The 288,358-nt window shown below is 42.1% G+C and overlaps 1 protein-coding gene across 5 annotated transcripts; it reads left to right on the top strand.

Moving 5' to 3' along the window:
* The first annotated feature begins 84,488 nt into the window (after window positions 1–84,488).
* Window positions 84,489–261,070, top strand: SMARCA2 (SWI/SNF related, matrix associated, actin dependent regulator of chromatin, subfamily a, member 2). 5 transcript variants are annotated; one of them, XM_052644453.1, is made up of 35 exons: window positions 86,729–86,978; window positions 96,644–96,760; window positions 97,860–98,120; window positions 102,042–102,168; window positions 108,411–108,794; window positions 116,011–116,266; window positions 126,231–126,357; window positions 128,270–128,443; window positions 129,477–129,650; window positions 132,407–132,577; window positions 141,959–142,012; window positions 145,088–145,218; window positions 145,449–145,506; window positions 147,769–147,869; window positions 149,509–149,656; window positions 153,370–153,533; window positions 154,883–154,949; window positions 155,600–155,710; window positions 158,259–158,501; window positions 160,105–160,218; window positions 168,077–168,184; window positions 168,789–168,875; window positions 172,469–172,515; window positions 174,763–174,929; window positions 182,871–183,034; window positions 188,644–188,871; window positions 192,690–192,767; window positions 197,748–197,966; window positions 231,323–231,540; window positions 240,088–240,141; window positions 249,702–249,807; window positions 250,328–250,429; window positions 253,705–253,837; window positions 258,416–258,558; window positions 260,192–261,070. In XM_052644453.1, exons 3-35 carry the CDS (start codon window positions 97,896–97,898, stop codon window positions 260,225–260,227), a joined length of 4,719 nt encoding a protein of 1,572 aa, XP_052500413.1. In that variant the 5' UTR covers window positions 86,729–86,978; window positions 96,644–96,760; window positions 97,860–97,895; the 3' UTR covers window positions 260,228–261,070. The 5 variants fall into 5 exon arrangements, with proteins under 5 accessions (XP_052500414.1, XP_052500413.1, XP_052500415.1 ...); XM_052644454.1 differs by lacking the exons at window positions 86,729–86,978; window positions 96,644–96,760 and adding an exon at window positions 84,489–84,598; XM_052644455.1 differs by lacking the exon at window positions 96,644–96,760.
* The last annotated feature ends 27,288 nt before the right edge of the window (window positions 261,071–288,358 follow it).

Genomic DNA, 288,358 nt, shown 5'->3' with positions numbered 1-288,358 from the left:
ATCAGACCTGCATTTTAGAAAGCTCCTTCTTGTTGCCATTTGGAGAGTGCATTAGTCTGAAGAGATGGACATGGATATAAGAAGTCCTGTTACACTAAGTCATTATACCAGTGAAGGAAAGGTAAGGTGGGAAGAAAACACCCAAGACTTTCTGACTTAATGAATGAGAAGGGCAGTGGCCCAAATCTCTCACATTTGAGCAGTCGGTTTAGGTGCAGGGAATAGGAAGATAATAGTCCCATTTTTCGCATTTTGAGTTTGAGATGTGAGTGGAATATGCAAGTGATCCTGGTCAGTTGGCAGTTGCAATATCAGACTCCACGAGACCCGGGCTGCAGATGGAGATGTTGTTCCTTCCTATAACTGAAGTCCCGAGGCAGGGGGGAATCCACCAGAGGTGATGAGAAGCGGGGGTGGCTGGGAGCTTGAGAAACTCCACATGTCACCATCATTGCTATAATTCAGATACAAGATTATGCTGTCCCAGCAATCTAAAAGATCATAGCCACGGGAGCAAAAGGATATGAGTAGGTTTTTGGAAATGTTATAGAGGTGATTCCAAACTTAACATTTGTGAAGCCCCAGGATGTCTTTCATTGCAGCAAATGCTTGGTTGACCTAAATGCTTTAGAAAGTCATTTTGTTGTGGTTGGCAGGCTACAGTCCATAGGGTCACAAAGAGTCGGACATGACCAAAATGACTTAGCATGCACATACACACAAATCCAGTTCAGGTGCCCCAAAACAGAAGACCCTGCTAGTGACTGGCAGCCTTCCCTGCTGCCACTGCACAAGGGAATTTTCAGCAATGCATAGTCATTTAGGCCCTGAGATTAAATTCTTGAAGTGTAAACTAGTCTTGAAGGTACAAGCTGTAATCAGATGGATAATTTATAGCAAAGACAAGATATTCGTTGACACCCCAGTATCTCCATCTAATTCAGTAATTGGCTGTTCCTACTTGTCCTCTATTTGGCTAAAAATCTGGTTCACTCAGGCTTTTCAACAGCCCTAGAGGAGGGCCTTGGAGAAGGCGATGGCACCCCACCCCAGTACTCTTGCCTTGAAAATCCCATGGATGGAGGAGCCTGGTGGGCTACAGTCCATGGGGTCTCACAGAGTCGGACACGACTGAAGCGACTTCACTTTCACTTTTCCCTTTTATGCATTGGAGAAGGAAATGGCAACCCACTCCAGTGTTCTTGCCTGGATAATCCCAGGGACGGGGGAGCCTGGTGGGCTGCCATCTATGGGGTCGCACAGAGTCGGACACGACTGAAGCGACTTAGCAGCAGTAGAGGAGGGCTATGCATTTTGGAAAACCAGAAGATGTTCTTTCAATGTGCTGATAAAGACACCACACACATAACTTTCTAAAATCCAGTTTACTGAATCCCTCTTCCCTGGGTCCCACTCAGTACCTCATTAGCAACTCTGCTTTTTCTGAAGTATTTTCTCAGTCTGGAGAATGGCAGTTTCCCATTCTCAAGTCGACTAAGTGGCGCGACTCTGGTACGTGATGTAGCTCTATTATTCCTTGTCCCTACCTGAACTCACTCACTTTCATGTTCTGCCTGCAGGCCCTATACAACTAGCCTTCTTTCTTTCAATATTTACTGAGAAATTATTCCTTAGCAGGTATTGTTATAGGTACCATAAGTATATTAATGAATATCATACTTACAAAAATATTTTGAAATAAATGCTTTTATAACATGCATTTGATAAATTTGGAAACAGATTAGAATGGATAAGTTAAACAAGGTCACACAACCAGGAAGTGGCAACAAATATTCATATATGGCCCTAAAGATCACACTCTTAACTACTACACAAATAGATGTTCCTTTTGTTTTGGGTCTTCTGTTTCTGTTTTTTGACTCTCTGGCCTCTGATGCGCTTTTCTCAAAAATCTACAAACAATAAATGCCTGAGAGGATGTGCAGAAAAGGGAACCCTCTTGCACTGTTGGTGGGAATGTTAATTGATACAACCACTATGGAGAACAGTAGAGGTTCCTTAAAAAACTAAAAATAGAGCTACCGTATGACCCAGAAATCCCATTATTGGGCATATATCCTGAGAAAGCCATAATTCAAAAAGACACATGTGCACCAAAGTTCATCACAGTACCATTTACAGTAGCCAAAACATGGAAGCAACCTAGATATCCATCAACAGATGAATGGGAAAAGAAGAAATGGTACATATATACAATGGCATATTTATTACTCAGCCATAGAAAGGAACGGAATTGGGTCATTTGTAGTGATAACTAGCTTTCTTTACTCTCCAACCCTGCTTCCGCTTTCAACTACTAACTCACTCCAAGCTCCCAAAACATGTATACATTTTAAGATCAGCGTTTTTAAAGCTTTGCCTCTTCATTTGATAGCAACTTGGGCTAAGAGAGTTCTCAGTTTTCTCATCCATAAAATGGGAATGATATATGGTTACAACAGTACTTGACACATGATTATGGCTCAGTAAATCTTAACTATCATTCTTACCATGACTGGAGTTGAAGTCCCAGCTCCAAAACTCAGTAATAAAAAGAAAGGTACCTTCTCTCTGAGCCTGGGTGTTCTCATTTGAAAAAAATGGAGATTACCATGCCTGCCTATCTCCTAAAGTTAAGAAAATGCAATGGAAGACAGTAAGTAAAATTACCTTGAATGTTACAAGAATCTATGGAAGTATTACCCTTTTTACATTTTCTTTTAAGGTAGTACCTTACTTAGGTGTCATCGCTAGAAAAACAACAATAATTGTGTAGAAGCCTAGCTGAGGCTATAGAAAATGTAAGAAATAGAAAATCTGACTTACAATTTTGTCACATAGCTGCCTTTGATAACATATTTGAAGGAGACTCAAAGATTCTCTAACTTTTATTTGAGGTTAAATTCTTCCCAAAGCTGCATACCTGAACCATGAATACTTAGTTCTCAGTAAAGATATCCTCTCTGAATTATTTATTAATACAAGGCTATTACACTTAAGAATCTAAGAAATGGCCGTGTGAAGCAAGTTCTGCCTCATTTATAAAGTTCCCATTGAAAACATTTGTCCATTCTTCTGCTCAGCATTTCTAAGGATCTACACAGTAAATACCAGCAAAAACTTAATACGGAGACTCACTTCAGTGCCTTTTTATGGACATTTACAATTCTGCCTATGATACAATGAGCACAATGCATCCTAGTTCCTACCCTGGTTTATTAAGGGGATTGCACATGGCCTGGAACTGGCCAGCTGACAAGGATTTAGGTCAAATGGGGACAAGCTGCTCATTTCCCCCTCTTACAGATGGTCTCTTCCTTGACTTGGCACATCGCTCTTGTCGTCTGCTGACTCATGACTTCTGCTTGTGACTAACCTGGCCCAGGTACTGCCTCATGGTCTCTTTCTGGCCTCACCTCACTAACTGGACAAATTCTTTCTTTCCTGCAGTTCAAATCCCTGAGGGAAGGTATGTGATTGCCTCAGCCGAGCACTGGCATGTCTGTTTAGGAAGAGCCTTTCGTGCAGGCCCCTCTCGTCTGCTGGCAAGCTGGAGACGGCCACCTGGAAGAGGGGGGAGCCGTTCTTAGTTCAGCCAGGACAGGACGGAGCTGCTGATCCACAACGTGCTGTCCGGGCAACTTCCCTGACTGAGGTTTGCTCTTTTATCTTTCTTTGTACTTTTGTTTATTTTTTTCTCAGTGCACAGGAAATTTATGGTGTTGACATCTAAGCCTTCTCTGGAATAAGTGGTTTTTAAAAAAAAATAAATTGATATAATACATTGTCTTAGAAACCTTTTAGAGCAGGCACTAAACCAACCTTACAACTTGTTTCTCTTTCTAAAAAAATAAAAGGAAAACCTAGTTATCTGAGGGTTTGTTTTTTACAGATTCTAATTAGTTGAGATTTTATTAATGAAAGGCCCCTCTGGCATATTCCCTGAAGGATGGAGTCCCTCTGTTTGCCAATGTTAGTGGTACAAAGTTGGACAACACCTTGTCTGTGCACTTCCTGTTTCCAAAGTCAGATCTTACAGGACCTGAGCATTTGGGTATGTGTGGTGGCATGCCGTAAGCTTGGGCCAGTTCTCAAGAGTTGGTTGTTATACTTTCAAGAATTTTGTGAGTTGCTTTTTAAACACAGCCATTGTTCAAATTCAGTTCAATCAACTCATAATTATATAACTTTTATTAAAAGCACAGGTAGTAAATATTCAAAACCCATCACTTTCTTATTAGTTTGCTACATTATCTCTCTTTTTAAAAACACTTTGTGGTACTTATTTTATTTTTAAAATTTACCTATTTATTTTTGGCCACACTGGGTCTTCATTGCTGCATGCGGGCTTTCTCTAGTTGTGGCCAGCAGGGGCTACACTCTAGTTGCAGGGAATGGGCATCTCGTTGTGGTGGCTTCTCTTGTTCTGGAACGTGGGCTCCGGTGCTCTGCAGCATGAGGAATCCTCCCGGACTAGGGACTGGACCTGCGTCCCCCGCATCAGCAGGCAGATTCTTTAACCACTGGGCCACCAGGGAAGTCCCTACTACCTTGTCTCTGCTTCTGAGGTCAGTATCACCTCTTGTGCCTGTGTGGCTGAAACACTGTATAATCGTGTTTCCCTGCAAGTCCCTTTCAAATCCATGTGCAGAGACATCACACTGGCAAGTTGGAATCCCAGATAGTAGGAGTGTTGACACTATAGAAATGGACGCATGCTACAAATCCACCCTTTGCCGCCACCCCACCCTCTTCCTGGAGATCCCGTTATTCGAAGTTTGCCACCACATCACCGTATGTCTGTTTTACCAGTTGAAAGCAAAACTTTTAAATATGCTCAAGCTTGCAACAATCTTGAGGTTGGATAAAAGAATACTTTTTTTTAAAAATTGGAAACCCATCACTGTAAACCTGAGTCACCTATCAATCCAGTATATTTGTTCTCCAGCAACACAAGCAGTGAAGCCTTTTAGGTCACCTCTTTCATTTAACATCTTTTCTCTAACCTAGAAAATGTCAGAATGCTTTATTTATTTATTTATTTTTTTGGAGAGGCTTGTTTAAGTTCTCTGATGCTTATACACATAAGCCCATACGTTATGGACCTGTACAAAATGCCCAACTGAGAATAGTGATATCTTCACCTAATGATGGAGTTTAAGCTTCTTGAAACAATTGCAATTTAACATTTAAATGCAGGTATTTTACTGTCTTGTTCACTACACATATTCTTGAATCCAAATGAAGAAGTATAACTTTTTACTCTACATTTTTGATTCATGGTGACCTCATTAACCAGCAAGCAAATTCATCCTAATTATAAACCTTTGCGACATTACTGCATTAATAGGATGTGGAAGAGGCTTACTGATGGAATATCTTGTTCCTATATTTTGCCACTTAAGAAACTGCCAAAATAGTTGAATGTTTCAAATTCTTCTATGAAACAAATGGACAGAGTGACAGCAAAAGGAAAAAAAAAATACATATGACCTAATCACTACTAGAACATATATGTACTTGGGGCTGAGGGAGAGGGAACGTTCATGAGTCTGGCAAACAGGCAAGGTGGGCCTGCCGTCAGTTGATTTGTATGATGAGCTGAGGAGTTTCCCAGGCAAACCTTGTCCGAATGGAACAGAGAACCAAACACGAGCTCAGTCAGGAATAGAGCCAGAGACAGGTGATCAGGAATACATCGGAGCATCTGTCACTTGGATGAGCTCCTGGCGTAGTCCTTCACCCTGTGTCTGAGTCCAGAGACGAGCTGGGATAATATACGTGAAAATGGTAGGGCTGCTGCGGACAGCCATCCTAAGGTGTTAAAGCACATGCATTACTGCATTGGGAACCTCTAGTGTAACAGAAATCTAAAGAGAAGAAAAGCACCAATGCCCCCAACTCACAGCGGGATTCTGAACAGTTGCAGCATCTCACAGGTACTTAATTGGGTGTTGGTGGAGGAAGACCCCTGGGGGTAGTAAGCAGCCAAAGCAGCAACAGCTCGGCCCATCCAGGGCCAAGTCCCTGGTCAGGCGTGTGGGATGGGCAAAGAAGTATGGATATCTAGTTGAGGAGGCAGAGATAGGACATGTCCCACACACCAAGCACAGGGCACAGAGAGTCTTATCAGAAGAACAGAAATGAAGGTGATGCACAGTAACTAATTCGACTTATCTCTTTTTAAAAGCCTTTTATTTTCGATTGGAGCATAGCCAGTCAACAGTGTGATAGTTTCAGGTGCACAGCAGAGGGGCTCAACCATGCATATACATGTATCCATTCTCCCCAAGGGCTTTCCTGATGGCTCACTGGGCAAAGAATCCACCTGCAGTGCAGGAGACATAGGGACGCAGATTCAATTCCTGGGTCAGGAAGATCCCCTGGAGGAGGGCATGGCCACCCAGTACAGCATTCTTGCCTGGAGAATCCCATAGAAGAAGGAGCCTGGCGAGCTACAGTCCAAAGGGTCACAAAGAGTCAGACATGACTGAGTGAGTAGACATGCATGCAATCTCCCCAAACCCCCTCCCATCCAGGCTTCCACATAACACTGAGTCGAGTTCCCTGTGCTACACAGTAGATCCTTGTTGTTATCCATTTGAAGTCTAGCAGTGTGTACATGTCCATCCCAGACTCCCTAATTATCTCTTACCCCATGCTTCCCCACTGGTAACCATAAATTCGTTCTATAAGTCTGTTTCTATTTCGTAAATTAGTTCATTTGTATCATTTCTTTTTAGATTCTGCATATAAGGGTATCATATGATATTTCTCCTTCTCTGACTTACACTCAGCATGACTAATCTGACTTATGTCTGAATTCACTGAGCGTACTACCTAAGATTCTGAGAAACTTAGCGGGAGGGGAAGAACTTGCAGAGGCCTAGAGTTTTGCATTAGTGAGTGCTGACAAGAGCTTATAAGAAAGAATTGCATCTTTTCCTGTCTTTGGGAGGAGATTCCTGATGCAGATTTAACTAACACAAGGCCAAGAGCACATTCTCATCACGCTGCGAGAAAGTTGATGCCGTGATATGCCATGGCGGTACATATCAAAATGTTCATGGGCCGTGCTGGTCATTGGGTTACTTCCTCAAAGAAAAGTCATTTGATAATTTCAGTGGAGTTTCTGAAGGAATCTGACTATGCTCCCCGTTCTAGCTGTGGGGGCCTCAAGAGCACCCACTTTCTGAGTTGAGGTGTCCCTTGAAGATCTCTTTCACTGGAGAATTTGGGTACCACCTTGGGTACTTGAAGTAGGAGCCGCCTCGGCTCCTGAAATGATAAACTCTTTTAAGAGACATGTGCATGGTCTGTATTCTCCCTAGAAATTAGTGAGCCCATTGGGAAAACAAAGGCAATGGAAACTCTCGGCTGGCTCCCAGAGGAAACAATTAGGATGCAGAAATAAACCACTCCTCCCAGCACCTGTCAGAGCCGCACAGACAGTGTCATTGTGCAGATTACAAAAAGCAGCCTCTCTTGAGCAGCTGAGTTGCAAGGAGACACACCTCCTTCAGGCTGGCAGGCCCTCACTGGGGCACAGCTTGCCAGGCAGGCACCAGGCCCCATCCCGGCCTGCCTTTGTTCACTGCACAAAATGCACAGTCCTGTGATCCAGCCCACCAGGACATGACGTGCGGTGAGAGGGGAGTTCATGGAATACACCTCGTACTGAGAGCCAGGAGTGAATCTAGAAGGATGTGCTTTTGGAGATCTGAGCCAGAGGCTTCGCTTGAACTGAAACATACAGAAGGTGTGGCTGGAGCCATCGCCTGGGGAATTAGCCCTTCCATCTGGCCAGACAGTATACAGATAGCATTGTTCTGCAGCCCCAAAGAGCTGCCATAAAGGACACAGGAGACCCAGAAAAGAACTTTTTAGAACCAGAAAATGTCATCTCCATGACTGAAAAAAATTATTGCAGGCTTGGAATAGAATCTGAAATTGATGGAGGTCATCTCCTCACAAGAGAGGCACAAAGATCTGCAGGTATCCTGGCCATAAACTGCTCCAGGGACCTAAGCAAGGGGAAAGCTCATGCATTGCTGGGCTTCTCCATGACAGTGACCTTGGCAGTGAACCAGGAGGAGATGGAGACTTTGACAGAGATGACAGACATGCACCGGGATTGGGACAGGAGAAATTGAGACAGTTATGTCCTCCATTGGGGATCTGCCGTGTCTGACATATGGGAAAATTGGAAAGAACGGGCTTATCAAACATATTTGAGTAACTCCAAAGATGGGGTGAATCTAGGGGAACAGAGAGCTGGACACTAAGCATCTGCAGTTAGAGGAGAGGGATAGTTCTGAGAGCAGAGGGCTGACCCCCATTGCATTTGGTCTCCTGGCTAGAACCCCACGCACAGGAGTTTAAAGATGGCAGTGGAGGGGATGGAAGTTGGTGGCATTGTCAATAGGACTTGAAAGGACCATCACTGAACTGGAAGACAAAGTAACCATGTTTGTGAGCCCCTAAACAGGGCAGTGTCACAAAAGGCAGCATTCTCTCCTACTTTGTAGAAATCCCTGGTAGTTGGGGCATCTTGGGGGTGCTGTGGAGGTGTAGCCCACTGGTGCCTTTTGAAGATGCCAGTGCTATCCCAAGGCAATGAAGGGGCCATACCCCGCAGAGGTGACCCCAAACCTGGGGACGTGGTGGGGCCAGAAAAGGGGGCCGTTCCCATAGAAGCCGCCCCGACTGTAGGAGGAAGAGGATCACAGAGTCACACGGTGGTGGGGGGTTATTTGTGAGCATACGTGACCATGGATTTCCAGAGTTGACCACACAGGAAGGCGGGGACTTTGCAGGGACCTGGAATCCAGCATTCACAAGCTATGGCGAGAGCCAGCAAGCCCAAGCGAGCATAGACCTTACTTCTGAGAAAACACATTTGTTCTCTGACAGTTGGGATAACAGGCAAAAGCTATTGTATCCATCATCAGAAATGGTTTCCAATATCTAAAAAGTGCGTATTATCTTTTTGAGCTCAAACTCTAAAATCTAAAAATACTCAGCCTGCTTAAATAAAAGTGCATCGCTCGCCTCACCAACAGCCCTCAGTCCTCACTGGCCTTGTTTGTCCCTGAACCTGCCAAGCTTGCTCTTACCTGAGGGATTCTACATTTGCTGCCTCCTCTCTCTGGAATGTTCTCCCTCAAGGCTTTGCAAAGTTGGCTCCTTCTTGTCATTCAGATCTCAGCTTAAATTCCTTTTCTTCAGAGAGGCTTTCCCTGACTATACAGTTTTTCAGCCCATCTCTCCACCCACAGACACTCTTTCACACTATGTAGTTTTATGTTTTAATGACATTTATCATTAGCTAAAATTACCTTGTTTGATTTTTTTTAAGTTACTTGTCTATTGCCTGTCTCCTCTCCAACAAAAATGTAAGTATCCAAAAATCCAAGCTATTTGTCTGTCTTGTTCCTAGCTGCATTCCCTAGCATATAGTAAGTACTCCTTAAGAATGTGTTGAATCAATTAATTTTAAACATTCATTGGCAATTTCTCTGCATTGGGGGGAACTGCTCACTATATGTCAACATGAAAAAAACAGTATCTCTAGACTCTTTATCTTGTTCATTTTCCAGGTAAATGAGAACCAGGAAAACTTCTGCTTTGAACTTAGTATATAATCTTGATTTGTTTGTGTTGACAGATCATTTTCAAATTCATGCCTTTAACATCTTTGTACACTGACACTTTTCGCATATCAATACGCAAACGTTCATTTTGCTAGAGCATCATGTGTCTCCACTGTTCAGAATTTGCCTCTTCTAACCCAGTGCTGCTGAAACAACACATCACTAAAGAGAATTCGCGATCTATTAGCAATGCATAGGATAACCTTTGACTCCATTAGGAACACTAAAACCATCTGTGTATTTTGAGGAAACTCTGATCTTTTGAGGAAACCTGTGCTTGCTTGAAGAAATATTTGTAACCGGAGATTCAGTTTCAGACAGAATTCAAGTTCCTCTCTTGTGTTTTAGCAACTTTGCATACCCACTGGGATCACGTCTCATATTTTCCAAGTCCTTTTAGGTGGCTAGTCTGACACCAAACGAGCTTCTAAGACACACTGCTGAATCATCTTCACTGGAAAGTTTTAAGAATAGAATAGGTAACTGCCTACATTAGATATGTTGTCACAGCACTTAGAAGCTAGGGAAAGAAGCCAGTGCACCCCTGAGATTTGCTCTAGCAAGGTGATTTTTCTACCTTTGGAAAATAATTAGTCCTCCAAAACTGTCAAGTTTTGCTCTTAACAAGTAAAATAATCTTGAGGGGGAAAAGACTGTATGAATCAATATTAGGGGTTGTCCATACATATTTTTTTCCCATTAAGCATATAGTGGAGGGATATTTTGAAAGGATGTTTAAGACCAAAAAAAAGACCACTGACTTTTGGGGATATTTCCTGTTGTGTTTGGCACTTTAAAAATTTTTGCTCTTTTTTCCTTTTTTATGTTAATCATCCCCTAGTAACTAGCATGGGGTATTTGTGAAATTCATTTGCTCCCATTTTGTTGTATTGTCCAACAGATTGTTTCTAGTACCTTCTGATGTGTGGCAGCTGTGTTTTAACAATTCCAAGTGTACCATATGAAAGTAATCAAAGACATTAACACACTAGTGTCTGCAGCTATGGAGGTATTTCCTGAATGTGGTACTGCTGGGCTGTTGTATGTGAATTACTTTTTATTTTAGCATGTTGAAGTGTTATCTAAATATATGTAGAATCATCACATGTTTGTGTTTGTACCCCTGTCTTTATGGCGTAGCTATTGACAAGGAAGAGCATACTAAAATCTGTAGTGGAGAACCATTTTTACAGAGCATAGAGTATATAACACGTTAATCTGTGCAAAGTGATCTCTCAGATTCCCAGAGGAGGAAAAAGTTAAAGTTTAGTGTTTCCTCTGATATAGTGTACCCTGGGTAGAGTGGTAATGGCTAAGTACCTAGCATCCTAATATAAGCAGTTACTGGGAAATGTTGTGCATACAGGATTTTATTACAGTAAGACTGCACTGTACTTAAAGTAAATATCCCTGGATCCCCTCCAAAGCTGGGAGAGTGGGGTTGGCTTACAGAATCTGCTCATTTAGCAATTGTACATCACAATAAATGAAGGATTTGAAAAAAAGGGTTGTGTTGTTTATCATAAAAGGTGAAGGGAGGTGGCCTGAAGAAAGTATACTCTCAAAGTAGCGTTTGTCAAGAAAACAATACAGTTGCACGGTCTTGAAAGATGATACAATGCTATGTGTTGTATTGCCTCCCTGGCTGCCATTTGTGTCTTACGCAAGCGAGGGATCCAAGGATGAAGCTTAAAAATTAAGGCTCCAAATGTGGCAGCAGCTGTCATCAGTCATATTTTAAGATTTGAGTCTAGCTTTTTACAGATCCAATGTCACACAACACTTTTGCAATCTTTATCAAAAAACATAAACTCATTCATTATTTGACCATGGATTGCAGCATTTCAGTGGACATAAATGTTATAGATAGAGGTAAGGATACAGATACAGATTTCGAGAGAATGAGCCACCTTTCCTTTTAGAGTATCAAGTTCACTGTCCTGGCTAGATGAAGTAATCTTCTGAAGCATGCTTTAAGTAAGGGGTTCTAGGACTCTGCAGCCAGGAGTCTGCACTTACTTGACATTCCATTTCTCCCCAGTGACCCCGAGTAACAGAGCCGCACTGTGTCTGGCCCATGCAGGACTTTCACTCTTAATTAAAATAGTGACACCAAAAGCTTTTAATGATTCCCCAAATGCTATTATAAGGCACAGGGTAAATGTTAGAGCAGGGGCCCATCTTGGGGGAATAAGTAAAATTTGGAAAGAACATTTTCCACACCGCTTCATCCACTGCCTTCCTTTGGCCTCCCACTGGATCTCACTGGGCACTAGGCCACATCCGACCTTAACTCCTTGCTGGAGGGATCTCTTTGGAACATCAAACACCAGAAGAGCATATTTTCCCAACCAGAAAAAGAAAACGGTTCAAACTTTCAAGCTCTCTCTCTCGAATTTGTGGATTTCTCCTGAATCTAATTGTCTTCCTTCTTTACCCAGATAAATATGGGAAAACCATGAAAGAAAGTATCCCCTCCCCAACAGTACCTTGGAAAGCTTTCACATTATCAATCTTAAATGGAGTCTGCATTTAATGAGCGTTGCCCTGGTGGCTCAGATGATAAAGAATCTGCCTGCAATGCAGGAAACCCAGGTTCAGTCCCTGGGTTGGGAGGATCAGGGAATGGCAACCCACTCCAGTATGCTTGCCTGGAGGATTCCATGGACAGACCACAGGGCAGACGTGACTGAGCAGATACCACCAGCAGCAGCAAATGACAATACTGATTTCTTTCTTAAAAAAAAAAAAACCAAAAACTAAGGAAATATCTATTTGACCACACCAGGTCTTAGTTGCAGCACATGAGATCTTTAGTTGGGGGATATGATGAATGCTTGGTTATGGCATGTGGGATCTAATTCCCTGACCAGGGATTGAACCTGGGCCCCCTACATTCAGAGGGGCTTAGAGTCTTCGCAACTGGACCACCAGGGAAGTCCCTCAAGATTTATCTTTCACCTAGACTGAATCCTTGTCCTTAGAGGTGTTCATGAATGTGGTCCACTAGAGACATGGAGATGAATCTCTGGGTAGACAGACAGATGTTGCTTTGAGAGGGAAGAGTTAAGGCTTGCCCTGCAATACAGAACCCTTGCCACTTAACCTCTCTCATTTCTGAGCCTTCACTTTGCCTGTTCTTCTCAAACAAAGAAAATTAAAAACAGTTCCTGAAAAGCTGCCATTTGGATCCACACTCTCTTTTGAGGAGGCTTAGAACGTGCAAGGTACAGGGCTATGCGGGAAAGAGGCACAAAATGAAAAACTCAAGCACCTTTTCCCCCAGTAGCTCACTAGCCAGTGGGAAGGCTGGGCGTGTAAGGGAAGGGAACTTGAGCTGGCAGGAAAGCTCAGGAAAGGCCCTGAGGTGGCCCATATACAAGGCAGAAACTTTGTAGCGTGCTTGGAAACAACAGAATTGCTTGATGTGGCTGAAGATTAATCTACATGGAAGAATAGTGGGAGCAGAGATAGAAGAGGGGCTAGGCAATGGGAATAAGGGTCACATGACAGCCTTGATCCAGACAGTGGGCGTTTCAATGCCAGGCTAAGCTCTGACATCGCATCCTAAGCAGTAGAGGGCCGCTGGAGAGTGGAGAGACAGCAACCAATGTGATCCAGTCTCTCACTTTCCTATTAACTGCTGAGGAGGTCTTCCATTTAGAAACTCAGAGATTATTCAGGGTAGCTTCTACAGCACCACCAACATCCCTCGAATCTTGTGAGAAAACGATGGTTTTGAAACTAACAAAGTTACATCAGAAGAATAGATATATCTATCTCTATCTTTCTAGCTCTCTGTCTACAGAGAGGTAGAATCCCTTCGCTGTACACCTGAACTAACACGACACTGAAAATTAACTACACTTACATTTTTAAGTGGTTAAAAATTTATGACAGAGAAAGCAGAAATTATACTGAAAACCTATATTTTCCACCTCTAGATGCTGTGTTATAGCCTTGGTTGATCCTAGAACAATTACAAAACAGAAAAGGCTTGTCTTGGTGTGTTTGATACCCAACCCACCTCCATCCCACCTCCACCCCCTGAATCTCCGTGTATTCTCTTCCATCCCAAGCATGGCAGAAGGAAGAGTGAGTACTCCACCCTCACCTAGCTTAACGCTTTAATGAAAGTGTGGGGCGGGGAACTACATAACATTAATGTTAGATTAAGTGGATGACTTCTTTTGGGTGTGATTCCTGAGGGACAGGTTTAAATTTTCTTGCTTTTTCTTCACTAATGCAAGCTCCATCTGATCATTTACCCTTGAAATTCCTAGGGACCAAAGTCCTTGTGGTGCCAGGGTGGGACTTCAAGTCACAAACAGCCCATGTAGAGAAAAACCTGTGCAAACTGATATTAAAATGTAAATAATCAATAGTGTAGAACAGTGTATCCGTCAGGTTCTCTGCAGGAAATAGATGGCATGCTCAAATTAGGATCATTTCATGATAATTTAATAAAGTGTTTGTTGAGAGAGTTGAGAGAAAGCCACAAGGGTTAGTGCAGCACCCTGGGATAATGTAAGCACCAGTCCTGGGCCTGAGGAAGGAGGGTTAGCAACCCTTCCTGAGACCCATGGTGAGAGTGTCACACAGACAGGGCTGTCGTGACACAAGCTCGACCTTTAGATAGGGACACCACAGGCCCAAGGTGACTGCGGAGAGACAGTCAGGGGTATGTATACCCTGATCTCACTTTGTTCCGTCCCTTCCGTCTGTCTCCAGGGCCCCCCAGTGGCTGACCTCAACCAGTGCAAGGAAGTCCATTGATAAAAGTTCTTACAAGTCAGCTTTTCTATGCAGGGTAGGATAGAAAGTGCAGAGTACATTTGGATGGATGAATGGCACACCCAGCACTAGGAGGGAGGGAAAAAGAAAAAGTGAAAGCAACAAGCTTGGGGTGAGGGTGGGAAATGTTGAAGAAGGAAAGACCGAAGCTTATTTTTCCAGAGCATTGACCTTGTTCTTACATGCATACGCACACACCCTTTTCAAAATTCAATAAACAGTATTGGGACGCCCTTATTTCTTCTAAACTCAAAGGAAGACATTTTCAGTCACCCCTCATTCCACAAGATGGACATCCTTCTTTCTGTGAGAAAAACAAGCTCATTCAAATCTAGACACTAATGAGATTGTAAAGCGTGGACACAATTCACTCACTGTGGGGTGTATAGACAATCTTATTTTTATTAGCCGGTTGGGAGTACATGTGAAAAACAGAAGCTAGAACAAAATATTTCTTCCCTCTTCCTGTAAGACTGCCTTTCAGGGCATCCACAGTGAGCTCGGATGGAAACCTGCCAGTACCTGGAGTCTCTCCAACATTCCTCTTCTCCCTTTTCCCCCCAGTCCTTCCCCCAAGCAAGGGTCTACTTCTCTAAGTCAGACTTTTGCCGACCCTCATCCTTGGCTCGGTCCCAGGGAGGCGTTTAGAAATTTCTGTTCAGTACTTCTTTAATTTTCCCCAGAAGTAGGATAAGATTCTTGTGCTTGAAGTCTCTGCAAGAGGAAACCATCTCTTGCTAATGATGAACATGACCTTGAGGCATTATTGTTCTAAAAGGGCCTCTTCCCTCCTGCACACAACTCACTCCTCACCTGTACTTCCATCCCCACCTCTCCCCCGAAAGGATTAAGAGGCAGAAGGAACCTGAAACTTGTTTTGTCACAGTATCGTTGCTGCTGCTGCTGCTAAGTCGCTTCAGTCGTGTCCGACTCTGTGTGACCCCATAGACGGCAGCCCACCAGGCTCCTCCGTGCCTGGGATTCTCCAGGCAAGAACACTGGAGTGGGTTGCCATTTCCTTCTCCAGTGCATGAAAGTGAAAAGTGAAAGTGAAGTCGCTCAGTCGTGTCTGACTCTTTGCAACCCCATGGACTGCAGCCTTCCAGGCTCTTCCATCCATGGGGTTTTCCAGGCAAGAGTATTGGAGTGGGCTGCCGTTGCCTTCTCCACACAGTACCTTTAGGGGATTCTTTTTTCTTTTTTATCTTCCTGGCTGTCATTCCCAGGAAGCTCTTCTGCCATACACTGTTTTTTAAAATTTATTTTTAATTGAATGATAACTGCTTTACAATACTGTATTGATTTCTGCCATAGATCAACATGAATCGACCATAGGTATACAAATGTCCCCTCCCTCTTGAACCTCTCTCCCACCTCCCACCCCTTCCTACTCCTTTAGGTTGTTCCAGAACCCTGGGTTGAGTTCCCTGAGTCATATAGCAAATTCCATTGAGGGGATTCTTTTTTCTGATGGTAATCAGACAATGGATTCCTTGGTTGATTTGACTGGTTTCATAAAATATGTGCATTTTTCTTGTGTGTTACTAAATTATCTTTTTCTTCCTAAGCCTTTTGCTTCCCAGGTGGTGCAGTGGTAAGGAATCTGCCTGCCAGTGCAGGAGATACAGGCGATGTGGGTTTGACCCCTGAGTCAGGAAGATCCCCTGGAGTAGGAAATGGCAACCCACACCAGTATTGTTGCCTGGGAAATTCCATGAACAGAGGATCCTGGCAGGCTACAGTCCATGGGGTCTCAAAGAGTCAGATGTGACTGAGCACACACAGAATAGCTGCATATGACTATGCAAAAAAATGTGGTGGCTTGAAACAACAATATGTTAACTACCACAATTTTATGGGTTGTCTGGGCGCTTCCCACTCAAGATATCTCAGACTGTCATTCAAAGACTCCACTGGACTGGCCATCCAAGATGGCACTCTCACATGGGTGGATGCTGATGCTGGCTGTTGGCAAGAGATGAGCTGGGGCCTTTGACCAGAACACCTGTCTGCAGCCTTTTAAGAAATGTGGCTTTCATTTCTCACAGCATGACAGCTAGTTTCTGAGAGGGAATGTCTCAGGGTGAGCTTTCTAAGAGACCCAAGCAGAGGGTTTTTTATATCCTGAGATGTGTCAGAAGTTCCAGCATGGCTCTTCCACCTCAAACCTGTTCCACAGATCACTCATATCCAAGCGGAAAGGAATTAGACTCTGCCACCCACTTGATGGGAGGAGCACCATGCATCTACAGAGAGGGAAGGAACTGAGGATGGTCACAGTTGGAAACCAGTACACAATTTCATCTCTTCTTTGCATTTTCCTTGCATTATAAATCATTTGTGTCATCACCATCTTCCCTGGTGGCTCAGATGGTAAAGAATCCGTCTGCAGTGAGGGAGACCTGGGTTCGATCCCTGGGTCGATAAGCTCCCCTGGAGAAGGAAATGGCAACCCACTCCAATATTCTTGCCTGGGAGAAGTCCCATGGGCTGAGGAGCCTGGTGGGCTACAGCCCAAGGGGTCGCAAAGAGTCAGACATGACTGAGTGGCTAACACTTCGCTTTGTGCTATCACTGTCCGGCAGTGTGCTTCTTATTATAGTGGAAAGAGCACTGAATTCAGAGTGAGATGACCAAGCCAACAGTTCCAAATCCAAAGCAGAGCTGGGCTCTGAGGCACCTTTGCATCCTTCTCTAACTCTTGGACCCTCGGGCATTTCCATGCCTTCTACTCCTACTCCAGATGAGTGCAGAGTTAAAAAGAACTAAGCTGCAGTTGTCTCATCTCCATTTTAGATTCTCCTACCCACTAGTAGATTAGAGCAGGGGGAGTGAGCTGGCAAACGTACCTCAAGAATTCAGAAGTGAGCAGAACAGGGCCAAACAAACATGACCCATCTTCTACCATCACAAGAGCTGGAAGGCAAGTGGGCCCCTCCTCTTTCAGTGGCAGATCAATTCCCCTGCTCTCCAAAGGGCATCCTCTGGAAGGTGTGAACCGGTCAACCGGTACTAATCCCAGATCTGTCACATACTTACCTGTGTAATCTTGGGCTAGTCACCTTCCAATTTTCTTCCTATAAAATGAGACTAGGTATTTCAGAGGTTCTAGATGATCAAGATATATAAGGTGTATGAAAATGCCATGAATAGTAAAGCCTTGCTGCTGCTGCTGCTGCTAAGTTGCTTCAATTGTGTCCAACTCTGTGCGACCCCAAAGATGGCAGCCCACTAGGCTCCTCCGTCCCTGGGGTTCTCCAGGCAAGAATACTGGAGTGGGTTGCCATTTCCTTCTTCAATGCATGCATGCATGCTAAGTCACTTTAGTCGTGTCCGACTCTATGCCACCCTATGAACAGCAGCCCACCAGGCTCCTCTGTCCACAGGATTCTCCAGGCAAGAATACTGGAGTGGGTTGCCATTTCCTTCTCCAATAGTAAAGCCTTAGGTCCAGGTAAAGTACCTCTAACAGAGTTGCCTATATCAAGGCAGACTTCCTCTGTGAAGGGCCAGATTGCAAATATTTTTGGCTTAATGGGCTTGGTGGTCTCTGTTGCAACTGTTCAGTTCAGCAGTTGTAATGAATGTGAAACCAGCCTTTGATGCACATAGAGATGACCATACTAAGTAAAGTAGGGGAGACAGACAAATATCATGTTATCTCTTATACATGGAATCTAGAAAATGAACATACTTACAAAACAGAAATAGATTCACAGACTTAGAAGACAAACATATGGTAACCAAAGGGGAAATGTGGTGGGGGGAATGGGCAGATGAATTAGAAGGTTGGGATTAACATAAATATGCACACTAATGTATATGAAATAAATAATCAAGCAGGGCCTACATGTATAACTGAGTCACTTTGATGTACACTTGAAGCTAACACAACATTGTAAATCACCTACAAACTCCAGTATAAAATAAAAATTTTTAAAAAGGATGCCAAAAAATGGTAATAAATGAATGTGGCCAGATATGGCCCATAAGCCATAGTTTGCCAACCTCTGTTCTAATTTATGGTTTCACCTCGGAAAAGGAAAAGTTGGGCCAAGTAAGCTTTTCATATGTCTGTACTTTAAGTTCAGACACTGAACAAGGTGAATTACAAATGTAAAAAAATGGAAAGACACAATTTGATGCTAGCCATTGACACCTGATATCCTCCTAGGAAAAGAAGAGTAAGAAAAAGTACCCTAACAAGTACCTGAAAATAAAACGTGAGAATGTGGGACCTTGGGCATGAAGCGGTCAGGTGTCTGAGAGAGGAGTATTCCAGACAGGATATGGCAGTGGGAGCCTACATGATTCTCAGTGTAGCCTGGCCCTGTGGATCCCCAAATCCTCAGGAGGGTGATTCAACTCACAAAATATTTAGAGTGAATGATTTGGGTTTTATTTTTCTTTTTGTTGTTTTAGAAACCGGTGAAGAGATTGAGGCCTCCTATCTGGTTCGTTTGGAGCAGACCCTCAGTATTGCGGGATCTTAGAGCATAAAGGCAAAGAAAATCATGAAAAAGTAAGTTCTAGAAATACTTAGAAATCACAAGGAGGCCTACTGGGCTGTCACAAACCATGGAAATGGGGTGTAGAATCATTTAGCCAGATGTCCAGAGGGCAGGGGCCCCAGCTGGGGTCTCTGGCAGAGACATTGCGCATACCATGATGTAAATAACAATGATTACAGCAGTCTTACAAAACCTGCCAAATACTTTCTAATGATATGGTAATTAAAATTCTTTAAAGGTCACTAACCACCCCATTCCACTGATTATGAAAAAAATTTTTGAAAGAAAAATTGTAAGTTATGGGCAGTTTTACCTAGCTTTAAATGAAGGTTTATCCAAATTTTACCTTTCTGGGATGAAACTGTTTTTCTTAGGTGATCAGTACTTTTTGTGAAAAGCTTTCTCATAGATCATATTCCCTGGGACCAGAGTGCCAAACAGCCCAGGGCCAATTTTGGTTTAAAAAAAAATTAGAAGTTAGCAATCAATACGGAGCACTTGAAGAAAGAATGTTCATAAGAATACAAGACTCCAGATAACCCTCCATAGAACTGTGACACGTAACTGTGTGTGTTGACGTCTCTGAGAATCAATGGTGCTCAGAGTGTCATGGTCAGCTCTGTGCCCACACAGTCTGGCACATACTTGGCACATTGTGTTTAATCTTTGGCTGTAAGACTGAAGTGAGCCACTGCTAATGATGACTAAAGAAAGCATTTCAGAATGTCTTTAGTATATAAGAAAGGCACTGTGAGAGAGGAGAAAGGCTTCTTATTAGGAAATGGGTGATCTGAATTTAAGTATTAATCCTGCTACTTCTTACTTCTGTATCCAGAGTTCCCACCGGATTTTGAAGAACCTCAATTTCATCATCCGCATGATGGTAATCATACCAACCCTATCATTCATCGCCTGACTGCTGTGAGAATTGAATGGGAAAAGGTAAGTAAATAAAGCTTTGAAAATTGATATAAAAATACAAGTTCTTTTAAACTGCTACTTGGAATGATATTGAAACTAATTGTTAGGTATTTAAAATGTATTTTCAGGTTTTACTTAGCAGGATTCAAGCATGAATCTACTTAGAATGTGTGTATTTCAATGTATCACTAGTATATATCAACCATAATACTGTCTTTGCTTACAATTCCTTCTCCCAATATTACCAAAGTCTGCAAATGAATGGAGTGACAACAAATGGCAAATTGTGCCTTGCATGGTCAACACCATTTGTTGTCTCCCCAAGAGCCATCCATCCTTTCTCCTATCTCAGTTAATAGAGCCCAAGATTTATTCATATATCTGTATGTAGACACACATTGTTAGCCCCCCATTTCAGGGATAAATATTAAGTTTTCAAAGCCAATCAGAATAACCCCATTTCTTTTGCCAGTAACTGATTAAGTGAAGGGCATGTAGCTCAATTAGGATTGTTGAATGCATAATAATAAAAACTTACTGAGCACTTATTGTATGCCAGGCACTTTTTAAAGTACTTTATTAATGCTAATTCCAACAACAGACCCTATGAGGTAAGTTGTATGAGTATATAAGTTTTGAAGTTCGGAAAACTGAGAGCTAGAGAGGCTTGCTGCTAAGTCGCTTCAGTCGTGTCCGACTCTGTGCAACCCCACAGACAGCAGCTCATTGGGCTCCGCCATCCCTGGGATTCTCCAGGCAAGAACACTGGAGTGGGTTGCCATTTCCTTCTCCAATGCATGAAAGGGAAAAGTGAAAGTGAAGTCACTCAGTCGTGTTCGACTCTTAGCGACCCCATGGACTGCAGCCTACTGGGCCCCTCCGTCCATGGGATTTTCCAGGCAAGAGTACTGGAGTGGGGTGCCATTGCCTTCTCTGAGAGAGGCTTAAGGAAGTATAAAATTAGAACTAGAATACAAACCCAGACTGTGTAGCTCATTATCCATGCTCTTTGCTATTTATGTGATACTGAGGTGGGAGTCTCCTGATAGTTTTCTCCTGATAGTTTCCAGGATGCATGGAAAAGGTATCCTCAGTAAAAACAGAAAGATACTAAACGGGGCATGTCCTGCTTCCTTCTGCTAGACATCTAATGATTGTGTGTGATGCCCGGAGTACTGGCAGCCATACTGTGACAGTGAGGAAGCTAAGCAGATACACTAAGAACGGCAGAGTAAAAAGATGGAAAAAATCCTGGGTCTTTGATATTGTGTTGAAACACTGATTTTACAAACTCTGAAACTTGCCTACTTGAGCAATTCTTATTCGATAAAATATTTTCATCTTTGTTGAAACAGTTTTGACTTGGAGTCATCTATTACTTGCAGCTTAACACATGCCTTCTGAATTAACAGACAGGCTGTTAGGTGTGGTATGTCCAACCAAAGTGATTGACTTGCCTTTGAAGTAGTAGCTTACTGTCACTGGAAATATGTTAAGGATGCTGAAAGGAAATTACAACTTTGGAAGAACAGGTTAGACAAATTGATCCAAGATGTCTTCCAATTCTAGGTTGCTGATTTCAATGAAATTCTGTTTTTTCTCTAACAAGCAGAGTTAGTAAGATGAAAAGTGTTAAAATATAATTGAACAACTTTTGGGGGAAAATATAAATATTTAGAAGATGAAGAAAAAGTAAATTACTGGAAATGCAGGCAGATCCTATGGTTCAGTCAAAGAAATAAAATAAAAAGTAACTTGGAGATTCAGGATAAGCCAAACTTAATTTGGGGACTTGCTTCCTTAGTTACATTCTTAAAAATTAAGCAAACAAAATTCCTAGTTCTACATCAGCTACCTATGCACTTCTCTTTTCCTTTTGCCTCTGGCTTCTAGAAGAACAGGAGGCCTCTTTCCTAATTTCTCTCAAAATCCTTGTTACTTGCCTTCTACTCCCCCACTGAACTGGAACTCCTCAAGCAGTGGTCACTAATAATTGCTTAACTTGCAAATCCTAGGTGGGTTTTCAGCTCTTGACTCATCCAACTTCTTTGTTGTGTTTGGCCTCAACTTTCACTTCTTGCTTCACCTTTCATCATCTCTCTCTGAATAACCCCACTGTCTCCCATTTACACAGGCCCGTTCTATTTCACCAGCCCAGAGTTTTCTCTCAACTGGAAACTTCCTATTTACAACTGTCTGTTTAGACTTCTGTATACGCCCAGGAAACAGGAGTCATCTTGGTTCCTCTGTCTCTCTCTGCCTTCACATTTCTTACATATCTTGTCAATTCAAACACCAAAACATATGCTTCACTTGTCTCTATCCATTTCTATTGCCCAACTCCAGAGCTTTGTCTCTCCTCTAGGCTTCCAAATGGCCTGCCCTCAAAATTCCATGCAGACCACCAGCGTAATAAATCTGAAGTACAGGACTGGTGGCACTTTTTCACTTTGGATGCTTCCTCATTGGTTTAGGTGATTATTACCTTCAGAGTAACACCCATTTTTCTTAAGGCATCGCTGCAACTGGCCCCATCCCACTGGCTTAGCCTCAGCTCCAGCTATTCCCTTCATGTACCCTGTGGATTACTTTTGTGAGATGGCCTGCTTTTCCATCTCTGTGCTGTGCATTCATGCTGTTTTTTTGAGTGAATTCTTTCCAACTACCATTCCTTGACCTGGCAAACATATTATATCTCAAGGTGTACCTCGGATTACACTTCTTCCTTATTTATCTAACCCACCAGAAGTCTTTAAGCTTTCTATCTGTTTCTATAAACATGCCACCACCCAAGCATGCTTGGGAAAAGCAGAAGCTACCTGGATAATGCAACGTGTCATCACCCCAAGCTTCATAGAAGTGCCCAAAGCCTGAGGACCTAATTGCAGCTTAGCTAATGTGTCCTTTTCTGTACATCTTTTGATCTGAGACCAGAGAGCTGGCATTCAGTCTCTCTGCCATTCAAGGTAGGGGAAAAATGATTATTCTACAAAGAAACAAACTTATCCCAGTCTCATATTCCTATAAATGGCATAATCAGTGGAACAACTATGTAAAGATTGTTTTCTAAGAAAAAGTTGTGGCCCAACAATTTTATACCTAACACATTTTTTGAATGTGCGTGTAAGAATCTCAGAAATCTGAGGGATAAAATTAAAATGTCACCCATATGTCTGTCCTGAAAAGTTCAAGAGAAGAAATGAAACTAGAAAAACTCAGGACTTCAAAAGTTTAGTCATCAAGGAAAAATGATAATCCAGAATTATAAGTTTTTAACCAAAATTGAACACAAATATTAAATTATTTTGATAGAGAAGATGAATTAAAATATTGATTTAATAACATTGATCTGACTATAAAGCCACAGAAGACAAAACAAAACAAAAGACAAAGTTATTCACATTAACTTTATGATTAAGCATTTTATGAAGTTCTGACCAATGCATTTAGAAATGCATAAGAAAAACAAATTGGATACAAATGAGAAAATTATTATGGCACTCTTAAATGTTATTATTTATGTGAAAAACCCCAAAGAATCATTCCAATAAAGCTTAGTAAGCTTTATGTGAAATAAATGTACATGTTAAGTATACAAACTCCAGGAGTTTTTCCTGTGTATCAGCAATAACTGATTAGAAAATATAATAGAGAAATAAACTATAGTAGCTATAACGCTTGGAGATAAAAGTTGAAGAAAAGATAGTTCCTTACTAGAGGATATAATTCCCAAAAGCAAAGGTAATACTAGGCATGGAAAAGTCAGTCACACACACACAAAATCGTTAATAACAGTAAAGAAAGAATTACATATAGGAGCTAACAACAACAACAAAAATCTGCCCAAAAGGAAACTATTTCCAGAAGACTGTCAACTTCTCGGAGAAGGCAATGGCTTCTACGGAAGAGGGTAATGACTACAATAAATGGAGAAACAGAAAAACTTAGCCTTAGAAAAAATGTCAATACCGCCTCAAATAATCCTTAAACTTAATGAGATACGATCATTCTCAATACATTTTTTTTTTTCTGAAACTTCATGATGATGTAAGGCTCACATAAAACCAAAACAAAACAACAAACAAAAAATTTTGAGAGATTAGATTAATGATAGGTGGCTTGGCACTAAGCTATCAAAATGTGTTACAAATCTACAGTAATCAAAATAATATGGCACTGATGTTATCTTCTAACTCTGATTTTTTTTTCTTTTCTTCTTTCCCTACTGTAATCTTGACCTGCTCAAAAGCCTCCTTTTCTATGAAACTTTCATGGACTACCCAACCTGGAAGTCATTTCCCATAACACAGCTGCCCTTCTTTTTCGTCACTGATATCATATTCTTGGCTATATAGCAAAATTTTACATGCCTTTTCTCCCACAAAGTTTACATTCCTTTGATTTTATCATCTTTGTCCTAATATGTTTTTACCTACAAGATGCAAAAAGTAGTTTTCAGTAACAGTAATGGTAGAGAGCAATGTGAGATTTAATAATACAATGATGCCATAGCTTCAAGATTAGATCTGAGGCCTACCTAGAGCAGCAGTACCTAGGAACTTAAAAATGCAGGATTGCAGGCCCCACCCAGATATATGGAATCCAAAGCTGCATTTTAACATGATCCTAAGGTGATTTATGTGCACATTAAATTTTGAGGTGCACTGCCCTAAAGAATTTCATGGAATAAAAAATTTCATAACTCTTCTGAAGCAATCAAACATAGTTGGCTATCTTCCTGTGCTACAAGCAAATAGAATTATTCAAATCTTACACTTCCTTGATAGGCAAAAATTTAGTGACACCATAAAGTGCATGAGAAATGCGAATTCAGAGACTAGGATAAAACTAAAGATAAAAGCAGACTCAAGGGGCATGTACAGGGACATTATGAAAAGAATGCCTTTTCACTTCTCCTGTGTGTGTTAGTCACTCAGTCGTGTCCGACTCTTTGCAACCCCATGGGCCACAACCCACCAAGCTCCTCAGTCCATGGAATTCTCCAGGAAAGAATATTAAAGTGGGTTGCCATTTCCTTCTCCATTCATTTCTCCTATCAGTTCAGTTCAGTCACTCAGTCGTGTCCGACTCTTTGCGACCCCATGAATCGCAGCACGCCAGGCCTCCCTGTCCATCACCATCTCTGGGAGTTCACTCAGACTCACGTCCATCGAGTCCGTGATGCCATCCAGCCATCTCATCCTTGGTCAACCCCTTCTCCTCCTGCCCCCAATCCCTCCTAGCATCAGAGTCTTTTCCAGTGAGTCAACTCTTCGCATGAGGTGGCCAAAGTACTGGAGCTTCAGCTTCAGCATCATTCCTTCCAAAGAAATCCCAGGGCTGATCTCCTTCAGAATGGACTGGTTGGATCTCCTTGCAGTCCAAGGGACTCTCAAGAGTCTTCTCCAACACCACAGTTCAAAAGCGTCAATTCTTCGGCGCTCAGCCTTCTTCACAGTCCAACTCTCACATCCATACATGACCACAGGAAAAACCATACCCTTGACTAGATGGACCTTAGTTGGCAAAGTAATGTCTCTGCTTTTGAATATGCTATCTAGGTTGGTCATAACTTTTCTTCCAAGGAGTAATCATCTTTTAATTTCATGGCTGCAGTCACCATCTGCAGTAATTTTGGAGCCCCCAAAAATAAAGTCTGACACTGTTTCTACTGTTTCCCCACCTATTTCCCATGAAGTGATGGGACCGGATGCCATGATCTTTGTTTTCTGAATGTCGAGCTTTAAGCCAACTTTTTTGCTCTCCTCTTTCACTTTCATCAAGAGGCTTTTTAGCTCTTCACTTTCTGCCATAAGGGTGGTGTCACCTGCATATCTGAGGTTATTGATATTTCTCCCGGCAATCTTGATTCCGGCTTGTGTTTCTTCCAGTCCAGCGTTTCTCATGATGTACTCTGCATAGAAGTTAAATAAGCAGGGTGACAATATCCAGCCTTGACGTACTCCTTTTCCTATTTGGAACCAGTCTGTTGTTCCATGTCCAGTTCTAACTGTTGCTTCCTGACCTGAATACAGATTTCTCAAGGGGCAGGTTAGGTGGTCTGGTATTCCCATCTCTTTCAGAATTTTCCACAGTTTATTGTGATCCACACAGTCAAAGGCTTTGGCATAGTCAATAAAGCAGAAATAGATGTTTTTCTGGAACTCTCTTGCTTTTTCCATGATCCAGCGGATGTTGGCAATTTGATCTCTGGTTCTTCTTTTTTCTAAAACCAGCTTAAACATCAGCGAGTTCACAGTTCATGTATATTCTTTGCAGCCAAAGATGGAGAAGCTCTATACAGTCAACAAAAACAAGACCAGGAGCTGACTGTTGCTCAGATCATGAACTCCTTATTACCAAATTCAGACTCAAATTAAAGAAAGTAGGGAAAACCGCTAGACCATTCAGATATGACTTAAATCAAATCCCTTATGATTATACAGTGGAAGTGAGAAATAGATTTAAGGGACTAGATCTGATAGATAGAGTGCCTGCTGAACTATGGAATGAGGTTCGTGACATTGTACAGGAGACAGGGATCAAGACCATCCCCACGGAAAAGAAATGCAAAAAAAAGCAAAATCGCTGTCTAAGAAGGCCTTACAAATAGCTGTGAAAAGAAGAGAGGCAAAAAGCAAAGGAGAAAAGGAAAGATATAAGCATCTGAATGCAGAGTTCCAAAGAATAGCAAGGAGAGATAAGAAAGCCTTCTTCAGTGATCAATGCAAAGAAATAGAAGAAAACAACAGAATGGGAAAGACTAGAGATCTCTTCAAGAAAATTAGAGATACCAAGGGAACATTTCATGCAAAGATGGGCTTGATAAAGGACAGAAATGGTATGGACCTAACGGAAGCAGAAGATATTAAGAAGAGGTGGCAAGAATACACGGAAGAACTGTACAGAAAAGACCTTCATGACCCAGATAATCATGATGATGTGATCACTAACCTAGAGCCAGACATCTTGGAAGGTGAAGTCAAGTGGGCCTTAAAAACATCACTACAAACAAAGCTAGTGGAGGTGATGGCATTCCAGTTAAGCTATTTCAAATCCTGAAAGATGATGCTGTGAAAGTGCTACACTCAATATGCCAGCAAATTTGGAAAACTCAGCAGTGGCCACAGGACTGGAAAAGGTCAGTTTTCATTCCAATTCCAAAGAAAGGCAATGCCAAAGAATGCTCAAACTACCGCACAATTGTACTCATCTCAGATGCTAGTAAAGTGATTTCTCCTATAGGGCTTTCAAATTTCTCTAAGTCTGATCTCCCTACTAAAATATTTCTTTATTATCACTTGCTTCATCTACATTTCTAACCTGGGCAACCTAAATCTCACCTCCAACTAATTATCTTCTTAAACAAAACTAATTCTCCCCTATGAGGTCCCCACTGTATCAACCTAAGCCACAGCCCCCAGATCATCCACTAGAAGGTGAGTCCCCAGCAGCAAAGAGTATAGCTGCCTGGCTCACTTGTTATATCTGTAGACAACAGAACAGGACCAAGTATATAGCAAGCTTTCAGCAACTGAGCAGTCAACAGATGAATCTAAGCGAAACAAATTGGATAACCTTTATTAGTCCAGGTCCTTCCACCTAGAATAATACCTGGAATGATTTACAATCAGTGACCACATCTCCTTGGAACAGGGCTTATTTTCCCTTGTAAGTTCCTTTTCATCTGATTTCATCGTATTACTACCATCATCATCACCACCACCTGGAATGCCATTCTGAGAAACCCTCCCTGCCTCCTTTCTCTGGTTCTCTAATCTATCTCCAAGCAACCTTTTTACAGTCTTCTCTTACCCAAAGTATTAAATCCAAACATTTTACACTGGCATTGAATTTTCTGAGTCAAACCCAAGTTTCTTTGGACTTTGTTTCATGACTTCCCAAAGGAAACCTTCCTTTTTAGCCAAGATGATCTACTCATGCTTCTTTAGGGTGCATTTCCTGCTGGGATCTATTTTCCTCAAATAAAATGTCTTTCCCTATCATATTTACCTATCAAAGTCTACCCATTCCTCAGGACATTGCTCATTCCATTGTCTCAATGAAACCTAGCACCTGACCACTCTAATCCAGGATTCATAATGGACTCATTCTGGGGTATCAGTGATCTCTCCTCCGTACTCTCATAATGGGTATCACTTATAATGCCCATCACTTACTATGCGCATTCCTTTGAATGTAAATCCTTCTGCATATATGTGGCACATATGGGTAAATAAAGAGAACAGGTTAAGGTGGCCTGAGATTAAAGCCTGTGTTCACCACATAGTAGCATTGGGAATGTCCTTCCCCTCTCTGGGTCTCAGTGTCTCCATCTGTAAGAGTGCCTACTTTGCAGGACTGAGATATAAACATAAATCACATACTTTAAAATCCACTTAGCAGGGTGTCTGGAACACAAAGAGTATTCAACAATATCTCTTCCCAGAACCCCTTCCTTACAGTTAAAGCTATCTTATATTTTTTATGGAAGATGCCCTAAAGAAGGAAATGGCAAACCACTTCAGTATTCTTGCCTGGAAATTCCATGGACAGAGGAGCCTGGAGGGCTGCAGTCCATGGGGCATTGAAGAGTCGAACATGACTGAGTGGCTAACACTTCGCTATTGAGTTGGCCAAAACATTCATTCAAGCTTTTTTGTAAAATGTTATGTGTGCACGTGTGCTAATTCACTTCAGTCATGTCTGACTCCTTGAAACCCTATGGACCATATAGCCCGCCAGGCTTCTCTGTCCATGGCATTCTCCGAGCATGAATGGAGTGGGTTGCCTTGCCCTCCTCCAGGGGATCTTTCTGACCCAGGGATCAAACCCATGTCTCTTACGTCTCCTGCATTGGCAGGCAGGTTTTTTTTTTTTTTTTTTTTTTTTTTCTTTTTTACCACTAGTGCCACCTGGGAAGCCCTATAAGGTGTTATGGAAAACCCCAAAACTTTTGGCCAACCCAATGTTTCAGGACATCAAAATACTTATTTATTCATTGGTGAGTTGACAAAGGTTATTCATAGGTATCAATACAGACTTTCCACTGGAGGATTTCAGGAGTAAAATTTTCTATTCCTTTTGGACCAGACACTAAATACTCCTCTATAATAGAAAAGCATTAGGGAATATGTGAAAGAGAAAGAGAATATGATTGGCGTTCTGTCTTAGATTACTTACTCTGTTTGACAACATATCTTGTAAGGGAGTTTGGTTTTGCCATTACAACTATCCTGAGAAAGGGAGTATGTTTTAAAGCAACTGCCCCGTGTAGCCTTGGATGAGGCTTAACCTCTGTAAGTCTCTATCCTCATTTAATGCTGAGAATTGACCTGATGACTCTTGTTGTCCCTTGGATACTCTAAGGACAGAGTTGCTTTGCTGTAGAATACTGAGATTACATTATCTCCTTTATCTTTCATCTGTGAAGCAACACTAAGAAACAGCCTTCATTTAAATAACAAATCTTTATAAGATTTATTTCACTTTATAGAAAAACAATGCTACCGACAATTCTACTAATCTAAGATAATAGGTTGTAATTCAATTATTATTAAACCCCTAAATTTCCATAGTCATTCTGCAAAAGTATGATGCCTTATATTTACCAGTAAATGATGACGATGCTTAGTCTGACTTACTTAGGGAAAAGGCAAATTATTATGTACTGTTTGAGCAACTTACTCAAAATTAACTATTAGTGTAGAGGTCAAAATAAAGACAGCCCATGGATTTCCTAATTCCTATTTCTTAATTTTACTAAACACTGCACATAATCTTTGAGTCTGAATTAGAATTGTTTTAATATAACTGTTATCAAATATGGCAGGGTTCAAGTGGAATACTATCACTTTTTACCCAGCAGTACAAAAAAATATTCTATTGGTCTTATGCATGCCCTGACATGACAGATGATACTGTGCTTAAAATTCACACACACACACACACACACACACACACTTCCAGCAAATTAACATCTGTGTTCTAGATGACATAAGATATGAGGGCATGTTATACTTGCCTTTGTGTAGATCAGTTGGTATTTAGGGGTGGAGAGAAATCCATTGATATTTATTTCCCATCAACCTAATTTCTTTGTTTAAGAGTCTGTGAAAGGCCAGCTTAAGGTCACCCTGGGGCCATAGGTTTCCATTCGGCAACCCATGGGTGGGAGCGGCTGTCACCTGTCGAAGCCTAAGTCCCCAGGCTTCAGCTGGGACCTGCTGAACAAGCTGCAGGGTATGTGTGGGCCTTCACAGAGTCTGCAGCCCCCAAGTTCACTAGCATTGTTTCAGGAGCTGGGCATCCTATTGACCCAGAAACCTTGGCCACTGTCTTCTCAGGAAAGGCTGGATCTTCCTTTCTCATCTCCTCTGTCTCTGGAAGAATTCAGGCATGACTTCATAGTGGAGATCGGGGCCATATGCTCTGCCTACACTGGGCTCCCTGGGCCGGCATCTGCCCACTGGGGGCTGCCTTAGTATGACACAAGGTGACAGTGTCCATGTGACACAGGAACACTGCAGGGCACCTGTGTCACAGAGCCAGGGGCATGTCGGATGCCCCTGTGAGAGACTGGGGGTCTGCCCTGGGATTGCTCTCTCCCCCATCAGAAGTTCTCAGCAAGCTGCTTGGAGCTGCTCACACAGGGTTCTAGGTGTTGATAGTTATCAGTGGATGAGCCTCTTCTGGCAACATCCAACCTCAGGGCAGCACAGGGGCTGGTACTCTTAGGGGATGAGGCCTGACATCAGCTGTGTCTATCTGCAAATCAAGGCTGGTACTGCCCAAATTGGTTTACAGGAATTTGAGGGTACTCTTCTCCTTTATCTGAAAGACACAGGGCTTTATCTGTAAGACACATTGGAAAGGGTTTCCTTTTTAAGGGCAGCATGGAAAGGCTTCTGTTTGTTTTCACTCACTTTACTTGAACCAGACTCCTAGCAGGTATGAATGAAACCTGAGGTCAAGGACCAGACACATCTGTTAGACTTGGACCATGTGCCCTCAGCCTCATGACAAAAGCTGGTTATAAGGGCTAGAAGCACCCCTACATTCATGAGACCCTTGCCTGTCAGGGTGTACATTTATCTTAGAACCAACCAGGATACTTTTTGAATAGATAAAAATACTGTCTCTGTTGCTAGAGATGCCTGGATCAGAATGCAGGAAAGAGGAGTGCAGTCCATCTTATATCATTCCCCTCTGCAGTGAAGGATCAGATCATCAGTGTGCTTAAGGAAACAGTGACTCAGCAAATTTCTCTCTCCTATCCTGTGCTGTGGATGGTGACTGCAGCCATGAAATTAAAAGACATTTGCTCCTTGGAAGGAAAGCAATGACAAACCCAGACAGCATCTTAAAAAGCAGAGACATCGTTGTGCTGACGAAGGTCTGTGTAGTCAAAACTATGGTTTTTCCAGTAGTCATGCATGGATGTGAGAGTTGGACCATAAAGAAGGCTGAGTCCTCAAGAATTGATGCTTTCAAATTGTGGTGTTGAAGAAGACTCTTGAGAGTCCTTGGACTGCAGGGATATCAAACCAGTCAATCCTAAAGGAAAAAAAACCCTGAATATCCGTTGGAAGGAATGATGCTGAAGCTGAAGCTCCAAGACTTTGGCCTCCTGATGTGAAGAGCTGACTCACTGGAAAAGACCCTGATGCTGGGAAAGATTGAAGGCAGGAGGAGAAGGGAACAACAGAGGATGAGATGCTTGGATGATATCACCAACTCAACGGACATGAATTTGAGCAGACTCCAGGACATAGTGAAGGACAGAAGAGCCTGGAGTGCTGAAGTCCATGGGGTCACAAAGAATTGGACACAGCTCAGTGACAGAACAAGAAAGAACATCCTGTGCTGGGCGCAGGGGCAATGATGAAAGAGGGACGGGGAAGACTCCAGCCTCATCACAGGTGCTAGCCCGCCTCTGGTCAGCATTCTCTCCCCCTCATCACCCTCCTTGTTCTGCTGAAGTTATCACACTGGATCAGTAGATCCCAAAGTTATGTGTGACCATTCCTGGGTCTGGACACTCATCTGGCCAAAGAAACTAACAGGCTAGGAAATCCAGCTGGGCCTGGTTGTATTTTGCCCGCGTCTGTTACAGCATATGGTGCATTCACTTGAAGTGAGTGACAGAGCTATTTAATGTTACAGTTTGTTTGTCTGATGCCCCCACCCAAATACCACACAGAGTGTCATGTGCTAACACAAAAAGACATTGGCAAACAGTCTCGACTTGGTTAACAATTCATGAATTATAAGAGGAACACTTTCAAATTGGATTTGAATGCCACAGTTCCCAGGATGGCAGAAAAGGCTGGAAGCATTTGGAGACATACATGGGCTTCCCTGGTGGCTCAGGTGGTAAAGAATCCACCTGCAATGCAGGAGACCTGGGTTCAATCCCTAGGTTGGGAAGATCCCTTGGAGGAGGGAATGGCTACCCACTCCAGTATTCTTTCCTGGAGAATTCCATGGACAGAGGAACCTGGTGGGCTACAGCATAGCATCACAAAGGGTTTGACATGACTGAGTGGCTTTGACTTTCATACCCATTAATAAGCTCCATCATCTTATTCAGGAAGAAATGGAGGCAGAAAGATGAAGTGACCCCCCTCCCACAAGGACTCAGACAGCCACATAGGACAAGGACTAGACCTAGAACCTTTAGCCCCCACCAGCCTTCCAACCCTGGGCTTTTCCAGCCCAAGCTGTTGCCATATATTCCATTTTACTGCAGCTTCAAAAATCTGGCCCCTCAAAACCTTTCCTGGAATTGGACTTCTGAGCCTAAAAAGGTTTAATGTATGCTTTTGGGAAGGGAGAGCCACAAGCTTTCTAAGTGGTTTGATCCAGTTCGCCAATATTTACACCGTAGGATAATCTGCATTGACTTCATAAATAATGTAAATTCCTCCAAAGTGAGTTAACCGTGAACTACGTGGTCTTTGAAAAAAAAAAAAAAATCCATGTTACGCCACCACCCTGGCAGAGTTAACACCACCACGGAGGACCGAAGGTAACCCTGGGTTGTAGTCACCACTACTGACTGTCCTAAGTATGACTATTTTTAAAATACTGTATGCCTCGTTAAGCTGTGCTCTGAAAATGAGAAATTTGCTTTAACTGCATTGTTTTGAATTGCTGAGAGAAGAATCTATCAACCACAAGGTGCCCTGCTGCTGAACTCAGCCAAAAAGCTGTTAATAACTCCAGCAGATGTTTCAGCTTTTGAGGCCAATAGACTGCCTCCCTCCCTCCCCGCCCTCCCCTTTGCAGAATGTGATGCCAATAGGACTGAACTCCGCTGTCTGTGGTTGCCGCCACCGCGGCTGCTGCCGGGGCCAGTGGTCCCGCTGCTGCTGAGGAATGATTCTTTCAACAACCAGTGGCGACAGAACCTCAGCCCTTTAAGGTCAGAACATTGTTGCTTTTTACCATCAGAAGTCTAAATCTTTGGAGGTGGAAATGAAGGGAGGGTGCAGAATTGGTATTCCTGGTTGGTTTTGCCTGCCTTCATGGCCAGTCGTCTTGTTTGGCTTGTTGTGGTTTCTCCCAGCCCTAAATGTCTGTCTGTCAGACTCATCAGCGTGTTGGCTTGCTGGGTGGAGGGTCACTTATACACAAGGGTCCCTCTGGTCCTGGAGAGAGGACGTTGGGTTGGCAGCTTTATGAAGGAGGCCTCAATGTGTTGCTCAGTTTTGTGGGCTTGTCTGTCTGATACATGAGGCTCATGAAGCCCTGACCTGAGCAGTCCTGCAATATTAGGGGTGTATATTATAAATACAGCTGCATCCCTGTGAAATAGGTAGAATATGAGGGCATACAGGGCCCCCACAGGCCCAGGTGGGGATGTGTCAACATCTCTGGACCGAGATAAACCTGACATCTTAACCTGAAACCAAATGTATGTTCCAAGGCATTCCAAATGAGAAGAAATGGGAAAATAAGAGGAAAGGGAAGATCATATCCCTCCCCTACCCCTGACTCTCCCCCACAACCACCGCCACCTCCCACTCACTTATTTGAAAGAAAGTGCTTTAAGGCACCCCAGTGGCAGCAGGGTGACCAAGAAAACACAGGTGCACCACATTTCCGGAATATCACATTGGCAAGGAACTCATCTGAACTGCATGTCTACACATATCATCACACAGAGAACTGCCGTTTCCAAGAGGGGAAGAATTGAGAGGCAGAATTAAGTTCATAAATATTCTGTTTCCTTATTTTGGTGTAACACAAAGGCAGACTATCCAAGACTCTGTGGACCTCTACTGTCAGCTTCAACATTTGCCAACCACAGTAATTCAGCCCTAAAATCTCTGCTCTGTGCCATACTGGCTATAAAAGGAAGTACTTTTTCCCTAGTGCCACTGTCGCCATACTGTTTCCACCTTCTCAGCACTGTGTATTTCTCTTTCTCAGGAAAAGCTCAGGAATATAATTTAAGGCTTAAAAAAAAAACTGGATAAAGTAATAGATTCCGCTGTGACTTGGTCTACATCCTTTTCGGTACACTTGCCGAGTGCTCATTAATGTGAATGGAATTTACACATACGTATTGAAGGGAAAGCATTGTTGCCCACGCCTATCTATTCTTTATTTTCTTATCAGACCAAGCTCAACACTGTACAACTGGGAGTCCAATGGCATCTTTTTGTTTTTTTTAATTCTGAAGCATAAGTAACTCAGGTTAAAAATTATTCACTTTGAAATGTGGTGTTCCCACCAGCAAATGAGATGAGCATGCCTGCTTAGACAACTATGATTCCAAGAAGCCAATACCAGAGAAGGACTCTTTAGTAAGATAAGCAACCAACGTGGTAATAATACGATAGGCTAAAAGAAAAACACAAAAAACTCCCTACTGAATCAGTAGAAAATACATTCTCATTATTTTTTTAAAAATTCCATATTAATCTACCCATATGCATCTCCAGAGGGGTGAAAACACAAGATGAGGAAAAGAGAATCGAAAATAATCATGGTTGAGTTGAGATTCAGACCTGCCAGCAGTGAATACTGGTAAAAGGCCTTACTTAGCTATATGGAGATGTCTGAGGCCCATTTAAATCCAGGCCATATACTTCGCTAGGTCTTGAACTTTACCTGGAATCTTCCACTGCAAGAGATGATTTCCAAGCTATTTTGTTCTTGATTATTTCCAGTCCAAGTAAAATGGACAATAAAAAAAAAAAGATGTTTCGATACTATTTCCATGATGGATGTTCATGACCAAAATAACTCTACCATCTGATGTATTTCACAGTTTTAAGTTAAAACAGACCTGGTATAATATGCTTGTACATCTGGCTCAGGTGCTTCGGTTGCCATATGTTTGTGAAATAATCCAAGGAGATGTTACAATTGCACGTTCCCCTTGGGACCTGAATAAAATGTGCCCACAAAGAGTTACCTAATTATTCATTCCTGCCAGCAACATCCTTGCCTAATAATAAGGGGGTGCTTAAAATGAGACAATAGTGCTTTCAATCTTGAGAGATGTCAGTGCCACTTATTGTTTCAAAAACAGAAAATCTTTCACATTTTTTTAAAATAAGAAAAAATATCCTTGGCCTTTAAAGCAAATAAAATACTCTGCAGGTGGTATATTTGGTATTCTTATGGGAGCAAATTCTGTCATGCTGATCAAGGGAAGCCTTCTCCCAAAATCGCTGGCTGAAAGCCCATGTAGCCCCAGTGGAAATTAGTGACCCCAAGATTGATGGTCCCTAAGAAATGACTGCTCAGGTAACACTACATGTTTATGGAAAACTTTATAATTGGCAAATTGTTTTCATATATATTGCCATATTTAATTCTTACAGCAACCTTCTAAAACATACAAGGCATAACATATTTGGTCTTGCCAGTTGATGTACCCATTCTTCATAGCGCTAATTAGCCAGAAAGGTGAGCATCTTTTTAAACCTTAAAAAAAAAATCTTTTAGTCTCAACCAATGAGCACTAGTGCCATAATGCTTAGTTCTCACTTTAAGCCATTGATGATATGCCTTCTTTCCTCTTTTCCTGCTACTTACAATCCTTTTATTCCATGACTCTCTTTCTTTTTTTTTTTTTTAATGATTCTCTTTTGATTCAAAATTAAAATTTTCAGTTTTTTAAGGGTTAAAAAAAAGGAGAGGAAATTAGTTTAATAATTAAAATACAGGCTGCCCATGAAGATATAAATTTTAATGTAGGCTAGGACAAAGTTCAAATAAATAAATCATGCTCTAGACCTAGCTTAGTCCACCATTAAACCAATTTTAAAAATGTGGCAAAGATGAGGATATCAACCAGTAATCCTCTATTAGTGTGTTAATTGTATATTGACTGAAGTCACAAATTATGTGGAGAATTGTATTTCCACAGCATTAGGCTAAAAGACCCTACATAGCCAGATTAGGTTAGAGGTTCTTTTTCCCTAGAGTGTAAACCTCAGAGTCAAATAGGATACAAGGATGAGAGCTAGGGAGGAGATTGACCTCAGGTTACCCAGTTTGTAAATGGATATCAATGCCCAGACATCTACCTTCAACATGCTGGTTCAAAACAACAGTTTGTTTGTATGTTTATTGAAGTATAGTTGACATACAATGTTATATTACTTTCAAGTATACAACCTGATTTGAAGTTTTTATGGATTATACTTCACTTAAGATTGTCATAAAATATCAGTTGTATTCCCTGTCCTGTATATTACATCCTTGCATCTTATTTATTTTATGGTTATCTGTACCTCTTAATCCTCCACCCCGATCTTGTCCTTCTCCTTGCCTCTCTCCCTACTGGTTACTTGCTTGTTCTCTATAACCATGAGTCTGTTTCTCTTTTGTTATAGACAAGGTATGGAAGCAACTAAAGATCCATAACAGATGGATGGAGAAAGAAGATAATTTAAATGGATGCAATGAAACATTACTCAGTCAGGAAAAAAGAATAAAATTTACCAATTGCAACAATCTGGATGAACCTGGAGGGTATGCTTGTACTTATTTTACTTATTCTTTGTGAAATAAGCCATACAGAGAAAAACAAATACTGTTTGGTTTTGGTTATACATGGAATTGAAAAAAGAAAACAAAAGAATATAACAAAATCTTAACAAATTTTGATTGCTCAATATGTGATTTTTTTATGTTATGTATATTCCCCATGAGAAGAGACAATTACTGTAAGGAAGTGACTGACCTGACCATTAGTCTCTTATTGGGGTGAGGGAAATTTTAAAAAAAGTTTGTAGACAAAGTGTTCGTTTTGCTGTAAACAAAACTCCACAAAATCATCCTTGTTCATATATCCTGAGAGCAGAAGGAGAAGGCTGCAATAGTTTAAAAAGGTCCGTGCATTTTTGGTCTCAGTATACGATGAATCTTAGACGAGTGTCTGCAGACTCCGTGAGACTTGAGGGCTCTATTATCAGAAGCTGAAACCCATCGTCTTTTTTTGTTTAAATTGAAGTGTAGTTGATGTACCATACTGTGCCAGTCTCTGCTGTACAGTGAAATGACTCAGTTTTACATTTGTATACATTCTTTTTTTTAAATACTCTTTTCCATTATGGTTTATCCCGGGAGACTGGAGATAGTTCCCTGTGCTGTAGAGGGAAACCTATTGTTTATTAACTCTAAATATTAAAGTGAATAGTTTGCATCTACCAACCCCCAATTCCCAGTCCATCTCCCACCCTCCTCCCCTTCCCTTGGCAACCACCAGTTTGTGAGTTTGTTTCTGTTTTGTAGATAGCTTCATTTATCCCATGTTTTAGATACCATATATAAGCGTATCATATGGTATTGTCTTTCTCTTTCTGACTTACTTCACTTAGTATGATAATCTCTAGTTGCATTCATGTTGCTACAAATGGCACTACTTCATTGTTCTGTATGGCTGAGCAGCATTCCATTGCATATACGTACCTTCTTTATCCATTCTTCTGCTAATGAACATTTAGGTTGTTTACACTGAAACCCATCTTCTTGAAGGATAGTGTCTCAGCAGAGCATATGCACAGACCTCATCCAATCCCTTTTCCAACACCTACTTCAGCTAATTCACTGAAGTAGTTAGACATAGTCAAGGATATTCACAGCCATGATCTAAAGTTCTTAAAAATAAATACATGTCCTAGTGGTGGTTTGGCAAATGCATTCTTATTATAGCATAAGTTGTGGTCAGGGTACATCCCAGTCTATCTCAAGTTGTATGTGTTAACCAAGTGGGTGCACGCATGGATGCTCAGCCGCTTCCGTCCTGTCCAACTCTTTGTGACCCTGTGAACTGTAGCCCACCAGGCTCCTCTCTCCATGGGATTCTCCAGGCAGGAATACTGGAGTGGGTTGCCGTGCCCTCCTCCAGAGAATCTTCCCAACCCAGGGACTGAACCCGCATCTCCTGCATTGAAGGAGGTTCTTTACCCACTGAGTCACCTGGAAAGCCCAACCAAGTGCATATTCCTAATTTTAATTTTTGCAGGGCATGCTTTGAGACTCCCTAGGCAAATTTTTTCTCATTCATTGAAATGATATAGTTTTCAAAAATGTATACATTTTCTTCTTTAACTAAATATTTGTTGAGTACCTACTAGTATACTACATGCTATGCATACAAAGTTGAGAAAGCAAGTTCTCAAGATATTTGAACAAGTGAAGCATCAGACTTGCGAACAGGCAAATACAATGAGATTTACTAAATTGGGTGATCCACAAAGATGAATGGCAGATTAGGATAACACATTTAAATCTGTCCTGGAAAACTTCCCAGAGGAAGAAGAAACATGAATACGTGTTTTCCAGACAGACCAAAGATTTTAAAGTGTATGCTGTGAGTCATGAGAGGCCAATGATCAATTGTAAGCAAAGGAGTAACATAATCAAATTTTTGTCTTTGAACTCTGAGGCTACTACAAAGAGGAATTGGAAATGGGAATTTCTGGAAACTGAGCAAATGTCATGAGATGTATTGCAGTAGTTAAGGGACTTGATGGACCTATTCAAGTAGACTGGTGGTCCCACTAGAGATGAGAGCTCTAATAGGAGAAAAATAAATTTAAAAATGCATTATTTTGGAATGCGAGAAAGGAGTCAAAGGCTTCCAGACTATTGGCTTGGGTACTAGAGAAAGGGTCTAGAATTCATTAATATGCAAAATAAAGGAGAGAATGCAGGTTTTGTGGAGTAACAGGGATGAGCATGAGAAGAGGAGCATGTTCAGTTCGGGATGTACTGTGGAATGTCCAGGTGGAATGATTTAGAAAACAGTTTGAGGAGAACAAGATGGCAGAGGAGTAGGTGGATGTGGAGCACATCTCTCTCCATGGATACATCAGGAATACATCTTCAGAAGCAAATGTATACAGAACACCAGCTGAGGGGGACAGGAGTACCTGACCAGTGGAAAAGAATATAGATACCCATGCAAAACTCGGTACAATGAAGGAACTAGGGCAAAAAATAGGAGTGTTAGTAGCATTGGACCTGCCCTCAGTGGGTGGGGGAACTGAAGCAGGGGTCCGATCCCCACATCGGGGCACTGACTGAGTCAGAGGAGAAACATTTAAGGCTGAGAGTGAAACAGCTGATCTGTGGCAGCCTAAATGGAATGAGAATCAGACAGTCCTTGCCGCAGCCATACATACCCCCCAACAGGGATGCAGATCCTCTGGAAGGCGCAGCAGCTGGGAGCTGGAGTTAGGGAGCAATCCCAGGGCGAGCGCTGCTGTTGACTGTGAAGAGAGGAATCAAGGGGATGTGAGGGAGGAGATTGTTGTGCGAAATGCCTGTGGAGGAAAGCCAGGCAGCCATGGAAGCAAGGCAATATTGCTGAGTCACACATAGGGGATGGAGCCATCACCATAGCCTCTCTCCCGCAACACGCCAGCATTGGCAGCTAAACAATAGAGAGGTTGGTCCATCAAACACCTGATGCACTGAACTACAGAGTAGGACCCCATCCAGGATGCCCCTTTAAGTGCCTGGCGTGCCAATATACAGAGTAGGACCCAGCCAGGGGGGACCCTCTATGTGCCTGATGCACCGAACAACAGAGAAAGGCCCCAGGCAAGGGAGCCCACTAAGTGCCTGAACGGGCAGTGCTACGGAGAAAGACTGACCAAAGAGGCCTTTTGATCGCCAGCTACAAGAGGCTCAAAAAAAACTCTGATAGGGCCATAACTCCTGTGGCGGAAGCAGTCCGTGTCCCTGCACACTTGGCACTGCCAGGGTCCCTGCAAGCCAAGCAGCTGCACCACCTTCATGCTCAACTCTCACTGGGGCAGTGCTGACACAGGCCAAAAAAAGTCTTGAGCCTATGCACGCAGGGTCACTTTGGCAGTGTCCAACTCTTTATGACCCTGTGGACTGTGGCCTGCCAGGCTTCTCTGTCAGGGAGGGGGGTGTTCTCCAAGATACTGGAGCGTATTGGCCAATACTGGCTGCCATACCCTTCTAGAGCACTATATTTCCTGCTGCCCTAGCCGCCAACTCCCTTGAGTACCAGGTGCTGCCAGAACCCCTGCGACCCAAGCAGCTGCACCACCTTCACACCTGGCCCTCACAGGGGCAAACCCAAGTCCTCCAGGGCAGCCTCAGGAGCAAACCCCAGTGGACAACCCACATGCAGAGGTGGAAATAAAACCACAATTGAAACCCAGGGGCAGTGTGACTGAGGAAGAAGACCCAAAACCTTTCCACCAGCTGTACAAGCTGTAGATTAAATCCACACAATCAACTAGGTAGACTCTGTGTCTATGGAATATATAAAAGGCCATTGAGAACTCCCACAAAAGAAAACGCACCAGCTCTGATAGCTGTGGACATTGGACGCAAGAACACACAGAAGCAGGACCAGATTAGAATCTGAGCAGCCCCCACAGCAGGTCCAGAGATCAGCACAGTGTTGGAGGGCATCCTAGGGAGGCGAGGTGGACTGTGACTCCCAGCAAGGGAGAGGACTCTGACAGCAGTGACTCAAGAAAAGCATTTATTATTCTTTTGTTTTGACTGCTTCTGTAGATTCTTTTTTTTCCTTTTATCCGCCCCCCCCCCATTGTAGCTGTCGATTTTATTGGCACTATGAAATCGAATTAAGCTTTTGAGCTTTTTTCTCTTTTTTTCTCAGTCACATTTTTTTATTGTTATAAACCTCTGCCTCTACATTAGGCTTTTGCAGTTCTGAGGAGTTTTCTTTTTTTCCTTTTCTCCTATATTCTTTCTTCTGCCTTTTTTTCTTTTCTCTTTTTTATAATTTTAACTTATAATTTTTTAAACCTATTATATTTTTTCTATATTTATTCCTTTGTTTGCCTTTCCTACTGTTCTTTTCCCCTTGCAGTTAATCTTTAATGCATATGAATCTTCTTCATCTACCTCTGTTTAACTTTGTATATTTATTCTTTCTTTCTTTTCTTTCTTCCCTTTGCTCTCAATGTATTTCTTAATTTTGTTTTCATTTCTTTATTCCCCACTTGGCACCTTGCTTTAGTTTTGTTTTCCAATTTGTGCTTTAGTTTTGTTCTTAACTGGTAAATATAATTTTTTATTTCCTTTGTTCGCTGGGTCAGTCTGTTTTACTTTATTTTTTTTGTACTGTTTTGACTTTGCTCATGGGTGTATATGTATATGTGTATATTCCATTATTTTAATTATTATTTGCCTGATTTTGTAACTGCCGTTTGTCTGGGGTTCATCTTTGCTTTCTTGTTTTGGGATATTTGTTTTAATCTCCCTTAATGCCACAACAAACCACTTGTGGAATCTTCGTTCCTGACCAGAGATCAAGCCCTGAGCCTTTGGAGTGGGAACACTGACTCCAAGACCCTAGACTACCAGAGAACTAACCGTAGGGGGTATCAAATAGTGAGAACTCACACAAAGGAAACCACTTGAATACAAGACCCGGCATCAGCCAACCACCAATAGCACCCCGTGCAGGACACCTCATCTAAACAACAAACAAAACAAAAATACACACCCAGTCATCAGCAGACAGGAGTACCACCTCACTCAGCCTTGCCCATCAGAGGAAAAGCAAACAAACAAACAAAAACTTGGCACAAATCTCACCCTATATGAAACTTACACAAACCACTGGACCAAACTTAAGAGGGCAGAAACCAAAAGGAAGACAGAACTCAACCTTAAAGCTCGGGAAAAGGAGACCTCAAACACAAGTTTAAAAAAAAATAGTAAAAAGGCAGAGAAATACTATACAAATGAAGGAACAAACTGGAAACACAGAAGTCCAAATAAATGAAGAGGAAATAGGCAAACTACCTGAAAAAGAATTCAGAATAATGATGGTAAAGATGGTCAAAAACCTTGAAAACAAAATGGAGAAAATACAAGAATCAATTTAAAAAGACCTAGAAGAATTAGACTAACCCTTCAGAGACAACACAATTACTGAAATTAAAAATAGTCTAGAAGGAATCAGTAGCAGAATATCTGAAGCAGAAGAACGAATCAGTGAGCTGGAAGATAAAATGATAGAAATAACTTCTGAAGAGCAGGCTAAAGTAAAAAGGATGAACAGAACTGGGGATAGTCTCAGAGACCTCTGGGACCATATCAAATGCACCAACATTCAAATTATAGGGGTCCCAGAAGAAGAAGAGAAAAAGAAAGGGTATGAGAACATTTTTGAAGAGATTATAGTTGAAAATTTCCCTAACATGGAAAAGGAAATAGCTCATCAAATCCAAGAGGCACAAAGAGTCCCGTACAGGATAAACCCAAGGAGAAACATGCCAAGACACTTACTAATGAAACTAACAAAGACTAAACACAAAGAAAGAATATTAAAAGCAGAAAGGGAAAAGGAACCAGTAATATACAAGGGAAACCCATAGGCTTAACAGCTGATCTTTCACCGGAAACTCTGAAGGCCAGAAGGGAATGACAGGATATATTTAAAGTATTTTAAAGGGAAAATCTACAACAAAGATTACCGTACCCAGCAAGGATCTCACTCAAAATTGATGGAGAAGTAAAAAGCTTTTCAGACAAGCAAAAGTTAAGAGAATTCAGTACCACCAAACCAGCCTTACAACAAATGTTAAACAGACTTATATAGTCAAGAAATACAAGAGAAGAAAACAGATCTACAAAATCAACCCCAAACAATTAAGAAAATGGCAATAGGAACATACATATCAATAATTACTTTAAATGGAAATGGATTAAATGCTCCAACCAAAAGACACAGACTGGCTGAATGGATACAAAAACAAAGCCCATATATATGCTGTCTACAAGAAACCCACTTCAGACCTAAAGACACATATAGATTGAAAATGGGAGGATAGAAAATTATATTCCATGCAAACGGGAAGCAAAAGAAAGCTGGACTAGCAATCCTCGTATCAGACAAAATAGACCTTAAAATAAAGAAATAAGGAAGAACACTACATAATGATCAAGGGATCAATCCAAGAGGAAGACATAACAATTGTCAATATCTATGCACCCAACATAGGAGCACCTCAATACACAAGACAAACACTAACAGACGTAAAAGGAGAAATTGACAGTAACACAATAATAGTAGGAGACTTTACACCCACTCACACCAATGGACAGATCATCAAAACATAAAATTAATAAGGAAACACAAGTCTTAAATGATATACTTGATGAGATGGATCTCATTGATATCTTCAGGATATTCCCTCCAAATGTGGAAGAATATGTCTCTTTCTCAAGCACACATGGAACGTTCTCCAGGATAGACCATATCTCGGGTCACAAATCAAGCCTCAGTAAATTTAAGAAAATTGAAATCATATCAAGCATCTTCTCAGACCACAATGCTATGAGACTAGATATCAATTACAAGGGAAAAAAGTGTAAGAAACTCAAACACATGGAGACTAAACAACACGTTTCTAAATAACCAACAGGTTCCTGAAGAAATCAAAAGGGAAATAAAAAAAGTCTCTAGAAACAAATGACAATGAAAACACAACAACTCAAATCCTATGGGATGCAGCAAAAGCAGTTCTAAGAGGGAAGTTTATAGCAATACAGTCCTACCTCAAGAAAAACATGGAATAGATAACCTAACATTACAGCTAAAACAACTGGGAAAAGAAGAACAAAAAACCCCAAAATTAGTAGAAGGGAAGAAATCATAAAGATTCAAGAAGAAATAAAAAGAAATGAAAGAAACAATAGTAAAGATTAATAAAACTAAGCTTTGTTCTTTGAGAAGATAAACAAAACTGACAAGTCTTTAGCGAGACTCATCAAGAGAAAATGAGAGTAGAGTCAAATCAACAAAATTAGAAATTAAAAAGGAGAGGTTACAACAGACAATGCAGAAATACAAAGGATTATAAGAGACTATTTTGAACAACTATATGGCAATAAAATGCCTAACCTGGAAGAAACAGACAGATTCTTATAAAAGTTCAGTCTTCCAAGACTGAACCAGAAAGAAATAGAAATTATGAACAACCCAATTACAAGCACTGAAATTGAAGCTGTGATCAAAAATCTCCCAAAAACAAAAGCCCAGGACCAGATGGCTTCACAGGAGAATTCAATCAAACATTTAGAGAAGAGCTAATGCGTATCCTTCTAAAACTCTCAAAAAATTGCAGAGGGAGGAACACTTACAAACTCATTCCATGAGACCACCATCACCCCGATACCAAAACCAGACAAAGACAACACAAAAAAAGAAAACTACAGGCCAATATCACTGACGAACATAGATGCAAAAATCCTCAACAATTTTAGCAAAATTTTAGCAAACAGAATTCAGCAACACATCAAAAAGCTCATACACCATGATCAAGTTGGGTTTATTCCAGAAATGCAAGAATTCTTCAATATACACAAATCTTGTATACACAAATAATATGATATGCCATATTAACAAATTGAAAGATCAAAACCATATGATAATCACAATAAATGCAGAAAAAGCCTTTGACAAAATTCAGCACCATTTATGATTAAAACTCTTACAAATTTTAATCTACTTTTGAACCTGCTGGACTGGAAGAAACACAAGCTGGAATCAAGATTGCTGGGAGAAATATCAATAACCTCAGATATGCAGATGACACTACGCTTATGGCAGAAAGTGAAGAGGAACTAAAAAGCTTCTTGATGAAAGTGAAAGTGGAGAGTTAAAAAGTTGGCTTAAACCTCAACATTCAGAAAACGAAGATCATGGTATCCAGTCCCATCACTTCATGGGAAATAGATGGGGAAACAGTGGAAACAGTGTCAGGCTTTATTTTGGGGGGCTCCAAAATCACTGCAGATAGTGACTGCAGCCATGAAAGTAAAAGACGCTTACTCCTTGGAAGGAAAGTTATGACCAACCTAGAGAGCATATTCAAAAGCAGAGACATTACTTGGCCGACTAAGGTCCGTCTAGTCAAGGCTATAGTTTTTCCTGTGGTCATGTATGGATGTGAGAGTTGGACTGTGAAGAAGGCTGAGCACTGAAGAATTGATGCTTTTGAACTGTGGTGTTGGAGAAGACTCTTGAGAGTCCCTTGGACTGCAAGGAGATCAACCCTGGGATTTCTTTGGAAGGAATGATGCTAACGCTGAAACTTCAGTTACTTTGGCCACCTCATGCGAAGAGTTGACTCATTGGAAAAGACTCTGATGCTGGGAAGGATTGGGGGCAGGAGGAGAAGGGGACGACAGAGAATGAGATTGCTGGATGGCATCGCGGACTCGATGGACGTGAGTCTGAGTGAACTCCGGGAGTTGGTGATGGACAGGGAGGCCTGGCATGCTGCAATTCATAGGGTTGCAAAGAGTCGGACACAACTGAGCGACTGAACTGAACTGAACCTGCCTCAACATAGTAAAGGCCATATATGATAAGCCTACAGCAAACATTATTCTCAATGGTGAGGAAGTAAAATCATTCCCCCTAAGATCAGGAACAAGACAAGGATGTCTGCTTTCACTGCTATTGTTCAACATAGTTGTGAAAGTCCTAGCTACAGCAATCAGAGAAGAAAAAGAAATAAAAGGAATCCAGATCAGAAAAGAAGAAATAAAGCTCTCATTGTTTGCAGATGACATGATACTGTACATAGAAAATCCTAAAGATAGTATCAGAAAATTGCTAGAGCTAATCAGTGAATTTAGCAAAGTTGCAGGATACAAAATCAATACACAGAAATCACTTGCATTTCTATATACTAACAATGAAAAATCAGAAAGAGAAACTAAGGAATCAATCACATTCACTATTGCAACAAAAAGAATTAAATATCTAGGAATAAACTTACCTAAGGAGACAAAAAACTGTACACAGAAAATTGTAAGACACTGATGAAAGAAATCAAAGAGGACATAAACAGAGAGAGAGATATTCCATGTTCCTGGGTAGGAAGAATCAATATAGTGAGAATGACTATACTTTCACATGCAATCTATAGATTCAATGCAATCCCTATCAAATTACCAATGGCGTTTTTCACAGAACTAGAACAAAACATTTCACAATTCATATGGAAACACAAAAGACCCCGAATAGCCAAAGAATAGCCATTCTTCTTGAGAAAGAAGATTGGAGCTGGAGGAATCAATCTTCCTGACTTCAGGTTATACTACAAAGCTACAGTCATCAAGACAGCACGGTACTGGCACAGAAACAGACGTATAGGCCAGTGGAACAAGATAGAAGCAGAGAAATAAACCCATGCACCTATGGGTACCTTATTTTTTACAAAGAAGTCAAGAATATACAATGAAGCAAAGACAGCCTCTTCATAAATGGTGCTGGGAAAACTGGACAGCTACATGTAAAAGAATGAAATTAGAACACTTCCTAACACCATACACAAAGAGAAATTCAAAATGGATTAAAGACCTAAATTTAAGACGAGAAGCTATAAATCTCTTAGAGAAAAACATAGGCAGAGCACTCGATGACATAAATCAAAGCAAGATCCTCTATGACCCACCTCCTAGAGTAATGGAAATAAAAACAAAAGTAAACAAGTGGGACCTAAGTAAACTTAAAAGCTTTTGCACAGCAACAGAAACTATAAGCAAGGTGAAAAGACAGCCCTCAGGATGGGAGAAAATAATAACAAATGAAACAACTGACAAAGGATTAATTTCCAAAATATGCAAGCACTCATACAACTCAACACCAGAAAAACAACCCCATCAAAAAGTGGGAAAAAGACCTAAACAGACATTTCTCCAAAGAAGACATATAGATGGCTAACAAACACGTGAAAATATGTTCAACATTGCTCATTATTAGAGAAATGCAAATCAAAACCACAATGAGATATCACCTCACACAGATCAGAATGACCATCATCAAAAAGTCTACAAAAAATAAATGCTGGAGAGAATGTGGAGAAAAGGGAACACTCTTGCACTGTTGTTGGGAATGTAAATCGATATAGCCACTATGGAAGACAGTATGGAGATTCCTTAAAAAACTAGGAATAAAACCACCGTTTGACCCACCAATCCCACTCCTAGGCATATACCCTGAGGAAACCAGGTTTGAAAAAGACACATGTATCCCATTGTTCATTGCAGCACTATTTACAATAGCTAGAACATGAAAGCAACCTAGATGCCCATCAACAGATGAATGGATAAAGAAGTTGTGGTACATATACACAATGGAATATTACTCAGCCACAAAAAGGAATGCATTTGAGTCAGTTCTGATGAGGTGGATGAACCTAGAACCTATTATACAGAGTGAAGTGAGTCAGAAAGAGGAAGATAACTATCTTATTCTAACGCACATATACAGAATCTAGAAAAATGGTACTGAAGAACTTATTTACAGGGCAGCAGTGAAGAAACAGACATAGAGAATAGACTTATGGATGTGGGGAGAGGGGAGGAGAGGGTGAGATGAATGGAAAGAATAACATGGAAACTTACATTACCATATGTAAAATGGAGAGTCAATGGGGATATGCTGTATGGCTCAGGAAACTCAAACAGGGGCTTTGTATCAATCTAGAGGGGTGGCATGGGGAGGGAGATGGGAGAGAGTTTCAAAAGGGAGGGGATATATGTATCCCTATGGCTGATTCATGTTGAGGTTCAACAGAAAACAACAAAATTCTGTAAAGAAATTATCCTTCAATTAAAAAGTAAATTAAAAAGAGAAAGAAAAGACAGTTTGGAGACTTTGAACTGGGGCTTAGAATCGAGACTTAAATGAAAAACATTGTTAGGGACAAGATGCCCCCAAAAGTGACTAAAGTGAGAAAACAAAATACTGATATTTAAGGAGTGGCAGAGAGAGAGAAACCAGTCAAGACACCAGAAAAGAGCCACCAATGGAGAGGTAAATCAGGAGAAAGAGAGAGAAATGCCACTGAGACAAAACCAGAACTTTTAAGAATATAAATTCCAGCAGAACAAGCCACGTGAATTGAGAACTGACTGTGCTCCGCCTGTTGGGTGAGTAAGTACACAGGAGTATCTCAGTGCAGGGGTATGGGGAGAGCCAGGTTAGAGTGGAGAAAAGACCACGAGACCATTCAGGTATCACCTAAATCAAATCCCTTGATTATAAAGTGGAAGTGAGAAATAGATTTAAGGGACTAGATCTGATAGATAGAGTGCCTGATGAACTATGGATGGAGGTTCATGACATTGTCCAGGAGACAGGGATCAAGACCATCCCCATGGAAAAGAAATGCAAAAAAGCAAAACGGCTGTGTGAGGAGGCCTTACAAATAGCTGTGAAAAGAAGAGAAGTGAAAAGCAAAGGAGAAGAGGAAAGATATAAGCATCTGAATGCAGAGTTCCAGAGAATAGCAAGGAGAGATAAGAAAGCCTTCCTCAGCGATCAATGCAGAGAAATAGAGGAAGACAACAGAATAGAAAAGACTAGAGATCTCTTCAAGAAAATTAGAGATACCAAGGGAACATTTCATGCAATGAGCTCGATAAAGGACAGAAATTGTATGGACCTAACAGAAGCAGAAGATACTAAGAAGAGGCTGTAAGAATACACAGAAGAACTGTACAAAAAAGAGCTGCACAACCCAGATAATCATGATGATGTGATCATTAACCTAGAGCCAGACATCCTGGAATGTGAAGTCAAGTGGGCCTTAGAAAGCATCACTACGAACAAAGCTAGTAGAGGTGATGGAATTTCAGTTGAGCTATTTCAAATCCTGAATGATGATGCTGTGAAAGTGCTGCACTCAATATGCCAGCAAATTTGGAAAACTCAGCAGTGGCCACAGGACTGGAAAAGGTCGAGTTTTCATTCCAACCCCAAAGAAAGGCAATGCCAAAGAATCTTCAAACTACTGCCCAGTTGCACTCATCTCAAATGGTAGTAAAGCAATGCTCAAAGTTCTCCAAGCCAGGCTTCAGCAATACATGAACCGTGAACTTCCTGATGTTCAAGCTGGTTTTAGAAAAGGCAGAGGAACCACAGATCAAATTGTCAACATCCACTGGATCATGGAAAAAGCAAGAGAGTTCCAGAAAAACATCTATTTCTGCTTTATTGACTATGCCAAAGCCTTTGACTGTGTGGATCACAATAAACTGTGGACAATTCTGAAAGAGATGGGAATACCAGACCACCTGACCTGCCTCTTGAGAAACTTATATGCAGGTCAGGAAGCAACAGTTAGAACTGGACATGGAACAACAGACTGGTTCCAAATAGGAAAAGGAGTACATCAAAGCTGTATATTGTCACCCTGCTTATTTAACTTCTATGCAGAGTACATCATGAGAAATGCTGGGCTGGAAGAAGCATAAGCTGGAATCAAGATTGCCAGGAAAAATATCAATAACCTCAGATATGCAGATGACACCACCCTTATGGCAGAAAGTGAAGAGGAACTAAAAAGCCTCTTGATGAAAGTGAAAGTGGAGAGTGAAAAAGTTGGTTTAAAGCTCAATATTCAGAAAACTAAGATCGTGGCATCTGGTCCCATCACTTCATGGCAAATAGATGGGGAAACAGTGGAAACAGTGTCAGACTTTATTTTTCGGGGCTCCAAAATCACTGCAGATGGTGATTGCAGCCATGAAATTAAAAGATGCTTACTCGTTGGAAGGAAAGTTATGACCAACCTAGATAGCATATTCAAAAGCAGAGACATTACTTTACCAACAAAGGTCCATCTAGTCAAGGCTATGGTTTTTCCAATGGTCATGTATGGATGTGAGAGTTGGACTGTGAAGAAGGCTGAGCACTGAAGAATTGATGCTTTTGAACTGTGGTGTTGGAGAAGACTCTTGAGAGTCCCTTGGACTGCAAGGAGATCCAACCAGTCCATTCTGAAGGAGATCAGCCCTGGGATTTCTTTGGAAAGAATGATGCTAAAGCTGAAACTCCAATACTTTGGCCACCTCATGCAAAGAGTTGACTCATTGGAAAAGACTCTGATGCTGGGAGGGATTAGGGGCAGGAGGAGAAGGGGACGACAGAGGATGAGATGGCTGGATGGCGTCACCAACTTGATGGACATGAGTTTGAGTGAACTCTGATATCGGTGATGGACAGGGAGGCCTGGCGTGCTGTGATTCATAGGGTCAGAAAGAGTTGGACATGACTGAGCGACTGAACTGACTAACTGATGTGGAGTCAGAGAGAGTAAGTGTAGGTTGTACTTTGTAAAAGAATAGCTGTTAAAGAAAGAAGCATGGAGATGCTTTTTGAAAAGTGGCCATTAAATAGCTTTGGGGTTTTTTTTTGTTTTCTGAATGAGAGAAACGACCATATCTTTATGCTGAAGTGAATAACCAGTACAACACTGAAGGGAAGAAAAGGATGTGACTGATAAAGCAGATTTCCCAGAGAGGCAGTGTGGAATAATATCCACTGCACCAGTGGATGGGGCTGCCTTTGATAAGAAAAATGTTTTTTACTAGAGATGAAGACAAAGACAAAAAAGGGATGAATGCAGATGTGGGTGGGCTTATGGGGAAATGGGAGAAGAATGCCACTCTTGGTAGCTGCTCATCCCTACCTTAGAAACAAGGTCATCCCGAAGAGAGAAGATTGAAAGCTCTGAAGAGTGGTGAAGGTTTGGTATTGCAGTTCGGGGAAATGGGAGAAGCACGTGTAATAGGACTGCTGAGTAACATTGCGGGAACAACTGAGATTAGTTTTAGTCCAGATTTATAGCCTCCGTTCTATATGGTTGTGATTTTTCTTTTTCCTCCAGCGAAGCAATGCTCAAGAAATGTTTACAGCTGAGGAGGCACCGAGGGGATTGCCTGAAGGACACAAAGTCCATCCATCTCTCCGGATAGTTTGGACTATTTCTCAAGATCAAGGTAAACCATCCAAATTAAATGGTTGAACTTCATTATTCTGGTCCCCCTTCTTCACTTTTCTAAGTTGCATTTTGGTCTCAGGCCTCAGTTTTCTTGGAGGGACCCAATGACAGACAGGCATAGGCCAGTCTTTATTGTGAGCACTACAGGGGCTGTGAAGAAAGGGCAACCTCTAACCCATTCATGTTCCACTCATGAGGACACAAAGAGTCATTTCCTTTAAGCCCAAATGCCAGGGAACATCTGGGTTTTATACCAGGTTAATCTGGCATAAAGCTAGGCACAGTCCAGAGCCTGGTCTTCACTTTGGAATACTTGGGTTCACATGTAGAATTTATCATCTGTTAGCTGGTTGACCTTGAGCCTCTTAACTTCTCTGTGCCTCAGTTTCCTTGTCTGTAACATAACAAAATATTTATTCCTACTTCATAAGGCTACAGTGAAAATTAAGTGAGACAGTCAACATAAAAGCGCTTAGCACAGTGGCAAATTGTTAAAATCCTCAATGCTTATTAGCCAGCTTTGTTGCTGTTATTATTATTATCTTCCAAATGTTCTTTTCAGGCTTTGTGTTTTGTCTTTATCCTCGGTGTGACATGTATTTGTATGCATTCATTTACCTCTGGTCTCCACTTAATTTTTTTCCCCTTTTTTTCATTACCCATACTTCAATTATTTATTATCTGATATCTACCTATCACAGTTTTGGAATGAGGCAGAACCTAGGAAAGTGAATTCAAGGAGGTCTTAACCCAGTCAACAACTGTAAAGACTATTCTGTCCATTTTTACCCCTGTTGTAGTATATATTTCAGAGATGAGAAAAAGGATTTAGAACTTTCTTATCCCACATTTGCATCCAGAAATGCAAGTTTCCTTGAAGTCCATTTCGCCTGATATTTACTTTTTTTTTTCAATCATTCTTGTTCAGTGCCTAAAGGGACTTCACCCTAATTCAATATCAGCTCAAATATTCCTCATTATAAATAAACAACATATTATTGTATTTGCAGAGGAGGGTGGATTACTATAGTGATGGAAGTGGTTACAGTTTGAGGAAGGATGAGGGCTGGACTTAGTGCATCTCTGCTTCTTACTAGCTCTTTTTGCCATTGGAACTCTGGCCTTGGTTCTTTCATCTGCTAAGTAAAGTTTACTATTTTGATCTCATAGAGTGATTGTAAGAAATAAAAAAGGCACACAGCAAAAATTAGTTAAGTCTGCGGCTAGTACAAGAAGTGACAACATTCAAATACCCATTGAAACCTGTACCTGAAAAATCGGACCAAGAATTCAATAATTCTTAAATATGTTTGAAAGGCAACCTGAGCATATTTTCCTTATCAAACTTTAGCACTTGAAATACATATACTAACCCTTTAGGACTATTCAGTCAAAAGTCAAAAACTTTACTTAGTTTTAAAAATATTCAAGAAGTTTCATCTTGGTGTTAGTATATCAACTTAGTCTATAATGTCATCAGGGAAACATGGAAAATATCCCAGATCCAGTTCTTTGCTTTCAGCTAAATAAGTTATCTGTGAAACCCCTGATATACAAATGTATCTCTTGGCTGTTAATAGCTTCGTTTTTGTTTCATTTTTCTTATTGTTCCTGTTGCTGTTTTTGTTGTTGCAAGGGCCAGTTAAGTACCACACATGAGAAGCAGCTTTTGTTTTGTTTTCACTCAGGTTATGTGGGCATGGGATGGTTTATCCCAGGTGTTGATATCAAAAGGAGAGCAAAAGGGTTTAAGGCCAGTTCTCTAAAGAAATATGAGGACCCACCTCCCTGTCCCCCTTCCCTCTCTCAAGGCCAGAGTTGAAAACCAGAGGGCGTGTGTTGGCGGGCTACTCCCACCACCACTGACCATCCCCAAGAAAGCAGTGTCGGAAGCACAAAAAGAGCCCATATACAATGGTTAGTCTTCAAAGGGGCTCATTTGTTATATTGCTCAGAGCCCCACAGAGTTGCTGCAAGCTTATAACCGCCACTAATTTCAAAGGGAGCTCTGAACTTGCATACGCTCCGCGAGGCTCGGCGCAGGATGAGAAACAGCCTGAGTGGCTTGAAGCCGTGTTCAGACATTTTTTAATGTTCGTCCATGTCTTTGGCACCATCACTTTCACATAGAAACCCACTTACCTCCTGCTGCAAAGTGTGAAATAAAGCCATTTTCAAGCCTGGGTATGGGATAGTCTGGAAATTGGGCTAAATCTTAAAACCACATGAAGACTGAAAATAGGATTCACAAGCTGGAGCTCAGCTCCCACTAACCCACTTCCAAGGTCAGGTCACCGTGGCACCCTGCTCGGTTAGATACTGTCAGTGCCACCTTTGAAGGGTTAAGGCAGTAAACTGTGGTTGTCTCAGGAGCTACCAAACTAAAGGCCCATCTCCAAGGCATCCCAGGATTGCTGGTCCCCAGAAGAGGAGAGGAGCATTATTTCAGTCCGCGCTTTGTCAGGACCCAACTGGCACATCCCTGGGGAAATTCAAGTTAGGAACTGGCATTTCTTGCCACAGTGCTCGGCCTCAGGAGGTGCTGTAAGTGGCCCCTTGGTCCAGAAGGTTTGTAGGAGACAGATTCGGATCCATCAGAGGTCTTCCCCTGATCACTTGCATAGCAACCAGCTCTTCCCCAGTTGTTTCTGTGGCTCCCTAGTCACTGAGGCAAGGAGAAAGAGATCCCTTAGGGACTCAGAAATGACCTAGTACACTCCAGGAAACTCTGCGACAGGCAGTTCTCCAAGGAGCCTCTGGACGAGTCTCCATGAGCACCTTGTTGTTAGGATAAAGAAAAAAAGATGTCCTTTTGGTTCACTGTTCAATGAATATTCATTAAGTCTTGGACAGTGGATTGGATGTTATCTTTTAGTAAGAAAGAGAAAGTTATTTATTTGGAAGAAAAGGAGTTAAATAATGGGACATGAGATGTGGTTTTTAGAAATCCAGAGATGCCCTTGATGAGTTTAAAAATGCAACCTCTTCTCTAAAGTTCATAAGAAAGTATTGCTAGGCATTTATATACTCACACGCTCACTCTTTCATCACTGCTTTAACCGGTGCTTACTGAGTACCTGCTCCATGTAGATACAGTTCTGCTTGTTGGGGTCAGCAGGGGACACAGCAGATGAATGTCCCCTCAGCTGCTGTCCAAGCGGCAAACACATGCTGTTTGTTCAGTCACTAAGTCATGTCTGACTCTGCCGCCCTATAGACTGCAGCCAACCAGGCTTCCCTAGGATAACAAAATAAGTAAGAAAACTTTTAAGTTCATGTTCTTCACACAGTGAAAGCTGTTCACTTACATGTAAGATCTGTGGCCTTAAATGAAACCTAAAAGTAATGTTTTTTGACCAAAAAAAAAAAAAAAAATTCTCTGTGTTTCTCTCTCTCCTCAAGAGGGCTGTGAGTAGGTGTAGCCATATATAGACAGATGAGGCACCACAAGTAGTTTCTAGAAATGTATCAAGTCATATCTATCCACAGTGGCATCCCTAAATGTCCCCGTCATCAGTGTAAATACCTTTGAGTAATCTGTCTTCACTTACTGCTCTCCTTAAATACTCATGCAAAATGCCAGCAGGCTGTCTCCCTTCTTTCTGTTGCATCTTCTTATCACTAAAAGGAGACAGCCACCTCTACCCCTAAAACACAATACACTTGTATATTTTTCCCTCTCATCCTCCTTCCCTTTATCTCTTCTTTTCTTCCTATAGGACCTATGTTGTGCCAGACATGGTACATTCCATAGGCCTCATCTTAACCATACTAAAAAAAAAAAAAAAAAAACCCAATAAATCTTAATATGGTTGCTTTTAGAAACACTGAAAAGAACTACATAGAATGGAAAGACGTGAAAGATTTCTCGTAGAATATATGAATAATGCCACTGCCAATGGTACTACTGTACCTGAGAGTTTACAAGTCCTTTTTATTTTATTTATTTATTTATTTATTTTTTAACAAGTCCTTTTTAAAGATATGTCATTGTTGTTGTTTAGCCTCTTAAGTCGTGTCTAACTCCAACTCTGCAACCCCATGGACTGTAGCTTGCTTGATTCCTCTGTCCACGGGATTTTCCAATCAAGAATACTGGAGTGGGTTTGCTTTTTCTTCTCCAGGGTATCTCCCCAACCCAGGGATTGAACCCACATCTTCCACTTGACAAGTAGATTCTTTACCACTGAGCCACCTGGCAAGCCCATAACATATCATACAGCCCTCTAAACTTTTGCTTCTCAAAGTGTGGTCCCCAGAGCAGGAGCATCAGCATCTCTCAGAAGTTGCTAGAAATGTAAAATCCCATGCTCTGCCCCCAACCTACTGGACCAGACTCTGCATTTTAACTAGACCCTCAGGTGTATTTTATACACTTGAAAGTTTGAGGATCTCTACTCTAAATAGTCTCTGTGAGGAAATAGAAAATCTCATTGCCTGTTTTACAGGTAACAAAACAAAACAATGAAAACTAGGGGTTAGAGATGTTTGACTAGTGAGTAGGTAACCAAATCTTGCAAGCAAGAGAGTTCCAGAAAAACATCTATTTCTGCTTTATTGACTACACCAAAGCCTTTGGCTGTGTGGATCACAATAAACTGTGGAAAATTCTTCAAGAGATGGGAATACCAGACCACCTAACCTGCCTCTTGAGAAACCTGTATGCAGTGGAAGCAACAGTGAGAACTGGACATGGACATGGAACAACAGACTGGTTTCAAATAGGAAAAGGAGTACGTCAAGGCTGTATATCGTCACCCTGCTTATTTAACTTATATGCAGAGTACATTATGAGAAACGCTGGGCTGGATGAAGCACAAGCTGGAATCATGTTTGCCGGGAGAAATATCAATAACTTCAGAAATGCAGATGACACCACCCTTATGGCAGAAAGTGAAGAGGAACTAATGAGCCTCTTGATGAAAGTGAAAGAGGAGAGTGAAAAAGTTGGCTTAAAGTTCAACATTCAGAAAATGAAGATCCGGTCCCATCACTTCATGGTAAATAGATGGGGAAACAGTGGAAACAATGGCTGACTTTATTTTTTGGGGCTCCAAAATCACTGCAGATGGTGACTGCAACCATGAAATTAGAAGATGCTTACTCTTTGGAAGGAAAGCTATGACCAACCTCGAAAGCATATTCAAATACTTTGCCAACAAAGGTCCATCTAGTCAAGGCTATGGTTTTTCCTGTGGTCATGTATGGATATGAGAGTTGAACTATAAAGAAAGCTGAGCACCAAAGAATTGATGCTTTTGAACTGTGGTGTTGGAGAAGACTCTTGAGAGTCCCTTGGACTGCAAGGAGATCTAACCCATCCATCCTAAAAGAGATCAGTCCTGTGTGTTCATTGGAAGGCTTGATGCTGAAGCTGACATTCCAATACTTTGGCCACCTGATGAGAAGAACTGACTCATTTGAAAAGACCTTGATGCTGGGAAAGATTGAGGGCAGGAGGAGAAGGGGACGACAGAGGATGAGATGGTTGGATGACATCACCGACTCAATAGACATGAGTTTGGGTAGACTCCAGGAGTTGGTGATGGACAGGGAGGCCTGGCATGCTGCTGTTCATGGAGTCACAAAGAGTCGGACATGACTGAGCAACTGAACTGAACGGAACCAAATGTGGAGTCAAGGACCACTATTCTTTCCATAACACTGCACCCCCTATTTGAAGGATCTGTTGCATACCTCTATTTGGATTTGCCATCACCCAGCTCAGCATTTCACAGAAGGATCTGGACAGTAATTATAGCCTAATGGTGGCAAGTAGGCCAATGCTAATCTGCTTCTTGATGATATATTTCTCATGTAGGATGGTCTTGCTGCTTCTCATCTGAGAGTTCTAAGGTTAATGACAAGAAAAAAGTTGCATATTTAGAATTTTTCTAGTTTTCTCCAGTTCCTCACCAAAGAAGAACATGTTCACTGGATAACAAATTTAGAGGTTTCTGATGTCAATTTCCTTTCCCCAGCTGGCTCTTGAGTATTTATCTGATCATCTTGGAAGAAAGGGGAAAGACAGCCATCATATAGCAAGCACTTCCTGGGTACACAGCTCAATGCTCTTTATGTGTTATTTCAGAATTCTCAGAGAGACCCATGGGTTGACTCGGTTGCCCTATTTTACAGAGGCAGAAGGTGAGACTCAAAGGTGACACCCGTGGCAATCCTGGGGATCAAGCCCGATTCTGTCCTACCGTGCTGGCCTCTTCCTAGAAGGAAGTCTTGTGTGAATGAGCATGGAAGGCGACCCAAGGTGGGGGCAGGCTCTCATTGTGTGTTCAGTCGCTCAGTCGTGTCCGACTCTCTGTGACCCCATGGGCTGTAGCCGCCAGGCTCCTCTGTCCATGGGATTCTCCAGGCAAGAGTACTGGAGTGGGGTGCCATTTCCTTCTCCGCAGGCTCTCATCACCTTCTGTCTTTGGTCACCACGGATGAAACGGCAGGTACCCATTTCCTAAACAAGAAAAGCAGGTTCCAATTTTCCCCTGCTTTTAAGGGTGGAGTTAAGTAACTGGAATGAAATCAAAACAGAGAAGAATCCACTAGAGGGATGCAAGCTAAATATGCAAAACTTCCCCAAAAGAACTCAAAAGCCAGCACAATAGTGTTGCTGGGGTTATATACTTGAAAACATCCTTATCAATACCATACAAGTTGGCTAAAATCCAGACATATGATCTAAGCAAGTCCCTCTATATGAGTCACTTTTAAATTCCTCATGCTTAACAGGGAAGTGGGAAAATGTCGCCATATTCTTTAAGAAAAGAATGAATAGCTTTCTCAAACTGGTGGGGCTGAGAAAGGCATCTTTCTGGCTCTCAAACAGACAAACGCCCCCAACAGGAGTCCTCTCCACTCCATCCCAGCTCAGATACACTAGACAGAAATGCCCTCATCTATTACTCTCTGAGAATCTGCAGACAATCTGCATGGAGGTATCTCTACTGGTCTTAAAAAATTCAATCAGATATTATAACTCCTCGGATTTTAGTGTACGCTACAAATGTTTAACTGGCTTCGCATTAAGGATGTAAACTTTCCAATCTTTTCCTAGAACCATGACACTACAAAAGGGACTGTTGTAATTAGGAGTAAAACTGTGCTGTCTTCATTAACCAGTAAAGCACTCTCTAAACCCAGGGAGGCTCTACTTGTATTCCAAGAAAAGTCAGGAAAATGGTGCCACAAGAGCCCAATAAAGACATGGGGTCAGCTTGTGCTTGCTGGAATTGACTAGGGTTATGTGAAATGGCTTTAAAAAGCAAGGAAGAGCAAATGCTTCTAGCAGAAGAGATCTGAGTAGAGGAAAAATGCTGAAGAATCATGTTAAGCTCAATCTTGTTTAAAGTTTCATCAGATGATTTCAGTCTCGATTGCCTAGATTCATTCAGCATCATTGCCTTGTGATGGAGCCACCCTTATTAGCCAAGGATAGTATGCTAACTGTTGGAGGCTGCTTCTTTCCTGGTTGTAGCATGTGATCAAAAGAAGGCTTTCTGAATTGCAGCTGGGAGTGATACATCCCAGGTGATGCAAAATAGCTAAGGAGTGTGTATAAAACCAGGCACAGGCTAGTCTCAAAGATGATTGCAGGCTTTCCTTTAGTTCTTTAATCTCCACATCCATTTCTGTCCTGTCAGAACCGTCTACTCTGGAGCCTCACTACAGCATCAGTTGCAGGAAGAGCCAAGTGTGTTACTAGCCTGTGCGTTTTGATGCCTAAAGAAATTTGGTCACTCACGTCACCAACCGAGCATGTCCTAAGGGCTTCAGCTGTGAGGCAGTCCCATACATGGGAGGAAGACAAGCACATTCTCAAGGAATTTGATTTATGTTTTCTTCACAGATGCTTGTGATGTGTGTGCTTCCTGGAAAACCACCATGGATCGATTGCAGGTAGCAGGCTATCTAGCTGTTATTCTGTCTTTGAGCTGAAATTCTGATCACCCATGTTTCAAAAGCTAATTAAGCTATGGTGCAGTTGTAACAAAAGGACCCTGGACAGGATCTGGGCTCCAGTCCCTGCATCAAACTGGCTCTGCAGCTCTAGGCAAATGAGCTCTCCACTGGGACGCCGCTGCTTTGTCCTGCAATAGTAATCACTGTATTTATTAAACAATTTCTCTGAGGTGTTCCCTGGTGGCTCAGACGGTAAAGCATCTGCCTACAATGTGGGAGGCCTGGGTTCAATCCCTGGGTTGGGAAGATCTCCTGGAGAAGGAAATGGCAACCCACTCCAGTATTCTTGCTTGGAAAATCCCATGGATGGAGGAGCCTGGTAGGCTACAGTCCAGGGGTTTACAAAGAGTCGGCTGAGCAACTTCACTTTTCACTTTCTCTGAAGTAGGGGTTATGCCAAGTACTTTAACTGGGTGATCTCATTTAAACCTTGCACACCACCCAGGAGTAGGTTCTATGGTTACCTCCTTTTTGCAGATGAGGAAACTGAAGCATGGAAAGCTGGATCGCTTGTCCAAGGAGACACAAGTGACATATGCAAGTAGCAGAATTTGATCCAGTTTCCTGGGTCTGTGCTCTTAACCCCTCAGCTGCCTAATTTTCTCATGGCCTCACTGCCCCAGGCCAGGGAGGTGTTCTAGAAATTCCTGACTGTATTTAGAGATGATTGGCTTAACTTATATAGTTCATGTATGCTCCTGTGTGTTGTTTACATTTTTACATTTTAAACATTTCTTGATTTTTTAATCGAAATCCCCAACCTGAAATGTCTGAATGAGTTGTGGAAAGATCACTTCCTCTAGGATTATGAGTGATTTTCTGCCCTTTATAAATTCCTCTTTTTATAAGTGAAGATAATAATGCCTGGCTTATTAGGTTGTTGTGAGGCTCCAAGCAAAACGGCTAGAGGTGGAAAGCGATGTATGAACAGAATTTGTTCACTATTTATTTAAATACCAGCTCTTTGGGGAAAGACTTTCCTATATGATATATCTGCTGTGATATGAAACACTGTGCCCTCACACTTGTGAGATGCTAAAGTGAGGGTCTTGATCATTACTTTGAATGTGGTTTTCAACTAAAACAGAATTCTTTTTTTTTAATTAAAAGTTTTTCAACTTCATTTGCATGCTTACTTTTAAAACTTTTTTATTCTAATATAGCTGATATACAGTGGTGTCTTAGTTTCAGGTGTAAAGCAAAGTGATTCAGTGTTATACATACAGCCTATAAATTTTTTTCAGATTCCTTTCTATTATAAGTTATTATAACACTGAATAAAGTTCCCTGTACTATACAATAGGACCTTCTTGTTTATCTGGTTTTTGTATGGTAGTTTATCTCTGCTAATCTCAAGTGTCTATTTTATCCCTCCCCTGCTTTTTCACTCTCATGCATTGGAGAAGGAAACGGCAACCCACTCCAGTGTTCTTGCCTGGAGAACCTCAGGGACGGCCGGAGCCTGGTGGGCTGCCGTCTATGGGGTCGCACAGGGTCGGACACGACTGAAGCGACTTAGCAGCAGTAGCCGTTCCTCTTTTGGTCACCGTAAGTTTTTATGACTGTGTGTCTGATCCTGTTTCATGAATCAGTCCATTTGTATCAGCGTCTTCAGAGTTCACATGTGAGTGATATTGTATTTATCTTTCTGTATCTGACTTACTTCACTTTGTATGGTAATATCTTAGTCCCTCCATGTTGCTGCAAATGGCATTATTTTATTCCTTGAAAAAGAAATCTTAAATGTATTCTTATTTACCTTAGCACCATAAATTGATGTAACAGAAAGAACAGCTTAATGGTGATAGTGAAGCAAAGAGAACTAACATCTACTGAGCACCTAAATTTGTTGTAGGCGTCATCTCAGTGAATTTCCATCATTGCTCTATTGAGAAAGATGTGAGAAAACTGAAATACAAAGATGTTAAGTAGCTTCCATGGGACACGTGGCTTTTCGTTAAGAGGGAGGATTGAAATAGAAGTTTAATCTGTTTCCAGATACCAGGATTTTCACTGTGTCATGCTGAAGGTGAATTCTCTATAAGCTTTTTGATGCTATGTCACTCCAGTCGTGTCCGACTCTTTGTGACCCCGTAGACTGTAGCCCACCAGGCTCCTCTGTCCATGGGATTTGCCAGGCAAGAATACTGGAGTGGGTTGCCATGCCCTCCTCCAGGGGATCTTCATGACACAGGGATCGTACCCATGTATCTTACGTCTCCTGCATTGGTAGGCAGGTTCTTTACCACTAGTGCCAATAGATTTTTTTTTTAATTTATGTATATACTGTTCACGTATCAGTATATTAAAGTACCCATCTTAGTAGTCAACATTTTCATAATAAATTTCTGCTGATAAACCAAGACCTTAAAATTATGAAGTTCAACTTCTAATCCATTGCTTTTCCAGTTTCTACTTGAATACTTCCTGCCATGTGGAACTCACTGTTTCCAATGGCAAACACTTTCATTTTTGAATGCTTAGGAAGTATAACCACTAGGCCATCCCCTCAGGCATCTCAAACTGAAGATGTTCGCAACTTAATTCATAAAGTAGTTTCATAGTTTTATTTATAGTTATTGGGGATCTGAGCTTACCATAGGAGAGTGGGCCCTAAGGGAGCTTTATCCCATCAATAATTCACTAGAGATTACATTTTAAACATCCATTCACTTTTTCATTACTAAAGCCAAAGAAAAAGGTCAGTAAAAATTGTTACCTTGTCTCCTTGGGATTTTCCAGGATCATCTTATCAGAGTTTAGTACCTCATTTGGGTAGAAGACAGTTCTATCAGTCAAGGTTTCCAGCAAGAAGCTAGTTGATGATACCTTCAGATGGAACCTGGGATGTGTTAATGAAGGGACCCTTACAAAGGTATGGGCAGGGCTCAGGGGAATCAGCAGAGTCTAATGAAGCATCCTGGTCAGCAATAGTAGAGGACCATTAGTCCATGTAGATATGAGAGAGTGAGAGGAAGGAGCAGACCCTTGAACCCAGGAAAGTAGCCTAAGAGAGGACCCCTCCCATTACTCACCCCCAAACCAAAACAAAGTGACCTGAGGTGCAGGCAGGCCGGCCGGCCATCAGAAATTCAACAGGGGAACAGACACCCTGACCTCACTATCCCTCAGCCCCAGAGTTCCTACTGGTATCAGTTGGAAGGCAGAAGACAAATGAGCTTGCTAATACAGTCTTTGGGGCACAGAGCAAGGCACAGAAGAGGAGAGAGAGGATCTGGAGGCAGATGGAGAAGTCCAGCACAATATTCCACGCAACACCATGTGTTCCCTGAGCCATGTTTTTCCTTCTTACCCTCCTCCTGCCAGCATAGCTTCCCTGGTGGCTCAGATGGTAAAGAATCTGCCTGAAACACAAGAGACCTTGGTTCGATCCCTGGGTCGGGAAGATCTCCTGGAGAAGGAAATGGCAACCCACTCCAGTATTCTTGCCTGGAGAATTCCATGAAGAGCCTGGTGGTCACGGCGTGGGGGGGCGGGGGGGGGGGGGGTCCGCCAGTCCATGGGGTCACAAAAGTCAGAGACGACTGAGCGACTAACACTTTTTCCCCTTGCCACTTATTGCCAGCACGTTCTCTCATTTCCATCTACTAAATCAGCAACAGGATGGACAACTAGTTTCAAAGTAGTCTAAGATCATGGAGGGAAATAATAATGCTATAACTCTACTAGATTTTACCATGAGAAAAAATTAGAGTTTCTCTCTTAGATGGCACCAATTAATTCTAAAAGAAATTGTGTGACCTTCTTTCTATATTTTTGTGTCATAATTAGAAGACCAAGCCTGCTAAGAAATACATATAAATATATACACATACACACATACTCAGAGGCTATTTAATCTTCACATATCAAATGAACTTTTTTTCCTCTGATTTCCTTCTGAGATTTTAATTGTTCTTTGTTAAAGCCTTTATTAAGCTTTAAACCCTGGTAATGCAAGGCCTAATCTCTGAATTACTAGTCTAATTGCTTTCTCCCTAACTCCAGTATGTTCAAAGCTCTGCCTTTGGGACTTACATCTTAACTAAAGTTTTCTGAGACTAAAGTTTTCTGAGCAAAAGGTCTCAGAACCAGATCTTCCAATGGGATCTGCTTATGTCCTTGAAGATAAGAGATCTGGTAAATTGAGTTCATTTCAGATAAGCCGAGACCACTGGGGAAAAAAATGGAGATCCTTTCCTTTGTTGCAAAACTCTCATGATGAAGTTGACACACTTTGAACAACAAATTCAAGGAAATGTTTGCACCCTATCACTTGGATGATGGTGTGATGGTCTCTTTTTAGGTGTGTTGAGCCTGAGATGGGTTGTTTTGCAGACTTATATAAATCACATGGTAAGTAGTCTACTTCACCATGCACATACAACACCTTTGACAGTGGAGCATTGATCGAGACCAGTACACCTCGGTGACAAAGATGACAGATTCTTATGTAGCATGAGCAGAATAAGGACAACATTTTGTCTTAAAAGGTAGCAAAGACATCACACAGTCACTGGTGAGGCTATCAGGTTCCATAATTCCTTAATGTGTGTATATTTTTCCTCTTAATGTTAGTTGTGTGACTGGCGTGCTGAGAAATACACCTTTTAAATCTATGTGTTCAAGTATTTATTCAGTCTCCTCTTTGCAGCAAGTATAGCAATAAGGACATGAGACAGCAAATAAGACATGATCCTTCTTCTTAAAGAACCTGTGGTTTAGTTGGGTGACAATGTCACATCAAAATGAGGGGAGGTTTTGAAAGCAAAATGTTGCCAGAGTCTTGGTTCCAATGACATCTTTTCATTTGTTTCACGCTACAACTCTTCCATTGGCAAGGATCCATGAGACCATATGGGAGAAGATATTGGGGTTGTGTATGGGCCACAGGTCGTGACTATTGTAATTATCAATTGAGCCAGTCTCAGAAATAGACTCATACCCCTGTCATCCCCCAGTCTCATGACACCATGTCTTAAGATTGTGTGTGTGTGTGTGTGTGTGTGTGTGTGTGTTGAATCTTTGTGACCTCATAGTCTGTCCAGAGATTAGCTCTCATTAACTCTGATGTTGAACTGTGACAGTCTCCTAATTCATTGCCTTGTTTATACTCAAAAGTATCTTCCTTTTATTCTCCCTAGATCCATTCTCTAGCTTCCCTGCAATGCTCTTTGTAAAACATGAGTCTGGTAGTCCCATTCCCCCTCTTAAATGCCTCACAGTTTCCTGTGTCCACCATGCTAAGACTCCTCAGGGGTGCCGTGAGATCTGATTCCTACAGACTCCAGCAGCTTCCCATGGCTCCAGCACCTACACCTTCCCATGGATTCCACCAGAGTGACTCCTCTGGGATGCTGCATGCAGCTTCTGCTTCACACTTCAGCACCTCATCCCTTTGCACATGGTGTCACTGGGCCTGGGCCTTCCCCTTCCAAACCTCCACCCCTGTTCTGTAAATCTAGCTCCACTTTTCTCCATCTCTATCTCCACCTCGCAAGCACAATCATCTGCTCCCTGGACAAGTATTATCCTTTAGTTGCTAAGTTGTGTCTGACTCTTTGTTACCCCATGGACTGTAGCCCTCCAGGCTCTTTCCATGGGATTCTCCAGGCAAGAATACTGGAGTGGGTTGCCATTTCCTTCTCCAAAGGATCTTCCCAACCCATGGATCGAACCCGTGTCTCCTGTCTTACAGACAGGTTCTTTATCCCTGAGCCACTGGGGAGGCCCCTTGGACAATTATAGTACCTTGCTAAGTAGTCTCTACTCCATGTCTATTCTTGCCTGCCTCCAGTCCATTCTTGACCTCCAGGATGGAGGTGGCCATCCCTCATCCCCTATCTGCCCCTTTCCTGTCACCCTTGAGATAAAGAGCAGAATCTTTATCAGAGACTGTTTGTTGTTCAGTTTCTTAGTCTTGTCTGACTCTTTGTGACCCCACGGACTGCAGCACACCAGGCCTCCCTGTCCTTCACCATCTCCTGGAGCTTGCTCAAACTCATGTCCATTGAGTCGGTGATGCCATCCAACCATCTCATCCCCTTCTCCTCTTGCCTTCAATCTTTCCCAGCATCAGGGTCTTTTCCAATGAGTCAGCTCTTCTCATCAGGTATTGGAGCTTCAGCATTAGTCCTCCCAATGAATATTCAGGGCTGATTTCCTTTAGGATTGACTGGTTTGATCTCCTTGCAGTCCAAGAGACTCTCAAGAGTCTTCTCCAACACCACAGTTCAAAAATATCCTTCAGCACTCAGCCTTCTTTATGGTCCAACTCCCACATCCATACATGACTACTGGAAAAACCATAGTTTTGACATGACAGACCTTTGCTGGCAAAGTAATGTCTCTGCTTTTTAATATGCTATCTAGGTTGGTCATAACTTTTCTTCCAAGGAGCAAGCATCTTTTAATTTCATGGCTGCAGTCACCATCTGCAGTGATTTTGGAGCCCAAGAAAATAAAGTCTCTCACTGTTTCCATTGTTTCCCCATCTCTTTGCCATGAAGTGATGTGACCAGAGCCATGATCTTTGTTTTTTGAATGTTGAGTTAAACCTGTATCAGTTCAGTTCAGTTCAGTTGCTCAGTCATGTCCAACTCTTTGCGACCCCCTGAATCGCAGCACGCCAGGCCTCCCTGTCCATCACCAACTCCCGGAATTCACTCAGACTCACGTCCATCGAGTCAGTGATGCCATCCAGCCATCTCATCCTCTGTCGTCCCCTTCTCCTCCTGCCCACAATCCCTCCCAGCATCAGTCTTTTCCAATGAGTCAACTCTTCACATGAGGTAGCCAAAGTACTGAAGTTTCAGCTTTAGCATCATTCCCTCCAAAGAAATCCCAGGGCTGATCTCCTTCAGAATGGACTGGTTGGATCTCCTTGCAGTCCAAGGGACTCTCAAGAGTCATCTCCAACACCACAGTTCAAAAGCATCAATTCTTCGGCGCTCAGCCTTCACAGTCCAACTCTCACATCCATACATGACCACAGGAAAAACCATAGCCTTGACTAGATGGACCTTAGTCGGCAAAGTAATGTCTCTGCTTTTGAATATGCTACCTAGATTGGTCATAACTTTCCTTCCAAGGAGTAAGCATCTTTTAATTTCATGGCTGTAATCACCATCTGCAGTGATTTTGGAACCCCCCAAAATAAAGTCTGACACTGTTTCCACTGTTTCCCCATCTATTTCCCATGAAGTGATGGGACTGGATGCTATGATCTTTGTTTTCTGAATATTGAGCTTTAAGCCAACTTTTTCACTCTCCTCTTTCACTTTCATCAAGAGGCTTTTTAGTTCCTCTTCACTTTCTGCCATAAAAGTGGTGTCATCTGCATATCTGAGGTTATTGATATTTCTCCTGGCAATCTTGATTCCAGCTTGTGTTTCTTCCAGTCCAGCATTTCTCATGATGTACTCTGCATAGAAGTTAAATAAGCAGGGTGACAATATACAACCTTGACGTACTCCTTTTCCTATTTGGAACCAGTCTGTTGTTCCATGTCCACTTCTAACTGTTGCTTCCTGACCTGCATACAGATTTCTCAAGAGGCAGGTCAGGTGGTCTGGTATTCCCATCTCTTTCAGAATTTTCCATAGTTTATTGTGATCCACACAGTCAAAGGCTTTGGCATAGTCAATAAAGCAGAAATAGATGTTTTTCTGGAACTCTCTTGCTTTTTCCATGATCCAGCGGATGTTGGCAATTTGATCTCTGGTTCCTTTGCCTTTTCTAAAACCAGCTTGAACATCAGGAAGTTCACGGTTCATGTATTGCTGAAGCCTGGCTTGGAGAATTTAGAGCATTACTTAACTAGCATGTGAGATGAGTGCAATTTTGCAGTAGTTTGAGCATTCTTTGCCATTGCCTTTCTTTGGAATTGGAATGAAAACTGACCTTTTCCCGTCCTGTGGCCACTGCTGAGTTTTCCAAATTTGCTGGCATATTGAGTGCAGCACTTTCACAGCATCATCTTTCAGGATTTGAAATAGCTCAGCTGGAATTCCATCACCTCCACTAACTTTGTTCATAGTGATGCTTTCCAAGGCCCACTTGACTTCACATTCCAGGATGTCTGGCTCTACCAGATTAGTGATCACACCATCATGATTATCTGGGTTGTGAAGATCTTTTTTGTACAGTTCTTCTGTGTATTCTTGCCGCCTCTTAATATCTTCTGCTTCTGTTAGGTCCAGACCATTTCTGTCCTTTACCGAGCCCATCTAGGGGGCCCTATCAGGCCCCACTTGTCTTTCCAGCTTCATGGCCCACTTAGCAGCTTGCTCCAACTACAGTGCCCTTCTTTCATGCCCTTGAAAGTCCTGTTTCCTTCTGCTATAGGTTTTGCTGATGCTAGCCTCTCTCTGTCTCTCTTTTTTTGGCTGCACTGCATGGCTTATGGGATCTTAATTCCCCAATCAGGGATTGAACCTGGGCCATAGCAGTAAAGCACTGAGTCCTAACCCAGCTCTCCATGCTAGTCTCTCTTGCCTCCTATTTGTTCCACAGATCTCAGCTTAAGGATTACTCTCAGAAGAAGGTCTTCCCTCATTCTGGTCTAGGTCAAATCTCTTTATTCTGAACTTTCATAGACTGTTCCTTTTCTACATAGCACTTACCTCAGTCTGCAGGGGGTTGTAAGAAATATCTGCCTGTGCCCCAAGTGCAAGTTCCGGAAGGATGGATGGTCTCTGCTGTTGCTCATTATTGAACACCCAGCCCAGTACAGTAGCAGCACAAAGAGGCACTCACAGACTTGTAACCAGTTGGTCCAAGACTCTGGCTTAATTTGGAAAGTCCTTGTATCACTATCATCTCTCGGTCCCCTAGCAGCCTTTGTATGTGTTTAGACCCCACATCTTCGTTCTGTATTATTTTACTTGTCAGTCCCTGGAGGACCTGAGAGTCTAGAAAGAGAAGCAATAGCTTAATTAACCCTACATCTACTACACTGACACATGGATAGTGAACAATATATTCATCAATAAGTTCTTCTTAATTGAGGTAATATTCATATAACATGGGCTTCCCTGGTGGCTTAGATGATAAAGAATCTGCCTGCAATGCAGGAGACCTGGGTCTAATCCCTGGGTCGGGAAGATCCCCTGGAGAAGGAAATGGCAACCCACTCCAGTATTCTTGCCTGGAGAATTCCATGAACAGAGGAGCCTGGTGGGCTACAGTCCATGGCATTGCAAAGAGCTGGATGTGACTGATGAATTAACACTTTCACTTTTCTTTCACACAACATAGAATGCACCATTTTAACCATTTTTAAGTGTATAATGCTGGGATATTTATTACATTCATAGCACTGTGCAGGCATCATCACTCGCTTGTTTCAGAACATTTTTATCACCTCCAAAGGAAACCTTATACTCATTTAGTAGTCACTTCCTACTCTCCCCTGTCCCCCAGCCCTGGAAACCAAGAATCTGCTTTCTCTAGAGTCTCCTATCTTGGAAAGTTCAAATAAATGGAATGACACAGTATATGGCCTCTTGTGTTTGGCCTCTTTGACTTAGCATATGTTTTCAAGGTTTATCCATGTGATAACATGTATCAGCACTTCATCATTATGGTTAAATAATATCCCATTGTGTGGATATATTGCATTTTCTTTATCCATTCATCTGTTGATAGACATTTGAATTGCTTCTACCTTTTGACTATTCTGAATAGTGTTACTACAAACTTCCATGTACAAGTTTCTGTTTGAATACCTGCTTTTAGTTCTTTTGGCTATTTGCTTAGGGATGTAATTGCTGGATGAAGTATCTATGATACGATATGATAACTGTATGTTCAGCTGATTGAAGAGCGACCAAAGTGTTTTCCACAGAGGTTGCACCATTTTACATTCCCACTAGCAATGTATGAGGGTTCCAATTATTTTTCCACACCCTCTGTTTTGATTGTTGCATTTTTATTATTTTCTGTTATTTACAATTTTTTAAACTATTATCATAGCCAACCTGGTTGGTGTGAAGTGGTATCTTATTGTGACTTTGATTTTCATTTCCCTAATGGCTAATGATATTGAACATCTTTTCGTCTTCTTCTTGGTCCGTTACATATCTTCTTTGGAGAAACATATATTCAATTCCTTTGCCTACTTTTTGATTGGGTTGTTTTTCTCTTTCTTGTTGAGTTGTAAGAATTCTTTATTTATTCAGGATACTAGACCCTTATCAGATATATGATTTGCAGGTATTTTCTCTTGTTCTTCAACCGTCTTTTTACTTTCTTGAGTTGCCTTTGAAGCACAAAGTTTTAAGTTTTGACAAGTTTCAGTTTGTCTCTTTCTTGGTTTTGTTTCTTGTGCTTTTCATATCATTTCTAAAAACCACTGCCAAGTTCAAAGTCACAAGAAATTTAGCCCTATATCATTTTTCTATACAGTTCTTTTGCATTCTGAAATTCTATAATTCCAAATATTATTGACCACCTACTAGATGCAAAGAACCCTTGGGATTTCAGGGAAAACTAGATATTACAGGCCCAAATATCAGAATGGACTTTACTTAAAGGCATTATTTTAGTGTTAGGATTGGGTCCTAAAATTTAAGCTTTGGAAGTGCCAAGATGGAATTCAGTTGTAAGTCGACTAGCATATTTAGAATAAAAGTCTTTAAATACATATTCAAAAGAAACTTAAATGACCTCTAATTAAAATACTTAAAGTGAAATTGCAAGTGCATGAAGGCTATTAAGATGCTTTTAGAAAAGCTATGGGGAAAATATGATGAATGCCAAGCAGTACCTGGATTAAAGAACACGCCATTGTTTGTGTAGGGGGAAATGTTAACAAGTGCTACACACAGTTGTGAGCTGAACACAGGGAAAGCCATTCTAGATAAGAGGAAAAGGAAAAACTTAATTTTAGTTGAATCCGAAGAAATATAAGCTGAAGACTTGCCCTATACATAGTAAATGCTCAATAAAGAATTTGTTGGATGTGAAAGGAAGTTTCTAGAACAAATGAATACCCTGCCCAGAGTAAGTACTCAATAATATGTTTGTTGAATACAAAATCAAACTCCAAGGGGGGAAAAAGTGAATTTGATGTGACCTATATAATTGTTTTTTCATGAAGAAATGGAATTCCAACATAGATTATTGATAAGGAAGAAGTAATGACATTTCAGAAAGGAGCATTTCTGAAAAGAAGCAAAAGGAAGAGGGAAGGAAACTTACAAGATATAGCGATGTACTATAGGTAAAGGAAAACCCAGCAATTATGTGCCAGTAGTCGAGTATTAGGGGCTTCCATGGTGGTTCAGACAGTAAAGAATCTGCCTGCAACGCAGGAGACACAGGTTTGATCCCTGGGTTGGGAAGAAGATCCCCAGGAGAAGGGAATGGCTACCCACTCCAGTATTCTTGCCTAGAGAATTCCATGGACAGAGGAGACTGGCAGGCTGCAGTCCATAGGACACAATTGAATGACTAACACACCCACACAAGCTTATTTAAATAAGCCAGCTTAGAGTAAACACACCTTTTCTCTCTTGTCCTCTCCTTCCCTCCTCTCTGTAAATCTTTTCTATCTCCCTTTTGTATTCTAAAGAATCTTTTAGCAATAGTAAGAAAGTCAAGAAGACAAAGATTGTAAGCAAGGATACCAATGGACGTGGGAGTGTTACTGTTCATTACTAACAGAGCTGACAGTAGTTCTTACACGCTATGTTTTTCTATTTGTTTAATTAAGGCAGAGAGGTCAAACAAAAGCCCTTAAAAATGTTCTCTATCATGATTGTCACGGTGGGTTCAATACTGTAGAGGTTTGTCAAAACTCACTCAGTTTTACACTTGAGTGTAAGTTACATCTTCATAAAGCTGATAAGAAGGAAATGTGAATGTCAGCCATAAGTAGGTTAATTGTAGTTCAGGGAGAAGTGGGCTACTGACTTCAAGCTGGAGAGAGAGATTTACCAAGCTTAGAGGTCCTGCAAGATAGCTTTCACTGTGAAAAATGAGGGGAGAGAGAGATCTATTAACAAGGATGTTGTGGAATTTAAGTAGATTGTGCAGTCTCATCCTGGAAACAAAGTCCTATGTTTTAGAGCAAAAATGAGCTTAATAGCAACAACCAGAATACAAGGAATTTTGAAAATTATGAACGTGGGATCAAGGTGGTTTATGACAGAAGTTATTCCTACCTTTTAATGATGATAGGATGGCTGTTATCAAAACATTAAAACCCCAGAAACTAACAAGTGCTGGTAAAGCTGTGGAGAAGTTGGAAAACTTGTGTACTGCTGGTGGGAATGTAAAATGCTGTCCAAAGAAAACACAGACTCTCATGGAAAACAGTGTAGTGGTTCCTAAAAAAAATTTGTCAATAGAATCACCATATGATCCAGCAATTTCACCGCTAGGTATATATCCACAAGAATTGAAGGCAGGAACTAAAACAGATATGTGCAGACTCATGTTCATAGAATTGTTTGGAAGCCTAAGAGCAGAAGCAACCTGAGTATCCATCAGTGGATGAACAAATAAACAGCTTGTGGTGTGCACATATGATGGACTATTCTCCAGCTTTGAAAGAGAAGGTAATCCTGTTAAATACTTCAACACGGATGAACCTTGAGGACACCATGCTAAGTGAAATATGCTCTTCACAAAAAGACAAATACTGTGTGTGTAGTCCAATTCATAAGGACCAAAAGCAGAAGGGTGGTTCCCCGGGCCCAGGGGTCAGGGGTGTGGTGCGGTGGCAGTGGGGAAGGGGAGAACCGAACCTGTAGGCAAAAGGTTTGGAGAGACTTCCATTTTCTCAGAGTAGGGAGGTTTCAAGCAGACACTCGCATGGAATTGAAGCCTCGATGTTTCACTGTCTCCTGTGTTCCTCCAACAGCAAAACGAGGGTCTTCATAATCTGAAGACCCCCGGACAGTTGGAGATGATGTTCAGTGTGGCATTTAGGAGAGAAGGAACAAAATAATGGCAACAGGAGGAAAGAGACAACAGAGAAAATGACTGAGAAGGGAATCAAATTTGCAAAAGTAAAATTAGAAACCATTTCCTGAGTGGGAGAAGGAAATGAGAATTCAGAATTTGTAAAAAGAGAAGGGTGACAAAACAGCTGAGCAAGAAAGGAAGACATTCTAGAGAAAAGTGCTGGGGCCTAGGGGTTCCAGCTAAGGAACTGAGCTGCTGGCTGGTTAATTTTTGGTTCAAAGATCAAAAAACACCCTTTTTTCTATAGGTTGCAAATATTTATTGCCTGAGTGGTAGTTGTGATGAAACACCTTGAAAATTATAATATTTGTATGCAGATATTTTATAAGTAGAAGTCTTCTGATAGAAATAAAAAAGCAGAAAGTCACTATTCAGTCATGTATTCGGGGATACTTTTTAATAAAAAATTCTTATTTTGTGTCAAGAACACTGGGGAATAAAATTATTTTGAAAAGAAGCTACAGTTCATACCCCTCCTCAAATGGGCAATAACTAATTGTATATGAATAAACTTTCATATCTAGCTGTTTGAGTAAGTACTTAAGCCTTTCTTAAAATGATTATTCAGGGGAAATTATTCAGTTGGGATTATCCTTACTTTTTATAACATTTTTCTTTCCTGGTATGTGGCTTTTAGCCAGTCCTCTGATTCTTAGAATGCTCCAAAAAAAGATGAATTAAAGAAAAGGAAAGAAATTCAAATAAGTCAATGGGGCTGCTTGGCAGTAGTGAACATGAAACATGTGATTATAAAGAGGATGAAATGAACTAAAATCACGGCCACTGCTTTTTCCCAATAGTACTTGCTATTTCTATACTCCATTTCCATGGAAGAAGGAAAACTGAAATAGTATAATGAAAATAGCTAATATTCACCAAACTAAGCATATGATGTCCCAGGGCCAGTTCTAAGTGCTTTTATATATTAACTCATAATCTTCACAACAACCCTGTAAGGAAGGTACCCTGTAAGAGTCCGTTGTTCAATTTTCAGGAATCTTGTAAGCCTGTTAACAGCTCGAAATCAGCCAAATTATTTATACCTTAGAAATTGACATATATTTCAAATCAGAGCTTTAGAGGGGAGGGTGAGTATTTAAACATTTTCTACAATGCCATTGCCATTATCTCTCTTTCGCAGCTAGGAAAACTGGGTCCAAAAATTTAGGGAAGTTTTCTGCTGATGCAGCTAGTAGTTGGCAGAGTTAAAAATGCATGCCAGGTAGCACCACTTGGGAGCCCAGGCTTTTAACCATCATACCAAAGTGCTTATGATGGGACTAAAATGTACCAGCTAGATTTACAAAACCCAGGACTCGAATTAGGGATCTTCTATGATCCTCTGTTTAACCATCTGAGTCTCAAGACATCTTCTAATAGAGATGTTACAATCGAAGAATGTTTCACATTTATCTTGGCTGTATCCTAAAGGAAATAGATTACGTGAAAATGCAAAATGTCCGTCGATTAGCCCCTTCCTTCCTTCCTTCCTTCCTTCCTTCCTCCTTCCTTCCCTTCTTTCTTCCTTCCAAAGTTTATGTCTTTGCAGTTGGAGTGGATTGTTTGCTGACCTCTTAGGACTTTTGGCAGCTCTTGAGGAAGAGCACAGTGAATTTTCCCACTACTGCTTCTGCACTACTTTCCTCATTATCATAGAAAGCAGAATAGCTGTGCTGACAGTGGGTATCATCAGCAGCATTAATAAATATTTATTGAGCGTGCCCTTTGTGCTGAGCTCTGAGGATACAGAGAGGTAGAAGATATGGTCCTTGAGCTTGTCCCATAAGTGGCTCAAGTCACAGGTAGAAATTATTAAAAAGAAAGAAAAGAGTAGCCACAATAGGTGGGTCACGTGGAGAAGCCTTTTGGCTAGAGGGTGGGGGGAGGGCAGGTGGGAGGGAGGGGGTGAGGGGCGGGTAGGGAATGCGATAGCACCTGCTCTAAGGGAGGCATTAAAGGGAACGTGGGTATTATAAGCAGGGAGAGTGGTTTGAAGGAAGGCACTGGGAAAATTACAGTGTGTGTGTGGAAGAATAAGTGGTACCTTTTGGCCTAAGGGAAAGTTCTGTAATAGAAGATGAGGCTGGAAAGGATGGATTTCTGTTTAAGGAAGGGCCTTTGAGGTTGACGGAGGAGCCCAGCCTTCACTTTTTGAACCAACTTCTTGAGATGGGTAAAGTGGTGCCATGAATAAGATTAAAGTTAGCCAGGTGTGAAGGATGGACTGGTGGAGAGAATTACTAGAAACAGATAATAGTAAAACAAAAATGTGTTATGAAAGGTTTTCCAACAAGGAAGATTTTTATGGAATAATTAGAATTGTAAGCAAGATACAATTAGAATTACAGATGATGATTTGTTGTTGTTGTTAAGTCACTAAGTCATGTCCAATTCTTTGTCACCCCATGGGCTACAGCACGCCAGACTCCTCTGTCCTCCGCTATCTCCAGGAGTTTACTCAAATTCATGTCCATCGAATCAATGATGCTATCTAACCATCTCATCCTCTGCCAACCTCCTTCTCCTTTTGCCCTCAATCTTTCCCAGCATCAGGGTCTTTTCCAATGAGTCAGCTCTTCACATCAGGTGGCCAAAGTATTGGAGCTTCAGCATCAGTCCTTCTAATGAATATTCAGGGTTGATATCCTTTAGGATTGACTGTTTTGATCGCCTTGCAGTTCAAGGGACTCTCAAGAGTCTTCTCCAGCACCACAATTTGAAAACATCAATTCTTCAGTGCTCAGCCTTCTTAATGATACAATTCTCATATCCCTACATGACTACAATCATAGCTTTGACTCTATGGACCTTTGCCAGCAAAGTGATGTCTCTGCTTTTTAATATGCTGTCTAGGTTTGTCATAGCTTTCCTTCAATAAGAAAGACTAGGAAGAATGACAACTAAATTCTAAGAAACTGGATCTAGCCAGTGGAATTAAGGCTGTTTTCTCTTTCTTTAATCAAATTTTTTTAATGTGGACATAGTTTATCATTACAGAAAAAATGCACTAAACTTTAAAAAATTGAAAGAAAAAGAGGTGCTGAGGTGGGTATTAATTTTAGTTAAAATGATGACTTATACTTTACACTTCTAGTAAGAAAAAGGAAAACAACTCCTATGGTTTTGGGGCAGCTGGGGATATGGGATTGAAGTTTTGGGGAGCAGTCAATACTTGACACTCTATTTTGTGAGCCATAGATGCTTCTGGCTGTTTGTGTAGCAACAGCTGCATTTCCACCATGACTCTAGCTGAGAACCATGGTTTCAGATTTTACAAGACCCCCTGGTTTCTGAGCTCTGTTTATTCTGCCTCATCCCTTGGTTCCCCCAGTTTGGGGTAAGAATGACTTCTTACCATTGCTACTCTCAGTCCCTCATTTGACTTCTCAGCTCTTCCATTACCTGTGTACTAACTTCCCTGAATTAAATTCCTCTGCTTTCCTAGCTGGGCCCTGACTGATACAATTCACTTGTGTACCTAAGCATGTGTATGTTGGGTCATGATATATAATACATTTCATACTGAGAGTAGTTGTTAAAACAGTTGGAAAGCAACAGTCTAGGAAAATAAATTTGAAAGCGTGCCGTGGATAGTGCTGGGCTTATTTCTTCAGTTGGGTTTTGATGGCTATTGCTGACCTGAAGAACATGAACTTGGAGCCTTTTTTTGGTCTTTTAAAAAGAGAAACAGTCTTGTATAGTAGAAGGCATCCTGACTGGGAGTGAGGAGACCAAGAGTCTAATCTCTGTAGGTGTCCGTGAGCAGGCCATTCAGTCATTGGTTCTAGTATATTGTGCTGACTTGGTGCATGGAACCAGAGGTTCTGAGATTGGTGTGTATTTTTTAAACCAGGGACTAGTGTAAGAAGTTTCAGTGTTAGCACGTCGACACCAAACATTGGTATATAATTTGTGACAGTTCATGTGACTAGTGATGTTAGCATTTGAAGGCTGTTTGAAAGAATAAAAGTGAAAGTCGCTTAGTTGTATCTGACTCTTTGTGACCCCCGTGGACTATACAGTCCATGGAATTCTTCAGGCCAGAATACTGGAGTGGGTAGCCTTTCCCTTCTTCAGAGGATCTTCCCAACCCAGGGATTGAACCCAGGTCTCCCACATTGCAGGCGGATTCTTTACCAGCTGAGCCACAAGGGAAGCCCAAGAATTCTGGAGTGGGTAGCCTATCCTTTCTCCAGTGAATCTTCCTGACCCAGGAATTGAACTGGGGTCTCCTGCATTGTAGGTGGATTCTTTGCCAACTAGGCTATCAGGGAAGCCCACTTTCAATAAACTAACATTAAAAGAAACGAGAAACAGAAAGAGCAGAGAATACACCACCAAATTGGATGTTTGACCAACATTCAGACTTAAACAGCGCTGAGAAGTCCCACATCACAGCACATCCGGAGTCCCCACTGGGAAAGGGTCCCAAGCAGCACATCTGCTCTGTGGTTGAGACTTCGTTTGAAAGAATAGCATTATTTATTAAATGATTAATGTTAATATTTAATTAATTAGTTAGTATTAAATAATAATTACTAATGATTATCTAGACTATTATGTTTTCACTATCTTTCCTCAGTTGATGAGTAATTATAATGTTAGCATTAGAAATAATAGCTCAGGATTCTTAAGCTCTCAGGAAAATAATCATCATTGATAGGGGCCATAGACCTGCAGAATATCAGGTAATGGTGGTTACAGTTATTAATGTTGGTAAATAAATCACAGCATAAAATGAAGTATCACTTAAAGACAAAAGTCCCCAATAGGTGGATATATTTTTCAAGCAGTTTGACAAAATATAGGCAGAGTGTGAAATGTCAATGTCTTTAAGAGTCAGACATATCCCCAAACCCTAAGTATTAAACAAACAAAAAAATGTTATATATTATGATGTTCTTTTTATCAGCAAATCCCTTATTTTCTCCCCTATATATTTAAGGAAATAAATAAGGAAAGTGTATTTAAGGATAGTCTATTATCAAAAGGCCACTAATAGTCAGCAAAATAGTAAAATTCCAGCAGACATCGCAATGTCCCTGATAAGATAAGCAATTGAATATGCACAATCCCAGACCAAATGTGAGCATTGCCTTTATACCCAGCACTCACTGAAGTCATTGACTGTTCAGTTGACTTTTTCTGAAGGGAAGATAAAAGCTTCCTGCCCAGCATTAAACCTTGCCCCATGTAGAATCCAGATGCTCACAACCCCTTCCCCAAACTTTTTATACTTGTTTTATATATTCATCACTTTCTAGCTGATAAAACCATTGAAAACTAAAATAAAACCATATTTTTGTGGGATCTATTTTATCCCTACATGTGGAGAGACCAACTTTTTTTCTTTCTCCCCCGAAGCAGATTATTTATCTCAAGTTCTTTAAAGAGTCATCTAAGGTAATTTTAGTGGTGATTTCTGTTTTTATATGTTCCTGGCTTATTTTCTACTCTTCTCTTGAATTTATATAGAACTTCAAGTATAGAAAAGTGACTGAAATAAGACAACAGCAGATTGTGCTTTTGTGTACTGAACTTGAAGTAAGAATCTGGTGGGTGACGTAATTCAAGTCAAGCAGGAAAACGGTTGCACACAAATAAAAAGGCAGTCAATGGTAACTGAAAGGATAAGTCCTGTAGCAGCTGAAGGTGGTCTAAGAGTAAAAGACGGTAATAAAATCTAATAAAACAGTATATGAGGTGGATACAGCATATTCTCCTGCCACGGCACTTGGTGGCGAGGCTAGGAGATGAGATACAGGGTCACCTTGGTACAGAAGCACAGTATCACTGAGAGAAACACGGTACCCATCAAAGGGCACTGAGGGCAGGGGCCTGCCAAGCAAAAGTTAAAATCTTTGAACAATTTGTGACAATGACAAAATTTCAGATCCTGAATCTATGTTCTGATTCTTAATGTACAACTGCACAATGTGTCAGAGCCTCAAACACATGTTGAGGATGACATTTGTAAAATCCTGCCTTGTCTACTCAATATTATAAGATGGAGTATTATTGAGAAGATCCTTCAGGATGCAATTATCCTGCCTTTGAAATTTCTAGAGAAATTTTTTGAGTTCTAGTAAGTTTTTTTTTAAGGGTAGACATGTTTGGACATATGAAATGTGCACACCTATTTTATAAAAGTTATGAAAAAAGATTAATTTATCCAATTAGTATTCTAGATCATTGATGCTGCTGGTACCTCTATATCAGTAATCCTTACCAACTTTGGGGAAGATCCCTTTGAGGAGCTGATGAAATGTATGGACTCCTTCCACAGAAAATACACGTTAACATGACCATGGAATTTTGAACACAGCTTCAAGGGATTCTCAAATGTTCTGAAGATCATTTAGATTCCACCTTTCCTCTACCCCATAATGGGTTAGAGACCTGTATTGATGACAAATTACTGGGCAATTTTTACATGAACAGCGCAGATCAGTCTGAGTCTGGAGTTTTACCAAGCTGGCTTAAAAATTCTGACTTCATTCTTTAGTCATCTCCAAGTTGTCTGATCACATTCCTCTTGCTGTTAAAAAAAGGGGTGGGGGGAAGAATAGATAGAGCATGATTTATGTATATGTATTCATAATACATGTATTCAGTATTAATGTATCAAGTGCATTATAAAACACAAAATAGAAGCTATAGCAGTATGAGATTGAGATAATAAAACAATTTTTTTAAGTGAAAGTGAAAGTCGCTTAGTCGTGTCTGCCTCCTTGCGACCCCATTGACTCTACAGTCCATGGAATTCTCCAGGCAAGAATACTGGAGCAGGTAGCCTTTCCCTTCTCCAGGGGATCTTCCTAGCCCAGGGATCAAACCCAGGCCTCTCAGTTTGCAGGTGGGTTCTTTACCAGCTGAACCGTAAGGGAAGCCCAGCTTGCTAATCATGAGTCTACCATTGAATCGCTTGTTAATACCTCAAGGCAAAATATATGCTTGGGTCAGAATTCATCATTATTGATGGTTTAAAAAAAAAGTGATGGCTAACCTATATTTAAATTTCAAGTAGTTTTGGATAACTGTGAACACTTATACCTATTTCTTACCAGATCTAACTGGACTGCGTTCTTCTCACTTCCCAGTGTGGCTTGGCGAAGAACCCTCAGAGGTTTAAGTGGTAGATTTGATCCTAACTTTCACTTGTCCTTGCATTATCAGATTTATCTCACTCTTCAATTTCTTTGAAGGAATCTTTTCTTTAAAAAATTTATTTATTTTTAGCTGTACTGTGTCTCTGTTGCTGCGCAAGCTTTTCTTTAGTTACCACGGGTGGGGGCTACTCTTCATGGTGGTGAGCAGGCTTCTCACTGCCGTGGCTTCTCTCCTTACAAAGGAAGGGTTCTAGGGCATGCTGGCTTCAGCAGTTGCAGCTCATGGCCTCTGGAGTGCAAGCTCAGTAGTTGTGGCATGTGGACCCAGTTGTTCCGAGGTATCTGGAATCTTCCTGGACCAGGGATACAGGCATTGACAGGTGGACTCCCAGCCACTGGACCACCAGGGAAGACCTGAAGAAATCTTTTAAAGCCACTTGTTTTTCAAACTGATTGGTTAAAACCAGATAACATAATCTGTGCGTGCGTGAGTGCTAAGTTGCTTCAGTTGTGTCTGACTCTTTGTGACCCTATGGACTACAGCCTGCCAGGCTCCTCTGTACATGGGGATCCTCCAGGCAAGAAGACTGGAGTGGGTTGCCATGCCTTCCTCCAGGGGCTCTGCCCAACCCAGGGACTGAACCCGTATCTCTTATGTATCCTGTCCTGGCAGCTGCGTGCTTTGCCACTAGCGCCAGCCACCAACATAATCTGTGGAAACTATTAACTTCAGGCAATGTCAAGTTCTCAAAAGTGAAAGGACCAGAGGGAGCACTGCTGTTACCCTCTGCCCTGTGGGCCCTGCTCTTCTATTAAGTAGTCTTCAGATACATTATTTGACTGGTATGTGACTGGTTTACTTGGAACCATGTAAAGTAGCCAGGGTAAATGAGTATAATCTTTACAAAGCTCTTTTTTCTTTTTCTCTTTTGGTCTTTACATTTTTTTAGTCGTTAGAGGAAAAAGAAATAAAATTTCTAATGTTCTTCCCAGATTGCTCACTCCACTTTGGAGAAGCCTATCTTAGGCAAATTACTTATTGCCTCTCAGTTTCTTTATCTGTAAAATGGGGATAATATCTCATAGGGTTAAATGGATTAAATGAAATACATAAAGGTCTCTGCATAGACACCAGCAAATATTTTAAAGGAGAAATAAAAGGGAGCTGCTATTATGATTATTACTACTCTATTACACAACTGCCATGTATGTACTCATGTTATTCCTAGCCTAATTTTAAAATGAAACAAAACCTCCTCTCAATGCTGTTTATATGATAGCAAAAGCCATAGCTTCTCCTCACCTCCCGCCTACTCCCACCACCCAAAGCAAAACAAACTCTAAAACACATCAGCCATTTCAGCTTGGAAAAATAACATATTCTGAATACTTAATAATCTTGTTCAATAACTAAGACCTGCTAAATTCTCTGTCAGATAATTTTAATATATATATCTCTCATCCTTTCATTCAACAGAAAATGTTTAAACAACCTACAATGTCCTAGGCATCCGGCTAATTGTAGCAGTTTCAAAGATGAATGGAACTTGCTCTACACCCTCCAGGCACTAACCATCTACTGGAGGATACCAAACAAATAATTGCATCAAAGTGATAAGTGCTATCATGGTACAGACCGGTTGCTATGGGAGCAGAGGAGGACAAGCAGTTTCCTTTGCCTGGGGAGGGCAGAGAGGGCAAGGAGGGCCCTTGGAAGGTATCTGGGCTGTAGCTGAGCTTTGGAGGATGTGCTTGGGGAACCTGCATTTCATTGAGAGTGAACTAATATATCCAGTCTGGCCCCTTAGTTGCCAGGAGGTCAACCAGTCTTCCTGAGCTCACATGTTTTCAGGAGATCAAGAAGGCTAGTAGAGATCTGTCCTTGCACAGCTGTGGCTGACGTGCTAAGAGGTCTGAAATTCATCACAGAATGGATTGGGAATAGACAGAGGCTTTTGAACTAGAGGATGGTATGATCACAAGGAGAAGTGGGGTGGTATTTTGGAGGACTGGCTGTGGAGAATCTAAATTTATTGACTGTTGATTAGAAAAAAGGAGAGAAGTGTTTATTTCCATAATAAATCCACTTGCTAATTCTGAACTCTTCACTAAATTAAATGTCGCCTGATTCACTTTGTCAAAGTTTAGTTTCCATTACTGTAGATGAAGTCCTTGTTCCCTAAATGGTCTTACTTGCTCCTGTTTGAAGCTAGACCACATTTCAGCCAGCATGAATAGTTTGCTGGATGAAACTTGAAGCTTCCTGACTTTGTGCATATATATATATATATATATAGAGAGAGAGGGTGTCTGTAGGTAGATGTCAATTTTCAAACCCAGTGTCTACTCTATGCAGGATATCAACCATGGCCGACTTACATAACAAGTGAATGTAGCCATACAGACATGAAAAAAATGACATCTCTTCCTTGATGTCAAACTAGAAAGAGAAAAGCAAGTTCAGAGAAGACATTATGACTCATCAAAGTCCAAAAGGAAAAGCTTTGTGTGAACCTAGCATCCTGTGCAGCCTCCCGGAGTCCTTCTAGCCGCCAACCCTATTTGCTTTTGTGTGATTTTCTGCAAAACAAAACAATCCCATCATTTTCCTCCTTAATATCAGTTGTTAAATTTTGCCTTCCTTTGGAGATGAAATTCACGCTATATGTTCTACAATCTTCTTTTCACGCTGACTGAAAGGTGCTGCCTTTTCATTTCTCCTGAGTGTAGGCCTTATTTTATAAAATTCCTACTTGCTGCAGTGCAAGCTACAAACAAGACAATTCTTCAGAGTAAAGACTTGAAGGGTGAAGGTGGTGCTTTCTTAGACCAATGTGAAGGGAAAGGGAGATGCAATATCTATATTTAATCTCTGCTCTCAGTGACAGATTTTATTTTTCCATCCCCATCACTGTGCATATAATGCATAGATACCAATCCCGCCAAGTACTGCATCAAAATTTTACATGAACTGAAGAATATACACATGTAACAAAAGGAGTATTGTTTTAGTCTTTACTTTCCATCTGACAAAACACCAGAAGGAATGACCAGTCTCTTCCGCTAGTATCTCACTAAGATGATTGTTCTCTCTTTCAAATTTGGGATAGCAGGTGAAAATGAATTCTTAAAAGGGAAAAGGGCACTTACTCACAAGGGAATTAAGATGAAGTCATCAATTTCTAAAAATTGGCATATAAGGTTGGCATGCCAGGGAAATGGATCACCACCCCACTTCCAGCCCAAATTAAAACCTTATATTACCTAATGTATTAAGCATCACCATTGGGTTAAAGCCCTTTTATAGACAACTAGGTTATCTGGCTATATTATTAGCTGAAATTTATTAGGCAATTGGAAGTTCTGCTTTTACTACATTGCTAGTTTTGTTTAAGATTTCTCACCTAGTTAATAGTTATACTGGCATAACCTCAGACAGAAAAACAAGTTCTTACAATAGATTCTTCAGGGCATAATATATTCTACTTCTTTTATATGTGTTATCTTTTGTTGTCTTGAGTTTCACTTTGGGATAGATAGAAAATTATGAAGCTCAGGTTAACAAGCAAGTAGCAAAGCCTTAGAAAACTATAAGATACGTGATCCTTGACACTCCCAGCCACCTGAAAACGGTGCCCTTGAGGATTCTTCCTCCACCAGCAATGGGCCAACAACATAAACAATTCTTGCCATCTAATGACCCCATGCAGCATGCTGCAGCCGTGTTGTTCTACAGCTTCATGCCTTCAACTTATCCACTGCACAATTTTAAGCGCCCTAGAACTGTATTTCAGACCCAGTTGCCCAAATAGAGCCAATTTCGCAACAGTAAAATGGTGTTAAAATAGGATTTTACTCTAGGGGGTAGAAATCTTGAACCAAATAGTCACAGTGCACTTTGCATGAGTAATTTAAACCGTTACATTACAAAATAAGGGCTATGTCATACTTTTAATAACACTACCATATAGGAACAGTTTTAATGTTGAGTCAAGCACCTACATTCATCTAAGTCTAAAATAATAGGCCCCTGATTTAAAATCTCCTAACATTCTTTCACACTTCATAAAATAAAATAAAATTCTCTCAGCAAACGCTGACCTATTCATCCAGCCAAAGTACTGTATTTCAAGGAAAATAGGAAGGAGAGGTCTCAAACCCACCAAGCGCCAGCAGTTTGCTGTCTGCAACGGTAACTGGTCTTAAATGTGGGCTGGGGGTGAAGAGACGACGGACGGGAGAGAATAAGAGATTTATTACCTATCTTAAATCAAAAGCAGATTCCATGCTTTAACTACCCCCTATCGCCCGCCCGCCCCCAAGAGGTTGTTTTCCTTTTTTTTTTTTTCTTTTTTGGTATATATCTTACGGGAAGATGATAGGTGAGGGAAGGTCAAAGTGCTGTGTCTGGTCCACAGAGTCAACACAGGGGTTAGGGCGGGTTTGTTTATTTATAAAGCGTTCAGCCTCTCAGCTGTTTTTCCCTCATTGGCATTTGGAAGCTTGCAGTCCTTTAGAAAAGAGACAGATTTGGCAGGAATGTTCTTTGTGCCCTCCTTCCTTTTTACGGGGGAGAAAAGGAACAGGTTTATAATTACAGCCTTGGGTGGGGGGCGGGGTGGGGGAGAAAAAGTTTCGGGCAGCACGTCGATGCCTGTTTTTTTTTTTTCCTTCATGGTCAACACTGTGCTACAAACAGCTTGGGTGCCACTTGGAGCCTTCCCCCTTCCCCTCCCTTTACCTCCGCAGGCTCGCTCTGGCAGGCAGAGGCACAGTTAAATTCCAGCACCTTCTTCCCATACCCCTAAACTACTACGCGCTATTACTACGGCTGCCCTCCCTTTCACTTAGCCTCCTCCGCTTCCCAGCCTCCCGCGAGGAGGCCGGCAGGGGCCCCGGAAGACTGCCGGGGAAGGATAACGGGCGCCCAACTCCCTCCATCAGGGCTTGGGGCTTTCAGCGTCCTGCGCAGTTTTTCTGCTCCAGGCACAAACACGGCCAGGGAGCCGGCGCCTTGCAGACACACACAGATCCACGCATACTGTAGAGCTGTCTCGATCCACATTCTTGCACACCGCCCCCTCCTCCCTCCCAGAGCTCCGGGAGTCGCCGAGCGGGGCGAGTGACAGGCGTTTCCCGCCAACCCGTGCCCGGGCGGGCAGGGAGGAGCGGCGCTCTGGACCAACTGCGGCGCGTCTTCCGGCGCCCGCGGAGGCGGTGAGGGTGGGACGCGGGGCGGAGCCGGAGTTTAGGAAGAGGAGGGGATGGCTGTCATCAATGAAGTCATATTCATAATCTAGTCCTCTCTCCCTCTGTTTCTGTACTCTGGGTGACTCAGAGAGGGAAGAGATTCAGCCAGCACACTCCTCGCGAGCAAGGTAAATATAACTTACAACTCCTTTTTCCTCTTTCCCCTCCCTCCGGCCTCCGGGCTGCAGCCGCTGCACAAACCCCTCCGGCACCGCGCCGCCTTCGCCGGGGATTATTCATTATTAACCTAATTATTATTTATTGTGCATGCACGGAGACCAAAACAAACAGGCGGGCCAACCGCCGCAGCAACAACAAAAAAAGCCCGCCTCCTACCCCGCGGGCCTCAGGTGGAATGCTCTTAACGACAGCTCCCGGGCAGCAGTGGAAGAAACGCGAAAGTTTCAACCGAAGCTTGCTGTTCTAATAATAATAGTAATAATTACTACTTCAAGGATGCAAGGGGAGGAAAATCCCAACAAACCACAGCCTTGACCTTAGGTAGGCAATCAGTGATGCGCTGCCAACGGAAGGTTGCAACACACACACACACTCGGCAAGGTTGCAATCCCCTCATTCCCTTAAAAATTGGGGTTGGGGGGAGGAGGTGGCAGGAGGATCGGGAAGAGTATGGAAACGCTACGGTTCTACTAGAGCAGTCCTCCCGGGAAGAGTTGGAAGGGGAGCGGGAGGAGAGGGCGAGGAGCCCGGGCTGACGGCTGGGCGCCAACGAACGCGGCTGCCACCAGCTTCCCTGGGACTTGTTTAAAGGGCTCCGGCTGCGGAGACAGGAGCTGGTCGCGGTGGGAGAAGCCGGAGCTGGCTCGCCGAGGCAGTGGCAGCCACCGCCGCGGGGCCGCTGCGTGCGGGATCGGAGGTGTCACCTCCACTTTGCGAGCAGGGATGGGTACGCTGACCGGTAGGCAGGCCTTTAGGCAAAGGGGCTGCCGGGGGTCTGCACCCGGGGCACTGCGGACGACCCTGCCCCTGGTACCTGGTGGCCGCGCGGGCTCTGGTGTTGAAGTTCGGGGTGTCCAGCCGCGACCACACTGCTGGGAGGGAGGAAAGGAGGGAGGAGGTCCTGAAGAAGGAGGTCGGAGGTGCTCATTGGGCTGTTATCCTGCCCTCCGCCTTCTCGGGTTTGTTTTCTTTTGGTCTGCATCTTCCCCTAGCTTGGGCTGCCGGAACCTCGGGCGTGGGTCGCAGGCGATCATCCGGATGCTAGGGGAGCACCCGGGCCCAGGAGAGCCACGGTGGCTGCGGGCCGGGGAGGCCATGATCCGGATAATCCTCTCTGCCTGACTGTCACAAACAGGACCCGCGCGCACCCTGTGCTGTGGCGTTCGCTGTAGAAGGGAAGGGCTGGCGCGGGGTAGGGGGTGGGGGGCGAGTGGGGAGGCTGGTGAGGGCAGAAGGCGGGGAGACCGGGAGGGAGCCTGCCCCCAGAGATGACACGCACCGCTTCCTTCTTGTTCCCTGCTTTCGAGTTTGCTTTATTCCCATCCCAACCTGGTTTACTCCCTCCTCTGCTTCCCCCTCCATCTCGCCGTGTTCCCTCCTCCCGGTTGCGTTGCAAAACACGGCCATGCCATCTGCAAAGGTGTCGCGATGCACTTCCCCAAATAACCAGTCCGGCGCGCCAGCCCCTAGTCACCCTCTGTCTGCGGGCGCACATCAAGTGGGGCGCCCTGGGTCCCCTGCACCAGGCCTCGCAGCCTGGGCGCAGTTGCACCGCGCGGGGCGGGGCGCAGCAGTAAGGGCTCCAGGGGGACAACCGCTCCTGGGTCCCGACACTCGGACCGGTTTCCGGCACACGCGGGGAAATTGCCTCCCGCCAGTGTCTGCGCACTCGCCCCCGCCTCCACCGCCTGGATTGCATTATTATTTTTATCCTGGTTGCAGTTTGCAGCCGATCCTGGTGAGCCCGGGGCTGGCCGGACTGCTGGTAGGGGGGGTGGTGGGGGTGGCGGGTGGAGGGAAGTTGGACGTGGATCAGGCAGGAAAAAAAAAAGTTTGGCAGGGAGACTAAGGAAGGAGGGAGGGTGGGAGGGGGCGGCGAGCTCCCGCAGCTCGCGTCTCGGCGCCCTCGGGGCCGGCGCGAGTGTGTCTGCGCGTGAGTGTGAGTGTGTGTTGTGCGCGCTGGGGCCGGTGCGTCGCGAGCAGCGGCGCGGGCAGCTGCTCCTGCTCGTGCCCTGCCCGGGAGCCGCGGGAGGACAAGGCGAGGTTTGGTGGTGGAGGAGTGGTGGGGGTGGCGTGTGCGTGTGGCTGTGAGTGTGCGCGCGCGAGCAGCGGAGAATCAGGAAGTCACAGCAGCGAAGCGCACACAGACATGTTTGATCGCCGTGACATGACGCGCGCGAGGGAGGAAGCGGCAGCGGCTGCGGGGGCCGGGCCGCGGGCTCCAGCGCCGGCCTAGGGCTTGGGCGGGGAGACCCGCTCCCGCCGCCGGCAGGGCCGCCACAGCAGGCTAGGCTAGCCCCGCGCCTCTTTTTGTTCCGTGTCCCCCAGGTAAGGAGCCTGAGCCTCCGCCGCCTGCCGGGTGCGGAGCTTTCCAGTTCTTTCCCTCCCGGCCCCCTCCGGTCTCCGGGTCAGGCTTTCTTGCAAAGTCAGGCGGGCGGGAGAAGCCGGCTCCCGGCCCTCCGATCGATCGCGTGGAAAACTTTCCAGCGGGAGGCACCGCGAAGGGAAGAAGGCCTTGCTGGCTGCTGTCCCTTGTCAGTTCTTTCTCCTCCGGGTCCGGAGAGTGGAGTCGCTCTGCCCCGGGGCTGTTGCACATTCAAACTTCAGGCCTTAAACGTGCCTCCAGCTTTTGCCGGATTTACTCCAGAAATTAAATATTCAAAGTCGTCCGCTTGGTCCTGCCAGGCGTTTGGGTTTTTGAAGAGCAGAAGGCAGGCATGGGAGTCGAGGGGGATGGGGGTGTTGTGCAGAATCCATTCCTTCCTTAATGTCTGCAGCGGGTGTTATGTAATTTTAGTAGCACACGGGTGCAAAGCCCATACTGGGCTTCTCCCCTCCTTTGTTTATATAACTTTTGGGAGAGTTTTGCAAGGTCCCCCCCTCCCCTTCCTTTTCTTCTTTCCGTTCTCAACCTAATGGAGCTTGGTGCATTTGAAAAAGTAAAGCGACCTGGGTCAGTATATTATTGAGAGGTGCTATCCTTAATCTCCTGGTTATTATGCAGACTGTGTTCCTAACTGTGTGTGATGTTAGAGCTTAAGGAAGACATCTGTATCATCAGTAGCAGACTTAAAATTTCAACTTCCATTTCAAAGGACTTTTTAATTTACACCTGGATGTGCCATGCTTGTTGGAAGAGAATGCTTGTAGGCACAGAAAGATTGTTGTTTTCGTTACTGAATGGAAGAAAATTTCTATCTAAGCGTGTTAAGTAAGACTCAGAAACCTCTGAGAACTGTACTGAAACAAAAGCCATGCCCAGTGTTGGTTGTGTGTATATACTTAACACTGGCACATTCAAATATTTCAGTATTATCTTATTTGCAGGACCACTGCCCCAGGCTTGTTTGCCTATAATAGCTGTGCTAGGCTTTTAGCTTACCTCTAGCTTCCTGGTGAATTGTTAAGAGGTGTGGCAGAGGTTTGAATCCAAGTTGGTGAACTGGTATGCAGATAAAACACCTTTTTCTCTTTTAGGAATCTCATTGTCCTTTTATTCTCCTAGACATTTTTTTTTTTTTTTTTAAAGCTTCCTAACAACTTGAGTGTTTGCTGGTGGGAAGAGATTTGGAGATACCATTAGGTATCAAAGATATTTATGGATGTGACTTGAAGTAGAAAAGCCAACCTGTATACAGCCACTCCTCTACCTTGTTGGGGGCATTAAAGAGAAAAGTCAGGTGAAGAATATTGTAAAATAAATCAGAGGAGTTTGGGGTATCTGAACCCTTAAAAAATTGGCAGAGGTGAGAGGGTGCCTCCTTCCATGAAGCTTTTTTCTCCTGAGTGACATCAGTTACATCCCAATTCAGGGACTAGCTGCTCTGTGGGGTTTCACAGAAAATATTCACCACCAGAGTGTGTTCAAAGCAGCCTTAAATCTTTTCTTTTGTTCGTTTTTTTTAAGTGGTTTTTGAGCATTTCTCGTCAAGTTGCTTAAAAAGTGCTTTGACCAACACCTGAGGCTTGGAATTGACCAAAAAAACCCAAAAATGCCTTTGCTTCTGTTATACTGTTAATGTTTGGATTCTGTTTAAAATATTTCTGGCATTATAACTAGAAAGCAACGCTTCGGCAAAGAGATAATTATTTAAAACTTTTTTCTTTGATGAAGTTTAAGATAACATAAAAGCACATCTCGTGCTTTTCTCAGAGATCATTGTGGTACCCTTTATATTCCGGTAATATTTTGACATTTCATTTTAAGGGCTTATTATGTATTGAAACAAGTCCATGAAAGAGAAGACTTTCATATATTATAAAAGTGGTGCCATCCTCCAGTGTTTTCATGTTGAGTTGTTTTTTTTTCCCCTTTAGAAGTCTTCCTTTGTAAACAAGGCCTTTGTCAAACTCTCCTAGGTCAGCAGCTTTTTGATACTCCCGAGAAATAATAAATCAGTGTTTATGACATCTTGATATGGTGCCATGAGAACTGAATTGTCACAAATATAATGCTAAGAAGTGTTTCCCTACACCAGTATATTGAGATTGGTCAGACCTGATTTAGTCACCAAAAGTTTTGATTTTCACTGTTTCTGGGCAGGATGATTTTAGAGAAGTCAGGGACAATTTGCTGCTTAACACGAGTGGCCTTAGAAACTTTATATAAATGAGTCACTTTTCTCTTCTGCAGTATTTCTGGTGAACAGATGAAAAAATTTCCCTAATGTGAAAAGCCATTTTTCGGGAGCTACTTCTGATTTTTTTCCTGTCCATTTTTTTCTATAGAAGAATGATTGCTCCTTTTTCTTAAACATATTCTGTAGGTGGTTTTGAACAATAGTGGGTGCTGAATTTTCTGTCATCTTTGGAAGTGTTTGTTTATGGAACTTTAATCTCTAGCCAGTTAATAAAGTCATGGATCATTCTATGAGTAGTTGAAAATAAAATACAGGTGGTGGCAAGTTATTTGGTAGATTATTTAGGAAGGCCTGAGGTGTTTACTTTTTCTACATAGAAAGTCATGACTATACCAGCGAATATAGAAGTCTTAGAACTTAGTTCTTCCAGAGCCATTATGAAGCATAGCATATTTATTTGCCTAAAAGATATTTATCACCAAGTTAAATGGAATCTTGCAACCAGGGTTTGGAAAATTTTACAACTTTATTGCTATTTATTTTTACTTTTCCCCTTCGTATTAATATAGCCCTTTTCTTTGAAAATGTTTAGATATATTAGAAATTTTAAAGATGCCGTCAGAGATACTTGAATACTTATACTTAGCAAAACATATAGCACAGTTGATGAAATTCAGGAGCTACATAGCTGAATTTTTTGATTGTTGGATATAAACATTATTTAATTTTAATTATGAGAGAAAAAGTCATTAACTCAATCATTTAGAGTTATGCTTTAGATACGAAATACAGGATTTTTGACTGAAATATTAACATAAGTGGTGGCCTTCTGGACTTCATTGTACATTATTATGTAACTGAAGCCTACTGTGAATTGTGATGTTTTATTAGATATGAGACTTTCAGAACATTCAGTGATCATCAGGAAATATGCCTGTAGAATTTTATACCTTTAAAAATAACACAGTATTCTATGTAGTGTTAGGTGTGTAAGCATCAATCTTCCACTGATACATCGTTTACCTCTGTGCAAGCACTAATATTTTAAAAATGTTTTCGAAACGGACCTAATTTAAATATGGGGTGACCCTTCTGTAGATGAATGAAGTTGCTAGAAGTTGAAATAGAATTTAAGGTTTAAAAACTATTAAATAATAACTCCCCTCTCCTTTTGTCATTTTGTTTAACCTGAATTCAGAATTGGGGAATTAAAATTACTTAAAAATAGAAAAAAAAAAAAACCCCAAACCTCTGACCAGAAAGCATTGCGGTATGTTATTTTACAGGTGAACAGACGTCCAAGGGAAATTCTATATCAGTTTATGTTAGGATCCTGTTTTCTTCTTTAGGATAACTGTATATTTCTTTACCTACTTGAGATTGTATTGTCCAGTTTTTATCATCCTACCAGGAGTTAAGTCATTGAACTTGAAACTTTAATGTACATGAGGAAAGCTGGGCAAATAATAACATTGCAAATATTTGCAATTGTTTGGCAGTTTTCTGTTGTGCTGTATTCCTACATGTACTAAAATGCTATTAAGCGGTCTGTAATTCCCTAAAAAATTAATGATCTGCAATTGAGAATTTATGTCTTTTAAAGAATGTGCCTGAACACGTATGCATAGTGAATTGTAAACCACACTGATCGCGTGATCCAGGGAGAGATCTGGGTGAGATCTCTTGAGTCCACAGGGCAGATATTCTTCGCAATGGGGTAAGATTGTGGCCAGAGGAGGCCAAGGGTGAGGGCCCTGGGAGCTGATCATCTGAGATCGGAAGAAAATCCTGAGATCACAGGCACCAAGCCTAAAAAAAACTGTGAGAAGACCAATGGACCAGTTTTGACCTGCTTGCCCAGAGCAAGAGGTTCCAGTTAGAAGAATTTTCAAAAGATAAAGTTGGAGAAGGTAGAAAGACTTGCTTTCCAGGGGAAAGCATGAATTTTTTATCCGGCATGGGCTGGAGTCTTCTCTCAGAAGTTCAGAGCAATGGAATTCATGAACAAAAAGTAGAGCTATCTAGCAGATTGTGAATGCAAGTCGAGGTTGGAAATTGAAGCCTTTAGAAGGATCCGCGTGATGATGTACATTCTTCTACGATAGCTCACAAAGTGTTTTCATATGGAATATTTTATTTGCTTCATATCAAAATTGAGGTTGTAGCTGGCTGCTGTTACACCAGTTTTGTAAAAGAGAATTTGAAATTCAGGAGTCAAATAAACTACTCCGTGATTTATTTTTTAATAGCATTAATTATTAACACTGTAAATGACCATTATTCATTTTAACTGCAATGAACTTGAAGGGTTTGTGCTTGAATTTTTGTTGCTGCTGTGAAAGTTGGGCATATCAAAGCTAGTCTATCACATAACCAAGTTTCATTCAGCGCATAATGGTCAAGTTTTACTGCTCAGTCAGCATGCACCATGTCAACCAGAAAAAATTTTTAAAATATATACGTGTTTAGTGTATAAATAAAATTATCTTAGCTCACAGAGAAGGAAGTGGCTATCATTGATTCTTGTCGGCATCCCAGATGAGGTTGCCTTGCAAAGGGGCCTACAGAACCTAGGAAGGATGGGTGGGTGTATACACAAATTAGATTTCAGGAGTGTCACATTTTGCTACTAGCTCCTTGGTTTGTCTGTTTGGTTTTTGACCGGTTGCCTGGCAGTTTTGGGTTGAGCTAAGTTTGAGAAATGATAGTTATCTGTGATTACCTGTGATTACCTGTGGACACAAGTTTGGGGGTTAGACAGGTGCTCTCTACCTGAGGGCTTTGTTGTTGAGGGGCTTCTAGTACTTTGAGTTTTCTCATAAACACCCTGCTTAAAATAATGTTTCCTTTGTGGAAACATGGGCTGCCCTCACCGAAGAGATCATCAAATTGCATCCCAGGTAGATGCTTCTGAGAAGGCAGCTCATGGTATGTGCAGGGTCGTAGAGTCAAGAGCCCAGCTCTTGTTGAGGCAGTGCCTGGGGCTCATGGGGCTGTAATTAGCCCTTGAAGTTGGTTGTTCTCTCTTGTCCTGCACAGATCTGCCTCGGGGCCCTTGCCAGGTCTGGCTCCGGGCAAGGACTGTCCCAGGGCTTTTTATTCCAAGTAAGGGCGGCAGCTCACGTCCTAATTTGTCCCCTTGACTCAACGATGAGGAGTTCACAGAAGCCCAGAAAACACAGCACACTTTTCACCCAACCACTTTTTAAAACCTCCTCAACTTTGAATGGTAAATTGACTTTGAATGGAGAAAGCTGTTTTCCAAGCTTCTTTAGAGTTTCGGGCCAGCCACGTAGAATACTCACTCTAAGTCCAGTGTGGTTTTTATCTGTGGCACAAATCATATCATGCACTGTTTAAAGTTGCACGTCTCAGGCCAAGAAGCAGGAGGGCTTTGGGGATATTTCACCACCTATCCAGACAGCCTTGGCCTCTAAAAACGAAACTTCAGGTCGGTTTATTTCTTTTATCTTCCTCGCTATTTTTACCAACTCTCCGCTCACCCATCAAGAACAGCAGCGCTTGTGTTCCAGCTCCAGGGAAGTTGTTACTTCTTGTGGGGGGATTATCAATTCATTTGTAGAGAAAGCTACAGAGAAAACAAGAAATCCTTCAGGATCGGGGGAGAAGGTCTGAATCAGCAAACAGACATAAAAAGAACTCTTATCTTAACTCTCTCCTGAGCCTTATCATTCTCCATAACAGCCAAAAAACTTTTAAAAGAGTGATTTTTAAGGTAATGAACTGGGCCTAACTTTTATTTCTAATATTCCACCTTTGGCCCTTGCCCGTATGTCTTTCTGTAAACACAGCAGTGATAAAGGTCTGCTGGAGAGCCCACGTTCCCCCACTCTTCCTTATTGTGTTTGGCGAACAGTTATTTAAGAAGCATTGTCTAGTCAAGATGGTTCTGTTTCCCCAAACTTTTCTGTGACTAGAAAACCACAGTTTCTTGTAAACACGTTTATTATCTACTTCAAGCCCTCACTGAAGCACCACCTTATCCATGAAGCCTCCCTTAATTCCCTTCTCTTGCCTCTGCCCTCTGAGATGTAAATCCTCTATTCTGCCTGTGACTGCAATGGACACTGCAGCTCAACCCCTTCTGGTCTTGCAGAAGCTTGCTTATTTGTTTTGTTTGTTTGTTTTTTTCTCACTGCTATATATGGATAAGTCTTGTTTCCCCATCAGACTTGCCGAGCCGTGGGGTAAACCCTCTGGTCATTCTTGTACATCCTTCATGCCTTGTGCCCAGGGAAAGTCAGGACATTTGAGAATAGATCAGTAATACAGATCTTCCGGTTCTTTGATTAAATATCACCATCCTCTTAAGTTCATAACTTTGTCTCTGCCTCATATTTTCTCAAGGGCTTTTCTTCGCTTCTCTGTCCCTTCATACATTAACATATGATCACAGCCACACCCTAATCCCATTGTGACACCTCCCCTTGTTTCCATCTTTGTTTCTGCACCCTGCGCATTTTGCCCAACCTGAGTGACAGCTCTGCACACTGGTGGACAGCCTGGCTTGCCTGATGTTGCCCTGACTTGGTAATGGGCCCGGAGTCAAGAGATAAAGTCACCCACAGATGAGACTTTGGGCAAGCTCTGTGGTCCTTTTGCGCTCTCCTGTTTTAAACGGGGACATAACAAGATGTGTCCTCAAGTCAAGTCACTAAAATGATTCAGCCCGTAGGGGTGTGCTGTTAAGTATTACTGCAGGCATAGAGGTCTTTCAGCTGATTGGAGTAAACCACAAAGGTAGATGTTTTGTCGCTGGTTGTCTTGGTTGGACTGGTGACCCTTAAAATTCCATGAAGTTGAACTTCTTTTAATATGCAGATGGGTGTGCCCAGGGGCTTTCGTGCTTTCTGCAAAGGGGAGAGGAAGGAGGTTCGGGCAGAGGGAAGATGTCTGCGGTGGCTGGAGTTGTGGGAAGCACCAACGACTTTTATTTTTAAAAGCACGCACTCCACGGTTGTAAAGGCAGGGTCAGGACGAAAAAAGACAGGGTGTACTGCTGAAAAATTCTTGGCTAAGAACACAGCGGCCTGACCCTCAGGGAGTGCTGGTGTGAGGTAGAGGGAAGCGTTGCAGGGAGGATGGAGGCGGGGGTGGTGTTGGCAGTGCCAGTGTATGGCCCTGTCTGTGTGTTTCATCTCCTCACACACACACATTCTCTTCATTATATTGGCTGCGTAATTGTGGAGCAGGTCGTTCTTTTTGGTGACTATGTAAAACTCACCCCCTCCCCCTCCAACACCAGATAAAAATAGATTTTGAGTGTTAACTTTGTGGAGAGACCAAGAGCTCCCGCCCCATCAAGGTGACCAGAGCTGTAGCCTCTCCCGCATTCATCCTGCCCCCAACCCCACCATCACCACCCCATCTACCTCACTTCATCAGTGCTTGGAAGAAAGAGGAAAAGGGTTTGGATTTCTGGGCAGAGGGGGCAGGAGGATGGGTGAGGGAGAAGATGGCTTGATCAGTACTGGACTTTCAACCCTAACCACAGGGACTTAGTCATGACCTGCACCTCTGCTCAAGACTCGCCCCTCTTTATAATCTCCACCCCCAAGTTGTTTTACACTGTGAGAAAGTCTGATTAGGTCTTGGAGCTGTACAATGAAGTTGCCATCAGAAACGACGAGGAAGGAAAAGGAGGCCAGGACGGCGCCCTCATCTCTGAAAGGTGCTCCTCTTTGGGTGCATCTTTGGGGGATGGTGGGACAGCACGAATCCCAGGTCCTGCTGGGAGGGTCACTGATGAGTGCCCCCACACGGAAGACTGGAGGAATCAGGAGATGCTGCAAGTCATGGATTGGCAGATGCAGGGAGCCTTAAGATGCTCCGAGTCCAAGCTCCAAGGAAACTGAGAGGCCCCAGAAGAAAGGCGCTTTGCCCGGGACCCTGAGGGTTGGTGGCGGCCCTGAGATTGGCGGACAGGAACCCAAGGTCTCTGGGCTCCCAGTCAGAAGCCAGAGAGTCACGTTCAATTTGCACAGTAGTCCAGATCCCTTAGCTGGGCAGCATGAGGCACGCTTGCTCATTTGTTAGACTGTCCTGTTCCTCTGAGCTAACTTCTTGTGTGTGTGCTCATCTATGCTATTTCATGGACACATGCATTAAGGGCATGCTTCTAAAGATTCTCGTCTTAAGAAAAAGTTTCCCATGTGGCATGTTAACATTCCTCTATATACCCATACTTCCCTACTTCCTATCTCCTATGTGTTCCCCTAAGAAGTTTTTAGTAGTTTCCTATAACAAAAAATGAGCGTTTTTATGGGACTGTATACCATTCATTACAACCTGCTATGAGATTCCCAGGTGAAAATCATTATATACAGAGCAAATCATTAGATATTAAAATATAAAACATGAAAAGTAGGACTACCAGGCTGACTGAGCATTTGTGTCTTCATTGTTCAAACTTGTGGTATCTTACCATCATAGCCACTGAAGCCAGTTTCAAGGTAAACCATAACAGGAAGTAAGCAATTTCCTTTTATTCACTAGAAAATAAAGGGGTTTATTAGTTTGCTGATATACATGAAAGAACATTTAAACTTGGAGTACCCCTGAATTGACGTCAGCTTCCTAAATTTAAAATGCTGACTGAATATGTGTGTGTGTGTGTACGTGTGTGTGTGTTTGTGTATGTGAGAGGGTGGAATGCCAAAAAAAAAGGTTACTTCTGCCTGCTTTGTTAATCACAAAGAGAAAATAATAACATTTGGCTCTCTAGTGAATTCAAAGCTATAATTCACCATCCGAGCTTCCCTGTTGTTTTAGAAACCACTTGAACTGGGTTCTCTTAGTCCCCTCTTGTATCAGCAAAGCAGTTTGAGTGATCCCTTGCTCGAAATCGCTCCCAAGCAGCCTTTCATCGCTTCCTGTTTTAGCCCTAATTCATTTATCAGATTGGCCCAAATCCTTGCCTCCACTGTTAAGATTTCTTTGTTTGAGCATACCTTGAACGCTGATTGCTCTCCTAATTTTTTACTTTTTAATAATTGACTGTATTAATAGTTTGTCCATGCAGTTTTGTCTATAGTTGATTCAGTGTTTTGTTTTGTTTTTTACTCCACACTGGTTGGATGTGCTGGGGAAACAGGAGCAAGGAAGAGCAAGTCCTTGCCCTCATGGCCCTCACATTCTAGAGATTCCTCGAGAGGTGATGGTAGTTAGCTAAGAATGGAAGTTTGTGTGTGTGTGTGTGTGTGTGTGTGTGTGTGTGTGTGTGTTTTAGTTTCCCCTCTAACCTGTCACTTCTCTGTGGACAGAGAGGTGATGGTAGTTAGCTAAGAATGGAAGTAATGTGTGTGTGTGTGTTGTGTGTGTGTGTTGTGTGTGTTTTTGTGTGTGTGTGTGTGTTTTAGTTTCCCCTCTAACCTGTCATTTTTCTGTGGACAGAGCCCCGCTGTGGGTGACCAAGACCCTATGGTCTAATTTCAACCCTGCCACTCGTCAGTGGGCACACATGTCCATTTCGGATTTTGTGAGTTCGGCATCAGAATTTTGTGCATACAGGTGTGTGCCCCAGGTGACATAATAAATCATCATGACTATCCTGGGGTCATTCTGGATCATGGAGACATCAGAATTCAGAAAACAGCTTATTTAGTCATTTTGGCTCATATCCAAGAGTCAGTTGTACCCACCCCATGAGGCAGTTCCCCAGTGGGGATGCCGGAAAGTCTTGGCACGTAGGAGATCGTATATTGCTTTGCTGGAGAACTGAAATTTCCGCACCTTATCAACGTGCGGAAATCCAGGAGTCATAGATGACTTCTCTTGTGACTCTTGAACCCCACAGAGGGCTGGGATGAATTTCTGGCTTCAACTGTACATGTGGTCTTCTATCCATTAACTTGGGGGAGGACCACATCTTAACCTGTCCCTCCTATTCATTTCTGCTGCAGTGGAGGTGGCAGGGGTGGGGAATAATGCTCAGTAAGAGTAACTGCTTGTTGTGCTGGACGCAGAGCTGTGGTTTTACGTGTACTATTGCATTTTAGTCTCCATGCGTAATTGTATACGTGGATATTTGAACCCATATTTGTCCAACTCCCATAACCTCTGTTTTTCCCATGATTGGCAATTCCCTTTCATTCTCAGTTTATGGAATTGTACTTTCCCCCCCTTTTGACTATCTAGAAATCTCTGAGAAGTTTGAATGCCCATTGACTTATGCAAGTGGGTCTTGGTTGGGTACGTCTTTAGGAATTTTATATTTTAACGGCTTTGGGGGGGGGGCGGTTAATGACTAGTAAGGTGCCCAAGTAATGGAGAGCATCTGTTGACTTCAGTAATAAATTTCAAGCTTGTTTAGAATTCTGCTTATGTGTTAAATTTTAGTTTCTCCAGTGAGCCTTTTTTTCCCCCATCTTAGATGATTTATATCTTTCTGGAGAATCATTTAGAGTTGTTTTTTCTTTTAAACAAGTGGTCTTCATAAAGAGGAGGGCAGATGGATATGTATACGCCCTCTGAAGCATCTGGACCAGACAGGGGAGTTCTATTTGATGTTTGTTACAGAAGTGGCACCACCGAATACTAACAACTGTTTTATTCTGATCTTAACATCATGTTTAAAACATCCCTTTCTCTTTTCTTCTTTCCAACTCAGTATCACTGTACCGACTGGCAGAGACAGGAGAAGTAGATGTCCACACCCACAGACCCTGGCGCGATGCCCCACCCGGGGCCTTCGCCAGGGCCGGGACCCTCTCCTGGACCCATTCTTGGGCCCAGTCCAGGACCCGGACCATCCCCCGGTTCCGTCCACAGTATGATGGGGCCAAGTCCTGGGCCTCCTAGTGTCTCACACCCTATGCCGTCGATGGGGTCTGCTGACTTCCCTCAGGAAGGCATGCATCAGATGCACAAGGTGAGTTCATTCCCCTTCCCAGTCTTGTCTTCTGAGTCATGGATGGCTAATAATCCCTGATAACCAACCCTTGCCCCCTCTTTTTTTCTATTATGGTTAACAAGAGAATCAGCTAGGTTTTTTTCTTATCTTGTACCTTACCTGGTGACTCAGAGATTAAAGCGTCTGCCTGCAATGTGGGAGACTTGGGTTCGATTCCTAGGTCGGGAAGATCCCCTGGAGAAGGAAATGGCAACCCACTCCGGTATTCTTGCCCGAGGAATCCCACGGACAGAGGAGCCTGGTGGGCTACAGTCCACGGTGTCGCAAAGAGTCAGGCACAACTGAGCAACTTCACTTTCACTCTCACCTTATTAAAAACATACCTTCTTAGACTCTTTTATGGTTACAGATGTTGCACTGTCAGGAAGACTTGCTCTTGGCTTTTAAAACAGTGTTAGCTATAATATGCAGCTTTGACAGATTCTGTAGATTGGGGGTTGCAGGTATTTTGACTTGGTGAAGAAGTAGGAGTTAAGTCTTACTTTTTTTCCCCAACTACGTCTGTTAAGTAACTTATACCATCTATGAGTAACATACTGAAAATTATCCTTCCCTGAAAAGATCCCATAGGTCCCAAAGAGGAAAAGGGAAAGTGAGTCTTTTCCTAAAGAATATTTTCAAAAAAGCCTTGATAGAAATAAAACAGTTTCTAGAGAATCCTTGAAAATGCACTTTGCTGTCTGTCTGTGAAGTGGCTTTATTCTGGTTTTGGAAGAGGGCTCTGATTTTGCGGAGCCCAGGCCCAGTTGTTATTAAGGTTATAATAATCTGTCATTCGTGAGATTCAGGTTGTTGCTGTGGGGATGATCATAACGGTATGACTTTGGTATTATGGCTTTGTAGGAGATGTGAAACAGAGAGAATGGCCTTTTGAGAAAGCAAACAAAATCTTCTGTGACAATTTGCGTTGAAGGGTGGGAGTAGCCACTGTATATTACCTGAAGGTTAGGCCTGATGAGATGTATGGCCGTTTTACATCTTTTTTGGATGATATCACAGGTAGATAAGATAGTGAGGATGCTTCTTGGTGTTAAATAGGTGAATTGTGGAAGATACTGGTTTGAAACAGAAAGGTTACTGCAAAAAAGTACAAGTCTTTTCTTTAATTGGTAGAACTGGAGGTCAATTTTAAGGTAAGGCGTTGCAGCTCAGGAAGGAAAGATCCATTTTTCACAAATTTTTGTTATTTGATGGTTTTCAAATAAAAAAATTAATATATGCTTATTTTGAAAAGTAAAACCATATTGATCTAAATAAAATAAGTGGTTCACCCCAGGTAACAGCTTATTGTACATACTTTTTTCCCTTAAATTTTGACTAAGACTGTATGATGTGTTTTTAAATTAGTTAATTAATTTTAATTGGAAAATAATTACAATATTGTGATGGTTTTTGCCAAATATCAAAATGAGTCAGCTACAGGTATACATGTGTATCCCCCCCATCTGGAACCCCCCTTCTGCCTCCCTCCCTACCCTATCCCTCTGGGCTGTTCCCAGAGCACTGGTTTTGGGGATCCTGCACCAAACTTTCACTGGTCATCTATTTTATGTATGGTAATGTACACATGTTAATGGTGTTCTCTCAGATCATCCCACCCTTGCCTTCTCTCGCTGAGTCCAAATGTCTGTTTTTACATCTGTCTCCTTTGCTGCTCTGCACATAGGATTGTCGGTACCATCTTTCTAGATTCCATATGTATTTGTTAATCTACAGTATTTGTCTTTTTCTTTCTGACTTACTTCACTCTGTATAATAGGCTCCAGGTTCATCCACCTTATTAAAACTGACTCAAACGCGTTTCTTTTTGTAAAAAATATGGAACACTTCATGAGTTTGCGTGCCATGCTAATCTTTGCATCATTCCAATTCTAGTATATGTGCTGCTGAAGTGAGCACTGTATATACGCTTTTTGCACCTTACTTTTCTCCAGCTTCAACAAAAATGCCATCTAAGCATAGATTTGCATATTCAGGTGATATATTTAAAATTTTTTTTCTTTTACCATAATCAAATCATATCATCATTGTTAATTACTTTGAGACTTCTTTTTCATTTAACTATATCATGGATAGCCCTATAATATCTCCAGTATCTCTCCCTGCTTTTTTGATTTTTTTTAAATACAGGTTTTTAGCTTGTCAGGTATGTATATAAATGCTTATTTTCCATATCCTATTTATTAGGAGACACACTGAATATATAGACATAGAAAGTCATTACATTGTCTTGTGTTCATATTGTATTAATTGGAGGATTGTATTGTAGACTGGATCTGTCAATTGCAAACCTTGGTACACGTAGGTGAAATAATTTGGGGAGGGTTTAAGGATGCTTTCACCTTCGAAATGAAAGATAAGATTTGAAGGAAATATTTAGCTCACCTTTAAAAGTTAAACATATTCATAAGTGTTAGGTCATCGTTACGTTCTGAATCGTTTTTATTTATAATTATATCTTCTGATCCCTTCTGTTTTGTTCTCTAGCATCTTTGTCACGTTTTCTCCTATTCTCTACCCCCATTGATGCTCTTTTTTTGTTTTGTTCTCATTCTGCAAGTTCTGCATTTTCTCATCCTGCTTTTCTTCGGCCCGCAGACCCTCAGATAATTCCCTGGGTGAGAACATGGTGACGTGCCTGGAGTTCACACCTGCTGACCAGATGCTTCACTTTCTGAAAATCTTTTTATAGGCAGCTTTATTCCTTGTCTTTTCTCCTCCGTCTCCCTCTGAGCTTCAGCTTTTTGCTTTTCAACATTGCTGGAAATAAATAAACAAGTGGCCTAAATACATCTGCTGCGTTGCTTTGATTTCCTCTCTATTATTACTATTTAACAGACTCAGAGACACTCTTTATACCAAATTCTTCCCATTTTTCTTCTGAACATCCTCTTTATGGTAAATTTCTCCTCTTTTCAAGTGCGTGCTTTTGACTCTGCAGAAATTAACTTTCCTTTCTCCAAAACTGCAAACACTCATACTTTCTTGCTCAAAGTCATTTGGTTTCTATAAACTCCTGGAAATATTCCTTTCAGGCTGCTTTGAAAATTGCTATTCCAGTTTGGGGAGGAATAGACTTTTCCTTTCTCAAACACATGCTCTGTTGCCCAATTCTGGATTGGATTAGTGTCCATTCAGTGGCTGTTTCTTGGGTGTCTGTTGTGTCCAAGGCCTCAAGCCCTCAAGCCCTCTTTCCAGCCCCTGTGTTCTTCTTTGCCAAACTCTGCCTTTCGCCTTTTTTCTTCCTTCCTCCGTCTGTAGTACAGCTTCACCTACTTCAGCCTCTTTCCCTTTTGGTGCTTACCCCCATTCACTGCTGTACCCTGTCTGTTTTTCTTTTCCCAACTGCCATGGAACTTTCTGGTTTCAACTTTTAAACTTTCCATAGGTTCCTTCCCCTCTGATGAAAAAAAATTACCCAAAAAATAGATCATCACAGACATTTCAAAGAGTCTTTCTTCTTCCATTCTGACTTTGGACTCACTTCAACATACAGCAGGTTTCAGGACTTACTTAAAAGGGTGTAGAAGAATAGCTTATATTTGTCTGCCTTGTCAACAGGACTTCATTTTTATTTGCAGGTTTTGACATAACCAAAAACCTTTCAACTGTTTAAAGCCTTAACTTTTGACTTAACAGGTAGCTTTGCTGATCCTATTGGTGTAGTCTTTTTTATTTATTTTTTTTGTCCCCCATCTATGAAATCTATGTAGTATATAGTAATATATGTAATATAAATGTAAAAATATATGGCTATCATGTGGATAATAGATGATTGGGCCACAACTTTGAAGACTTTATAGGATGGGCTCTTAAAGCACCAGATAGAAATATTGTGCCTTAAAGAGGTGCCTAACTGATGTCCTATCAATGTTTCAGCCCATGGATGGTATGCACGACAAGGGGGTTGAAGACATCCATTGTGGATCCATGAAAGGCACTGCTATGCGACCACCTCACCCAGGAATGGGTCCTCCTCAGAGTCCGATGGATCAGCACAGCCAAGGTTTGTGTTTGCTACATACCTGCTTTGGGCTCCATATCATAGTCTTTCATCTTTCCTATTGTTATTTTAATTATGACTTGCAAAGAACAGAACTTGTCTAAGGATGGGGTCTGGCCGGTTTCTTTTCCCTGTAGAAATCTCACCTTACCCCGTCACCAACACAACTTTATGTTTGATATGCGCAGTTTTCTTTACAAAATCCTAGTAGTTTGACTGGCCACCATGTGTCCAAGCACTCTGCAAAATGCACTGCGTACTTTATGCAGAATCTTTGCCCTGATCTTGTAAGATACATTATATCACTCCAATTTTGTAGGTGGAGAAGCTAAAGCTCAGAAAATCTACTTTGCTTCTGTAAGTTAGCATATCCAGTAAGTGACAGGTCCAAAAGGAGGACCCAGGTCTGCCTCCCAACAACAGCATGGATGGGTGATAGTAGGATGAGCCACCCACGTCCCTTGAATTGTACACTCCTCCTTCATAAGGTGACTTTTTCTGACAGTGGAATAACCTGTCATCACTGGGGAATGGCTATCTTAGTCTCTTAGGGCTCCCATAACAAATTGCCACAAGCCAGTTGGCTTAAAACAATAGAAATGTGTTCTCCCAAAGTTCTAGAGGCCAGAAGTCCGAAAGCAGGATATTAGCAGGGCTGTGGCCGCTCTGAAGTCTTTAGGGAAGAATCCTTCTTTGCCCCTTCCTAGCTTGTGGTGGTCGCCAGCACTGTTTTGACATTCCTTGGCTGGTAGATCCGACATTCCAGTCTTTGTGCTGGTCTCCACATGACATTTAACCTGCATGTCCGTGTGTCCAGACTTTGTTCTTTCTATAAGGACACTAGTCACTGGATCAGAGTCTACCCTGATCCAGTATGACCTCATCTTAACTCAGTTACGTCTGCAAAGATCCTGTTTCCAAATAGGGTCACAGTCACAGGCACTAGGGGGTATGTCTTCAGTATAGCTTCATAGAGGACAGGGTTCCACTCCACAGTTGCACCCACAATAGTGGCCAAATCAAAATATGGCAGCTTTGTCCTCTGCTGGGTGCTTTTCCCTCTCATTGTTGAGGGCATATTGAAGATAGTGGAAAGTATATCCAAAGATATAATGTAACCTCTTTTCAGAAGCACTATATGGACATTTCAGCAACTCATGGAGGCATAGGAGTACATCTTCACTAATATTCCAGCAGGTTTTTGAAGATCCTAGACTCTGATCTGAAATTTGATGGTAGGCAGATGTAAGTGTGACAAATGACTCGTAAAATCTTGACCATGTTAGAAAAGCAGACTGAATAATTGGGACTTGTTCAGGCACAGAAGAAAAAACTTGAGCCATTCAGGGGTAAGAATGAATTAAGACAATACTTTCATGTTTATCATTTAAATTCTGAAGAGCCAGGTGCCTTCACAGAGCTAATGTAGATCTCATTTTTAATACCTAGGAGGTGTAGATGAGTTATATTCAGTGATTCTCAAAGCCAGATGCTGGCTCTGTCTGCTCCTGGCTTTGCAGTACTTCTAATAGTGGGGCCCTGGGACAACGCCAAAGGAAAACACTTGAAATGCATGAATCATAAGTGAGGCTTTTTACTTTTATGTATCTTAAAATTTCTTTCATTGCTTGGTTCCTTTCTTGGACTTCTAGAATGATGATATTTCTTGGAATTTCCAACACTTGGCACAATGTCTAGCACATAACTGGATATTTAGTAAATTTTTTTCAATTAGGAAGAGAAGTGAACTTTATGTATTCAAAAAACACTTTTAAATAGATCTTAATTTTTATATAATTTCAATAAGTTATAATTACTTGAAATGCAGAAGTCTGCGTTAAATTAAATAGAATTGGAATTAGAATGTAATATTTTTCTCTAGAAGAGTAAAGTGCCTTGTAAGCTGGGGAATTCATTATTTAAAATATGCTTTTGAATAAGGTAGTATTGGTATAATGCAGTCTTATTCTATATAATGAGCTAAAAAGAATTTAGACTCCATAATAACATATATCTTTAAAAACTCCATTGTAGGAAGCCATTTATAAACATACCGGTCTAGAGAGGTGTAGTATTGATCAGAAAACTGCCTGCTTTAACTACCTAGCAACCTATTAGGTTATTTTAAGGTATTGGTTGAGAAGCAGAACCATTTCCTTCAATAAATACTAAATTGTGTACCTTATGGTCCTGATGATAACATTGTTTATTTTTAGTCCACTGGATAGAGAAAGCCTTCAAAGAAAAGTATATAATATTTAATGTTTTGTGTGTGTGTGTGTGTGTGTGTGTGTGTAAAGAGAAAACTCATATAAAATTGGCATTTGAAAACTCAAGTTTATTAAAAGGAGAGAGGCTGATTGCCTCTCTCTGCAAAGAGATGAAACTGGGGAAATAATGCCCTTGAAGCTGAGGGAAGGAAAACTGCCATTTTTTGACGACTTTTAAATGAGCAAATTAAACCAGATTTCAAAAAGAGCAGATTCTGCATCAACACTGTCATCCTGCAGACAAAGGTATATTTACTCTCAGGCAATTTCTTCACCATTTTCTCAACCAAAGATAATTATGCAAATATGTTATTTTGTTTTTATCGTTTAGATTTTTTTCTGATTTTTCCTGAAGTTTATGGAATGCTAGTCATGTCAAAAAATGAAAAGAAATCTCTCTCTCTTTAACTGAAACACTGTCAAATTTTTAATGTCATACTGTGATAGAATGATTCTATTAGCATCTCCTGTAAATTCTAGGAAACAATTTTTCCCACCCCCCTTGTTTTTTTCTTACCACATTTGAGGGAAGATTTTGTTGTATTGATTAATTCTGGAAAATGATTTTTATTTCACTCTTAGTTTCTTTCTTAGCAAATTTGAGGTAAAACGAATTATTGTCCTTAGTACAACTAAGTGTCTCATCTTTATAATTTTGCCATGCCAGGAGACATAGTTGAAAAGAGCGATTTGATGAAGAGTGTTATACAATTACATTTAGATTAGATTGTCTAATGTTTTGGTCAGTTGTATTAGGCATCGTGTGATTTATCACGGGTAAGCTATAATTGGTGACAACCTTAGGAAAGAGGACAGTCCAGAAGGCAGGAGACGTGACCCATTTTAACACCTGGTTGTATCCCTTCTCCCATGAAATGTCAGTAGCTATAGTAGGAAGTTTTTCCTCCAGTGATAGATGCAAAGTTGGCAGAAGGGTGTTAGGGAGGTACTTTCATAATGAACAAACTACCATTTTGCACCAGCATTACAATTTGGAGGTGAATTTTAACCTTGTTAAGAAGGAAAACCGTTAATGATGAAGTTAAGTATATGTTATTGATACTCTTTAAAAATGTTTATTGTTATAAATAACATCCTGGGATTTGAATTTCTGCTCATCTTGCAGATGAGCAGGCTGATTGCAGGGGCATTTTCTTAGGCTAACTTCTGTGATCAACTAGAACCCTAATGCCTGCATGATTTTTGTGCTCGATTACAGAGTAGGGATTTCCGGAATGAGAGTGAGCAGCTTTTCCATTTCTCTGCAGGGCAGGATTACTCAGAATGGAGTTCTACATCTCACCAATTGATAGAACAAAACCTACTCTTGTCTTAGGGGATCAGGCTAAATTTGTGTCCCTCTCCAAATGGCAATTTGAGATAAAAGGAACTGTATCCTTTATTTTCTCTAGTCTTTCAAATGATGACGTTGAGTCCCCAGGCAGCGTGGGTCAGATATTCGTGAGCCTCTGTAATTCCACATAGACACAGAGAGCAGCTTCAGCTCAAACTTGATTAAGTGTTGAAACACACGGCAGATGCCTAATAAACACCTATGTGATGACCTTTAAAATAATTGTGATGCAGGTGGATTTATTAATGGCAAAGACCTTTAATTTAATGTTTTACATTGTGTCTTAGAATGCCTTTGAGTTGATGAGTTAGCCCTCAATTTGAATGGAAGACAATGTTTTGGGGTACAGCAAACCACTCTGTCCTCTCCTTCCTCTTGGATCTCCCTTCAGCAATGTGCAGTCCTATATTTTTCTAGGGATTCTTTGGCCAGACTCCACAGTTCATCTCTTGAAATAAGTTTCTTGAAAATTTTATTGCATTTTGACTTTTCTTTCTTAAGTATTCTTAAGTTTTCCATTTAAGTCTCTTTATCACCCAAACAGATTACTCTCATTTTTATATTACATTGTAAATGGTTCTGGGCTTCCCAGGTGGCCTTAGTGGTAAAGAACCCATCTGCCAGTGCAGAAGACGTAAGAGGCATAGATTTGATCCCTGGGTTGGGAAGATCCCCTGGAGGAGGACATGGCAACCCACTCCAGTATTCTTGCCTGGGGAGTCCCATGAACAGAGGAGCCTGACGGGCTACAGTCCACGGGGTCACAAAGAGTTGGACACACCTGAGGAGACTTAGCTTGCAGCACATAAATGCTTCTAGAAGATTTTGGAAGCTTTCAAGCCTTTAACTTATTTTTATATTACTACAACAAAATTAATATTAGACCATGGAAAGAACATATGCCTTGGAATCAGGTGAATCTTGGTTACCAAGATCTAATTGTGTGACATGGTGTAACGTGCTTACTCTCATTTTAAAAAATGAGGAGACAGCACGTATCTTCTGGGAGTGTTGTGAGGACTATAGGAAAAAAAATGTATGCTCCATTCTGCTCACATCCCTCTAACCCTTCTTACCATTTCTGTGCTCCCATCATCCTTATATCTACTGGCCAGACCACCATCTTGCTTTTGATTTACCGGCATCCACCTTACACACACACACACACACACACACACACGCACACACACACACACACACGGCAAAGTCTCTGGGGACTAATACACACACACACACACACACACACACACACGGCAAGGTCTCTGGGGACTAATACACACACACACACACACACACACACACACACACGGCAGAGTCTCTGGGGACTAATACACACACACACACACACACACGGCAAAGTCTCTGGGGACTAATACACACACACACACACACACACACACACACACACACACACACACACACAGAGTCTCTGGGGCCTAATGATCCCTAGAGTCATAACCAGCAACCAGTGATGGAATATAAATACCCCAGTTCCTTCCCTGGGATAATAGGGAGGCATACTGTATCCCAGAGCTTTTGTGCTTCAGGCATGCACTACAGCAACTGACTTAACCATACACTCCTTGTTGGCTTCCTTCCCTTATTTTACCTTTCCACACTCCTGTCAGTGTCCCTGCACCTTTCAGATAAATCAGCTGCACTCAGTCTTTCCATCAGGCTCTGATTCCAGGGTAAACTCGGCTAAAATAGCATGTACAGTGCCTTGCTTAGTGCCTACAACCATGGAGGCCCTCAATAATGGCAAATTACTCATAAAGTGCATCATAATAAACCAAATAATATCCCCATAAGAGAGTCCTCATTCTGCACTGCAGTACAGCAGAGAGCTTCAGGTTCTGGTCTCTAGGTTGGAGCTCCTTTTAATGTATAATACTCTCCCCTGTGCCCTTCCTCTAGGTGTACAACAGCCACTACTAGGACGTGTCACCATCTAGGACACGTGAAAGTCGCTCAGTCGTGTCTGACTCTTTGCGACCCCATGGACTGTACAGTCCATGAAATTCTTCAGGCCAGAATACTGGATTGGGTAGCCTTTCCGTTCTCCAGGGTATCTTCCCAACCCAGGTCTCCCGAATTGCAGGCGGATTCTTTACCAGCTGAGACACAAGGGAAGCCCAAGAATACTGGAGTGGGTAGCCTATCCCTTCTCTAGCAGATCTTCCTGACCTAGCAATTGAACCAGGGTCTCCCACTTTACAGGCAGATTCTTTACCAGCTAAGCTATCAGGGAAGCCTCTAGGACACATCGGGCTATCCACTGCTTGAAATGTGACTAGTCCCATTGAAGATGTACAGTAACTTAATATGGAAACAAAAATGTAAAATCTCTAATAATTTTTATTCTTTGAAATGATAATATTAGGGGTATGTTGGTTTAAATTATATATTATTACAATTTTGTCTGTTTCTTTGAATTTTATATGTATATATATATTTGATATACATAAATTTTAAATTATATATAATCCCATTAAGTTACATGTGCTTTAAATTTCTATCAGTCAATGCTGTTGTGGAAAATCGTCAGGATCTCCAGGAATGTTTCTCTTTCAGGGTCATGGGGGGCAGCCTGTGACCTCTCCCTTTGTGTTTTATTCCAGGTTACATGTCGCCGCACCCATCTCCGCTGGGAGCCCCAGAGCATGTGTCCAGCCCTATATCAGGAGGTGGCCCGACCCCACCACAGATGCCACCAAGCCAGCCGGGACCCCTCATCCCAGGCGACCCTCAGGCGATGAACCAGCCCAATAGGGGTCCCTCTCCTTTCAGTCCCGTCCAGCTGCATCAGCTCCGAGCCCAGATTTTAGCTTACAAGATGCTGGCCCGGGGCCAGCCCCTCCCCGAAACACTGCAGCTTGCAGTCCAGGGGAAAAGGACGTTGCCTGGCATGCAGCAACAGCCGCCGCCACAGCCCCAACCCCAGCCTCAGCCGCAGCAGCCACAGCCGCAGCAGCAGGCCCTTGTTAACTACAACAGACCATCTGGTAGGTTAATATGCAACCCAGTGAATAATGCGAGGGTCCAGCTCAGAGAAGGACGGCTAAGCACACAGAAGCGCTGGGCTGCTGTCAGCCCAGGGCCATCTTCTGCCGCACTTTGCTGGCTCCCTTGTCTGCTTTGCTTAGTTGGCCAAGATTCTTGGTCTCCTCGGCCGTGGGTCCTAGAGGGGTGCTTCTTAAACCTTTGGAGACTCTGGTGTGAGCTGTGGCTCTAAGCAAAATGTAGGAAGCCCATCCACCCCACCCCCTGCCAGGTTAGGAACCCCTGCACCTGGTGTGTTCCATTGCCAGCAGGCACGTCTCGAATCTTCTCTCCTTGAGCTATTTTGTGTCTGTTGACTTATTTATTTCTGTCCTTTTGGTTGTAAAAATGTTTGAGGAGGCTTGCAAGAAAGCATACCCATGGTAAAGAAATTATCAAGTAGAAAATTCAGAAACAGAGGGAAGTAAAAATCAAAGTTGGGAGATCAGCCATGGGGGTGGGGGCCCAGGAGCTCTTGTGAAGGCTGCATCTGCGCTTCCAAGGTGACTGGAACTGCATGGTGGTCAGGAAAGGGGATAGCGTCAGGTGCCTGGTCCTCGCCACTCAGAAGGAAGTTGCTCTCCAGTTTCTCAGAGGACACAGCATCTTTTCTAGCATGAGAGTATAAAGTAACTTTCCCAGGCAGGATTATTTTTTTAATTATTACTATTGTAAAGAATACTGCCTGATAGAGGCATCAGTAACATTTGTTCATAATAGAGTAACAGAATCCACATGGCCTGTTTCCTCTGGACCCCAGCATCAGAGCTGAGGCTGACATTCTGTAAGGAGCTGAGATGTGATAGTCTTTGGTAATGAGCTGGTGGTCTGCTTGATCCCACTGAGAGAATTCAGAGCTCCAAGAAGCTACAGGGTGATCTTCCACGAATGTTGTTTTCTCTGGGAAGATTTTTGTTAGCCACTGGATAAGCACAAGGTTTATGGTTCTGTTCTACTAGAGCTTTGAATTCCAGAGAATTTGAATCTCAGGAAATTTGAATTCCAGAGTGCCTCCTTGTCACTGACGCCCTTTCCTGTGAGTGAATCCCTCTCATTTGGGTCAGCCCTGACATCTGATCATTGCTACTGGTTTGGGATTATTGGTCTTCTTCTTAGGTTTTGGGACTTAGACATTGGGAAAGAGTTCAGATGATTTTTTTTATTATTACTATTGTTCTTCCTTGGAGAAGGAAATGGCAACCCACTCCAGTACTCTTGCCTGGAGAATCCCATGGATGGAGGAGCCTGGTGGGCTTCAGTCCACGGGGTCGCAAAGAGTCGGACACGACTGAGCCACTTCACTTCACTTCACTTCACTTCTGAGTTTGTAGATCTTTCTTTCCTGGTAGAGGAAACCCTGAGTTGCCTACTGAAAGGGTAAACTCATCTTGTTAATTGTAGATGGAGCCTTAGGAATGGTTTTCTAAAGAGCATGAAAGTACCGTGTCATCTCCAGACTTCTGTGTGTGGGCTGCAATGCTCTGGTAGGTGGAGGATCCCATGGGGCCAAACATTAGTGACTGTAAATGTTGTACAGGAAACCTGCACATTAGATGGTAGTTTGAACACTCAGTGTGTCTAGCGGCTTTAAAATTGCAAAAACTCTAGCTCTTAGGAATGCCGCCAGAGAGAATCAAAAGTGTCTGTCTGTGTATATGTGTAGTTTGTACCTCCTGAGGGCCTGCTAGCAAACCTGGTGCTCCACGCCCAGTAATAAGCCCGTGCACGTGGGACACATCTGGAGCATGGAGACGCAGGATTCAATGCCAGGGGCCTCATGTTCTGCCCCACCCTGGCACCCTCATGACCAGAAGGCTCACAACAAGGGAAAGGCTCTGTCCCAAGGTCTGTGCTCCACTGTGGGTAGCACGGAAAAGGATCTCAGCTCCTTACCGAGAGCCTTTCACTCATATTCTAGACACAATGTCAACAACATTGGTGACCCTGATATCCTGCGTCTCAGTGTACAAGGAGCATTACTAACTAAAGGAGCTCCCAGTAGAGGCTTAGTGGTCACAGTCGGATAGTTGGTAGCTCAAGAGGAGGGAGCAAAGTCTATGCCTCCTGAAAGCCCACTGTGGGACCTTGTCACACAGGCATACTTCCTCGAGCACTGCAACTTGTCCTAGGGTAGTCCCTCATCACGGACCTCAGTGAGGTTTGTTATTTTTAACAATGACCTCGTCACAGCAGGAAAAGATTCCCGGGTATTATTTAAGAAGGCAGAAAGCTAAATGATTTATTTCATCCAAAGTCACAAGAACGAGACCAGATGATGAAGTAAAACTTCGAGGATAGAGTTTCAGTTACCTGGATACTTATACACAGCAAATCCTCCACATCCTAACCAACACAATGCTGGGTGCATTTTCTGGATCATTTCTGGAAGAGAAGGCTCCATTTTATTATTATTTTTTTCCTTTACCTGATGTCTAAATCTTCGCTCGCCAGACTCCTGGCATTAGGGGGGAAGCTTGTTTCATTACTCACTGTTCGTGTCTTTTGTATTTCCAGCCGTCAGGCTTCGTTAGAAATGATATTACTCGGGCCGATATGCCAGAGTAGGCAAAGAGACTGTGGGCAGAGGAGAAAAGAAGACACTTTCCTCAAATAGAACAGACCCCTTCCTGCCACCAGCAGGGAGGTTACATTTCTGATCTTGTCCCCCAAATCTCAGATTTCATAGGGAAATGATTACCTTCCTTGAAAATGGCTTTTTGGGTGTTTTTTTTTTTTTTTTTGGCAATGACATCTTGGACAAGTTCAAGTAAGGCCAAAAGAAGTTTTTCTTTATTTAAGAGAATATTACTTTTATTCATTGTTTATCCCTCTCCTTTTTAAAAAAAAATAATAAAGCAGCAGAATTGCTTATAAATACCTCTGTCAATATTCCAGGTGGCGGGGGGGGGGGGGGGGGGAATCAATTTAAGTATGTCTACTTTTCCTGGTGGTAGCTGTGATTTTTCTTTCGTCCCATTTGTTAGTGTCACTCATGTGTGAAGAGAGCTTTTTTGGCTGGGGTGATCTGCCTCAAACCCACTCCAAAGTTAGAATTCACCAAAAGCAATACCGCCAGGGCCACCACCCGAAAACTGCAGTTTGACCAGAGGAAGTGTGCGCTGAACAGACGAGTGACTCTAGTCCTTGCCTGCTGCGGGCTCCTCTCAAATCGAATCCATCGTTTTTCTTTTAATTCTGATTCATTTTTCTTTTTGGAGACCAAAGCAAATTTCAAAACAGGAACTGAAAAGGTTTTGGGTTCTTTTTTTGCGGTGGGCAGGGAAGCCTTCATGGTAGAAAGCAAGAGTTTTATTGCTGATTTTTTTCAGTGCTTGTCACTTTCCTGCTTGCCCCTCTCATTTTTTTTTTCCTTTTGTCGTCTAAAATTTCTTAGTATGCTTTGTTTAAGCCTCATTATTACATTTATCTTTTCAACCTCTGGAATCCACTTAAATCCTTGTCTAATGCACAGATAGTTATTTGCATAAACATCCTTCTGTACCGGAAGATAAAGTGGGAATTCTGTACAGAAATTCTGTACATGTGAGGCTTAGGTAATTTAAGAAGTTTATTTACCTGTTTCTTAGATTCAGACATCTAATAAAGACTCCTTCTCTCCCTTAGCTGCAATGGGACGACACCCCTCAAGAGTGTCAGGGTGAATATCTACCTTGACTTCTAAAGTGAGGACTGACAGGAGGACACATATTTTGTACCTCAGACAAGTCAGTCTAAATTGTTTATATTGGCGAGAGAGTAGGAGATAAGCTAAAGAACGTAATTTGTTTTCGATCTAAAGATATCAAGATGTGAGTTCTTATCATTCTGCAGACCACGAGTGTGCTGGTTGTCAAGAGATGCTTTCTGTTGATACAGAACAAACTCATTCAGGCAGCTCAACGCCTAAAAGACAAGCAGAACACCTCATGGTTAGGTAGCTGTGTTCTGGGCGTGTCTAATGGCAGGCAGCTGCGTTCAGTCCCCTAGCCTCTGTAAGGAGAATTTTTTGAGTAATGTGTTGGCTGGAGGAGAAAATAGACCCAGGCAGTAAATGAACTTGCAGTGTTTAGTTAGAAAGGCGTTTGCCTGTAAGTGATTCTTATGGGGAATTAGCAGGAAGCACAGGGCAGGTTGACTTATCTGAGTATCTGTGCTGAATTGTATTAAACGGTGGAAACATTTTCAAGTTTGCTCTTGAAGAGCTTACTTCCAAAGCTTCTAGCTAATACAGTATCAAATTTCCTTGAAAACCTTTCTTTTGCTGTAGAGTTTTTCTGAAAAGCTGAGTGATTAAATTGGGCTTCTTTGCTTTGGTGTCCTTAGTGGCAATGAAAATGACCAGAGCTGAGGGCTGAGCATTCAGCAGCCATGCTGTCTCATTGAATCCTCGCTTCCCTCTTGCAGGGGTGAGGCACTGTTATTATCTCCATTCTACTGATGAGGAGACTGAGGCACCAGGGGTTAAGTGACTTGCTCAGGCTCCCACGACTGATTGGTATGACTTACCGGTTCTTTTAGGAAGACACAGGGTGCTTTAGACGTACCTATTTCAGTTCACAGCAAGCTGGAATACTTTTTAGACTGGAGATGTGAATATTTAAGTCTACGTTTGGGTCTCTCTCTACCTACGTCTTAACTTTAAGGGTCCTTCAACCAGATAAGAATGTCTCTGTATTTACAGATTAAAGAAGCCTAGCTGTGTATGTATCAGATTTAGTTTGAAGTCACAGGCTGAAAATGACTAGATTTGGAACCAGAGATACCAGACATGCTCTGGATACCTCCCTTTGATTGTGTGTTTTTAAAAATAGTGACTTGAATATACCTTGAGGAGTCGGCATGACTCTACACAGGTATTTACGAGCCATCATGCTAAAGAAGAAACATCCAGAGTAAGTGAAATATGTGCACTCTTGCACTATTATGGATTTTATTGATAACTTATTCAAATTGTGAAAGGAGGGAAAGCACTCTGAAAACTGAATTTAGGGTAATTAGTATGATGTTCGGAGAAGGCAATGGCAACTCACTCCAGTACTCTTGCCTGGGAAATCCCATGGATGGAAGAGCCTGGTAGACTACAGTCCATGGGGTCGTGAAGAGTCGGATACGACTGAGCGACTTCACTTTCACTTTTCACTTTCATGCACTGGAGAAGGAAATGGCAACCCACTCCATTATTCTTGCCTGGAGAATCCCAGGGATGGAAGCCTGGTGGGCCGCTGTCTATGGGGTCGCACAGAGTCGGACACGACTGATGTGACTTAGCAGCAGCAGCAGTACGATGTTATCACTAGGACACAGATTTTCTTTTTATTAAAGGTGGTGGTTTTTTAGAGGGCTTCAATGTATTACTTTTATTATTTAGTATGCTTATTATACCAAGTCTTCCAATAGATTTAACTCTACCAGTTTCTTGAGCTTGTTAGGGAAATTCATAGAATCACACTATTAGAGTAACTGTTAGAAATCTGTCTCCTCTCTTTTGGCTCAAAGCAACTCAGATTTTTTTTTAAATCTCCCCTGTTTCAAAGACCCTGAGGGAAAAAATAATCAAAAGTGTCCCTCCATAACTTATTCCAATGGTTAACAACCCTGAGAGTTAATGTTTATAAACCGGTTTCTTCCATATGAATGGAAGGAACTCTAAATCTGAAATATTGTGAAAAGGTTTGCATTATGTAAAAGACCTCCCATTCAGAAAAAGAATCAGAATGTACTTCGCTGAGAAGGATCTCTTTACTATGATAGTACATCTATAGTGCCTAAAACAAACAAACAAAAAAAAAACAAGAAATGCATTTTTCCCTCCAGAACTTGTCATCAATCCTAGAACAGGGCTACAGATGACCTCAGGAAGTCTCATCCAGCCCTAAGTCTCTGGGAAAGTTTTACCTAATTTCAGAAGGAGGGGAATGAAAGAACACCACCACTACGCACACTCATGCTCACAGACACACACATACTCACACACACTGTAGTTTCCCAGCAGTTTGTTCTAATTCTTCCCATTCCTCTTGTCAGAATGTTTGCTATCCTTGGGTTGTCATTTAAGCCCACTTCTCTCTGGTGTTTGCTGAAAATTGAAATGTGTCTAATTTTTCATAATGTATGTCTTTGTATGGTACATTAATAAGTCACTCTGAAGTATAGAAATGATTATTTTTGTTACCATTTAATAATTTTAATATTTCTCAGAAGAGATACAGAAAATACTTGGAAGAATGCCTATTTGAAGTTTTAAGATCTGCTTGCTGAGATTTTTCTTTTTATTTACTAAACTCCTCTGGTAGCATCACTAATTTTATTTATAACTTTGAAATAAGTAAAAATTCATCGGAAGGAGAGATGGAACACTTCTTACTTTAGTTAAAACTCCTAAAGTTTAATGTGGGAAATTGCTTTAAATTAACTAATTAAGTACATTTTAATAAACTTAATGATTACATAGCCCTTTATTCTGATAAGATGAGAAAAATGCTCTCTTGAATCTTAATCTTTGCTAGGTTTTCTTAGGTGGAATGAGTAGATTATTTCCCCTGCACTGAATGTTTTTAGAAATATTTTCTAACATGTAGTAAGAAAAATCCCTGGATGTACTGATAAAGCCTGAAATATAGTTTATAGATCATTAGGGGAAAATGCATGCTTATTTCAGTTCACACAGAGTACTGGTGGGCTGCTGCCTATTTATGTAAAGCATAGGTTCTACAGCTGGACCGTTCCAGATTGGGCAGGAGGGGGTTTGTGGTGTAGTCCGCAGAATGTGATTTTGGGACCACACCCAGATTGCATCTGACCGCTGAGTGACTCCCTTGCTTTTTCAGAACCCCAAATGCACCTGTAATTATTTTAAAAACCCACTGCAGCCCTCCACTAAAAACTGGCTCTCTATTCCTTTATCAGTTTATTGCCTAAGAGTCATTTTAGCGCCATTTCCCTTTGGGATAGATGCCAAATTCTTTTTTTCTTTTTCCTTTCTTTTAACCCTTTCCTCCTTTCTCTTCTGGCTTTCCTCATCTTCCTCCCTTCCCTTCTGTTTTCTTCTCTTGAGACCTTCCATTGTCCCCATCCCCAGACCCTCCCCCGCCCCGGAGTGGGGGGTTGTCGGCGGGCAGGCGGGGTGTGGGCACAGGGCACCTTCCCTCCCCAGCTGCCCATGTTGCTGTTGTCTTGCAGGCCCGGGGCCAGAGCTGAGCGGCCCGAGCCCCCCGCAGAAGCTGCCGGTGCCCGCGCCCAGCGGCCGGCCCTCACCCGCGCCCCCCGCCGCAGCGCCACCGCCCGCGGCTGCCGTGCCCGGACCCTCCGTACCGCAGCCGGCCCCGGGGCAGCCCTCGCCTATCCTGCAGCTGCAGCAGAAACAGAGCCGGATCAGCCCAGTCCAGAAACCGCAAGGCCTGGACCCCGTGGAGATTCTGCAGGAGCGGGAGTACAGGTAATGCACCTGCCCCGTGGGTAAGATGATGTGTGCTTGCAAGTACCATCCAGCCCAGAGGGCCTGGTGTCTCCTGGTGTGATGGTCATTCTTCGTGGGACCAGGGAGAGGCCTAAGGGAAACTGCAGAGGCCAAGACTCAGGCTTGAGAGTGATTTTCCAAAAAAGTCTCAGAAGAGTTTCTTTGCCACTGGAGCCTGGGGAAGGGACCCTCCGGGGCTTCTGGGCCTGATTTTCACTCTCGCAGTCAGAAAAGTTTTATCTACTCTGATGACACGCCAAGATCAAAAGCTCAGCCCAGAGTTCTTAAAGATACAAGAAAGTGGTCAGCCCACACTCAGACTGTGCAGTATTTTGTCCTAGTCTGTCAGTGTGTCCTTGAATGTTGACTGTGAGTGGCTCATATGGTGATTGTGTCTGCTGGCTTGACATCTCCTGATACTAAAGGCCACCCTTCAGAAGGTGTATATAAGGAAATAATGTATTCTTTGATTCAGTTCATGCACTTGTTGGGCAATGGCTTGGTCTCACTTTTGGGGTAGGCCCCATTTAAATGTCTCTGTATGTGGTCCTTATTTTTACTCTTACTCCAGAAGCTTCATTTGGCACATTTATCTGAATCAGGGATGACAAACCTTTTCTCTAAAGGCCTTAGAGCCTCTGTCAGAACTACTCAACTCTACCATTACGGTGTGAACGCAGCCAGGCAATAATGGGGCTGGCTGTGTTCCTGTGAAATTTTATTTATGAGAACAGCTACGGACAGGGTTTGGCCCACAGACTGTAGTTCAGTTCAGTTTAGTCGCTCAGTTTTGTCCAACTCTGCAACCCCATGAATTGCAGCACGCCAGGCCTCCCTGTCCTTCACCATCTCCCGGAGTTCACTCAAACTCACGTCCATCGAGTCGGTGATGCCATCCAGCCATCTCATCCTCTGTCGTCCCCTTCTCCTCCTGCCCTCAATCTTTCCCAGCATCAGAGTCTTTTCCAATGAGTCAACTCTTCGCATGAGGTGGCCAAAGTATTAGAGTTTCAGCTTCAGCATCAGTCCTTCCAATGAACACCCAGGACTGATCTCCTTTAGAATGGACTGGTTGGATGTCCTTGCAGTCCAAGGGACTCTCAAGAGTCTTCTCCAACACCACAGTTCAAAAGCATCAATTCTTCAGTGCTCAGCTTTCTTCACAGTCCAACTCTCACATCCATACATGACTACTGGAAAAACCATAGCCTTGACTAGACAGACCTTTGTTGGCAAAGTAATGTCTCTGCTTTTGAATATGCTATCTAGGTTGGTCTTAACTTTCCTTCCAAGGAGTAAGTATCTTTTAATTTCATGGCTGCAATCACCATCTGCAGTGATTTTGGAGCCCCCCAAAATAAAGTCTGACACTGTTTCCACTGTTTCCCCATCTATTTCCCATGAAGTGATGGGACCAGATGCCATGATCTTCGTTTTCTGAATGTTGAACTTTAAGCCAACTTTTTCACTCTCCACTTTCACTTCCATCAAGAGGCTTTTTAGTTCCTCTTCACTTTGTACCAAAAGGGTGGTGTCATCTGCATATCTGAGGTTATTGATATTTCTCCTGGCAATCTTGCTTCCAGCTTGTGCTTCCTCCAGCCCAGCATTTCTCATGATGTACTCTGCATATAAGTTAAATAAGCAGGGTGACAGTATACAGCCTTGACGTACTCCTTTTCCTATTTGGAACCAGTCTGTTGTTCCATGTCCAGTTCTATCTGTTGCTTCCTGACCTGCATATAGGTTTCTCAAGAGGCAGGTCAGGTGGTCTGGTATTCCCATTTCTTTCAGAATTTTCTACAGTTTATTGTGATCCACACAGTCAAAGGCTTTGGCATAGTCAATAAACGAGAAATAGTTGTTTTTCTGGCACTCTCTTGCTTTTTACATGATCCAGTAGTCAGTAGATCCTAAATGGTTGATTTCAGTAAAAAAAAAAATAAAAAAAGAGTTCAGGAAGAACTAAGTCAAGATAAAATGAAGCTAAGATCATGGATTCGGGTGTACGTGTGTGTGAAAGTTACTCAGTCGTGTCCGGCTCTTTGCAACCCCATGGACTATATAGTTCATGGAGTTCTCCAGGCCAGAATCCTAGAGTAGGTAAGCCTTTCCCTTCTCCAGGGGATCTTCCCAATCCAGGGATCAAAGCCAGGTCTTCTGCATTGCCGGCGGATTCTTTACCAGCTGAGCCACCAGGGAAGCCTTGGTTTCGAGAGTTAGCCAAAAAGTGTTCTCTGCCACTGAGTGTCTATGTTGCCTTCCTCAAGGTACATCTGTTTTCTGTGACTCAGTTTCCCCTTTTGTTAAAAGAAGGTATTATGCAATATCATCTTTTATAGGGAGAAGATAAAATTACACAAAGACTTTCAATACATATTAGCTATTATTATTATTTCCCAAGTGTGATTTAACTTAAGACAATGAGGGGTTAAACATTATAGAGAATGTTAGGAAATAATGTCTGTGCTTTCGTGCTATGTTACTTTAGTTATGTCCGACTGTTTGCAACCCTGTGGACGGACTGTAGTCCGCCAGGGTCTTCTGTCCATGGGCATTCTCCAGGCAAGAATACTGGAGTGGGTTGCCATGCCCGCCCCCAGGGGATCTTCCTGACCCAGGCATCTAACAAGAGTCTCTTTCGTCTCCAGCATTGGCAGGCGGGGTCTGTACCGCTGGTGCCACCTGGAAGCCCAAACTAATGTCTTTTGTTGTTCAGTCACTCGTGTCCTGCTCTCCGAGACCCCATGGACTGCAGCACCCCAGGCTTCCCTGTCCTTCCTTCACCATCTCCTGGAGCTGGCTCAGACTCATGTCCGTTGAGTCAGTGATGCCATCCAGCCATCTCGTGCTCTCTCGTCCCCTTCTCCTGCCTTCAGTCTTTCCCCACATCAGGGTCTTTCCTAATGAATAGGCTCTTCGAATCAAGTGGCCAAAGTATTGGGAGCTTCAGCTTCAGCATCAGTCCTTCTAATGAATATTCAAGATTGACTGGTTTGATCTCCTTGTAATCCAAGGGACTCTCAAGAGTCTTCTCCAATACTACAGTTCAAAAGCATCAATTCTTTGGCATTCAGCCTTCTTTATGGTCCAGCTCTCACATCCATACATGACTACTGGCAAAACCATGACTTTGACTAGATGGACCTTTGTTGGCAAAGTAATGTCTCTGCTGTTTAATATGCTGTCTAGATTTGCCATAGCTTTTCTTCCAAGGAGCAAGCATCTTTTAATTTTGTGGCTGCAGTCACCATCTGGGGTGATTTTGGAGCCCAGGGAAAAAAAATGTCTAGGATCCCTTTAAAAACATTACCTTACTCTTTATTGTAAAACACATGACTACTTATATATTATTATATTAAAATACTAATTTATCAGTTTTGAGAGTTATTCTGAAAGAAATCGTAGTAACTTGCCATTAAATGTGTATAGCTTTTTGGATGAAGAGTATAACTTTATTCTCACTGCTATTATTAATCCTCAATTAAGAGCTTTTATATTGCTGTTTCCAGCTTTTCATGTATCCCTAGAGAGCTAGATATTCATCATCAATTGATATTTCAGTGTTGATAGGCAGATTCTGTTGGGTGAATAATTTCTGTGTGGTATGAAAGTCAAATATCAGCACTGTATACTCATTTGGGGCAGAAAAAATATTCATATTCAGTCCTTTCTTTGTGTTGCTATTGAATAAAAAAGCCAAAAGCCATGTTAAAAGACAATAAATGGGATAGTGGGGTATAGTTTAAAATTCTGACTTCCTAAGTGCTAACATTTTTTCCCTACCTTGACCATACAGAGCTGCCAGTCCCTTTGTTGAATCACATGAACCCCATATAACACAGACACTGTACCTAGAAATGCATCTGGGTTTTTTTTTTCCTTCAGTTCAGTTCAGTTGCTCAGTCGTGTCCAGCTCTTTGTGACCCCCACGGACTGCAGCATGCCAGGCTTCCCTGTCCATCACCAACTCCTGGAGCTTGCTGAAACTCATGTCCATGGCATCAGTGATGCCATCCAACCATCTCATCCTCTGTCATCCCATTCTCCTCCTGCCTTCAATCTTTCCCACTATCAGGGTCTTTTCCAGTGAGTCAGTTCTTCACATCAGGTGGCCAAAGTATTGGAGCTTCAGCTTCAGTATCAGTCCTTCCAGTGAATATTCAGGACTGATTTCCTTCAGGATTGACTAGTTTGATCTTGCAGTCCAAAAGACTCTCAAGAGTCTTCTCCAACACCACAGTTTAAAAGCATTAATTCCTCATATTTTTTTCCTTCTTCAGCCTATATTATGAGGGGGGTGTGTGTGTGTGCTTACTGAGTCCTAAATTTTCTTTGTCATTTTTACCAGAACTGTATTTGCAGGGTTTTCTTGTAACAAGATCATTTTAACACTTTTCTGGGAAATGATCTTAATGGATGGTCTCCCAAAGTACACGGTATTAATTATTACTGTTTAGCCTATTCTAGTATGTGGAAAGGTTTTGTCCTCCATACCTGTGTCAAGTTAAAAACATGTGCCCATCAGTATCTTCTGAATTATAAGCATTGCAGAAGGTGGTGGAATGGCTAATTGTCATGTTATTATTGTTACTTGATAACATGTCTCCTCTTCTGTTAAGCTGCCTGGCTTTTGAAGTGACCGATCTGGCAACCCTGGGTTCACAAAGCTGATGGGTGTTTTGGCCTGAAATCTCCCATGGCTGTCTTGAGAAGCTAGGTTTATACTGGCAGAGTTTTGCAGGGGTATCTTTTATCTTCTTTAGTTACAGAGCAAGAGCTGACTTCTGCCTATATGAAGATAAATTATCCAATTGCAGAAATTAGTTAAATGTATTCCTTAAAAATGGTTAGATTAAGTCCCTTAGGCCCTTGTAAAAGACAGCTAAAACTCCCCTTTCCCCCTCTTTGAGAGAATGGCTTACTTATTACCCTTTAGCACTGATAGGAAGAGTCCAGTGTGAGTCTCTCTTCTGATTGAGGATTTGAGCAAGGTCTTTTTTTTTTTAAGTCTCTTTTATAATTTTATAAACTTGGTTTGAGCAAAAATCATTTGTCAGAAATTCTTTAACCAGATGTTCATTTCTTGTAATATCACTTACCTTGTCTATGAAAAATGAAAGAAAATTGTAAGAATCTTTTTTTTTTTTTTTTCACTTTTAAGTCACTTGGCTGCTCTTCCTGTTCGTCATGAAATCAGAATTTTGACAAAATTAACTTTGCTTTTTCAGTAATAGCACACGTAAGTTTCTGCATGTGAAGACTCTGCCTCAGATCTGTATAAGCTCTTCAGTTAAAAACGCTTTGTTCTCATTTACATTGGATCCTTTCTTTTAGACCATCTTTTCCTTATGATGGAACTTTATTGCTTTTCTCTGTAGTGTCAGTACCTTTTTTTTTTTTTTGTTGGTATTTTGGCATACTTTCTTTGCCCCTATCAATATACTTCACTTCCGTTCTTCCACCTAGAGTTAGAGAATTGATCAGAAGTGCTCCAGGAATTATAATGTTAGCATGTAAATTCTACAAATGTTACATGAGAAAGAAATATTTCACACTGAAAGGGATTTATTTGAGAAGAGTATCTTTGAATGATGTGAGCCCTCTTTGGTATCAAGTCAGAATTTAGTATGAAAACAGCATACTAGTCCCTCGGCTTCGGGACGCCAGCCTAGTGTTTTTTGTACTGCCCTGGCCTCCATTACAACCCTGAAAATTCCTTCTCAAAAATTACCAAGAGCCGCTTCATCAGCAGAGTTACCAAAAGTCAGTCTCCCTCTCTCTTTCTTTTAAAAAGTGTCACTCAGCTCCTGGAAGGAACAAAATGTACCAGTGTCATTTTCTGTTCAAATAACTCTCCTACAGGAATCATAAACTTCTCCTCTGGACCTGAACAAATATCTGTCGCCTTTAATGGAACTCTTTTTCTTGCCAGAACAGTAACCCCTCTTGATTTACTGTTCAATCTGTATGAAAAACCTGAGTGACCTAATTCTGCTTCAATTTTCTGTACCTGTGAGGACACTAAATGAGTCTCCTGCAGTTATGCAGTATTACATCTGTTGTTGTTTCGGGAAGTTTAGAATCCTGAATCTCTTTATCGGACTACCTGCTGAATTCCATTGATGGGAAGATGAAATTGTCTGGAGAGGAGCATTATTTAAAATGAAGATTTCTATTAACAGCCACCACCACACAAAGATAAAATTCTCTATGTAAAAGAAGCCCCTCCTGTCCCTTCGCTTCTCCCTCTCCCCATGTGCTGAATTGGATGCATATAATTGTATGCCAGAATCTACCTTTCCTCTTCTCCTATAGTTTGCGCTCTGTACTTCTTGCCTCCCTTCCATAAAAGAAAGAGTCTTTTGTCCTGGAAGATCTGAGATTCACTGACAAATTACTAGGTCCTTTGGAGAAGGCCATCATTTCAGGGGCTTCCCTTCCCAGCTCCCCACTGACTCCCGCTTCCAGGTGACCCCATGCTCCACCTACCCAACTCCCCACCTTCTCACCTCCCTGCTTCTCCTCTCCACTCTGCAACTTCCACCCTCCTGGTCCAGTGTGATTTAATCTCTACACAGTCAGGCCAGTTGTCCTAAGATTATTTATTTAGCCCCAGTTCCACAGTCATTTAGACGATTAAGGAAAAAGCACCCATTCCTCTAATATAGCACTTGACCCACTTTGTCAAGGAGAGTAAAACACAAAGCCAAGGGATAGTTTGAATTCTGGGTTATTCAGATGAAAAAGGACTGCAATGAATATAGAACCAAAGAAGCAGAATAACCATACCATTGGCCTTTATCTCACCCCGCTACAGTATTTAAATTTCCCTTAGTATGGCCTTAACTCTACACAGGTAGAATTGTTTCAGTTTCCTTTTTTTCCCCTTTAAATTATATATTTGAAAAAACTCTGTAATAAATTTTTCTCTTAATAACTTAATTGTTAAGATGCATCACCTGTTGCTGGATTTGGGGATTTGGGGCCATGTGCATGTTTAAGAAATTGAATTGGATAAAGGAAGTAGATGTTTGTTTCATACAGAGAAAAGTTAAAAACCATGATTAGAATCCCATGAGTATCAATAGTAAAAGGAATGTGGAAGAAGGTTGGGAGAGTTTGAACAATTTGACCGAAAGTAAATTGATGAATGTTTATTGTTACTGTTTGGACCTAATAGGTTTTCAGTCTGTTGCACGGTAAAACCATTTACAAGCACTGTTGTTTATGTTGGTATGCATTGTTGAAATAACATGATAACTAGTAACATGTGATGATAATAAATCATTCAATAAATCAGAATAACACATACATACCCAATAAAAGAGGAATCTATCATAATGGTATTTTCATGAAAGTGTTCATTGTTCAGTCATGTCAGACTCTTTGTAACCTGTGGACTGAAGCCCACGAGGCTGGCTCCTCTGTCCATGGAGTTCTCCAGGTAAAAATACTGGAGTGAGTAGCCATTCCCTTCTCCACGGGATCTTCTAGACCCAAGGATCGAACCTGGGTTTGCTGCATTGCAGGCAGATTCTTTACTGTCTGAGCAACCAAATAAGGTCAGTAAAAAAAATGACGCATTTCCTTTATCATTATTTTTAAAGTTTTGAGAAACGTATTTTTTCCCTCTAGCAAAGCAAACAGCTCTAATTTTTGTTAAAAAAAAAAAAAAAAAGCCCTCATTTTGATACTTGGGCTTTCCAGGTGGCACTAGTGGTAAAGAAGCCACCTTCCAATGCAGGAGATGCAGGTTCCATCCCTGGGTTGGGAAGATCCCCTGGAGGAGGGCATGACAGCCCAGTTCAGTATTGCTGCCTGGAGAATCCCCATGGGCAGAGGAGCCTGGTGGGCTACAGTCCACACAGTTGCAAAGAGTTGGACATGACTGAAGTGACTTAGGACACACACACACACACGTATGCATTCTGATACTTGGGCTATATGAACTATTAAGATATTTTGCAGTGTCCAAGACACAGAAGGTTTTCTTTTTCATATCAATATATGGCATCATAAAGGTTGATAAAAGCATGAAACTAATTTTAAACAGAATGTTTAGTTATCAACTTCTATAGTTGAGTTCCATGAGAGTTTGCAGTAGAAAGTGTACTTTGATTATCTGTGGTGTTGTTGCAGGGGAGCTGGTATAAAGCCAGTGAGGATTTTCATCTTGGCTCTCTCCTTTACTGGCTCTGTGAAGTCCAGATGTTTCTTAGTATCTCTGAACTTCAGTTTTCTCAATAACATAGTGCTGTTATAGACTTACCTTGTAGATGTATATGTGTGTGTGTGGGAGAGAGAGAGAAAATTAAATTGTGCTTTAAATATACCTGCAATGCAGGAGACTCGGGTTTGATTCCTGGGTTGGGAAGATCTGCTGGAGAAGAGATAGGCTACCCACTCCAGTATTCTTGTGTTTCCCTTGTGGCTCAGCTGGTAAAGAATCTGCTTGCAGTGCGGGAGACCTGGGTTGGGAAAATTCCCTGAAGAACAGAAAGGCTACCCAATCCAGTATTCTGGCCTGGAGAATTCCAAGGACTGTATAGTCCATGGGGTCACAAAGAGTGAGACCCAAATGAGCGACTTTCATTTTCACTTTAAATGCACCTTAGTGCAGTTACTGTTAGTTTAGTTTAACTTACTACCATTTGCTGTTCTTTCTTTGTCAAAATCTATTCCAAGACAGTTTTGCCTCCAAATTTGAGGGAAGGTGATTCAAGAAGATCCAACCGGTCCATCCTAAAGGAGATCAGTCCTGGATATTCATTGGAAGGACTGATGCGAAAGCTGAAACTCTAATACTTTGGCCATCTCATGCGAAGAGTTGACTCACTGGAAAAGACCCTGATGCTGGGAGGGACTGGGGGCAGGAGGAGAAGGGGACGACAGAGGATGAGATGGCTGGATGGTATCACCGACTCGATGGACATGAGTTTGAGTGAACACCGGGAGATGGTGAAGGACAGGGAAGCCTGGCATGCTGTGATTCATGGGGTTGCAGAGTCGGACACGACTGAGTGACTGAACTGAACTGAACTGATTCTAAAAATAGATTTAAATAGCAGATCATTATTTGTAAGCATAGGACCCAGGTGAACTCTAAAACCAGTTTCTGTGACTTACATTAACAGTATCGCAAATAAATTAAGTGGGATGTCTTTTCTGTTCTGCCTCTATTATGAGGAAGTACCTACAGTTCTTTTCTTTTTTTTTTTTAATGATGGCTGGACTGAAATTGCTTGATGGTCCTTTTCTAGAAACTCTTAGTTTTCACATGCTGTTTACTATTTACTGCTGCCCCAAACCAGATTTTTTTTTTTTATGTCTGATTTGCCTTTTCTTGTCTTTTCTCAAGCAAGCATTGCTCACAGAGGAAATGGTTGTGGTTGGCAAGGCTCTTTCTCTCTCTCTGAAAGTTTTGGGTTGGCTGATTTCTGTGGCCTCAGCACCTAAAACTGTTCTCGTTTACTCAGCGTGAATGCCTGTCATCATCAGCATCTTGGAAGGGAGGGCCAGTGGCCCCACTGCCTTAGGACAGAACTAGAAGTCGGAAAGAGAACTCTGTTGTCTCAGCTCTGCGCTCTGGCTGGGAGCGAGTCAGGTTTTTCCTGGCTGTCACTTTCTCTCTGTTTTCAGAGGGAGCCATGGGACTTTGACTTTGCTCCTATGTGTACCCCAAGCCTTCCTTCCTGGCTGTTAGAGACAGGTTGTGAAGAAGGGCAAAAGTGTTAAGTAATATAGCACCTGTGTGCATTAGTGCAAAGGGAGCCTTTCTCTGCTTAACATCAGATAATCTGTTTGGGTGTCAGAAATTTGCCATCAGTATCTGCAAGGTGTTCTGCCATGAACGTGAACCTGAGACTGTTGTCTCTCAGTTAAGACCAGGCTGTAACATTTATTTTCCCCTCCCCCTCCCCCATTTTATCGTCTCCTTTAGACTTCAGGCTCGCATAGCCCATAGGATACAGGAGCTGGAAAATCTGCCTGGCTCTTTGCCACCAGACTTACGAACCAAAGCAACCGTGGAACTGAAAGCACTTCGGTTACTCAATTTCCAACGTCAGGTAATAACTTTTCCCCAGCACATCTGAGGTACAGGAAATGAATGTAATTGTTCCAGAGTGTGAACTGTGCGTTTCCTTAAGTCTGTTCAATATTGTTAAAAAGATATAAATTTAGTGAAAGAGTGTATCTTTCCGACCAGCAGCACAGAACTGAAAAGTAATGAAGATGAACTGCTTATTATTCTATTTTTCTCTTCTGTACATCAGAGACATTTTTTTCTTTCCCATATTATGGTTTCCAAAGTCTGACTTACGGCATTTCGTTACTGTAGATGAAACCTTGAGAACAGATGGAGCAGCTCATGTTTGTCTTTATGATTTCAAAGGAAAACAGGAAGGTGATAGATCAGAGCTTCTTTGTAAAGAGAAATATAAAACCCTTAGCTCTGACTATGCAAATTATTTTAACAAATATGAAAGGCCCTTAACTAAATTAGTAGCTCATTGTTTATACAAATACATAAAACTATGTTTTGTAACTGCAGATTATTCATCAACACCTACTTTTGCAGCATCTGATCACGTCAGACCCCAGCACTGACTCATCAGTGATTTTGTAGTTTCTGTTCTTGCTATGGTCTCAGTAGTCACTGATTAATAAAGGCAAGCATAGCGATCTATTTTACAATTGCTAAATCTGTAGGAGACTAGGGGGATGAAGTAGAGCTAACGTTCACTTTGGCAAGTTTTGCCTTGGTCCCCTAATTGTCACACAGCCTCGTTTAGCCAAAGGGGAAAAGGAATGCTTCCTGACCAGTCAGATGGGCTTGTTTGGGGAAGGACTCAGGCATGCAAAATGAATTATTAACGAGCAAAAGTAGTCTGGAAGGATTGAATTGCATGACTTGGTCTGTTGGAGGATGTGAATAAAATGCCACGGCCAACCGTCTTGCTGTTATCATGTGAACTTGGAAATACGTTTGCCTTGTTGGTTATAATATCACAAGAGGGCATCATGGTGGCTGGCGGCTACTTGGCTGTAGGTATGTGAATAGATTAGAGCTTAATTAAAAAAACAAAAACTGTGCATTCCATTTGTTTGTTTCTTGTAGGTAACTTTATAAGCCATTTAATACAATTTTATTAAATGACTATCAATCAACTATAATTTCAGGAATAAGATTACATTCAAATTAGCTTTGCTACACTGGATTCTGATTGGTTTCTGATTTTTGCTTCATTTTATTGAAAAACCTGTTATCTATGAAGTTTTCCAATGATATTAACTGTAATGGATGCTGATTTCAGATTCAATCAAATTATTATTTCAATGCATGTTTCCAGCCCTCACTTTCTACCACCATGTAACATATGATATGAATGAGGTGTTATATTTATGATAATCTGAAAGAAGTCCATGATATAGTAAAAATAAATAAATAAATACCTTTCAAACATCATTGTTAGGAGTGAGAGGAAGCCAAAACTAGTATTTCCCATTTTTATGTGAGACAGTGAATTAACATTGTTTGGTATCTACAGCTACTTCATATGAACAGGAAGCAGTTCTATTCTTTTTGCCCAGTGTCATCAACATTAATCTTTAAACACAAAGAGAATGTTAGCATGGCACTTCAAATGAAGTAAAAAAAAATTTTAAAGCTTATTAAATAATTAATATCATTAAAATAATTAGAATGAATTGATTTGTTTAAAAACCTAGACATTCTCTACTTATTTACTGTAGACAGTGCTGTACTTGGCTTCTTATCTGAAATTTTTGGAAAGGAAACTTTGAGCATCTCTGAACATACCCTATAGCCTTGGCATGATGTAGGCCCTGTGTTTATAGAAGGCCAGCTGTGATGGAGAAACTCGGGGAGACCCTTTTCGGCTCCACCAAACAGAGGGCAGGGGGACAGGGGTCTGGCCTCCGTCAGGGGAGATGTTCTAACCACTCCCCTCCCGACAGCTGCGGCAGGAGGTGGTGGCCTGCATGCGACGGGACACGACCCTGGAGACGGCCCTCAACTCCAAAGCCTACAAGCGGAGCAAGCGCCAGACCCTGAGGGAAGCCCGCATGACGGAGAAGCTGGAGAAGCAGCAGAAGATCGAGCAGGAGCGGAAGCGAAGGCAGAAGCACCAGGTACTCGGGACCCACCACGCGACGGGGCCGAGTCAGGGCCCCTGGGAGATGGACCCCTGCGGGTGGTGGGGACATCACAGAGGGGATCCCGGGTGGTCCGGCCGCACCGTCTCATAGATGAGACAACAGGCCCAGCAGAGAGGTGACCTCCCCGAGGAGATGGGAACAGTCAGTACAGGATGAGGGGCGAGGGCAGTGCTCTCTGAATTCCGATCAAGTGTCATAGTCATAACCCCATGGGATGCTGCCGAGGAGGTGGGTGCAGGAAGGTTTCCTAGGACACAATCCTAGGGGAGAGGGAGCTTGGAAAGAAGAGGGCAAGCATTTATTTTTATAACAAATATAAATATAGTATCCTGGGCTTTTCAAGGGCCCAGTTGGAGGTTTCACAAGGGTAGATATTTTAAAACATTCCTTTCCAGAGATTTGGAAATATTTTGATGTAGGATTTGATTCTCTTGTCATAATCCTATAAATTTTGTTTTTCTGAGCTTAATTTAGTGCCTTGCTTGGTTTTGTTTTGCCAAGTGTTGGACTTTAGTGTAAATAAGGTTACATGTTTCCCCTTCTTTAAGAACTGGATACAAATGATGTGTGGCCATTTTAGCTTCCTAGAAAACTCATTTTGGGTGACGATTCTAAGGTATTTAAGTGAGAGCACTACTTTCATAATGTGATTCAACTGTTTGTCCTCTCAGTATAATACCTGTTTCCCTGGGGGTTTATTTGAGAGTGATTTGCTTTAAATTTCATCATCACCATCTTGTAGGTCCCTCTCAATCTCTGATCTTTTCGTTTTCGTGTGGCCACACCCTCAGGACCTGGGAGGCTTCTTTTCTACAGGCTGGCACTCTCTCCCACCACCCCGTAGCCCACACCTCAGCTGTGGAGACACACCAGCGCGCCCATCCCAAATAGGTTCTAGTCCCCCATTGCCGTTCAGGACACACTGCGAGTTTTCTTGGACTGGGTGGAAACTTTCACTGGGAACTGGATGTTCAGCCTTCTCTTCTCCCTGCTGTGGATCCTTTAGGAATACCTGAACAGTATTTTGCAACATGCAAAAGACTTCAAGGAGTATCATCGGTCTGTGGCTGGCAAGATCCAGAAGCTTTCCAAAGCAGTGGCCACCTGGCACGCCAACACCGAAAGGGAGCAGAAGAAAGAGACGGAGCGGATTGAGAAGGAGAGAATGCGGAGGCTGATGGTAAGGACCCTGCCTACGGGAATTCAGGAAAATGCTTTGCTCGCAGCCATCTGCACTGAGAATGTTAAACATGCCATGGTAGAAGGAGAAAGTAAAAGCTGTTTATCAAATATACTAATCCATTCCTTTGAACTTCACAGGGATAAGGTAAAAACACTTTCTTTTCCCTAGACAACACTGCCAGTAGTCAAGGGCTACCACTGATGAGCACAATGTTTCCATGTCCTAGGGTGGCCCTGGCACTGCCAGGCTGATGGTAGCTTCTCATGTGAAGATAGGCTCTCTATTTTTTAGGAGTTTTGATAACCAGACCTGGAAGGATGGAAGTGGCAGTTCTTTTTAAGGTAGTGCCTCCTTTCTGTTATTCTCTCCTTTTCTCCCATTGCCAAAAGCAGAAAGCCCTGGATATTTCACTGTGATTTCTGCCAAATCTTTTAAGATGATCACCCTACCATACAATTATTCCTTGGTATCCACAGATTGGTCCCAGGACCCCACCAGATACCCAAATCCGTGATGCTCAAGTGTCTTATATGAAATGGCATAGGACAGTGAGCCTTCCGCATCCGGATGCAGAAACCACAGATATGGAGGGCCTAAATTAAATTGTTTCATGGAATAGAAAAAGAAGAAAACTCCTAAAATCATCTTCTAAAGCAAGTATAATATCAATACTAAAGCACTGTGAAAAATTCCAGTGAGAAGAAAAAGACTAACATTAATGAAAAAATCTTGAATGATATATTAGCAAAGAAAATACAGCATGGTATTTAAAAAGTGGTTTAAAAAATAGTGCTTCTTTGAGACTAATGACACAAGTTGTTTTGAATGAATATCTCATTAAGTTGTGTCTTGGAATCTAGGAAGATTTTTTTTTTGAAGTCTCTGATGCTTATGCTGCCTGTCTTTTTTTTTTTTTTTTTAATGGTGGAAATGTTTCTTTAACAGTTTAAAAAGTGATTTTTCAGTTAATTTTGAAATACTGCTTTTTTGTTACAGCTGTGTTATTCTGGAATGCTATTCATGGGTCATTCCATTTCTACCGTTACTTTTTAATGGATATATAAACACAGAAGGAATTGGTTTATATCATAGGCCTACATATTTGCTTTTATTGGCCACTTATTTTTGGAATCAAATCTCAGAGCGCACCATGGATTTTAGAAAAGTGTGTGTGATGTATATTGATAGGAGACCTGCATATTCTTTGTGGGATGTAATGCCTGAGTATTGGATGAAGATAAAATCATTAGCGTCAACCTGTAATTACGTCTCTGAAAAATTCCAAGTGACACTGTCTTCCTGGCTGGTATTATAGTTTGCATTTTTTGGTCATTAATTTTCCTTTGGATTTCAGAGAGTAAACAACATATTTTAAAATGCTCTGTGTCCAGGTCCTGCTAAATCTTGTCATCTTCTCCTGCCTCCCGCTCCTGTTTTGGACGGGAGGGGACTGTCTCAGAGATTGCTAACTAGCTGGAGAGACCATTTTATAGTCATCTGAGCAGTAAGCAATCAAATTTGTCTGATTCAACTGAAGTGAGACTATATTAGAACTTCAGTAACAGATTGGTTTGACACTAATGATTAGGCATTTGCAAATCATTAATTTTTGCAATTAAATGATGGAATATACAGATAACAGAGAAACTGAAGTTTTTTTTTTAATCACTCTTTCTTCAAGTGAGATCAACCATAACCAAAAGCAATTAGAGTTATAATAGCATTCGCGGTTCATGTTCATCCACGGGGCAGACAGCAGCCAGGAGGAGTGATGAAGCTGCTGTCGCTCCGGCAAGTGCTGGAGGAACACCCTTGGACTGAAAACCCAAGCTCCTCTATAATGGAGCTGCCTTCTAAAGATTTTGCTGTGTGTGTTCCTTTTATCCTGCATCACGTGAAGAAAATATTTTGGAGATGTCCTTTTCTTGGGATGTATAAAAAAGATTTCTCTTGAAACAACCCAGAGTCCATCAGAGTTTTTATTCCATTTAACCTCATAATGTTGCTTAATGGGAAGTACTGTGTCTGTTTTATGGCTCAGCACGCTCAGGCTTCAGGTGCTAAATGACTTGTCTCCAGTCACCTGGGCACACCATGCAGTGCTGATCTGGGACCAAAATCCCCACAACTTGACCTTTGCTATCAACCACAGTGTCTGTCATGCTTTGAAGTATCAGAAATTATTTGTTCAAAACCTATTCAGTTCTTCGCCTCTGGAAGCACTTATGGAAATACTTACGAATGAAAAGCTATTATGGAATTTGCTTCAGGACCATTCAGTTCGGAATTACAGGGCAGAGGTGGGGGAAGGGCAGCAGTGAAACGAGGCATCACGTCATCACGAGTTAATTGTGTTGGTTGCTGTTGGTTATATGAGCGAGTTTACTACTTTCTCTGCTTTTGATTATGTTTGACAGTTTCCAACACAAAGTTAAGGGTAAGCTTCAGATGGTGAATCATCAAATTGTTAACACTGTTTGTGCAGTTTAAATAAAGAAGAATGGAAAGTTGGCTCGAAGTGCTTGATCACACCACACAAATTGTGTAGTTACATGTGTTGATCTGGCCCTGAACCCCCGTTCTTGGGATGTAGTCATCAGTCCCCACCAGGGTTCGAGGACTCGGGAGGCTGGAATCATTCAGTTTGCTGCACACACCACCAAAGTTCAGACCGTCAGGGGAAGGATGTGTGGGAAAAGGTGTTGTCCGCAAACTTTTATTATGTTCTCGTCACACTCTTCTTTCCTTAATAGGCTGAAGATGAAGAGGGCTATAGAAAACTGATCGATCAAAAGAAAGACAGGCGTTTAGCATACCTCTTGCAGCAGACTGATGAGTATGTGGCCAACCTGACTAACCTGGTTTGGGAGCACAAGCAAGCCCAGGCGGCCAAAGAGAAGAAGAAGAGGAGGAGGAAGAAGAAGGTGAGTACGCTGATGCCTGTGGCTGAGCTGGGGATGTGTGTTTGGGGACCAGTTTTAGGCCTGTCTTGCCCCTGTCATGAGTACTTCTTAACTACCCTAATGGAAGACTTAGATGATTTTACTGTAAACACTGCTGACATAAATGGGTTGATGAGGCGTACTAGACAACATATTGGAGATGGACAGAATGTATATTCAATTCCTATTTCCACTGTTTGACACAATGTGAAAAAACTAAGTACACACAGTCGATAGGAAAGGGAAAAACGTGGCCCAAAGAAGGGTTTACTCAAGTGCAATGCGTAGGCAGGGGACTGCTGAGTTAAGAAACTGGAATGAAAAATGAAAACCAAAATGCCTTGTTCAGATTGAAAGGAGCTAGGGGAAGATGTAAGAGAGAGCTTTGAGATACTTTAGCAACATATTTCAGCCTGTTTGGACAGACAGCTGTTGCCAGGAGTGTTCATTCAGTTCAGCTGTCCTAGTGTGACAGTAAGGTAAATGTGCAGGTCAGAGTTTTAGGTCATTACAGGAAACAATAGTCTTATGTAAAATAATCTGAATTATCATGAGCAGTGAGGGTAAGATGTACAATCTCTGTTCTGCAGATTGTATCTCTCACTTCAAGGGTAATCTGCTTCCCTGTGTAGACCTGTGAATATATTAGATCCTCTTTGAAGCTTAGGTAGTCTGGTAATATAGTTCTTGGTGGCTATTCTATTTTCATGGTCAGTCCTGATGGGTCTGGGTACAGACATGAGCAGGAAGGCTTTAAAATTGTGAAGATTGAGGACTGGTAGCATTTAATCATTTTTTTCTCTGCACGGAATAATGGAACAAAATGTTTTCGAAAAATAATTAATTTCATGGCTCCTGACTTCTCATACCTGTTTCATAATTAAGGAGGAGGAATAAATGATTGAGAAGGTGCCTTCTGCACCTGATTTCTTTGGTATAAGATAGCTCCCCTTATTGTGAAGGTGAACGAGGGATGAGTCAGGGTTTGCATTTCGATATTTCCTTGGTGAGAAATACCAAATTTTCTTGTCAAGGTCGCATTATAGACTTTGCAGAATTCCAGCTCCCAATTTCTAACTTACAGTTGACACATGGCAAACAGATACAATTCTGTAATATTCCGTAGGTGCGTGCTAAGTCACTTCAGTTGTGTTCAACTCCTTGCAACCCTATGGACTGTAGCCCACCAGGCTCCTCTGTCCATGGGATTCTCCAGGCAAGAATACTGGAGTGGGTTGCCCTGCCCTCCTCCAGGGATCTTCCCAACCAAGGGATGGAACCAGTGTCTCTATGTCTGCTGCAATTGGCAGGCAGGTTCTTTACCACTAGCATTACCTGGGAAGCCTGTATTCCATAGGTGGACCCATGAAATAGAAGTTTTAGTTTTTCCTAATTGGATAAGACTCTTGAGAGTCCCTTGGACTGCAAGGAGATCCAACCAGTCCATTCTGAAGGAGATCAGCCCTGGGATTTCTTTGGAAGGAATGATCCTAAAGCTGAAGCTCCAGTACTTTGGCCACCTCATGTGAAGAGTTGACTCATTGGAAAAGACTCTGATGCTGGGGGGGATTGGGGGCAGGAGGAGAAGGGGACGACCAAGAATGAGATGGCTGGATGGCATCACGGACTCGATGGACGTGAGTCTGAGTGAACTCCAGGAGATGGTGATGGACAGGGAGGCCTGGCGTGCTGCGATTCATGGGGTCACAAAGAGTCAGACACTACTGAGCAACTGAACTGAACTGAACTGAATCCTGAAGTTTATTCTGTGGAGTCTGTAACAAAAAGGTCACTGTTAGTGTTTTTAACATCGCAGTTCATATTCTGTTTATTTGTGATTAAAAGCTAATGACTCAAATTTGAGCTTCTGGCTTTTAGTGAATGGATTGTTGCCATAGTATTGAGGGCTTCCCAGGTGGCTCAGTTGTAAAGAATCTACCTGCCAATGCAGAAGATGTGGGTTCAGTTCCTGGGTCGGGAAGATCTCCTGGAGAAGGAAATGGCAACCCACTCAAATATTCTTGCCTGGGAAATCCCATGGACAGAGGAGCCTGATGGGCTACAGTCCATGGGGTTGCAAAAGAGTTGGACACGACTTAGCAACTAAATAGCAAACAGTCACAGTATTAGATTGCTATATCGTCATAGGCAAAGAAAGAGAGATAATTGAGTAGTAATGATCATGCTTTTGTTTCTGTGTTAATCTTTACAGAGCAGGAACCTGTTGGTATTTTTCATGGTGCTTGCAGCTCTGCATCATCTATGGATTGACTCTCTACTTCCAAACTCTTGCTTTCAGATTTGCTAATAGCACTTATTTTTTCTATTCCGTGCAGTTGCTCAGCAAATATTAACTGAACTCTTACTGTAATCTAGGCAGCGTGCTAGATTCTGAGGGAGAGAGTACAGAGGTGAGGAAAATTTCTCCTGCCCTGCTAATTAAACCAAAGAAGGAGACAGAAAGACATTAATCAAATTATGCACCTCAATATATAAGTATAACCTGTAACAAATGCTGTGAAGGAAGGCAGGGAGCCAGACTACGACCTGATTTCTTGGCAAACGAGTCATAGGTACCCCAAGTGACTCCGGTCTACCTGGCGTCTCTCTCTGGGCATCTTCCGTTGATGAGCTCGCATGATGAAATGTGCAGAATTGTTACTTTATTATCAGCCCTTCCCCTCTTGCCTGGCATGCTGTCAGGATGCCTCGCATCTGAGCACTCCCTACCCTCAGCAGGACCAAGGAGATCAGGCTCAATTTCCTTCCCAGCCATCTTGTTGGGAGACACTGGATAAAGGACAACAAGACACTGGGCTCCTTTCTAGTCCTTTCTGAAAACTGTCTCACAGGGTCTTAAGACTCAGTTCAAAGTGAGTCACCCAGTTTCAGATGTACCTTCATTCAAGTGCAAAGAAAATGGATGCTTTCAAAAGCTGATTATTTGACACTTTGGATTATCTGGAGTTCCTCTCCCCTCCATTAGAGTGAATGATTGAGAGTTGTTTGTTCCAGCTTCTCTGTTGGGGAGGGAAGCTGCATGGGGATCTTTAATTCTATGCTATCCCTTTCAGCATTTCCCGTAGAAGTAATATCACGCTGCACCTATCTGCAGGGTTATTTTTTCCCCCTTATTAAGTCAGGCATCCCTAAATCTTTGTTTTGAAACTAGCTTCTTTACCCAGTGAACTAATAGCACTGAACTACTGGCAACACTTGTAGGATAAGATATAGGCCATTCCAAGAACTATGCCATCAAAGATGAGTATGATGGACCTTGTAATTTAATTGGAAAGGGGCAACTTTGTTACTTTTCATCATTTTTTTAAGAATTACCCCAGTGTAACGGAGAAGGCCTCTTTCTTTCTTGGGGAGTTGATTCTGGTTACTTGGTATTAGTGAATAATAAAGTGGGTTTCCTTTAACCTCACATGATCTTGCTTAATTTTTCTCTTCTCATCAGTAGAGCCACTTCCATGAAGTATACATTTATAAGTCATTCTGAAACTTCTCTCTCTCAACCTGTCTTCCATTAATGCTCTTGAAATGGAAGAAAAATAAGTAAACTCTGGGTATCTACTTGAATGTTAGAGGAGGAATCATTTTTCAAGTATTGAAATAACTAATTCTGTGACACCAGCTTCTGCAGTGGGACAGCATGAACACAGTGTTCATGTGTGCTGACTGTGCCCTTGGAGGTCCATTTCCTCTGCTGTGAGAGTTCTCACCCCTCTACTGGAGGGACCCAAGGTTGAAATGGGGGTGTGTACAAATAGGAGTGAACATGCTCACTTATGACTTGGATCACTATCTTAAATCACATGAATACACTGTCTTTTAAATTCATAACTGCATCAGAAAGCATAGAATACTAATTATTCTTGTTCCCTTGTAGGATATTTCATTAAGAGATCTATAACCCAACTCTTTAGTGTCTTAATCTGTTAGAAGGTGATAGGAACAGTACCTACAGCCTGCATTTGTTGTAAGGATTACATAGGTTATATGCATGCATGCACACTCAATTGTGTCTGATTCTGCGACTCCATAGACTGTAACCCACTAGGCTCCTCTGTCCAAGGAATTTTCCAGGTAAGAATACTGGAGTGGGTTGCTATCTATTTCCTCATCCAAGGGATCTTTGCGACACAGGGATGAGACCTGAGTCTCTTGCGGTCTCCTGCACTGGCTTGCGGATTCTTTACTACTGAGCCACCTGGGAAGCCCGAGTTTATCTAAAGCACTTTAAATGCTCCCAGGGACATAGTCAGCTAAGTCACTTCAGTTGTGTCCAACTCTGTGTGACCCCAGAGACGGCAGCCCACCAGGCTCCCCTGTCCCTGGGACTCTCCAGGCAAGAACGCTGGCTGCTACTGCTGCTGCTAAGTCACTTCAGTCGTGTTCGACTCTGTGCAACTCCATAGATGGCAGCCCACCAGGCTCCCCTGTCCCTGGGATTCTCCAGGCAAGAACACTGGAGTGGGTTGCCATTTCCTTCTCCAGGAACATAGTAAGTGCTCAGTAAATATTGGTTATCTTACCAAGAAGTTCTGTAGTATAAATGCAGGATAGTGGGTGTCCACATATGGTTATAGGTTTCTCTGAAAATGAAATCTTCTTTTCCCACTTATTGTTTATTCTCTGTGATGTTGAGAGAATAAATGGCCACCATTTTTTTCTAGGTGAAGCTCAGTTAGCTATTACTAAGTCGGGTGTCTTTTGGGACGATGACAGGCCCCTTGGCTGTTGTGGCCTGCGGTGGGAAATGAGGATGTCTTATTTTGGGCAGACTCTGCTTCCCTTACCTCCCCAGCTCCTACACAGAGAATTTCCCAATTATTTGGCCTCTGCTCTCCGATGGTTCCTGGTAATAATGAGGCATTTCTTACATAGATTTAAGGTATGTTTTTCCTTGGGCTGTGGTCAGGAGCCCCATGGCAGCCTCCTGCCCCAGAATCTACTGCTAAGTCTGGTCACTTCAGAGGTTCAGCTTCCCCAGCTGTTGACGTCAGGCCAAAATTAAAGTATTTAATTCCCTCTTCCCAAATCTTTCACTGGGGTGTACACCAGCACAACTATACCCTTGGTGTTTATTGTGACATTTCTTGGAAACTCATGATACTAATGGGAACATACTCAGAGAATCCATGGGGGAGCACTGTGCCAAGTCTCTTTTTCACTGTGGCCTTTGGTTTTCTTTCTTTCCCTCTCATCAAACAGTATTATACACACTGTTATATGTGAATCTCAGATCTGTGATGTTTTGAAGGGGGAACCTTTCTGACACTAGTGTATTGATGAATATAGAGATGAAAACTGTGTTTTTCTTTTAGATATCAAACAATTAAAAAACCTCTTGGTATAATGATGAAAACAGCATCAGATGAAAAGCTATAATCTTATTGAGACATTTTATATTCAGTTTATTCTCCAGTCCTTCTCAGTTCTTTTATCTCTTTTCCCCAGAGACTATTAGTTTATTGCAGTTTTCCTCCACAAGGCGATTTCTGTAGGTGAAAGAAATATTCTAAGGCAGTTTTGGGCATTTGAGTATAGTGACTGTTGTAAAGGTAGGTGAATGCAATGACACAATTTATTAGATTTATTTGATAAGTTTAGTGTCAAAATGGGTGAAACCAGAAGTTTGGATCAAAGTCTTGCTCAACTGGATTGACTAGTTACTTGAGTCAAAATGTTGGAGCTGGTTTTCCTTGCAAGGCACCACCTAAGTCATGTGCAATTGCTTGTTAACTTGATATTCTTGGGTATTTTTTATTGCCTGTTCACCTGTCTTAATGGCCACAGGCCCTCTTAAGTGACAGTAAAAAATAACCAAGCGGTTCCTGACAATCTCAGGTTTCCCTCAGAGCAGAATGAGTTTTGAAGACGCCAGCACATTTGAATGATATTTCGGTATATTGTAGCAACACCTGCTGGGGGATAAACTGTGTTCACTGTATAATATAGTTTGTAAGATATTTGATATAAAACTGTTTCTTTACAAAGCAAGGCTGTTTGTGGCATGTGTTGTGGTAATCTGCATAAAATACCCATTGAAGCCCATTTTCTTTTCTTTGAATATTTATTCGCTTATTTAGCCAGACTGGGGTCTTAGTTGCGGCTTGTGGAATCCTTAGTTGCGGCATGTGGGATCCTTAGTTGCGGCATGTGGGATCCTTAGTTGTGGCATGTTGGATCTAGTTCCCTGACCCGGGATCAAACCCATGCCCCCTGCATTGGGCACACCAAGTCTTAGCCACTGGACCATCAGGGAAGCCCGAAGCCCATTTTCTTGGGTTCAGCTTCCTCAGGGTTTTCATGTTTGGGGTTTCCTTTCTCTCCTTACCTTGTCACTGATTATGTTATACAGCCTAGGAAGATGGGTACCTGAGTACAAAGCTTTGTTCTCGCACATTCCTAAAGAGAGTGTTTGAATTCACATTGGCCTTGGAAATGGGGAAGCCCAGTTGCCTTTCATTCGTTCCACCCTCCACCTATGAGGGTAGTTAGTTATCAGCTTTTTGCAGGTCGGAAGAAGCCAGTACAAAGTTCCTTTAGCCCTGATTAGTGGCTGAACTGAAGTGGGTTTTGTTTTTGTTTTAATCAGCGGAGATAAGCTGAGGCGTCAGCCAGTAGTTCTGTTAGGGTGCATTTAGTCACGTGCTGCAGATTCTCAGATACAGAACTTCCTCAGGCAGCCGCACCAGAGTGTTTCACCAGGGGCTCGGAGTCTGTCCAGAGTTAGCTCCAGTGGTAGCAGCAGTCACAGTCTGTTTGGAGTTGACCATGAACAAAAGAAAAAAAAGGAATTTTTTGTTTTTCTTGAGGGGAGGGGAGTAGAGGGTTCAGCACTAGTCTGATGTGAGAATGTGGATTTATGAAAGTATACCCACCGGAGATTCTCCCCAGACTGAAGAAATTCAAAGCATGGTGGGAGAACTTGACATCTCCTGCTATAGAGCAGACTGCCATCTGGCTTCCACCTTGTATAATAGCGCAGCCGAACTGGGCACACACGGGAAGTATCAGAGAGCGCCAGTTCAGTGAGGGAACTGTGTGTGCATTCTTAGCTTTTTTATGACTTGCAAGCATATTGACACCTAATTACAATGGTGGTAATTCATTGAGTGTATGCTAGGTGGAAAGCTTTGTTCTTGGTGTTTTCATTCATTCCTTCATTCACTATATTTATTTAGTGTCCTGAGTGCCAGGACCCCTTGAAAGGTATGGAAATGCATGTGTGAACAAAACAGACAGAAATCCCTCACTTCGTAATCTTAGGAAGCAATTTTCAGACAGTGCTGTGTCTTATACAGACATAAATAACCCTCAGACTATCATTGATTATTTTACATTGTGAAAAATGACACTCGCAATGTATATTACATGTAACCTAGGATTATTTGTATTAACATGGTGATCCGGTCCTGCAGCAGCCCAGTCAGGTGGGAACTGCTACTTTCTCAGAGGAGGGAACCAAGATTCAAGAGATTTGCTCAAGATCGCACGGCTAAGTACTCGTGCACTTAGTGACAGAGCTGGGATTCAAACGCAGTTCATCTAATTCCAGGACCAAGTTTCCTAAGTCTAATATTACCTTGCCTCTCAGATTTGATACTAGATGGAAATTTAAAAATTAGTTTAGAGGATTTTAAGTAATAGAAAGTGCTGCTGATGAGGCAGTTTTTAGATAACACCCTATCTGGTTGATAGCATATTCATAGAAGAGTGTTCTTCATAATAGTTTTGACTCTGTTATTTATGATCCTTCAGACTTTTTAATGTGTTATTCATTGAAACGGTGATCCATTTCCACTAGCTAGATGCTGGAAATTGGCTTATTCATTGTCTCATTTGATATTCTTTGTTTGCCAAATTTGTAGCTAATTTCTGATTTGTATGGAGAGAATGGTGGGATTAATTGACTTTCTGCAATTAATTGAAAAAGTCGCCTGAATATAGTGCCTGAGAAATCCAAAAATGGACTTTTCAGGGGAGCTGGTAGCAGGGACGGTTCCTTTTCTGGACTTTCTGCCATTGTTCTCTGAATGCATAGCCCAGACATAGGGCCCAGTGCTTTTCCATGATGGTCATTCCTTTTGAGCTTGGAAATATTCTCACTTTGGGGTTGCAGAAATAGAAAAATCAAATTTTGGGGAAATCATAACCAAAGGGAGCATTTCATTTGGTAGAAGTGCTGCATTTTTTACGCATTGTGCTTTGGCGTATACGTGTATGTTTTATAAGAAAATTATAAAAGAAATTTCAGACATTTATGGGAACTGCCCTTCTTCAGTACAGACAAAGACTGGATTTTCAACCATAGACATTTTCTGTAAAAGCTGTTTTGTCAAGAGACAATTGAGTTATTTTCACAGGAAGCAAAAAATGTATTACACAATCAATGCCTTAAGTAAACAAAGTGGAGTTAATATTGATTCTGTATCATTATGTATATTTTTAATTAACTAAAGGGCCCAGGGGAGGAAAGCTCATTTTCTTAAATGTCTTGATAAAGGAAATGACTGAAGTTGGTTTTTCTTCTCCTCATTGCACTACACAGAATAACTTTAAAATAAGGCTTCTGTGAAGGTGGTGTTAAAGATTTCACTTGGCAAAGAGGTTGTTATAAATGTAAGAAATTTCAGACTATGTTGTGTTTATTGCAGATGAGGCTCTATCAGGTATGTACAAAATGTGACATAATCCTTGCTTTTCATTTAAGCTGTCTTTGAGGCACATAGAGGTTAATGGGCTAAGATACTGGAATATTTAAGAAATGGAGGATGACAGAATTTTCCATGAGACCACAGAATCTGCATCAAATCTCCCCATATACCCACTGAGGAAATGCTATTATGAAAGCCAATTAGGTAGAAGGAAAAGCATTCAGAAGAATGCACAGGGTTTTGAATGATTTTATATTTTTATAACCCAAGAGTGATTCAGAGTTCATTCTTGAGGGGACATTTTTTTTAGAAAACTTGCTAAGGGAATGAGCAAGTTGAACTGATTCAGGATGTATCTTCCTAGTGCCAAATACAACCACATTTCAGATTGTGACTTCGGTCCTAATGCTGCCACATCTTAAGCTTTTTGCATCCTAGAAGACACAGTCCACCCCTCTCTAATGGGCCAACCCTGAGTCACATCTAGCTTCAGTCACTCCCTGCAAGTTGCCAATAAAATGCACACTCTGTCTCGGAGAGTGACGAGAAACACACATAAAAGGCATTAATTCTTAAGCTCTGTTGGATGGTGACAAGTAGTCATGAAATGCTATTATGTGCCACTGAGTTGCCACGAGGTCCTTCCTGCACCCACCTTCTGGGATCATACCTAACACTTGACATTGTTTTGCAGAAGGCTGAAGAGAATGCAGAAGGAGGAGAGTCTGCTCTGGGACCAGATGGAGAGGTAAGGGGTTTTGTACCCATTTTCACTGTGCTCTGCTGAATGATGCCCTGCTATTCTCTGTGTATACTAATTGTATTTTTCACTCCGCTATTCATTTTTTAAGTAAAAAGAGTAGTCCATTAGCATAGTAGACAATTAAAATAACATAAAAGGAATACACTAAACAGTAATCTTCCATCTCAGACTGCCAATCAACTGATATTAAGTTTCTTGTATACCATTCCAGAAATTTTCTGTGCACATATAAGCATGTGTTTATGAATATACAGAATGTGGAAAAATCTTAAGTGATTCTATAATTACATTTTCCCTGTCAATGATGCAGAAGCATAAAATATGACCCAGTTTCTTCCATTTACTTTGAAATTTCATAACTCCATAAGCCAAACAATTTATGTATTTGGTAGCCTATTTTTTTTTTAATTTTCTGCAACCTCATCCTATAGCTTCTATTCATAGATTCATCAGTGTATTTATAAATTTTATTTCTGTTATTTCTGATATTCTCCTGCATCACCAGAATACGGTGATTGATTTATTGGATTTTTTTTTTTTTCTCTGAAAACTCAAGAGTTCTGTGCCAGTGATTCACATGAGCAGGTGTCCCCCAGAGTGGGATGGGAAGGGCATTTGTTTCAAACTGCCTTCTCCTCTCACAGATTCTGACAAATCTGCCTGGAAGATTGGGGTGGGTGGAGGGTTGCCTCTTTCCTTTCCAGAATTACCGTTCACATGAGTCACATTATGAATGTGAACAGCCCAGTGGCAGGTAGAAGGTTGAAACCACTATTCTATGCAGAAACCTCTTGAACAATAAATGTTACTTAACCACGATAATTCATCACAAGGAAAGAAAAGATTGGGATAAATGTCTAATGTGTGAGAAACACTCAGTGGGCTATTATAGGGGAAGAATATTGTATATTGGGGCACTTAGGAACAACTCTAATTTGTAAAAGCCCAGCCTTACCAAAGCATGCCTCACATGGGTCTGTAATTAACAAGCACACAGGGAGAGATTTTAAGGTGTTAGTGTGGTAGCTCTCTTATATTATCCACTGGGAAAATTAGCTCATACACCTTTTTTTTTTTTTAAATCATGGCACAGGATATGTTCTGTTTGCTATAGTGAGCAGTCTTCATCTTACCTAGTTTGTTTTGAAATAATGTTCTGATTACACTCTCCTGTGTTCACTCAGTGTTTCTGCCAAAGTTCTAATTTCAGCTACAGTGATTCTCAGTTTTCTCTGAGGTATGACACAAACAGTAAAACAAGCTGTGGTATAATAGGTCAAGATAATGGAATAGGATTCTTCCAAGGGAAATGGTAGCATTTCCTACATAAGTAGGAAATGTAGGAAATGCTACTTACGGTATGTCCTACTTATCACATGAACGTATAGATGACCTTCTACATTAATGAGGAAGAAGCATTGTCTTGAAATGCAGAGTAACAGTGTTCACAACCATTGCTTCAGCACACATAAAAGGAAAGAAACTCTGGAGTAAGCCTTCTCTCTTTATTTTTTCAGGTTATTTTTGTGGATAATTGCTAATATGTTGTTTCTTACTCTGACAGTGCTTTGTCGAGGGAGAAGGGGGAAAGAACCAGTTTTGAGGTGGAGGGGGAACATGGTCATTTCCTATGATATATAGAAGATAAACTACAGTACACGGTTTTTCCATTTTAACTCCAAATAACCATTTAGAAACAACTTTTCGGAATTAATGAATTGCCTAAATGTTTGAATTTTACCACTTTTAAGGAAATAGACAACTTGAATTACTCACAGATCAAGCGTTTCCAAACAGACATCTCGCCTGGGGGCCTGCTCCTAGATGCACAGTCACCCTGTAACCAGTAGCATTCATTTGCATAGGATTACTCCAGTTTTAGACCTTTTTAAACAACTTGTTCTCTGAAGCAGGTTAAACACAGCCTCTGCAATTTCACTTATTCTCTTAATTTTCTGAGCAAACTATTTTTCATTCAGAGTCCAGTGACGAATTTCAGCTCAAACTTGGTGGATCTGCCAGATTTGCGATGAGCAGAGCCTTTTGCTTTATTGCAGGTCCCCATGGTTGGGCTAGGTACCTTATGGTTTGGTTTTGGATAAAATGACATTGTTTCTGCAGAAGCCACACTGGCCATTAAGAGATGACACAAGTGACAATACCTCTTTCATTTTTCCATGATTCTCTGTGAAACCATGAGTTTGTAGTAGTCTTTATCTGGGGAAGTATCCTGAATATTCATTGGAAGCACTGAGGCTGAACCTGCAGCTCCAATACTTTGGCCACCTGATGCGAAGAGCTACTCATTGGAAGAAACCCTGATGCTGGGATAGACTGAGGGCTTGAGGAGAAAGGGGAAACAGAGGATGAGATGGTTGGATGGCATCATCAACATAATAGACATGAGTCTGAGCGTACTCTGGGAGACAGTGAAGGACAGGGAAGCCTGGCGTGCTGCAGTCCATGGGGTCCCTAAGAGTCGGACATGACTTAGTGACTGAACAACAGCAAATTAATATGTGGGGGTTTAAGGGTTCTTAGTTGAAAATAGCAAGAATCAGCTCTGCTTGATTTAAGTAAGAAGGCAACATGTTAATAGGGTATTGCATGGGTCATCAGATCTCCTGAAGGCAATAACCTGACTGGTTATATCAGTTATATGTTACTGTGGTGTACTCTACACCTGGTTAGTGAAGACACAGCTGGCCTTGGGAGTAGGCAAGGCCAATACCACTGCACGGGCAATGCTGCCACTGTTGTGTGCTCTCGTGCCATTGTGCCCATCGGCCCTTGCTTTCTTCTAGGTCCCGATTCAGAGCCTTGGTGAATGTGCCCAGTTGCAGAGCTTAGGTCTTGTGCCAATACCTTAGCTGCAAGGAAGGCCAATGTTTTCCATTTCTTTAGTGGAAAGTGACCTCCCGCATCCCACCTGGGACTCACCAGGTGACGAAATTTCTAGTGACAGGAAAGGGTTTCAAAAGCTGGATAGCCACAAACTCTAGCACAGAATTGGGAGAATGTCATAACACTAAGCAGTGCCGTGTCTTTTCTTCTGTCTAGCCCATAGACGAGAGCAGCCAGATGAGTGACCTCCCCGTCAAAGTGACTCACACAGAAACTGGCAAGGTCCTGTTTGGCCCAGAAGCACCCAAAGCAAGTCAGCTGGACGCCTGGTTGGAAATGAATCCTGGGTATGGCATGAAAGCAGCATTATTGGTGTTCTTTGGCTTTTTAGATTTTTGTGGTCCTTGTAAAATCTGGGAACTAAAACAACCTGACCATTGCTGAACTGAGGTTACTACTTGCATTTGTCATTTGTCCATAGAATGGACCATATGTATTTGTGTATACACATACACACACATAGTTTTATCATTTAAAAGGCTAAACTTGCTCTTCCTCCCTGCTCTTTTTCTTGTAGTTACGAAGTTGCCCCTAGATCGGACAGTGAAGAGAGTGATTCTGATTATGAGGAGGAGGTATGTTTGTGTCTCTGTTTGGAGTTCATTGGCTGGAAAGTTCTCGGAAAATACCTGGGTCCTTCTGTCTCTTTGTCCTCCACTGTTAGCCAACGGGTGACAGCTGGCCTAGAGAGCTTGCCAGAGCTTCGCTGGTTCACGCCTAGATACACAGTGACTTCTCAGGGGCTCCTCCTGGCCAGTGGGGAAACTTGGTGAATTCTCAATTTATTTGAAACCAAGAAAAGAGAAGCTGGCATTAAATTGGAGGTGGTAGAAAGGTCTTTGGAGGAAAATTGGAGATGGATTACTTTGGGAAAAGCAATTCCATGCTTCTAAGTGGTTTACACTGAGGGTTAAGAGCCTAAAAATGCCTGAAGTCCTTTAGTGCTTAGGCCTGTTTGAAGCTGTAAGTATTGAAATTTGGACAAAAAGGGCAACATGCACTTGGTTTAATGAGTTTATTGATGCTCTTTTTTTTTTTTAATGGGATTCTTGTTTTAATTCTTTGGATATACTTGTTATCCACCTTTCTCAGTCTCTTGGAAGGAATACTCACTGAATCTAGAACCTAAAATGGTATACTTTTAATAGAAATGAAAGAATAATCAAGGTATTTCTAGATCAACTTTAAATTGCTTAACAATTACAAATAGAAGAAATAAATGAAGATTTTTATCTCCTTTACTAGAGCATTGCTAGTGTGTAGTCATTAAATCCGATGTTTACCAGTTTAGAGGAATCTTGGTTCAACGAGCACCATGGCCAGAGCAGAGCAGCCTTACCATTGACAGCTCACCAGAATTTTAAGGCTGTTGTTATTTTCTTCTGTTTTGTGGACCTGTGTTTCCTAAATTAATCTGCCATGGATTAAAGATGAAAGAAAATAAAAGCTATTATTTTTTTAAAGCGTACTATTAACAAGCAAATACTTTTGAAGGCATGCTATTTTTTTTTATAGGCTACTCTTTCTCTGAGGTATTTGAAACTTACAAAATCAATTTTTAAAATATCTCTTGTTTACTCGGATGAATGGGCCCATAAATGATCCATTGGAAGAATCTTCTCATTGAGTCTGAGAGCCAGGGAGGGGCAGAGACGAAGTAAAGAAGGCTACTCAACCCAAAGGTGCCCTCCTAAGAGTGATAACTGCAGACAGCTCCAGACAGCTGGTACCAGAGTGAACTCTGACCTGGGGGTCCAGAGACTGGGGCCTCATCTTGTGGCCAGTCATGACCCCTCTTGGTGCTCACCTGGACATGAAGGAGCTGTACCCACTCCTCATTTTACCCCTTACAGTTCAATGATCTGTGATCAGAGATTTAATGTTCAGCATCACAATCATTGTCAGTCCTCATTGTTTCATTCAAAAGTGATGGAAAAGCATCATTCCCTTTAAGCCTACTTTTAAAGGGAATTCTTCTAGGTTATCTGAAAAGATTTAGCCTTCAACACCAAGTGGATATGATGGATATTTAGTAAAGCTTTCCAACAGGCCAGCAGAACCAAGTACACAGTTCAGAGGTGGGGTGGTGATGAATCCTTTGCCATGTTATTGACAGTGTTTATCTACATATCCAGAAATAGGAAGTGGCCACACAACACACACCCAGAAGGCCACATGCTTGCAAGCTCCAGTCCCTCCATCGTGAAGGTGTGTGAGAACATCCAGGGTCCACTGGCATCATCAAAAAGACAATACTAAGATCTCTTCAGCTGGCTTTGGAAGAGAAGGGTGTAGAAGGTGGCTAAGTTATCAAGAGCAAATGTGGTCTACAGCAGCAGTCCCCAACCTTTTTGGCACCAGGGACCAGTTTCGTGGAAGAGTTTTTCCACAGACCATGGGGATACGGGCAATAGGGAGCAGCTGTGAATAGAGCTGAAGCTTCACTCAATTGCCTGCTGTGCAGCCCTGTTCCTAACAGGCCATGAACTGGTACCCATCTGTGACCCAAGGGTTAGGGACCCCTGATCTGCAAGACCCTCTGATGACCAAATATTGATACAGATCCATCTTTCTGGCATGGTTTTTACATATTTACTCTTGGGGAGCAAGAGTTCCAGGGGATTGCTAGAGGGCTCCTTCTGTTCTTTCATTTGGTGGTTTAAACAGCCATGGAGTGGTGGGAATTGCCTGGTGTAGGTTAGGGTTAAATTTATGTCCCCCCTTGGTTGTGTTCACTTCACTTGTGAAGTTGAATACTCTTCCCTCTCTTTCCAGAAAATGCCAATCCTAAGGATTCCCTCTTTATTTTTAAAGTGGAATCTTTGTTCCTTTCCCAGGATGAGGAGGAAGAGTCCAGCAGGCAGGAAACTGAAGAGAAAATACTTCTGGATCCAAACAGCGAGGAGGTTTCGGAGAAGGACGCCAAGCAGATCATCGAGTATGTATCTCTCAGAGTTTCGTCTCTTGCATGTGTGTTTCGTGAGGGTTATCCTCTATGAATTTTCTTTTAGAGACCTTTGTCTTTAAGGATGGAAAGCTGACTTTGCCCAGACTCCCCTTGAAATGCCACCATCAGAGGTCACCAGCGTGTCCCACCGGTCAGCCCCTTCCTTGGTCCTCTTCTCCTTCCTGACTCCCTCACTCCTGGGTTTCTCGTGTCATAAGCACTTCCATCCCAGATGAAATTTGCCCCTCCAACCGGCAGCCTTTCCCACCTCCTGTAATGGCATCAACACTCCTCCAGAAACCCGTGGGGGATGTGCCCTTCCTTTCTCTGCCCTCGCTGCTGCAGGTGCTCAGCCCCCGACTCCCCCAGCCCAGTCTCTGAAACACCTCGGAGTCCTTCCCCTCACCTGAGCACCCAGCTCTTCACCTCACCCCACCCATCCTCTTACACCGGTGGGCTACACAGCTCTTGGCCTATATCGCTCTAATGTTAAAAGAAAAATTGTGGTGAAACAATCTGCAAAACAGAACATTTTAAAGTGATGAGATTAAAAAAAAAAACCAAAACAGAAATAGACATTCTGATATTTTCTCCTTTTATTCCAGGGCTCTGTGCCCACTTCAGTAATCTTTCCTTTATCCATCTGCCCGCTTCTTCACTGAACGTTTTAGGAGCCCACCCCCACCCCACCTCCATAGGAGGCCTCCCTGGTGGCTCAGTGGTAAAGAATCCACCTGCAATGCAGGAACCATAGGAGATGTAGGTTCGATCCCTAGGTCAGGAAGATCCCTTGGATGGGGGGAGCATGGCAACATACTCCAGTATTCTTGCCTGGAGAATCCCATGGACAGTCCATAGGGTTGCAAGGAGTCCAACAGAAATGAAGCAACTTAGCATGCACACTCGCACGCCCCCTCTGTAGAGTGACACAGTAGCTGGTTAACCTGGTGCAGAGTGTCTTTAATGTCACCTTCTTCCCCCTCTAATCTGTCTTCCAAGCTTTGGGCAGTGTTCTGTGGGTAGGGTTTATCTTTGATTTTCAAGGGCCTAGGACACTTCACTGGCAAAGTGTGAACTTGCAGGGGTGCAATTCATGCTCACAGCAGCCATCTGAAGTCAGGAAGGCCTGTGTGCAAATCCTGATGCCACCATCCTTCACGCGACCTGGGCAAATTCATGAATTCATGAACGTATCTCAGTCTGAAGTTCTCCACAGGTGTAAAGTGGGGAAGGTAATAGTAACGTCTGCCTTGCTTGCTTTTTGCGAGGATTACAGATAATATGTTTTACCTGCTGGTCATGAAGTAGGTGTGGGGGCTTCCCAGGTGGCGCTAGTGGTTGAGAATCTGCCTGCCAATGCAGGAGATGCAAGAGACTCAGGTTTGATCCCTGTGTCGGGAAGATCCCCTGGAGGAGGGCAAGGCAACTCACTCCAGTATTCTTGCCTGGAGAATCCCATGGACCGAGGAGCCTGGCGGGCTGCAGTCCGTAGCATCCCAAAGAGTTGGATATGACTGAGCGTGCACACATGAAGGAGGTGATCAATAAAGCTCTACTTACGGCAGCTGTTTTTGGCTCTCCATTCATGCACGACTTCCCTGTGCATGACTCTCCACTTTCTCTGCCCCAGGACAGCTAAGCAAGATGTGGACGACGAGTACAGCATGCAGTGCAGTGCCAGAGGCTCCCAGTCCTACTATACAGTGGCCCACGCCATCTCCGAGAGGGTGGAGAAGCAGTCGGCCCTCCTCATTAATGGAACCCTGAAGCATTACCAGGTAACTGATGTGGTAACTGTGTATTCTTGGTAACACAGGGAACTGTATTCTTGGCAAATTGCAATCTGTTACCTAATTTTGATTGGATATGTTGTGTGCATGCTAATTGCTCAAGAGAGTTGATGATGGCAGGCGTCTGGGGTTACATTCTTTCTTTTTTCATTTTTGGCCATCCTTCGTGGCATGTGGGATCTTATTTCCCCAGACCAGGGATCAAACCCATGCCCCTCTGCAGTGAAATTATGGAGTCTTAACCACTGGACCACCAGGGAATCCTCATAGCGCTTCTAATATAGCGATTCTCTCTGCTGTGCCTGTAATTCTTGTTTTAGAGCATTCCATCTTACCTTCTTCGCTAGGGCATTTACCTATTTTCCCTTTTATGGTTTTGGGATGAATTGTTTTCAGAAATCCTGACTTAACCTTTGCAATTGTTTTACCCATGGATCTCTTCAGAATGGAAAACCCAGCCACTTTCTATGAGTACAGGGAACATCTGTGTCCCTTTTTGAAGTAAATGAAGTATATTTCCTCAAAATTTTCAGTGGTGGCTGTAGTTTAACATTATGAATTCAGCCACCTAAGAATTGCTGTATACAACATTTACATGGTTTTTTTTTTTTGAGACACAATAAAGGGGTGAGCATCCATGCTTTGATGAAAACTAGGCTGTAAACATAACAGATGTTTCTCTTGACCTGTCTGTAATGAGGTCAGCACCTGTCTTTTACCTCCTTCCACTTCATAGTGTTTTCCAAAGCGTGTTCTTTGCAACATTTGTCCTGTGAGATAGACCCCAAAAAGAATGGGGAAAATGGGTTCTGTGGTTAAATATTAATAAATATGGGAAATACTATCAGCTGTAACTTGGATTGCTGTATAATTTTCTATTCCAAAGTTGGAGATGTATGAGAATGAACAGAGGCACTTATAATTGATCAGAGGTGTCACCCAGGATTTTCAGAGCCAATCAGATGTCTGAGCACCCTGGCAGTGACCCCTCTTGGTAGCCCATGCTGTGTATCAGCAACTCATGACTCTGCAAAAATAAATGTGTCATGCATCCGTATCAGCATCCTACAATGAAATGAGTTTAGCTTCTTATTGCCCAAATTTCTCTGGCCACCAAACTTTCTTTTCGTATATCACATTCCTATTCATATCCTGTAAAATTAGGGTCCTTTGGAATACACTTTGGGAAGTACTGATTTGGTCAAAACTTCATTCAGGTTTTTCCATAACATCTTATGGAAAACTTAAACAAGCTCTTTGACCCACCCAGTATGCACCTTAGGCCAATAGCTCTCAGACTTTCGGAACTTGAGTCCAGGGTCTGCTGAGCTCTTAGAGCACGGCACTGTGTTGGCTGCCATTGTGTAGAGGAGAAGAATACATCTGCTGCTGCCTCAGTACTGCCTTGATTTGTGTTAAAGCGCCAGCAGTTTATACCCACTACTGCTTTTGCGTCATCAGCGCAAATGTCAATGCAATATAAAAGGCAGATGATGCCTTCGTGTTAATAAGAAAATAATTTTGCTCTTGTGCTCTCCTCAGAAGGGTCTGGAGACCCTCAAGAGTCCCTGGAGCACAATTTGAGAACCAGTGCTCTGGCTGCAGTGAGGCCATATTCATGCTACTTCCATGGAGTTCAAAGTCGTTGTCATCTGATTTGGCCTGCCTGATGTAGATAGGAACTTGGAGCTGGTTCTGATGACCTCCTGTATGTCTGTGTATGGAAAGTGCACTCTTTAGATTATTCATAAATAACTTTTAAAGCTGCGTTTATTTCCTCCTGCCATCTGAGAACTTTTTAAGTATTCTCCATCACTGTCTTTTCAAACCTATCTCCTCCTCTTTCCCTATAGGAATTTTATGGTCTTCCTCTGCTGGCTGCTGTAAGATTTCCTGAACATGCCTCACTCTGCCCCTCCTCTGTTTTTTTTTTCTTCATTAAGTTTCTTATTCCTGGACTCTGACTACCCATGTCCACCTGATGAAATCAGTTTCTGCTTCTGTTTTATCTGGGATTAAAACAAATGCAAAATTCAGCCCGTTTGCCAATTTTCATTAACAAATAGAGAGAGAAATCCACTCCCATTGAGTGTCCAAATGTGTCTGGCATTTAGCTGATTTCTAAAGGTCGGGTGGGCTCAGGGTCACATTGCAGTCATGCAGCTCCTCCCACTGAGCACTGGGTTCCCACCATTCCTCCTCTGCCCCTCTCTCTTTTGCGCATCCCCTGAGGGCCTCTTTCTGTTCTTCTCATCTCTTGGCATTACGGCTGTTCTGCAAAAACCTTTAGGATGATTCAGAATCTTGCATGGTACAAGGCACCCCAAGAAGCTTATCCAAGTACTTCTTCAAACCATGGTAATGCTCATCCCAAGAAAAATTCTGGTCTATACAATTTTATAAATATACCATTTGCACTGCCAACTGCTTCTTGGTGCATGAATGGCCTATTGGCTTCTCTTTGTAAACTTCAGAAGGGAGGCATGCATCTTACATGTGTAGATACCCATGTGCTGTAGCTCCTTGCCTGGTCCTTTTCACAGAATCACCATTTAATAAATATTGAAAATGGAAGAATCACTTATCTTGTTTTTACATGAAAGAAATGAAAATTAACGTTTCCCTAAGCATAACTTCATTAGCAAGCTAAATTGACTGTAGCAATTACACACACACACACACAGGTGGTGCAGTGGTAAAGAATTTCATGCCAATGTAAGAGACACAAGAAACACAGGTTTGATCTCTGTGTCAGGTAGATGCCCTGGAGGAGGAAATGGCAACCCACTCCAGTATTTTTGCCTGGAGAATTTCATGGACAGAGGAGCCTGGTGACTACAGTGACATGGGGTCGCAAAGAGTTGGACATGTCTGAGCACACATGCATATGTGTGTGTATATATATATATATAGAGAGAGAGAGTTAATCCTCTCATTTAAACTAACATCTGTGATAGCGGTGGTGGAAGGGAGTTCGTAGCTGGAGAGGAAAGTTGAACAATTTTGTATTCTCACCCACTCTTTCTTGTGTGTAACGTGGGAATCCAAAGCTGTGTCTCTGGTGCTGTGCTTTTGTACTTAACTGTGCTGAAGGGGTTTCCTGGGGTCAGCTGCCCTTGGGGAGTACCTGCATTGCGGAGTTTCCCTGTGAGGCTGGGAGCTTTCTCCGCCAGCAGATGCCCCTGGCTCCCTGATCACTCTGCTACCTCACTTGAGGGGATCCCACCCCTGGGGGGCTGACAGGTTCTTTATTACCAAGAAGCCTGTTTCTAATGACCTGTGATCTCCATGCCCAACCTGCCTTCTGGCCTGTTTTTCTTTAATTCTCACATTGGCTTTTTGTTCTTGGAGTGGTTGGAATGGATTTTCATTGGGTTTTCTTCATCTCCAATAATTCTAGAATGCCGTATACTGTGAAATGCTAAGTAGGGATGAACGGTAAAGCTGCTTAAAATCCCCCCCGGAACGCTCCAGCCCATCACTTCTAAATCTGATTAGCACTCAGCACCTGCCAAGCAGCGGGGTGATTACAGGCTCACATTTGAATTTCGTTTTGTGCTGGTGCTTCCCCCACTTTCCTACTGCGGGAAATCCGATGTACAGCATGGAGGAGTTAAGAAGTCGCAGCCCCACTTGAGTTGTATTAGTATTAATTACCTGTGCAGATCTTGGATAATTGAAGCAATTACTCTTCATTTCAGCTCCAGGGCCTGGAATGGATGGTTTCTCTGTATAATAACAATTTGAACGGAATCTTAGCTGATGAAATGGGGCTGGGAAAGACCATACAGACCATTGCACTCATCACTTATCTGATGGAGCACAAACGGCTCAATGGCCCCTATCTCATCATTGTTCCCCTTTCGTAAGTAAAGCCATTTATTCTGCAGTTATCTTTCTTTATGTTAGAGCTTGCCCTATTTGTCATTTGTCATTTAAGGCAGAGTTGTAGCCTGTAGTGGGATTATCAAGAGCATATAATCTGGATTTAGATGTTTCATTTCCCACCCTGTCTCCCACCCTGGCCTCTTTGATTGGCTACGTAAGCACAAGATGAAGTGATTTTTTTCCCAGCATTTCGTGTTGTTGCAGTCTACACAGCCTGCATACTGCACAGTGGGTCTCATTCTTTATCACACCTAAAGTGGCTCATGAAGCTGAAAGTTTTGATTTTTTTAAGATTTCTGATTTTTTCCTTCTGTTTCTAAAAGGCTACATATATTCAAAAAAAGGTGTATTCTTAAATCTTCCTTTCGTGTCCCCTTTAAAGCAGAATCTAAATCAAAATCCAGACTCTGAACTTTGTATTAAACTGCCCTCAGTCCTGTGGTTTATCTGCAGTGGTGATGCCACTTTGTCAGGAGAGGTCTTCACTGTTTTCCATCACATTCCTATGTCTCGTCCACTGCGTGGTTCCTTGTGGATTTTGAGTGGACATACCTGTGGGAAGGAATTCCTGTTCAAAACTACCCTCCGTGGATGCAGTGCATCTGACTGTGGTGTGAGGTTGCATTTCTGTTCACTGAGGTCCTCTTCTAGATCTCACTGCTCATTACAGACTTGGACCTTGAGATAAAGTAAAGATTCTGTTTTAGTGTTTCCTTCCAATTTTGCCTAAATGAGAATTCTTCACAGACCTCTTAAATCCATTTTATTTGAACTCACAGCACTTAGACATCCTGTCCATGTTATCTACATCTTGAACATGTATTTTGCTTTTTATCAATATTTTACATGTTCTGACTCATAGATTACACTGATGGTTTGGGAGATTTTTTTTTTTTTTAAGACATTTACTGTTTTCCCCCTGCTCCCTCCTGGCAGATTTATTTAGTATTTTCATGTGCTTTTATCATTTTTTTTTTCCTGACTCAAATTTCTCTGAATTTGTATGGCTGTTTTTAGAGTCCCCAAATCACTCTGGTAATTGCTGTCTTTCAGTATTAAAAATAAGATTTTTTTTGTCCTCTATGTTCATGCATTCTTTAATTTTTTTTCCTCTCACAGATTTCTTATGAATCCTCAAACTTGTCACGCTTTGTGGCACTTGTTTCTAACTTATCTCTTATTTCCACACCTTTAAAATGAATGTGTAGTTGAGATATTTTATATTCTCTGTCCTCTTTCAAGGTGAGGCCTGAAAGTGAATGAGAACATCTTTTTAACCACAGACTTTTATACAAACATCTCTCTGTATTTTGTTTTGTTCTACAGGACTCTATCTAACTGGACGTATGAATTTGACAAATGGGCTCCTTCTGTGGTGAAAATTTCTTACAAGGTTTGGAATGCTGTATTTATGTATAGTGGAAAAGCAAAAAATAGACCCTATTTTCTTCATTGCATGTGCACATCTGTGAACTGTATTTGGTTGTAAAGTTTTGTCATGTACATCATGTACTAAACAGTGAGAGTTAATCATCCCAAGAAGATTACTGTAATAAACCATAATTACTTTCAGATAGTGAAATGCAGAAGAAAATTGTTAATTATCATATTGCGAGGTTTCTGATGAGAGTAATACAAATGACAAATATCGCATATCCCGCATGCCAGCACCATGCCCACTGTTCCTGCAAAGTTAGGCAATTACCCAGACAGCCGAGCGCCGGCAGGATGCCCCTGTAGAAATGGAGCCTTTCAGCAGAGCAGCGGGTTCTCTGCTACCTTGGGGTCACCATAATTTCCTTTTCTCTCCCTGCCCTCCCTTGGTCTGCAGTGGGAAAGCCTCTCCACAAGAGTCTGAAAAGTACCCAGACGTGGGCAATTTTGCCAAGTACTTTCCTCCTGGATAATGGATCTATATATGATAATTGCGTGTATGTGCAGTCCTCGGTCATGTGTCTGGGCTCCATTAAGCCATGAGTAGTGGGGGACAACGCACACCTCCTTCCCTGGGGTAATATAGATCTGTATTTTCTTCCCATTCAGGGCACCCCTGCCATGCGTCGCTCTCTTGTCCCCCAGCTACGGAGTGGCAAATTCAACGTCCTCCTGACTACTTATGAGTACATTATAAAAGACAAGCACATTCTTGCAAAGGTATGTTTAAAAAAATTCTTTTGTCTCGAATTATGGGCCATTGCAACTGGAATGTAAAATATTCCCCAAATTATACTCACTACTGTAATTTGCTCATTAGATGACTGCCCTCTCCCTCTCTTTCTCTTTCAGAGTCAGATATATTTTGGTCATAGGTTTTTGCTTGTATGTATGCTGTTTTCTGTTGTATGTCAGTGATCCTGGGACTCTCACCTATCCTGTTGTAGTTAATGAGTTTACATCGCTTAAAAGAATTTACCTGGGTTCCTTCTGCAACTCTTTTTCTCTCCAACAGCTCTGAACATCGTGCTTGTGGAAGAAATAATTGTTTTTGTTGCCCTGGGATATTGTCAGCAGCGGAACTTCATGCCTCTTGTGTCTTTGTCTCTCCGGAGAGGAGCAGGCATCTCTCCATATGGTCTTCTCCATATGAACGTTTATCCAAGCTGTAGCTTTTGTGCTCTCCCTGTTTTATGTTTATTTCCAGTGAAATAATGGGCCATGATTGTTTGGATGACTCTGGGTTGTTTCCATGACTGTATATTTGGAGCCGGGAAAAAGTTGTTTTCTACCTGCCACCTACATATCTGCTAATTTATAGGTCCTAAACTGTCCGTTAGCCAAAAAATAGAATCTTTTTTCCATTTATGTCATCTTGCCTCCTAATATATTCATGTAGAATGATGGGAGTAGTTTCTGTCATGGAGCAAGTAGGAGAACTTCATTTTTTTTTTTTCCTTTAGTAATTTCTTTTACGCTGTGGTGTTTTGAAAGCACTATAATCTGCAACTAAGTTATGGCCAGAACTGAACAGAATCACTGTTTCTGGGGTCTGTTCAATCTCTGCATTAAACCTTTGCCCGGGGAACGGAGAGTTCCCTTCATGGCATCCTAGGAAATACATAAAGGAAATGTGCTCCCAGGGGAGGTTTAATAATTGAGATGGCACCAGCAACGATGCTGTGTGTTCGTCTTCTTCACACTCTGAGATGAATTTGGCAGTGTCAAAAATGACATGTTTTGAGTATAACTGTGGGAATATGTGTGTACATTTGAGATCCTTTTGAGAAAATTTGTATCGTGTGTTCTGCATATGCATTTCAAAATTCATCGGAGACGCCTGGTAACGAGCTGTATTGCCTTTGTTTCTGGAGAAATGAAAATCTAGAAAGGGGTAGTAGTTTGTTTTGAGTGGAAGACCTAATTAGCATTAGGTCCTATAGCAAAATCATAGACCTTCAAATTAGGCAGGAAGGTGGATTTAGAATATTGATTAAGTACATTTTTATCTTCTGGCCTCTTTTATTGGTAAGTTTGGGACAATTGATTGTACAACTTTGATTATTCTTAAGGAATTTTCTTAGAGGAGGTGGAGGAAGTGGGGAGGAAACCCCAAAACACCTCTGGTAGTTTCTTTTACCCGGACATCCCTTCCTGAGTGATGTTTTATTCTTTTCCCCTGATTTTCCTGGTGCTTCTACTGAGGAAGGCGAGACTTCATAGAATTCTTTGCTTCTCCTTCCTCTCTAAGAGCTTTGCAATGGGATCCAGGGACATCTGAACGCCAGATGCTCTTCTTGGCCATTGCCACTGTTTTGTGGGGATTGGAAAGGCTTTGTGGGATATTCCTCATTGTTCTCACTTTGAGAAACAGTGACCTTGGAGGGGGCTGAAGGGTTAGATGTGAGAGGGGAAGGGGACTGTGTGTAGACTTAGAAAGGGAGATCGTATCATATGGTCATTCTTTATTTTTGAAGTGACTCAGTTATGCTGGAGGAATATATTGTGTTTAATTCTGAAGTTTTGGCATAAACAGAAGAATGCTATTTTAGTACTGCCGTCTCTGCCAGGGAGTCTGTCCTTTCATTTTAGATGTCTTGAAACCGGGGTCCTAGACCTGTCAGGTCAGGAATACGTGTGAAGCAAGAGAGTCCAGGTTGCTAGATCTTCTAATGTTTTAAAAGAAGCTGGATGTCCAGATATTTAGATGAAGTATTCCAACTTTTAATCTTAGCAACTAAGTTCAAATTTAAAGAAAAACAGGAGCCAAGCCCTGAAGGTAGTAGTCAGCCGAGGTAATAGAAAAAGGGCATGAAGCCAGAGGTTTTCTGCTATAGGCACTTGCTGATGTCGTCTTGGAGGAATCAGTCATTAACCTCTGCTTCAAGTGGGGAACTATATTCTGTACTCATCATGAGCAGTGGTTATGTAGCCTTTAAATCTGGCAGGCTGTCATGACATAGCATTGATAGAAGAGGTATTAGATGGGAAGACACAGGCGCTAGTCCTGGCCCAGCTGTTTCTTTCTGGGCCCTAGTTGCCTTCTTTGTGAAAAGGTAATTAGGGATCACATTCTGTTATTTCATCCCATCATTACATGGTGCGTGACATGACTGTCAGGTATAGGAAATAAGACTGTTGAGAGTCTTTTATGCCATAGCCTGGACCAAGCATGAGCTCTTTGGTTTTCCACATCAGCACTGGCCTCTAGGGGATACTTGTGTTTTCCCTCGCTCACCACATGTTGGTGCTTCCTCTTGCGTTACAGATCCGGTGGAAATACATGATAGTGGACGAAGGCCACCGAATGAAGAATCACCACTGCAAGCTGACTCAGGTCCTCAACACGCACTACGTGGCCCCCAGAAGGATCCTCCTGACCGGGACCCCACTGCAGAATAAGCTCCCGGAACTCTGGGCCCTCCTCAACTTCCTCCTCCCCACCATTTTTAAGAGCTGCAGCACATTCGAGCAGTGGTTTAATGCGCCGTTTGCCATGACTGGAGAGAGGGTACTGGCCTAACATTTATTTTCCCCACTGCATGACAAAGAAATGAAATGACGGGACCTAAAGCTGAGACCACAAGGAGGTTTACGGTGTTGTAGAATATCAGGAAGCCAGTCAGTGGGTGGGTATGCGTTCACTCCAGGGATATTTTTCCATCCTGAGAGAATGGATCCAGTAATGGGAAAGTGATCCTAGGATCTAGGGTGTCCTAATCCCATTGTCTTTCGCCAGTGTGGTAACTAGGCCAGCAGAGGGTGTTCCTGACCGGTGGAATGCTCAACTGCTGTGGACCACAGGGAGGATAGATACAGAGATACTTGTTCAGTCTGTTTAACCACAGCTCAACCAACCAAATGTAAACCTTGAAAAAAAAAATTTTGCTTGTTATAAACTTGGGCTTCCCCTTAAACCATTTCCATGTTAAGAGTTTGTGTGTAAAGCCAGACTAGTGTATAATTATTTTCTGTATGCATTGTTTTCAGATTTTAGTGTAAATCTCAGTTTTGTGCGTATATAAATATTCCTCAAACCTTGGAGTAGCTGTTTTCAAATTTCTTCTTATTATTCCTTTCTCTGCCTTCTCTTAAAAACTCATTTATTAGAAACAGGTACCTGTCCTTTTGATTAGTGATTTCTTAAGTATAGGAATGAAAACACTTAAAATGCTTTACAGATATTTGTGTTGGAACCATTTGGCCCTTTAATTTTGAGGTATATTATAGGTACCCTTGCCTTTTGTCAGGAATTCATTGGCTTGCCCATTTGAAGAAGGTAACATCAATCAGCTCTGCCCCCTAGAGGTTAGTGGAGGAAGGTGAAAGAGAAAGCAGAGGATTTACAAATGGGACTGAACTTGAACAAAATCACAGCAGAGCAGAGCAATCAGGTAGAGGGGCTTAGCAACCCACCAGCATAAACTGTATTTATTCTTGTTCTTTTCATGTTCAAGCTCTGTACTGTTGGTATGTTTCTGCATCTGAGACTAAGTTAAGAGCCCAACTCACTGCTTCAATTTTAAGTGCTGTGGTTAGTTGCTCAGTCGTGTCCAACTGTTTGAGACCCTATGGACTGTAAGCCTGCCAGGCTCCTGTGTCCATGAGGATTCTTCAGGCAAGAATACTGGAGTGGGCTGCCATGCCCTCCTCCAGGGGATCTTCCAGATCCAGGAATCGAACCCGAGTCTCCTGCATTGCAGGCAGATTCTTTACTAGCTGAGCTACCAAGGAAGCCCTCCGTTTTAAGTAAGAACACATTAACTATTACCCTTGTACTCGTGTTCAAGTTCAGTCTTCAATCAGCCTTTGTCACAATCATATCCCATCCAATTCTGAGCTGTTAACACTCCCAGTCTGAAACTGGGGGCTCCGAAATCTTTTTCATAGAAGTCAGCATTCAGACAAAGACATCTGTTTAGAGGCTGTTCTGTTACCACCTGGTAGGCAGGTGGGAACAGAATTCTGAAGGTGTACATGACGGGTATAAACCTGGCCTTAATGCACATAAAATTTCAGACATATATTGAAACCAATAATAAATATAGTATAAAGAGTTATTGAAGTAACCTTTTAAAAAAAAAGGATTAAATTCATCCAAGGCTCTCTTGCAGGTGGACTTAAATGAAGAAGAAACTATATTGATCATCAGACGTCTGCATAAGGTGTTGAGACCCTTTCTACTGAGGAGGCTGAAGAAAGAAGTTGAATCTCAGCTTCCAGAAAAGGTATGTTGCAAATTCAAAAGTTGTGATTTCTTCCCTCTGCCATTATATTCAAATTACCTGCCCCTGAAATGATGTTTCTGAAATAGCAGGCTTGTGTTTTAGTTCCAGGTAATTGGAAAATATCTTAAAGGACTTTTTTGTTGTAGTTGTTAGAGAGAAGCTGGAGGGTTTAGTGTAGAGAGAGAATGGAAATTTGAACATTTCATCTTGGTTTCCAAAAGTATGGGGACAGATTTTTGAAAATTACCAAATCACTGTCATTACATTTTAGCTTTAACTTACATTAACTTAACAGTACATGAATTGACATTCTATTTTAACTTTAGAATTTTTTTTTTTTTAAATTTTACTAACCTTGTTGAGTTCAGTCTTGTAGGTGCCAAAAGTGTTCTGCTTTGAGCCATGTAAGGCTATGAGTTCGGGGCTTGTATCCTTATCAGAAGGCCTAGTAAATGCTTGCCACATTTCCCGGAAATGTGTTCAATGTCAGATGCTTGGGATGTCACTGTTCTGATAGTAAGTGAAAAATAGGGTTCTTATTATAGATAACATCATCTAATTAAGATTCTATGAACATCTTAAGGAAATATTTTTCAGATTAGTTTTTGGACACTGATTTTTCAGGGCTTTAGGATGTCTTTTTGAGCCCTTAGCGCCACATTTTTGGACTGGATTTGGGTATTAGTTTAATATGTTTCTCATCATATTTTGGAACCTCTGGAGTTCCAAACACTGGAGTTCTGCATTTCATTTTCTTACAGATAGATTATTTGGCATTGCGCACTGTTTGCTACATGAGCTAGTTTGATGTAACTTTTCTCTTTAGAGGAGCCAATTCTGAAATGTGTGTTTTGCATCATTGTGCTTTTCTGTGTAATGACTCTATTTTTTTGGACAGAGTGGTTCATCCTATTCATTTTTAAGTGGGAGCTGGCAAGATATTATACAAAGTTGATTACTTTAGCAAGAGAGAATTTTGTCCCCTAATCCCCTATCTTTAGCAGTCAGAGAAAAATTAAATATTAACACCGTTCTTATACCACACTTACCGTAGTGAAAACCTAAATATTTAAGTATTTTATTTTGCTAGTGAATGCATCTTGGGGATTGAATGCTGTCAATATTTCTTTGACTTCATATGGTCTTGACATCTTTGGATAACCCTCTTTCTGTTCAAGGTGGACCTTAGTTACTGAATAAGCTGGGGAATGGGTACAATGGTCATGTAGCTTCCTTTAGTGTTACTGAGACCCAGAACTTACAGAAATGAAATGTTAAAGATTTTAATTTTCCCCATTCTTCCTTTTGTTTCTTAAGAAGCAACAAATACAATGAAAGACAGTTATCTGAACTTACTCATTTATTCATCCCATAAAACCTCTAAATCTTGTTTACTGATTTCCAGGACTGGCTAATGTAGATAGATTTAAAAAATATTACAAGTTGAAAGTATGCCCTGTTTTTAAGAAGTCCATTTGATTAAAATACAGACTTTTGCAGCATAAGGATCATGGGATGGTTGGTTATATCACAAAGAAATTCCTTACTTTACTAAAACATTTATTTCATGGCTCTTTTCACAAGAAAACTTCCTGAGTATTGATTATTTTTTTTAAATTAGATTTTGAAGAGCATGTTTCCCGCACGAAGTACGCTTGTACTCTTTAATACCCAAATTTTTATATTTGAGGTATATTAAACACCCATATATATACCTTGTTTGCATTTTGTAAAATTGCATAGTTTACAAAATGAAGGTTTGTGGCAACCCTGCCTCAAGCAAATCTATTGGCACCATTTTTCCAACAGTATTTGCTAACTTCATGTCCCTGTGTCACAAATTTTGGTAATTTTTGAAGAATTTCAAGCTTTTTCATTGTTGTTAAATTTGTTATGGGAATCTGTGATCAATGATCTGTGATGTTACTATTGCAAAAATGTTATGACTCACTGAAGGCTTAGAGGATAGCATTTTCCACAACATGAAGTGTTTTTGATTACGGTATGTACAATGTTTTTTTAGACATAGTGCTATTGCACACTTAATAGACTGTAGTGTGGTGTAAACATGACTTAGGTGCACTAGGAAACAAAAAAAATTTATATGACTCACCTTATTGCACCCTGTGTGTGTTGGCCTGGAACTGAACCTGTGCTATATCCGAGTTATGTCTGTATAATCTATGGATAAGCTACGTTTTTCCGGAAGTAACTTGGTGGGGTAGAAATCATGGGCTCTGCCTGTCAGAGTGGACCTGGGTCCCCGCTGCTTCTCTGTCTCTTGCTAACGGTGTGCTCTTGGGCATGTTACTTAAACCAGTAGGTCTCAGTGTTCTCAGCAGTGAACTAGAAAATAGATTATACATGCTTTATAGAAGAGGGTTACATGGATGCAGTACTCATAATACAAAGCCTGGCACGTGTTTAGGCTCCGCTGAGGACAGCTGCTGCTCCCAGAGTCCTTCTCTTCTCTATTGCCCTGCTGTTTCTGTTGCTGACTTTGGTTCTGCTTTCCTGTTCACGTCAAGTTTCTCGGTGTCCTCTGGTCCTGGCATTTTACCGTCACCCTTTTAAGGTGATGAACTAATCCCTTAGCATGTGTATGTAGCTATTGTTGATGTGGTTTGGCCAGTGTCCACTCTTTGTTCTTTCTACCTTGCTAGGACTTAGATCTGGGGAAAATCTGCCACCTACGTGTTATCCTTGGGGGAAAGGAGCTTTCTTCTGCCACCATCTGCTTGTAGCCACAGACATGTATGTCTTTCTCAGGCTGTATAAAGAATCTAGAAAGGCGTTGCGGCGGATGGCAGCAAAAGGCTAAATCTTTCATAGAAGCAACGCTCAAATGTTTCCATGAAAAAGAATCAATTATAGAAGTAGATTTCCATTTTAGTTTTTAATTTAAATATAATAAAATATACTCTTCTTTAGTATATAGATCTGAGTTTTGACAAAGACAGTTACGTTAAAGTGAAGTCACTCAGTCGTGTCCAACTCTTTGCGACCATGTGGACTGTAGCCTACCAGGCTCCTCCATCCATGGGATTTTCCAGGCAAGCGTACTAGAGTGGGTTGCCATTTCCTTCTCCAGGGATCAAACCCAGGTCTCCTAGTTACGTTAACTACATCACAATCAAAATACAGAACAATTCTGTCTCCCAGTGCCCCCCACCCACCCAGAATTCCCTGGTGCGGTCACTTTTTAGTCATGCTCTCACTTTGCCCTTAGCCTCTTACAACCGATGGTTCATCCTCCATCCTCATAGCTTTGTGTTTTCCAGAATGTTGGAGGAATAGAATCAGACAATATGTCTCATCAGACCTTCTGCATCTGGTTTTTCATTCAGCATAATGAATTTGAGAAACATCCAAGGTGTTGGATGTATTAGTAGCTGTTTCATTTTTATTAATGGGTAGTATTCTATTGCATGGATGCAGCAGAGTTTATCAATTTAATTGTAGGACATTTGGGTGGTTTATAGTTTTTGACAGTTGTGCTTGTCTGCTGTGAACATTTGTGTATAGGCTTTTGTGTGAGCATAGGTTTGCATTTCATTTTAGGAAGTATGTAAGAGTGGCTTGGTCATAGACATGTATATGATTTTGTAAGAAACTTCCATATGGTTTCATGCCGTAGATTTCAGAACCCAGGACTTTAATAAATTTAATATTATTGTTTGGAAATCTCAATACACAAAGTGATCATGTATCACACAGTAGTCTGGGTTTCCTGTTCTAATAATACATCATTTAAGGAATAGTGTTTAGGGAGAAACTATGAATAAAGGTTGAAAGCTTTTCCCGGGTTATATAGGAGGAGGGTCTGGGCCACTGTAACCACCTGATTTGGCTCCTTGAAGGGACCAGTTTGGTCATTTACCAACATAATGAGCCTTAGGAGGTAATTGTCATGTCCATGAGGTTGGCACCCCAGTTTTGCCTGTCCTTTGAAAATAAGAGTCCCAGTGGCCGTCATAAGTCTAACCTGTTGGGAGAAGCATCCTTATTACAGAGTCATATATAGATTTTATTTCCTTCAGCGTCAGCCCATTTTGAGGAACTTTCAAATTCATGCTCTAATCAGGGGCCGTCGAGGTTTTTGGAGACGACTCAGACCCAGCAGCGTTTGAGATGGTGTGATTCTTACAAAGCCTTCCTTCACCTCATCCCTGTCAGTCTGCCCTTTTCTTGATGCGTGGCTCTGATGGCTTGCTCTGTGCACTGCACAACACTTGGGCGGGGGTGGGAGGTACAGGAGCTTTACCAGAAATTGGAGGCATGGTGTGCGATGTCGCTGAATGGTGGCATGACAGTGAAGGGCAGCGTCACCCACCCCATCAGGTTGAGGGATCCAGGCATTCAAGTACTTTAGGACAGGTGCTTACTAGTAGTCCACTGGGGTGTGGAAGGAAGATTTTAGAGCTTTTATTTATATTCATTTTTCTCCTAAAAAGTAAAAAAAATTATGGTTTTTTGATTTAACATACAGACCCTGGTACCCATGTGGTATTTAAGCCTATGTCACAGAGTCCAGCAGGTGACTGGCCTAGACTGTGTTGGTTATCCTGGGGATGGGGAGCGTGAGGGGGAGCACCCGCACCCGGGACATCGATCATCCATCCACCCTCACAGTTGGGTTCTTTTGCTCTCTGCCTGTTGTCAGCATTGTGGGTTTCCCCATATCCAGATAAAGGAATTTTAGGATGATCTCATTTTAACTAAACTGTAACACCCCTGACCCTCAGGATGGATGACAGACTTTTAAAAGATCCCAGTATCCCAGGTTGAAAACAAGAGAAATAGAGTAAGAGTAGGTGGACAATGGGAACAGTGCAGACCTGCCACCTCTCCTGTTCCCAGTGTGAATTTTCACCAGCCCCATTATAGAGTGATCAGGGTGCTTGCATGCTAAGTCACTTCAGTTGTGTCCAGCTCTTTGCTCCCCTATGGATTGTGGTCTCAGGCAGACTACTGGAGTGGGTTGCCATTTCCTCCTCCAGGGGGTCTTCCCCACCTAGGGATCGAACCCTCATCTCTTATGTTTCCTGCATTGGCAGCCAAGTTCTTTTACCACGAACGCCACCTGGGAAGCCATAAGGAGCAAAGGTCCTTGCTATAGAAGGAGAGTCAGTCAGTGAGAGATCCTGCGGATCAGGGTGTAACTGGCTGAAAAGTCAGATGTCATCACCTTGGCCCCTTGAAATGTAGATGTAAAACAAGTGCCTAATATTGACCCATGTCCTAAAACTAACCTGTGTTTTGAGGCTTTAATATTAGTGCATGCATATGACTCATAAATAAATACAGGGGCATGTAATTCATAAATATATGGGCATGTATTCAGAAGAGGTACTTTAACATGTATTCTTGGTAAGGGATTGCCATCAAAAAAGCTTAATAAACGCTTGTTTGTGAGAAATAAAAAGGAGGATTGACTGATAGGTGTGGTGATCAGGGAAGACCTTACAAAGAGCCCTCAGGAAGAGTAAGATTTAGAAAGGCAGCCCTAAGACTATAGGAAGATACAAAGACAAAATAGCTTGGACTTGTTGGGGAGGTTACAAGGAGCAAACGTAAAATACAGTTGTGAAACTTAGAATGGTGATTTTGAGGATGTGTATCACACCAGCGTCTGTGATTCCCTAGTGGTGTGAGGAAGGAGGGTTGAGGGGAGGTCCCCTTTCTACAGGAGCCGTCAGGTCCTAGGGATGAGCTCACTTCTCTGCTGACTTGGCCCCTGTGGGGTTGTCTGGCCTCCCTGTCTGCATGGCATCACCATGCATGCCTCGTTCCCACACTCCCTCCCATCCAGCTCTTGGCAGCAGCTAACTGATGAGAAGGAGGTTGAGGGTCCCGGTACCCCATGTTGGATGTGCCATCTCCTAGTGCACTTAAAGCTTGCCTCAGCAGTTCTTTCCATTTTCAGGAAGGTGTGCACAAGCTGGTTGGCAGTGAGGCTCAGGTGAAGATGAACATCAGGGCAGAACTAGGGAGCCTGAAAGTCTTCTTGGTTATGTTTAACGTAGAGCTTAAGAAAGTGCAGTCTGGTTCAGTCCTAACTGGATCATTGAATAGCTGCATCATTTCAGCCCAGTCACCTAACATTTCTGATGCTCAAGTTCCTTATCTGTAAAATGCAAACACCACTAAATTTAACTCTGCCCTACAGCTCTTATATGGTAAAATGGGAGAAGGCACACCAAGCACCTTTGCACAGGGCCTGGTCCATAGAAAGAGCTCAATAATATTAGCCCTCGGTGTCATTTTTATCATTATGCTTGCAAAGTCTGAAGTTGTTTAATATTTTCTTCACCATGATCAATTACATGGAGAGTTAACAGCACTTGAAAAAGTCAAAATACTTTAAAACATGCGACGATCAAGTCTGTAAAACACAAAACCCATATTAAGTGCATCCTTATTTATTAAAACTTGGAGATGTTCTTCTTCTCTGGCCAAGAAGATCATTAAAAACTTTATGGCGGGTCACTTGTTTTTCTTTACTTGTCTGCAAAAGAGCTCATCTTTCTCTAATCTGATTTGGTGCATCAAAACAAGTGGCAAAATGCTATTAATTGTGGTTCCACCTGGCCTGACAGACCCCTTCTAAAGCAACAGCTGAATGAATATTCAACTTCTCTTCATCTGTGACCTCCTCACTCTGGTCCTCAGAGCTGAAAATAACCTGATCACTTTTAATCAGTTTGTTAAACATTAGGCAGCTCGCTGATTTACTTTTAATCACATTCTGCAGATTTCTAGGTGTTAATCTGATGTTTATTATGAAAATTACACATTTGTATTCTGGGGATTTTTTTAATAAAGAAAAATAATAATAGGAAATAATTAAGGCAGACTGCGTGCATTAGGAGTGTGTGAGAAGTATTGCAGGTGTGTGCGAAAACACCCACACGTGAATTCTCTGTCACAGTTTAAAACTGGATTTTTCCGTTGTTCAAGTGGAAGCACACAAGGCCTTGCCTCTAAAGAAGATGATCATAAAGCTGCATTTAATTGTGGAGTCACTCCTCTCCTTCGCCTACTGTCCCCACTAGGTAGTATCCTCTCATCCTTCAAAAGCAGAGAGTAATTACCTACAGTCAACCTAGGCGCTTATGAATCTCCTTTTAGGATCAGAATTGAGGGAAGCCAGCCACACAGGATCATTTAAAAAGATATTTTCCAAAAAAAAAATCGGGGGATATTGGCTGGGTACTGGTTTTCCTCAAACTGGTCTGTTTGTATGAAACAGGGTATAGTTGGGAAGCAGAGGAAATGCATATATATGTGAAAGTGAAAGTTAGTCACTCAGTCGTGTCTGACTCTTTGCAACCCCGTGGATGGCGGCCAGCCAGGCTTGTCTGTCCACAGAATTCTCCAGGCAAGAATACAGGAGTGGGTTGCCATTTCCTTCTCCAGGGGATCTTCCCAACCCAGGGATCAAACCCAGGTCTCCCACATTGCAGGCAGTTGGACTCTACCATCTGAGCCACCAGGGAAGCCGTATATATATATATATATACACACACATACACTCTGTATTGAATATATTTGAACTTGAACAGTCTGCCAGCCTCTCTCTCTCAAATGTGGAACAAGTCAAGAAATTTCAGGAAACATGACCCTGGCCTGAGTGACATATCACCTTTTGCAAGTCCCTTCCGTATAATGGTACCTTGAGCACTGATGACTGTGGGCTCTCCATCACACCTCCCTCCCCAGCCTCCATGAATCCAAGAAGCAGAAAGAGATACCTTCATGATTCCAGGAGAGCCACCAGCAGCCATGTCTCAACCATCTTCTTAGGACAGGCACCTTCTCTCTCCTGCTCTTAACCTATGTACTGTTCTTTCCCCAGGTTGAGTATGTGATCAAGTGTGACATGTCAGCTCTGCAGAAGATTCTGTATCGCCACATGCAAGCCAAAGGGATCCTCCTCACAGATGGTTCAGAGAAAGATAAGAAGGTACGTTGTGGAAGGTGCTACAACTCAAGGTGCTGTCAGCTTGCTTCTTAGGGCTGTGCCACTGGACACTCCCAGGAAGTATCCCCACGACTGCTGATTTGTCAAAGCAAATTACAGGGCCTTTTGGGGAGCTATTATTGTTGCTGCCAAAGGAAATCCCTTGGCCTTTTACTTATATTGGAGCAGTTAGAAATGAACACCGTCTTGGTGTTCATATCATGAAAATAGTTCTGTTCGTGTAAGTCTGCACACAATATATCTGCCTAAGGGTAGGCTAGCATTTTAAAAGGTTTTAAAAGCCAGTTTCATCCCTGGGCATCTGTGCCATGCTTCTGTCTTCCCAGAATCCTACAGGATGGACAGTCATTTCTCAAAGCCATCCACTGGACATAATTCCCTCCTCTCAGATAACTCACATGGAAGATGGTCTATCTAATTCAGAAACAGCTGTGTAATAGTAACCGGAACTTTGGACAGTAGGAAGTGTAGGCTACCGAGATGACCTATGGCTCTTTGCTCTTTCTATGGAAACCTACTTTTTAAAAATGGGAAATAGCTGATCAATTAATAACGTATATTCTGACTCTCCTCTGCTTGTCCTTAGGGGAAAGGCGGTGCTAAGACACTAATGAACACCATCATGCAGTTGAGAAAGATCTGCAATCACCCATATATGTTTCAGCACATTGAGGTAAGCCTGCGGTCTCCGTTGTGACCCTGATCCTAGTTGTTCAGTTTCTACTAATACTACATTGAAAAAAAATTTTTATAATAAAAAAATAAAGCAAAGTTAAAACATGTGGAAGTTGCAACTACATGGTCTAGTAGCTTGATAAGCAGAATTAACAAACATGAGGTTTCTGGTTATGGATTCTCATTGGCATCAGACACTTGGGCATCTGGAATTTTATAGGCAGGAGTTCTAAGTGGTGAGAAAATGCTGTAAACCAGGGCTCATTATGTGGGTTTGGGTAAGTACTGTGAATTGCCTCATTATGGTAGGTGCTCTGACATGGAGGATAATGACAGATACATCCAGCTTTCTCAGAAGGAAGCTGTGGAAAAATGCTAAAAGAATGGATTTATATTCTTTGAAGGGAAATATGTTCCTGAAATATTTGCTCTGTGAGGATCACTGACTTTAGACTGTTTCTTAGATTTGTATTTTTCCTTTCTGGGTTCTTCCATGACGGTGTAAATCCAGGTTTCTTTATCCTGATGCTCTGGTCTCTAGGAAGCTATTTTCAGGGGAGAGGACATTTTCTGCCCTGTTCCTTCCATGTGAATGAGTTTCCTAAATTGACAATTTTACCCCAGTAGGAGCCGTTGACCTGAGCAGGAAGGGAAAGGAGTCATAATTGTAGCCTCCACTTTTCAGGGTTGCCTTGGATGTGTGCGGTCCTGGCAGCAGTTACTGCTGCTTACTGTCCACTGCAGAGGAGCAGGAGGCGTGGGGCAGGACCTGCAGGCTCTGTATTTTTCACTGGTTTATTAACAAATAAATAAATAGAAGGTTCTAGGGATTTAACTTTCAGAAGCATATTCCTGGGAATGAGACTGAAATGTTCTTGACTTTGAAGATTCTTTTTCTTTCTTTTTTTTTTTTTTAATCCTTGTTTTTGGTAATCATGCTTGTTAGGTAAGAGTATGTACTGCACCTCTGTCCATATCCTGGAGTCCTGTCCCAACTGTAGGATGAAATTAGAATTAACTCCTGACACTGCTGTTGCTTTAGGGAACAGGCCTTTTAGAGAGTAAAAAGGCCTTGGTTTGAGCAAAATGACAATGGCAACAACTGTAGGGAGGAAGGAGGGCAAGATCCCACTGACAAGCCTACTTAGACACATAGCAGGAGAGTCCATGGTGTGGCAATGAGTCCATACCCCAGGCCAGTTTTACCTCTGTGAAAACCTGCTGTACGTCACTTAGCATCTCCAAGCTATAGTGTATTTGACTTGTCATCAGATGGTGATAGATGATAGGGCTGGCAGAAGGATAAATGTTTAAACTAAAGAACATACGAAGTGTCGGGTAAACCAGAAATGTGATAATAAACAGGCCATAAGCTATCAGTGTATTAGTGGGGGTGGCTTGTTTGGTTGCATGCACGCATGCGTTGCTTCAGTCATGTCTGCCTCTTTGTGACCCTATGGACGGTAGCCCACCAGGCTCCTCTGTCCATGGGAATTCTCCAGGCAAGAAGACTGGGGTGGGTTGCCATGCCCTCCTCCAGGGGATCTTCCCAACCCAGGGATTGAACCCACGTCTCCTGTGATTCCTGTATTATAGGCGGATTCTTTACCACTGAGCCACCAGGGAAACCCATGTTGGATTGGGGGAGCTGAAAAAAAGGTCTAATGGTGAAAATGATTGGGGTCATATCAGGTTAACCTGTCACCTACCATCTTATATTTTCTTAAAAACAATTTTTAGATATTCAGCAAAAATATACAGGATTTGTCATTGTTCAGTTGCTCAGTCGTGTCTGATTCTTTGAGATCCCATGGACTGCAAAACACCAGGCTTCCCTGTCCTTCACCATCTCCCAGAGCTTGCTCAAACTCATGTCCATTGAGTTGGTGATGCCATCCAACTATCTCATTCTCTGTCGTCCCCTTCACCTCCTGCCCTCAATCTTTCCCAGCATCAGGGTCTTTCCCAATGAGTCAGTTCTTTGTATAAGGTGGCCAAGTATTGGAGCTTCAGCTTCCCACCAGTCCTTACAATGAATATTCAGGATTGAATAAGGATTTGAGGACTTCAGACTTATGAAAATTAAGTATCAGTCTCACTTCATTTGTCATACCAAAATGCACTTTTGAAACAAACTGGGTCATATCAGGACGGGTTGGGGGGAGTGCCTTTTACCCTCAAGCTTCTGTTTGGAACACTTGGGAAGTGGGGAGGGGATCAGAGAAGCTAAGCTTAAGTAACATGCCCTCCTTTCCCTGCCTGTTTACATTTTAAGTAGCAGTCCATAGAAAGACAGACTTTGATTTGCAATTTTTTTAACATGAAAAACTTTTGGGAGGATATTCCTGGAAACAAGACCCACAGTGACTGGCAAAGGTATCATACTTGTGAACCAGAGACTGTGTGTGCATTTTGCTTTTGTCTTCGTTTTGCTTGCTTACACATCCTTTGTTCATATTCCTGATAGTAGAAACCCAGTCTCCCAATTGGGCCCACTGCCTCCCTGGGGATCTTTAAACCAGAGAAATGAAAACAGAGGTTTTTAAATGCTGCTGATACCTGACCGTATCACCATCCACTGATACATACAGATGAAAACAGATGGAACCTCAAAAATTGAGTCGAGATTGGCCACCTGTAGGGAGGAAAGGCATGATTCCTAGAGTCAGGGTAGGGTTTTGGGCTGTGATCCATCAGTGTTCATTTTGCCAGCGGGGCAGCATCCGGAGGGGCCAGGGCCCCCGTAAATGATGAGCATGTTTGGGAGTGGAGCCCAGAAGGAAAGATCTAGTCCCCTTGGAGGAAAGCTTTGGTGATTCAGGAGGGAAGGGAGGCAGAGAAGGGAGATAGCCGGTGGTTAAGTGAAGGTGTGACGTGCTCTCCTCCCCACAGATGGCCTCCCCTTCCATCAAGTAGGGATACGAAAATCACATGGGGAACAGCTATTTATTTCTTCCACCGAATCAGTGAGGAGGGAAATATGTAGTTAAGTTCTGTATTTTAAAAGTGGATGCCAGTTACCTGAGGGGTGGTGTACACTTAGGGCCTTATTTATAATGCAGAAAAGCACAGTGTGGAAGGGATGTTACGATTGCACTAAGCTAAGATCTATATACTTAGTACATATATCATCATCATGACTTTTACTGCTGAACAGTTCCACAATATATTGATGTGTGTATATTAATCCTGATTTGCTTCTATAAAGCTCTTCCTCTTATCTAGACTCTAAGCTCCTTGGGGGGGTAGGTACTTCCTTTACTTCCTTTTTTTTCTGGTTCCCCAGTACCTGCCTACCACAGCCCTGGGCCAGCGAACATTTAATCACTGTTTAATGAGTGAACTAACGCTGTCATCTCAGTATGAGAGTCTAGAGCCTTGTTGAAACTTACAGGATATATTTCTGGCAAAGCTGTAGTCTGAATTCAAAGGCTTTGAGTTCCTGGTTCTTTCCATAAGGAGTATTTTTTTTACTTATTATTTTGTTTAATTGCATTCTAGAAATAGGATGACCTCAGTAATAGAATAATTATTATGTCAATAATTACAGATCTGTTTTTAAAAATCCTTTTTCTTCTCTCTCTTTTAAAGGAATCCTTTGCTGAACACCTGGGCTATTCAAATGGGGTCATCAATGGGTAAATCCTAATTTTTTCTCTTCCAAAAAATGGTTTGTTGGTGCTACCTAAACTTTTCTCTCTAGTGTTTCCTGTCACACAAATACAGTACTGCCAGCCTCCACAGCAACCCCTCTCTTCAGCAGAGGGTGCAGAAGTTGTTAACCAGAACGATATCAGCATTCTCTTTTACTTTACTGGCATAAATGACTACATGCCTTGAGCAAGTGGCTATTCAGAGGACATAGATCTCCTTTAATAGACTTAACAGTGTCCTAGTGTTCTAAAAACATTGTCAGAGCTTCAGAGGGTTGTTACTTATAACCAATAGTGTAGCTTGAGCTCAAAGAGAATTTAACATATGAGATCTCAAGTCAGTATTTAACATTAATGTGCATGAGAGGAAGATGTCTCATCTGCTATAAACATGTACAGCTTTACAATCATTTGCTGGAGCATGGTCTGTATAAGAAATATTTTTCATCTGGACCTTGAAGAGACACATGTCTGCAACAACGAAAAAGTACCTTGCATCGATAGAAAGCCTCTGTTTTGCTTGTTTGGCACCAGGGAGATTTTCTTATTAAGATAAAGGGGCCATTCTTTGATCCCCTGTGTCAGTGGGCCAAGAACCAGGAAGTGGAAGCCATGCAGAACCATTGCCACCAGGCTCTCCTTCTCTCCAGATGCAGGGTACACTGCTGCTGCTGTCAGGGTGGCCAGGCCGTGTACTGAAAACATGGCCTCAGCAGGTGTTTGGAGGACAGTTCTCAGAGCAGGGGATGGATGTTGAGAAGACCTGCACTTGAATAATCTATCTGTTCTCTGTGTCATAAAATCACTGCCAGTGTTACATTTCACTGTTATAGGCTAGAATGCATAGACACTGGTGAGTTTTCTCAACAGCATCCCCCTACAACTAAGTTTTAATAATGTAACACACCGCTGTTGATAAAAGAGGAGAGTGGTTTCTTGGGGAGGAAAAAATCTCTAATTTAGCTCACTAACATTCTCTATCTGACAGCACTCTGCCATCGTATTTTTTTAATGTGAATTTCTATTTTTCATGTGAATTTCCAGGAGTCTATCTCTTCCCCAATCCATTCTTCACAGTGTACATGGTGATCTTTTAAAAAGATGTCAGCTCTCGTGGCCCCCCTGTTTAAAACCCATCAATGGCTTTCCATTTCACTTAAAACTAAAAGTAATAGAGCCCTACAGGATGTGTCTAAACCCGCCCCCCACCCTCTTCATCTCTGCTCTCATCTCCCAGTGTCTCCCCTCCACTCCTCGACTTATGCATAAGCCACACACACCATTTTTCTTTTTTCCATTTTTCAGACTCTCCAGATTCTTTTACTCCTCGGGGCCTTTGCACATACTCTTTCCATTTCCTGGAATCTCTTCCTCTCCACTCCTAAGTCTCCCTTCTTCACCTGGCTGCCTTTTGCTCTTTATTTCAGGTTTTAGGCTACACTGTTCTTTCTTCATTGGGGTCACCCTTGATGCTCTAAACCAGGAGCTGGCAAATTATTTTCTGCAAAGGGCCAGATCCCAAAATTTTCACTTTTGCTGTCCCAAAAGTCTCAGTTGCACCAGCTCAACTTTGTCATTGTAACTTGAAAACTGCCATAGGCAGATATAAATGAGCAAGCCTGGCCATGTTCCAATAAAACGTTATTTACAAAAACAGGCTGCAGTCCAGGGCTGACATTTGCCACACACTGTTCTTATGCAAAGAAGGTATCTGTTTTTCTTTTTAGTACTTATCCTAAGTCACTAATTGCCCATTTGGAAAGCAGAGATTCTATTTTGCTTATGCACATGCTCAGTAGTGTGCTTAGCACACTGTAGGTGCTCAGTAAATATTTCAGTGAATTGCAATGCCCTGAGTTAGTTGTTTTATGAATTTAAATAAGTAGAGATTTAAGGAAATGACATAATATACATGTATGTATGTGTGGGGGGGACAGAGAGAAAGAAAGAGAGGTGAGACAGAGAGTGAAACTATGAAGAATATGAGAAGGTTTCCTTTTCTTTCTACAGTATATAATGTACTTTTGTGGGTTTTCTACAAACATATTCTATTTTTCCATGAAACACTCTCCACGGCTTTGGAGTGGCTATGTACTCATCCATTCATTCATTCCGTAGTTATTTACCGAATGTTTACTCTGCACAAGGCACTGTATGAAAAGCAAAGCTCTGCTGGATCCTTCAAGAAGACAGCAGTAATACTGTCTTCTTGTTTTGCATTTTTGGGTTCAGGGCTGAGCTGTATCGGGCCTCGGGAAAGTTTGAGCTACTTGATCGTATTCTGCCAAAATTGAGAGCGACTAACCACCGCGTGCTGCTTTTCTGCCAGATGACGTCCCTCATGACCATCATGGAGGATTACTTTGCTTTTCGGAACTTCCTTTACCTGCGCCTTGATGGTGAGTGTGTAAGGAATTAGGCTCCACAGCCACGCTCTTCAGAGTACAGGGATACTGGCAACTCAGATCCAACCTCAGTCAAAAGCAGGGGTAAAATTGTTGAAGAATTAACAGAGTGAGGTCCAGCTTCTCTAGATAGCAGTTTTTTTATCCTCCAGCCTAAAATAAGCTGAAATCTTTGTGCAGATGTTTTTCCTACATTCAAGCCAATGCAAGTGACTTAAAATCATTTATAAGTACCCCAATTAAACTAAACTAAAATTAAAAAACTCTTCCTGCCTCGGGCTTATCTATTCTCTATGTACCCCCCCTATATAGAATATTTTGATAAACCTTTAGGTTTTTCTGTGAAGGCATATTTTAAAGGGATAAACGTTATGATTCCCTTCTTTAGTAACAGTGTAATAATCCACATAAGATTATATCTATCATTAAAACTTCTCTCATTTTCTAAATAGAAGTATATACATGCTACCTTAAGAGACATGGCTTCACTGTTTGCTGGATTTTGTGAACTGTGCAGAATATTTGCCTGAGTTCTAGAGTGACACCATGTCCTTAAAAAATTAGTCAGAAAATATGAATTTAGAGATACTTCCTAAATTGCTGTACGATTTGGATGGCAGCCCTAGTATTTCAGAGATTAGGGATACCAAAATGTTCTTACTATGGCAGGGGGTGACATTTTCCAAGAGTGGTGAATAGGAGCTGGTTTACAGCCAGGATGGCGTTGAATTCCTGCATGGTGTTTCTAGTACCAATTTTTATCTGATGTAACATTCAAGTTATTGTCAAGTGGGAAATTTAAAGTTTATGTTCCATTAAAAGATGTTTTATTTTCAATCCAACATTTTCTCACCCTCTTGCTATGAACTGGATACAACTGGATATATACCACCCTCGGACCTGCCGTATTTTCTCTTACTTGAATTTTTAACTAAATTCTCTATATGGTATACCTATTAGGGCATTGTTAACTCTTAAATTAGTTATACCCTCTGACAAACTTGATTTTTTAAAGAACTTTACTTCCCTGGTGGTTCAGATGGTAAAGAATGTGCCTGTAAAGCAGCAGACCAGGTTCGATCCCTGGGTCGGGAAGATCCCCTAAAGAAGGGAATGGCAACCCACTCCAGTACTCTTGCCTGGAGAATTCCATGGACGGAGGAGTCTGGTGGGCCACAGTCCATGGGGTTGCAAAGAGGTGGACACGACTGAGCTACTAACACAGTTCCCTCTCCTTGAAGTCACTGAAAACAGATGAATGCTTAAGTGAGCATTGATTCTGAATTCATGACACAGCTCTATCAGCCACAGTCTGTCTTTAGGCACGTCTGCCTTGTGTCTTGTCCTCAGGCTCAACCTGTTCCTTCCTCCCTGTCTTTGAGGGGAAGCCCTCTGTCAGCATTCTTCCTTTGAAAGGCAAGCCTGCCTTCACTGCTGCTCAGGTGAGAGGCCACCAGCTCTGTTTTCCTGAAAAGACAGTCCCTCACAGATGTCCTGCAGAACTATTGTTTACTGCTTTGTGGCATTTTGACTGGAATCTCAGCTCCCTGAGGGCTGTGGCCTTGGAATATTTGAGTCTGGAAAACTGGCAAGAAGTGACTTCCTTGAAACAAATCTTTCTCATGTATCCTGCCAGCTTGAGAGAGCATCTTTAATTGTCTGTTGGTTGCTGCCCTTATGTTTATGGAATGCTTACTATCAGTACATGTGGGATACCAGGCAAAGCACTTCCTGTGCATTATTTATTTAATTTTCTCAGCAAACAAGGTATAAACACAATCCCCATTTAACAAATGAGAAAACAGAGGTTTAGAGAGATAAGTTAACTTGCTGAAGTTTACACGTGAGGCAGATGGTGAAACCAAATTGTAACTTTGATCTCTCTAACTGCACATTAATTTAGAATCAGTTTTAGTAGATCCAGCAAAATGAATCCCATCTCTGAAAATGCAGGTTGTTTTCCCAGGGACAATATTTTTAAAAATGATTTTTAACTTATTCAACAATTTTTAATTAATTGAAAATGACCAGACCATTTCAAGAGAACGAGCCACTCACTGATCCTGCTAGCAAAGAGTAGGTTGGAGAAAAGAAGCAAACAAGTTCATTAAGTGTTATAGATGGCATTCAGAAGGCTTCATGGACTTCTAGCTGAAAGAAGCAACAGCCGTTTGTTTCAGAGTTAGAGAGAATTCATGGGCAAACAATCAACATACACATGGATAAATTAGTACACCCACTTCCAACTGTACCACCCTCCAACCATATCCCCTTAACCCAATTGTTAAAATGACTTTGGATTTTCATTGCTCAATTTTATATCCCAGATTTTTGACCTCAGGAAAAAAAATTTGACGACAGATAAGTAGATTTTTTTTCCTGGCAAAGATTATGGTTGCATGAATAGATTTAACTACGATTCCATCATAGTCTTTGTTTTCACTGGAAACAATTTTTGAATGAGAGTAAGCAGTAAAGTCCCAGAAGACAACAATTTCCAAAAGCAGCTGAAACTAAGTTAAAATGAGTAATCATAAAAGCCTGACAGTGTGTTCCTTCTGGAAAATTTGCAATTTTCAACACAATTGCCTTTATTATTAACTGTATTCTTGGTTATGCTCTGCATCAAAGTCTAAAAGAACTTGGACTTGATACACTTTAAATCCTGTGCCCATATACAAGCAGCACTTCTTAGGCTGGAAATAAACCCTGACACGGTAGTTTGAATCTCCTTGAGCAGCATGCCAAAGATTGCTGATGATCAGCAAATATCTTGGCTTGGAGAACCTTTGACTAATGGAAGTAGTAATCTAGAAAATTCTGAACCTTGTCATAAGAAATGCCATAGCTTTGCATGAGAAGTGACTCAATCACATCTTTTCCTGGCCTTATAATTTATCAGGTTCCATGCTGTGTATACGGTTGGTCCCTCATTCCTCAGTATCAAGTCAGGGATTGGTTCCAGGACCCCCACAAATACTAGAATCCGCAGATGCTCAAGTCCCTGATGTAAACTGGTACAGTGTTTACATATAACCTATGCACATCCTCCATATACTTTACGTATTTTTATGGCATTTTAATTTTACTTACATTGTTTATTCTTTGCTGTACTGGGTCTTCGTTGCTCTGCATGGGCTTTCTCTAGTTGCAGTGAGTGGGGGCTTCTCTTTGCAGAGCACAGGCTCTAGGGCACACAGGCTGAGAAGCTGCAGCGTGCAGAGTCACTAGCTGAGGCTCAGGGGCTTAGTTAACCCAAGACATGGGGAGTCTTCCCAGACCATAGATCAAACCTGTGTCTCCTGCATTGGCAGGTGGATTCTTAACCCCGGGACCACCAGGGAAGTCCTTTCATATAATTTAAATCATCTCTAGATTACTTATTATACCTAATACAATATAAATGCTGTGTAAATCATTGCTGGTGCTCAACTAATTCAAATTATGGTTTGGGGAACTTTATGGTATTTTTTAAAAATTCCAAATACTTTTGATCCACTCTTGGTTGAATCCCTGAATGTGCAAACCAAGACTACAAAGAGCTGACTATACTGTTATCTCTGGGAATGTCTTCTTTCCCCATATTGGAAAGATTTTTATTTGCTTGTTTCTGTGGCTTTTCCTCCTATTTCTGACAGAGGGTGAAATGTGAACCTATAATTTTTTAAAAAAAAATCACTGTATCTGGACAGATGATGTAGCAAAAAGGTTTCATGATAGAATGGAACTTGCCTTCCATTGTCATTGTGAGCACACAGTTCTCTGTGATCTCAGAATGCTGGTTCTGAACATAAAAGAAAGAAGGACACCACATTTTTGAAACATTGTTCAACAAAACACATTTTGTGTCCTTCCCCACAAATCTAAATTCTTGCAGTTCATCACTGAAGGATTTGACCAGGTTGCTCAACTGGAAATCTGATTTATAAAGTAAAATGAGCTCTAAAGAACATTTCTCCATTGAATGGGGACACCCAAAGGCCCTGGTTTCCAATCCCCATTTGCTATATTCAGAAACTACATCCCCTCCCCCACCACAGGAGAGTACTTAACTATTTTTATTAATGTGAAAGACAGATGATCCCCCCATATTTGGGAACTTGAACCTCCACAGCAACTCAGTTCCATTAGCTGGAGTCACTTAAATGTTTTAATCCTCTGAAATAAATTGCTGGTATATTTTCATCCTTAAAAAAAAGAACACCATGTAGAAATAATATTTGTATAGCAGGCAGTTAGTGACTATCAAGTAATATGCATACATATTTCCCAACAGCCTAAAGCCTTTTTCAAAAGTCTGCAGCTGCATTTTTCTGGTAAAATATACTCAGATGGAATATCATAGGGATTTTTTTTTTTCCTTTTCCCCAATGCAGTTCATGAAATGGCCAGGTGAAGGGACAGATTTGGAATGCAAATCTGGGGACCTTTGCGCTGTTGTTGTTCAGTAACTAAGTTGTGTCCGACTCTGAAACCCCGTGGACTGTAGCCCGCCAGGCTCCTCTGTCCTCAACTGTCTCCTGGAGTTTGCTCAGATTCATATCCATTAAGTCAGTGATGCCACCCAACCATCTCATCCTCTGTCACCCCCTTCCCCTGCCCTTGATCTTTCCCAGCATCATGGTCTTTTCCAAGAGTTGGCTCTGCTCATCAGGTGGCCGAAGTATTGAAGTTTCAGCATTAGTCCTTCAAATGAATATTCAGGGTTGATTTCTTTTAGGATTGACTGGTTTGATCTCTTTGCTGTACAGGGACTCTCAAGAGGTTTCTCCAACACCACAATTTGAAAGCATCAATTCTTTGGTGCTCAGCCTTTATTATGGACCAATTCTCACATCCATACATGATTACTGGAAAAACCGTAGCTTTGACTATATGCACCTTTGTTGGCAAAGTGATGTCTCTGCTTTTTAAGACTCTGTCTACCTTTGTCATAGCTTTCCTTCCAGGGAGCAAGCGTCTTTTGTTTTTATGGCTGCAGTTACCATCTGCAGTGATTTTGGAGCCCAAGAAAATAAAATCTGTTACTATGTCTACTTTTTCCCCTTTGCCTTGAAGTGATGGGACTGGATGCCATGATCAAGTTTTTTGACTATTGAGTTTCAAGCCAGCTTTTTCACTCTCCTTCTTCACCCTCATCAAGAGGCTTTTTAGGTCCTCTTCACTTTCTGGCATAAGAGTAGTATCATCTGCATATCTGAGGTTATTGATATTTCTACCAGCAGTTTTGATTCCAGCTTGTGATTCATCTAGCCCAGCGTTTCACATGATATACTCTGCATAGAAGTTAAATAAGCAAGGTGACAATATACAGCCTTGTTATATTCCTTTTCCAATTCTGAACCAGTCCATAGCTCAATGTCTTGTTCTAACTGTTGCTTCTTGGCCCACATACAAGTTTCTCAGGAAACAGGTAAGGAGGTCTGGTATTTTCAGCTCTTTAAGAATTCTCCATAGTTTGATGCGATCCACACAAAGGCTTTAGCATAGTCAACGAAGCGGGAGTAGATGTTTTTCTGAAACTCCCTTACTTTCTCCATGATCCAACGAATGTTGGCAATTTGATCTCTGGTTCCTCTGCCTTTTATAAACCCAACTGGTACATACGGAAGTTCCTGGTTCATATACTGCTGATGCCTAGCTTGAAGGATTTTGAGCATAACCTTGCTAGCATGTGAAATAAGTGCAGTTGTATCGTAGTTTAAATAGTCTTTGGCATTGCCTTTCTTTGGGATTGGAATGAAAACTGACCTTTTCCAGTCCTGTGGCCACTGCTGACTTCCAAATTTGCTGACACGTTGAGTGCAGCACTTTGAGAGTGTCATCTTTTAGCATTTGAAATACCTCAACTGGAATTCCATCACCTCCACTAGCTTTGCTGGTAGTAATGCTTCCTAAGGCCCACTTGACTTCACACTCCAGAATGTCTGGCTCTAGGTGAGTGACCACACCATCATGGTTATCCGAGTCATTAAGACTTTTTTTTGTATAGTTCTTCTGTGTATTCTTGTCACCTCTTCTTAATCTCTTCTGCTTCTGTTAAGTTCCTTACCATTTCTGTCCTTTATTGTGCTCATCCTTGCATGAAATGTTGCCTTGGAATCTCCAGTTTTATTGAAGAGATCTCTAGTCTTTCTTAGTCTATAAGGCCTTATCTCTCCTTGCTATTCTCTGGAACTCTGCATTCAGTTGGGTGACTACTCTCTCTTTCTTCCTTGCCTTTCATGTCTTTTGTTTCCTTAGCTATTTGTAAAGCTTCCTCAATCACTTTGCCTTCTTACATTTGTTTTTCTTGGGTATGGTTTTGGTCACCACCTCCTGTACAATGTTATGAACATCCATCCATAGTTCTTCAGGCACTCTGTCTATCAGATCTAATCCTTTTGAATCTATATGTCACTTCCACTGTATAATCATAAGGGATTTGATTTAGGTCATACCTGGATGGCCTAGTGGTTTTCCTTATTTTCTTCAATTTAAGTCTGAATTTTGTAATAAGGCGCTTTTGATCTGAGCCATAGTCAGCGCTAGGTCTTATTTTTGCTGACTGTATAGAACTTCTCCATCTTCAGCTACAAAGAACATAATCTGATTTTGGTATTGACCATCTGGTTATGTTCATGTGTAGAGTCATCTCTTGTATTGTTGGAAAAGAGTGTTTGCTATGACCAGCGTGTTCTCTTGCTAAAACTCTGTTAGCTTTTGTCTGCTTCATTTTGTACTCCAAAGCCAAAGTTGGGTGTTATTCTGAGTATCTCTTGACTTCCTACTTTTGCATTCCATTCCTCTATGATGAAAAGGACTTTTTTTTTTTTTTTTTTTGGTATTAGTTCTAGAAGGTCTGGTAGGTCTTCACAGAACCAGTCAACTTCAGCTTCTGTGGCATCAGTGGTTGGGGGTGTAGACTTGGATTACTGTGATGTTGAATGGTTTGCATTGGAAACGAACTGAGATCATTCTATTGATTTTTTAGATTGCCCGCAAGTACTGCATTTCGGTCTATATCCAAACAAAGCAGCAGGTAATGCACCTGGCGATGGCTCACCCCATGGTGTCTGATAAGACTCCAAAATAGTGAATAAGCAGAGAGTATGAAACCCCAGAATATGTTCTTCATACCCAAAAGTGAACTCTGTATTCTGGGGTTTCATACTCTCTGCTTATTCACTATTTTGGAGTCTCATCAGACACCATGGGGCGATCCATTGCCAAGTGTATTACCTGCAGCTTTGTTTGTCTTAAGTTTATATCCTTTGAACTGAACAGTTCAGAATATCAGCATGAGAACTGACCCAGAGATTCCTTTTTTTAAAAAATTATTTTTGTTTCAAGTCTTGCTAAGGAGTATAAAAATATTCCATTCACATTTTATGTTTTTACTAACCAGATCATGCTTAGTAGCCATCCAAATGGCAAAATACCATAGAAATCAATTTCCTTTTGTTTCCATTCTCTTGGGCATAAACAAGTCCCCACTCTAAAGTCGACTGGCAAAGTAGCTTTAAGCCATTATAATAATCCTTTTAGGCATGTGTGTGTATATTTTTTTAAGTTATTTGGTGTTTTCAAGCATGAAAATAAATCCGGAAAATGTTTTCACTGAGTTTTAGGTTAGTGTGAGAATGTTATAAGATTTGTAAGTTTCACAGATTCCCTATCAGAATATTTAAACTCTTTTCAATATTTTGGAACAATGAGGAGTAGATAGAGCATTCCTTCTTGATTAGAGAAAAGTCTCTTACTATCTCTCTTTTTCTTTTTTCTAATTGCAAGATGTTCAGTTTTCCTTTCAAAAGTGCAAAAACCTTAGGGGTTTCCTCACCAATACTAAGAGGAATCTGAGTCTGTTTCTCAAGGAAGCAGGCCCTTTTGTCTAGCTCTGTGCCATTTTCAGACAGGAGTTAATTGGCAAATTTATTTTTCTCATCCCCTCAGGTACCACCAAGTCTGAAGATCGTGCTGCTTTGCTAAAGAAATTCAATGAACCTGGGTCCCAGTATTTCATTTTCTTGCTGAGCACAAGAGCTGGAGGCCTGGGCTTGAATCTCCAGGCTGCTGATACTGTGGTCATCTTTGACAGCGACTGGAATCCTCATCAGGTGTGCATCTCTCTGCCTTGGTGCCCTAGCCTCCCTTCTGGAGAAGACTGGGGAGGCTAGTGGTTCCCTCATATGCATTCATGGGGCAGAGCACATTCCTAAACAAGTGGACCGTGTCTCCAAAGGGAAAACAGTCCAGCACATTCTTATGTCTACTTTCTTATATCCCTTGAAACATAGATATTGAGATGTCTTACACATGCCTTTGGTGTGCCTTTGAAGAGTTCAAGTTTGCAGGACAAAAACTCAAGTTTCCCCTTCATTTTAAGCCCCTCCATCCCCCATCTCCTGGGACTGCCACTGAACAAAGTATATTTGAAAGTGTTAGTTGCTCAGTTGTGTCCAACTCTTTGCAACCCCATGGACTGTAACCCACCAGGCTCCTCTGTCTTTGGAATTCTCCATGCAAGAATACTCGAGTGGGTAGCCATTCCCTTCTCCAGGGAGTCTTCCTGACCCAGGGATCGAACCTGGGTCTGCAGTGGCAGGCGGATTCTTTACTGTCTGAGCCACCTGGTAAAAATGAGTCCTAGAAAGCTGTAAATAATGTCCCCAAGGTCACACAATTTGTATATTAGTTTTTTATTCTGTATGTTTTATTTAAAATCGTCAAAAAATATTCTATTCTATACACCTTAAACATTTTAAATCAACTATACTTCTGTTTTTAAAAACACATAGAAATATTCTATGAGCAACTACTAAAAAAACAAATAGAATAGGTCCCTTGTGGCAGTTTCGTCTGTGAGGTAGGTAGTATACCTGCCTATAAGATAACTCAGTAGAGCAATATTCAGGCTTCCCAGTGGTAAAGAACCTGCCTGACAGTGCAGGAGACGTAAGACAGGCAGGTTTGATCCCTGAGTCGGGAAAATTCCCTGAAGAAGGGCATGGCCATCTACTCAAGTATTCTTGCCTGGAAAATCCCATAGACAGAGGAGCCTGGTGGGCTACAGTCCATAGAGTTGCGAAGAGTTGGAAATGAATGAAGTGACTTAGCACACATGCAGGGTGATATTTTTGAGGATTAGATTCATATTGGAACAAATGTGGATTCACAGTAGTAAAGAGAACTGCAGCTCTCACATAGGAAGGTGAATTCTACATCAGCTTAACCTGGACTCCTTCCTGTACAGGTCTCATGGACTATAAATACGCAGAATCACACCATCTCACTAGGTTGTTGTGAAGATTGGATGGAAAAGGCTTACAGAAGTTGTCTTTGTCAGGAAGTGGAGTTCAGATGCATTAGAATTACGAGGGAGCTTTTTAAAAACAGCCATGCCTGCTTGTCATTCCCTGCACCCTACCCTTAATTTTGTAGGGCCTTCCCATTTGTCTAGACTTCTCTATACACAGGCTTCTGGGAGATTCAGACACAGACTTCCTCACACATCCGGGGATCCCTGACTTCAAAAATAAAGCAGTGATTCCAAACCTGTGGGTGCCCACCAGCCTTGACCACTGCATGTGCCCCTGCCATTGGGTGATGACATTCAAGTCGAGTTCCTTTTGAAATTTTCTCACCTTGAAAGGGGTTACAGGTGACCAGCATATAGTGTATTAGTCTTCGGGAGATAGTCTCATATGCCTTGTATATTTTTATATCCCATATTTCTTTCCAAATCACAGGGAGAATTCATATTCCCAGGAGAAACCCACAGTTTTCCTCTTGCTGTGGTAAATGTTCCACAACATTTATTGAAGGGCTGTTATGCCACGGGCACTGAGCTAGGCTAAGTATCTAGGGAAGGATGTGTGATTCCCCTCCTCCCAGGATGCTTAGTCTGCCTGGCTGTTTACATCACCCTTGTTGCTGCTGCCTAAATCTTCAGTGAGATACAGTAACCTGGGTATAGGTGAATGGAGAGTTCACTAGATTTTATCTTCCAGGATGAACACTTCTGTGGCATCTCAGCTGTTCACCCTCATTGGCACAGTGTTTATGCTAAGAATCCAAGGAAATCTAGTTTCCAGAAATGCTAGTATACCATGAGAAAGGATGCTGGGACATCCATGTGTTTCTGTCTCTCTCTGTCACACAGACACACACACACATTTATGAACAGTAGCTAAAAATGGAACCCCAGAATCAAAGTAAGTTACATGCATACCTAACAGTTCACAATGCATGTGAATTGAAACTTGGGCAACGAAACACAGACCCCCACATTTCCTCTGGCCTAACTCATCCCAAATTCCTCACACTAGGCCATATATTTCTGCAGATATTTATATATCTGCCATAGGTAGATTCACTTCCACCTGATTTGGTTAACTAGAATGACTAGATTTTTTTTTTTTATGCCTGTCATTTAATCATGGCCATTAGTTTGGGTAGACTTTTATTTTTTTAATTTTCAAAAATCAGTGATGTTCGAGTGATACAGATGAACACTAATTTTTCATTTAAACAGTAGGAGAACTAACTTTTACTAAACAACTCTCCCAGATACTATGAGGCACTTTGCATACCTCATTTCAAGTAATCCTCAGAGTATTTTATATGTAAAGAAACGCAGGAAGCACAGCCAGGATTCATACCCATGTCTGTCTAAGTTAGGGTTTAAATCCTGGCTTTGGGCTCTTTCAACCTTGTACACTTGCATAAATGTTACCTCCCCCTCCAAATAAAAGTTGTAGAGTTCTTCTTCCATCTTGGCTTCAGCATGTATTGAAGGAACACTTTTTTTCCTGTAATTATTCTTTATTGTATTGAATCAAAATTAAGGCACATTGGTGAAAGGGGGTTTATTTGACATAGGTTGACAGGTTGAAGATTTGGCCTTAAAGTTGCTAATTAGAGGCCATTGCTAAAGTCAAAGATAGAACATATGAATGTGGAATTATCACTAAAACCTGGGGTCACCAGGACTCATTTCCAAACTTCTAAGAGAAACACAGGGATTTATTTTATTTACTTTAACCTGTGGAGCAGGAGCTGTGTTGTTATTACAGAGAGGTCAACAGCATAGTTACTTTGGAGGTCCTTTTCTCAGGCTGTGTTCTTGTGTTCAGATATCATCACACCTAAATCAGTGTGATGGGGTTCCAGATCTCTAAGACTGCAGAAATGGTAAATAATCCATTCAGTGATTGCAATACTTAACTCCTTGTCATAATATTGATATTTCCCTTTTTTGGCATAGAAGCCCACAGGCTTACCTTGCATAAACTTCATCAGCCTAGAAATAGACATTTTTGCTATTTTCCAAACAGATCATGTTAAACATACCAAAAAACACCACCACCACCACCAACAAAAACCTAATGGCAACAAGCTCCCCAGGGTTCAAGAACTTGTTCCCCTGTTTGTAGGTAGTCCATGCTCTCCACTTCCTCACCTGTCATAATCTGCTGCGAGCTGGACCTTAGTATTTTATGTTTTATCAGCATCTTCTAGGACAGGCTCAAACTATAACCCAGGGGTAAGTCTGGCCAACCACCTGAGTCTGGACCACAATATAAGCAAAGAATGATTCTCACATTTTTACATAAAAAATGTGCAACTGAAAAAGAAGGAAAAATGAATATCAGCCTTCAGTAGGAACAGTTGCTCAATGTTTGCTCTTGACCCAGGGAGCCTGGAATATTGACCACTGGGCCCATTCTGGAATCGGTATTCAACCCTTCTTCTGGGAAATAATCGAGGTGGGTGGCACAGAACTTACCAGCTCGGCTGCTGCTCAGCCATTCCGGTGAAGATGTGTGGAGAGAGAGGACCGAACTCAGGGCTTGAAGAGAAGTGTAGGGTTTCCTCCCTAGCGACTCTATACCTTCGGCTTTTAATGATCTACCTCACTTTCTCCTCTTTGGAAAATAATCTAATTTGGACGAGTCCCAGCTGTCTTCATAGTTTCGCTCTCCCATTCAGATATCTTCCGAGAAGAAACTTTTGCCCAATTAGTCATTTAATTGTAAAGGCCCAGCAAAGACAGGTCTCCTGGGCAGGCTTCAGCCTGTTGCGTCTTAGTGCTGCACGAGTGACCAGGAAACTCATCTTGTCAAGATGATGGCCTTATAGCTATGGAGTATCAGCTCTGTGCAAAACAATTTTTCAAAGGTGCCAGGGATGCAGGATACAGGGGACAGACCTTTGCCCTAAAAATGTACATGGGTTTAACGGAGGACACATGGAAACAGCTAATTAACATTAGCCCGGAAGCCATTACCTGGACCGAAATAAACAAAAGTCGACCAACAAGTTTTTATTATGTGGCCTTAAAATTAGGTAACTCTGCCTCGTAGCTTTATGAAGGTTTTTATTTAAAGATTTCATTAAAACCTTATATTTTTATTACAAGAGTAATATATATTCAAAGCAGAAAAAAAAAATTGCCAAACCACATGAAAATAAAATGAAGAAAATATAACAACACCTATCTGGAGATAAAAAATATTATTGGCTTCTTAGTATTTGTCCTTTCTCACTTTTCTTGGTACAGATAAATATATGCACATACAGCCTAATGTACATATTCATATATAACTTGCAGTTTTCACATATAGCTTTGTGTCATTAAGTTTTCTGCAGTATAATTTTAATGTATTATCTTGGCACATATGGTAGAAGACTGTAATTTATTTCACCAATCTGTTACTGTTGAATGTTTACTTAATTCCGCTTTTTTAAAAAAATTATAAATAATATATAATGCTGAAAGGTGCATCCTTCTTGTAAATCTTTGTGGATATGCATGATTATTCCCTTAGGATGCATTTTCAGAAGTGGAATTTCTAAGTTAATGATCACAATCAATTTTAACACTTTAGATACACAGTGCCAAATTTCTGTCCCCCAAATGGTGACTTGTTTGCCACTCTACCGGCTTTCCCTTTCATTCCTCCAGACTAAAGGTTGAGTCTCTGATGATTTGAATTAGATACCAGAAAATTTGCTACATGGACAATCATTATATGAACAATGTGTGTATATATGTATAATGTATGTGTGTATAATTCAGCAGTATCTTGATAATCATCTTTAACACCTTCCTTTAACCCTGCAACCAGCTTCCCTGGTGGCTCAGGTGGGAAAGAATCTGCCTGCAGTGAGGGAAACCTGGGTTCGATTCCTGGGTCGGGAAGATCCCCTGGAGAAGGAAACGGCAATCCATACCAGTATTCTTGCCAGAATTCCGTAGACAGAGGAGCCTGGCAGGCCACAGTCCATGGGGGTGCAAAGAGTCAGACAGGGCTGAGCCACGAACACTTTCACTTTAACCCTGCAACTTAAGGTTAGTTGTAGTTAATATCCAAGTCATACTTGTGACATCAAATTTATTTTTATCTTTTTAGTTAGGGACAAATCTGGTGAACCTAGGGACACATTAAAAACAAACAACAAGAACAACAAAACTATCCTGAGACCTGGATTTCAAAACCTGAGATGTATTTCAGTTAGCTTGGTTAATTTGAACTCAGGTTCCCTCAGCTAGCAATGACCTTGAATTTTTCGAAGGAAGGTAGCTTGTATATTTTACAAATGTAAGCAGAATCTTGCATTGGTAAAGGTGGATTAAGTAATGCCTCCCTGGTTTCCTCTTGGGTGGGCGACGCGGCCGCTAACCCAGACGCCATCGGCCCTCAAGCATGTGGTTCTCCAACAGGACCTGCAGGCGCAGGACCGCGCTCACCGCATTGGCCAGCAAAACGAGGTCCGCGTGCTGAGACTCTGCACTGTCAACAGCGTGGAGGAGAAGATCCTCGCCGCCGCCAAGTACAAGCTGAATGTGGATCAGAAGGTGATCCAGGCGGGCATGTTTGATCAGAAGTCTTCCAGCCATGAGCGGAGGGCCTTCCTGCAGGCCATACTGGAGCACGAAGAGGAAAATGAGGTACGGCAGAAAGCCGAGTCTAGGAAGTCAGTGACCCTGAGTCTCGTGAGGGTTAAGAAGGCCTCTTTGTTCTTTAAAGCATTACCTGGGCTGGTGTTAATTAAAATGAATAAATTAGCCGCTATCTTACTCCTATAAATTTCACATAAAGCCTGTGAAACTTATCCAGACGAGTTTCTTAAAAGCAGCTGCTAGAGGGACCAGAAGGCTTGGCTAGCGGGTGCTTCCCTGGTTTCCCGCCAGAGATGCTACCTGCACGCTCGATTGTACTGTGAGTGCTGCCCTCTGTAGGGGAGTGCTGCCCTGTGTAGGGAGGGTGAAGAACTGCAGAAAGGCCTCTTGAAAGAAGCTGCTAGATGAGACTAGACAAAACCGAAGGGTTCCTCCTTGCCTTTTCTCTCTCCATCCTTCAGGGCCCTTTTTCTCTCTTGCTTTTTGATCAGGGATCACAGAACTTCAGTATGTTTGTAGGAGAAGCCCTTGCAGCTGTCTTTAGCTCTTTGAGTCATACTTCTACTGGAAAAAGAATGACCTTAACCTCCACTCCAAATTCTCCTGTTAAGAGAGAGACCAAAGACTGATAAAATCACTGACAAAAAGAAATCTCTTTTTATCTGCCAACACTGTTCCAAGAATGCATTGATTTTGTTTCTCCTGGGGAATCTCTGGAGAGCTGTGTTTTTTAAGATTGCTAGTCTTAGTCATTCGTTACTAAATTTTCATTCCCAAATGGGTTTGAAAGAGTTAAGAGATATAGTACGTAACCTTTATAAGACTATACAAAATACCAGCATCAGTCCTTATCATAAGATTGACTTGGGATGGACAGATTTGGTTTGGTGTGCCCATGTTTATAAATGGAAAAATGGGTTGGTCTTACATATTTATGTGGAATACTATTTTCATTGCGTATATTAGATATACAGTTAACCTTTAAACAACACAGTTTGAACTGTGTGGGTCCACTTACATGCAGATGTTTTTCCATACTAAATAATACAGCACTACATGGGTCTGTAGTTGGTTGAATCTGGGGATGCAGAGGAATCATGGATCCGAAGGGCCCCCTATAAGATATACATGGACTAACCACAGTTGTTCAAGGTCAACTGTAGTTTGATTTTGCCTTAAGTAGAGTGTTTTTAAAATCTATAAATTATAAGTCAGATTCTTTCAAAAATCTCATTTACTTTTTTTTCTGAAATAAGTTGAAATGTGAAGTAGCTCTTGATATTTAAAAGAATCCTGAAATGAATCTTTTTGCAAATTGAACAGCACTTTTCTGTTATGCCTCTTCACTTGTCAGTCTTATATATTTGATTAGTTATCTGTTAGATTTCACTAAAATGATGAAAATGCGTATGTATGTACATTCACTCATATTTTTAAAATTTTGATCTTAAGTAATTTGCTATATTTGATTCTAGGAATTGAATGTTTGATACAGATTTGATTCTCAAAATTGAATATTTGATACAGATTTAGAATCAGGTTGTCAGGTTTTTTTTTTTTTTTTACACATTTGGAAATTAAAAAAATAGAATAATATGCAGAGTTGATATTCAGCTAGGCGTCTCCATGACATTTTTGCTTGTTTTGTTTTATGTAGGCCTTGTGGAAATAACCGCGACCTGCGTTAGCTGGAATCTAGTGTTGCCTGTAACTTTGCAACCTTCTGAGACCTCAGGGAGATGTTTACCTCTTCTAGTCCTCAGGGCCCTTGCAGGACAATTGATCCTGTCCAAAACATCAGTGAAGACATTTCATCTATAAGACATTTGGTCCACACCAAAAGTTCTTTGATATTTGTCCAGAACCACTTGGCAGGGACCAAATATGCTCATGGATATTGTGGACAGAACCAAAGTTCAAGAACCTTTTGGCATGGACCAAATGCCTTTGGACATTTTGGATAGGACCAGAGGTCTGCTCACCCTGAGGGCCACCAGGTGGAGCCTTCAGTGGAACCTGATGCCAGTTGCTTCTAACTGAGCAAACTTGCTGGGGCTCCACACCCCTTCCAGGCTGTCTGTGTGTCGGACAGATGTTACCATTTTCTGGATAGCACATGTCCTGATGTGAAGATGTTTGTGGACCCTGATTGCCTGCAGTCAGGGTCTCTGATCCTGAGTATGCAGCAGCCATCACCGTGGTTGATGGATCATGGAGCACTAGGACATAAGGAACCCAGGCAGATGTATGGTCCACTTGCCAGCCACTTTGTGCTCTGTGAAAGCCAGGCTTCTTGCCAGTTTACAAGAGCATCTTTTCATCTTGGGCTTGGGAGAAGTCCAACCTGACACTATATAGGCTATGAGGGGATAACATGATCCTAGGAATAGGGTGGACAAAGCCGGAGATCTTTTCACCAGAGGATATACTAACCAAATTCTTTGTATCTTGCAGACACAGCCCACTCCAACTAGTCTATTTCTTTGTCAGATGAAATATAATAATGTATTTAGACAAACTGCCTTCCATCAAGAGACGAACTAGCATAGGTTTTTCACAAGTAATTTTATCTGGAGTCATCAGTTTTTACGTTACTGACTTGCATTCATTTCTGACACAGTACACCAGACATTATCTTGGGAATAGACAGGGGCATCTGCTTTAAGCTGCTAAACTCCATACTCTTTCTGGAACAAGCTGCCTCATTTTGAATGTATCAATATGACTTGGGAAACTGGATGTTTGAAGTTCTGGGTTTCCCTTTCTTCCTTCTGCTAATACTCTGAAATTCCCCATTTGATTTTTAACAAGCTCACTCAGCATATGATAAAAAGCATTTTGGACTATAAGTTTTGTAGTATCTACCCAACTTCTGGAATCTTTTAAGTGTGAAAATTATAGAATAACATTTCTAAAAAATTTTAGAACTGTTGGTTTCTGAGGAATTTTCAGATATGTAATGTGCCTTGGTCTAACATATTATAAAATGAAAATGTGAGGCCTTGGGTAATTGCTTTCTCTACCTCATTTAAATTATTTTCATTAAGAAGAGTTTTGTGGGAGGTTTGTTATTGATACCTTTTGAGTTGTCACAACCATAGCTGTAACAGTAGCATAATAGTGCCCACTGAAATACATTGATTAAACATATTTTAAAGGCTATGTATTTGACACATATAGCCATGTGATTTTTGTGGTCTTGCTTTGTGTCTTATCACTAAGTTTCAGATACTCATGTTCTTCATAAAGCTTTGAAGATAAGCATTTATATTGCGTATAAGGTTGATGGAATTAAAAGAATTAATGCTAGACCCATTCTCATGGGGATTTCCTTATTTAAATCATACATCTACTCTGTGGAGTAAATGTCATGCCCATTTTACAGATGAGGTCATTGAGGCAGGGAGACAGTAAGTAGCCTGTTTTGAAAGTAAGGAAATCAAGGGACTTCCCTGGTGGGCCAGTGGTTAAAACTCCATACTCCAGATGCAGGGAACATGGGTTTGATCCCTGGTCAGGGAACTAAGATCTCGCATCCTGTGTTGTATGGCCAAAAAAATAAAATAAAATTAAGGGGATCAAGATACACCCCCCTCCCACCCTCAAAAGAACTGGTATTTCTTATAGTGTACTAAGTTTCCTGCCTAAACAGTTTTTGCTCTGGAAAGATGTTTTGAATTGCTTGCAAAATACTTATGGCAAGTGACCCTTCTGTTTTCTTTCTGGCTTGAAATGGGGTCCCATTGGTCTGGGGAATCACCTCTGGAGATTCACCTTAGCCACTGGTACCTCACCCCAGTTGTCCAACCTCTGTCCTAAAACCTGTTAACTCATTCTGTTCTGTTCTGTTCTGTTCTTAATCCCAGGAAGAAGATGAAGTGCCCGACGATGAGACTTTAAACCAAATGATTGCTCGACGAGAGGAGGAATTTGATCTTTTTATGGTAATGTTACAGAAAAGCATGGAAACAAATGGGTCATTCCCTCCCCCGCTCCTCTTCTGTTAAACGCATGATGTCTGGGGCCTGTGTGCCCTGGCCAAACTTCATTTGTAAAGCCTGAGCCTTTTCCTTCAGTTCAGAGGCTGCAAACTAGCTGGATTTAGCCTGCAGACATATTTTGTTTGGCCCATGCCGTGTTTTTTAAAAATTTCAAGTCTGTTGCCAACACAAAAAGAATCCTGATTTCTGGCTTCTCTTGAAAAATGAGCATGGGCCGTAATACCAGGTCCACCTCTGATGGAAGTGTTTGGCTAGGGCTGAGTAGCAGTTGAACCCTCAGGACAGGCCATGTGGTCCCCAGCTTACCACAGACACACCCCCGCTTCCAGCTCATTTCTAATGCCGGAAGGCATCCTTCAGGGAACTGCCCTGCTCCTCCAGGCAGAGTTCACAGCTATTCCCTAGCTGTCTCCTTAGGGCTCCAAACAAATATGTTCCCTGGAGGCGGGCAGGGGGAACAGTAGGAGGACAGGAACTGAAACGACCTCCTCCCTTTTCTTCCTGTTGAAGAGAGCCTCCCTAAGCAACCTTCTAGGTATGCATCAAGGGGTGCGTGCTAAATTGGTTCAGTCATATCCAACTCTTTGTGACCCTATGGACCGTAGCCCACCAGGCTCCTCTATCCATGGATTCTCCAGGCAAGAATACTGGAGTGGGTTGCCATGCCCTCCTCCAGGGGATCTGCCTGACCCCAGGATCAAACCCATGTCTCTTATCTCCTGCATTAGCAGGCAGGTTCTTTACCGCTAGTGCCACCTGGGAAGCAACCTTCTAGGTCTGCATCAAGGTATAGCCTTCCCTTAAAGATCTAAATTGGTTGCCTTTCACTGGTATAACACAGATGCAAAGAACCTTGACATTTGAAAATTTAATGTCCATGACGTTTCAACATTGACTTTCCAGGATACATAATCATCTGTAATCTTGCCAAAACCTGAATTTGATGTATGTCTCTGGCCTGCCACAAGGTCAGTAGGGAAGGGAGCAAGTCTCTTAGCTAGTGAGTGAGGCCCTCAGAAGTAATATTTGATTGTATTCTTAAGGCATTAACTATAGCTATCTTATTTACCTCTGTATCCCCAGTGCTCAGACTGGCACATAATAGATGCTTAATAAGTATTTGCAAAATTTCAGGCCTCATGAGGATGTCAGCATAGGTCAGGACCTAAAAAGGCTCCGCTCATCTTTTGATCTTTCTAACGTTTAGCCTGTCTGTGGAGTGAGTGAATAAATGCTGGGGAACCCCCAATCAGAGCTCCCAAATTTGAAGCCCCCAGGTCTCAGACAGATGACTTGCATGAGTGAAGCAAGTGGACAGGGGTGAGTGGATGGTGGTGAAGGGTGAACAAAGGGAGTCGCTTTGTCTGAGGAAGACAGAGCTGAAAGTCCCATGTAGTCAGAAATTCTAGCTTTTCAAGAGAAACTAAAAAGCGAGGTTTTTGTATTCACTGTCTGGATCGCAAGATGTTTGCAACTAAATTCGATTTTTTTATTATAATTTAACACTTCAGGCCAAGTAAAATATGACCCTGGGCCAAATATGACCCATAGGGTTTGCAATTTCCACCTCTTCAGCCTAGACAGTCTGAGAAGGGAGTCCCAGCTGTGTGAAAGCTTAGTTATTTTTGTGACTTTTGTCTTGGGAACAATGATTGTGCTCACACGCAATGATTCAAGATAAAGGATAGTTAATTCTTTCTCAGGAAACTTTTAGGTAGCCACAGGACTAGCTCCTACCCTGGGATGCTCACTCTCCCCCTGCCCTTTAAAATGAACGATCCTACCCATAGTAAGGCCATTTTGAAGAAAAATGGCAGAAAGAAGACTTTACCAGCATGGTCAACACAGGGTGTTCATCAAACCTAAATTTCTTAGACTGCCGATCACCACCGTTATAGATTATTCTCTGTTTGGGGAGATTAGAGATACACTTAGGAAACAGACTAATCTTTTCTCTCCTTGAGGAGCTTATTAAAATGTAGATGACTGGGGAACACCAAGGCAAGCGGCCTTCAGCTTCCTTGGCTGATCACTGATTGGCAATAATTCAGCACCGCTGTAGCCGCAGACACTCTTGAGGCCCTTGGAAAGGATAAGCTATCTGCCATTATTCAAATCAGATTAGGCCCAGAGATGGAGGTTTCCATCAGCAGCCGGGAGATAAGGGAAAAGGAGTACTTCTCTTTTCTGCCTTTCTGGCTGGGTATTTGTAAAAATTGAAAGCCTCGGAAAAAAGAAAAAAATTGGATGTCAGGCCAAGGCTCAGCCTTCTTTTAACTGGGAACAGGTGAAGCTGGCTATGGAAGGCTTTTCTGTAGGCATTTTCATTTTATGAAATGAAAATGAACATGTGCTGGTTTCTTAAAGGTTGACTTCTCATTTTCGGATAATACTGATTTTTGGTTTGGTTTGCCTTGTGTTGGTTTTTAAAAGTCTTTTAATCAGCCTGCTGCCTTTGGCCAATTCACTATTCATTAGCACCTCCACCAGGGGGCAGGAAATCAAATTGAATCCTTGCCAGTTCAGTTTAAAAACTGTAGTGAGAAACAAGAATGGAATGTGAGCTAGATTTGGAATTCAAATATTTAAACTCTTAATCCACTATTTTTTTTTTTTAAGTTAGCTCTGCCAGGCTCCTCTGTCCATGGGGATTCTCCAGGCAAGAATACTGGAGTGGGTTGCTATGCCCTCCTCAGGGGATCTTCCCAACTCAGGGATCAAACCCAGGTCTCCCTCATTGCAGGCGGATTCTTTACTGTCTGAGCCGCCAGGGAAGCCCATAGAGTAATACAGACATATGAGTTTTGTATCCTAGGCACTGTAGTTAAATAACATACATTATGCAGATGATCTCTTTAAAATAAAACCTTTCTTTTGAACACTTTTTCTTGTTTTCTCCTTCCAAAACTGACTTCAGAAAGTTATCTCTTATTACCTATGAATTTTAACTAAAAGAGATTTTTGACAGGCCCAGATTCATGTCTGAAACGTTGTGCTAACATACTAACATTTTAAAAGCTTTAGAAAGCTTTTAAGCTGCTCTGTTCCCTACAGAGGCATTATTATTTCCCCTTAAAAATAATCATACGCATTAGCATAAGGTTATTGGGTGTTAAGACAAACATATGTAATAGCCAAATGATAAATGAATCTTACTTGCATATGAACTTCAGATTTTGTACTTGTCTTCTGTAAGTAGAAATCTTTGGGAAGAGTTACAGTCATAAGAGCTTTAATCTTATTAAAAATTTCATCAAAATTTTTTTTTGTATTCTTCCTAAAAGGAAAAAAAGCAGTGCAATTTATTTTCTTTTATATTAGAAGAGAATTATTCTCTTATTTGTGGACTAATGCATGGCATAAGTCATTTTACAAGTCTTGGTATGGGAAATACTAATCATATAAGCAAAAATTGAAGTGGTGATATTTTGCCATCTCTGTACAGTGCCTTAACAAAAAATGGTTTTTCTTGAATACTATCTAATAACTATTAGGAAATTACCTTGAGAGGCCCCTGTTTAAATTGCACTGTTATCTAAGCATCCTCTGTGTGCTGATTCCAAAGGTTTGTTGGATCTCATTTCTGATACCAGAGCATTAGGAGGCAGGATTAAGAGCAACCTCTCCAGCTAACTATAGCATATGACAGAATAGGACGGCCACATTTATCTACCAATGGGACTCCACCATGCTCTAAGCCCAGCCCATCTTGGGAATATAATGATTTCCAAAAATGTTGAAATATGAAATGTTGCATAGTTTAAGGAACTTTGAACTTTAGATCGATTCTAGAGATCCAGTTTGGACTTGAACAGAAATTTCTTTTACATCCTGTTATCAGTTTTAGCACTTTAGAAAAAATTAATATTGAATTCCCATTTCAGTACAGTAGAACTGAAGGAAGAGGGAAAAGGTCAATCATTTAATGGTTAATGGTCTGTTTGTTGTAGAAATGGTCTCGCCAGTGATAGACACATATACCTAATGTATACAGCAATCCAGTGGAGGTTTTGCTTTTTTTAACCATCACATTGTTTAGTTATAGGTTACAGGCAAATATATGGCACTTAATTTATTTACTAGTGCACTGGATTTTTTAAAAGGAAAATAGGACATGGGGATATAGGCATTCTGAAGACTGTTGAAGGAAGCCATTTCACTTACATCAGTTGAGATGAGATTTCCTTTGATATCTGTCACTCTGTGGCATAATATTTTCATAAGAGCTAAGCTTTTTGAAACCTGAAGAACTGAGGGACATTCCTCTCCCAGAGCTCAGGGTACACTGAAAATTGAATACATTCACGACTGACTGACTAATAAACCAGTTATGTGCTCACATGTCCAAGTCCAACTGAGGGTGGCTATTTTATAGTGACACTTGATGACTAACTCTTCCTGGTTGTCTGATTAAAAGCATGAGCCCCATTGAGGTACAGGAAATTTTCCTAATGAACTTTCTCTTTTATATGCCTGAAGAATACTTTTACACCCATGCAGCAATGAGTTGTATCACCAGGGCTCATATTTTTAACTCATTTTTTAAAAAATTGAAATATAGTTGATATATAATAATGTTATATCAATTTCTGCTGTTATATTTTTAAAATATACCCCCAATTAGAATTTTCTCACTGTTACTTAAGGGGGAGCTTTTGCATCCACATAAACTAAGAAAAGGAATTTTTTTAAGGAGTATTTTTTTAAGTACTTAAATAAATTTCAAAGATGGGGACCGGGGAAGGGAAGAGATTTTGGCCTTAGGGATGAGCTAGAACAAGTCAGAACACAGAGGCTCCACGGGGGATGCCGAAGGGGCCCTGCAGCCATCGGAGGAGACTCGCAAAAAGACTTACCTGTTGCTAAGTCTACACCGTACAGAATCCCCTTGCCCTTTGGTGAGACTTCTGTTCATCCCTCCAGCGCATGGACATGGACCGGCGGAGAGAGGATGCCCGGAACCCAAAACGCAAGCCCCGCCTGATGGAGGAAGACGAGCTGCCCTCGTGGATTATTAAAGATGACGCCGAGGTGGAACGGCTGACGTGTGAAGAGGAGGAGGAGAAGATCTTCGGGAGGGGGTCTCGCCAGCGGCGGGACGTGGACTACAGCGACGCCCTCACGGAGAAGCAGTGGCTGAGGGTAGGTGTGGCTTTCTCCACTTCATGCTCTGTGGGGCATTGTTGGCTCGGTGAAATCAGAGGCCTGTGGCTGGACCCGTTTGAGGGGGACTGGTTGCCCCTGAGAGGGGAAGGGCCTCTTGAACACAGATAAGTCAGTTTGCTCTTGCAGCAGAGTCATTCTGCATTTTGTTGGAAGATATTGAGGAGGTGTTTTGCAAGAGCAGAATTGGTCATTGGAAACATAGGATTATGAGAGCTATGAGACCCGCTGTTTTATGACTCGTGATTGCCTGGTCATGCCTCACTTAGAGTTAGAATCGAAATGTGGTAGGGGGCTTTAGAAGTCTTTTACATTGTTCGCCCTCATTTCATGTTCTTTAATCGGAGTTTCACTTTTGCAAGTCTTGCAGAGAGAGTTCAGGACAGCAGTCTCTTCTGACTACATTGCTGTTTCCTAGACCCACGTAACATTAGCACTGGAAGGTGCCTTTGTACTCTCTTGGTTTTGCTGAGGTCCAGAGAGGTTAGGTGACTCTGCAAGGTCACACAGCTGGCTAGAAACAACAGAATCAGTGAGTGCTGATGCATTTGGGGGCTTGATGTTGGCTTGATCTGATCCGTCCCTTGCAGATGCTGCCTGGGGCCTGGGACTCGGGTCACTGACACTTGGAAATGGTATTCTATAGTTTGGATTGTTTTTTGTTTCCCTGCTTTGGAAAATGTTGATTCCTCGTTTTGACTGAGGTCTGTGATCTCAGACTGTTTGAGCACAGAAATATCAAACTGCTCCTAGGAGCCACGTGTGTGAATGCCCAGGTCAGCGTGACTGTTCCCTTTGAAGGTTTAGCCACACTTTCGGTTTTGGGTACAGACTTAGAACCAAGGCAGAGAGAACAGTCTGGGATGTGCATTCCAGGCAGGGCCGGTAAATGCGAGCTGGAAATAGTAAGCATGGTTGGGTGAAAACCAAACAAAATAGAAGCTGTTTTCGTGAGTTGTTCATTTTATCAGAAGCGAATGCAGTTCCCAAGCGTTGTAAAACATGGATTTTAGGACCCAGGCTGTAAGTAGGTAGGTGGGTGGGAGGGCCATGGGGGAGGAGTTTTGAGATTGGATATCACAGGCAGACAGGTCTCGGCCCCACTTGAGAGGCGGTATACTCAGGCCGTCGTATGATGAGAGAGAATGACCCGAATTTTGAAAAGCTTGACGTCTGTGGTGTCCTGAGAAGAAAGGGACAAGGAAAGCATTGCTCCTCTCTATGGTTACATGTGAAATGTAACTTTTGTGTGGTGGTTTTACTGTCACATCCAAACATTCCAGTGGCCTCAGAATATGGTTTTATGAGTTTCTTTTGTTTCACTATTGTGAGGTTGTAGTTGCATAATTAAGATCCATTCGCTAATGGGAAGAGTTTTTGCTTAATACTCATTTCTGAGCTGGGGGGAAATTCTTTTCCCCTTCTCTTTTATGTGAGCAATAAATTAACTACCTGGATATTATTATAGGGGATGAGACAAGAACCTAGGCCAGCATTTTAAAGTCTGTCTTATAAATGTATAATTTCCAGACACTACAAGCAAAATAATCTTGTTTATTGGGCAAGAAGGTAGCTGAATGTATCCTTTTTTAATAATCAATGGAAAATGCTCTTCAAGTAAATAGCGTTATGAATCCTAGAAAGTTTTCAAGGTTAGAATACCTCATTTTTTTCTCTTCTTCAGTTTATACCACTCATGATGAGGGCTGTGCTACCACACAGTAGAAACTCCATGAATGCGTGTGAAAATGAAATGATAAACTTATAAGAAGAAAGTGGAAAGTTACTAATTTACCAGTCATGTTAGAGTAGTATTGTGTATTTTGTAGACTTCCTTTTTTTTTGTCTAGTGTTTCTTCACTCAGTTCACATTCTTTTGTCTAACAAAAGGAACACGTATGTCTAAAAATGGAAAACTAGTTTGTTTTACAAAACTGTGCTGTGAAATTGATGTTCATACTTTTCACCTTAAGGTGCCTCGCAAGATACCACATCACCCAAGAAGGATAAAACTGTTCTCAGGGCAGCTTTATTGTAATATACCTTTTTGTAATCCCATCTCTTGGAAACTGTGTCTCCATATTCAGTGTGAGTTGATAACTTGCCATTAACCAGGCCATGCAATTAATGTAGGATGCCTCGTGGCCTAAGTATTCAAACAGATGCTTACTGTCCATCGTTGTTTACTTGTTCGCCAGCAGCCATCCTGTTTAATATCAGCCTATTAAGCTCTTTCTTGATAATAAACTTTTATGCAAGGGGCTCTCATGGGCCTAAATGTGCGGAGATGTTCTCCACTGGCTGATGATTGAACACACTGGGTGAACCTAAGCAACGCAGCCTTGAAAGGGAACTTGGCAAAGACTGTTCTATAATAAATGCTGTAACAGGGCTAAAATAATTCTCCCTTCTCCTGGAAATGTTGTACAAAGCCGGCTTGGCAGAGGCAGTGGAGATACATAGAATCCCTGAGTTGGAAGACAGCTCAATGGAACAGCTCCCTGTCCCGTGCTTACATCACATCCTCTGCAGCACCCGTGCCAAGAGGCTGACCGTCTGTAGAGGAGACACGCTGCCTTTTGTCTGCACAGCCCTTCCAGTGGTCAGCCCCAACTGTTAGTTCTTCTTCCCTTTGAACAGAATCCTCTTTCCTTATAGCTGCTGCTCGCTGTCCTGATCCTATTCCCTGGGGGGTGAACAGAACAATATTTTTTCTGTTTTTAGCATCACCTCCCACTGGATGAAACATTTGAGGACTCAAATGCAGTTAGAATGAACTTCCCTACATTCCTCTTTCTTTGGCGCTTTCCTCATCCTCTAGGGCCCAACTTAATTGCCACCACTCCTTTGATCCCTTCACGAGTAAACACTAATCACACTTCTCATACTCTTGCTTTTCTTGGCCTATTCTTCAGTAACAGCTCAAATCCAACTTGCTAGTTTTCTTGGTCATTGTTGACATACCTGCTTTCCCGATTCATTAGCACGCTGCATCTTGGTTGGACTTCCGTGTGCAAATACTAAGTGCCCATTGATTGCCAAATAGCGCAGGATTGATGTATGAGAATATTGCCGCAGGTAGTGTTCACTCCGGCAGTAGATGGACCTAAACCTGCTCTATTCATGGGCCTGTCCAAAAGAGTAAGTAGAATTGTATTTCTCAGGTAAAAATTGAAGGTGGGTGTTTCTGGTTGGTGGAAGCAACCGTTCCACCCAGGGCTGTTCAGGGATCGAGGCTGGAGGGACTCTATCAAGCCTCAGCATCTCCATCCCCTTGAGCTGGAATTGGGGAACACAGCAGAGAGTGGTATGTGCTGAGTTCTAAGGACTCTAAGTGAATGGGGCTCCGTGACTTCCGCTCACATCCCATTAGCTAGAACTCCATCCTGGGACCATGTTAGCTATAAGGGCGGCTGAGAACTGTGGTCTGGCTATGAGCCCAGGAAGGTAGGTGACGTGATAGCAGTGTCTGCCTTGGAACACTTAGGTTGAATTGAAGTGCTACGGCCATTTTCTTTGAAAATTGTATTATGGTTTCATCACAAGCAGATTTTATTTTATAATCATAGTATGCTAAAAATTCCCACAGTGTCCTTTAGACAATCTGTTGAGTTGGAAGATTTAAAAAAATTTTCTGTATTCATGTTATTTTAAGTGAAGAGGATCACAATTTCAAACAAAGCTCAATTTGACTTTTTTTTTTTTTTTTTTAAGGTTTTTAAAGTTGTTTTGGAAGTCCTGTTTCCATTGAGGAAACCTTAATTTCTTTGGTGTTACGCAGTCTCAAGTGAACTTCCTCTTTTGGGGATAGTCAGGTCAACACGCATGCCTCCCATGGGCTGTTTTTCTTCCCTTCTAGGGGTTCCTTGCCATCTTCCTTCCCAAGATGGCATCTGGATGAAGGTAGAAGCTGGGGTTTTATCATGACGTTGAGGGAGGTACCCTGTCTTGTGGATCTCTGCTGGGCTCAGCACAGGACTCCCAGTCTGTCCTTCGCTGGAGGCCTTGACATGCAGCCAGTCCCGTCTTCTGGTGTCTTTGATGGCATGTGCTGTTAAAGTCTGGGGTCCTGGCCAGTCTTCATGGGTCAGCTTTCCTGAAATCTCGTGAAGACTCTCGGCTTCTCTGGTCTCTTAATGCTCTCAGCTCTTTTGCGCACTAGTTGGGAATCTGAAAACTCTTGGTTGCTTTCTTCCCAGTGTGCTGGAACATCCAGGAGAGTCTAGCCCCTTTTTGTAAAAAAAAAAAAAAAATCAGTCTCACTACCAGGGAGTTGTCAAGCCTGAAGCTTCTAGAATCTGATAGTTGGGTGAGTCAGGAAGCTCTTTAAAACAAGCGATATAAAAATGCCTTACTTTTACAAAATCTGTCAAAGTATCTGACTATATGAATGTACTGTGAGGGACTTTCCTGGAGCCTTGGGAGGTGCTGGTAAAGTGAGAATCCTAAAGCCCACACTTCATGGCCTTCATAGAAAATCTACCTCTGGGCATTTTTGCTGCCTCATTGCTCTTGCTCCCTTCACCGCCCCTGCAAAATATACCAGGTTTGGGGCCTGAAGAGTGAATATTCCATTTCAGCCCTAGCTAGATGTATTGCAAGTCAGTCTGGTATGAACTACCTGGAGTTAGACCCCACAAGTTAAAGGGCTCAGTTCCCAGTAAGACTGGGCTTACTTTGGTGGCCAGCCACACTGTGGGGATCCCTGGGCCACCTGCACTACTAATCGACTGGCTCTAAATTCAAGGGGTTCTCATGACCCTCTCAGGTTCAGTAATTTGCTACAGTGGATTCAGAAAGTACCTCTGGTGGTTACAGCTTTGTTATGAAGGATACAAATCGGGAGGGCCAGCCAAATGAAGTAGCACACAGGATGGTCTCAGGGAGGGTACCCAGCTTCCCTGCCCTTGCCTCATGGAACCAGAGGGCATCCCTCCTGGCACAGCAGTGTGCACACCAACCAGGAAGCTCCACTGAGCTTCCGTGTGCAGAGTCCTCATTGGAATCTCCTCCCCATAGAGGGAGCTGGCACGGCGGCTTATACTACAGGTAACAAAGTCCTCAGGGCTCATGTCTTACCTCTCTTCCTCTTAACCCCCTTTTCCTCCTGGACAAAAGGCTCCCTATCCTGCCTTCCTGTCACATTGCAATGTCCCGTACACACGTGGCCTGGCCACGGTGCTCTTCACTGTGGCTTCTAGAGCGATTCTGGGGATCCCTGTCCAGCAGTCTTACCTCCTAATTCCAAAGAGCCTTCGGAATTGAGGAAACTCCTCTCCATCAGCCTGATTTAGACTGCTGTCTGCTGGTAGAACCACAAGTCCTATTGTGGAAGTCAGTGGTGGTGTTTTGTCTTTTTTTGTCTTTGCATATTAACTTTGCCCTAATCCTACTCAAGGCAATAAGTGATTCCCCTGAATAAGGAATGGTCCCTTGAGAAAGGGTGGAAGAGAATATTAATGTGGTTTTAAAAGTATTATGTCAATTACCATTTTGTAGCTTTCCCATGGAGTACCCACAGTGGTAACAGTGCTCAACTATGTATTGTGTGTCTGTGTTTCCACATAACCAATAATTGGCTCATGCTGATAATTCCTTGGAAGAACATCTTTGAGGACCGGCATTCATAGACCTAAACTGGCAGACGTCGGATGAGCCCGTTGGGCCAGGTGTTTCTTACGTGCATGGGCTGTGATGTTCCTAGTATGATAATCATGACTGAGGCGGGAGCCCCGTAAAATTGGGGTGTCTGTAAAGCTTAACAGTGGGCAGTGGGTGAATGATGGAATGCCTGGCTTTCCTATTCTTCCTGTTCCTTTGGTCCTTCTGCCAACTTCAGAATCCTTCCCTTCCTAAACATTTAGTGACATCCCAGAATTTATTTAATTGCCGAGTGAGTGATTTGTGCCCCGCAGCACTTGAGGATAATTGGAATGCAGTCTCAATGATGTGCTCTGTATAATATTTCATTGCCAGCCGGATGGAGGGAAGGAACTTTGGAGCCTGCTTTTGTTTCACAGTGGATCTGATGCCTCGAAACTGTCGTTGAAAAGGTCCCTTACTTGGTGGGGTCTCTTCTCATGGTGCGGTCCTTACATATGAGTGTAAGGATGTTTCTTTTGGTTTTGTAAGCTCCTGGCGATGGTATGAGCTCTGTTCCTACAATGCTCTGCACTGTCAGGCCCCAGACCATGTTATCTAAATGATGGGGCTAAGACTCACATCCTTGGATCTTTCAGTCTAACAAGAGAGAAAGTTAGTTTTACAGGCCCTAGGATTTCCAGGCCTTCAGGAAAGGCAGCACAGAACATCTTTTTCCCCTCAACCAGTCTGTCACCAGATAAGAGCTTGAGTTTCCCACAATTTTGGTGCCAGAATGACATCTCCATAGTTAGGTCTGTGTATGTGTTTAGGTGCTAAGTCCTGTCCGACTGTTTTGCAACCCCATGAGCTGTAGCTCGCCAGGCTCCTTCTGTCCATGATATTTCCCAGACAAGAATACTGGAGGGGGTTGCCATTTCCTACTTCAGGGGATCTTCCTAACCCAGGGATTGAATCTGTGTCTCCAGCATTGGCAGGTGGATTCTTTACCTCTGAGCCACCAGGGACTGACCACCAAAAGAATTTTTGGTGGGTCTCCCCTTTCCACAGTGCGCAGTGGAGACAACAGAGGAAGAGCATCCTGAACCATGAAATAGTCGAGGAGATCAGTGAAGTAAAAAGTGACACCTCCTGGTGGAGTTTACCTGTCTGCCTTGAAAGGCTATGCAATACCAGGGTGCAAATACAGGAGGAGGTCTGTTAGTCAGCTTTCTGTTATAACCAGCCTCTGCCAAACCCTCCGTGGGAAAAAGGAAGGGAACTCCACCAAGAGTTAGCCACGAAGATCTGGAAAAAGTACTGAGAAAGTTTAAAGAAGTTGGGATTTTAAATAAGATATTTGAAACTTTGTTGAAAGATATAATGAGAAATAATAAAAAATATTTCCTGGTCTATACGAAGAGTATTATTCTCTCTCTGGAAATCTTTGAAACAGAATAATGTCTCCTCTGTTTGGGCTGGATTAAGTATGATGTGATACAGCCTGAAATTAGGAGCTGGGGTCTCCTAGGTATAATCACAGCTGAGAGCATCAGAGATTCTGTAAGACGTCCTTTTCTCCCCAAAGACTGTATTCTATACTGGCAAGGTTTGGGAGGGCCCTTCATCTAAGGTATTGTTGTTGCTCAGTTGCCAAGTTGTGTCTGACTCTTGGCGACCCCATGGACTCAGCACGACAGGCTTCCCTGCCCTTCACTGTCTCCTAGAGTTTGCGCAAACTCATGTCCGTTGAATCGGTGATGTCCTCCAATCATCGTATCCTCTGTCGTCCCCTTCTCCTCCTGCCTTCAGTCTTTCCCAGCACCTGGGTCTTTTCCAGCAAATTTCACATCAGGTGGCTGAAGTATTGGAGCTTCAGCCTCAGCAGCGTCTACAGTATAATGTGCTTAATACCTTTAGTATTTTTCCCCTTCTCTCTTGTTTTGTCACTTTGTATCACCTTCCCTCGCTTTTTGTTTAAAAGACATAAAATTTTATTTTCTTTTTCTTTTCCCAAATGGCATTTTTTAGCTATTCAAATGGGATCAGATTTACTGGGGCAAAATGGCTAGCAAGCTGCATTTCCGTTTTTATACACAAGGGAGAGCTAAGCCCCTAGCAAATGGATTTGGGTTTTGCCAAATTCAAGGTCCTTCAGCACTTTAGGAGGAAGTACTGAACTAATTAATGGTGATCAGAGTTGTGAATTGTCTGGGGGAAACATTTGACTGTAGTAAATGAATTTTGACACCTTTCTGTACTTTTTATTTTATTCTTAAATCAACGGGCTAGATTGTTTTCACAGCGATTGGATCTGATATGTTTCCTTTGGTTGGTTTAATGGAAGAAAGTGTCCTCAGAGGATCATCTAAAATACTAAATCCTAAAGGCTGAGAAGTGACAGAGACTTGTTTCAATTGGTTCTTAAAACTGTGATGCCTGGAAATTCTAGTCTCAAGTTTTAACCTTTTGAAATACAGGTTTAGCTCTGAAATCTACCTCAGACATTGAAAGTAACTGTGGGAGCTGGACCTGGCATAGCAATACTGAGGAGCCCACATCAGTTCATGTTATCTTTAACCACTGCTTAGAGACAGATGGCTTTAGAAATATGGCTGCTTTTCTGAATCAAGATTTGGTTCTTGTCCTGTTCTTTTTTGTTTTTGTTTTTTAAATCCATAAAGCTATGAAAAGAAATCTTTTTTGACAAAAGATGTATATACCTAAGGTGTACCATGGGATGTTTTGGGACAGGTATACGCTGTGAAATGACTTCATTCTCCCAGTGAGAGCTGGGGAGGGCACAGCTGTTTTTAGGAAGTTAGAGACAGGACAGGGAACTTTACTGACACAGCTGAATCTTTGATCGCTGCCTCTCAAGGACATCTAGGATCATGGTTAAGAGACTAAACCTTGGAATCTGATGAACCAGGGTGCAAATCCCAGCTCCACCTATTTTGCTGTGTGACCTGGGGTGCCTAGTGTAACCTTCCTGTAGCTTTGTTGTAGAAATGGGTGAAAATCATAGCTCCTTCATATAATTTTCTGAAGTTTGCATATGTGCACCGTAGAACCTGGCATATAATGATTACCAAAAAAAAAAAAAAAGAAAATTAGCTATTGAGGAAAAAGTATTAAATTGTTTCAGAGACTACCTAGATGGTAGGAAAAGAAGAAATAAAATAGTTCTGTTGTGTGTCTTGAATCCTAGACTTGGGGCAACAGAGGAAAGGTAAAAGGAGTGAAGAGGCCCCCGTCCTTCCCATTAATGGAATTAAGGAGGGCGACACGATTCCTTACTGAGTATGCTATGGAGCATGCGCACAGGCTTACTCACCTCAAGCCAGCCAGCCTGTACTCATGCAGCTATAAACCCTCTGGACTCTGGTTTTCTACGTAACCCTCCGTGGCTGCAGGAAGGGCAGGGGGCTAGCAGTCAGGAAGCTGGTCTGTGCATTCCGGCCCTGCTGCAATGTGTCACCTTGGTTTCTTGATCTGGGTGGAGCTGCGTTCTCTTTGCTGTGCTGGGTCCTCTCCACCTGCCTAAAGGCAACCTCAGAAATCACATGAAGCCGCTTTCCTTTTCCTTTTTACTGTGCTCTTAGTAATGAGCATCCCCTGCTTTCTGATCAGTGGGTCCATTGGTGGAGGCTGTTAAAAAGCACGTTCCATTCAACACCCATTTATTGAACGGTGAGCAGGTTGAGCTCCACACAGCACAAGTATCGGGAAAGTAGTATTAATTGTTGAGCTAGTGTTCCTCACCATGGCTGGCCCGCCTTATTAGAGCAATTAAGAGCCAGACTTGAAAGATGCTATTAGAGATAATATTGCACACTTAGCCACCTTAAAGAGCTTGTCAAGAGCAGGTCTCCAAGTGTACACAGATGGGAATTAATAGAGATTAGAACAGATTGTGAGATGCTCTGACTTGTAGGGCTTTTAACTGTGGAGTAAATCAGCAGAGTTTAAGAAATATCCATCCTCCTTCACCCTCGACTTTTAGTGTCACGTCTCTGGGGACGTTATTTATGATTTCTCCCCTTCCCCCGCCCCCCCCCCCATCCTCAGACCCTGGAGGATGGAAGGGCAGCTGCTCTTTGGCACATGGTGTGACCTCCGGACATGGTTGGCAACAGCGTTCATCTCCTGGATGCTTCTGGGAGACCCAAGCCTCCCCAGCAGCCACCCCTGTGCTCCTCAGGAGTCTCCCCACCCTGCTTGGCCTCCAGTGGAGGAAAAATACAACACAGTACATCCCCCATCCACCTTGACAAAAGAAAGAAGGATTGGGGGAGTTAGATGCCAACATCATGAGCTGAAGGAAGCATGTGACGCTTGCAGATTGCCATTGTTTTAGAGAATAGCTCTCCTCTTTGTTCAGGACAGTTCAGGTGGCTCCTCAGAGAAGTTGGAGGGCACTTCCCAAAGCAGATTGCAGCTGTGACCACCCCCTACCCCCAGCCCTGCTCCCCACATCACCCCTCCAGCAGCCTCCCATTGCATATGTAATTGAATCTAAGCACTTTAACATAGTCTCCAAGGCCATGGCAATCTGGCCTCTGCCTGGCCCTCGAATGTCATCTTCTCTTGCTGTCTGGGTGGCCGCCACACTGGGTTGTCTTCCTGGACCTGTGCACTTCCAGGAAGGCGCCTTCCCTCACTACCAGGTGGCCAGCTCCTTGTCCTCATGCTGTCTTCCCAGACAGACCCTCCTCGACTGCCCCACTTAAAGAGCCAGGCCCTGCCAGCGACTGTCACATAACCTGCGGTAATCTTCTTCGCAGCCCTTGCCACCGTCTAAAGGTTATCTCTTCTTCCACTGGTACCAAGCTCCAGGAAAGCCAGGGTCCTCACCTGTCTAGTCCACGGCCGTATCCCAGCAGTAGGGCAGTGCCTCGTGCACAGTGAGCACTCCATAAATATTTGTAGATAAGTGACTGTACCAGCCAGAGATGAGGGGTCAGAGAGGGTATTTGCTTACATTTCACGTTCTTTTGGTTAAGGCAGTAGACTCCTGTGTTATTTACAAATATGGATCAAGGTAGAAATAACTGGCATTGTTTCCCATTAAGTTCATGATCTGTGTCTTCATGTAAAGATTTCTTACTTAAAAGAATTCTAAAGACGTGCTTTTGACATAAGTGCTCTTGAGCTTTTCAAGATTTTAAAGGCTCTGTTCTAATTTCAGAACACATTGATGAGTATTTAAATATGCATAAAAATACAACCATTGCTTCAATCCAGCTATTCCTTGGAAATTCTTATAGATTTTACAACAGCTGTCTTCTAGCTTAAGCCCTTATTTCTTTTTAAGCAAAAACCAGATTGACATATCTAATCTAACTGGAAAAGACAAAATAGAAAGTACTAAATTAATTGGATTTTCGTTTCTATTTTTGTACAAGAGAGTGTCCAATGGAAAATGGTGATCTTAAGCATTAGGCCATATACCTTTTAGATGGATACCTTTCTTACTTTCTGTTAAAGAATGTTGAATTGTCGGAATCACGAGAAATTGTTGACAGGACCGTGAAACTTTCCTGCAGGCAAAGCTTGATTCCTGTTTCGCCACTCCTACTGAAATCTAATATTTAAGATCACTGTGCTCATAGTCCATCATAAAAAGTATATTCCTAAAGCACAATTGGAGAAGGCAATGGCACCCCACTCCAGTACTCTTGCCTAGAAAATCCCATGGATGGAGGAGTCTGGTGGGCTTCCGTCGATGGGGTCGCAAAGAGTCGGACACGACTGAAGTGACTTAGCAGCAGCAGCAGCAATGCACAATGCTGTTTTTAAAAAATATTTTTCCCTTGGACCTTGAATATAGAATATTTTCCAAAGATTATTTTAAATGATGGGCTTCCCAGGTGGTGCAGTGGTAAAGAACCCACCTGCCAATTGCAGGAGGTGCAAGAGAAAGGGATTTGATCCCTAGATTGGAAAGATGCCTTGGAAAAGGAAATGGCAACCCACCCCAGTATTCTTGCTTGAAAACTCCCATGGACAGAGGAGCCTAGCAGGCAGTTCATAGGCTTGCAAAGAGTCGGACACAACTGAGAAACTGAGCGTGTACACACACACACAGACACACATACACATTTAAAACGACATCCTCAAAACTTGAGCTTAATCAAGGCTTCCAGTGGCTCTGTCCTTCTTGCCCAGTTTGCCTCTCCTATTTTAGCGGAATGACAAGCCTGAGGCATCGGGATGTTGGGGCTCTGGTTCCAGATGTGTGCTGTTTTGTTGTGTGCCATCTCAGATAAGTCACCTCACCTCCCTGGCCTGTTTCCTTGTCTGCGCATTGGAGTCACGAAGTGAGGGGTGGGGGTGAGGAAAAGAGCCTCGCCCATCTCGCCTGCCTGCCTCCTTCCTCGAGTTTTGTCTTTGGCAGCCCTAGAATGGACTGTGTGGGTCTGGCTCCAACTGAGACTCAACCCTCAGGAACTAAAACTCAGAGGGGTTGGGGGTGAGGGATTCTTCTCCTTGTTCTTAGCCAGGCCTTGTCTCAGAAGTGCAGGCTGACAAGGGTCCTATAGCATATTAGTGGACTCAGTGTGTGATCAGTGTCCAGGACTGCCTGGGTGTTAGTAATATTTGGAGAGCTGAGCTGAGTCCTAAGTGCTGATATGATGTGTATATGATGGCCAGGACATTAGTGTGGTGGAGCTGTGAAGGGAACACCTACCTGCCAAAGGGAGCTACTTTCTCTACTCAGGGAGTTGGGGGCTTCAGCACCTCCGTATAGACCGAGACCAAAGACTTTTCTAGCACACTGTCATCAAGAAGAAATAACCCACCTCATCATTTTTTAAATCCCTTCTACTAAGCAGAATACATAACAGCTGCTGCATGGATTTATTTTGTTCATTGAAACATATCAAGTCTCCTTGCCAAATTATCAAGACCAAATCTGTTTGCATTTACTTTAATTTAAAAAAACGCACTAATGTCATGGGATATTATTGGAAGGTCTGGGAAGGATATCGTGGCGTCTAACAGACTACAGTGTCAACATTCCAGGGGAATCCCTGGCATGAACATTTGTTTTGCAAAAGAATTAAGAAACCCAGTGTAGGGGTTTTATTTTATTGTGTTACACAAATCTAATGAATGACTATTTATTAGTAGTTTTATAAATTGTGTCTTTTGCATTTCTGTAGTCAGCACCCAGAGCTAGATATTTTTTTAAGAAAAGTAACAGTTAAAATAGGGCTTCACAAGTGGCGCTGGTGGTAAAGAACACTCCTGCTAATGCAAGAGATGTAAGAGACGTGGGTTCAATCCCTGGGTTGCGAAGATCCCCCAGAGAAGGAGAAAGCAGCCACTCCAGCATTCTTGGCTGGAGAATCCCATGGGCAGGGGAGCCTGGTGGGCCATAGTCCGTAGGGTCACACAAAGTCAGATATGACATAGCATGCATGCATGCAGTGTTTCAAATAAAATTTATCTGGAGGGATTCTCTCCATCATAAAAGCATAATGAGAAATATGGAAGAGGGGTAAGAAAATAGAGTCACCTGTAATCTTGTTGACCTTCACATACCCAGGTTGGAAAAGGAGCCAAGTAAAATCACAGACAGGGATTACTGTGGTGCCGTTGCATTCAGATGTATTTTTAACCTGTTATGAGGGTTGGCTCTCCGCAGTTTCAGTAAATCCCAACCCATGGTGCCCATCAGGCCCCAGCCTGTTGTCAGCTGCATTTGCACGTCCTTCCAATCACTCTGAAGAACACCCTGTTTTCCTGGGCACCCACTGCTAAAGGGCTTTTTGTTTTTAGAGCCATTAAGACACGTGTGGGGGCATGCCTCCCCACACTGGAATGGCAATTTTTGCTTCTTCTCATAAACAGGGCTTTTATTTCTCCACTTCCGGTTTCACAACCTGTTTCCCCTCACTTTCAAATATGGCTTTTCAGTGTCACAAACAAAACTGTTAGAACTCAGTAATAAATGAATTCAGTAAGGTGACAGGTTTATTCAGTAAAATCAATAGTATACAAAAATTAGTTGCATTTCTATGCACTGACAACAAATTATCCGAAAGAGAACTATCCCCTTTACAGTTGTATCGAAAATAATAAAATACCTAGGAGTAAATTTAACCAAAGAGGTGAAAGACCTATATACTGAAAACTGTCACTGGTGAAATACATTGAAGAAGACACAACAAATGGAAATCTGTTTGGATTGGAAGAATTAATAATGCCAAATGTCCATATTACTCAAAGCAATAGACAGATTCAGTGTACTCCTTATCAATTCCAAAGACATTTTTCCCAGAAATACAGCTAACAATCCTAAAATTTTTATGGAACCACAAAAGTCCTAAATAGCTAAAGTTATCCTGAGAAAGAAGAACAAATCTGGGGGCATCACTCCCCTAATTTCGAACTATATAACAAAGCTATAGTAATCAAAATGTTATTTTGTTGGCGTTAAACAAGTACAATAGATCAGTGAAACAGAATAAAGAACCCAGAAATAAGCCCATGTCCTGTGCTGTGCTTAGTTGCTCAGGCGTGTGTGACTCTGCGACAGGGACTGTAGCCCACCAGGCTCCTCTGTCCATAGGATTCTCCAGGCAAGAATACTGGAATGGGTTGCCATGCCCCTCCAGCGGATCTTCCCAACCCAGAGATTGAACCCAGGTCTCCCACATTGCAGGCGGATGCTTTACTATCTGAGCCATGTATAGCCAATCAATTTATGACAGCAGTACAAGAATATACAAGGGGGAAAGAAATTCTCTTCAGTAAATGGTATTGGGATAACTGGACAGCAAAAGAATAAAATGAGACCATTATCTTTCAGTGTACACAAAAGTTAACCCCAAATGGATCAAGGACTTGAATGTAAGATCTGAAGCATTAAAACTCCTAGGGAAAAAAAAAAGCATAGGCAGTAAGCTATTTGTCACATTGGTGACAAATTTTGTATCTGACTCCAAAAGAAAAGGCAACGAAAACAAAAATAAACAAAGTAAGATGTTTCTGCACAGCAAAGGGAACCATCAAGAGAATGAAAAGTCAGCCTACTGAATAAGAGAGAATATTTGCAAATTATATATCCATCAAGGATCAACATCCTCCCTGTCCATCACCAACTCCCAGAGTTCACTCAAACTCATGTCAATCGAGTCAGTGATGCCATCTAGCCATCTCATCCTCTGTCATCCCCTTCTCCTCCTGCCCCCAATCCCTCCCAGCATCAGAGTCTTTTCCAATGAGTCAGCTCTTCACATGAGGTGGCCAAAGTGCTGGAGTTTCAGCTTTAGCATCATTCCTTCCAATGAACACTCAGGACTGATCTCCTTTAGAATGGACTGGTTGGATCTCCTTGCAGCCCAAAGGACTCTCAAGAGTCTTCTCCAACACCACAGTTCAAAAGCATCAATTTTTCGGCGCTCAGCTTTCTTCACACTGGTACAACCACTATGGAAAACAGTATGAAGGTTCCTTAAGAAATTTAAGATAAAACTATGATATGATCCAGCAGTCCCACTTCTGGGTATTCATCCAAAGGAAACAAGATCACTATCTTGAAAAGATATATGCACCCCCGTGTTCACTGCAGTGTTACTTACAATAGACAAAGATATAGGAACAACCTAAGTGTCCATCAGTGGATGAATGGATAAAGGAAATGTGGTCTATATATATATGCAGTGGAATTCTGTTCACCTCTTAAAAAGAAAACAGAAGTGCTGCCATTTTCAGTAACATGGATAGACCTTGAGGGGCTTATACTGAGTGACATAAGTCAGAGAAAGACATACTATATGATTTCATATTTATGTGGAATTTAAAAACAAAACAAATGAACAAACAAAACCAAAATCATAGAAACAGAGAATACAGTGATGATTGTCAGAGAAGAGGACGGTTAGGGAGTAGGCAAAAATGGGTGAAGGGGTCGAGAGGTACAACCTTCCAGTTATAAAGTAACTAAATTGTGGCGATGGAATATACAGCATGGCATATTCAGGCTGTAGTTAGTCATATCGCAGCGCACACTTGAAAGTTACCAAAAGAGTAAATCCTAAAAGCTCACTTCGAGCGTGATAGATGGTAATACGGAGACTTCCCTGGTGGCGCAGTGGTAAAGAATCCGCCTGCCAATGCAAGAGACACAGGTTGGATCCCTGAGTCAGGAAAGTCTCCTAGAGAAGGAAATGGCAACTCGATCCAGTATTCTTGCCTGGGAAATTCCATGGACAGAGGAGCCTAGGGGGCTACAGTCTATGGGGTCACAAAAAGTCGGACACAACTGAGCAACTTTTATTAAGATATTTATTTTTACCTGCACTGGGTCTTCGTTGCTGTGAGCGGTGTCTCTCTAGTTGCGGAGCAGAAGCTACTCTGTAGTTGTGGTGTGAGGGCTTCTCATTGCAGTGGCTTCTCTTGTTGCTGAGCACAGGCTCTAGGCTCTCAGGCTTCAGTAGTTGTGGCACACGGGCTTAGCTGCCCCAAGGCATGTGGGGTCTTTCCCGAGACCAGGGATAGAACCAGTGTCCCTTGCATTGCAAGACAGATTCTTAATCACTGGACCACCAGGGAAGCCCAGCATTTAATATATATGTATTTTATTTTTTTATTTTTTATTTTTTAAGTTTTTTATTTTTTTAATTTTAAAATCTTTAATTCTTACATGCGTTCCCAAATGGAATGTTGAATGTATTGCCTTAAAGATTTTGAAAATGCACGTCAGTGCAAGTCTGTGGGAGTATGGGATTTGGTAAAAGATAGATATTAAATAAATCACCTCCCAATTCGCAGCCCCTTTGCTCAGTTCAGTCAGTGTGCCTCCTCCTGGCCTGTTATTTTGGCTGCTTCTGCCTCAGGTCAGATCAGCAACAGATGAGTCTCTTAATGACCCTGGGAGAACTCACTGCTTGCAAATATCAAGAAAGCTCCTGGATGGGATGTAAGACACACCTCATGAATGCCGTTAACCCCACCACTCCTCCAGAAAGGCCTCCTTTGTGGACTTCCTTCTTCCCAGTTTCCCTGGTGGCTCAGATGGTAAAGAATCTTCCTGAAATGCAGGAGGCCCGGGTTCAGTCCCTGGGTCGGGAAGATCCCCTGGAGAAGGGAATGGCAACCTACTCTAGTATTCTTGCCTGGAGAATGCCATGGACAGAGGTACAGTCCATGGGGTCTCAAAAGAATCGGACATGACTGAGCAACTAACACTTTCACTTCCTCCCCAGCAGCAGGCTCTGGGTGCTTTCTCTACCCTTCTTGTTGCCTGGTTTCTAGTGGGCCAGGCCCCTCCCTTTCTCCTCCTTACCTGTTCACTTGAGTCATCCACATGGTCCTGCCTCTGAGCTAAGTAGGGGTGATTCATCACTAGTCTGGCTTAGAAGGTCCTTTCTGCCAATGAGGTTGAATATCTTATTTAAACCATTTAACTCCCAAAGCTGGATCGAGACAAAAGATTTTATAATTACCAATTAAAATAGAGACAGTTTAAAGAGGAGGGCTCGAGCAGGGCAAACAAAAACCAAAAATCTTCATTTTGCTCCATTTATCTGGCTTAGTATAATTCATTCTATAATCCTGCAGCCTTCCCTTAAACGGTAATCTTTTAAGCCAGACCTTAGAATGCACTTCCTCGGTAAACCCTGTCATTTTGAGAAAGCAGAAGAGTAAACAGTAAAGACTTAATTTTATTTCAGTAAGATTTTGGGGTCCCACTGGTTGAGCAAGGCCTCAATCTAAATGCTTTGGAAGGCTATTTTTATTAAAATGACTTTTTTTAAACTTCCAAAAGCAATTTCAGACTGATAGGAGGTTTAAGACGCTTTGTTATTTTTTTTATTAGAATATAGTTGCTTGACAATGTTGTGTTAGTTTCTTGCTGTAACAGCAAAGTGAATCAGTCATATGTATACATATATCCCTTTCTAAATTTCCTGCTAAATGGCGCTTCCCTGATAGTTCAGTTGGTAAAGAATCTGCCTGCAATGCAGGAGACTCTGGTTCAGTTCCTGGGTTGGGAAGATCCGCTGGAGAAGGGATAGGCTACCCACTCCAGTATTCTTGGGCTTCCCTTGAGGCTCAGCTGGTAAGGAATCCACCTGCAATGCGGGAGACCTGGGTTCGATCCCTGGGTTGGGAAGACCCTCTGGAGAAGGGAAAGGCTACCCACTCCAGTAATCTGACCTGGAGAATCCCATGGACTGCATAGTCCATGGGGTCACAAAGAGTCGGACACGACTGAGCAACTTTCACTTTCACTTTCCAAGTTAGGTCACCACAGTCAGTTCTCATTAGTTCCCTGTTTTATACATATAGTGTATATATGCCAGTCCCAGCCTCCCAATTCTTCCCACCACTCCCTTCACCCCTTGCTAACTGTAAGTTTGTTCTCTACATCTGTGCCTCTCTTTCAGCTTTGCAAATAAGTTCATCTCTACCATTTTTCTAGATGCCATGATATAAGTGATATTATTCAATACTTGTTTTTCTCTTTCTAACTTAACTTCACTCTGTATGATATCCTCTGGGTCCATCCACATCTCTGCAGATGATACTGTTTTGTTCTTTTTTCTGGCTGAGTACTATTCCATTGCTTATATGTACCACAGCTTCTTTACCCACCTCTGTATCAATGGGCATTTAGGTTGCTTCCATGTCAGACATATTTTAAGACAAAGCCAAAGCTCATACCAAGAAGATTTAAATAAATAGTGACTAAAAGTACCTGTAATATACTATGAAAGAACAGGGGAAAGAGAGGTCAAGTATAGCACTATGAGTGAAATGGCACCTTGGCCATTTCTTAAAAGGCAAGCATGATTTGGTAGGAAAGAGGGATCAGGAGAAGCAGGGTGCCCATCTAAGGGAGGCATGAAGAGTCGTGGACGTGTGACACAGGCTACTCCTGCCCTGTGTGTTGGGAGCAGAGCGTTTTTGTAGGGATGGGAGCAGAGAAGAAAAACGAAGATGAGGCTCTGCATGACCAGAGAATCTGGGCTGTATTCTTTATCCTCTCCATAGAAAGAATGGGGAGTCTGAGCCTTTCTGAAATCTGAGAATGAGTGATCTTTCCCTCCTTTTAGATCAAGAAAAGATAACCATTTTCATTATAAAGGATGAATTTAAAGGGCCCCAGAAAGAGGATGAGGGGAACCCCTAAGGGAGGCCATTATACTTGACCCTGTAAAGAGAAGACCAAACCAAAGGGAAGGAAACAACTGTTTCTATTTAGAAACAACTGATGAACTATTTTAGAGGTAAACCGTGGTGACTGATGGGACATAGGTTATAATAAGGGAAATTGATGATTTTAAAGGTTTCTCTTCGGGATAATTGAGGATGGGAGTGGTGGACGCTGCTGCCCTTCAATGAAATAGAAGGATTCAGAAGAGAAATATTCACTCTGTCAGAAGAAAAGGATTTATTTAATTTGGGACTTTTTGGTAGGATATTGCAAATCTTGATTGGTAAGGCCAGGCTGGAGGGAGAATTTTTAAAACTGGGAGCATTGAGGTCATACTTGAAACCGGGGCCAATTTGGATCTCCATAGAATATTCTGCATTCAAAATAGGGGACTGGACGTGTCACAGGTACCGGCCATCAGTAGTGAGGGGCTGCTCAGAAAGCACTCGACACACGGAGGCCTGTGAGTCTGTCCAGGCTGCTCAGCAGAAGGCACCCCACGTAGGAGCCTTCGCGGGTGTGTCTCACAGCCCCTCCAGGAAAGCACTTTGGAAGCGCCCCAGCGGCAAGTCCTCCTAGGCTCGCTAAGAGACATCTCGCCTATGGCTGATGAGGACATCACAGGTATTAGTGATGCCTGCTGTGTACTCAGAAGGGGCCACTGACCACACACTTACACTGACTGCATAGTTACAGCCAGAACAAAAAAGAAGCAGGCCTAAGAAAAACTGGGAGGATCTGTAGTCACGGGAAGGAAAATGTGGCGAAAAAAGGTAGGAAGTTCCCAAACCAGAGCGTTAAAGGATGGAAAGATTTTTAAGTAAGGAGCAATGGAAGAGAAAGGAAACAAAACAGGTTTGGAGGTGATGAATAGAAATGGGATATAGGAGGCTTTGGGCAGGTTTGGAAAAACGTCAGTGTTTGGGTTGCTAAAGGAATTTATATGGTCAGGAAGGAGATCCATCAGAATTGATGACTCTAGAAGTTGATGCTGACAGGGAGGTGAGAAGTGGCATGAAGACTAGAGGGCCTTGCAGGGAAGATGAGAGTTTGACACTAGAGCTGGTCACTTTGTGCTTGGTTAATACAGAAATATCTAAAACAAATGCACTTGAATTCAGTCATAGTACTTGGTAAGCTGGTAGATGACCTAAGAGCAGTTTTCACAGGGAGCTCTGTCTAAAAGTTGACTTTGTGTTCAGGTGTCGTTCTGTTCCCTAACTTTTCCCTCCCAAAGCTAGATTCTGTAGGCAAACTGAGAAAAATAAGGCAAGGTCTCTGTAAGGAAAAAAAAAAGAAAGTTTCACAGCTGGAGGAAAGCAGGGACAATCATGGATGTAAGGATTTGTGAAAGACACTCCAGAGGGGAACGTGAGAAATCACCAAGTGGGGAAGACGCGTAGCGTGCTCTGGGGAGGTCCCAGGCTTCATCCTGTTATTCTCGCTGGGTTCGCATACCAGGACATCAGGCAGGTCAGAAGGGGAATGACCAGGTCAGGGACATCCCAAGGCTCCAGGCAAGAGACTTGAATTGATTCACTGAGGAAAACTTAAGAATGCAAATAGGGCAATCCCCTGATGAAAGGGGTATGTAAAATCTGACCAGTAGAGTGTGGCCCATAATAACATCGGAAATACTCAGAATGGAGTGATTACATCCTGTTGCATTGGAGAAGAGGACTGGATGAAAAAAAAGAACAAGCGAGCTAATAGGCCTTTCTTTGTGACCCCTATTTCAAAAAGAAAAAGACAGCAGAAGCCACCTTAACTGAGATAATCAGACCCAGTAGCCAGTCTGTCAGTGAAAATATTAGTTAAGGCTAGAAAATGATACACATCTCACTTGTATGTAGATGAAAGCTTCAAGGAAAAAAATAAGATATGTCTGTTTGCCACAGTTTTGAGGGAAGGCTTGGGTTTCCTCTGAGTCTGCTTGCTAGAAAACAGTAGCCTATCTTGCCTAAGTAACACCCATTATGAATCACATAGGATTTCCAGTATTGCTATTTTTAGAGTGAGAATGTTTGGGTGAGGGGGGAAACCTTTAGCTTTATTGCAGTATAATTGACAAAACTATAAGATATAAAGTATACGTTGTAATTATTCGATAGACATATACATCGTGAAAGGATTCCTCTGTCTAATTAACCCACCCATGAGGGAGAATCCTGACACCAACAAAGCATGGTGAAGGCAAGAAAGAAAGTGAAGTCGCTCAGTCGTGTCTGACTCTTTGCGACCCCGTGGACTGTAGCCCACCAGGCTCCTCTGTCCATGGGATTCTCCAGGCAAGAATACTGGAGTGGGTTGCCATTTCCTTCTCCAGGGGATCTTCCCGACCCAGGGATCGAACCCAGGTCTCCTGCCTTGCAGGCAGACGCTTGGTCCTCTGAGCCACCAGGGAGTGAAGGCAGGTCCTTTCCAAATTATAGGAGTCTAGCCTTTGCCAACTTCAACAGTATTTTATTTTTAAGCAACTCATCTTTTATGGAGTCTTTGGTTATGCTCACTGTTTTGTAGAAGTAAGAATTCTATTTCTTTTCACAACTGTGTGTTTGTGCGAAGTCGCTTCAGCTGTTTCAGACTCTTCGCGATTCTATGGACTCTAGCCGGCCAGGCTCCTCTGTCCATGGGATTCTCCAGGCAAGACTGCTGGAATAGGTTGCCATGCTCTCCTCCAGGGGATCTTCCCCAACCCAGGGATCAAAACCCGGGTCTCTTAAGTCTCCTGCATTGGCAGGCAGGTTCTTTACCACTAGTGCCACCTGGGAAGCCCACTTGTATGTAGTTCCAATAACAAGCACAACTAGCATCGAAATGTTGGGCGACACAGCTGAGTGTTGGTACGGAGTGAGGTGGCGAGAGCAGAAGGCCGGTGCTGTGGGCAGAGTCTTAGGTGGAGGTCCATTAAGAGAAAATGCTGGCTGTCTTGTTTACTCAGGGGTGCATCTCGTAAGATTTTCTCTAGATGCTCTGTTTCTGGAATGCATTTTAGGGATCGTCATCTATAAAAGAATGCCACTGCCCATTAAAGCCTGTCTCAATGTTTGTCTGCCCCATGCCAATTGCTGACACTGTCTTGGTTGACGGGATCTCCGATTCTGTCTGTGTTTATTTCAGCTGGGGATTCCCAGCAAAACTGGGAATAGGCTTAGGGTACCACAGAGCTATGGGAACCAAGCAAGACCAGAAAAGTGCTAAGTGTGTCTACTAGTAAAACCTGGTCATAGTTCCCTCTGTCTTGTTTATTTGTGCTTTAAAACTAGAGATTCATTGTAAAATTTATCGCATTGCAAATTGCACTTGCAACATATGTATATTGCTTAGCTAATAGGGGCTCAAAATTCTGTTTAGAATTTTTTGCTTTATTGACTTAGTATTAAATAAAGCAGGATAGTCAAACTTGACAAATAATCTTATGTATACTTAGGAGTACCATATAGATACAACTTGAGTAAATCTAAATCTGAAATTATTGTACATTTCCCAGTTGGCTTCTCAACTTCAACTGGAACCAGATATTCCTCTCCTGACACTCTTAATATGTGTGTGTGTATATATATATATATGCATGTATATATGTGTGTGTGTTTATACACATCTATCTATGTAGCCTAACCAGATACTTGTGTGCGTTGTGTTTATGGAATTTCAGTCTCCTTGGGACCAGCTATTGTTTCTCCTTTACACAGTAAACTCTTTGCACCTTATGTTTCCTGTTTGTTCATTGTTAATAGTAATAACATCTCAAGTGCATGTGCTACCTCATACCTCATTCAGCTTCAACTGTCACACCAGTGTGGATGTGCTCTTTCACATTTGTAGTTCAAATTCCTAAAAGAAGTGAACTACCCCAGCCAGTCAGTCTCACTTGGGCTTATGCGGAGACCCTCAGGCCAGGCCCTGCACAAGCCTAAAGACTGGCAATCCCAAGAACAGGGGCCCATTCTCAGGCCACGGGGTGAGACCAGGGCAGGGAGAAGTTGCCTGATTTGGAACATAGATCCAGGCGGATAAACTGAGAGCAGGACAGCTCCCCTTACACTCCAGGCATGAAAGATGAAGACTGCCATCACTTATTCAAAGGAATGTTTTATATACATACAAGCAGTCTTTGCTCTGCCCCACTGCAAAAGTTGGCTTAAAGCTCAACATTCAGAAAGCTAAGATCATGGCATCTGGTCCCATCACTTCATGGGAAAATAGATGGATGGGGAAACAGTGGAAACAGTGGCTGACTTTATTTTTGGAGGCTCCAAAATCACTGCAGATGGTGATTACAGCCATAAAATTAAAAGACACTTACTCCTTGGAAGGAAAGTTATGACCAACCTAGATAGCATATTTGGAGAAGGAAATGGCAACCCACTCCAGTGTTCTTGCCTGGAGAATCCCAGGGACGGGGGAGCCTGGTGGGCAGCCATCTCTGGGGTCGCACAGAGTCAGACACGACTGAAGCGGCTTAGCAGCAGCAGCAGATAGCTTATTAAACGGCAGAGACATTACTTTGCCAACAAAGGTCCATCTAGTCAAGGCTATGGTTTTTCCGGTAGTCATGTATGGATGTGAGAGTTGGACTGTGAAGAAAGCTGAGTGCCGAAGAATTGATGCTTTTGAACTGTGGTGTTGAAGAAGACTCTTGAGAGTCCCTTGGGCTGCAAGGAGATCCAACCAGTCCATCCTAAAGGAGATGAGTCCTGGGTGTTCATTGGAAGGACTGATGCTAAAGCTGAAACTCCAATACTTTGGCCACCTCATGCGAAGAGCTGACTCATTTGAAAAGTCAGCTCTCATTTGAAAAGACTCTGATGCTGGGAGAGATTAGGGGCAGGAGGAGAAGGGGATGGCAGAGGATGAGATGGCTGGATGGCATCACCGACTCGATGGACATGAGTCTGAGTGAACTCTGGGAGTTGGTGATGGACAGGGAGGCCTGGCGTGCTGCGATTCATGGGGTCGCAAAGAGTCGGACACGACTGAGCGACTGAACTGAACTGAACTGATTGCATTACTTACAAATTTTCATTATCATGATACAGTTAAAAAAAAAATCAGTCCCCCAAATAGGAGATTCCAGTTATCGTCTGTGTTAGTTTGCCAGGGCTACCAAACAAAATAGCACATACCTAGCGGCTTAAACAACAAACATTGGTTTTCTCATTGTTCTGGAGGCAAGACGTCTCAGATCAAGGTATTGGCAGTATTCTGTGTCTGTGTCCTAATCCTCTCCTCTCAGGAGGACACCACGCATTGGATTAGCACCCACCCTAGTGACCTCAGTTCAGTTCAGTTCAGTTCAGTTGCTCAGTCGTGCCCAACTCTTTGCGACCCCAAGACAGGTCTTTCTTGGAAGACCACCTTATCAGGAGCACAAGTGAAGAAAAATGTAGGCTCACACAGGGGCCTTTGGAGTGGACTCTAGATATTCAGCCAGAGAAACTTAGTAAGGCAAAGTTAACAACGTAATGAAGAAAACAGTCGTGACGTAAAGGATGAAGATGTCCCAGAGGAAGTGACAGTTGCAAACAAACAAACAAACAAACACATTAAAGGAATGTGGAGAGAATTCACAACATTGAAAGGGCAAAGGGTAAAATGTTGAAAGCTGATTCTTGGCAATTTGCCAAGGCTTAGAAAAGGGTCTTGGTCTGTATCCTAAGCTATTTGATGAAAATAAAAAGGCAAGTGCTATCCAAGTGTTCTTGATAGATTTTTTTTTTTTTTACCATTTTAATGCCGTATTTCTCAGTTTTAAATTAGTGTACTAAATACTCATTTTACTATGTTTTTCATCCCCCTGTACATGCATAACCCACGAGTTAATGCTTTGACATAAATTTGTCAGTATCATAGAATGATAATAATTTTCCCGTTGATTATCAGAATGGCTTTGTTCACTTTCAGCTTGTATAGTCATCTTTATGGTCCCTCACTTGCATGCAAAGCAAGGACTGTGTATGTGTGTGTGTCCATCTGTGTGCCATGTATGTAAGCACACGTGTGCATATGTGCTTCTGTCTTTGCTGAAGTCTTCCCAAGATGCACCGTGCGATGTTCTTGACTGTATTATTCACCTAAGCCTAAGCATAATTTAGCCTCTTCTTGGTGGCTCGGATTTCCCTGATAGCTCAGTTGGTAAAGAATCTGCCTGCAATGCAGGAGACCCGGATTCGATCCCTGGGTTGGGAAGATCCCCTGGAGAAAGGAACAGCTACCCACTCCAGTATTCGGACCTGGAGAATTCCATCGTCTGTATAGTCCATGGAGTTGCAAAGAGTCGGACACGACTGAGCAACTTTCACTTTCACTTTGGTGGCTCAGAGACATCCTCTGTGCTGTGGAGTAGAGTAACTTCCCAATGTGGGTAGGGCTTATGCAGTCAACTTCCAGAGTGTACACCCTGTGAGTCTGTGACTCACCAAATTTTTTAATTGAAGTATAGTTGATTTGCAATCTTACATTAATTTGGGGTGCACAGCACAGTGATTTAGTATTTTTACAGATTGTAGTCCATTAAAAGTTATTAGAAGATAATGGCTGTAGTTCCCTGTGCTCAGCGGTGTATCCTTGTTGCTCACCTGTTTTGTACAGAGTAGTTTGTATCTCTTGATCCAGTGCGGTATGCTTCATCTCTGCATGCCTGAGTTTCCTCACCTATAAAATGAGGAGGATGACAGGACCTAAGGGGGTTTTTGTGAGGATGAAATGAGCAAATGTGTGTGAAGCATGAAGCGCCCGGCAGCATAGCAAACAGCCTGTGAACCGTGGCCCCCGCTGCCCGTGGTGATGGCAGAAGGATTCATGATGCCATGCGTCTTCAGGTTTATTGAAATTGATGCTCTTCCTTCCTTTAAGAAATGGTCTCAAATCACTGTGCTCCTGATTTCTCACGTTGCTTTACCTTTGTGGTCTCCTTGCTTGGCACTTGGCTCTTGGTGGCCTTCTTTGCATCTGCCCCAAGCAGAACAAGTGTCCATTCTCACCCTTAGCCCCATTTGAATTCCTTTGAATTTGATGCTTTAACCATGGTCGGTTTACAGACAGAGAACTGGTCTTGTGCTGGTGGCCCGTAAGCTTCGCGGACAGCCTGTCACAGGAAAACCCAGAAAAGCATTGATCATTTGACTCCAGGACCTGCACGTCACCGTTTGTCGTCATCTCTAAATGAGGTTACACCCCTAATCATTCGGTTTTGCCTATCTGTCACAGAAGCATTAAATTATTCTTTGTAAGCATTGAAATTATACCACAATTCTTTCTGCATGTCTTCTCCTTTTTTTTTAATATCCTGAGAACCTGCAAGTACACAGGTGGACCAGGCCCCCGGAGGAGCTGTGCTATGGAAAGAATCAGGTGGAGTTTTGGCTGTTAGGAGTTGATAGTGACTGGTGAGTGGTCTTGGCAGTAAGAGAGCCGATGTGTATTTCTTTAACTCTTCACTGTTGCTCTAAGCTTCTTTCACAGGCTCCCAAGTTCTCTCTTGGGCTCTGTGGTTGAGTCCACCAAGGGAGCTGAAGTGTAACATGTGCCTAACAAAGGTGTTAATGTACTATGTCTATAATGTGGCAGGATTCATGGGGCCAGAAGTTTGGGGGACCACCCTCCCCTGCATCTCAGTCATTCTGTGAATAGAGCATTATGTTTAATACTGCCACAAAGGTACGTAGTTGATCTTGAAGCTTAAATAACTTTTATGGGGTTTCCCTGGTGACTCAGATGGTAAAGAATCTGCCTGCAATGAGGGAGATGTGGGTTTGATCCCTGGGTTGGGAAGATGCCCTGGAGAAGGGAATGGTTACACACTCGAGTATTCTGGCCTGGAGAATCCCATGCTTATAATTTTAATAATCCATGTATTCTTTTCCTCTTCTAACCTCAAATTTCTTTTACCTGAAATAGATACTAATTTACTCTGTCTCACTGTGTAAAGGGTGGCTCTCCTCGCCCGCCTCCTCCTGCACGTGTCCTCCTGTGGCTTCCTTATGCCATCAGAGAGGAAAGAGAGAGCCTTGGGTCATTGTTGCGAATGTGATCTAAAGTTGTCAAACAAGAAACTGTAAAGCTCTCAGTACCAGAAATTCAGTTAAACTGAGGCTCCATCTGCTTTCCCTGAGGGGCCAACATTGTCCATCTCATTCCCCGACTTAGGGAGAGCAGGGAACTCAGCTGGCCTCTGATTTGCCTCACAGATGAGTGAATTAAGAAATCGGGGTCTATAAAATTGTCATCAGTTAATTGAACCCCAGAGGAAAAAAAATTTGTTTTAAAAATGATGCTAAAATTCTTAGCCTTCAGATTAACTTGTTTCATTTCTTGAGTGTTTGAGGCATTTGGTAACAATGGTACAAAGTTTGTGAACAGGTATGGCTTGTGTACAGGAATTTCCGTACATCATGGATGTTTCCTTAATAACACTGAATGAGTGAATAATTGAAGATTTCTGAAAAGGCTTCTAGTCACTGGCCAGGACAAGACCAAACATGCTTCTTGTTGAAATATTGTAAGGTTTTGAGTTTGGAAGGAAAGCTCACAAGATTTCACAGCATTATGTGTTGAGGTGTAAGGAACACGTATGAACCTGCAGTTGTTGGGGATTTTTCCTTAATATTGAGTTTGTTTTCTTTTACAGGGACTTTTTTTATTGGGATAAAAAACCCATAATGTAAAATGCATAATTTTAACCACTCTCAAGTGAATACTTCAGCACGTTATTGTGCACCTATTACTGTTCTCTACTCCAGAAATATTTTCATCTCAAACTGAAATTCTGCACTCATTAATCAGTCAGTTCTCACACATCTATCTGTTTGACCCCTGAGGACCACTGCTCTCCTTTTTGATATACATGGAATTGTACAATATTTGTCTTTTTGTGTCTTGCTTATTTTACCTCTAGAAATTTGATTTTATGCATATTGACCTAACAGATGGCTTGGGGGGTGGTGGTAATTATTGACCTCAAAAATAAAAATTATTTTATCAGCAAAAATGAGCTTGTTCAGGAATAGCATAGAATTGTGTTTCAGGACAACCATGCTATAACAAAAATCATAGACAAGTCCAACAAACAAAAGAGAGGAGTGTTCTTTAGTGAATAAAAAGGAAGAAGTTGGGGAGGGTTGTTTGGAGAAAAGGAGGAGTTTGGAGTGATAATGGTTTCTCACCGGCTGGATTGCTGGGGTAGCAGATGTCTTATAGGAGATGCAATGTACAGTTGACCCTGGGCAATGCGGGGGTTAGGAGTGCCAGCCCTCTCTGCAGTCAGAAATCTGTGTGTAACTTAGAGTGGGCCCCCCACACTTGCAGGTCTTCTGCACCCAATTTGGGATTAAACCAACGGCAAATCATGTAGTGCTGTAGTAGTTACTACTGATAAAAATTGATGTGTAAGTGGACTCACACAGTTCAAACCTTTGTTGTTCAAGGGTCAACCAAATATCTGTTCCAGTTGGGTCCTGTAGCTGGTGAATCTGTCCTGTTGATGATTCTTCTCAGGGTCTGAATCTGACAATTCTTCCTGTGATTGACATGCAGGGGTGCTTCGTGAGAGCGCCCCCTTTTGGCCTCCTGACTCCGTTTTCATGCGGCTTCCCTTTATTAATTTTCATATAATCAAAAACAATTGTCCAGTTTCTGCCATGGATCTGAGATTCTGTATCCAAAATTGCTATAGTCTTTATGAAACCGAGAGATTGAAATGATTGTGGCATTTTGAGCAAGAGCTCCATGTTCAATTTTTGTTGTTGTAAAATATTCCTATGATAAAAATGTTTCTTATCCATGAAATCTTGAATTTTCTTTAAAATGCCACTCTTTGGTTGTAGTCGCTGCTCCTATTCCCCTGGTTGTCTGGGGGATCATTACCTGTATTATTTGCTTCCAGGTCTTAGCAGGGCTTGAGGGAGGTTTAGTCTCCCTGAATATTGGAATGAAGTTTAGTGGTCGGCAGGAAGCAGTGGAGTTGACATGTAATTGGCACCAATCCCCTGTCTTTACTGCTTAGCCCTCAGTTCTGTAACCCTCGCCCCTACTTCCAGCAGCATCCGAGGGCCTTCTGGAATCCAGTTAGAGCCCGAAGGGAGAAGGACCCCCAGAGAAACAGAGGGTAAAGAGAAGAAACACACAGAGAGAGACCTTGTCAGGGGGCAGAATTTAAATACCAGACATTTGAATTTAGAATACGGGACTTCCTATTTCATCTCCAAAAAAGATCATCCATGCATTGTCTAGAATTGCTTTCGAGTTGCTCCATTCAGTTTTTCTTAAGATGCTCTGTTCCACTGTAAGGGCTGTGCCACGTAGCTCGGTACGCTTGGAGATGCTGAGTGGAAAAGACAGCCACAGGGAAACGGTGCACCCAGAGTTGGCTTGTGGCTTTTGTTTGCTCGTCCCTGTTCACCTATTCATAGTCATGGATCCCTTCTGCCGCTGCCTGGTATCGTGGAGCCTCGCTGTACCCTGGGGTTGAGAAGAGTCAGGATAATGCGCACTTTCTGGACTGTTCATCTTTCACTAAGACATAGTGTGTGTCGGGATGACAGAGGGGGGCATGGCTGGACCCACGTGTGGCTTATTCCTGGGTCTGCCATGTGCTCTGTAAGCTGCAAACTGTTTGCTTTAAAACAGCTAATCCTGTACTACCAACCGTCTCCACGGACCGTGTCCTGCATTTTATGTTCAGAACCTACACACACACACACACACACACACACACACACACACACACACACCCTTCTCCTGCATTTTATGATCAGAACCTACACACACACACACACACACACCGTCTCCTGCATTTTATGTTCAGAACCTACACACACACACACACACAACCTTCTCCTGCATTTTATGATCAGAACCTACACACATACACCAACCATCTCCTGCATTTTATGTTCAGAACCTACACATACACACACACACACACACACACAGACACACACACACACACTGCTTTCTTAACTAATTGAGGAAAGAGCCACTCTGTATCTTATCCTTGAATATCCTGTGTCATGATCATGTATTCTTTAAAAAAAATTTTTTTTTTTAAATTGAAAGAGAAAGAGAAAAAAGGAGGGTGGGGGGAAGAAGGTTGCCATCCAGTGGAGGAAGGAGTAATTCCCAGCTTCATTCAGGAAAAAAAACGCAGGCTGAAATATGCTTAACTATTTTAACTTGGCTGGGGATTTTTATCACCAGAAGGGTTTTTTTCTTTCTTAGCGACTTCGGGAGCCAAATGGGTGCCGTGTGCCTTTAAGGGAAGAAGTGCCTCAGCAAACTTCGCTGTAGTTGTGTCTCACCGTTTGGGTAGGGAAGGAAAGCGTTAATTTCTTATTTGTACACTTTTTTTCCCCGACTTCCTTCCTATTCACTTCATTAAATCTAGAGGCAGTTCAGCATGGGAGCCGTCTGTATGTTGAATTAGGGCTCGCACTCTTGCGCAACACGTCACCAGTCGGAAACTGGGGGTTTGCTTCTGTGATTTATTTCAATATTGTGCTGGTAAAAGGTTTGGAAGGGAATTCTTTGTGGGGTAGTACTTGAGCATTGTGTAGCAAGTTTTGTGTGTGTGTCACTAGCCCCTAGCCCTGAGTAGTGTCAGTGAAGCCAGTTGAATAAATAATTTTTTTTTTTTAAGAGGAGAACAATTTAAAATTTTCCATGAATAATTTTACTTTCAGGCTGGAGTAATCTTACTCCACTCTCTTAAGTGCGAGAAGCACTGGGAAATATTTAGTGAATTGATTTCCATTAGAAAAAGACCCTTAGAAATCCCTGAACATAAAGCACTGCATATGGATGTGTTTGGGGTCTTTGGGGAGGAGGGAAAATGTTTTGTAGTTCTCTGCATTCCTGCATAAAACCTTAATTTAAGGGGAATAATGGTCAGTACTTTGTGTGTTTCCTTGTGATTCCAAACCCTAAATTTAATAAGAATCTGCACGTATTAGCAATTGTAATAAAAATGGTCTCCCTGGTTCTTTTTGCAGTTTAATTTGTTTTCGCTTCTTAGCTACTCCCAGATTTAGAGATTGAGAAGTCCAAATATCACAAGCTTATGCTTTGTTCCATTCTTGCAAAATTTAAGGGAGGGGTAAGAGGAGAAATATCCTTTCACAACTTCCCCCCTCTCCATTTATCCCCCAGAAAAGAAAAACAATGAAAAATTTTACAGCATGAAACTGAAAGTGAAGTGTCACAGTTGTTTGGGATTTTCTTTAAAGAGAATAATATATTGTATTAAAATACTTGAACTTGAGAACATGCACATTGCTTTTACTTACATGCATTTAATGAAAGAATTCTTTTATCCAAAAAAAAAAAAAAAATCATCTTAAACTGCTCCAAAACCACGCAGCCTATTTTCTTAAAGCACTAAAATAAGCTTTAAAATACAAAAAAAAAAAAGCATACCTTTTTTTAAAAATAAATTTGAATATTAATTTGTTTTCTTATTGGCTTAATTGTTCAAATGTGAGTAAGAATGAGAAAGCACCTGAGCTAAAAATCTCTAATTCTGCTGCCTGGAATAATCAGGGGGAAAAAAAAATATGATAAGTAGTTGTCAATATTAAAACAGGCTGAAGGAGGAAGGCTTCGGGCCTTGTAGTAGGTAGAATGAAACAGCAGATTTGAGTCTCCACAATCCTTTCAGTATTAAATTTTCAGTAAAATAAAATTACTTGTATATGAAAACATAGCCTTTCCCCAGCTCTCTTTTTTTTCCTGATCAGCTGATGAAGAGACTAGCAGCTCGCTGCTTTGCTGGCTTGTTAATTTTATCCCCACTAACTGTGATTTCCGATAGCCGGCCTGCTGATAGTGGTAAGGTAAATATCCTTTTTCGTTGCCGTCTTGAAGATTCAGTAGAACTACATCCCAGGCATGTGTAGGTGTGTAACACATCAAAAGCCGGTGTTCTCCGTATTTCTGTGTGTAACTGGGTGCTTGAGGAGAGCAATACCATTAACTGTTGACAGCCTTGCATGCTGTATTTATTATTAGCATGTTCAGCCTCCAAGATTTGCGGGACAAATTTCCTTTTCTTAATCTTCGCTTTAGCTGCAGTGTGTTTAGCTGTATAGTGGGTGTCCTGCTTTTAGTCAGATGAATATTAATGAAATAACGTGGAGCTTTTTTTTTTCTTCCTTCTTTTCTTTTTCCTCATAACTCATCAGACCTTGCCTCCTTCATAGTGGTTATCTGAACACTGTAGGATCGTGATGGAAATTGTCTTTTGATTATTAAGGCCTGGGCTCAGGCTGTCCCTTTAGGTTTCTGTCTGTGTGCATGTTGCTTCTCTGGGTTTGCACATTGGAAGATGCATAGAAAGCCTATTTTTTTCTTTTCGAAATCCCACTGGCATTTTTAACATGCTAGGTTGTTTTGTGTTCTGCACCAGGTTTTCTTCACAAAACCTTTCTTTTTCAGAAGGCATTGTACATAAGTGCAAGAATTTATGTCTGAGCTGTAATCACTCTTTATATTGATTGTTATACTCACATGATCATAAATATTAGCCATGTTTGGTGCTGTGGAGAAATGAAGGTAATTGCCTTATGATTAGAGCTCTTTTCAGCTACGAGAAAGGATTGATTAGCATTTGCATACTGGAGGCAATATTGAGAGGCAGGAGGAGCAAATAACAACATCAGTTATTTTGTGTGAGAAACCAATCTCGATATGCAATTTAAAGGTCTTTTTAAAAATTTTCTTTTCCATGGTCAGATTTTGCCTTATCTATTGCTGTTTTTTTCTTTGCAGTTTTTCCTTTTCCTTTATTTTCCTTAAGTTTTGAGATTAACCAGGAGGGGAAAAAAAAGTTTAAACTTCTGGGGCTGTCACATGGATCTCTTAGCCCTTTATGAACAGGTTTCTTCTTATACCTGGTTGTTTTTATAGCTATTTTATTATCTCTCTGCATTAGTGCTGCTGGCTCTGGTTTAAAGCAAGCGTTTGCAGGTAATTGGAAAAAAGTGTTTTTTGTTTGTGAGTGTGTGTGTTCTTTATCGGATGATTTAAGTGCGTTTACCCAGGAATGTGGCTTTGTACTTCCCGTTTCTTGTTTACTCATTGCTATGTTAGAAGAAAATCTGGATGGAATTTTGACTTACGTTGTGAATCATGAATAAATTGATGTAAAACCTCAAAGAAGAGAAGGTCAAAGCTTATATGAATATAAGGATGCAATCTTAGGGAAATTTTTTCCTTATTCACCCCTTGTTTCAGTTTACCTTTGACTCTCTACAGAAATAAGACAATAAAGGTTCTTTTTCCACATCGAGCTGAAATGTCATTTGGTTTTAGTTATCTTCAAACACTTAAATGTATAAATCTCTTCATATTTGTCACATTCTTTGCTATTAGTGTTTCGGGCCTTCGTGTATTTTGATCAGGAAATAAGACTTGGGTTAAAGATACATTTATCCAATATGGTGGTTTTCTATTTTTCTTCTTACTTCACTGATTACTGTTAATTTCTGCTTTGTTTGTTTGTTTCATTTTATTCTAATTATCTAATTTTTTTTTTTTCTTTTTAGTATTCTCTTGTCTTGAATTTTTCTCCTTCGTTTCCAATTAACAGGCCATTGAAGACGGCAATTTGGAAGAAATGGAAGAGGAAGTCCGGCTTAAGAAGCGAAAAAGACGAAGAAACGTGGATAAAGATCCTGCAAAAGAAGATGTGGAGAAGGCCAAGAAGAGGAGAGGTCGCCCTCCAGCTGAGAAGCTGTCACCAAATCCCCCTAAACTGACGAAGCAGATGAATGCTATCATTGACACTGTGATAAACTACAAAGACAGGTGAGCACCTCAGTCCCTCACCTCTGTCGTCTTCACCACGGCCACGCGTGCTGCCGCCTGCAGAGCACGCTCTGTTAGGGTGCACACTGGGCTCTTAGGCCCTTTCTACCTCCCGTTTTATGGTTTTTGCTCCAGGGGTATCAGTAAACTTGGACCCAATTTAGAGAGGCTACACTTGATATTTTGTATGATGTTTTACCAGGTATTATGTAAGATATTTGCAAATAGGAGTTTAGATGACAAAATTAAAAAACAAAACAAAACCCTAAGGGATTTCCAAAATACCATCATTTATATGGAAGGATTGGAAAGAGAGTGAAATTATACCTTTGGCTTGAGTTGTTAGAGGGGAAAAAAAAGTCTTAGCATATTTAAGGTGAATATTCACGTTAAGACTTTGTTTTAAACCGAACTGATGCTTCCATCAAAATACCTTGGAAGGAAAGAAGAAATGGTATTTTGATGGAAGCATCGGTTTGGTTTAAAACGAAGTCTTAACGTGAATATTCACCTTAAATATGCTAAGACTTTTTTTCCCCTCTAACAACTCAAGCCAAAGGTATAATTTCACTCTCTTTCCAATCCTTCCATATAAATTTCTGAGCACTTGTTCAAGCCATCTCCTTCTTCCTAATAACCCTACCTAAAGAGGATGGTTTTCCAGCAACTTTATCTCTTTTTCATGAGATAAAGGAACTTTTGAAAGTAAACTTTGAGAAATCTGTACCAGACACTATCTCCAGGCCATTTTTAAACAGTAAACAATTATTTGAAAACCAAAGTAAAACGTGTTTTGGGGTGTCAGGCAGCTGTATGTAGTTGATAAATTAGGCTACATTTTTGATTTGGTTTCTATTCAGTCATCATGTGATGCAGTTTTAATAGGAAGATCACATCTCATTTCAGTTGAAAAAACTGATGAGAAAAAATACATTTTATGTCTCTAGGTTTCATAGTGACATGAATCAGTTTCTAGCTACCAGAAACGTTTGACATTAACTCTGTTGCTCTGTATACCTGGAATTGTTTACCACAAATAAGTTGTGCTTTTAGTCCTTCATTGTAACTTTATCACATGTTTTTGTAAGAGGAAGAAAACCTCATCATAAAGATGAAGTGGAACAAGCAGGAAATTTTCAACCATGGGGTTTTATTAATAGCTCCTTACAGAAAATATAAAGACTTTCTCAGAAAATGGTGAAAGGGGAATAGGAGCAAACGTGTGTGAAGAGAGTCTGAATTTCTCGGTCCTCTTTACCTCCCAGGCGTCTCGGGTTCACTTCTGCTTACTGTTTTCACTATTTTCTTTTTCTTTTTTAAAGTCATTTCCTTTGAGAATTCTAAAGTGGCCACAAAGGGCGGCCCCGTTACATCACGTCTGGATAAGACGTTCATTGACACGGGGGAGTGACAGTAATCTAGGAAAGGAAGTTTGGCCACGAGATCATTCTTTGCCCAGGTGAACACGCAGACTTGTAGACCGAGCATCAGCCGTTCTCTCTGTCAAGTCTCTGTCCCTTCTTGGCTACACTGGTAGGTTGGCTGGAGGCAGAAATGGTTTCCAGGAAGTCAGTTTGGACACTTACACCTTAATGTATTAGCTCCTGGCATAGAGAGAAATAAGTAGAGGGTGTCACTCTGCATATACCTCTAACTTTTTGCCTTTGTCTCTGGAGAGACACGTCTGTGGCTTTGACCAGGGGTGCCTTGATGTTTAACAGGCATTGTGTTCATTACCTGCTGAGTGAGCCTAGGTCTGCTGGAACACTGAGAAGAGCCACAGAAGTCCTTGGAGGTTTAGAAAGTCCTTTTATTCCAGGTGATGGCTGTCTCCTCCTTTCACGGGATAAAAGAGGTCACCACCCGGTGAACCACATACTGCCAACAGATTGTTTCATCTTTCTTTTTTTCTTTCTTTCTGTTTTAAAGCAAGCGCATAAATCTAGCGAGAATTCTTATAAAGCGTCAGGGTTCCCCCGCCCCACCAGCATCACCACCTTCTTTGAAACATCTGAACGTCTGGCAGCAGCACTGTCCCTAGGCTCCTCTAAGGTACCCGTCGGAGCAGAGAAGTGGCCATTGCCCCCACTCCCCCGTGGGCTGTCCCTCTCTGGATGGCCACCATCCCCACCGGCCGCTGTCATCCCTCCAGTGTGGAGTGTCGGTTGTCATTGGTCATTGTATTTTTCGTTCCTGGCTCATCTCACTCGCTTTGATCACCTGCCAGCTCCGTAACCTTTTGGGTTTGTGATTTGCTGATGCACAGGGCCATAGGCTGACAACTTTCCCAAAAACCACCCCCAAATACAGAGTCATATGAAGTTCTGTCCCTTAAACCTCAGCTAAGCATAGCACAGTAGTTTAAGCTCTGGTCTTGGCTTAACTACCTGCATTCCAATCCGAACTCCACCATTTACTGCCTGTGGGGCAGCTGGGCAACTGACTTAACCTCCCTGACCCTCAGTTTCTTCATCCACAGAATGGAATGATTACTGTACCTCCTTCGAGAGGTGTTAGGAGGATTTGATGAGTTAATATAGCTCTTTGAACAGTTTAATTATTAATAATCAGCCTTTCAGACTATTTATAGCAAATCAGGTGGGTGAGCGGAGCTCTGAGCACCATAAAGAAAACGTCCTTGCTCATACGATTTTCATACTGTTATTTCCAAAACCAGGAACATGCAGTTTCACTGGGACTGATGATGGAGCATGCCTTTGGTTGTACTACAGAGAGAAGATATTTAAATATTTCAGCATGCAGGCATTGAATCATTTGTTTTTTTTCCTCTTTCATTGGTTTTATTTATTTTACTTTTCCTTAAAGTACCTGTTCTATTAGCACGCACATTTAGGTATGTTCTGGGAAGTACATTCTACATGTTTCATATGCATTTCGTGTTAGTCATCCTCTAGAAAAAAGGCTTACTCTATGTTTTTTATGTCTCTTACCAAATTTGGCGCTCAAGTAGGAGTCACTCAAATTAGGAGCGCCTTTAATTAGATACATCATATTTTTGGTTTTAGAAAATGCTGCAGAGAAATGTACTTCTCCATGTGTTGAGATTTTTGCACCAGTAAAGTCAGTGACTAATATAGTAATTCAACCTACCTGTGAAAGAAATACCACCTGGACTAACCTCCTTCCCATCACCTCAGTCAAATGTTAGGGCTCTGACAGTCCTGAAGATTAATAGAATATTAAATAAGAACTGGCATCTATATTTAACTAATATATAAGAATTAATTAGCTCTTAGGAGACAATCTTTTTTTTCCCCCAAAGTTCTTGCATGATTTCGGGACAGATGTAGCTTTATATTTTTAAAAAGAACAAGGGTAATTTAAGTATCTACTTGTTGCTTTTGTTTTCAGTGCCAGACCTAATTTTTTTAGGGAGGTACTTTTCAAAAATGTGACACCCCCCGCCCACCCAGAAAAAAGCCAATAATTCTATGTGACACAAATATGAAATCTTTCTGCAGTAGTCTCTACTAGAGGTAGCAATGGTCTGTTATTACCTTTCTCACATTTTATATCTCCAGTAGAAAACTTGATACGAAGTAGCGTTGGAAGGCTTTGGTTTGATTTATTAAGCATGCTTGCATAGAAAGCTTTTAAAATTGTACTCTCAGTTAATATGATATTTAACCTAAGGATCTTTACTTCTTGGAAATGGGACTTATCCCAGTCTACATCTGTACCCTCTAAAATCGCCCCTGTGAAGAGATGGAGAATAAGATGGTGAAGAATGGGGTCTGCTGGAGCTATTCCAAGTCTAGAGGCATGGCTTATAGTTACTTAGATAAGAAGGGAGTTTCCTAGAGGGGATTCTTAGTATTGAAGGGGTTTCAGCTCTGTCTGCTCCAGTTTCCCGGCTGTGTCTCCCTGTGTGACCCCCAGCAGACTATCACCTAACCTCGTGTGGACATGCCCAGCCTCAGCTCACTGTGTCAGGAAGCCATTCACGACACCAAAGGACAGCCCTAAACACGACAGGCATTTCCTATATTAAGACAGACTCAGCCCTCTGACTTCTAGCTATTTGTTCTGCTTGGAACTTCAGAGAGTCCGTCTTCTCATTCTGAGAAATAGCCTTTAAAATATGCATAAACATATCAGCCTCAGGCCATTCTCCTTCAAGTTGAAACGCCTCACTTTGCAGTCTGAGTGAAGCCTGGACTTGGGCCACCCTCGTCCCCCTCCTTAGACACGGTTTGCTTCCTTAGTGTCCCATTAAGAACATGGCACCCAGAACTCCAGAAGGATTCCCATGGCGGCTAGTTGCAGGATGCTCGGTAGCCTTCTTTTTCTGGACACCAAAATTCTGTTACCGTCACTCAGGAACGTGTTAACTTTCTCCACCAACCTTGACTCAGAGTTAACTCCCATTGAAAACCTGGCTTGCTGAAAAACTTACTCCCCTGCAGCATATACACACATTTCTTTTCTCATGTGAATGCTGCCAAGGTTAGCTAGCCTTCAGCTAACCCTTTGACTTTTGTTTTTATCCTATATCTACTTATTCTTATTCCTATCTAGTTCCATCTTACTGATTTTTGTCCCATCATTCTAGTCCATTGATGTAACACTGAGTTTTATGCCTTAAGAAAAAAAAGACGCGTTGACTTGTTTTCCCAAGTTGTTGCTGTAAGCTATGGTTTGCTATAAGCTATTGCCGAGAAACTTCTAGAGGGCAAAGGACACGTCCTCTAAAACATGCCCCTGAAAATCACTTAAGGTTGATGTGCATTTATTAATCAGTAATCTTTAAAGTTGATAGACCATCTGTGAACTTTACATGGCCATGCTATCATGTCACCTACACTCATCTCTCCTTTCTCAAGGTTATCAAAAAAAGTTAAACCCAAGATATACTGTGTTTCTGGCCTCCCCAATCCATCAACCTAGAAACCCTGCTGAAAGAATGAAATGAGGTTAGCTTGCCATGGCTTTCTCTCAGAGACCCCCTACCAGTACTTAATGATGTTATTTATCTTCTCTAAATAGCCCTGTGGCATCTGAATAATTTCTCCGAAATTTTGACCTGAGGTCCACATCAAGCATAGCCCTCTTGAGTTTCCCTTCTCCTTTTGAAAGCGGGACATTTGCTTATCTCTAGTCTCCTGATTCTGTTTCTGTTCTCTGTGATTTCTTAAACATCATTAGCAGAAGCAATCTACTTACTCTTTCAGCATGTAATTAGTTTGCAACTGGACACTTGAACTCATTTGAAGTGGCTTGATAGGCTCTATCTACTCTCCTATCAGTAGCTTTTGTCCGACATTTCTTATGCCTTGCTTTTCAAATCTGAGCATTGTTCACATTCCTGAAGAATCTGGAAACAGGGTATGAGGAGGTTATTGGCACCTCCTCCCCCTCTAGCAGCTGTTTGAAGACTGGCAGGAGCATTCCTTGAGGAGGGGCCCTGCTGTCTCCAGGGGGTCTGGACTTTAGGTGCAGCCCCCAAGAGGGACTTGGGAAGCAGCGGGGAGGTGGGAGACACCTGCCTAACCCTGGTACCCAGCGGGGCATCCGGGCGGTGGCCGAAGGGCGCTTTTCTCCCTGATGCCCTTCAGGCTCTGCTCTCTTCCCCCAGGCTAGTCTGTCTTCTTCTTGACCCTCATTTTAATAAACCCTGATGATATCTTTAGGATTGGTGGAAAGCTTCAGCATGTTCTGAATCTTAGCTCTCCCCAGATTGTAGAAAATCATTTATTGATCCTGGAAATATTAATTGCACTCCCGCCCCCCGCCCACCTCCTTTCCAGCCTTGAGTGCCAGAGGGTTAAAAAACTCAGGGTACTTGCTTCCACTAGCTTGCCCTGCGGTGGGGGAGACGGTTCTGAACAGGCAAGCGGCCAGGGGATTTCTGGGAAGTAGGGGTCATGTGAGCCCCTTATATAAGACTATGATAACATTATCTGGTATTTATGGTCCCTTTGGGGGCGTCCCAGGTGGCTCAGTGGTAAAGAATCTGCCTGCAATGTGGGAGACACGGGTTCATTTGCTAGGTCGGGAAGATCCCCTGGAGGAGGAAATGGCAACTCACTCCAATATCCTTGTCTGGAAAATTCCATGGAGAAAGGAGTCTGGAGGGCTACAATTCATGGGGTAGCAAAGAGTTGGACATAACTGAGCATGCACACACATGATTCCTTTCAGGGGAAAAATATACATCATTATCACATTTACTTGGGACAAGAGAGCCAGCATTTTTACCCTAGTACATTATAGTACCTTTTAAAGGACTTGAGAAACCGCAAACCCAAGGACCAAGAGTGCTTGTTTAATTCCTGTACACAGACTCCTTTTTGCAAATGGAGAGTCTCTTGCAGCATTTCCCTAATGAGTGAGGCTGGGCTACTGTTTTAAAGGGCCACATATAGTCAACCCACACTCCAGAAGGGATAGACTCTTCCTTTAAAAAGTTCCCTTTTCTTCTTTCAATGTTTTCTTTCCAGAGTGCTCTACCTGGAGTGCATTTAGGTATTTACGATATCAAAGGCTTTCCCTCAGTTATCATCATCCTGAGGCTTCCCTCCAAGATGGACTAATCACACCATTGTTCATACTGTCTTTTAAGATACATTTATAGGAACATACGTTTTTCCCCTGGAGAAGGAAATGGCAATCCATTCCAGTGTTCTTGCCTGGGAAATCCCATGGACAAAGGAGCCTGGGGGGGTTGTAACACAGTCCCTGGGGTTGCAAAGAGTTGGACACAGACTGAGCACAGTGTACATTTTTAAAGCCAAATCATACCATTTTTTAATAAGCTTTTTTGTTTTGTTTGAACTTTTTTTCCCAGTCAGGTTGCTGACCCACATAGGTCTGTCCTTCCACACTCCTTAACAGGATCATTTGAAATTATTCTGTTGGTATCTCCTCGGTTCAGAGCCTCCCTTCCCCGATGAGCTGTCATCTTGGTCAGTCTCAGGTCCAGGAACCATGCGCCCGCCCTTCTCCAGGGTATCTGCAGCGTGTCCTGGGATGTGTCTGCCGTGCTATATGTCATTCCCAGAATGTTCTTCACTCTTACATATTGTGACACCACATAGTCTGTTTCAGCTTCTGTATCCCCTTGGTTAAGACCATCACCAACCCAAGATCCCAAATGTGTCATGAAAAGAGCAGTCCCAATTCTGTGCCTTATTCCTAACATCCCCTTACACACAGTTTCCTCAGCATTTCTCCCAGGCCCTTCACTGCTTCTGTGCCCTCAGCCTCTGTCTGCATCAGGCCCTCACCCTCATCACTGGCTGTGTGTGGGATGGCCTGCCTTCTCTCAGAGACATGGAATCCCTCTTGTCAGATGGTTACTTAAGAGCTCGCAGTAGCTCCTCATCGCCTCACCGATGGTGACCAAACTTCCTACCGTGGGAAGGACAGTCTTCCATGATCTGGCCCTAGGACCTTCGTGACTTCATTTTCCACCATGCAGCTTTCCCTTGTGTGTCACACATTCCAGCTGACTCTGCTCTTCCAGCACAGTCTTGTACTTTGGCTCCTCTCTCCTGGGTTTATGCTTCGCCCTCTCTGCCTTGCTTCCCGCTCTCCTGGGGCAGAGTGGGCCATGTCCCTGAGGACGGACGTGTACGTGGCTGTACATGGGCTCTGTATGCCAAGGGCACCATCTATGCCTGGAGTAAGACCTAAAGGGGATGTGGGGTTTTCCCAGGTGTGTCACACGTCTCAGCTACTTCTCTGAAAAAAAGTGAAAGTGTTAGTCACTCAGTCATGTTTGCCTTTTTGCAATCCCATGGACTGTAGCCCACCAGGCTCCTCTGTCCAGGGAATTCTGCAGGAAAGAATACTGGAGTGGGTAGCCATTCCCTTCTCCAGAGAATCTTCCTGACCCAGGGATCGAACCTGGGTCTCCTGCATTGCAGGGAGATTCTTTACCATCTGAGCCACCAGGAAAGCCTACTTGTCTGCCACCACACAAAGGGACACCAGAGGGGCAGTTTCAAAATCCTCAACTGAAGAGGCTTTCCCTAGAGGCCAGGGCCCTCTCTTGTGTGGTGGTTGGCATTTCCAGTTGAAGATCAGCTAGAGATTAACTCTGTAATCCGACTACCAAGATGGTGCTCAGAAACCGAGTTAGGGCTCAGGGCCCCCTCTGGGTGCTGACTGCTGTAGCAAAGTACAGCATCCTATCTGATGGGCACAACAACTGTCTGAGGTAAGTACTCACCCCATTTTACAAATGAGGAGCTAGACTCGGGTAGGCTAAAGCTGCCTTCCTAAGGTCACCCCCACACCCACCAAGCAAATGCTACTGTCTCCCACTGCTTCTAGCACAACTGATGGAAATATGTAGAGGGAGATGGGACCAGAGTAGCAGGCATTGACTTGTTTGGAAGAGGCAGGAAAAGTCCCCAGTCATCTTGCCAGCAATCCCCTGAGGTGGGCAAGGCAGGTAGGTGATTATACTGAGGCGTGAAGTGTGACATGAACCGCCAGAGGTCGCCAGCCTAGGAGGAAGGAGCCGGGCTGGGATGAGGACCCAGGTCTTCTGACTCGAGTGTTCTTTCTACTCTACCACAGGTGTAACGTGGAGAAGGTGCCCAGTAATTCTCAGTTGGAAATAGAAGGAAACAGGTCAGGATCTGTCTTGTATTCCTGTGTCTCTAAATACAGGTATCCCTTGGCCCACCACCCGGCCTTCGAAGCAGATCCCTCCAACGGCCTCCTGATCGTCCCTCCTTGTAGTGGGCGATGGAGGCACAGATGTTCTCGAGCACCTGTTGCGGCTTTTGTTCGTGCTGTGTTTCCATTTGGGCGTGTCCATCCTGTAAATGCGCCTCTTACAAAGGCATCAGGAGCCGCCACCAGCGGGACCCTCCCACCAGACATGGGTTTCTGTCGCCTGCCCTCCTCTCTGAGCGCGGCTTCTGCCTCCCATCCCGCGGGCCTCTTAGCTCTGCGCTGTCTCGGTTTGAAGCGTAATGCAAAGCACCGGGTGCTGTGCGCGCGCGCGCCCCCCGCTGGCCGACCCTGTGCGGTCACCTGTGCGGAGAGGGTCACCAGCTTGGGTTCAGGGCGCGACTTCCAGGCTTACCCGTCGCCTGTGGTCTAAGCAGCCTGTTTAACCTTCGTGTGGCTCTGCTTTTGTCGGGTGGAGAGCAGAAATGCTTTTCTCCTGGAGACTTTGTGAGAATGAGAGGATGTCAGTTGGGAGAGAGGGGTGTGCAGCCATTACAAAGGGTGAAGAGTTGTTATTAGTATAGTGAAAATAACTTCTTCCCCCTTTTGGTCAGCCTGTACTTAAAAAAAAAATTTCGATACCGTATTTTGCCGTCATGTTCCACTTTGTCAGTTGCCTCAATAATGTCCCTTATGGCGCTTTCCCCCCCAGTTTGGGGCCAGAAGGAAAAAGAATCCAAGCGGCATTGCAGAGCAGATTACCGTCACCGGCTGTGGCACTCCCTCTGTATAGGGAGGTTAAATATTGGGTGATTCATACCCCCTATATCTGTATGGAGATGAAGCTGTTGGACAAGATTGTCGGGTTTTTTTGGTATTTCTTAGTTAACAGTGATCAATCCTGGAAGCCAGACACACAAACCATACTGGGTACTAAGAGGTGTCAAGAATGGTGTTCTGTTTTTTCCACTATGAGAAAGAACTCAGTCTGAGTTCGAATTTCAGAAGTGAAACAAGAAACACTTGACTTCTGGAGTCTTGATATGAACCAACATGGTAAATATTTCCACCGTCGGGATGTAGAAAGGAAGCTTTATGGTCTAAAAGGCATAATGTAGGCTAAATGCCTGGTGCGGTGAACAGGAACAGGCAGAAGCTCCTTCACCCCACTGCCCGGGTTCCATCAATATAGTCATGTGACCATGAAAAGAGGATTAATAACTTTAAAGGGTATTAAGAGCCCCCAGGGTCATGCCTAGGCTTTCTGAGGAGACGACATGACCGTATATAGTTAGGACCCAGATAAATCTTTTGACTGAAGATACATTTAAACTGCAGCTTCCAGAGGCATAGAAGGGGGTGACGTTTGCTTCCTCGGGACTCTTCCAAGTCTGTCTGGCCCCTTACTGTCGCGTATGCTGCTTCTCCCCAGAAGCCCGAGTTTAAGACATGTTGTTCAGAGCTTGCGTTATGATTAATTTTTAAAAATTCTTTAAAAAAAATCCCTCCATGTGTTCAAAAGCACTGAGCATTTTCTACATGTCGGTCTCTGTGTAAGTATTGAGAATGAGGCGGGGGAGGGATGAGTAAAATGAAATGCCTTAAAGCATAGTTGGAAAGAGTTATATAAGGGAATAACACAGATCTGTCGTCTGAATCGAGTGCACGTGCCAGGTGAGAGGGTAGGCGCGGCAGAAGCCAGGTCAGTCGGTGGCTTGTGGGAGGAGTAGAAATCCCCCCAAAGTAGCTAGGGGTGGGGTGGGGGAAGCAGGGTGGGGGTAGCGAGGTGAGGAGGCCCGTCTATGTTAGGCAGCCAGGGAGGAGGCAAAGAAAAGCGGGACCCTCTCTAGAGACCATACACCTCTCAGTATGGCTGCGTCATCAGGTGCAAGGGAAGCGGGGCATAGCACTGGACAGGGCGGCAGGTGTGAAAGCAAGAGGACAGGTACTCAGAGGTGTGATTCACAGGACTTTGGGGCAGCCCAGAGGTGAGGTGGAGGAGAACTTGATAAACTCCTGGTTCTCTGTCCTGAGTGGTAAATGGATCTGGTGAAATTTACATTTACAGAAATAGGGCTGAAAAAGGTGGTGGCCTGTGGTACATACTCCATCCTAGGAAATCTAAACTCTCTCCATGGCTATTAACAGCCCTTAATGTTGTGATTATGTTGTTAGTATTGACTATCCCTTAAGGACCAGCCAAGAAGCTCTTTTAGACAAAATTTATTTTTAGCAACATTGGCACCAGACATTTGGTATTTCTTTAAATGGGGGAGGGAAGCTGTGACCAGACCTCAGGCTCAAGCCGGACCCTTTTCATTTAATTAGATTACAGAGAAATTGCCATGAAATACAAGCATGACCAAGTGGAGACAGAGAATTTTAGTTCTAGGTGAAGAACCTTTCTTCACTTACTCAGTTTGGGCACTGTGGGCTCAGAGACAGGGCTGGCAGTCTGTCTTGCATTTTCCCCTGGAAGAGGGCATGGCAACCCACGCCAGTCTCCTTGCCTGGAGAATCCCATAGACAGAGGAGCCTGGCAGGCTGCGGTCCATGGGTCCATGGGGTCACAAAGAACTGGACACGACTGAGCGACTGAGGACTAGTGTACTGGCAGTGTGAGTGAGGAAATCAGAGCTTCGGGTCATGTCCCTGGCAATGCTTTTTCTCAAGAGTCTAGTCCTCAGGTTAGTCCTGGGGCTTCTTGGACAATTGGCAGTGTGGTTAAAGCCCCTGAGGTGTTTTTGCTACAAAGTAGCCAATTGAACTTCCTTTAACTCAGCATTCCCCGAACTCATTTAACCAGCGAAGACCCTGTCCAAGAAACACTGTTAATGATCCATTAAGCTCGCCTTCCATAGGGGCACACGTATCGGGAAATGAGGGCTCAGAAGTTGCATTTAGTCCTGAGAGTCAGCTCAGGGAAATGTGGATACCAGGACTTAATTTTGTCCTCCTTAAACAGTACTGATACTCTCAGATGTGTACTGGGATATGCCGCTCTTTGCCTCCTGGTGACTTGACACTTACTAATGATGCTCAGCCAATTTAAACCATGTACAGCAGGTGGGCAGCCCACAAATAAACTTGGCCCATCCGCTTTCTGAGGCACAGAAGGCCTCCCCGGGGCTCCGAGCTTCAGCCTAGCCCAGGAGCCCAGGGTCTCTGCCTCTCAAAGCTTCAGGACAACCAGCACAAGCGACCTCTCTCTGAGGCAGGGAAAAGCCCCAGCTAGAAACAAGGAAACTGATTTTCTTACAGGGCTGATAAGCTGTCTTCAAACCATTTTCTGTCTTTTGATTTTAAAATGGATCGTTCTGAAAGAGGACTGTTATTAGGCATAAATGTTCTTGTATATCCATAGGAAAAATATCCGCCTCGTTTCTTTAGAATCACACCTCACGTGTCTTCCTTAAGAATTTCCTAAAACGGCCATTAGAGGAAAAAGCACTCTTGGGGTGATTGCTACAACACACAGGCACATCCCTTTAACAGAGTGACATTTGGTATCTGCAGCTCAGGTAGAGAGCGATTTGACTTTGTTTGCCTGCAAAAGCTTTGTGCTTTTTGAGCTTGATCACAATTCAACCAAAAGCTTTGAAGCGTTTGTTTTGGTTTTTGGTTTTTTTTTTTACATTATGAAGTTAGAGACCTGGGGAGAAATTGAAGGACAGAATATTCAGTGGAAGGGAAGGTGGGTTCTTACCTTTGGAAAGGAATGCTTCCTTTGAGTCACTTCTGAGTCTCCAAGATGAGGTGACAAAAGCTGAGCAAGGAAGCAGCGTCTCACTGAGACAGGTGGACAGTTAGAATTCCGTGCCTCCACCTGCTGTGATGAAGTGTCATGGGAAAGAAAGAGAGGAAACTAGATGGCCCGAGTCAATGTTTCTAAAAAGCCAAGTGGCAGATGATGAATCTTCTCAGTCATCTCCTCAAAATGCTTGTCCAAATACACAATAAATAAATAACACTCCAAACCTCATGTCCTGGCCATCGCCTCTGCTTTGCTGTAAGTTCAGTGAGAACTTACTTCGTTGTAAGTTCAATGAGAAAATTCTGAAGGAATAGATTGGAACTTTATACAGTAGATTCTGTTAAAATCTACTTTTTTAAGATAGAAAATTTATGGAATTATTGTTCTATTATTCTATTTATTTGGCTTTATATGGAAGAGTTAAAAGGTGCCAGGTGACGAACTGTGCTGTTTACGGTGACATAAATAATACTTGGTCATATGCCCCTCAGATGACGTTTCTCTGGGAAAAATCAAATTAGATTTTTTACTTATAGCATGCTTTCAAAGAAGGTAACCCTTGAAAGTGTTTGAGGTCTACTTTATTTATGGATGACAGTATGGTTCCAAATCATATTAGATTGTAAATCTTCATTTTGTTGAACAAGAGCACATTATTATTAATGTTATGTTTATGCGCTGACATTTCTCCTTCTGGTCCTTAGTTCATGCCTTTTAAAAAACCTAGTTGAATGGGTATTGCATTTACAATTTGATATCCTGTTGGTTTTTTTCCATTGAATGTCATACTGAGCATTTTCCTGTCTTTTAAGGCACATAATTTAAAACTACATAAGTTTAGATTCTAGCATTCCCTCACTTGTTTTTTCCCCTAATTGTTTAGCATATTGACTGCCTTATTTTAAATAATCCTGTGATGAACATCTTTACATGTACATATAATATACATATATATATATCTTTATCCATATTTCTGCCTAGAGTAGATTACCAATCACAAAACCATACATCAGAGTATGATTGCATTGAAGACTTGTTAAAGCCTTAGTGCTTTTCTTATTGAACTGAGTGAGCCCTTTAAGTCTCCTAACTTTGGGGCATTTACCTTGCATAAACCTGGGGTAACCTCATTTTGGTTGATAGGCACATTATATATCTAATCCTTAAACAACCCTTGGGGTAATTTTCACAGCTATCCATTCCACTACCAAAAGCAAGTCAGCCCACATCCCATTCTCTTTTGGTATTACCTCCTATATGCCTCAAGTAGCCGGGAAGTCAGATTCTCAAGCTTGTTGGGAGTTACAGTATTGTCCGTCAGTACTCAGTAAGATTCGGATGAGAGGCCTCAGTAGAGAGTGCAGAGTGCAGGTGCTCTGACCCCTACTATATGACTGGCTCAGGTCTCTGGGGGCTTCCCGGATAAGCAAAGTGCTACTCAGATCTAAGTGCATTTTTAAATGGTATTTACTAAACCCTATAGGAATCTGACCCTACAAAAAGAAACATGCTTCCACCTACTGCCCTCCAGTGCTGACCCAGTTTTTATGGTTTTCTTCTGAAATGATTTCCCATGTTTGACCCCTTTAGGACTCTAATAATTTTCTGTGAAACCTTTCCAACTACAAGTGGGTGTTCTAAATCATGATGATATCTTATGGAGGCAAGAAAACGATACACTTTTATATTCATTCATTAAATATAAAAAAATATAAACAAAACCTATTTCGGCTTTAGTTAAGATTACTTTCCAGAAGTATCCATTAGGAATTCTTGTCGGTAGATCAGCTTTGGCAGGTAAAAACACAAATCATGAAGCAGCCAAAAAAAATTTTTTAAAGGACCCTTAACCACTAGCATTAAACACATACTAGCCAGCATTTTCGGAGAAGGCGATGGCACCCCACTCCAGTACTCTTGCCTGGAAAATCCCATGGACGGAGGAGCCCGATAGGCTGCAGTCCATGGGGTCGCTAAGAGTCGGACACGACTGAGTGACTTCACTTTCACTTTTCCCTTTCATGCATTGGAGAAGGAAATGGCAACCCACTCCAGTGTTCTTGCCTGGAAAATCCCAGGGAAGGGGGAGCCTGGTGGGCTGCTGTGTCTGGGGTTGCAGAGTCGGACATGACTGAAGCGACTTAGCAGGAGCAGCAGCAGCAGCCAGCATTTTAAAGGAGTAGGTTTCTAAGCTAGTATTACAGTCTTATACACTCTTCCAGCTTTACCTAAACTGTAATCAGAGGTAGACCTGATATTTATGTGACATTTATAATGTCTGTAGTCATCATTTTTAAGTCATAGTAGTAGAGATGTGAAATTCTTGCCGTTCTGTTTATGGAGGTAATGGGAGAAAAACTGGCTCCCAGATGAAGCACAGCAAAGCAAATCTCGTGTGTGTGTGTGTATAAGCATGTAAACTCTACATGCAGGACTTGCAAACCACCATTAGCATAGTGGCATGTAGGGCTTTTCCATCTCATGTACCGTGACAGCAAAGCCAGGTGTCTCTTTGACCTCGAGAGGAAATGTGTGTGCCTACCAGCACCTGCAAACTCTGTTAAATGCAGTGGGTTCCTTTATCTTTGTATTTTAGGTTATTCTCCTTCTCCACCCCCTACATCTTATAGGATCACGTTTCTTATTCTGTGATAGACTGTTGTATGAAATAGGTGGGAAATCAGACCATTTTGGAGGAGGGGGGCAGGTATCACTTTTGCCTTGGCAAACAGCACATTTGGAAATAATAATTTCTGCTCAAGCCTTAAATGTATAAAATGACATAATGGAAAATGCCTTGGGGGTAGGATAAGAAATGGAACACCTTCTGCAAATCATTGTACAATTAGTCCATTGTTATGTACTTTAGGGGAAAAAAACTTCCTGGCAGTGAAGAAAAAAAGTATTTGAGAAGGTATATTGAAAAAGCATTTGTGCAGCTTAAGTTTGAGAAAGAAATGCCAAGAATTCAAAACTCTGTCAGGCTGCCTTCTTTTTTTTTTCTTTTTTTAACCTTTTTAAAAAACCTTTAATTTAGGGGAAAACAAGTTACCGTAACATTAGCAAGTGGTCCGGCTACCTCGTGCATTCTATAGGTTATATAAAAGCTGAATGTCCTTCAGGACCACCTGACATTTCCTGCCTGGGGCTGAGATGAGAAGTATCCCCTCTGATAAGACGATGGGGCAAGGGTTCTGACTGCATGTAAAGTGTTCCCATGCTCTGTGGAGGAGAGAGAAAACCCAGCATACATAGAATTAAGTTCTGAGCAGCAAGGTACCAAGAGTTGTTTAATATTGAGAACAGTTTCTTGATCCTGGATGGATCATGGAATATTTGAAGGGAGTAAAGGATAGAGAACATTCTAGCCATGGAGTAAAAGGTGGGAGACTTGGAATTTGTGATAAAGAGGGGATCAGCTGACGTACTTGGGAGTACGCATAGAGAGGCTGTTCTGACCAGAAGAGTCACATTAGCAGGACAGATGGGGTTTGCAGAGAAGGAGCTGAGGAGGGCTCTGAAAGCCAAACTGAGGGGTTTGAATGGAGATGGTTCTAGTGAAACCACAAGAAGGTTTCCTTAGATGGCATCCAGGTCTTCCTTCAGCTCTGGTCCTTGGTTCTTTGGAGGTGTTGGGGGTGGGGGCAGCATAAAGAAAGTGAGATAGGAATATTAAGCCATGTGAGCCTTTGTTTTTGAAACTAAGTAAATTTATGTCATTTTATAGGTATTGGTCCTGAGTTTCAGAACATTCAGCTGTCTCTTTTATTGAGCATAGATAACTCTGGACTTGTCTCCTTCGTAGGTTCTAGAATATGTCGTGGGAACAGGACATCAGACCAAGATTGTTTGAGCCATTCTGTCCCTGATGAAAAGAGCTTTACCACACCCTCAGTGCAAACTGCTTCTTTCCTACTTCTCTAGTAGCGCAGATGAAATTGAGAGTACGTCCATCACAGGTGTACACAGCAAAGATATACTTGTAATCCGTCAATAGAAAAATGACACCATCTGTTGGCAATGTAGAAAATGACACTGAAGATGTCACTGAGGGTCAGGTGTTAAATCCAAAATTACAAAGAGGTCTGACTGTTGCTAGGGTATAAAGAATGCCAATTATAAACAGAAAAATGAATATCTATAAATTCCTCTATTGCCTTTCAGATATTCATTTACAGACTGGTGAAATGTTTGTGTATTTAAGTCTCAGAATGGGAGAAAGAAAAACAGAACAGAGATTGTGGCCCTGTGTCAAAGGTGACAGCAAATGAAATGGTTTTTTTTCACATTCTATGTGGGGTAATTTATGGTGGTACCATCACATTTCTCAACCTCAAATGGGAGGAAGGGGTGGCTGAGGGTAAGCAAACAAACACCTTAGTTCTTGCCACAGTAATCTTTAAAATCCAGCTTCCTATCAAAGTGCGGTGTTCTTATACCTCGTGGGTTGGCCCCTGGCTTCAGTATTCATGAGGCCTGTATATGCATTAAAAAATAAAAATAAATACTGACCCAGTATCACAGAAAAACTCACCCATCCCTTTGACAGGATTTTCGGTTAATTTATGCAGGCCCCTTTGCACTTCAGCATTTTCCCCACTGGTTGCTAGGCAACCATTTGAGTTACTGCGCATGCCTTTTTTATGATAACTGTCATTATGATTATTTTTTAATTATACGACTGGGACTATAGATTAAAACAGCATATTGTCACTCATTCTCTGCTGCTGCTTCTAGCATTCCCACACACTCCTCGGATTACCTTCCAAAATTTACATGGCAGTGATTTATATTTTTTTCATGTATTTCTGGCTTCACAAAAGAAGTGGAGATGGCATTGTAAGGAAAGTGAGATTTTTGTGAAAAATGGCTATACCATATCTCCCAGGCTGTTATTGATCTAGATACGCTCGGTCAGAAAATAGGATCCTGAGCCTAAATTATATCTTCTTCCTTTGATTGTGTCTGCTGCTAACATTAAGTAATGTTAAATGCTTATATTGTATTATAGTCTGTTTCTCAAAATTACAAAATGTGAAGACTTGTTGCTATTAAATGTGCTTTCAAATAAAGCTACCATAAACTGGGGGGGTCTGGGGGGAAGGTATAGCACTGATCCCAGGAGCATGAAGCAGCCACACTTGCTAAATATGTTTGTTTTTTTCTGCGCAAATTACTTCATACGCACAAAATGGAGTTAGGCAAGATGAAGGGGTTCCTCCGGCAAATAATAATAAAGGTACGTGTGGTTCACAGTGTGTAAAAATGCTCTCAAAGGAATAAGACTGCAAAGATAAGACAGCCCTAGTACATACAGAAGCTTTTCATTTGAATTTCCAGAGGATGTTCTAACACACTATTTTCTGAATATACAGTGACTATGAAAACAAAGGGGTATGGAAAGAAAGCCAGTGTTATTTTTTTTATAACCAATTCAATTATTACTCATTTAGAAATGGAATTTTTGGTGGAATGGGATATTTTAAATATTTGTATCAAACTGAAGAGGTTCACTCTGTGGATTTCCCACACATACATGGCAGAAGTGGAGACCTGCTGGTGTTTCCGTGTGATTTTGAAGTTAGCACCAGGGACATGAATCTCTCATAGCGTTAGTGGTAGGATTTCCTTTGGTCTGAAGAGCCCCATGTTTCTATGCATTGGCTGCCATTTGCTTTTTTGACATTTTCTGAAAAGAATACAGGTTTGTCTCAGTAGTGTGTGACCTGTTATGGTTCTGTGTGTCTCCCCCACCCTACAGTTCAGGGCGACAGCTCAGCGAAGTCTTCATTCAGTTACCTTCAAGAAAAGAATTACCAGAATATTATGAATTAATTAGGAAACCGGTGGATTTCAAAAAAATAAAGGTACATCTTTTGTTTACAAACTTTTATTTCTTAAAGTAAATAAAATAGAAATGTAAATAGGTTGGAAAAAAATCATAATTATTAGGACTCGACAGTGGTGACCCATCTTATTGCCACTGCCCCACACCGGGGCCTGGCACTAAAAAGGTCAGCATGTTCCTGTGCCTTTAGGTGTACGTTATTTAATCATCATATTGAGAGCTCATATTGATTATACAGCATTTTATTTAAGAAGTCTCAGATTGTTCCCATGATCCCAGTGCCCTTACAGGTTCCCGTCATATGCTCCTCACTGCCCCTTGTAAGAAGGGTGGTCTCTGTGGATGGCGCCCCCTGGAGTTGTGTAGCCCCACCTTTCTGGCAGGACTGTCTACTGGGAAGACAAAGGGAAGATCAGGCTTTGTTAACCAAGTACTGATTGTTGTATTTCTACCTCCACCCTCCCCCACCCCTGCGCCGCCACCCCCCACCCCCCCACCCCCCCGCCCCCCGACTCTGTTTTATCCAAACTTTCCATCAGGAAAGAATTCGTAATCATAAGTACCGGAGCCTGGGTGACCTGGAGAAAGACGTCATGCTCCTCTGTCACAATGCTCAGACATTCAACTTGGAGGGATCCCAGGTGAGACATGTTTAACCTTAAACATGCCTGTGTTGTTGTCAGTAAAATATTTTCATTTGCTACCACCGCTCCTATCCTGGCAGAAGAAAAGGAAAAATAAAAGCCTATCTTTCCATGCTACTTACCTAAGTAAGTCAATCGAGGCCTTGGCATTTTTAAATTAATGCCAGCTCCTTTGTACCATATCCATACTAGTTTCTACTTGTGCTTCCCTTTTAAGGCCTGGCTTTTAACCAGAGGAGGAATTTAAGTTAATAACTTAATATAACGCCTAAAAGCTAGAGGTACAATCTTTGCTTTTATAGAAATGGTATATTTGGTTATATTTACCTTGGGTTTTCTGATTGTAACTTTGCCTCAGGAGCTGAAACTGCTGTTTTGTTTTAGAACAAAAATTATATAGCAAAAACAACCATCCCCCCTAATTGTTACAAAAATGCTTTTTATCAGGTCAGCTGCAATTCTCTTTACTTTCTTTCTCTGCAGTTAGTGGGTATAAGAGTCTGTAAGTGTTTCTATTAAAATAACTAAGTAGGTAGAGGACACTCTCGCTTTAATTACACCTCAATTTCACTCACCTTTTGTAGGAACTCTCCTTTCCCCATCTATGGTCTCATACTTATGAAGCAGAAAGAACATGAAGGCAGGCCAGTGTGTCTGCCAACCAAGGCAGTGTTAAACCACCATCAAAGTCCTTAGGCCTCTTTCCTGATTGGGCTTTTTAATCTTCATGTCAGTTCCAGTCACTAAATTGGAGAATGTGGGCCTCCTCAGAATGTGCCTTGAACAGACTATATACCTTTCCAGTTAATCGGACTTAATATTAGTGTTATTTTGACCAAAACAATAGGTCTTGAAAGCAAGCCTTCTTCAAAGAAATTTAAGGTGAAAAACTAGGACACAGTTAAGTCCAAGAGTCGATACAGAAGCGTTTTGTGAATGACCACTTAAGGTTTGTGGGTAGACTGGAGGTTCTTTACAGAACTGTGGCTACATTGTGATATTCACCCTGACCCACCACCGGCAGTTTGCCACACTGCCTCACCCCTGACCTGGGGTGATAAATGGCCTCTCGATTGGCTTCCTTCCCAGGCCCACCTGGATGTTGGTTTATCTTTTTCTAAGCACCTTCTTATTCTGTCCACCTACTTCCCACCAAGCTTTGAGCTTCCCCACATACTATTAAAATATAGAATGAATTTCATCGCCATAGTTTGCTTTCCGAGGTTATATCCTCACTCTTTGCCCTTATCTCCTGCTGTTCCTCAACCTAAACAGTTCATAGTCCAATAAGACAGGTCCCGTAAACACCCACTTCCCCAGATACACATGCAGTTGTAGGAAAGAATATAAATAGAGTGCCTTGATAGTAACATCTTGCATAATAGTCATTCCATGTCATAACCAGGAAATTGATGATGGCTCCATCCCAGACACATCTTTGCGATTCTTGCCTCCCCACCTTTTCCTTTGCTCCCCTTTCCTAAAAACCCCTCTTTCTGACCCCTGATAGGATCATCCTCACCTTTAAGATCCAAAACTAAAACACTACAGCTAAACTGTAGTGTCTCTGCCGAAATTCTGCCCCAGCGGCCCCATCCCAGTGTGTCTTCTTTACCATTTTTAAGTGTACAGCTCAGCAGCATGAAGGGTATTTTCATTGTTGTGCAATAGACCTCCAGAACTTTTTCACCTTGTAAAAGTGAAACTCTCTAATCTTTCCACCAAACACTGTTCTACCTTCTCTTTCTATGAATTTGACTATTCTAGACAGCTCATAAGGGAATCACACAGTATTTGTCTGTCTGGGCATGGCTTGTTATTTCACCTAGCATCGTGTCCTCAAAGTTCATCCATGTGGTATAGCATGTAACAGGATTTCTTTCCTTTTTAAGGCTGGATAATAGTCCACCATATGGATAGGCCTCATTTTGTTTATCCATACCTCTGTGATGAAAATTTGGTCTGCTTCTACCTCTCGGCTACTGTGAATAGTGCTATTGTAAACATGCGTGTGTATGCATCTCTTCGGGACCCTGCTTTCAGTTCCTTTGGGTATATATCTGGAATGGGCTTGCTGGATCATATGGTACTTCTGTTTTCAGTTTTTTGAGGAAAAGGGCCATTTTTGAACTTTAGAGTTCTCTCAGCAACCACACAGGGCTATACTCACATATGTGCATACACTAGAAATAAAGCATTTATTGCAATACTGTTGGCTGGCACAGATAAAGTCAGTAATAAATAATGGCTTTCCATTTTTGTTAGGAGAATTGCACCTTTAAAAACATGTTGCTATACCACAGTACTTGATGGAACAAATTAAGAAATATAGTTTGATTTATTTTTTCTTTCTAGATTTATTGAGATTTTAGTGACCTAAGGCACTGTTGTACCTAAGTTTACCATGTACAGTATAATTTTACTTACATAAATCATGAAATGATTGCCACAGTAAGTTTAGTGAATATCCATCATCTCATATAAAATCAAAGAAATAGAAAAAAAATATTTTTCCTTGTAATGAGAACTTAGATTTACTCTCTTAACAACATTCATATTAAACGTACAGCAGTATTGATTATATTTACCATATTGTACCTTACATCCCTGTAACTATTTGTCTTATAACTGGATGTTTGTATCTTTTGACTGCTGCTGCTAAGTCGCGTCAGTCGTGTCCGACTCTGTGCGACCCCATAGATGGCAGCCCACCAGGCTCCCCCGTCCCTGGGATTCTCCAGGCAAGAACACTGGAGTGGGTTGCCATTTCCTTCTCCAGTGCATGAAAGGGAAAAGTGAAAGTGAAGTCGCTCAGTCGTGTCCGACTCTTGGCGACCCCATGGACTGCAGCCCACCAGGCTCCTCCGTCCATGGGATTCTCCAGGCAAGAACACTGGAGTGGGGTGCCATTGCCTTCTCCAATCTTTTGACTACCTTCATCCAATTCTATCTTCCCCTACCCCTCCTCTGGTAACCACAAATTTGATCTCTTAAGAAATAACATTTTTAAACACTAGTCTTGCTGTCAAAAATGAGAGGACATCTTATTGAAGCCCACCCTTGCCTCTCAAGCATGTGCGCACACACACAGACGCTGAAATTAACTCAGCTGTATGTGGACTTTTCCAATAAGACTATCTCTGTAGATCTGAGTTTGGTGTTTTCCTGTTGGGTGTCAGAGGTGTGGGCACGGGAAGAAAAGAGCACGCTGCATTTGTGACTCTCAGGCCCTCAGATTGGCGTTTTTAACAGTTGCCATTTTGACCCTTTAGATCTATGAAGACTCCATCGTCTTACAGTCAGTGTTTAAGAGCGCTCGGCAGAAAATTGCCAAAGAGGAAGAGAGTGAGGACGAAAGCAATGAAGAGGAGGAGGAGGAAGATGAAGAAGAGTCAGAGTCAGAGGGTGAGTCCACGTGGTCGCGCCACTTCTTCGGGCTCTGGCCACCTGCGTCGTTTCTCCAGCTGCTCACAGGGCAGATCTGGATTGAGGCCTTGGTCTTCTGTGGCCTCTCTGGGCAACCCTGGCAGTGGACTTAACCTTGCTGGAGCTCCGTTTCCTCCTATGTAAAACTGAGGTTCTAGATACGCCTCCAGCCACGCAGGAGCGTAGCACATGGCCAGGCTCACAGCACACACTGAATGTTGCCTTTGGAAATCAGTGTAATAGACATTTTCTACCAGCGTGGCTGTTCATACCAGCTTGCTGTTACCCAGCATGGTGGTTCTCTAAACTTGGTGACCGCTGGGCTCCACCCCGGAGTTTCTGATTCCGTGGCCTGCGGTGGGATCTGAGTCAGGGATGCAGCCAGCGCCGCACTTTGAGGATCACCGCCTTGACTCTCAGACCGTGGTGCATTTTGTCCTTCGTGGATCAGATACTGACCCTGTCTTTTAAGTTTTGATATTTTATTCATCATGGGGGTTTTTTTGCCATGAATTTTGAGCTTTTAAAACATTGCATCGACTGGTACTTATCTTGGTTACAAGTTTGGAGTCAAGTTTTTCACCCAAGGCAAGAATGTCCCTAGTCTTAATCTAGTCCCAGCCTTGATGGGTAACTATATTATTTCAAAGGTTAAGGCTGCCTTGAAAACATCTAAAATTTCTTCTTACCTAATTATGTTTTCACCCCATACTTCTTCTCAAAGTAATTATAGTCTTCTAGATAAAAACAGTATAGGTATGCTTTAAAAATTTTTTTATTAGATACATGCTTAGTACAGACAACTTGGAAAATATTTTTAAGGAAAGAAAAGTTGCAAAATTCCATCACCCAATATACATTTAATTCCAGCTGCCTTCCAGTTTTTTTTCTACACATAAATATTTTATTTATAGAAGTATCACACACTGTTTTGTAGCATGATTTTTGTATTAGAAACATTTTCCCAAAGCAAAGAGGTTTTTATACAGCCATGCATATGAACATCCATTAATGAATGTACCGAGAGAGAGTAATCTCACTCTAGATAATGCTGTCTGAACATTCTTACCCATAAATCATCGCACACATTTTAAAAACACATCTGATGCCTACGTATTGCCACAGAGAATGGAGCTGACATCTTTGTCAGCAGAGTACTCAAGTGTTTCCCCATACCCGCATCTGCTCTCAGGATTATTCTCTTTAGTGATTCTGCCTTTTAAGTATTAGTTTAACCTTTTTCAGTTTCATCTGGTTACTCCGTAGTTTTTATATCCTGGTATTTGATGATTAAGTCTACATAATTTATTCTAGCTAAACATTTCCATATTTTAGAGCCAGATTGCTAATCTGTTTTCACATAGCTCCCTTTGTATCCCAGCTATCAGTTGACTTTTTCCCTAACCTCTCCTGAGACTTAGTGTATTAACTTTCTATGGCGATTCTAACAAATGACCGCAAACTTAGTGCCTCAGTACAACTTACATTTACTGTCTCACAGTTCTGTAGGTCACACGTTTGCTGTGGGTCTCTGGGCCAAAATCAAGATGTTAGCAGCCTGCGTTCCTTTCTGGGGGTTCCAGGGGAGAATCCATTTCCTTGTGTCTCCTTCTCATGTTGCATCTCTTTGACCCTGTCTTCTGCCTCCTCTTCATCCACGTTCTTCTTTTTGTTGTTGAGGTATAACTGATATATTAGGTTCAAATATACAGCATAATGATGCCATATTTGTGTATATTTTGAAATGATCACAGTGAATCTCCGTGACATCCATCACCACATAGTTAGAAAAAAAAATTTTTTTTTCGTGACAGGAACTTTGAAAATTTACTCTTAGCACATTTCAAATACGCAATACAATATTCACTGTACTCACCCTGGTTACCTTAAACCCCATGACTTAGTTATAACTGGAGATGTATACCTTTTGATTCCCTTCACCCGTTTCCCACCTCACCTCTGCGACCACCATATCTGTTTAGTTTTTAATCTCACATATAAGTGAAATTGTACAGTATCTTTTGCTCTCTGATTTATTTCATTTAGCATAATGCCCTCGTGGTGCATCCATGTTGTCACAAACGTCCTTTTTTAAACCATGTTATTTCATATTGCAGTATAATTGACTTGCAGTGCTCTGCTAGGTTCAGGGGCACAGAAAAGCGATTCAGTTATACACATACATGTAGCCATTCTTTTTCAGATTCTTTCCCCACATAGATGATTACTCAGTTCTGCTTAATCTACTGCTAGTCTTCTCGGGGGTTCCCTTGTGCCTAAGTTATTTTTGCTGCTGGTAAGGCTTTTTAAGTTTTGACATTTTAATTACAGTATGTCTCAGTGTGCGTCTCTTTGGGTTTTCCCTTATTTAGGAATCCCTGGATATGGACCCTGCTGTGGGTCACTGTGATGGGATAGGGTTTAAGTTTGCTGTGAGATTATGTCTCAGCCTCCTCTTCGCTCCTCTTAGCTGCTTCAGTGTGGGTTTTTCCTCATTTGCCCAGTGTGGAAGTGTCACTCAGCTAGTTTCTGCATCTTTTTCAGAGGCAGTTGTCCCACTTGTAGCTTACATTCAGGGTGTCTTTGGGAGGAGGCAAGTTCAGCTTCTTCCCGTGTCATCATCTTGAACCAGGAGCTCCTCTTCCTCCACTCTGAAGGACGTGTGATTAGACTGAGCCTACGTGGTTCACTAGGATAATCTCCCCATCCCGGGGGATTATGGCATGCTCCCTGTTGTGGTGCAAAGTAAGCATATAGACAGGTCTGAGGATTAGGACAGGGACATCTCTGGGAGGCATCATCATTCTGCCTACCACCCTGGTTAGCTGGAACTTGTCACAGGTCTATGTGGTGGTAATGTGGAGCCTTAGAATGCTGTTTAAAGGGCCAGTTTATTAGCCTAGTTGCCCGTGGCAGCCTTTTAGGGGGTTTTGTGGAGGAACACAGTCCGCTGACTCACGAGCCTGATGGCTTTCCAGTGCCCACCAGTCCCGTGAGTATTTAGATCGTGTTCTTGAGCATGTACTTTCTCGCCTTGACTGCCAGTCTTCTGCCTTTTCCTGACTTCTATGGATTTCCTGTACTCCTGCGTCAGGAAGAACTATACCTGTATAGGTAAAGGTAGTACACTTTTTCTTTCCAAATTGCTATTTTTTGAATTTACAGGGCTTCACATCTTATACACATTTCCATTACCAGGTAGACCTTCTCACCCCCAGTCTCCTCTTCTTGTCCTAAATTACTCTACCCAAAGCAACATGGCCCTGCCTTATAGCTCATTAAGCAGCAGCCATGTGGGGATGGTAGATGGAAGAAGCCTGGACTAGAAATACTGTTTTGTGCACTAGGATTTGCCAGCTTCTGCCATATTTGGGATGGGGGGAGGGCGTATGTCGTCCCTACACTTCAGAACAGCTCTGTCTCTTCTTTTTTGTCAGCCTACACTTCCATGGAGGACTTAATGTCTGGAAATGTTCAGTGGGTCCCTCCCCCTTCACAGAAGTCTGAAAAGTTCTCATCTCTGAGATTCCTTCCAGAGCTGATTGCCTCCATGACAATTATCTATTTCTAGGTGCCTTGAGACCCACCAGACATGATATTTCAACAAAATGAGTTTGAATGAGAGACATTCATTCTCAGTCACCTCATCATCCATTCCTGAAAATGCTATTCTAGGGACGCCTGTCCCAGAACAATCCCGGGGGACAGATTTTCTATGTACCTTGGGATGTACGCCTGTAATTGTGGTATAACACTTTGACCTCTTTCTTCCAAATGTTTGTTTTTATTTCTATCCTCAGAACAGTCCTGTGAAAGTGGAAATGGGTGCCATTTTTCTGTATGTGTTTATACTTGTATTCTTTATATTCTCTGTATACAGAATTATATGGAATTTTATGTCATCTATCTATAGAGAGTCATATGCACACATAGGGATGAATATATGTGCAAATAGGGATGTATACTACTTTTTCTGGAAATAATCACCAGAAAGAAAACAGTAGGAAGAGAGACTAGAGAAGAGGGAAAAAAGCTTTCAAATTCATTTGTTTTTATTTTCCATTTTGTACCTTGCTGTGCTGTTAACTTTTTAAGTCAACTGGAGTTATTTAAACAGTAAAAATCACTGTTTTTTTTTTTTTTTAACCCTTTTACACATACACTTTTTAATGTCAAAGTTCTCTTTTAAAAAATGCCCATACCCCACCATATGGTCAGTAAGGCAGCTTTCACCATCCTGGTTATTAGGAAGATCCCTGTTCAGCCATCAAGAGACCTGGAAAATGACTCAGCCCAGCTTCCCTCTGGGACCCCGTTGTGGCTAGTTGCCTGTTTAGGGTGACTATGTAACTTATCATGCGAAACCAAGACCCAGAGATTTGCAAGTGAGAGGGTGCTAACTATAATTGGATCAGCCACTGGAGAACAGGCATGAATCAAGGACCTTCTGGGCACTCTGGGATGTTGGCTTTGTCATCTGTAGGCTGGGATCATTTTACTACTTGTAAAAAGATTCCCCTGTGATTCCTCATTGCTGCCTGTTTGGTTTTATTGTAGCAAAATCTGTTAAGGTGAAAATCAAGCTCAATAAAAAGGATGAGAAAGGCCGGGACAAAGGAAAAGGCAAGAAAAGGCCAAACCGAGGAAAAGCCAAGCCTGTGGTGAGCGATTTTGACAGCGATGAAGAGCAGGATGAAAATGTAAGTATGGCTGTCTTCGCTGAAGTTGGGAAGCCCTCCCCACTTCTGTTTCCCTCTCGTACGCCCATGCCCCTTCCACCCTCAATGCTTTATTACTCAGAAATGAAAATGTAAAGATTTGGTGAGATTTCATTATTGAGGGGTGTGAACTGAGCTGCGTGATTTATAACAAAGAATTTAGGGCTTTGTTTATTTTTAATAGCCTTCAAAAATGAAATAACTGCTAAATCAAGTTCCCTCTTTCCCTTTATCTTTCCAGTGCCTACTTACAAATAGAGTTTTCTGCATGGCCGGTTAATATTTTATAGCCATACCACCCAGCATACCTAGTGTATAGTGGTATACAGAGGAAATAACCATTACATGAGAGGCTGAGAAAAAGTGATAGGATGTCAGAGTTTTGGATCTGAGTTGCTACTTCAGGTGCCATACAAAGAACTCAGATGAATTTTACATACCTAGAGGTGTTATTTTTAAAATTTGAAAAATTCAGGGTGCATTGATGGAGCCAGGTCCTGACATAAGGGCCTACTCATATGGTACCATATTTAATGCTTATAATAATCCTAAGATAGATGTCACTCTCACCTTACTACAGAAATCAGTGCTTACTTGTTATGTGTGTTTTGCTGCAGGTCATGTAAGTAAACAGCAGAGGCTGATTTCAGACCCAAAGAGCATAGCTCGGTCTGGGGCGCTGTCCTTGACTCTGTGGGCAGCCGGGGTAGCTTCTAATACAGTGCCTTCTGAAGGGCCCTCCATTTCATTCGCTTTCCAAAGGACTTCCAAGTTCCCTGCCACCAATCCCCTTCTTTTGCTTTCTGGAAAGTTAATTTTCCATGTTCAAATGTATGCTAGTTTGATTTTCCTTCAACATGTTTGCCATTGAGGTCTGTTGAGAAAAGTTTAGCATTCTTATCCCACCCCACCCAGCCTGAACCCTCGACACAAGCATTTTCAAATACATTTAAAATCCTAAAATCAAACACACAGTACTTTATTCTCCCTTGCAACGTGTGCATGCTCAGCCATGTCCGACTCTCTGCAACCCCATGGACGGTAGCCTGCTCTCCATGGGATTCTCCAGGCAAGAATACTGTAGTGGGTTGCCACTTGCTCCTCCAAGAGATCATCCCGACCCAGCAGGTGGCTTCTTTACCACTGCACCACCTGGGAAGCCCGTGGATTTTCTAAAAATAGTGCTCAAAATAGAAATCATTAGCCATGAACTTCCCCGGTGGTTGGGAATCTACCTGCCAATGCAGGAGACACAAGCTCAGTCCCTGCTCCGGGAGGATTCTACATGCCGTGGTGCAGGTAAGCCCACGTGCCACAGCTGCTGAGCCTGTACTCTAGAGCCGCAGCTAGAGAAAGCCTTCACACAGCAACAAAGATCCAGCACAGCCATGAAGAAATCATAAGCCGTGAAGTTTTCATACCCAACTGCAAGAGAGCACAGCGCTGGCACAGATGGCCGGCACTGCTTTGGGGCTTCCAAGTAGGAGGCCCCCTTTTCAGCACAGAGACTGTCGCTGCGTCTCTACTATCAGGGTTAACTGTTTCCACAGTGTCATTTCTTTTCCACATTGCCTCTCGATGGCTTACTGTCTTTCTGTCCTACATTTACTTTTAGGAACAATCAGAAGCCAGTGGGACCGATGATGAGTGATCACTACGGACATTTTTTTCTTGGTAGAACTGAACTTCTTCCCCTCTCTCGTCTCTACCCAGTGAGTTCATTTCTCTTATGGGCACTGGGTGGTTTCTATATCATTATCATCTATAAACTAGCTTTAGAATAGTGCCAGACAAACATATGATATCATGGTGTAAAAAAACACACATGCATACACAAACCTTTGTAACATATTGTGACCAAATGGGCCTCAAAGATTAAAACAAACAAAAAAAGCTTTTGATGGAAAAAAATGTGGGTGGATGGTATATTTCTATGGGTGGGTCTAATTTGGTAACAGTTTGATTGTGCCTGGTTTTATCACCTGTTCAAATGAGAAGATTTTTGTCTTTTTGTAGCACTGATAACCAGGAGAAGCCATTAAAAGCCACTGGTTATTTTATTTTTCATCAGGCAATTTTCAAGGTTTTTATTTGTTTGGTATTGTTTTTTTTTACACTGTGGTACATATAAGCAACTTTAATAGGTGATAAATGTACAGTACTTAGACTTCACCTACATAGACATTTTTCCATTTTATGCTCTATGATCTGAAAAAAAAAAATGCTTTTTGAATTGTATAAGATTGATGTCTACTGTAAACATTGCTTAATTTTTTCGCTCTTGATTTAAAAAAAGTTTTGTTGAAATCGCTATTGAATATTGCAATCTATATAGTGTAATGGATGGCTTCTTTTGTCACCCTTATCTCCTATGTTACCAACGTGTATCGTCTCCTTCTCCCTAAAGTGTACTTAATCTTTGCTTTCTTTGCACAATGTCTTTGGTTGCAAGTCATAAGCCTGAGGCAAATAAAATTCCAGTAATTTCCAAGAATGTGGTGTTGGTGCTTTCCTAATAAAGATATAACTGAGCTCAACAAACACTGCCTCTGGTTTTTGAGTTCTGGGAGATTAAAACCCTGGTGCCTGAGTAAGAGTGTCCTGCAGAGGGCCGGGCAGGCTCTTTCTTTCTACAGTGCACATGGTAGGGAACAAAAATTTCTTCAAGACTGAGAGTATCCCCTAGAAGGAACCAGGTGTGTTGCAAGGGAGCAGAGTTTATTGCTTTCGTGACTTTAGACTTACATAACAGGACTGATGATGCCACGGCCTGAGTCACACTAAGCCCCTGCTCAACCTTTTCTAGTGGTTTAACTTCTATTTACTTACCAGAAAAATCCACAGGTACACCTCAGAGACGCTGCAGGTCCAGTTCTAGATCACCACAGTGAACAGCACAATAGAGCGAGTCCCACGAGTTTTTGGCTTCCCAGTGCATGTAAAGTTCAGTTTGCGCTGTACTGTAGTCTTAAGTGTATAACAGCATTACATGTGCAGTAGCTTTATGTCTAAAAAATAACATACATACCTTCTAACCATCATCTGAGGCTTCAGCGAGTCATGGTAGTAGTAATCAGATTACAGGTCACCACACCAAGGATAACAATGAGAAAGCATCAAAACCACTGAAACGTGACACAGAAACGTGAAGTGAGCAAATGCCACTGGAAAGCAGGACTAACAGACTTGCTGGAGGTGGGGGTTACCACAGACCCTCAATATGCGAAAAACACAGTATCTACAAAGCACAGTAAGACAAAGTGCAGTAAAATGAAGTGTGATTTATACCGTAGTATTTAATAAATCTATATCATATCAATTTAGAAAGATCTGAAAAGGGCTCATTTTGAAAGACTGGTTCAGGGAACACCCCATATACCTTTCTACTAAGATTCATTAATGACTAATCTATCCCACCCCACCCCCACCCACTTGATTCTTAACCAGTGACAAGGACCAGAATGGAAGCATTTTTGTTTGTCTCTAATGCATTAGTTGGTGGAGACTTCATTTCTTAGAAATGTCTAAGAACTATGAGATTCTTACTTTCATAATATGAGGAACTGCCAATGCATCTTTCTTTGAATCTTGAAGGAAATTTGACCCACACAAAATGCAATCCTCCCGCGAAATTCCTGTCTTTCTAAATGTCCACTCAGGTCTGAATTTCCAGTTAGTCTAAGCACTGCAGAATGTGTTGGTTTCCCTTCTTGGCTTGTTTAGTTTGCTGACCACAGTAGGACTGTAGACTCCCAGGGAAGAATGAACCACATTAGTTTTTCTTACTGAGATGATTTGCTATTAGTTTAAAGGCACTGCTGTTCTCAAGCCATCCAAACCATTGTCTTCATGGTTTAGGACGTCTGTGGGTGAAGGATGTTCTCTGATCTCTCTCCTGCTGTCTTGCTGTGTTGTTCTCCCTGGCTAGAGTAGAAAGGAAAGGCAGAAGGTGGCTCTTAGAGCACTAGTGAGCTGGCAGGGAACGTGATCATGCGTGACTAAGAGGCATCTGCACATCCGCCTATTTTTAACCTGGTCACAGCATCCACCTTGTCTGTTTCCAGTAGCTGAGCCCAGGGGTAGGCTTCGTTCTTTCCAAAAGCAACAGTTTTCCAGGAACAGAGGAAGGAAGCTGAGAGTATCAGGCAGTGTACTTGATCTTTTACTAGAATTACTTAATTACAAGAACCCTGGGAAGAAGGCATAGTTCTTATTCCCTTTCTATAAATAAGGATGATGCAAAGGAAAGACTAAATAGCTATGGCCAGTACCCCAAAGCATAATTTGAAAGTTAAGATTTGTTTGCCTCCAAAACCCATCTTCCTTTCAGCTTCCCTACCTCCCCAGTGAGTGAAGCCTGGAACTGATCTTATTGATAAGCTCCAGGTACCCCTTTGTTTGGCAGTTGCCGATATTACCAGGCTTACAAATGAGTCCTGGCTTAGGTGTCTGGTTTCCATGACTGAGAATCCACTACCTTGGTTCTTTCTCTTGGTGACAAGCCACTCCACAAGGGTTAATACCTTGTCCTTTACGCCCAGCTGCCTTTGGATCCTAAAGGCCCCTGAGATTCCGCTGACTTGGATAGCACTGGGGCCCTCCAGGTGATTCAGATCATGCTAAAATCAAAGGAGCGCTGCTAAAGCTGTCAGATTCTTAATGCCCATTATTTCATTCCTGGGGAACAGTATGAGGCCACAGTGGTCCTGATCCTGATTTAGATCACTGGTACAGGCATATACATCCATCACACAATCATCATTCTGGTAAAACCAATATAAATGGAAATAACTGAAAAGTCTGAATGTTTTTCTCTTTCTGACACAGCTTTTCTGTCTTATAGGTTACCAGGAAGCAAGCTTCAATTGTGCTTAACTTGAACCTCATTCAGACTGATAAACTATAATACCTGGGGGAAATGTTTTTGGTCTTCTTAGCAGAAAGCTGGAGACATATTCTCCCCTTATGACTAAATGTAGTTCCCATGAGAATATTACAGTAAGAGTCAATCTCACTCTACAGATACGCTGGAGGAATGCCCAAGTCTGTTCCTCTTAAAATTTGCAAAATAAGAGCCACATCAAGCCAGATAAAGTAACATTTCCGTCCTTATTCACCCATTCTGTCATACAGTATATGAATCGCAGGGTTCAGTCTCTGTCATACTTGGGGAGAGGTCATCAACAATGAGGCAGCACAGGGCAAGAAACGACGACCGATATGTCTAGGACTGCTGGGTCTATGTCCAGGTGAGCTCTCCTCATCACTGGTGTGGTTTAGGACACTGAGCTTATTAATAGAGGGTGGAAGTGACATGTTCCTAGTGACTAAGCCCTTTATGCAAGAACGTATCTGCATTCTGCATCATTTTCAGAAAGAATTTTCCAAAGGGGTTTTCCAAGTTGAAGAAAGCAAGACAACTAAGTCAAGACTATGGGAAAACCGGCATTCCTGTTTATAAACACTGGTTTCTTTTTTTTAAAATATATATATATACTAGAAAGAGGCCTCTGTCATTTTTCAAAGCATATTTTATTGAAGTGTAGTTGATTTCCAATGTTGTGTTAGTTTCTACTGTACAGCAAACTGATTCATTCGTACATATATCTATATATACACTCTTTTTCATATTTTTCATTATGGTTTATCACAGGATTTTGAATATAGTTCCCTATGCTGTACAGCAGGACTTTGTTATTTATCCATTCAGAGGCCTCTTTGTCAACTCAAGAACTGCTGTGAAGCAATGCTCACTGTGAGATTATAAACCTTAAAGAGACTGGACTCATAGTGCCCCACCCGAAACATATGCATTTTAAATTGTCTTGTGAAACCTTTAAATTTCTCCTCCAAGATGATAAAATAGACATATGTCCACCACAACCAGTGAAATACAAAGAAAATCAACTTGGAATTCACCCCTACCGGGCAATCAGTTTTAATAGCTTGATGTGATTACTTCTGCCTGTTCTTATTCACATTAAAACACACACGCACAGAAACATACACCGTCAAATGCCAGTTCCCCAGCTATCGCCAGTGTGACCTAGTAATAAGATGAAGTGGAATTTACTGCTTACTGGGATAAGGGAACCCACTGCCTTGATTGAGTTTTGGTAGTTTGAGAAGGAAAGTCAAGGTTGGATTTTCTTGAAATCTGATTTTGGTTAAGACTGGGTAAAAACTGTGATACACAGTTCAGGACTGTGGAAGGAGTAAGGTAAGGATTTTGAGGGGGGAATCTAAGAGCCTTGGGGCATAACTATCCATTTATTATGTTGCTTTCTCCTGAAGAGCTGACGTGTCTTATAGGAAGCTCGTGCAATAGACAATAATTATTTGCCGGGGCAAGGTTCTCCTGGAAACCTTAAATTATGCTAATGATGACAACGGAATTGTAAAGTCATGTTAATATAGATAGTAAGCTGGGACGGAATTGTAAAGTCATGTTCATATAGATAGTAAGCTGTGCTGGCGTTGAATGTTCAGTTTGTCATTTAAGTACTGAAGTACCGTACTAGTCTCTGCAACTTGCCTTATTCTCCTCCACATCAACAGGGATGAAATTCACTTAAAACTTTTTCTGAGAACATTTATTTTCTTTTTTCTAATACAATAAATATATGCACATTGTAGAAAATGTGGAAAGTAAGAAAAGTACAAAGGTACAGACAGTACCAGAAAAAAACAAAACAAAACACTGATACTGTTACCACTCAGAGAGAAGTGTTTAAGACTTCCAGTATCTTGTCTAGCATTTAAGGAGTCTAGAAGTCAGCTATCCCTTTAACACAATAAGAAAATAGCTGCGCAAACTGAAAATCAACAGCTCCTCTTAGATCCACCAGAGAACTGAAGTTTGTTCAGGGCAAACTGCTGCCCCTCAAGCTGAAGAGACAGACAAGCAGATACAGAGAATCACAGCCTACTGGAGGAGCAGAAGGCCAGCAGCAGGTAACCAGTACCAGGCTTTTGTTTTTTAGCCGCTAAGTCATGTCCAACTCTTGTGACCCCATGGACTGCTGCCTGCCAGGCTCCTCTGTCCAAGGGATTTTCCAGGCAAGGCTACTGGAGTGGGTTGCCATTTCCTTCTCCAGGGGATCTTCCCAGCCAAGGATGGAACCCATGCCTCCCGCACTGGCAGGCAGATTCTTCACCACTGGGCCACCTGGGAAGCCCAGTACCAGGACAGGAAAACCTAATCTATAATTAACAAATTGCTGAAGGCCTCAGTTGGACCAGACTGGGCAGGGGTGCCCAGTCTTAGGAGGGTTCCCACACTTCCATGAGATTTACCTCCTGGAACCCTAGCAGGTTCTCACAGTAAAGACAGGAGAAAAAGCCCCCTCACTTTTAGAGAAGAGAGAGTAGAAAAGTAGCCATATTTAAATATACCTTCTTAACAAGGCCCACCCTTAACAAACTATTTAGCCAACATGGAAGAATAACAATACCCAAATCCAGTACCTTCTTGTCTCTTCTAAGGGCTGGGGGAACCAATCTGAGAAGAACGTGTGAAGGTCACAGCCCCAGGGGCTCACTAAATCATTGCCACCTAATCGTAGGACTGCATAGCAGTTCCTCTGCACTGAGACCCCACCACTACATCAGTAAGTCTGCAGAAGAATGCATGTTGCTCAAGTGCCAGCTCCTGCCCTGCAGCAGTACTGAGGCTAGCTGGGCCTCTGTCCTTTTGTAAATTAAACAACACTGTCTTGAGTCACCTCTCTCCCCGTTCCCCCATGTTTGGGTCCTCCTCAAGCTGTGTGCAAGTTTTTTTGGGGGGGAGTGTTTTCCCATGTTGTTCATTTGTTGATTCTGCATAGCACACAGCCTGTCTCTACAGGATGGACCAAGGCAGTTTTAGGATTTTTATTCAGAATCTGGGAGAGATGAGTGGGGGCATCTGGTATGTAAGCACAGCCAAGGTCTTAGCTGAATATATAACCCTGTTATAAAACTTGTTGGCTGTTTCTCCCTTGAAAATCAGGGATTTCTCAATGACTGACCCTCCTATGGCAAGGACCTTCCCTCGTTATGGGCCTCCCAGGGGGCGTTAATGGTAAAGAACCTGCCCACCAGTGCAGGAGACTTGAGACAATGGTTCAATCCCTGTGTTGGGAAGATGCCCTGGAAAAGGACATGGCAACCCACTCCAGTATTCTGGCCTGGAGAATCCCATGGACAGAGGAGTCTGGTGGGCTACAGGCCCTGGGGTCGCAAAGTCGGACATAATTGAAGCGACTTAGCATGCATGCAATGGCACCCCACTCCAGTATTCTTGCCTGGAAAATCCCATGGATGGAGGAACCTGGTGGGCTGCAGTCCATGGGGTCACTAGGAGTCAGACACGACTGAGTGACTTCACTTTCACTTTTCACTTTCATGCACTGAAGAAGGAAGTGGCAACCCACTTCAGTGTTCTTGGCTGGAGAATCCCAGGGACGGGGGAGCCTGGTGGGCTGCCGTCTCTGGGGTCGCATAGAGTTGGACACGACTGAAGCGACTTAGCAGCAGCAGCAGCCTGCATGCAATAAGAATGGATACATGCATGACTGAATCCCTTTGCTGTTCACCTAAAACTGTCACAACATTATTAATCAGTTATACCCCAATACAAAATATATATTTTTTAAATAAGTCACCTGTACAATAACAGGGTCATACTGCTCAATGAATTGTGCATCTCAGGTGTTATTTTTATAGAAGATCATTACAGAATGCTAAAAGGATCAATTCTCCAGGAAGAATCACTCTTAAAAATTTTCACTTACTTCCTTTTCCATTTTCTCCTGTTCATTATTAAGATATAAACATAATAACACTTTCCCATTTTAAAAACAGAGTTTGGGGAATTACATACAGTAATGTAGACAACTCCACAGTCATGACAGAAAATTTTCTTTACCCTGAACAGTTTTCTCATGCCCATTTCCAGTCAATTTCTTACCCTGACTCCCAGCTTCAGGGCAGTCATTGATCTGCTCTCTGTCACTATCACGTTGCCTTTATTAGACTGTCATCTATAAGTGGAATACGTCATGTAGCCTTTGTGTTTGACTGCTTTCAAGTACAATATCATCTTTGAGGTTATTCATGTTGCATATGTAGCCTATGACTTTTTATTGCTGAGTACTATTCCATAATATGATTATCCCACAATTTATCTGTTCATTAACTGATGGACATTTGAGTTGTTTAAAATTCTTGACAATAAGGCCTACTATAAACACGGCTGTACAAATTTTTGTGTGAATATGTTTTCAGTCCTCTTAGTTGAATGCTGAGGAATGAAATTGGGTTAGGTGGTAAGAATTTAAATTTACAAAATAATAGTAACTGGTTATCTGTATGAGAAAAAAAAAACTTCAAACCCTTCATATCATACACAGAAATTAACTCAGAATGAATCTAAATGGAACTGAAATTTTAAACTTAAAATATTATGTTTCTAAAAGAAAAATTAGAAGAAAATCTTTGTGATCTTGTGTTAGACAAAGATTTCTAACACAGGGCACAAAAAGCATGAACCACAAAATATTGAAGAAATGGATTTCTTTAAAATTAAAACCTGTTGCTCTTTGAAACACAGTTAAGAAAATGACAAGGCAACCCATAGAGTAGAAGAAGCAGGTAACTGAAAAAGAACTTGTTCCCAGAATACATATAAAGATCTCTTACAACTCACTAAAAAACTAATTAAAAAAAAAAAGGAGGCAAAAGATTTGAAGATACTTCACAAAAGAAATATATGAATGGTCAGTAAGCACATGAAAAGATGCTCAATACTCATCGTCATCAAAGAAAAGCAAAATAAAATTACAATTAAATACCACTACACACCCACTAGAATGGCTAAAATTTTTTTAAATTGACAATAGGAAGTGCTGACACGGATATGAAGCAACTGGAACTCAAGCCTTGCTGGTGGGAATGCAAAATGGTTGAATCACTTTGAAACTAATCTTTTTTTAAACAAAACTATATGATGTACCCATGTATGTATGTGTCGTAATTTACATAATATTTGCTCTTCTAATGGATATTTGAGCTGATACTTGTTGGGATTATTATGCCATTATAAATAATTCTAGAAAATCATTAAACCCACTCTATAATTTTTATCTCTTTTTTAAAAAAAAAATTAGTAGAGTTACCTTTAAAGTTATTGCAGAAAACATTTCCCTTCCCATTACATTGGATTCTAATAAAAGACAAAAACCAGAGGTGATTGCTTTATTTCTCAGTCATATGTATACTTGTTCAGTAAAACCTTCTGGATACTTATTTTCATAACACTTTCATCATCTTTTAAAGAAAGACCCTACCATTAAAGGCCTAAATGTGAGACCAGACACTACAAAACTCCTAGAGGAAAAGAAAGGCAGAACACTGACATAAATTGTAGCAATATCTTTTTCAATCCATCTCCTGTAATAATGGAAATAAAAACAAAAATAAACAAAAGCTTTTAAGACCTACTTAAAAGCTTTTGCACAGCAAAGGAAACAATAAACAAAACAGAAAGACAACCCACAGATCAGGAGAAAATATTTGCAAATGATGTGACCAACAAGGGGACTGGTCTCCAAAATTTATAAACAGCTTGTGATGTTATATAAAATATATAAACAACATAACATAAACAACAATGTATAAAAGTAGACTGTAGCGCAACAAGAGTACTGGAGTGGGTTGCCATTTCCTTCTCCAGGGGATCTTCCTGACCCAGGGATCGAATCCAGGTCTCCCGCATTGCAGGCAGACGCTTTAACCTCTGAGCCACCAGGGAAGGCCCCCCCGCAAAAGAAAAAAATGGACAGAAGACCTAAATAGACATTTCTCCAAAGAAGACATACAAATGGCCATAGAAACATGAAAAGATGTTCAACACCACTAATTATTACAGAAATGCAAATCAAAACTGCAATGAGGTATCATCTCACACTAGCCAGGATAGCTATCACCAAAAAAAAAAAAAATCCACAAACAATAAATGCTGGAGAGGGTATGGAGAGAAGGGAACCTTCCCACACTGTTGGTGGGAATGTAAACTGGTACAGCCACTATGCAGAATAGTATAAAGATTCCTTAAAAAACTACAGAGTTACCATATAACTCTGCAGTCCCACTCCTGGGCCTCTATCTGGGGAAAAAAAAAAAAAACCAAAACATGATCTGAAAGGATACAGCACCCCATGCTCATCACAGTACTATTTACAATAGACAAGACATGGAAGCAACCTACATGTCCATCAACAGAGGAATGGATAAAGAAGATGTGGTGCGTATATACAATGGAACATCACTCGGCCATAAAAAGAATGAAATAATGCCATTTGCAGCAACATGGATGGACCTACAGAGTGTGATACTGACTGAAGACAGGAGAAATATCGTATGACTTTCCTTATATATGCGGCATCTAAAAAGAAATGATACAAATACTTTCTCACAAAACAGAAACAGATTCACAGACTTAAGAGAATGTGCTTATGGTTGCTGGGGAAAAGGACAGGGGGAATAAATAGGGAGTTTGGGATGGACATGTACACACTGCTATATTAAAAATGGATAACTAACAGGGACCTACTGTATGTCATATGGAGCTCTGCTTAATGTTATGTGGCAGCCTGGATGGGAGGGGAGTTTGGGGGAGAACTGATACATGTGTATGTATGGCTGAGTGCCTTTGCTGTTCACCTGAAACTATTATAACATTGTTTGTTAACTGCCTATACCCCAATATAAAATGAAAGGTTTAAAAGAAAAGATCCTAAAAATTACTTTACCTTGTCTTTTTTTCCCCTCAAGCCCTTAACTTTGTAAGGGAGATTCTGCAAGCAGATGCTTATGGTCCTTAATTTAGTTGGATATGCAAAAGGCTGCTTCAGAAAATCAAGTACCCATATTTGCTCCTGTCACTGAATTTTGTAAAGAGTCAAGGCTGCTCTGAATGTTCCAAGAAGGCAAAGTTTGGGGACTGCAAGGCCTTGAGAGCAAGTTCTTTGAGCTGGCAAGAATCTCAGCATAAGATTATTCTCTCCTACCAGGCACCTAAAGAATTTTCTCAGCCTGATAGCTCTCGAGGAAGTTGGCTCCTAAAGGTGATACTAGCTCTAAAGTGTCTCTCTGTGATGAGGTTGTAAGCTGTTTACTGAGGCTTAATAGAAAAACCACAATTTCCTTCTTTTTGAATAAGTTTGGCATATGCCAAATTATACTGGAATACTTGGAGTCAGTGTGACCCTAAGGGTAAAATCCACCAGAGAGGGACACCAGGATAGTAATAATTCAGATTAAAATAATTCCAGAGAATTTATATTTATCCTAGCATTTTAAAGGCTGGCTTATGTGGAGAAACAACAGAACTCCATTTAAGAGTTTTCAATATTATACTGATTCAAGCATGGCTCATATATAAATAAATACTACAGATGGTCCCAACTTAGGATGGTTTAACTTAAAAATTTTTTCAAGTTTATGTTGGTGTGAAGGTGATATGCATTCAGTAAAAACCATATTTCAAATTTTGATCTTTTCCCAGGCTAGCAATACATGGTGTGATTCTCTCATGATGCTGGGCAGTGGCAGTGAGCACAGCTCCCAGACAGCCATGAGATCATGAGAGTAAAAACTGATACTCTTAAACCCATTCTGTACTCACATGAATACATGCATGCTAATGGTGTCTGACTCTTTGTGACCCCATGGATGTAGTCTGCCCAGGCTCCTTTATCCATGGAATTTTCCAGGCAAGAATACTGGAAACATTTCCTACTCCCGGGGATATTCCCAATCCAGGGATCGTACTCGCATCTCCTGCATTGGCAGGTGGATTCTTTACCACTGTGCCACCTAGGAATCCCCTGCATGGATTACAGTCTTGTTGTGGTAAAGGGGCTTTTATAACCCAATGAAGCTATGAGCTTGCAGTGCAGAACCACCCAAGACAGATAAGTCATAGTGAAGAGTTCTGACAAAAAGTGGTCCACTGGAGGAGGAAATGGCAAACCACTCTAGCATTCTTGCTCCAAGAGCCCTATGAACAGTATGAAAAGGCAAAAAGATATGACACTGGAAGATGTGCTCCCCTAGGTCAGAAAGTGTCCAGTATGCTGCTTGGGAAGAACAGGAGGGCAATTACTAATAGCTCTAGAAAGAATGAAGCAGCTAGGCCAAAGTGGAAATGACGCTCAGTTGTAGATGTGTCTGGTGGTGAAAGTAAAGTCTGGTACTGTAAAGAACAACGTTGCATAGAAACCTGGATTGTTAGGTTCATGAATCAAGGTAAACTGAACATGGTCAAGTAAGAGATGGAAAGAGTAAACATTGACATCTTAGGAATCAGTGAACTAAAATGGACCAGAATGGGTGACTTTAATTCAGATGGCCATGATATCTACTGCTGTGGGCAAGAATTCCTTAGAAGAAAAGGAGTAGCCCTCACAGTCAATAAGAGAGTCTGAAATGCAGTACTTGGGCGCCATCTCAAAAACAACAAAATGATCTTGGTTCGTTTCCAAGGCAAGCCATTCAATATCACAGTAATCCAAGTCTATGCCCCCAGCCACTAATGCTGAAGAAGCTGAAGTTGATCGGTTCTGTGAGGAACTACAACATCTTCTAAGACTAACATTAAAAAAAGATGTCTTTTTCATCATAGGAGATTGGAATGCAAAAGTAGGAAGTCAAGAGATACCGGGAGTAATAGGCAAGTTTGGCCTTGAATTATAAAATGAGGCAGGGCAAAGGATAACAGAGTTTTGTCAAGAGAACACAATGGTCATAGCAAATACCCTTTTTCCAACAACAAAAGGGATGACTATACACATGGATTTCACCAAATGGTCAAGACCAAAATCAGACTGATTATATGCTTTGTAGCCTAAGATAGAGAAGCTCTACACAGTCAGCAAAAATAAGACTGGGAGCTGACTATGGATGAGCTCTTTATTGCAAAATTCAAGCTTAAATTGAAGAAAGTAGGGAAAACCACTCGGCCATTTAGGTATTACCTAAATCAAATCCCTTATGATTATATAGTGGCAGTGATGAATAGATTCAAGGGATTAGATCTGATAGACAAAGTGCCTGAACAACTATGGACAGAGGTTCATAACACTACAGGAAACAGTGATCAAAACTATCCCAAAGGAAAAAAGACACAAGAAGGCAAAGTGATTGTTTGAGGAGGCCTTACAAATAGCTGAGAAAAGAAGAGAAGGAAAAGGCAAGGGAGAAAGGGAAAGACAGATGAAAGCAGAGTTCCAGAGAATAGCAAGGGGAGATAAGAAAGCCTTCTTAAATGAACAATGCAAAGAAATAGAGGAAAACAATAGAATGGGAAAGACTAGAGATCTCTTCAAGAAAATCAGAGATACCAAAGGAACATTTCAAAGATGGACATGATATAGGACAGAAACTATCAGGATCTAACAGAAGTAGAAGAGATTAAGAAGAGGGGGTAAGAATAAACAGAAGAACTATACAAAAAAAGGTCTTAATGAGCCGGATAACCACAATGGTGTGATTACTCATCTACAGCCAGACATCCTGGAGTGTGATGTAGGCCTTCAGAAATATTACTATGAACAAAGCTAGTGGAGGTGACAGAATTCCAGCTGAGCTATTTAATATCCTAAAAGATGATGCTGTTAAAGTGCTGCACTCAATCAATATGCCAGCAAATTTGGAAAATTCAGCAATAGCCACAGGACTAGAAGAGGTCAGTTTTCATTCCAATCCCAAAGAAGGGCAATGACAAAGAATGTGCAAACTAACATAAAATTGTGCTCGTTTCACAAGCCAGCAGGATTATGCTCAAAATTCTTCAAGCTAAGCTTCAGCAGTATGTAAACCAAGAACTTCCAGATGTTCAAGCTGTGTTTAAAAAAGGCAGAGGAACCAGAGATAAAAATGCCAACATCTGCTGGATCACTGAAACAGCAAGGGAATTCCAGAAAAATATCTACTGCTGCTTCACTAACTATGCTAAAGTCTTGACTGTGTGGATCACAACAAACTGGAAAAGTCTTAAAGAGATGAGAATACCAGACCACGTTATCTGTCTCCTGAGAAACCTATATGTGGGTCAAAAAGCAACAGTTAAAACTGGACATGAAACAACTGAGTGGTTCAAAATTGGGAAAGGAATATGACAAGGCTGTAAATTGTCACTCTGCTTATTTAGCTTATATGAAAGTACGTCATGGGAAATGCCAGGCTGGATGAAGCACAAGCTGGAATCAAGATTCCAGGAGAAACATTCCGGGAGAAACATCAACTGTCTCAGATATGCAGATGATACCATTCTAATGGCAGAAAGTGAAGAGGATCTACAGAACCTTTTTTTAAAAAAACTTGCTTATTTTCTCCTTTAATACAGTCAGCCTGTGGGGTGTCATTAGGCTAATTTTACAGATATGGAAAAGGAGATTCCAACATGTTATCAAGTCCTCCAGGCCCCTCTTCCTAAGAAGCACACCTGGGGCTTCCCTAAGCACGGCTCCCCTTAGATCTTCCACTTTCTCTGCTCTAGGGCTCCTCGGCTGGATATGAGAGAGAACAGTTGCCACTGTTTGGGCTTTGTTCTTGGGCTTAGAGCAGAGTCCGAGGTTCAGCAAGCTCCCTCCAGGGTCTTCTTTTTTTTTAAACTCAGGCTTGGCAAGCCTGACCAATGCTTCCATCTGCCAGGGAGCAAGGAAGGGTCTGCCGTGTTTGGCTGCAGGCTCTGGTCATTTGCAAAGGGCCGGGCGCGGCTGTGTTATGTTTTGCTGTGTTCTCCTGTGTTATTCCATGTGCAGCCCTCTGGCTCATGTTCCAGGGCCCAGGTGGGCACACACTCTGCCTCTTGTTCCCTCTTGGTTTTTTTCCATGACAGCATCAAAGCTGCCAGTGCAGTCAGGCACATCTGTTTCTGGAGCAGAGCACACTGTCACATTGTCTTAGGGCAAGAGTGGCGAGAGGAAGGAAGCTGAGCAGGGGGAATGAGGGGGTTGAAACATGAGGAGACGAGCCATGTGTGCCTCCGCTCAGGCTGGTCTGAGGCCAGACCGATGGGAGGCCAATTGGAGGATCCAATTCAGAGTCCAGGAAAGGCAGCGTGGGGCCTCCAGGGCAGGAGGCATGGCTGGTGCTGGGGTCTCGGCCACCCTTCCACGCAGGCCTGAGTTTTGCGTGGTTCTATATATTCTTTTCTGCTCGTCAGGTCCTCCTGTCCGCTCTCAGCTGGTGCTCTGCATGCACTTCTGTGTCTGAAGGTGTATTCCTGATGTATCCATGAAAAGAGATGTGCTCCATGTCCACCTACTCCTCCGCCATCTTGTTCTCCCAGAATCTCTTGATAAGGGTGAAAGAGGAGAGTGAAAAAGCTGGCTTAAAACTCAACATTGATAAAACTGAGATCATAGCATCCAGTCCCATTACTTCATGGCAAATAGAAGAGGAAAAAGTGGAAGCAGTGACAAACTTTATTTTCTTGGGCTCCAAAATCACTTTGGACTCCAAAATCACTTCAGCCATGACATTAAAAGATGCTTGCTCATTGGAGGGAAAGCTATGACAAACCTAGACAGCATATTAAAAATCAGAGACATTACTTTGCCAACAAAGGTCCATCTAGTCAAAGCTATGGTTTTTCCAGTGGTCATGTACATATGTGAGAGCTGGACAATATAAAAGGCTGAGCACTGAAGAAGTGATGCTTTTGAACTGTGGTGTTGGAGAAGACTCTTGAGAGCCACTTGGACTGCAACGATATCAAACCAGTCAATCCTAAAGGAAATCAATCCTGAATAGTCATTGGAAGGACTATTGCTAAAGCTGAAGCTCCAATACTTTGGCCACCTGATGTGAAGAGCTGACTCACTGGAAAAAGCCCTTATACCCTAGTATAAGATGCTAAGAAAGATGGAAGGCCAAAGGAAAAGAGGGTGGCAGAGGACAAGATGTTTAGATAGCATCTCCAACTCTATGGACATGAATTTAAGCAACCTCTGGGAGACAGTGAAGGACAGAGGAGCCTGGCATGCTGTAGACCATGGGTTGCAAAGTGTCGGACATGACTTAGCAACAGCACACCACCACCTGGGATTCCTGTACCCATATGATCAGTCTGTTTTCCACCTGCAATATAGCGTCCAATAAATTACATGAGATAGTCAATACTTTATAGAATAGGCTTTGTTTTGGACAGTTCTGCCCAACTATAGGCTAATATAAGAGTTTAGAGCACAAAGTCAACTGGGCCTTAGAAAGCATCACTACGAACAAAGCTAGTGGAGGTGATGGAATTCCAGTTGAGCTATTTCAAATCCTGAAAGATGATGCTGTGAAAGTGCTGCATTCAATATGCCAGCAAATTTGGAAAACTCAGCAGTGGCCACAGGACTGGAAAAGGTCCGTTTTCATTCCAATCCCACAGAAAGGCAATGCCAAAGAATCTTCAAACTACCACACAATTGCACTCATCTCACATGCTCGTAAAGTAATGCTCAAAATTCTCCATGCCAGGCTTTAGCAATATGTGAACCATGAACTTCCAGATGTTCAAGCTGGTTTTAGAAAAGGCAGAGGAAACAGAGATCAAATTGCCAACATCTGCTGGATCATGGAAAAAGCAAGAGAGTTCCAGAAAAGCATCTATTTCTGCTTTATTGACTGTGTGGATCACAATAAACTGTGGAAAATTCTGAAAGAGATGGGAATACCAGACCACCTGATCTGCCTCTTGAGAAACCTATATGCAGGTCAGGAGGCAACAGTTAGAACTGGACATGGAACAACAGACTGGTTCCAAATAGGAAAAGGAATACATCAAGGCTGTATATTGTCACCCTGCTTATTTAACTTATATGCAGAGTACATCATGAGAAACACTGGGCTGGAAGAAGCACAAGCTGGAATCAAGATTGCCAGGAGAAATATCAATAACCTCAGATATGCAGATGATACCACCCTTATGGCAGAAAGTGAAGAGGAACTAAAAAGCCTCTTGATGAAAGTGAAAGAAGAGAGTGAAAAAGTTGGCTTAAAGCTCGACAATCAGAAAACTAAGATCATGGCATCTGGTCCCATCACTTCTTGGGAAATAGATGGGGAAAGACTGGAAACAGTGTCAGACTTTATTTTTGGGGGCTCCAAAATCACCGCAGATGGTAACTGCAGCCATGAAATTAAAAGACGCTTACTCCTTGGAAGGAAAGTTATGACCAACCTAGATAGCATATTAAAAAGCAGAGATATTACTTTGCCAACAAAGGTCCATCTAGTCAAGGCTATGGTTTTTCCAGTGGTCATGTATGGATGTGAGGGTTGGACTGTGAAAAAAGCTGAGTGCCAAAGAATTGATGCTTTTGAACTGTGGTGTTGGAGAAGACTCTTGAGAGTCCCTTGGACTGCAAGGAGGTCCAACCAGTCCATCCTAAAGGAGATGAGTCCTGGGTGTTCACTGGAAGGACTGATGCTAAAGCTGAAACTCCAATATTTTGGCCACCTTATGTGAAGAATTGACTCATTGGAAAAGACCTGATGCTGGGAGGGATTGGGGGCAGGAGGAGAAGGGGGGCAACAGAGGATGAGAAGGCTGGATGGCATCACCAACTCGATGGGCATGAGTTTCAGTGAACTCCGGGAGTTGGTGATGGACAGGGAGGCCTGGCGTGCTATGATTCATGAGGTGACAGAGTCAGACATGACTGAGCGACTGAACTGAACTGAGGCTAAACTATGATGATCAGTAAGGTGCTGCTACTGCTAAGTCGCTTCAGTCGTGTCTGACTCTGTGTGATCCCATAGACAGCAGCCCACCAGGCTCCCCCGTCCCTGGGATTCTCCAGGCAAGAACACTGGAGTGGGTTGCCATTTCCTTCTCCAATGCATGAAAGTGAAAAGTGAAGTTGCTCAGTCGTGTCTGACTCTTAGCGACCCTATGGACTGCAGCCTACCAGGCTCCTCCATCCATGGGATTTTCCAGGCAAGAGTACTGGAGTGGGGTGCCATTGCCTTCTCCAGTAGGGTAGCCTAGTATAATGTGTTTAGGCACAATATGGCTTCTTTATTTAATAACAGTGTTAGGAAGAGACTGTACCAAATTTGTCTAATTCTGGGCATACTTTCCTTTGGTCTGATTCATCCCACATGTCCCCAGAAACTTTCTGCAGACTTCCTAGTAACTATTCTCACTTCCTGAGAATCTGAGTCCTTAATAAGTAGCCTAAAGTAGGGGGAGCTTCCCTGGAGTCCAAGACCAGTTTCCATTGTTTCTAGTCTACTCCTACTTTTCAGCCTGTATCTCCTTTGACAACTGTCATTTACACACGGCTTCCTGAGGGCATTCTACGCCAAGTTGTACATTCAGTGCAAGGAAAACATCAAGGAGAGTAAACTCCACTACCTGTTTGCATCTCCCCTAGAAGCAGGAGCTTCCTGTGCCCACTCCATTTCCCCACTCCTTCCTCCACGGTCAGGAGACAATCCAGCTTAACACCCAGCTTAACACTCTGATAAGTGGGTCTCATTACCTACTGAGTGCCACACTCTTCAGCCTTTTTAATATGGATGAGCACATAAAAAATACAGCATCTCTTATTTACAGGATGGATAAGAAGCCCACCGTGGCCTAATTCTAAGTTGGTTCTGTTTACTCCCAAACCAGCAAGCAATCAGTGCACCAGATTGCTTATTTATCTGTATACCAGATAAAAAGAGTAAATAAATGCACCAGATAGATACCAACACATGAACACAGCACTCTGTGGCCTCCTTTAGTGGCTGACAGATGTGTATCTAAAGTTAGCACCACTGAGGAGAGTGGCTCCAGGCCCCAAGGTTTTTATAGGCTGTGACAATAACTAGAGATATTCCATGTACATGCAAAGTAAACACTAACATGTTAGATTTTATCAATTCTCAAACTTAATTTTTTCACCTTTAAAAGACATGATCTCTTTTAATTTATGGTGTCATAATTTTGATTGGCAATAGTTTTTCTTTATTAATGATAAATAATAATCCATTTACAATGGATGATGTCCTAAGACTTAATAAGATAGTCTGTATTTTTTTTTCTTCCTTAACATGCATTGTATACAGCAAAGTGGTATCAACTCTTCCACATTTTGAAGAACATTCATATCAGTGCATAAAGAGCTGCTTCATTCTTCCCAACAACTGCATATATTCCATTATGTTGTTATCACAACTTAACTATAAGCAGTGCCATACTTAGCAAACACTCTGGTGGTTTGTCATCTGTGTTTATTCATTGTAGCCAAAAATGATAAACGCTACAAAAAGGGTGAGAGCCAGATGTTACAGAGAAAACTTAAAGGTTTTGTAAAGGATGTGAAAACAGGTCTGAGACTGAAGTGGGGGACGAGACACGACACAGGTCAAACTGCTCCTTGGATTTTAATTGGGGTACATCATGGGAAAGCCACTCACCATCTTCCTTTGGAAGTGTGCTTAAAATGTGTAAATTCCAAATAATTTAAAAGAAATATCTGCGCTGGAGCTTATTTCACTTGCCCAGAGCTCACTTAGTGATCACAGAAGATTAATGCCCATTTCACTGTCCTGAAAGGACACTGGAAATAGTCATTACTCACTGCCTTCCTCAGGCTGACACAGGGCCCAGGGAAACAGATCTGCAAGAGGAGACATTGAAAGTCTTTAACTATTTGATGATGCTTTGGATAAGACCGAGAAATGTGTAGTGGGTTCCTGAATATGCAAAAGAATGCAGACCAGGGTGAAAAGAACTAACAAAATGAGGAAAGTGAAATCAAAGCAGCTCCAAGTGTAAGAAATTCTACCCACACTATTTATTCTGCTGTGTTCAGTCCTGGCGGCCTACAGTTGGACACAACTGAGTGACTAACACTTTCACTTTCTTTTTTGGCCATTCAATCTTGGAAAGACCAGGATTGTAAACCAGTACCATAATACCAACATTCCAGTTCAGAATGGAGGCTGCCTCACTCCGTAGGTCATCCTCCTCCTTTCCCATTCCAGTCCTCCTTGAATTAATAATGACTGCAACTGCTTGAAATGGTGCACTGCTCTAAGCTTCGAGATGGAGAGAGACAGGACAGATAGGTAAGAAAGGCTCATTTAAATATTCACAATAACTTTATGACGTAGCCACTACTATTCTTATTTTACAAATTAGAAAACAGAGGCTTAGAGGGGTGACCCCCAAGGATCACCTATCTAGTAAGCAGTGGAGCTGGGATCCAGTCTCCAGGACAACTGCTTCCAGAGTCCTTGCTCTTAACTAGTCAGTCAATTCAGTTCAGTTCAGTCACTCAGTTGTGTCTGGCTCTTTGCGACCCCATGGACTGCAGCATGCCAGGCTTCCCTGTCCATCACCAACTCCCAGAGCTTGTTCAAACTCATGTCCATTGAGTCAATGATGCCATCCAACCATCTCATCCTCTGTCGTCTTCTCCTCCTCCCTTCAATCTTTCCCAGCATCAGGGTATTTCCCAATGAGTCAGTTCTTCGCATCAGGTGGCCAAAGTATTGGAGTTTCAGCCTCAGCATCAGTCCTTCCAATGAATATTCAGGACTGGTCTCTTTTAGGATGGACTGGTTGGATCTCCTTGCAGTCCAAGGGACTCTCAAGAGTCTTCTCCAACACCACAGTTCAAAAGCATCAATTCTTTGGCGCTCAGCTTTCTTCACAGTCCAACTCTCACATCTGTACATGACCACTGGAAAAAACCATAGCCTTGACTAGATGGACCTTTGTTGGCAAAGTAATATCTCTGCTTTTTAATACGCTGTCTAGGTTGGTCATACCTTTTCTTCCAAGGAGTAAGCGTCTTTTAACTTCATGGCTGCAGTCACCATCTGCAATGATTTTGGAGCCCCCCAAAATAAAGTTTGTCACTGTTTCCATTGTTTCCCCATCTATTTCCCATGAAGTGATGGGACCAGATGCCATGATCTTAGTTTTCTGAATGTCGAGTTTTAAGCCAACTTTTTCACTTTCCTCTTTCACTTTCACCAAGAGGCTCTTTAGTTCTTCTTTGCTTTCTGCCATAAGGGTGGTGTTATATGTATATTTGAGGTTATTGATATTTCTCCCAGCAATCTTGATTCCAGCTTGGGCTTCATCCAGCCCAGCATTTCACATGATGTACTATGCATATAAGTTAAATAAGCGGGTGACGATATACAGCCTTGATGTACTCCTTTCCCAATTTGGAACCAGTCTGTTGTTCCATGTCCAGTTCTAAGTGTTGCTTCTTGACCTGCATACAGATTTCTCAGGAGGCAGGTCAGGTGGTCTGGTATTCCCATCTCTTACAGAATTTTCCAGTTTGTTGTGATCCACACATTCAAAGGCTTTGGCATAGTCAACAAAGCAGAAGTAGATGTTTTTCTGGAATTCTGTTGCTTTTTTGATGATCCAACAGATGCTGGCAATTTGATCTCTGTTTCCTCTGCCTTTTCTAAAACCAGCTTGAACATCTGGAAGCTCATGGTTCAGATACTGTTGAAGCCTGGCTTGGAGAATTTTAAGCATTACTTTTAAGCTCTTAACTAGTACTCCACCTAGAACCCCAACCTGCCTCTCAGCATCTCTTCTCTGGGCTGGACTATACACTCCTTAAAGGACACAGTCAAATGGACTGCACATTCATCTTTGGGTGAGCCCTCCTCCTCCTCTGGCTAAGCAATCACACTGAATAAATATATTAGAAGCTTCCCAGGTGGTGCAATGGTAAAGAATCCACCTGCCAATACAGGAGGTGCGGGTTCAATCCCTAGGTCAGGAAGAGCCCCTGAGGTAGGAAATGGCAACCCAATACTCCGATATTCATGCCTGGAAAATCCCACAGAGGAGCCTGGCAGGCTACCATCCACAGGGTTGTAAAGAGTCAGACATGACTGAGTGTGAACACTGTGTTTAGTAAAAATTTTAAGTAAGTAAAATTTGAAAATAGCTAGATTTCTCATTAAAAAGCTGTATGGCAAAAACCATTATAATATTGTAAAGTAACTAGCCTCCAATTAAAATTAATGAATTAATTTAAAAAATAAGCTAGACTCCAAGCTTCTGTAGAAAAATTTACAAATAAAATCATTGTAGGGTTGTATTTCTTCCCGGCAATAAGCAGCAGGGGCCCAATCACACAGGCCCTCTCTGGAAAGGTCGTGAAGGCCCACTTCACTCTGTTATGACACTGAGGCCCTTGTTGTAACTGAGACAGCAACCTCCAAACCAAGGCCTCCTGGGCTTTTCTCGGTACCTAAATACACCAAGATCTCTCTTGCCTCTTCACACATGTCATTCTGTCTGGAACATTCTTAACAACACCACCAGGCCCACCTGGCTCACTGCTTCTTACCCTTCAGGCCTCAGCTGAGACGCCACTCTCTCCCCGCATTGTAAGTGCCTCTTCTGGGTGCTCTCATAGAAGCCTTGCCTATCCTGTCAAAGCTTTCACGCATTGTAATTTTCCACCAGCTTGCCCATCAACCCAAGAGTTTCCTGAGGGAAGGGAACCATTTCTTTCTTATTCAACACTGTATCTATTGTGCCTCATCCAGTATCAAATGGGTACATGGTGCCCATAAATATTTGTTAACCAGATGAGTGAATGAAAACATAAACAGCTAGAAGTGATTTAAAATAATATTGCCGAACCTTCAATTCTCCACTGGATGGCTTCAATGGAATCTTAGCTTTCTTTCTAATTCTAGAGACAGCAACAACAAAAAAGCAAGTTCTAAACTTTTTCTTACATCTTCAGTGCAAGAAGAAAAACAAATTCAAACTCCTTAATTATTTAAACTATTCCAGTTGCTCAGGCTTTATTTCACTCTGCTTAATGCACTTAAAGCCAGAAATAATTAAATTAAGCACAATAGTACTACAATATCAACTTACAGATTCTGGCTCAATTTTTGGCATATCCTGTGTATCAGCTGCACTGTACCATCACTTTACTGGCTTAAAGCAAACAGAAAATTCTTTCTTCCGATTAAGAGAGTCAATATTGTTTTAAGAGATTCTGTCTGGAACATTCTTACCAACACCACCAGGCCCACCTGGCACAAAAGTTTGCAGAAGAGAAAAGAAAGAGAAGAGGGAGTGAGAGGGATTTTTACTCCATATCTGCACTAGCCAGTGTGGACTGGGCATTCAGGAAATTCACAAAGATATAAACGGTTGAAAATTCTTTTTTTTAAATTGAACCTGGGCTAGTGACTCGTTTCATATATGATATTATGCATGTTTCAATGCCATTCTCCCAAATCATTTTTAAGAATAGAAAATTCTATTCTTAAAGAGCTCATCATCTAGTACAGAAGATAAGTCATTGCCACAAGTTAAGTGTACTGTAAGATAGGAAGAAGCAAGTGTCATATGACTGATGGAGAATGTCATATGAGAATTTGGAGGGGAAAAGTTCTTTCAGCTTGGGGTGAACCCTGGAAATCATGCGTGGTATAGGTCACACTTGGCCTGATCTTGCATTAGTATTTAAAATATCTATGCTCTTCAACAAATCACACTTCTTCTCAAGTACATTCAAAAGTACATTTCAATCCCTTTTCCAAAATGTTTAATATATGAGAAAAGTTAAAGAGAAGAAAATATGAAGCTGTTAAGAGCAGGATTTTAGACCTAGCTTCACAAGGAGCCAGTCTGTGACCTTCAGAAGTTTCTTAATCTTTCTGGACCTAAGTTTTCTCATCTGTAAATTGAGCTGGCAATAAGTGATCTCTGAAGTCCCTTTCTGGCACTAGCATTCAATGAGTGTCTATATTTTAATCCTTTATGCTGATTAGACTTTTGTGGTTAAATGCAATTAGTTTTACTCTGTGCTTCATGATAAATTCAGGCTTTGCAATTCTTCATTATGCACAGAGGCAGTCATGTCTTATTGCTTAGGAGACAAATGAATTGTCAATTTTATATGAAGAAAATGATTAGAGATTATGTGTCTGGAGGGGAAGAGTAACTCTCACATTCTAAAGTGAAATAATAACTTTAGAAGTTCTTAAAAAGACTATTGAAATGTTCTTTGGAGTCAGATAATTAAAGAAGGAAGACTGCATGACTAGGTTCCCAGATGCAGCAGAAATGGGCAATTCATATCATTAAATAGATGCTATTTCATTAGTCCTGACCAGGTGAAGGGAAAGGAAGAAGAAAGAACATGCTGCTATATTTTGTCCAATTTATTAAATCCTTGGAAACGGCATTCAATCTATTGTAAGAAGAGTCTGCTAATTAGCAAGATGAGAATTTGCACCCTTCCTTCTTTATTGTTGCCAGTAAGCACATTTGCTTTAAATCTGAAATCTGTTAGTTGCTCAGTCATGTCCGACTGTGACCCCATGGACTATAGCTCACCAGGCTCCTCTGTCCACAGAGCTTCCTGGGCAAGAATACTGGAGTGGGGTGCCATTTCATTCACCATGGATCTTCCCATCCTGGGGACTGAACCTGGGTCTCCTGCACTGCAGGCATATTCTTTACCATCTGAGCCACCACGGAAGCCCAATTGCTTTAAAGCAATGCTCAAACAGGGTTTCCCTGGTAGCTCAGCTGGTAAAAAAAATCCTCCTGCAATGCAGGTTCGATTCCTGGGTTGGGAAGATCCCCTGGAGAAGGGACAGGCTACCCACTCCAGTATTCCCGGGCTTCTCTGGTGGCTGAGACAGTAAAGAATCCACCTGGGTTTGATCCTTGGATTGGGAAGATCCCCTGGAGGTGGGCATGGCAACCCATGCCAGTATTCTTGCCTGGAGAATCCCCATGGACAGAGGAGCCTGGTGGGCTACAGTCCATGGGGTTGCTAAGAATTGGACACAACTGAGCAACTAAGCACAGCATAGCACAATGCTCAAACGAGTGAAATTAAATAGCCCAGGAGCAGGTAGATGGAAATCAATTGGAAAGCCCCTATGCAGTATTACTCACTAGTGATATTTCACTTAGTGTTACTTGCTCAGTCATGTCCAACTCTTTTTGACCCCAGAGACTATAGCCTGCCAGGATCCTCTGTCCATGAAATTCTTCGGGCAAGAATACTGAAGTGGGTTGTTGCCATTCCCTTCTCCAGGGGATTTTCCTGACCCAAGAATTGAACTTGGGTCTCCTGCATTGCAGGAAGATTCTTTACCATCTGAAATAAAGTAAATAAAATAAAATAAATAAAGGGAAGCCCTGGCTATATACCAGGTGGTACTCCGTGACATTTCACGGACAAAGATGGAGTTACTCCCAGTCTTATCAAAGACTGGCCTCCAAGAAGCCAGTCTATGGGCATAAAAAAAAAGCCCTCAAATCAATTTGTTATCTTTAAGAGTCAGTTGCTTTGCTGAAGCCTGAGAACACGGGAAAGATTCCCGAACAGTGGGATGCCTGAAGCAGCACTGAGGTTTCAGTGTCTTTCCTTTGGAGCTATAGTGTAAATAGTCTTCTCTCTGATCCATGGAATGAAAACAAGTCCAAAGCAAGAGGAAGTATTCAGCTTAGGAACACCCCGGGCCTTGGCTCCGTGTTCATCCAAGCCCAGGCACTGGTCTGGCTGCCCCACAATGGCTTTGGCAGTTGAGGCTACCACGGCCGAGGGAGTAGAGCCCAGCAGTAAACACGGTCTGGGGATTTGCTGAAAAAGGACCAGTACACCGTAGGACTTGAGTTGTTTAGAACTGATACTGACTTTGCCCACAAAGAAAGAAAAGAAAGCTAATGTGGGAAACAGGATCAGAGAGGTCACCCAAGGTCATAGAAAGAGTGAATGACAGACAGTGGCCTCAAATGCATTCTCCCGCCTTCTTACTTGGTTCACTGGATAAACAAGGACAGGGATTTTATTTAACTTGGAAGAGAGAGTGGCATGGTGACATTTGGAGTCACACAGACCTGACTGAATCGCAGTGAGCTGTGTGGGGAAAGGAAGGGAATGGGCTTAAAGCGCCTGGAACACCGGTAACAGACAACAATAGTAGCTTCCTTTACTTCCCACCTCCCGGATCTACCTGTCCAGTGGCAAATCTTACCAAATGGTTTCCATTTTCACTACAAGGTTCAAGAACAGTCTTTCCTGACAATATAAGAGCATGTGTCAAAGACAACCCATATTTACTAAACAGTGATAGATTATTTTTTAAGCTTTTCATCCATTTTTACCAAATACTGATTATACCTGCTTACCTGATTTTAGCTTATGCTGTACTAAGCACAGGTTCAAGTGTTGTTCTAGAATCAATCCTCAAAATGAGCATACAAGGCGGAGAGTATTATACTTCCTATTTTTCATGTAAGGACCGTAGTCACGAAGGTTAAACAACTTACCTAAGGTCACTCAGTCAGTAGCAGAGCCAGGACTGAAGCAGACAGTGAAGTGCCAAAGCCCTACCCTGTTGTTGCTGCCTCTGCAAGGCTGCCTCCCAACAGGCACATGTTGTTCTTTATTAAGTACACAGAAAGCAGATCTAAGACATTATTAATACCGGCCAGGATCAACAGAAACAAAAACACCTAAGCTCACTTATTATTAACTTTAGAGACTAATTAAAATTTATCCTGGGGAAAGGCTATTTCAGAGTCATTACAAATCCTCAACAAAAGAGTAAATGAATTGGCCTGTAGCTAATGTCTCCCCATTTTCACCAGTTGCTGATGTTTCCACAAATGAGCCTCAAAAGAAACTACAGTTCAGTGAATCACATGTTATCAAACATATTGTCATTCATTCAATAAAAATACTTCCAGTGTGAACAGAGTGCTGTGAAAGGCATGCCAACACATGTAGGGAATGAAAGCAAACAAGAAAATGACATTGTCCAAAATACTGAGAAATCTGTGATAATTAGTATAGCCACTATGAAAAATGAAATAAAATATCACTATTTCACCATAATTTTTTATTCAGTTCAGCACACCAAATATTTCCCAATGAAGAAATTGAAGGGGAATGTTATTCTATTTAAGAAAGCAAACTACAAGCACCCTTACACACTTTAGAAGGACCATTTAATTATAATAATAGATATCCTGGTTATTAATAGTTATTCAATATTAGTATTATGGTTGTTCCTAAGTGTCCATCAACAGATGAATGGAAGAAGATGTAGTGTATACACACAAACACACGCACACACAATGGAATATTCAGTTCAGTCACTCGGTTGTGTCCAACTCTTTGTGACCCCGTGGACTGCAGCACGCCAGGCTTCCCTGTCCATCACCAACTCCTGGAGCTTGCTCAAACTCATGTCCATCAAGTCCGTGATGCCATCCAGCCATCTCATCCTCTGTTGTTCTTTTCTCCTCCCGCCTTCAATCTTTCCCAGCATCAGGGTCTTTTCCAATGAGTCAGTTCTTCACATCAGGTGGCCAAAGGACTGGAGTTTCAGCTTCAGCATCAGTCCTTTAAATGAATATTCAGGTCTGATTTCCTTTAGACCTGGATGGACTGGTTGCATCTGTTTGCTGTCAAAGGACTCTCAAGAGTCTTCTCCAACACCACAGTTCAAAAGCATCAATTCTTCGGTGTTCAGCTTTCTTTATAGTCCAACTCTCACATCCATACATGACCACTGGAAAAACCATAGCTTTGACTAGATGGACCTTTGTTGGCAAAGTAATGTCTCTACTTTTGAATATGCTGTCTAGGTTGGTCATAGCTTTTCTTCCAAGGAGCAAGCATCTTTTAATTTCATGGCTATGGTCACCATCTGCAGTGATTTTGGAGCCCAAGAAAATAAAGTCTGTCACTTTTTCCCCATCTATTTGCCATGGAGTGATGGGACTAGATGCCATGATCTTGGTTTTCTGAATGTTGAGTTTTAAGCCAACTTTTCACTTTCCTCTTTTACTTTCATCAAGAGGCTCTTTAGTTCCTCTTCACTTTTTGCCATGAGGGTGGTGTCATCTGCATATCTGAGGTTATTGATATTTCTCCTGGCAATCTTGATTCCAGCTTGGGCTTCATCCAGCCCAGCATTTGGCATGTTGTACTCTGCATACAGGGCTTCCCTGGTGGCTCAGAGGGTAAAGCGTCTGCCTGCAATGTGGGAGACACGGGTTCGATCCCTGGGTCGGGAAGATCCCCTGGAGACGGAAATGGCAACCCACTCCAGTACTCTTGCCTGGAAAATTCCATGGATAGAGGAGCCTGGTAGGCTACAGTCCATGGGGTTGCAAAGAGTTGGACACGACTGAGCGACTTCACTTAACTTCACTCTTCATATAAGTTAAATAAGGAAGGTGACAATATATAGCCTTGTTGTTGGCAATTTGATCTCTGGTTCCTCTGCCTTTTCTAAATCCAGCTTGAACATCTGGAAGTTCATGGTTCACATACTGTTGAAGCCTGGCTTGGAGAATTTTGAGCATTACTTTGCTAGCATGTGAGATGAGTGCAATTGTGCGGTAGTCTGGGCATTCTTTGGCATTGCCTTTCTTTGGGAATGGAATTAAAACTGACCTTTTCCAGTCATGTGGCCACTGCTGAGCTTTCAAAAATTGCTGGCATATTGAGTGCAGCACTTTCACGGCATTATCTTTTAGGATTTGAAATAGCTCAACTGGAATTCCATCACCTCCACCAGCTTTGTTCGTAGTGATGCTTCCTAAGGCCCACTTGACTTCACATTCCAGGATGTCTGGCTCTAGGTGAGTGATCACACCATCATGGTTATCTGGGTCATGAAGATCTTTTTTGTATAGTTCTTCTGTGTATTCTTGCCACAATATCTTCTTAATATCTTCTGCTTCTGTTAGGTCCATACCATTTCTGTCCTTTAT

Source organism: Budorcas taxicolor, chromosome 8 (assembly GCF_023091745.1).
Source record: "Budorcas taxicolor isolate Tak-1 chromosome 8, Takin1.1, whole genome shotgun sequence".
Lineage (NCBI taxonomy): Eukaryota > Metazoa > Chordata > Mammalia > Artiodactyla > Bovidae > Budorcas > Budorcas taxicolor.
The sequence above is the reverse complement of the archived record's forward strand: the minus strand, read 5'-3'. Positions and strand labels throughout refer to the sequence as shown.

Excerpts from the sequence above, each read along its gene's own strand:
- SMARCA2 (XM_052644454.1), top strand. The coding sequence starts at position 97,896 with ATGTCCACACCCACAGACCCTGGCGCGATGCCCCACCCGGGGCCTTCG. Across the intron at positions 142,013-145,087 it reads CTCTGGGACCAGATGGAGAG|CCCATAGACGAGAGCAGCCA; the intron begins GTAAGGGGTTTT and ends TCTTCTGTCTAG. Across the intron at positions 153,534-154,882 it reads CTCATCATTGTTCCCCTTTC|GACTCTATCTAACTGGACGT; the intron begins GTAAGTAAAGCC and ends TTTGTTCTACAG.